Source organism: Trichoderma evansii, assembly GCF_050947405.1.
Source record: "Trichoderma evansii strain SZMC 28006 chromosome Unknown GGI43scaffold_1, whole genome shotgun sequence".
In the NCBI taxonomy this organism is placed as follows: Eukaryota; Fungi; Ascomycota; class Sordariomycetes; order Hypocreales; family Hypocreaceae; genus Trichoderma; species Trichoderma evansii.
Genome location: NW_028145205.1, coordinates 1,361,528 through 1,595,407, shown reverse-complemented (window position 1 = coordinate 1,595,407; position 233,880 = coordinate 1,361,528). Strand labels below are relative to the sequence as shown.

General features: G+C 49.6%; 60 protein-coding genes and 2 non-coding genes across 62 annotated transcripts; 34 read left to right on the top strand and 28 right to left on the bottom strand.

Moving 5' to 3' along the window:
• Window positions 1-929: 929 nt before the first annotated feature.
• GGI43DRAFT_15444 (F-box/LRR-repeat protein) lies at window positions 930-3,575 on the top strand. The gene has a single exon (XM_083199475.1). The coding sequence runs from the start codon at window positions 1,242-1,244 to the stop codon at window positions 3,288-3,290; it is 2,049 nt and encodes a 682-aa protein (XP_083066146.1). The 5' UTR covers window positions 930-1,241; the 3' UTR covers window positions 3,291-3,575.
• A 2,509-nt stretch (window positions 3,576-6,084) lies between these two features.
• Window positions 6,085-8,255, top strand: GGI43DRAFT_390475 (histidine phosphatase superfamily). Its single transcript, XM_083204319.1, has 5 exons — window positions 6,085-6,243; window positions 6,295-6,456; window positions 6,523-6,748; window positions 6,849-7,627; window positions 7,697-8,255. Exons 3-5 carry the CDS (start codon window positions 6,713-6,715, stop codon window positions 7,767-7,769), a joined length of 888 nt encoding a protein of 295 aa, XP_083066145.1. The 5' UTR covers window positions 6,085-6,243; window positions 6,295-6,456; window positions 6,523-6,712; the 3' UTR covers window positions 7,770-8,255.
• Window positions 8,256-13,662: 5,407 nt separating this feature from the next.
• GGI43DRAFT_15168 (uncharacterized protein) lies at window positions 13,663-15,477 on the top strand. The gene is made up of 3 exons (XM_083199437.1): window positions 13,663-14,081; window positions 14,162-14,878; window positions 14,956-15,477. The coding sequence occupies exons 1-3, from the start codon at window positions 13,877-13,879 to the stop codon at window positions 15,030-15,032; spliced, it is 999 nt and encodes a 332-aa protein (XP_083066144.1). The 5' UTR covers window positions 13,663-13,876; the 3' UTR covers window positions 15,033-15,477.
• A 708-nt stretch (window positions 15,478-16,185) lies between these two features.
• Window positions 16,186-18,147, bottom strand: GGI43DRAFT_427181 (Iwr1 domain-containing protein; the record flags this gene model as incomplete). Its single annotated transcript, XM_083208775.1, has 3 exons — window positions 16,186-16,988; window positions 17,051-18,019; window positions 18,078-18,147. 3 exons carry the CDS (start codon window positions 18,145-18,147, stop codon window positions 16,759-16,761), a joined length of 1,269 nt encoding a protein of 422 aa, XP_083066143.1. The 3' UTR covers window positions 16,186-16,758.
• Window positions 18,148-19,503: 1,356 nt separating this feature from the next.
• On the top strand, window positions 19,504-25,540 carry GGI43DRAFT_419844 (P-loop containing nucleoside triphosphate hydrolase protein; the record flags this gene model as incomplete). Its single annotated transcript, XM_083207740.1, has 7 exons — window positions 19,504-19,747; window positions 19,832-19,986; window positions 20,052-20,610; window positions 21,120-21,150; window positions 21,334-22,988; window positions 23,028-23,073; window positions 23,809-25,540. The coding sequence occupies 7 exons, from the start codon at window positions 19,504-19,506 to the stop codon at window positions 25,538-25,540; spliced, it is 4,422 nt and encodes a 1,473-aa protein (XP_083066142.1).
• A 217-nt stretch (window positions 25,541-25,757) lies between these two features.
• Window positions 25,758-27,459, bottom strand: GGI43DRAFT_15152 (TIP41-like family-domain-containing protein). The gene is made up of 4 exons (XM_083199433.1): window positions 27,306-27,459; window positions 27,222-27,251; window positions 26,172-27,142; window positions 25,758-26,106 (listed from the first exon to the last, which is right to left on the bottom strand). Exons 3-4 carry the CDS (start codon window positions 26,886-26,888, stop codon window positions 25,975-25,977), a joined length of 849 nt encoding a protein of 282 aa, XP_083066141.1. The 5' UTR covers window positions 26,889-27,142; window positions 27,222-27,251; window positions 27,306-27,459; the 3' UTR covers window positions 25,758-25,974.
• A 490-nt stretch (window positions 27,460-27,949) lies between these two features.
• GGI43DRAFT_378516 (aurora kinase) lies at window positions 27,950-29,311 on the top strand (the record flags this gene model as incomplete). Its single annotated transcript, XM_083202711.1, has 3 exons — window positions 27,950-28,045; window positions 28,100-29,134; window positions 29,195-29,311. The coding sequence occupies 3 exons, from the start codon at window positions 27,950-27,952 to the stop codon at window positions 29,309-29,311; spliced, it is 1,248 nt and encodes a 415-aa protein (XP_083066140.1).
• Window positions 29,312-29,530: 219 nt separating this feature from the next.
• GGI43DRAFT_15113 (peptidase M76 family-domain-containing protein) lies at window positions 29,531-30,747 on the bottom strand. Its single transcript, XM_083199430.1, has 2 exons — window positions 29,940-30,747; window positions 29,531-29,849 (listed from the first exon to the last, which is right to left on the bottom strand). Exons 1-2 carry the CDS (start codon window positions 30,489-30,491, stop codon window positions 29,622-29,624), a joined length of 780 nt encoding a protein of 259 aa, XP_083066139.1. The 5' UTR covers window positions 30,492-30,747; the 3' UTR covers window positions 29,531-29,621.
• Window position 30,748: 1 nt separating this feature from the next.
• Window positions 30,749-32,925, top strand: GGI43DRAFT_15107 (glutamate 5-kinase). The gene is made up of 5 exons (XM_083199429.1): window positions 30,749-31,324; window positions 31,415-31,602; window positions 31,667-31,777; window positions 31,851-32,121; window positions 32,179-32,925. The coding sequence occupies exons 1-5, from the start codon at window positions 31,036-31,038 to the stop codon at window positions 32,841-32,843; spliced, it is 1,524 nt and encodes a 507-aa protein (XP_083066138.1). The 5' UTR covers window positions 30,749-31,035; the 3' UTR covers window positions 32,844-32,925.
• Window positions 32,926-33,714: 789 nt separating this feature from the next.
• Window positions 33,715-35,779, top strand: GGI43DRAFT_419842 (glycine--tRNA ligase; the record flags this gene model as incomplete). The annotated part of the gene is made up of 2 exons (XM_083207739.1): window positions 33,715-35,310; window positions 35,384-35,779. 2 exons carry the CDS (start codon window positions 33,715-33,717, stop codon window positions 35,777-35,779), a joined length of 1,992 nt encoding a protein of 663 aa, XP_083066137.1.
• A 3,228-nt stretch (window positions 35,780-39,007) lies between these two features.
• GGI43DRAFT_15036 (serine/threonine protein kinase CLA4) lies at window positions 39,008-42,075 on the top strand. Its single transcript, XM_083199423.1, has 3 exons — window positions 39,008-40,988; window positions 41,048-41,147; window positions 41,212-42,075. Exons 1-3 carry the CDS (start codon window positions 39,087-39,089, stop codon window positions 41,619-41,621), a joined length of 2,412 nt encoding a protein of 803 aa, XP_083066136.1. The 5' UTR covers window positions 39,008-39,086; the 3' UTR covers window positions 41,622-42,075.
• A 2,666-nt stretch (window positions 42,076-44,741) lies between these two features.
• On the top strand, window positions 44,742-48,940 carry GGI43DRAFT_15007 (uncharacterized protein). The gene is made up of 3 exons (XM_083199419.1): window positions 44,742-45,310; window positions 45,464-48,650; window positions 48,716-48,940. The coding sequence occupies exons 1-3, from the start codon at window positions 45,069-45,071 to the stop codon at window positions 48,722-48,724; spliced, it is 3,438 nt and encodes a 1,145-aa protein (XP_083066135.1). The 5' UTR covers window positions 44,742-45,068; the 3' UTR covers window positions 48,725-48,940.
• Window positions 48,941-50,877: 1,937 nt separating this feature from the next.
• Window positions 50,878-55,215, bottom strand: GGI43DRAFT_378511 (uncharacterized protein; the record flags this gene model as incomplete). Its single annotated transcript, XM_083202710.1, has 6 exons — window positions 50,878-51,207; window positions 51,290-51,497; window positions 51,560-52,006; window positions 52,133-52,461; window positions 52,837-52,933; window positions 53,285-55,215. 6 exons carry the CDS (start codon window positions 55,213-55,215, stop codon window positions 50,878-50,880), a joined length of 3,342 nt encoding a protein of 1,113 aa, XP_083066134.1.
• Window positions 55,216-56,408: 1,193 nt separating this feature from the next.
• Window positions 56,409-58,521, bottom strand: GGI43DRAFT_14909 (peptidase M24, structural domain-containing protein). The gene is made up of 4 exons (XM_083199402.1): window positions 58,264-58,521; window positions 57,869-58,057; window positions 56,994-57,806; window positions 56,409-56,920 (listed from the first exon to the last, which is right to left on the bottom strand). Exons 1-4 carry the CDS (start codon window positions 58,283-58,285, stop codon window positions 56,724-56,726), a joined length of 1,221 nt encoding a protein of 406 aa, XP_083066133.1. The 5' UTR covers window positions 58,286-58,521; the 3' UTR covers window positions 56,409-56,723.
• A 1,158-nt stretch (window positions 58,522-59,679) lies between these two features.
• GGI43DRAFT_390434 (SWI/SNF chromatin-remodeling complex subunit SNF5) lies at window positions 59,680-62,438 on the top strand. Its single transcript, XM_083204318.1, has 2 exons — window positions 59,680-61,730; window positions 61,803-62,438. The coding sequence occupies exons 1-2, from the start codon at window positions 59,895-59,897 to the stop codon at window positions 62,130-62,132; spliced, it is 2,166 nt and encodes a 721-aa protein (XP_083066132.1). The 5' UTR covers window positions 59,680-59,894; the 3' UTR covers window positions 62,133-62,438.
• Window positions 62,439-62,603: 165 nt separating this feature from the next.
• Window positions 62,604-68,038, bottom strand: GGI43DRAFT_390432 (sister chromatid cohesion factor PDS5 domain-containing protein). The gene is made up of 3 exons (XM_083204317.1): window positions 67,228-68,038; window positions 63,724-67,167; window positions 62,604-63,660 (listed from the first exon to the last, which is right to left on the bottom strand). Exons 1-3 carry the CDS (start codon window positions 67,678-67,680, stop codon window positions 63,052-63,054), a joined length of 4,506 nt encoding a protein of 1,501 aa, XP_083066131.1. The 5' UTR covers window positions 67,681-68,038; the 3' UTR covers window positions 62,604-63,051.
• A 3,597-nt stretch (window positions 68,039-71,635) lies between these two features.
• On the bottom strand, window positions 71,636-73,446 carry GGI43DRAFT_390430 (mRNA guanylyltransferase). Its single transcript, XM_083204316.1, has 2 exons — window positions 73,031-73,446; window positions 71,636-72,969 (listed from the first exon to the last, which is right to left on the bottom strand). Exons 1-2 carry the CDS (start codon window positions 73,216-73,218, stop codon window positions 71,976-71,978), a joined length of 1,182 nt encoding a protein of 393 aa, XP_083066130.1. The 5' UTR covers window positions 73,219-73,446; the 3' UTR covers window positions 71,636-71,975.
• Window positions 73,447-73,774: 328 nt separating this feature from the next.
• GGI43DRAFT_390429 (sorting nexin family protein) lies at window positions 73,775-76,544 on the bottom strand. Its single transcript, XM_083204315.1, has 5 exons — window positions 76,105-76,544; window positions 75,724-75,989; window positions 75,402-75,668; window positions 74,204-75,334; window positions 73,775-74,134 (listed from the first exon to the last, which is right to left on the bottom strand). Exons 1-5 carry the CDS (start codon window positions 76,205-76,207, stop codon window positions 74,039-74,041), a joined length of 1,863 nt encoding a protein of 620 aa, XP_083066129.1. The 5' UTR covers window positions 76,208-76,544; the 3' UTR covers window positions 73,775-74,038.
• A 206-nt stretch (window positions 76,545-76,750) lies between these two features.
• Window positions 76,751-78,084, bottom strand: GGI43DRAFT_390427 (uncharacterized protein). Its single transcript, XM_083204314.1, has 2 exons — window positions 77,111-78,084; window positions 76,751-77,004 (listed from the first exon to the last, which is right to left on the bottom strand). The coding sequence occupies exon 1, from the start codon at window positions 78,019-78,021 to the stop codon at window positions 77,158-77,160; it is 864 nt and encodes a 287-aa protein (XP_083066128.1). The 5' UTR covers window positions 78,022-78,084; the 3' UTR covers window positions 76,751-77,004; window positions 77,111-77,157.
• Window positions 78,085-78,821: 737 nt separating this feature from the next.
• On the top strand, window positions 78,822-83,173 carry GGI43DRAFT_14785 (uncharacterized protein). Its single transcript, XM_083199386.1, has 2 exons — window positions 78,822-81,781; window positions 81,838-83,173. The coding sequence occupies exons 1-2, from the start codon at window positions 79,184-79,186 to the stop codon at window positions 82,843-82,845; spliced, it is 3,606 nt and encodes a 1,201-aa protein (XP_083066127.1). The 5' UTR covers window positions 78,822-79,183; the 3' UTR covers window positions 82,846-83,173.
• GGI43DRAFT_14760 (cytochrome b5 reductase family protein) lies at window positions 83,079-84,999 on the bottom strand. The gene is made up of 3 exons (XM_083199381.1): window positions 84,140-84,999; window positions 83,526-84,069; window positions 83,079-83,452 (listed from the first exon to the last, which is right to left on the bottom strand). Exons 1-3 carry the CDS (start codon window positions 84,445-84,447, stop codon window positions 83,303-83,305), a joined length of 1,002 nt encoding a protein of 333 aa, XP_083066126.1. The 5' UTR covers window positions 84,448-84,999; the 3' UTR covers window positions 83,079-83,302.
• On the bottom strand, window positions 84,234-85,508 carry GGI43DRAFT_14787 (uncharacterized protein). Its single transcript, XM_083199387.1, has one exon. The coding sequence runs from the start codon at window positions 85,257-85,259 to the stop codon at window positions 84,603-84,605; it is 657 nt and encodes a 218-aa protein (XP_083066125.1). The 5' UTR covers window positions 85,260-85,508; the 3' UTR covers window positions 84,234-84,602.
• Window positions 85,509-87,294: 1,786 nt separating this feature from the next.
• On the top strand, window positions 87,295-91,897 carry GGI43DRAFT_390421 (uncharacterized protein). The gene is made up of 4 exons (XM_083204313.1): window positions 87,295-88,768; window positions 88,843-89,303; window positions 89,362-89,975; window positions 90,032-91,897. The coding sequence occupies exons 1-4, from the start codon at window positions 87,642-87,644 to the stop codon at window positions 91,448-91,450; spliced, it is 3,621 nt and encodes a 1,206-aa protein (XP_083066124.1). The 5' UTR covers window positions 87,295-87,641; the 3' UTR covers window positions 91,451-91,897.
• Window positions 91,898-92,096: 199 nt separating this feature from the next.
• Window positions 92,097-97,271, top strand: GGI43DRAFT_390420 (uncharacterized protein). The gene is made up of 3 exons (XM_083204312.1): window positions 92,097-93,174; window positions 93,260-95,785; window positions 95,857-97,271. Exons 1-3 carry the CDS (start codon window positions 92,393-92,395, stop codon window positions 96,986-96,988), a joined length of 4,440 nt encoding a protein of 1,479 aa, XP_083066123.1. The 5' UTR covers window positions 92,097-92,392; the 3' UTR covers window positions 96,989-97,271.
• Window positions 97,272-101,740: 4,469 nt separating this feature from the next.
• On the top strand, window positions 101,741-102,762 carry GGI43DRAFT_14546 (uncharacterized protein). Its single transcript, XM_083199350.1, has one exon. The coding sequence runs from the start codon at window positions 101,846-101,848 to the stop codon at window positions 102,569-102,571; it is 726 nt and encodes a 241-aa protein (XP_083066122.1). The 5' UTR covers window positions 101,741-101,845; the 3' UTR covers window positions 102,572-102,762.
• Window positions 102,763-103,649: 887 nt separating this feature from the next.
• Window positions 103,650-106,523, top strand: GGI43DRAFT_14622 (forkhead box transcription factor). The gene has a single exon (XM_083199367.1). The coding sequence runs from the start codon at window positions 103,882-103,884 to the stop codon at window positions 106,171-106,173; it is 2,292 nt and encodes a 763-aa protein (XP_083066121.1). The 5' UTR covers window positions 103,650-103,881; the 3' UTR covers window positions 106,174-106,523.
• Window positions 106,524-107,456: 933 nt separating this feature from the next.
• Window positions 107,457-108,451, bottom strand: GGI43DRAFT_378499 (autophagy-related protein 101; the record flags this gene model as incomplete). Its single annotated transcript, XM_083202709.1, has 4 exons — window positions 107,457-107,476; window positions 107,671-107,841; window positions 107,920-108,270; window positions 108,376-108,451. The coding sequence occupies 4 exons, from the start codon at window positions 108,449-108,451 to the stop codon at window positions 107,457-107,459; spliced, it is 618 nt and encodes a 205-aa protein (XP_083066120.1).
• A 1,083-nt stretch (window positions 108,452-109,534) lies between these two features.
• On the top strand, window positions 109,535-111,986 carry GGI43DRAFT_14599 (Peroxin-3). The gene is made up of 3 exons (XM_083199358.1): window positions 109,535-110,190; window positions 110,254-110,594; window positions 110,671-111,986. The coding sequence occupies exons 1-3, from the start codon at window positions 110,033-110,035 to the stop codon at window positions 111,681-111,683; spliced, it is 1,512 nt and encodes a 503-aa protein (XP_083066119.1). The 5' UTR covers window positions 109,535-110,032; the 3' UTR covers window positions 111,684-111,986.
• A 9-nt stretch (window positions 111,987-111,995) lies between these two features.
• On the bottom strand, window positions 111,996-112,913 carry GGI43DRAFT_378497 (TRAPP subunit BET5; the record flags this gene model as incomplete). The annotated part of the gene is made up of 4 exons (XM_083202708.1): window positions 111,996-112,176; window positions 112,293-112,392; window positions 112,487-112,792; window positions 112,877-112,913. The coding sequence occupies 4 exons, from the start codon at window positions 112,911-112,913 to the stop codon at window positions 111,996-111,998; spliced, it is 624 nt and encodes a 207-aa protein (XP_083066118.1).
• Window positions 112,914-113,733: 820 nt separating this feature from the next.
• On the top strand, window positions 113,734-116,389 carry GGI43DRAFT_14267 (kinase-like domain-containing protein). Its single transcript, XM_083199308.1, has 6 exons — window positions 113,734-114,078; window positions 114,191-114,272; window positions 114,333-114,482; window positions 114,553-114,937; window positions 114,995-115,404; window positions 115,466-116,389. Exons 1-6 carry the CDS (start codon window positions 113,948-113,950, stop codon window positions 116,228-116,230), a joined length of 1,923 nt encoding a protein of 640 aa, XP_083066117.1. The 5' UTR covers window positions 113,734-113,947; the 3' UTR covers window positions 116,231-116,389.
• An 8,750-nt stretch (window positions 116,390-125,139) lies between these two features.
• Window positions 125,140-126,696, top strand: GGI43DRAFT_378495 (kinase domain-containing protein; the record flags this gene model as incomplete). The annotated part of the gene is made up of 2 exons (XM_083202707.1): window positions 125,140-126,498; window positions 126,565-126,696. The coding sequence occupies 2 exons, from the start codon at window positions 125,140-125,142 to the stop codon at window positions 126,694-126,696; spliced, it is 1,491 nt and encodes a 496-aa protein (XP_083066116.1).
• Window positions 126,697-128,667: 1,971 nt separating this feature from the next.
• GGI43DRAFT_14463 (ribose-5-phosphate isomerase RKI1) lies at window positions 128,668-130,521 on the top strand. The gene is made up of 2 exons (XM_083199336.1): window positions 128,668-129,460; window positions 129,561-130,521. Exons 1-2 carry the CDS (start codon window positions 129,052-129,054, stop codon window positions 130,001-130,003), a joined length of 852 nt encoding a protein of 283 aa, XP_083066115.1. The 5' UTR covers window positions 128,668-129,051; the 3' UTR covers window positions 130,004-130,521.
• Window positions 130,522-130,979: 458 nt separating this feature from the next.
• GGI43DRAFT_378493 (uncharacterized protein) lies at window positions 130,980-132,360 on the bottom strand (the record flags this gene model as incomplete). The annotated part of the gene is made up of 2 exons (XM_083202706.1): window positions 130,980-132,045; window positions 132,131-132,360. 2 exons carry the CDS (start codon window positions 132,358-132,360, stop codon window positions 130,980-130,982), a joined length of 1,296 nt encoding a protein of 431 aa, XP_083066114.1.
• Window positions 132,361-138,182: 5,822 nt separating this feature from the next.
• On the bottom strand, window positions 138,183-138,256 carry GGI43DRAFT_t8. The gene has a single exon. It is a non-coding gene; the product is annotated as a tRNA-Lys (tRNA).
• A 215-nt stretch (window positions 138,257-138,471) lies between these two features.
• GGI43DRAFT_390393 (GMP synthase (glutamine-hydrolyzing)) lies at window positions 138,472-141,385 on the bottom strand. The gene is made up of 14 exons (XM_083204311.1): window positions 141,309-141,385; window positions 141,048-141,195; window positions 140,963-140,995; window positions 140,870-140,909; window positions 140,802-140,810; window positions 140,735-140,747; window positions 140,630-140,681; window positions 140,492-140,575; window positions 140,315-140,428; window positions 140,105-140,133; window positions 139,839-140,037; window positions 139,754-139,786; window positions 138,911-139,703; window positions 138,472-138,859 (listed from the first exon to the last, which is right to left on the bottom strand). The coding sequence occupies exons 1-14, from the start codon at window positions 141,351-141,353 to the stop codon at window positions 138,823-138,825; spliced, it is 1,629 nt and encodes a 542-aa protein (XP_083066113.1). The 5' UTR covers window positions 141,354-141,385; the 3' UTR covers window positions 138,472-138,822.
• A 769-nt stretch (window positions 141,386-142,154) lies between these two features.
• GGI43DRAFT_378491 (tRNA synthetases class I (C) catalytic domain-containing protein) lies at window positions 142,155-143,227 on the top strand (the record flags this gene model as incomplete). The annotated part of the gene is made up of 2 exons (XM_083202705.1): window positions 142,155-142,523; window positions 142,919-143,227. The coding sequence occupies 2 exons, from the start codon at window positions 142,155-142,157 to the stop codon at window positions 143,225-143,227; spliced, it is 678 nt and encodes a 225-aa protein (XP_083066112.1).
• On the top strand, window positions 143,020-144,587 carry GGI43DRAFT_14075 (tRNA synthetases class I (C) catalytic domain-containing protein). Its single transcript, XM_083199293.1, has 2 exons — window positions 143,020-143,472; window positions 143,525-144,587. The coding sequence occupies exons 1-2, from the start codon at window positions 143,309-143,311 to the stop codon at window positions 144,480-144,482; spliced, it is 1,122 nt and encodes a 373-aa protein (XP_083066111.1). The 5' UTR covers window positions 143,020-143,308; the 3' UTR covers window positions 144,483-144,587.
• An 885-nt stretch (window positions 144,588-145,472) lies between these two features.
• On the bottom strand, window positions 145,473-149,309 carry GGI43DRAFT_419830 (ankyrin repeat-containing domain protein; the record flags this gene model as incomplete). Its single annotated transcript, XM_083207738.1, has 8 exons — window positions 145,473-145,942; window positions 145,985-146,146; window positions 146,216-147,092; window positions 147,131-147,455; window positions 147,514-147,866; window positions 148,086-148,366; window positions 148,460-148,760; window positions 148,800-149,309. 8 exons carry the CDS (start codon window positions 149,307-149,309, stop codon window positions 145,473-145,475), a joined length of 3,279 nt encoding a protein of 1,092 aa, XP_083066110.1.
• A 224-nt stretch (window positions 149,310-149,533) lies between these two features.
• On the top strand, window positions 149,534-150,823 carry GGI43DRAFT_390377 (hemolysin III family protein). Its single transcript, XM_083204310.1, has 3 exons — window positions 149,534-150,099; window positions 150,178-150,408; window positions 150,466-150,823. The coding sequence occupies exons 1-3, from the start codon at window positions 149,563-149,565 to the stop codon at window positions 150,625-150,627; spliced, it is 930 nt and encodes a 309-aa protein (XP_083066109.1). The 5' UTR covers window positions 149,534-149,562; the 3' UTR covers window positions 150,628-150,823.
• A 705-nt stretch (window positions 150,824-151,528) lies between these two features.
• On the bottom strand, window positions 151,529-151,600 carry GGI43DRAFT_t7. The gene has a single exon. It is a non-coding gene; the product is annotated as a tRNA-Thr (tRNA).
• Window positions 151,601-153,510: 1,910 nt separating this feature from the next.
• GGI43DRAFT_390376 (uncharacterized protein) lies at window positions 153,511-154,453 on the top strand. The gene is made up of 2 exons (XM_083204309.1): window positions 153,511-153,626; window positions 153,702-154,453. The coding sequence occupies exon 2, from the start codon at window positions 153,707-153,709 to the stop codon at window positions 154,157-154,159; it is 453 nt and encodes a 150-aa protein (XP_083066108.1). The 5' UTR covers window positions 153,511-153,626; window positions 153,702-153,706; the 3' UTR covers window positions 154,160-154,453.
• A 552-nt stretch (window positions 154,454-155,005) lies between these two features.
• On the bottom strand, window positions 155,006-156,161 carry GGI43DRAFT_390375 (uncharacterized protein). The gene is made up of 2 exons (XM_083204308.1): window positions 155,962-156,161; window positions 155,006-155,911 (listed from the first exon to the last, which is right to left on the bottom strand). Exon 2 carries the CDS (start codon window positions 155,877-155,879, stop codon window positions 155,046-155,048), a length of 834 nt encoding a protein of 277 aa, XP_083066107.1. The 5' UTR covers window positions 155,880-155,911; window positions 155,962-156,161; the 3' UTR covers window positions 155,006-155,045.
• A 747-nt stretch (window positions 156,162-156,908) lies between these two features.
• GGI43DRAFT_427153 (ankyrin repeat domain-containing protein) lies at window positions 156,909-158,073 on the top strand (the record flags this gene model as incomplete). The annotated part of the gene is made up of 2 exons (XM_083208774.1): window positions 156,909-157,416; window positions 157,492-158,073. The coding sequence occupies 2 exons, from the start codon at window positions 156,909-156,911 to the stop codon at window positions 157,878-157,880; spliced, it is 897 nt and encodes a 298-aa protein (XP_083066106.1). The 3' UTR covers window positions 157,881-158,073.
• Window positions 158,074-158,099: 26 nt separating this feature from the next.
• Window positions 158,100-159,199, bottom strand: GGI43DRAFT_378484 (hemolysin III family protein; the record flags this gene model as incomplete). The annotated part of the gene is made up of 3 exons (XM_083202704.1): window positions 158,100-158,285; window positions 158,343-158,567; window positions 158,657-159,199. The coding sequence occupies 3 exons, from the start codon at window positions 159,197-159,199 to the stop codon at window positions 158,100-158,102; spliced, it is 954 nt and encodes a 317-aa protein (XP_083066105.1).
• A 1,580-nt stretch (window positions 159,200-160,779) lies between these two features.
• On the bottom strand, window positions 160,780-163,122 carry GGI43DRAFT_427151 (protein kinase family protein; the record flags this gene model as incomplete). Its single annotated transcript, XM_083208773.1, has 4 exons — window positions 160,780-161,963; window positions 161,994-162,504; window positions 162,670-162,809; window positions 163,068-163,122. The coding sequence occupies 4 exons, from the start codon at window positions 163,120-163,122 to the stop codon at window positions 160,780-160,782; spliced, it is 1,890 nt and encodes a 629-aa protein (XP_083066104.1).
• Window positions 163,123-169,400: 6,278 nt separating this feature from the next.
• Window positions 169,401-172,655, bottom strand: GGI43DRAFT_14003 (3',5'-cyclic-nucleotide phosphodiesterase PDE2). Its single transcript, XM_083199285.1, has 4 exons — window positions 172,157-172,655; window positions 171,263-172,087; window positions 170,555-171,147; window positions 169,401-170,465 (listed from the first exon to the last, which is right to left on the bottom strand). The coding sequence occupies exons 1-4, from the start codon at window positions 172,326-172,328 to the stop codon at window positions 169,506-169,508; spliced, it is 2,550 nt and encodes an 849-aa protein (XP_083066103.1). The 5' UTR covers window positions 172,329-172,655; the 3' UTR covers window positions 169,401-169,505.
• A 327-nt stretch (window positions 172,656-172,982) lies between these two features.
• On the top strand, window positions 172,983-173,483 carry GGI43DRAFT_378481 (uncharacterized protein; the record flags this gene model as incomplete). Its single annotated transcript, XM_083202703.1, has 1 exon — window positions 172,983-173,483. The coding sequence occupies one exon, from the start codon at window positions 172,983-172,985 to the stop codon at window positions 173,481-173,483; it is 501 nt and encodes a 166-aa protein (XP_083066102.1).
• A 3,250-nt stretch (window positions 173,484-176,733) lies between these two features.
• GGI43DRAFT_390367 (uncharacterized protein) lies at window positions 176,734-177,714 on the top strand. Its single transcript, XM_083204307.1, has one exon. It carries the CDS (start codon window positions 176,741-176,743, stop codon window positions 177,341-177,343), a length of 603 nt encoding a protein of 200 aa, XP_083066101.1. The 5' UTR covers window positions 176,734-176,740; the 3' UTR covers window positions 177,344-177,714.
• Window positions 177,715-179,899: 2,185 nt separating this feature from the next.
• On the bottom strand, window positions 179,900-184,907 carry GGI43DRAFT_13936 (putative ubiquitin-specific protease UBP12). The gene is made up of 4 exons (XM_083199277.1): window positions 184,427-184,907; window positions 181,587-184,312; window positions 180,776-181,517; window positions 179,900-180,706 (listed from the first exon to the last, which is right to left on the bottom strand). The coding sequence occupies exons 1-4, from the start codon at window positions 184,665-184,667 to the stop codon at window positions 180,051-180,053; spliced, it is 4,365 nt and encodes a 1,454-aa protein (XP_083066100.1). The 5' UTR covers window positions 184,668-184,907; the 3' UTR covers window positions 179,900-180,050.
• Window positions 184,908-187,034: 2,127 nt separating this feature from the next.
• On the bottom strand, window positions 187,035-190,565 carry GGI43DRAFT_13881 (Metalloenzyme, LuxS/M16 peptidase-like protein). Its single transcript, XM_083199272.1, has 3 exons — window positions 189,613-190,565; window positions 187,924-189,559; window positions 187,035-187,852 (listed from the first exon to the last, which is right to left on the bottom strand). Exons 1-3 carry the CDS (start codon window positions 190,456-190,458, stop codon window positions 187,389-187,391), a joined length of 2,946 nt encoding a protein of 981 aa, XP_083066099.1. The 5' UTR covers window positions 190,459-190,565; the 3' UTR covers window positions 187,035-187,388.
• Window positions 190,566-192,108: 1,543 nt separating this feature from the next.
• Window positions 192,109-192,813, top strand: GGI43DRAFT_13914 (uncharacterized protein). The gene has a single exon (XM_083199274.1). It carries the CDS (start codon window positions 192,226-192,228, stop codon window positions 192,607-192,609), a length of 384 nt encoding a protein of 127 aa, XP_083066098.1. The 5' UTR covers window positions 192,109-192,225; the 3' UTR covers window positions 192,610-192,813.
• A 1,279-nt stretch (window positions 192,814-194,092) lies between these two features.
• GGI43DRAFT_390331 (C2HC-type zinc finger protein) lies at window positions 194,093-195,562 on the bottom strand. Its single transcript, XM_083204306.1, has 3 exons — window positions 194,981-195,562; window positions 194,237-194,912; window positions 194,093-194,185 (listed from the first exon to the last, which is right to left on the bottom strand). Exons 1-2 carry the CDS (start codon window positions 195,419-195,421, stop codon window positions 194,577-194,579), a joined length of 777 nt encoding a protein of 258 aa, XP_083066097.1. The 5' UTR covers window positions 195,422-195,562; the 3' UTR covers window positions 194,093-194,185; window positions 194,237-194,576.
• A 26-nt stretch (window positions 195,563-195,588) lies between these two features.
• Window positions 195,589-196,347, top strand: GGI43DRAFT_378477 (zinc-finger domain-containing protein; the record flags this gene model as incomplete). Its single annotated transcript, XM_083202702.1, has 4 exons — window positions 195,589-195,652; window positions 195,736-195,998; window positions 196,056-196,223; window positions 196,285-196,347. The coding sequence occupies 4 exons, from the start codon at window positions 195,589-195,591 to the stop codon at window positions 196,345-196,347; spliced, it is 558 nt and encodes a 185-aa protein (XP_083066096.1).
• Window positions 196,348-196,721: 374 nt separating this feature from the next.
• On the top strand, window positions 196,722-197,708 carry GGI43DRAFT_13778 (YjbQ family protein). Its single transcript, XM_083199266.1, has 5 exons — window positions 196,722-197,103; window positions 197,184-197,274; window positions 197,331-197,355; window positions 197,406-197,468; window positions 197,540-197,708. Exons 1-5 carry the CDS (start codon window positions 196,788-196,790, stop codon window positions 197,636-197,638), a joined length of 594 nt encoding a protein of 197 aa, XP_083066095.1. The 5' UTR covers window positions 196,722-196,787; the 3' UTR covers window positions 197,639-197,708.
• A 24-nt stretch (window positions 197,709-197,732) lies between these two features.
• On the bottom strand, window positions 197,733-199,121 carry GGI43DRAFT_13792 (nucleotide hydrolase-domain-containing protein). Its single transcript, XM_083199268.1, has 2 exons — window positions 198,105-199,121; window positions 197,733-198,034 (listed from the first exon to the last, which is right to left on the bottom strand). Exons 1-2 carry the CDS (start codon window positions 198,640-198,642, stop codon window positions 197,778-197,780), a joined length of 795 nt encoding a protein of 264 aa, XP_083066094.1. The 5' UTR covers window positions 198,643-199,121; the 3' UTR covers window positions 197,733-197,777.
• A 1,136-nt stretch (window positions 199,122-200,257) lies between these two features.
• Window positions 200,258-202,777, top strand: GGI43DRAFT_13790 (uncharacterized protein). Its single transcript, XM_083199267.1, has one exon. The coding sequence runs from the start codon at window positions 200,553-200,555 to the stop codon at window positions 202,425-202,427; it is 1,875 nt and encodes a 624-aa protein (XP_083066093.1). The 5' UTR covers window positions 200,258-200,552; the 3' UTR covers window positions 202,428-202,777.
• A 147-nt stretch (window positions 202,778-202,924) lies between these two features.
• GGI43DRAFT_390324 (uncharacterized protein) lies at window positions 202,925-203,605 on the top strand. Its single transcript, XM_083204305.1, has 2 exons — window positions 202,925-203,036; window positions 203,097-203,605. Exons 1-2 carry the CDS (start codon window positions 203,007-203,009, stop codon window positions 203,337-203,339), a joined length of 273 nt encoding a protein of 90 aa, XP_083066092.1. The 5' UTR covers window positions 202,925-203,006; the 3' UTR covers window positions 203,340-203,605.
• Window positions 203,256-204,766, bottom strand: GGI43DRAFT_13680 (post-initiation translation factor DPC29). The gene is made up of 3 exons (XM_083199251.1): window positions 204,391-204,766; window positions 204,262-204,324; window positions 203,256-204,189 (listed from the first exon to the last, which is right to left on the bottom strand). The coding sequence occupies exons 1-3, from the start codon at window positions 204,623-204,625 to the stop codon at window positions 203,576-203,578; spliced, it is 912 nt and encodes a 303-aa protein (XP_083066091.1). The 5' UTR covers window positions 204,626-204,766; the 3' UTR covers window positions 203,256-203,575.
• A 1-nt stretch (window position 204,767) lies between these two features.
• On the top strand, window positions 204,768-211,547 carry GGI43DRAFT_13706 (AP-1 complex accessory protein LAA1). Its single transcript, XM_083199252.1, has 2 exons — window positions 204,768-210,726; window positions 210,828-211,547. Exons 1-2 carry the CDS (start codon window positions 205,039-205,041, stop codon window positions 211,305-211,307), a joined length of 6,168 nt encoding a protein of 2,055 aa, XP_083066090.1. The 5' UTR covers window positions 204,768-205,038; the 3' UTR covers window positions 211,308-211,547.
• A 7,484-nt stretch (window positions 211,548-219,031) lies between these two features.
• On the bottom strand, window positions 219,032-219,799 carry GGI43DRAFT_13667 (uncharacterized protein). Its single transcript, XM_083199249.1, has one exon. It carries the CDS (start codon window positions 219,678-219,680, stop codon window positions 219,213-219,215), a length of 468 nt encoding a protein of 155 aa, XP_083066089.1. The 5' UTR covers window positions 219,681-219,799; the 3' UTR covers window positions 219,032-219,212.
• Window positions 219,800-224,361: 4,562 nt separating this feature from the next.
• Window positions 224,362-225,099, top strand: GGI43DRAFT_13206 (uncharacterized protein). The gene has a single exon (XM_083199182.1). The coding sequence runs from the start codon at window positions 224,451-224,453 to the stop codon at window positions 224,916-224,918; it is 468 nt and encodes a 155-aa protein (XP_083066088.1). The 5' UTR covers window positions 224,362-224,450; the 3' UTR covers window positions 224,919-225,099.
• Window positions 225,100-231,146: 6,047 nt separating this feature from the next.
• Window positions 231,147-232,043, top strand: GGI43DRAFT_390308 (uncharacterized protein). Its single transcript, XM_083204304.1, has 2 exons — window positions 231,147-231,461; window positions 231,634-232,043. The coding sequence occupies exon 1, from the start codon at window positions 231,163-231,165 to the stop codon at window positions 231,349-231,351; it is 189 nt and encodes a 62-aa protein (XP_083066087.1). The 5' UTR covers window positions 231,147-231,162; the 3' UTR covers window positions 231,352-231,461; window positions 231,634-232,043.
• The last annotated feature ends 1,837 nt before the right edge of the window (window positions 232,044-233,880 follow it).

Genomic DNA, 233,880 nt, shown 5'->3' with positions numbered 1-233,880 from the left:
TCTCCGAATGCAACACGATCGTCACATGGCAGAACTAGCTAGAGGTATCCAGATAGCATAGGAAGTGGTGCATGTCGGCGCCGCCAGACAGTATCATGGCATGGTAGAGCCCAGGTATTCTCAGATTCTCGCCGTACGGGAGTGGTACTCTAGAATACCTGACTAGACGGTTTTTGGCGGGGTCGCTCTGCCGCAGGGTCCTCATGCAGCGCTAGCGACCGCTTTGTGCTAGCGCTGGCGCGGATGCTCCGTATCTTATCGATATACCCCAGTTTGTCGGCCTGTAGAAGCGCTAGAGAGGCCTGTTCGATCGCCCGGTCTGGCTACTAGGCGTCAGCAAGCACGCGCTGCAAGGCACTCTACTGTACTTCAGGCAGCCCGCAACGCACCGCCGCGAGTAATGTACAAGTTTGACGTGCACAGTAGCAATGGCGTTCGCGCGAGTCGAGCGCTGCAGAGCCACAGCGCTCGCCATGCTGGATTGGCTGGCTGGTGACGGGATTGTTTGGATAGTGGCTGGCGACCGAGGTGGGGGGACCTCGACCGAAAACGAACCAACCCGGGCTGGGCCTTTTCCTGGGGGACGAAGCGTCCTCCTCCAACACGCCACCGAATAAATTTAAGCTTTTGCTCTCTCCTCTTCGCCGCTGGAATTCTTCTTGACCTCTCATCGTGGTTCCTGTGATCATCAGCCCGCCGTGCCTGGGTGTCATGGGCCCTGCAGCCATAGAAATCGCCCTCAGCCGCTGTTTGTTATCTTGACTGCAAAGCGTGGTGCGGTCACGCTGACCACCCCGCGGCCACTTTAATAGCCGGCTGACCTCTGGTCGACCTTGCCTCGTGCCCTTGTCGACAACACCGAACAAGCTTTTATTTGGGCTCCGAGCCTAGCTTCCAACTACCGAATCGACTCGTCTAACAAGGCGACCCTCTAGAAGAGACGAGAGAGTTGTACATGCGCTGCGAGAGCCTGATAGTGATGTATTGATAGGAATCTCTACGGCCTTTAAACTCTCTCCTCGGCGGATCCAGGCCCCGCAACGTCGCCATTCTTTTTCATCGTCAAAAAGTTTAACAATCCTATCCGAAATAGACTTACGAAAGATTTAACGCTTTTTTCTTCAAAACATTGGAATCTCCTGACCCAAGACTGATTCGATCCGTGGGTATCTCGAGAGAGAAAGCTATAGTGCTCCCCATCCATCCTACGGAACCATCCGAGCCGAATCCGACTTATAACGATGGCCGAACTACTCGACTTCACAGTAGACTCTCCGGCGTCTCCTGACGCGGGCGCTGCCCCGACTCCACCTGACGTGCCTTACAAAGGCAGAAATCGCCAGCGGATTCTCCGTGGTTTACAGCGCATTTCCTCGTCACCGTCCCTTCCTGGTCTTGGACGGCCCAGAGCTGTCAGCAATCCCTACAGCATCCGTCATGGCTCTATATCCTGCGTCAGTCTGTCCACCGCTGGGCCCTCACAGACATCGCATAGCGCGAGATCTGCCACGCCCCAGCTATCTCATCTGAATTTGAAGAGTGCCGCTGGCCTAGACTCCCCAACTGGCAAAAGAGAGGCGACGCTTGAAGTAACGGAAGTTGATGACACAGAGGAGTGCCTAGCCATCCGCAAAATCCAGCATGGCTCCTCCAATAGCTCGCCCGCCACATCTCCTTTACCTTCTGAACTCAAGGGACGAACCAAACCTGTAGAAAAGAAAGATTTCTACTTTTGGGATAGCATGCCTCACGAAGTCCGAATCCACATCTTTTCGTATTTCCGGCCCAAGGAGCTAGTTCGAATATCGAGAGTCAGCAAATCATTCTACGGCTTCTGCTTTGACGGCCAACTGTGGACGTCCATCGACGCATCAGAGTTTTACCAAGATATTCCTGCAGCATCTTTGGCGCGCATCATCGCTGCTGCCGGTCCCTTTATAAAAGACCTGAACCTGAGAGGATGTGTTCAGGTCGAGCATTACAAACGAACCGAAATCATTGTGAAGTCATGCAAGAATCTTATGAATGCAACTCTCGAAGGCTGCCGAAACTTTCAGAAGAACACTCTGCATAATCTTCTGAGAAGTAACGAGAAGCTAGTCAACTTGAATTTGACGGGACTTTCAGCAGTCACAAACACATCATGCAGCATAATTGCGGAATCATGTCCTCAATTGGAGAGCTTCAATGTCTCCTGGTGTCAAAAAGTGGACGCTCGCGGGATTAAAACAATCATTGATGCGTGCACAAAGCTGAAAGATCTCCGCGCGGGCGAAGTTAAGGGATTTGACAATGTTGCAACGGCAGAGTCTATTTTTCTAACGAATAATCTCGAGAGGCTGGTTCTCAGCGGATGTTCCGAGCTAAATGATGAAGCATTGAAGATTATGATGCATGGCGTAGATCCCGAAATCGACATTCTGACAGGCATCCCCGAGGTTCCAACCCGTCGGCTTCGCCATCTCGACTTGAGTCGCTGTGTAAGACTTACCAGTACAGGTGTGAAGGCGATTGGCCACATGGTCCCAGAACTGGAAGGATTACAGCTGTCAGGGTGTAAATCTTTGACTGACGCAGCACTCGAGCCTATCCTAGCGACAACACCGAGGCTCACTCATCTCGAGTTGGAAGATCTCGAGGAGATTACCAACACTCTTCTCTCTGAGCATCTTGCCAAGGCGCCCTGCATTAGCATCTTGGAACATCTCGCTGTGAGCTATTGTGAAAACGTTGGAGATCTCGGGATGCTCCCCGTTATGCAAAAGTGTGTGCGGCTGAAGAGTGCTGAGCTGGATAACACGAGAATCAGCGACTTGGTGCTTGCGGAAGCCGCTTCGATGGTCATCAAGCGTTCCAAGCCATCATCCGGAGCTAACTCTCGGCCCAAGGTAACGCTGCGGTTGGCAGTATACGACTGCCAGAATGTAACTTGGACCGGTATCCGAGAAGTCTTGTTCAGAAATGCCCAAGTCAGACCCATGATGGGGCAGCCGGGTCGGATCACGTACCCAACTGAGAGCATTGGCTTAAAATGCTTCTACGGCTTTCAGATGACCGTCGACGAGCACCAGAAGAGAGTTCTCCGGGGCGATCTCGTTTCTGCCGGACGGCTGGAAAGGAAGTGGGCAGACTACATGCAGGCAAACGAAGAGGCCGGCGCAGGGGGAGCGGGATACCGAAGGCGCCGACGTCGGGCAAGACATGCGCAAGCCCTCCACGCGGATGAGGAAGACGGCGTAGTAGTTGGCCGGCGCCGAGCAAGGACATTGGGATCCTGCTCTGTGATGTGAAAGCCACGACCTTGGCGGTGTAGGCTGCAAGAAAAATTCCGAATCTCATGGATGTACACAATCGCCACATCCAGCTCATATACGCGAGGGAGGAAAAGAAAAAGGTGGAATTGGGCTCTCTTTTTTATTTTATTTTATTTTGGTCAAACTTGTTACGAAATCTCATTGATTGCATATGGCAAAGGCGTTTTCTGAAAGGCCATATGGCACTGGTGTTGATATTTCGGTAGTAGAAGGGGGAGTTGATCTGGTCCTCCTGTTTTATTTTTTCTCTCATGCTTTTTTAACACCTCACTTACCATCGGCAAAGATCAGGCGCACTTGAAAGAAAGATGCTGGGCATTTTGGGCTGCCGGAACTTGTTTTTTGCCCAGCCTAGGGACGCAGCAATGGTTTGCTCTAGGTGTGGTTATTTTTGTCTCAGACGGTTGAAATCTGGAATTGCTTAGCGCCCAGTCTGTGACTGTCCTGCAAGCTTACTATTTAGTTTGATGCAAATAGAATGATTTCTCTTATGCATGTTTACTTGTCCTTTTGATGTTTTGCCATGTGTCACTTCTTCTCTGGACGTCTACGCAGGCCCTCCTGGTGGGCAGCTACACATATTTACTGTACAGGATAAGGATGCAGGGAGAAAAGGAAGAGGGGGTAGGGCGTTTCGTCTAGAGAAGCATGAAAGCGAGGCTGTATTATGCAGGCCCGGCAGGAGATGAAAACTCGGTGTGGCCTGTTTTCTTAGCAAGCGATGGGCATCGTTTTGGTGTATGTCTGAGGAGGAAGGGGGGATAGATGCCGGTGCCGTCTCTAACTTGACCGCAACTCCTTTGTTCGTGTACCACCATGTATCAATAGTACAAAGCGAATCCTTTTCGATACATCTGCAATTCAAGAAGACTTTATTCCCAGTGCGTAGATGTACTAGTTTGGTGTAGGTAGCATTGTGGTACTGCCTCCATCCCTGCAGAGAGGCCATTGGTGTGTGGATGAGAGCGTCTAGAGCAAACGGCGTGGTTGCTAGACCACAGTTTATCAGTTGAATAGCATACTAGCTATTCGGCCACTCCAGCGTTGAATATTCACTAGTAGACCAGAATCCACGTGGGAAGAGGAGTCTGATTCAATAGCCGGCACAGATTTAGTGAGACTTGCCGCTGAAGGAGGCTTGCGCTGTCGAAGTTAAAGAGGGGGGCAAACTAAGCTCTATGGTATGTTGATGTTGGGCCGGTCACATTCAGTTTGCCAAATAAGGCTTTGTTTGATCATACATACCTACCTTGGCAGTTAGGTTGTAAGTAGTTAGCCGCCAAAGGTTGGATACAAAATCTCGGCCAAAAAAAGATACATGTAGGAGAGGGGGTCGCACTGTACGACGAATCTCTGTCTACAAAGGATTGGATGTGTGGAGCGACGGCGAAACAAGAGTAATATGGCGTTGCGGCGTTGGGTTGGGTTGAAAAACGTACAGACGCCACGAGTTGAAGGTCATTGGCATTGGAAATTGCCAGCAATTGACGGGGAGTCGGCGTCTTGTTGGGCGGATTCCATATCTTTCAGGCTTTGCAAACCGAAAACGCACCTCGCTTAAGCATCTTGGAAGGCCCTCGAGCATAAAGATGCAGGTAAATTGGCTGCATTGCTTTGCTGTCCCTGCCCAGGATCAGCATCATGTGTAGCAACCGGCGAGCAGGTAGCAAGTCAAGCAGCAGGTCAAGCGGCATGTATCAGTACTCGCAGCTACGGCGAGAGCAAACCAAAAAAAACCAGCCTCTCACCGGCGTGGAGACCCCGAGGCTTGCATTATATGTATGTGGTAGTTTTATGTATGTAGGAAGCACGCAGCGCACAGATGCAAGCATGGATAGACCTTGTTCATGACACGCCAATGATGGGGTGCAATGGCTCGGAGCTAGGCACGTGTGTGCGACGAAAGAATACAGATGCAGATGCAGATTGCTTCTGGTTCGTATTTTTTTCCAAGTCCTTGACAGCTGTTCCGGGTAGATGATTCGATGGGCGCCGAAGATTATCTCGGCGGCGTGCCTCGCATTACAGGTCAACGTGCATATGTGGCTTGCAATCCCTGCGACCGGTGAAGTAAGCGAGCCATTGTTTGCTCTTTTCTGGACATGGGTTCTCCTACCGACTTTTTGATTTTGATTTTCTCGGTCTTTGGATATTTATGCTGTTGAAACATCAGTCAAATGTCACCTTTTGCCGCCTTGTGTTGTGGAGGAGACGCATATGGGGCAACGCATAGAGCACGTACAGAGTGTAGGACACTGGCTATAAGTCACTGGGCACAGGCCCCCCAATGTCTGGATCCCGTGTATTTTACTTTATCCACAGTTGGCCTTGGGAAGCTCTATATTCAGGAATCTCGGCAAAAACAGACTGTATCATTTCCAAGACGTCTCGTGTTTTGCCCAACTCGAGGAATCTTAAAAGTGTTGCCTTATACCTGAGACGACTGCGGAGAACAGCTACTGCGCTCATTGCTTTTTGGCTCGGCTAACTCTACCAGAAACGGAAATTTCTGGCCCGGAGCTGAAGATATGCTGCTTAGCGCTGCGCCGTTTATAGTGGCCAGCCTCGCCATGTTGCTGTGTTGCTGAGAACTCCCCTGCTTCCCCGGAGGAAGTAAGAGGATCTTACTTTGTTCTCTCCGTCGTTTCTGAACAGAAGAAGTGCGCTTTGTGTCATGGAGTACGAATTGCGTGCAAAACAAGTCACCATATATATCGAGTGTAGTTGAAATACCTGACACGCAAGTAATAGTTCGCCGTAGTGGTCATGTGTTGTATTAGTGCCTGCGCACTTGATACAGTGGTGGCAGCACACAGTACCTACCTACCCGGTGCCTAGCCAATACTGGCCTGCTTTTTAATGCGTCGTCCAATCTGGACTTGTAACGCAAATTTGGCACCAGGCACGACGAAGCGCCTCCCCTTTACTCGCAAGATTCCTCTTCCAGCGGGCCTGCAGAAAGGCGCTAACATCAGTTGAGGTCCTCAAGAAGCACAGGCTCAATTCCGGCTGTCCCACCAGCCACGGTAGAAGGTGCCTGAGCCCCACGGACCTCTGTCTGGCTGTAAGCAAAAATCCCGAGGTACAACACAACAGGGATTGTCTCTGTGTCCGGAAAAGAAGATAGAGAGAGATAGAAACGGTCAGTGTGTTTGTGCTCTGGTCACTACCTGTACTATACTTGACCATACATGCTTACATATTGAAGCTAATAGTCTTGTCTGGCCTGAGCAACCCCGGATCCGAGATTAGATTCCGCCTTGGTTTGCATCACCACGCATTTCTGGTTCGAGCGTCTCTGGCCTCTGTTCTCCGGCCTCTGTTCTCCGGCCCTTGGCCAGCTATTTCGTTTTCCCCTCTCCCTCCAGCCTGAATTGACTTACTCAGAAGCCAAAGTCATGCCTCTCGAGACAATATACGTCGTTCGCCATGGGGTAAAGTTTGTCCTTGATCCCCTCACCCCCCTTGCACCGCACACAATGGCGTCACGAGGCTGAGTGCTCTTGTATTGACCATTGCTATTGTCAACGCCAGTTCCGGTCTAGTTGGTCCGTCAACCACACCACGGGAGTGTACTCAGCTTCCATCCCATCACCAACAGGAATTGCTGTGGACCCAGCCCTCACCGCCCACGGAGTCGATCAGTCAAGAGAGCTTGGGCGTCACCTCACGACGCTGGATCCTCCCGTAGAGGCTGTATACTCGAGCCCGTATTACCGGTGTCTTCAGACCATTACCCCATTTGTTGAGCTCCAGCAACAGAAACAGGCCAATGGCGACGCTCTGGGTAGTGATTCTCCCGCTGCCACCACGATAATACGTCCTGAGCACGGACTCTGCGAGTGGTTTGGGTCAGCTCCTTTTGAGCATCCTGGCCCAGCCTCTCACTCCGTCTTGAAATCCTTGTTCCCTGCCTTTGATGAGAGCTACGTGTCGGCCCAGCATCCTCCGAAGAGGGGCGAGACGCTGGCTCAACTGCAGGCCAGGCTTACGGCCACGATGCAGAGCATCATTGATCGCTGCGACGCTGAAGATAGGCGAGCCGTTGTTCTGTGTACTCACGCGGCCGTGGTCATTACGTTGGGTCGTGTTCTTACGGGATGCTTCCCTGAAACAGTCGACACGGACGATTTCCATGCCTTTACGTGCGGAGTGAGTGTCTACCGCCGGAAACTTAACAATCAGGATGGCCATGGGCCGCAAGCAACGGGGAATTCGACTGAAAAAGAGCCCGGCCCTAATGTTGTTGGAGGTTGGACGTGCGAGGCCAACAGCGACTGCAGCTTCTTGAGCGGTGGCGAAGAACGAGGCTGGTATGTGTTGTCCCAAAAGCAGAGCAAAAACTGTGAGACCTGTACTGACAATGTAATTCCCGGCAATAGGAAGTTTGCAGGAGATGAAGAGTTTCCAGACACAGGCTCCATGTCTAATGATGCATCGGAGTCCAAGCTATAGCACGATATCTTTCAGGTCCTATAAACCTACAAGCAGGGTAGATAGAAGATGATATAATTTCATTTGTGAGGCAAGCAACACCATGTACAGAGTATGAATAGACTATTACATAGACCAACGGCGGAAGGCGGAGGTTAGCAATTGTCGACAAAGTATTATTAGATTTCGTCATCAGGAACTCGCCGCGTGTCAAGCTGGCCTAAGGGCCGCAGCAACGTGACAGCATGGCCATCAAATCGACCGTGCTTGGTGTCACCCGCGATTTCCCTCTCGTGATTGCCATGTTGGTCGAACTAAAGTGTTGGACTTGGTCTCCTTTTGGACATCCGAGCAACAGTACCTTTCGAGTTTAGACAACGTTGGCTTGGGCGAAGCCTCTCTCCTCTTCGGACCGTAACCGATTCGGAAAGACGTTTTTTCGCGGTCCAAGTACAAACGAATGACCTTCTATTGATCCCTGCACGGCGGTTTGATAGCACTGATGCCTCTACTTGTACGCCACTATACATAACTCTACGATGGTTCTGTAGGCACTTACTCAGGCACGAAACAATTGCTCAATCAACTTCTGTTAACTGTCTATTTTTGTTTGTTTCAAGACATACATCTTGCTGTGGTGATTTTGAAAAAGTCCATTGGAGAGCCATCTTTTTGCTTTTGGTGGCTAATACAGTCAATCCCCACCGCTGTTTGGAGTAGGGAGATGGAAAGTGGCAGCGCCACGAAATGATATCTGATCATGTATTTTGGGTGGCGATGACCATAGAAATAGCAGCGCGGATGGCGCAAAATACGACAATACTCGTATAATTGAGCTTCTATTACATTTATTTCCATGATTCAAATTGATCTGCCAACAATACCGTTTTTTTTTTTTTCTCTGTCTCGTCCGCAGCCAAGACAGCTACCACTTACACTGATGTGCCTGACATCCATCGTGGGGCAAAAAGTTCCGCGCATGTAAGGGTAGCTATGGAGAGACATGACTCTAGGTAACCGGGACGTTCTCCCTTGCGTCTGAAGCACTATTAGTACTATTAGCAGCTGTTTTAGGTCATTTCATTAAAGGGTTTACGGCAAGAACGGCCCAGAAAAGAAAGTGATGTCTCTGGTATTTTTTACAGCTTTGCAATCGCGCAATGGCCACTTTGCCCATGCACCCGTTTGCAGAGATCTAGGATCGATAAGCGCGCCGAAGGATGAGCTTCATCTGAGATTTACCAATGCGTTGATTGCTTATTACCGATATGTATCTACTGTATGAGAGATACAATCTATTTATTTGGAGTACAAAAAGCATGGATGCTAAGAGAGAACATAACATCGCCGTACCTATGGATAGCATTGACAGGGTAGCAAATTGCACGGCTACACAAGCCTTGACGACCAGCTGCTATCTTGCGTTCCGCTGATAATCATTACCGCGGAAATAAATCCTTTTTTTTTTTTTTTTTTTTTTTTTTTTTTTTTTTTTTTTTAGAAAAGAACTTTTATTTAAAAAAGAAAAAAAAAAATATATGAGATTTGATCAAAGTTCCCTTAACCTGGAAGGAGGCAGATTCATGTAAGGTACCCCAAATTACGAGCTGAGCTTTACAGAAACTCGGCTGGTCCTTGTAAGCGCAAAGTTGTGGCTGAGATCTGTCTCCGCTAGCTTCGCCACCGGTGCTCATTTTCTTTTCTTTTTCTTCTATACTCCATCAAATATTGCTCCCTACTGCGCCCCAAAAGAAACCTGTCATTTTTTCTTCTTCTTCTTCATCATCTGGTTTCTCCCTCTATGAACTATTTTGTTGACTCCTAGTCAGGGAGACAGACGCCACGCCGCCATCCCACATATCACTATTGGCAGAAGGGCAGCCATGGCTCTGCCAAGGACGGCGCGCGCTGTAAGAAAACACGAACAAGGCGTAGGGATGACTTTAGTTACAGCCGTAGTGTGATCCGGGTTCCCTGAGAAACAGACAGGCAAACTTGGGGTTTGGTAACTGTTCCAATCATGCCGTGTCTCGCCTTTGGGGGGGCAACCAACACATGCATCATGCATACCAAAAGAAGACGTCTATGCGGCTATGACACGACAACGACGAAGCAGAAGAGGTAGTTGTCCAGGTTGTTTGCGCCATACTTGGCGAATAGGTTGGCATGTGCTTTGCAACAACAAGGTGCCTGGTCCTACTGTTGCACAACATGCTGATATGAACTATTAGATACCTGTTGACGTAGTGCTTCATAGGAGGAGAAGTTGGTATTACTACAAAGTCCCAAAGTGGCATGTAAGTGGCAGCACTACACTGCCGGCATCTTACTAAGGTGATAAACTGACACCCCGGGGCTTTTTGGGCCGCGTAAGTACCTTAAATTTTTTTTTAGCAGAATCGGGAAGCATGCCTGTATAGGTGCGAATTTGAAGAGAAAACAAGCAGAAGGGAGACAAGAAGTGGATAAAGAGTTGGAGGATAAGCCTCTCCGGCTACTGGTCGGGTCCCTTCGTTCGGTACTACGACTCGTCGCATACGAGTACCAGCAGGCCTTGGACGGGATTGCATTAGCGCATGTACGAAGAACGCCTCAGCAGCAGCTTAAACCCTGCTGCAGCACAAGCGGAGCCCATCTCCCATGCAGCGGGGCCCCGATAGGCCTGAAGAGGGCGATTGCATGTTCACCGGTCGACGCAGTGTGCTGAGACATTGGCGGCAATCCGGGAGAGAGACCGGGTGGCCGAGTTGTCAAGGAACTCGTATGTAATAAGTGTTCGCACGGGATGAGATGGACCGACCAGCCAGCTGCTACTGCTGCTACTGCTGCTGCTAATGCTGCTGCATTTCAACCTTGGAACTTTGGCTTTGAGCAAGTTGTTTAGCATCGGATTCTGTGCATTATGCGCCCGCAGATGCGGCCCAGAGATTGAGAGCTGAGAAGAAGAAACGAGAAGAAGAAAGGAAAGTTGATGACGAAGTGGGATAGATGCACGATGCTGGCTGACTCCAGGTACCTGAGGCGGTTGTCTTGTCTCTCTTACAGTAGTAAAGTAGGTAGGTAGTATCATTAGCAGGTTTTGGAACCCGTAGGATTATAGCCGCTACCCGTGCCGCAACAGGTATACAGTACGCAACACTGCCGCCAACTCCCCAGCACCAGCATTATGATTTCCAGCAGGCTCTCCCTCCCCACGCGGCGCCGTAGCTGATCTGCTGGCCTTCCATTTTCGCATCAATCTGCCGGGTCGCTGCAGCACCCAATCAGATCTTAGCGAGGCTCGATGCCGCTTCCAGCTTAGCGCCCACAGCTGATCTGATTGGTCGCTTTTCCTCCCTTGCGCTAGCCGGCTCTAACGCAACCTCCTCCTTCTCGTCAACAACGCTGAGACGGCGTCCGAAAAAAAGAAACGTTTTCTCGCCATCAAAAGGTCTCGCAGTGGTTGGTAGCCGCGCCACTAATATTTTTCATTTTTCTTGTGCTAATAGTTTTCCTTTCTTTTCATTATCCATTTTTCCGCGCTCGTATTTAGCGTCTGAAAAAAAAGGGAGCACAGTGCCCATCATGGCCTGTGAAAGTGACCGCGGCCTGACAATGTCACCACTTTTTGTCCACAGCAACTGGCACTAATGCTGCTGCCACGTCTCGGCCCAACGCAGCCGATGATGATTCTGATGGTTCTGATGAGGATGCGTGATGGTGACAACTGATACTGCTTAGCACTAGCATTGGCGAATCTCACCAGCATGGCGAGGGCCGGATGCCATCTCGAGGGGCACGCTTTAGATGAGAGCTTGGTCCAAGTGCTTCGCGGAGTCCATCCGGCACTGCACGGCGGGCTCAGCCGCGAGGCAAGGAGGTCGGTCTGCCTCTTTGTTGCCTGGGATTTGCCCTGCGTCTACTTCATTGCTCCCAGACACACAGGAACCGGCCGTCGCATCCTCCTGCAGCAAAAAGAAAGGAAAAACCGACGCCTCTGTACGCTAATCTGGACAGGTAAAACAACCTAGCACCTCCGGGCTGGGCGAGATAAGTGCACAGATTGGCTCAGCTGCCAATCTACCATTGACCCGGCTCGACAAGCCGGCAGCTTAGTAGCTGGCCGTTTCTCAGATCTTGGTTGTCCTTCTCTGCCGGCCCCATGCGAGCCACGTATAATCCAAGCTATTCCCAATGCCCTCGTACCCATCATTCAAGCACTTATGCAAGCCCAACTCTCGGCAACCACGAGTCGCCTCTCGCGAGACTCGGTCAGCCTTCGCCCAATGAGATTTGCTGACCAGAGGGCCTCGAATCTGCTTATTTCCTTCGTGAGCTGGTCGCTACCGTCTAGACTGGTCTTTGGACCGCAATTCTCATGCAGGTAGCTACATCCGCGCATGCAATGTACCATCACAGAACCCAGCTTAGTGTGCCTGTGGATAGAAGTGGTTTCCATCGCCGTCGATGAAATACCCGTTGCGGCTCCACGCAGCATTGCATCTCCAACTTCCCGGGTTCAGTTCCTTGGAAGGCGAGCTCGACACACTTTGTGCATGCTGCTGCATCAAGTGACGCATCAAGTGAAGCTTGTAAGCCGTGAGCACTTCAGCTCCCGGCACTGTGTGAGCATGTGGACGTGACCAACGAGTCAACGCAGAAGACAACTGCTGTCAATGATGCGAGTCCCCCAGTTTGGTAGCAGGCCCCCGGTATTTGGATGCAGCCTCCCTGAATGAGATGATAGCCGCAGCGCAACCACCTTGCCCGCTTGTACAAGTATAGGTACTGGTACGACGCGCGTGAGGCATCGTGTACAAGTCCCAGTTCTACGAGTACCTCCTGCTATTGCTACCAGTCGTCCTGCTATTGTGTGCTTAATCCTGGCACACGCATTTCGCGGGTGGCGCCTCGTGGCAAGGGTCCGCCTCGGACCTAAGTGTGATATGGCTGCTAACAACGCAAATGTCAACCCAACCAACGCAGCGTTGCTATTAGGAGATCTCTTCAATGCTACCGGGTTCCTCGCCGACCCCTAGCAATACCCACAATCTGCCAATTAGTCCTGGTCTGAAGAGGAGAAGGAGAGAAAAAAAAGCACGCGTGTCGTCTTCATCGAAATTGAGCGGCTTACACGCCTCAGCTGATGACACATGCCTGTCGACGATCAGATACTTTGCGCTCTTCCGGATCGTTGGCCTGCGTAGCTGTTCTATTTTAACTGCTCAGATTAATCAATTGCTGTTTCGCAGTTTTGCTGTTATACGCCCTCTCTCTGTTCTCTCGCTGCCCATTGTCACCACTAATCGGCCGCCATCCCCAGTTCAGCCCTTCGGCACTAGCTCTGCCTCCAAGATGCATTGGTTCATGTTGCCACGCCGGATCTGTCTTAACCAGTGAATACTACCCGAGTCTCTTGTGGCCTTGAAAAAGCGGCTCGCCCTGCAGAGCATAGGCGGGGACTAAACAGTATCTGATGGAGACCCCCGGTGGTGCCAATTTTCATCCCTGCCCCCCAAGACAGCCGCAGGTACCGTTTCTATCGATTCTGCGGTGATCCACCAGACACACCCGGAGCTCTCTCATGGGCATCCCATGTCTGTCTGTTGGGCCCTGTCTTGCAGTGCAGGGTTGCTTGAGCGAGGGCGGGCACACAGACCCTCCCCTCCCAGAATCGAGACAGCTGTGGTAGCTAGCACCGCCCTCTATTGAGCCTATCATGGCTGATCTGGCTATTGGCCATGGCAGAAGCAGCGTTATGCGTTAGTACGAGCAGGCCATTGCCCAAGCCCAAGCCCGCAGGGTCTCGACACTCTACGCCAGAGAGCGAGAAGTACAAGAAGACCGTGCCCCTCGTGTTGACTCTCACTCACCCAGTGTTATCCTCAAACCTATCCACTCTCTTTCCCTTTCAAACGCGAGTCTCTTGTTCGTCTACCCTTTTGTCACAGTCTATATCCCTCGTTACCACCGCCGTCTGCCAGTATTTTTCTCCCTCTCCTCGGACCTGGGCCAGTGTGTCTTAACTGCAGTCTCTATCGATTCAGCCATTGTTTTCAAACTTCAAGCTTCGATTGTTCAAGAACTCACCATTGTGTGTTCTGTCTTATATACTTTTTGCGACAAGTGAGCTCAAGTCACTCTGGAATATGTTCTCTCCAAAAGAGGTTCACGAAATCCGTGGCTCTCCTCCGGCCAAAACCAACATGCTGGGCGTCGGCGCCGCCATGAGCAGAGAAACCTTCCTCCCTAGGAAGGCGTCTACTGAATTCCTATCCTCAATCCCAAGATCTCTACTCCACCCACAAACGCCTCCTGACTCAACCTCAGGCAGTCCGGTTGTCAAACATGAGGGTATGTACCTTTCTTAGTCAACGACTTTCACGAAAAGTAGAGTAAAGCCAAGTACTCGAGACAGCTAACATGTCTAGTAGGATCTTTCTCATCTGCTTCAAGTACCATCTCCCGAGAGTGCTCTCCGATCCCTCGTTTGACTCGCTTCAACTCATACGCCAGCTCTTCCGTCACACTGCCTAGCCTCGAGGAATTCGACCAAGGTGTAGAAGCCATCGCACGATCGTATGGATCAGCACGATCTTGGACCCCTCCTTCCCCTCTTCCCACCCTCCGACGTGGCTCTATTCTGCCTCAACCACTACCTTCAATGCTGGCCTTTTCAATTCATGAGCCCACTTATCCAAACTATGCCATCAGCAGCGAGTTCTGCCCTTCAAGACTAGATGGCTACCCCAGCCCACCTCCTGACAATGAGGGGAGGCACATTAATCAAAAATACACCACAGAAGAGGGGGATTTCATCATCTACGCTTGGCACGACAGGAAGCTTAAGTGGCAGCGTATCAAGCAAGATTTTGCGAGCATGTTTGGCCGCACACCTGAAAGGACTGTGCAAGGTCTTCAGGCTTGGTACTACCGCATGAATCAGCGCATCCCCCTCTGGGATGAAGATGGTTGGCTGATCTTTGACAATGACGATGATATGGAACCAAAACACATTAGTATCAAGTGTCGAGAGAGAGACACGCAGGATCGGCCAATGGAGCCTTTGGGTCTTGCCCAACGGTACCCAGAGCGAGCCATCCACTACTCTTGGGTCGATCCCGAAACAAAACGCAAGTGTCGAGACTGGGGTGAGTTTGATTCACAATTGATGCATGATTTACTATAGAAAATGTCCGAGGCGCTAACCATTCTCCCTTTTTTCTAGCTGCCAAACGTGCTCTGCAATTCCGTGAACGCAGAGAGCGGCGGAAGAGAAAGGAGCAGAGGCGCCTAAAGATCTAAATCGACCGTTCCTTTCGACCATTATACACTACCACAAGAAAGAAAACAAAAACTTAAAAATTACGTTAAAGAGAAGGGGAGTGAGCAGAGGTGATCCATATTCATACTGCTCCCCCAAAAACTCTCTTGAGCATGGTACGAGCGATGTACTACTAATACCACTTTCTTAAAGTGGAAGACCGCCACTATTCATAATTTCTTTTTTGGGTCGGGCCAGAACATATTTTTTACGATATAAAAGCATAACCCCCCGAGGTCAAAGATGTACATGGAATAAAACGAGATAACAGGATCAAGCGTCAAGCAAAGCATAGGAGGAAGAGCGTTTTTGGACACTTTCGACAGTTATATTTTCTTTTGTTTTTTTTTTTTTTCCTTTTACAGGATATCTCATGTACTAGTACAATTTGCTGACGCGATTGGATTTTTTATTTATCTGGTGGCTGGCGGCGAGCCTCCCGCCTTTTCCTGCATATATTAGGGCTTTAATGAGGAGGGCATGAAGGTTACGGTTGGGAAGATATGACTAAAAGGTAATGGCTTAGCTACGGGATGGGAAACAGTGTCTACAAAAAGAATTGGGCAATATAGTATCTATGATCATCATAAACTATCAACAATCTATTTCATTATCATTATTGTCATTGTCATCATTATTCCTGCTCTTCTTCGTCCTTCTCTTCCGCTCTTCCTCCCTCCTCCTCAGGGCTCCCTCCCTACCCACCATCTGGGCCTTTCGGGTCGCCCTGCATTGGTAGTGTGTCGTGGTACCCCTAGAGTAGCATCTTCGAGCCCATCCCCTTGCGTCTCACGGCATCTTGGGCCACCGGCGCCCGTAATTTCACGTTCCCAGTTTTCTTTCCCTCTCTTGAACGCATGAGCATCGAACATGTATGTGCCCATAAACTTTCCCAGTCTTAAAATAGAGAGGACATGTGACTCTCCCCGCCAGTTTCTGTCTCTCTCCCGCTCTCCCCCGGCCGGTAAGCCACTCCCGGTGCCCCTCTGCGGCACGAGCAGTAAGAATGTAGACAGGCATACAAATGCAGGACAGCTCAATGTTTGCTTCCTGTTCTGGAGTCAAGTGACCTGCCAGGTGGCAAAGGCCAGCTCAGTGATGAGATGGCACATGGCAAGATAGGAAGGTAGATGCTTGTTTATTATTATCAACAGTGAAAGGAGGGCCAAATTGAGGCCCGGGCGCCTGCATTTCCAACACAGACTCTAAGTTTCTTGTGGGCTCGGAGGTGAGAGCGGTGAGGTACGCCATGTCGAAATGTCCAGGGGAGAAGGGGGGTGGGAGGAATGCGTCGCCCAACACATACATACGCACATGCGTTCATACGTAAAATAGTAGATGTACATGTACAACAACAATGTCAACTTGGTGTGCGTGTATGCGTATATGCGTGTTATGTTGCATGAATGTCTGTGAAAGTCAGAGAGATAGAGATGGACAGTAAAAATAGCCACGTGGGGAGATGGGAGTCTGGGACAAGTATGTCCATTGTTGCACGGCCGGGTTTGTGTAAATTTCAGACAAGAGGGGCCATTGTCGGATGTAGCAAACTGCAGATGAAACTGATTATAGCAGGCAGGTATGTCATTTTCTTTTGAATGGCAGTGGGTGGGATAGAGTGGGAGGGGGGAGTCAAGTGGCGTGTATGCGTGAAGCTCCTGTAATTTATCATACGCACAAAGAGCAAGATGCTCTCCGTTATCGAACCTATCGAAAGCCAGCATTGCGTTTCATGAATTCTCGGATGCGGTCCATTCTTGCGTCATCGTCATCGTCGTCTTGGCCCTCCATGACTAGTTCATCGCTGTTATACTCGTTGTCGTCAAACTCTTCCTCATCCGAGGCATTAGCATTGCGGTACATGTAAGCGTGACGATCGTATTCGTCCTCGGTATCGACTTCGTCCTCTGGATAGTCTGCCGTGTAGTAGTTTTCCGCTGTGCACAAAAGGTGAGGCTTTGTTTTACGTAAATCAGTGTCTTACATGATGTTGGCTTACCATTCTCATCTTCATCGTCCTCATCGTTGTCCTCGTCTTCATCTTCAGGGGATCCATAGAACAACATGCTTTCTTGTTCTCCGTTCAAGACCAAGATACCGACATCGGACGGAAGCACATCGAGGCCCATGGAATGAGCTGGGACGCGAACATACTCTTCGATAACCCATTCTTCACCATCTCCTTCTTCCTCGCTTGCATCTGCCATGGGAGTATCTCCTCCGTCTTCGGCAGAGACTGCCGGTGGCGCTGCAATTTCAGGGTGGCGCTCTTGATATCTCTTTTCAGGGGCTTTCGGCCTGAATTTTGGCCTCTCGGCTTGTTTCTTCTCCACCTCCATGGCATGCAGGTTTGCACCAATCTCGTTTAGCACCCATTGATTCATATCGGCAGTTATCTTATCCATATCTTCGGAATGACGATGAGTTAGAGACTGCGGAAGAGGAGCACGAGCTGGGGCCTCTTGGAAAAGGTCACGCCGTTTCGCAACACCAGGCTTTTTCAGATGTCTCTGTTCAACGGGCTGGTTGTGGCCCATCAGAGTATCTTCTTCAAGGTCTTGTGTGATGATATCTTGGCCGTCTTTTATGACCAGACTCTGACGCGAAGATTTTGGTATGATTTTCTTACGCCCAGTACGCTCGACAAAGATAGTTGGCCCGAACCGCACCTGCTTCGAGTATCCGGGGCTGGTCGGTCCAGGAGTGGCAGATGCTTGCGCCAGCATCGCTCGCGATACATGAAATTTGCGCTGCTCCGTAGGCTGTCCATCGGCATGCCGCTTCGTAGGTCTTTCTTCCTCGCTGCGTGTCTTGGTCAGAGAGGTGCCATCCTCCGGCCGCGAGACGTGAATCACCGGTTCGCCATCACTGCGGCTAACAACAGGGCCCGTTGCTGTGACCTTTGATTCTCGTCGCTGATATACCCAGTTTGCCTCGCTGCGGTGCCGCTTAGCCCCTTCATCGAGCTCTACGTCGTGTTAGAACAGTGCTGATGCCGTGATACAATCGTCAACTGGCAGACTAACGAAGAAAAGTAACGGGGGCATCATCGTCCCGTTTGCGCTTGACCCGGATAAGCTGCGGCGGGATCGACATGGCTGAGGAATTGTCAAGCCACGTGCTTCTCGAGATGGATGAGCGCCGGATGAGTGATCGTAATCCCGGAACAAGACGCTGGACGTTGGCCAGTTAAAGCGAATACAATCTGATAAACTTGTTGCGACGAAGAAAAAAAGTTTAGGGTGTTTTTTGGAGGTTGCCAATTCGCGCCTAGTATCAAGTACAGATACGAGCTAACAGGTGCAGTGCTCCATACATGAGTAGGTACCCGCGAGCGTTGCATGACAAATGACGTCGCGTCCCGTTGCACAGTGGCCGGGTCCCTGGCCAAAAGATTGTGTCTCGTTTGTTCTTGACATTTATTATTAGTCTTGTGAATCCCGAGCATCTTGAAACTTTAGCAATTCACAAAAGGTACCGTGTAAATTGTGTCTAAGTGCCCGGGAGGGAGTAGAGCAATGCGCTACGGAGTATTTCACGATCAAGCCCAAGTACATGTACGGTGAGACGCCGTCCAGACGCCGTTGAAGAGTCCCCGTTGCGGGCGGTACCATCAACCATGGGAGCTAGTCCTGGTACCAGTTTCTCCGCACTGGAACTTGCACTACGATCCGTTGAAGATGTAATGTGATTGGCCTGTCGCCTCCAAATCCCCAAGCTCATGATATCACGACCTAGGCCTTACTGGGCAGTACCTGTCTGCATCGTCCCAGGAGGTCCCAGTAACCTTTTGTCGTGGCTCAATTGCCTGCTATGCGGCAGCCAAGCGGGTGTTGCTGCAGTACCGGAGACCTTGCAGACGTTGCATTGACATCTCCATTCTTCGACATGGCTTAGCCGAGCTTGTTACCTCACAGAAAAGCAGCATCTGCGGCGCTGCATCGCTGGCCGGCTAATATGCAATGAGCAGATCAATAAATGCCTCCCCAATGCTGCTCCTTTTCCCCAAGAATCTCACCGTCTCCCGTCGTCGAGGCATTGGCAGTTCGGGCTGCTTCGGGCCTTACGCGACTCCCACGTCACCTCGAGGGGCCACTCGCCAGCCATGACGATTCGATGAACCCTACGGAATCCAAAGCCACCCTCCAGCACCGTTGCATCTAGCAGGGCATTAGCCTTTAGCACCAGCCAGCATCATCACGGCCCGGATCTTGGCCCATCTCTGAGCTTAGTTTCACTCTTGCAGAACCCCGCAGGAGGAGGACGCCCACGTCCTGGCCATTGGGGATCAGCCCACCAGCGCTTGTTTTGCCATATGCACAGTCGTTCATTGACTTTGGCGGCGCTGTTCCTTATTTATCATCTGTCATCCCCTGTTCGCCTTCAACTGCAATACAAAGCGGCAACTCTGCAGATCCCACTGTGAGTCGCTCTGCAGTTTGCTTCAACATCATGGCGTCCACAACCGTTCCCTATACCGTTACATATCGCCGTCCGGGGACAGAGCCTCCCCTGTTCCTGGCCGGAACTTTTACAACCGTACAGTGGGGCCTCCAGGAGATGGGTTGCTCTCGCGATGAAGGTGGCGAATATGTCTTCGAGTCTCGGGTATTCGTCGAGCCTGGGAGAGAGTACCAATTCAAGTTCAAAGCTGGGCAAGATGGCCCTTGGGTCTTGGACGAAGATAGAACTATTGGTGAGTTTTATTTAAATTCCATCAACATCCTCTGTACTGTTGTTCTGTTGAATTGTATTCCTGACTGGCGAATGCTTCATCTAGCCACGGACGAGGCGGGCAATCGCAACAACGTTTTGACACTGCCCAAGAGCTACATTTCCAAGATCAAAGACGAAGGAAGAAGGACTTCAACCCCTATTGGGCAAGTTGCTTCAGTCGCAGCAGAAGTCGCGGATATAGCCGCCAAGCTCGACGAGGTAAGAATAAGTGTCGCGACTTTTGGAGTCCTTACGACACGGTAACACTCTAACAGGCCGATTAGGAAGACTCGTCGTCGCCGCAAATTAGCGGATCGGGTGGCGAGAGCGAGATCGACGAAGACCTCAGGACTCCGTTGTTTGCTCATGAGTGCTTTGGTGCCTATGAGTTCGTCGACGACGCTTTGGACCATGACGCTCTTGATGATGCTAAGCTGAGGCGTGCTTCGAAGCCAAGGCTTGACGAGTACGCGATAGAGGATACGGACATTAACGATCCAACAATCGAGCAGTTTCCTTGTGAAAAGTCGGAGATATTCAACACGTTACGCAAAATTCAGTCCAGTTTAAGTGAGGATCAAGTTAGCCTTGATGATCCACAACAGTCACCTCGTCTCGACGGGAGAAGAACCAGCGTGGACTCGGATGATAGTCTGCTGTCATCGGGATCCCTGAGTCCAGTCACGGCCAGAAAACGAGAGAATCGCATGTCGACAAGCAGCGGTCGAAATAGGTCGCTGGTGTCTCTTGGCTCCATTGCTGAGGAACCAAAGACTCCGGGTCCAACTGAAGGGTCTCATCCATTGTCCACAGCCGGCTACTCGAAGGACACACAACTCAATCGTGTCAAAAGTCCTATAATCGAACAGGGCGAACCACTTATGATGAGACGATCTGTGCATTAATTGAACGCTATGGGATTCTTTGGTTAATTAACGGGGTCACGTCGATACAAAGCGACACAGGTACACGACATAGCATGACGTCAGTCTTTATAATAGCTCTGCCAACGTTTCACGAAATAATGGCTTTCCTTGATTGTATTTTGACATGGCAGCTACTTCTCAACGATATAAAGTGCTGCCATTTTGCATCTCATGAATCAAACATCAGGTTGATGCTGTATTTGTCCGACTTATATACATATACCTATGTGAAGACAATGGGTGGTGAACCATTCCCTTTTTGGTGAACGCTGTAGAATAAATGTTGTGAAGTCAAAAATCTTTTTACAAGCTGGGTCACTTAGAAGATAGATTTTGTGTTAAAATTACGAGAATGATTTATACAGCTAAAAGAGTGTGAATGCGTTTCAACTGATCTTTTTACATCATGGTTGATGGCCCGGCAAGAAAAACTGGGGGCCGGAGCCCACCAGAGCCGGTGCTAGCACTAGCACCGGCGCAGTAGGTACATCTGCTCCATAGTACACCACGATAAGAAAAAAAAAGTTGTGACTTCCAGTATCGTATCTTCATCCCACCAACCCACTATAAACAGGAATTCCATGATGCGCCGCGCAGCTGCAAACTCGGTTTGCTTGAGCTGCACCCGCACAATCAGCAGCCGTCCACTCATACAAACCTCTATACAGCAGTCATGTATAAGTCAACGCTTCTTGTCGCAGCGAGCCAAGCCGAGGCCCTCGCGCATGGTTCTAGCTGAGCAAGTCCACCGAGCACCACGTCTGTCCCAAAATGACCGCAAACCCAACCGAGAGAGGGTTGCAGGCCCCTTTACTGGCATGAACCGGAGAGTAGCCAACATTGATCCTAGCCGTTCGCCACTACGAGCTCGTTCTGCGCAGCCTAGCGATCGGAAATCGGCTCCAGGAGACGATAGACGACGATCGCAGGATGATAGAAAGGCACTCAAGATGCAGCGTGCCTTGACGTCGGTGTCATATAACAAGCGCATGTCAGTCAAGGAGCGGCTGCAGAGATACGAATCATTCGATCAGTTTGATCTTCTTCCCGCACTAAAGACGGCCGTTGCCGACGAGGTGTTCGCCGGGATGGTTGACATTCGACCGACACCAGTGCAACGACTGGCAATTCCTGCTTTGCTGGGACAAAGAGAACCAGGAGAGCAAAAGATTCAATCCAAAGATCAGTCCTCATTCCTATTGGCGGCAGAGACTGGATCGGGCAAAACGCTTGCCTACCTGCTGCCGGCCATCGATGCGTTGAAGATTGCAGAGGCAGAGGATACGGAGATTCAAGCATATAAAGAGCGAGCAGAGATAGAGAAACAGCGCCAGATGACTTCAGATTTCAAAGGAAAGCCTTTTGAAGAACCTCATCCCACCATGGCCAGGCCCAAGGTCGTTATTCTGGTCCCTACGGCTGAACTTGCTCACCAAGTTGGTCTTGTTGCCAAAAAGCTGTCGCACGCTGTCAAGTTCAAGACAGAGGTGCTGTCATCAAACCTGAAGCCTCAGCAGATTCAGCGGAACCTATATGGACCAAAGGGCCTTGATGTTGTCATCTCAACGCCTCACCTACTGGCTTCGATTGCAGAGTCTGATCCCAACATCCTCTCACGAGTATCGCATTTGATCATCGACGAGGCGGATTCACTTTTCGATCGAAGCTTCTCTTCGGTCACATCTAGCATCGTCGAGCGCTCATCCCCTTCTATGAGGCAGCTTGTCTGCTGTTCAGCAACAATTCCAAGAAAGCTAAACAACTACTTGGCTACCAATTATCCCAAGATGGTTCGATTGACCACGCCCAACCTACATGCCATCCCTCGACGTGTTCAGCTTGGTGTTATTGATGTTTCCAAGGAGCCGTACCGCAACAATAAAGATCTTGCGTGTGCTGATGTCATCTATACGATCGGAAGAGAGGCTTCGCAACATGAGAATTTGAACAAAGATGAGATCGATGTTCGCAGAGTCATGGTCTTTGTCAATGAGCGAGAGAAAACCGACGAAGTTGCCAAGTATCTCCGTTCAAAGGGTATTGATGCCGAAGCATTGCACAGAGACACTCCGGAGAAGCGCCACGGAGAAGTATTAGAGACCTTCACAACATCTGATCCTCTACGAACCGTTGTTTCTCCCGCTCCATCACGTCACCGAGCCTTGACAAACGTCAAGGCTTTGGTTGTGACTGATCTGGCCTCCAGAGGCATTGATACGCTTGCTGTTCGACACGTCATCTTATATGATGTACCACATACCACTATCGATTTTATCCACCGCTTAGGCCGAGCTGGTAGGATGGGACGGCGTGGAAGAGGTATTGTCCTTGTAGGAAACGATGACAGGAGAGATGTTGTTGCAGAAGTGAAGAACAGCATGTTCATGGGCCAGGCGCTCATCTAAGCGATTATGACGAATTATAGACGATCAATCTCTTTTCTACGGTATACGGTTTAGCATTTTACTATGACAACGGAGGAAAATAAATATTTGTGGCTGGAAACCCCCTGTATAATTAGCTGTATTGATGAAATCGGAGATGAGTGAGCTTGGAAAGTCTTTGACATGTAAGATTTTGACGATACATAGATAATCTCCAACATATAAAGAGAGAGATGGGAAAAATTCAAGAGAAATGAGACGTATATACGAATAACTGTCCTATTCTTTTCATTAAGCCCAGGCACCTATTTATATCTATTTGGTATAAGCTGATTCATGCCTGCTACAAGGCTGATGTACCGCTACCAAAGTACCACCTTTTTAGGCAATAAGCTCTATTTTTCTTAAGTGGCCCCGCCTAAAAATGGCAGCCTCGCGATTCCTCCACTTCCACCCGCGTCGGAACGCGTCAACATTTCAAGCTAAATTCATATTCACGACTATTCTATTGCCCAACCCACATGCATGGCACTGCTGCAATAACTGCGACCCAGGATTTTTGTTTTTGAACTTTCAGTTGGATTCACGAGAAGCGCGCATATTTAATTCTTCCACCTGCTTTGTTCATTAATCCTCATCTGCATTTCACAGCCAGTTGCAATGCCGCGGCCCAAGAGAGGACGTCCTCCCGGACCTCGTGCGGGCAAGGCTGCTGCCGTGACGCCATCAAGCGCAGAGCCTGCCAGCAGCTCCAGTGTCATGCTTGAGAACAAAACAGAAACCAGAGGTCGCCCCAGAGGCCGTCCCAGGAAAATTCAATCCGTCTCGCAACTCAATATTAACGACGAAGACTCCGTCGAGACGGCAAATCCTACTCGCGATGAAGCGCTCAACAGGCCTGTTAACGAAGATACGACTGCAACAAGCGAAGGGAGAGCAATTCGTGCAAGCTCAAGAAGCTCAATAGAGCTTGGCCGATTCACAGCGTCGACACCTAATTATGATCGACGAGATAACAGCGGATTGGATCTGGGCGACAGTGTTTTTGGCGATTTAGACGACAGCTTTGCGGATGGTCCTGGCTCGGCGCGCTCGGCAGACATTTCGAATATGTCTTATAGCGCTCTCCGGACTCAGTCACGTCGATCCAGTTTTATAGGAAGAAACGATCCCCCGATTCGACCAAGCAGCCGGAGTGGGAATACTCCCAGAGTCGGTTCCTCATTCAACATTGGCCTTTTCAAGCGGCGTGCACGGGAGCCAAGTATTTTGGGAACTGGCCAGAACCCTCTTGAAGAACCGACGACAGCCGACCAAGATTCTGAGGTCAACAGTGAAGATGACTTTGAGCCTGAGGCTGAATCCACCCCATTGAAAAATCGACGCCAAACACGTGGAAACGATGAGATTGCAGAACCAGAGTCGCCAGAGGAAGCCGAGTCCTCAAACCCAAGAAAACGCAAGAGTTTGGATGCACAGAAAAACAGCACACGCCCAGAAAAAGTATCGCGTACGGAGCCCGGTTCATCCAGACAGCTTCGAGAGAGGCATTCATCGGAACTGCCAGATGCTCCTCCCCTCTCTGACGAGGAACAGGTAGATGAGACAAGCGAGTCAGAAGTATCAGATGTATCTTCACCTCAGTGGCCTCCCTCTAGGCTTCCTCCACGTCCGGTTACACCAGTCAACCAAGCGGAAATCGCAGCTCCACCCGCGAGTAGCGGATCAGAAGCATCTGATGTGTGGCCAGATATTCGATCTCTAGCAAAGAAACGCCGCAGACCTTCCGTTACCACTCCCACCCGCCTCAATAACCTATCAGATATATCTTCACCTCCTTCACTAACACATTCGCCAAACTACGATGCAGCCAAGACAGGCAAGACACGCGGTCGGCCACCGCGAAGCCAGCAAGCTTCACCCAAGATGACTACGGCTGATCTTACAAGCCTGCTCCCCAAGCGGCGATACAAGAAGCAGCGCGACCCCCTCGGCTTAGAGAGTGATGAAGAACTCGATACCTCGGGATTGGGCAATGGAGATGATGAGTTGTCTTATTTGGACACTGAAACTGCCCGGAGGCGGAAAAGGGGTCGACCACCTACTAGAGCCGCTGGCTCCCGCTCTGCCTCTCGAGGCGGTAGGGCAGGCGGTTCGTCAAAGCAAGCTGGCGCATCAACTAGGTCTGCATCACGCCGGCATTCGTCAGACAAGGAAAATGCTGGAGACAAGAGCAGGGACAGCGATGTTGATATGGATGAGGATGAGGAAGGAGAGGAAGATGTGAGCCGATTTATTCCCCTGGCGGACAATACATTTGATGGTGCCACAGGGGAGGTGGATGCTGCTCCTGTAGACGCAGTGGAACTGAAGGAGGCGAGCAAAAAATTCAAGGAGGTAGACAAGTGGGAGCTCGATTTTGAAGAAGTGGCCGAGCCGTCTTCACCACAAGACGGGAGATGATGTCTTCCTCATAAACTATTATGATACGGCCCAGATTTCTTTTTCTGTTTTACGTCGATTGGAGTCTGGTTGTACTTCTCTATGGTTATTACTATTTTCAAACGTTATGAGTGTCTAATGAAGGAATCTGAAAAGAAGAGGCGCTGGTCTGGATAAGTTGGTTGGATTGGATTTGTATTTCCATTGTTGATATCATGATTCTGTATCATGTTGCTTCCTCTCTTGTCTCCTCTTTTCCACGTAGGAGATTTTTTACAGAGCTATATAAATGCTCTGGCTTATATTTCAAAATCAAAAGTTGTAACAAACGATCCCTAAGCTTTATTACCAATCCCCAAAACGCCTTTTCATGATTGCATTGCGATGCTGCTCACATGCCCTTCTAAACACCCAAGATTTTCATGTTTATCCTCTTTCCTTCTTCTCTTTCTCATTTACTGCTTTGCTGCTGCTAGTGATACAGCCTCTACCCGATGCTCGACAACTTGCAGCAAAGGATCCAAGGCAGTAGGATCTCTCAATGCGATTGTGACATCATCGGGCAGCCTTCCTGTTCTTCGCAGAGCCTGTATACGTATCAGCCAAGTGTCTCTAAGATGTGAATATTTTGATTCTCTAATGCTTCGCTTACATTTTTGACGTCCTCAAACTTGGATTCTTTTTCTGTGTATTCACGCAGCACCTCATCCGTCTCAAAGTCTACATAGACTCTCGTATCTCTCAGCCTGACCAGAACATTATCCAGTCGCATAAACAGCCGGACTAGCAACAACATGCGCTTCTCGTGAACCCTTAACTTGGCGCTATACAAAGAAATGCCATTATCATCCAGCTCGCTCTCATACAGAACTACCTCATCGAAAAAGAGCATCGGATCGCGGCGCTTCAGCAGCTCAATAGGGATCTGCTTCTCCGTAGGTAGAAAGCTCAACTCCGGATTCCCCTGGACCGTGCCGCAGTACGTTGTCGAGTAGCTCCAATCGTACGGCTTGACCACTTCTTTAATGCTCTGCGTGGTGCCCTCGCGCGTGCTCTCCCAGTCGCGCGCATAGGCCACGCGGAGCATGTTCTTGTCGGTCTTGTCGACGGCGTCGAGCGCATCCGTGGTGTTGAACTCGAGCGTCCAGTTGGAGGGGACGTGCGTGATGGAGACGAGGTTGTCGCCAAAGATCATCTCCGGCACGGGGATGCCGAGCTTCTTCTCGAGGGCATCGATGGCGGCGGACTTGGAGATGGGGAGCTTCCGAGTCGAGATCCGGAAGCGGTTCTGGGTGTGAGAGGTTGTGGCGGCAGCGAGGGAGTCAGGGCTGGGGAAAGGTTCGTCAAGAGCGGTGATGTGGTTTGTCATTTTGGTTTGGTGGCGGTGGAAGCTGGCGGGCAGCTTCGTCTGGGCGAGTGAGAAGGGTGAATTGGTAGAGGGTGTACAAAGTTGGAGATGCGCGTGAGAGAGCTATCTATATCTATGGTGGGGTGGAATGGACTGAGGCGGCGGGGTGGTTTGAGAACCCAAAAAGACATTCACGTCCAACTGCTGTACAGCTTTCACGCCGAATTTGTAACACATGATTTTTCAACATTGAATTTCTATAAAGAATGAATATTCTAGAATATCGCTTGGATTAGTATAAAGTCTTGTATACAGTGGTAATAGGAAGCTGATATATGGAACGTAACCATGTACCCATCAGATAAATGGCCTGCTAAGCTCCAGCTAAGAAGAATCAGCAAGGCTCAGGCGCCATGACCTTCTAGCAGAATAATTTACCCCTTTTGAGAATATCATAAGAAAGGAGAACATTATGGTTGTGTTACATTAATATTTGATGATTGCATTATATCAGTATTATGTATGAGAGAACAATTGCATAGTATATACGAATTCGACGTTATATATCACTTAAGATTGCAGTTTAAGACCAACATTGAAGGCCCCACTGGAGGGAGATCAATCAACTGAACCTGTCAGCCATCATAAGCGCCACTAACTCTAGCCATGTTAGACCTCAAGCCTATTTCAGGTGGGAGTGGCTATCAAGCACTCTAAGTGTACTGGCCGAATCATAAAGAAAAAAATGCATTTTCTCTAAATTGTACAATGAATTTTCTTTTTTCTTCTTTCTTTTTTTTTAATGCAAGGAAAACTTGAGAAACAATTAGTGCATGCATCTTCAGACAACTGCCGCTCCCTGTCAGACGTTGTGTTGGAGCTTAGTAAGTCCAAGATATGTATGCACGTGCGGTTGCCGTGACAACGTTAGACCGCAACAACGGCAGCTGAAGTGCCCCGTTGCTGCCACAGCCCGCGTCCAACGAACTCTCCTCTCTGATATCAGGCATAACTCAACCTCGAAGAAGGCCGCCTGTCTAATTGTTACTACAGAGCCGAGTCACCAAGATATGGCGAACAAAATGTCTACGCGCGTGCTTGAGTCACGGTTCGAGCACATGACCGTTCAAGACGAGAACGATCTCGGTGAAAGTTCAAAGCTCTATTCCAAGACCAAGGTAGGATGACAATCCCTTACTACTTGGATTTCAATGAGATTAACATGAGTCTAGGTGGCAACGGCCTCAAGCACTAACCGACCAAACCTTTACAAAGTAGCGCTTCAGTCGCAAAGTAACAATGCTGTTGCATCCGCCCTCCCTTCACAAGCGGTCCCGAGAAAACCTATGAATCCCGCTTCACCACCCCCAGTCAGAAAGCCTCTCCCTTCTACCACAGCTCGGGCAAGGGAAGATAGAGAAAGGGAAAGAGAACGAGAGAGAGAGAGAGAAAGTGAAAAGGAAAAGGAAAAGGTCAAAGTTACCGTCACCGAGAAGGAGATCGACGAGACCAAGGTAGCTCTCACTGAGCAGCCGAGTATGCCCAAGCAATTCCACTTGGGCATGTTTGAGATCGGGCGACCGCTTGGCAAAGGCAAATTTGGCCGAGTATATCTCGCCAGAGAGCGAACAAGCGGATTTATTTGCGCTTTGAAGGTGCTGCACAAAAGTGAGCTGCAAGCCGGCGGCGGCGTCGAGAAACAAGTTAGGCGAGAAATCGAGATCCAGAGCAACCTGCGACATCCGAATATCTTGCAGCTTTACGGCCATTTCCACGATAGCAAACGAGTTTTCCTGATTCTTGAGTTTGCTGGAAAAGGAGAGTTGTACAAGCACTTGCGGAAAGAGACCAAATTCCCTGAGTGGAAGGCGGCTCAGTACGTCGCCCAGATGGCCTCTGCACTGCGATATCTTCACAGGAAGCACGTCATCCACCGCGATATTAAGCCTGAGAACATCCTCGTTGGTATTCATGGAGAAATCAAGATTTCAGACTTTGGTTGGAGCGTGCACGCCCCAAACAATAGACGCAAAACCCTCTGTGGTACGCTCGATTATCTTCCCCCAGAGATGATCAAGCCTGGGTCTTCGGACAACTACTACAATGAGAAGGTCGATTTGTGGAGTTTGGGTGTGTTGACATATGAATTCCTCGTTGGCGAGGCTCCCTTTGAGGACACTCCTGTCATGACGCAGCGAAGGATTGCTCGTGCAGATATGCAAATTCCCAAATTTGTTAGTGCCGAGGCTGCCGATCTTATCAAGAGAGTAAGTGATCAGTTCCAGATATGAAGAAGAGTAACAAATCAGCTAACAAGCCAATCACAGCTCTTGGTTCTTGACCCGGAGAAGAGAATCCCCCTTGATGAGGTACAAAACCACCCTTGGATCATCAAGCACTGCGTAAAGGGTGAAAGAGCTTCCAACCGTGAGAGGAGCTCTTGATCTTCCCAGGGATACGACATATGCAATCTTTTGTCGCTTTTTAACGACCCTTTTGTCTTTGGAGTTGACTTTGTAATTTTTGAACTGGTATGTTGTCTTGCATAGAGAGGAGTCAAGGGCGTTTTCATTCTTTTTTTATTATTCTTTGGACGGTTACATGGGAACAGTTTAGCGATTCAGTCAGATGTTTTGTTTTTGGGGGGTATCCTTTAATAGTATTGAGAGTTAAAGTTGAGTGTCATGAGCGGAACTGCGCTAGAGCTAGACGGTATCGTACATCATAAAGTCTATATTTACAAGGCATTCGAATTTACCTATATACCTCATCAAAAGGCCTGGTGTCTGAGAAACATGAGTCCCAGACCTCATTGACCACTTTGGTCGCTTGAACATCGTCTTTACACCTCGGTCGAGCCATGACGGATCTGATGGCTCTTGCGCGGACGCAGTTCTGAAACTGTTGGGTCAAAGACCAGTTGCCTCGGGTCAAGGCTTCTCTTGTCCAACGACATTCTCCACTGAGCATTGATGCACGAATCTGCGGTTTTGGCTAATGTTAGTCACAGGCCATTTCGCCGATTACAACTCTCACTCCGGGAGCTACATCTTTTGCGTTCAAAGTACTGACCTCTGTGCACGCAGCATGCTTCAAATCTTTGTCTCCCATCCAGTCTACCTTCCACCGCAGATGGTCCCATGCATGCACCATTTCGTGTGCTAGCGTATCTTCCAGGTGTTTGCGATCGCGGATCTCATTTGCGCAAATCAGGATACCGTGGTTCGGGCTGAAGCCACCGGACTGTCGGTGCACCTGTCCATCTTCTTCCAGCCGCGCAGGGCATCGGCGACATAGGACGTTTGAGGCATCTAGATTGCCGTTCAAATCTTTAATCTTTCCGGACAGGAAGCGGACAACGGGCGAGTATGTGAATAGCCAATCGCGGTACTCGTCGCATCGCTTGCAGTCTCGCTCCTCGTGGACTTTGTATCGCCATTCGCGGTAGTGAAACAGACCCTCGGGGGTCATCTGGCCGGAAAGGATTCGGAAATAGTTCATCCACCATTTCATCTGCGGGTCGAAGCCAGTTCGGGCTGGGTCGTTGACGACTTCTTTGGGTGGTTTCGGTGTTGCGGAATCAACAGCCGGAGCTGATGGGGTTGGCGCTGCGCCTGGAGCCATGGCTGTGAGGTGTGTCTAATAATAGCAAAAAGGTATGTCGATGCAGGGATGTCGTATAACTGCGTCTCCTTTTCCTCGTAGTATACGTAGTGGCACGGATTGGATGGGACAATTTGTTGGATGAAGTGATGATAGTGTCTCGCTTCATACAAGCTCTCGTCGTTCTCTAGTACACAATTCTGCCGCATAGAATCGACAAAGTGCAGGGCGGTGAGAACCATTTTCTCACTAAGAAAGCTATTCTGTTCCGGAGGTGGGCTAGCTTATCTTATCGTAAGCTGTAAGAGGGAAAACTCCAAATTTGGATCCTGGCTGCTCCGAAAAGCGGGACGTAGCATGACAGCAAGAGAACTATTCGGATTGGAACAACTAGCAAGGGCGCGCCTCTGCGGTTGAGTGACGATCCCTTCTACATATGCGGCTTTCATCCCACCGGGCGTCTCAATTCGCAATTCAATGAACTGACCGGGAAATTTTCTGAAGCCAACTAGCTTCGTCGAATATAGCTACTATCGCATAAACCGTGACAGGGGAGCTGTCAAAGATGTCTGGCGATATTACTCCGAGTAAGCCAAATGACGAATTCTGTGTCTCATTACGTTGGCAGCGGTGGACGTCTAAGACGCCCAGCTGCATTTGTATTTATATCTCATATTACTTGCCCTCCCTTCACATCCCTCTTCCAGATTCATACATCTTATCAGTTTCATTTTTCAATGTGCAATTTTCTGTGACAATTCAATTGGCTAACATCTGCTCTCTTCCCACCTCACAAGACGACGGCCTATCGGCTATGAGGAAGGCAAAGCCTTTGACTGTTGTTATTAAGCTGGGTAAGTGCGAATTATGGATTTGTACCCTGGCTATTGTAAAAAAAAAAAAAAAAAAAAAAGCATTCCTCTCTAACATCCCCGCGAATAAAGGCACAAGCTCAATTGTTGACGAAACAACTCATGAGCCTTTGCTTCCCATTTTGACCCTGATTGTGGACACGGCTGTGAAGCTGCGTAAGGATGGCCATAGAGTGGTCATTGTCTCTTCAGGAGCCATTGGTGTCGGCCTTCGACGAATGGACGTAGCCAAGCGTCCAAAGCATTTGGCTCAATTACAGGCAAGGCTGCTCCGATATAGACACAATCTCAGCTTGCATTCTAACATCTGCGCGCTATCAATAGGCATTAGCAGCAATCGGTCAGTGCCGGCTGATTAGTCTCTGGGACAGCTTGTTTGCCCATCTGGCGCAGCCTGTGGCACAGATTCTGCTCACACGAAATGATATTGCTGATGTATGAGGCATAACAATCTGACCAGAGTGATATTGTTGAGCTAACCATGAGCAATGCTCTTTCCTTTGCTCAGCGAACACGATATCTCAATGCTCAGAGCACCTTCAACGAATTATTAGACATGGGAGTCATCCCTATTGTAAACGAAAACGATACATTGGCAGTTTCCGAAATCAAATTTGGCGATAACGATACCCTTTCAGCGATTACAGCGGCTATGATACACGCAGACCTCTTATTTCTCATGACGGATGTTGATTGTTTGTACGACAAAAATCCAAGAAGCAATCCCGATGCCAAACCTATTGAAATCGTGGAAGATATTTCAGCCCTTGAAGCAGACGGTATGTTGTCTTTCCATAGTTCGCCAAAGAGATCCCACCAAGTCTAAACAAAAACAGTCTCAAGCGCTGGGTCGGCACTAGGCACCGGTGGTATGAGTACAAAGATTATCGCCGCACGACTGGGAACGTCGGCGGGTGTAACGACAATCATCACCAGGTCATCAAATCCCGGCAATGTCTTAAACATTGTTCGTTACCTCCAGCCTGCGAGGTCGGCATCATCCATGTCGCTAAATCTCTTGGCTGCATCGGAAAAAACAGAGGTGAAGCTGGCTCCGCCATTACACACGAGATTTTTGGCTTCAAACGACCCAATTCGGGACCGCCATTTTTGGCTCCTCCACACTCCGAATCCCCATGGCACGCTCTACATCGACGAAGGTGCTCACAAGGCTCTTCTTACCAAGGCGGGCTTGCTCCCCGTCGGTGTGGTCGATGTCGAGGGCAACTTTGCCCAGCAAGAAGTCGTTCGGCTTGTCGTTGTCGCCCGAAAATCCAACCCGGGCCCAGACGGAAAGCGCTGGGAGGGTGTGAGAAATGAAATCGGGCGAGCTCTCGTCAACTATGCCGCTCCCGAAATCACAAGAATATTGGGCCATCAGAGCACGGAGATTAGAGGCATTCTGGGCTATGCGGATAGTGAGTATGTAGCTCATCGCTCGCACATTAGCATTTTTAGGGCAGAGAGCAGATCTGCGACTCCAACAAGAGAGCTGCGCTGAGCAAGAGTTGATAAAAGGGGCTATCATGAGGGTTCTCAAAGACTGGTATACGAGTTTGATGAAAGACATAAAAGAATATTTGGATAGTGGCCTCAGTCGTCAGGAAATAGGGAGAGGTTTATAGATGCATAGCATTTGATAATTCAACCTACTCTACATTTATATGCAGGCCCTTTTACTCAATGAGGGGCATAGCAAAATTCGATTTGGAAATAACATAAATTACAATTCTATTCATTTTCTAGATGATAATATTATTCATTTTATTTTTCTAGAATACATAAGTACCAGTAAGCTATACTTGATATCTGGCCTTTCGAGCCCTGCACGTACTCGATCCGGTATTTGCCCATCAAAATGTGACGCATATCAATACACCTGCTATATATATATGTACATACAGATTACACGTAAGGCTGGAGTCAAACGGCATGCCCCGCCGCAACGCAGGGCCTCAGCCGCTATAGGCTGTCGTGCAGGGCCCTGAGGGGCACCGAAGCCGGGCGCTGTAGAGTCAATCGGCCACTACAGATCTTTGGTGGGGTCTCTGGCCGGCTGGAGTCACACGCGGCGCACACAACTTTGTCTAGATGTTTCTCTAAGTTCTTTTCTGCCCAACCCCACCATAGCCAGAGGAAACCAGTGCGGCCTGAGTTTTTGTGACTCGACTCGCATCCTCGACATACTTAAAAACTGGTGGATGAAGCCAATTCGTCTGCCGCTCCCCTCCCCAGCAACTCTCGCCCGCCTCACATTTGCCCCGCGTGTGATCCGGCCTGCTGCAGCGATCAGTCGTCGCAACTTGTCTGTTTCTCGAAAGCTTTGCGCATTTCAGCCTCTCAAGCCGCAGAACCCCCCCAAGACCGGCGCCATGTCTTCATCCGCTACGACCCTCAAGGGCCAGCCCCTCGACAAGGTGGTCCTCGATGCCATGCTGCGACGGCGCATGTTCTACACCCCCTCCTTCGAGATCTACGGAGGTGTTGGTGGTCTCTACGACTACGGCCCGCCAGGCTGCGCTCTTCAAGCCAACATCGTCGATCTGTGGCGGAAACACTTTGTCCTGGAGGAGGACATGCTGGAAGTCGACTGCACTGCGCTGACTCCCCATGACGTTCTCAAGACCAGTGGCCACGTCGACAAGTTTGCCGACTGGATGTGCAAGGACCCCAAGAACGGCGAGATTCTGCGAGCTGATCACTTTGTGGAGGCCATCCTCGAGGCTCGTCTCAAGGGCGACAAGGAGGCCCGTGGCCAAAAGATTGAGGAGAAGGAGGTCGACCCCAAGAAGAAGAAGAAGGCAAAGACTGCTGCTGCTGTCAAGCTTGACGATGCTGTTGTCCAGGAGTACGAGGAGGTGCTTGCCAAGATCGACAACTATGACGGCCCTGAACTCGGCGAGCTCATCAAGAAGTATGACCTCAAGAATCCCGAGACTGGTGTCCTTCCCTCAGACCCCGTGGCCTTCAACCTGATGTTCCAGACATCCATTGGACCCAGCAGCAACCTTGCTGGTTACCTCCGCCCCGAGACTGCCCAGGGACAGTTCCTCAACTTTGCCAAGCTCCTCGAATTCAACCAGTCCCAGATGCCCTTTGCCTCGGCCTCTATCGGCAAGTCATACCGAAACGAGATTTCGCCTCGTGCTGGTCTCTTGCGTGTGCGAGAGTTCCTGATGGCTGAGATTGAGCACTTTGTCGACCCTGAGGGTGGCAAGAAGCACAGCCGCTTCCACGAGGTTGAGCACGTCGAGATGGTTCTGCTGGATCGCCACGTTCAGCTCTCCGGAAAGACCCATACCCAGAAGATGAGCATTGGCCAGGCCGTCAAGGACGGTGTTGTCGACAACGAGACTCTTGGATACTTCCTTGCCCGTATCCACCTCTTCATGGAGAAGATTGGTGTTGATCTGTCCAAGATGCGTTTCCGCCAGCACATGGCCAACGAAATGGCCCACTACGCCACTGACTGCTGGGATGCAGAGCTGTTGACCTCAACTGGCTGGGTGGAGTGCGTTGGCTGTGCTGATCGTAGCGCATACGATCTGTCAGTCCATGCCAAGAAGACTGGCGCTCCTCTGGTCGTTCGTGAGCGACTTGACGAGCCCAAGGTCATTGAGGAGTGGCAAGTTGATATCCAGAAGAAGAAGTTTGGACCCCTGTTCAAGAAGGATGCCAAGACTGTCGAGACTGCCTTGGAGGCTACCTCGCAAGAGCAGCGCGAGAAGCTGTCCAAGGAACTGGCTGAGACTGGAAAGATTGTCATCGACGTTGAGGGCATTGCCGGTGGCAAGGCTACTATCGACAAGGACTCTGTCGCCATTGAGTTCCGCAAGAGAGTGGAGAACACCCGTGAATACACACCCAACGTTATCGAGCCATCTTTCGGTATCGGCCGTATTCTCTACTCTCTTATTGAGCACAACTTCTGGACCCGTGGCAGCGAGGGTGGTGATGAAGCTCGTGGTGTAAGTCTTCCTCTTACTATGTTTACGTGAAATATTGCTGGAACAAATACTAACTAACGGTTTCACTATGCAGGTCCTCTCTTTCCCTCCCACTGTGGCCCCTACAAAGGTTCTCCTGGTCCCTCTGTCATCCAACCCTCAGTTCAAGCCTACAGTTAAGAAGCTGTCTCAGAAGCTGCGAAGCCTCGGCGTCTCCAGCCGCGTAGACGACTCATCTGCCAGTATCGGAAAGCGATACAGCCGAAACGACGAGCTCGGAACCCCACTTGGCATCACTGTTGACTTCCAGACCCTTCAGGATGGCACCATTACGCTGAGAGATCGTGATTCGACCACCCAGGTCCGAGCTGAGGAGGCCAAGATCCTGGAGGCCATCCAGTCGCTGGTCAACGGCAGCAAGAGCTGGGCCCAGATTGAGTCTGAGCTTCCCAAATTCCAGGGACAGGAGGTTGATGTTCCCGTTCGATAGATGGTAGAAACCTAAATCTAGATACCTATGTTTTAGCAAAAAGAGACCAAGAGTACAAGCATGTGGTTGACCATTTTGGAGAGTTGAGACGGTTACTCCATTTGATGAAAAGTTATGCAAAACACATAAAGCAAAGAGCAGGGTTATATATGGAAAGCCTGGTATAAGCGTCTAAGATAAAAAAAGAATCAAAGAAAAAAAATCAAGAGTTTAAACCACATGGTTAATTGTACCACTCTATAAAATCTACTTGGTATTACGAGACAACTACGAAAAGCGAAAAGCTGGGGCTGTATAGTGGCAAGTTGAGTTCGAGTAGCACTAGAGCCGCATGGCTTGACGTCGAATCCTTGTCGCTCCATTTCGTCAAGTCAATGAACCCTGCATGCGCAGGATTCACTTTGACTTGCATAGATTCCTCATAAGAGGGGCCGTTTTCGCGCGCGCGTGCTCTTGTGCGCTTTGTACGCATATTGGGGAGTGGTGTTGCACTTGTACTGCAGATCTGTTTTATTTTTCATGGCAGCCTCGTGAGCCTGCTTGATGTGCATCTACATCTATTATTTTTAGCAACCAAGATGGCAGCTGTGGTCGTACCAATGGCCTACCTATCGCGTGGAGTCGAATGTCATCAAACGGCGTGAAAAGGACTGCCCCTAGCGGACTAGCCTTACGTTTTATCGACCGCCTTGGTTGGAAAAGGGTTGGATCCAATATCATTTCAATAGACTGACTCGCTGCGTCGTGTGCCCCTTTTTTCCACCCTTAGGTCCAGCAGTGACACACTCTGTATGTGATTGTCGGCTGTCATAGCACGGTAAGGTAAGGGAAGAAAAGAGGACAAATGTATTTTGCTTTCCTCGCGTCACGAATGAGAAGCTCCCGCTATCTGCTATTGCTAAGCTAGCTAGCTTTGTCTATGACGATATTACACGTGTATTTGTCAAAAACTTTATTTATCCGGCTTCAAGGAGGCCTTGTGGGACGCATGAAACATCTGAGGATGAGGATTGGTTTTGCCCCGGCTGACAGGTGAGTTTGTTGCTACTTGAGCTACTCCATATTGTTAGCTTGAGGTGCGTTATCTCCGTTTTCCGAATGAAACAAATTTTCTCAATGGAGTTTACTGCTAGTACTGTACAGTAGCACATCGTACACTTATACGACACGGGGTTCGGGATCTGTGCGAAGCGCTGGAATCGTTTCTTGCCTCTCCCCGCGTTGGTTGCGGATCTCTCCCTTTGGGCTCGTGACTGTGAAACACAACGTGATTTGGGATGCCCAAAGGCAAGGCACCCGAGGTGAGGAGGGGTGTTTATCTGTGTGAAGTGGCTGTAGTGTCTGCCATCTGCGACGCTCCTGAAGATCAAGAAAATCTACTCCATCAGCTGCCCCTCGACTCGACAACCAAAGAGGGGAGCGAATGAGCAAGCAACGCGGTCAACGACATATTTGAATGGACGGCGGGTTATACGCAGCAACCTATCAATCTGCATGGCGAGATTGCTGCCGACAATCTACAAGCATCGCGACGCCTAGCTGCCGCGATGGATTCATCAACGATAAATTGCTGGTCCTTGTGTCCCGCTCCGGCTGTCTGTCTGTAACACTGATTTCAGGTGAGCACCGGACGACAGAGCCATGTTAGGGCCTAGTGCTTGCAGCCACCACTAGCAGCCCCTGGAGCCTCCTCGAATCCCCTAATGGGTAGCATCCTCAGGGGTTCGCCTGGCGGCGGCAAATCCACCTGCAGCGCTGCTGGGCCCCCCACCTCGCCCACCTTTTGGGCTCGACCTTTTCTGGCCAGTAGCGGGTGCGGCCTTCCGCGCTGGGCCTCGTCGCGACCTTCCCCACACAGCTGTTTCTCCATGGCTCGCGACTGCGAGGTACGACGGTGAGGCGTCTTGGACGAGGACGCGCTACCTCACCGGCCATAGTGCGTCAGGCTGACCAGCGGGTACCCCGTCGTGGCCCCAGTGGTACTGCCAGGTACCGCCGCCCAGCGCCTTGACCCCCTATGCATAATGCAGAGGCTCCAGCAGCTGCAGTAACGTTAGCACAGCAGCCGCAGCCGCCCGCGGCATCACCTAGAGCCAGAGCTAGCGGATAGAAGCTTGTGCAGGCAGCGCAGCGCTGTAGCAGCGGCGGCAGTTACCTGTACCAGAGGCGGCCTCGTTCCTGAGTGGTCGAGTTCGGCGCTGTGCCAGCCAAGGCGCGGCCCCAGCTGTTCGTGTCGCCTCAAATCTCCTTCCTACCACCCATCCTCGCTTCTCTCGCCGTGCGGCCTCGCTTCTTTTTTTTTTTTTTCCTTCTTTCGTTTTTTTGACAAGCCTTGCGGCGTCTCATAACACTCTTCGTCTGCGTTAGCTGGGCTATTCGCGCAGCTCCTCGTAGAAGGACAGCCAATTGACTCGCCTGCAACTCCGCATTCCTTTCGGGTGCTCTGAGCTGGACCACGCCCTGACCGACGAGACAAGCCTTCAGCTGCATCTGCACGCGCGCGAGAATCCCCACCTCTGCCCACCGACCTGCTTGGATTTGACCAACATTGGCGCATTGGGCGTTTCTCCTGTGCGGTCGATCGACTGTCGCTTTGTCTGCTGTTTCATCACTCTCTCTTCTCGCTCTCTTCCATCCCGCCTGAGCGGTGCTAAGCTGGTTCGCTTTCGTTATCGAGAGAGAGGCGACCCAATTCCTCGCCAATCTTCGATCAATTTCTCTACTCTATCGACAGGGTAGAGGCTTGTTCGTTTTCATATTTTAATATTTTACGTACTGCTTTGTATTAAAGCACAGAAAGATACCTAGGGAAGGCACATTAAAACACGATACCCAGGCCATCCCCGCAGCCGTTTCCCCCCTTCTCCTTTCATAATTCAGTATGGCTCAGCATAGGTACGTTGTCAACTAAGCATACCACTTCCGTATCGTCATGGGCAAGTCGTCTCCATAAGCGCGCTGGGACAGCCTAGGGCTGGCCAACGAGATGGGATTTGGAAAAGGCATCCACCCCCTCTTTGACGACCCAAGTACTGGGATTGGCGGCAGATTGTCCATACCGCCAAGTGCTTATGTATGGGTATGCTTCTTGAGTGGCGGTATCACCCTGGAGGGCCCTGTCACTCAAGTTAAAACACCCCCTTCATAAGTATAATATACAATTTGACCCTTTTTCCATTGACCCTATCCGCTCTCCTCGTCAACCTCAGTGGTGCTGCCACCACCACTCAATGTCAATACATCTTGTCGACCACGGACTTTATGCTGATTCATACATGCGCTTAGTATTTACTCGGCCAACCAGTTTATGAATCCTGGCCCTGCACCCCAGCCTCCCGACAACAGACCGCGTCTCAACTTGACTCCTAACCCGAATCTCCCAGGCAGCATGGCGAACATGGCAATCTCCCCAATTCGCAGCACCGCGACCTCTACATATACCGGCTCTACGATATCTCTACCCATTGCTCGCCAGCAGACCAACAACACAGACGGTATGGGCGGCGTCGCTGTCAGAAAGGAGGGATGGGCCTCGGTCAAGGAAAACAGGAACGTATTCCAACCCTGGAAGAACAAGTACTTGATTCTCCGTAAGGAGGCCATCGATTTTCATAAGGCAGAAGGTGGTAAGGTGGCATACAGCCTCCATCTGAAAGACGTCACCAACGTCGGCAGAGTCGAGGCAGCAGGCACCATCTTCGAGATCAGGCGGAGAGCAGACGGATCATCCAACAGCCCTGGTGATGATGATAGCCAGGGCGACAAGGCGCTTCAAATCAAGGTCAAGTCTGAAGACGATTTGTACGAATGGATCGACTTCATCTACGGTGCTTGCCCTGGCATGGGCGGCGTGAGTAACCCGACTAACTTCGCGCACGCCGTCCACGTCGGCTTTGACCCGCAGACTGGAGAGTTTGTTGGCTTACCGCCGGAATGGTCAAAGCTGCTCAACTCTTCGGCCATTACCAAGGAAGACTATGAACGTAATCCTCAGGCGGTTTTCGAAGTCTTGGACTTCTATACTACTGATCTTGCTAAGAAGTCTGATGACCCGTATGGCAATGCGCCCCCAGGAGCCATGCAGAACAAGCCGATGGGCATGGGCGGCGGCGGCAATGGCGTTGCACCTCCTCGCCCACCTCCTCCCGGCAGCAGCCAGTCTCAGTACAGCCCCAATGGCCAGAGACGCCCCGGCCCCGGCCAGCAGATGCAAAACTCATCGCCAACCTACACGTCAGCATCCGATGCCGCAAGAGACGAGCAGAGAAGACGACAGCGCGAGCAAGAGGAGCGAGAGCGACGAGAGATGGAGGAGTACAACGCGTCTCTTCCAAAGACCAAGGTTCCCATGGCCCAGCAAGAGGTTGGCGGTGGTGGTGGTGGATATGGTGGCGCCGATCGATTCAACCCGTCTAGAGCAGCTCCGCCAGCACCTAAGCCTCCTCAGCAGATTAGTGCTCTGAAGGCTCAGCGACCGGCACCTTCACCACCGACTGCAGGTGCTGGACGGCCTCCTGTTGTTCCGCAATCTGGCTCAGTTCCTCTGCCCAGAGGACCGGCACCGCCGCGTAACGAGAGCCCTAGCTCGCGAGCTCCCGCCTCGGCAACCCAGCAGAGACAACCTCAAGCTCAGCCTCAAGCCGCTCGCATGCCTGCCCCTGTCAAGCCGCTTAATGTTTCCAAGGTCAACCAGAACCAGGCACAGAGCGAGCCCAAGCCGGCCGAGCCCGCACCGCCCAAGCAGACTCCTGCTGAGCGTAAGCAAGATGTACGCATGTCAACCATGTCGGAGAATGAAGTCATGGCCAAGTTGAAGGAAGCTGTCTCAAAGGAAGACCCCAACCTCTCCTACTCGAAACAGAAGAAGATCGGACAGGGTGCCTCTGGCTCGGTATATGTTGCCAAGATCAAAGACACTGCTGTGGGAATTGCTCGCGATTTCCTCCGTCAACAAGGACCCAGAGCACAAGTTGCTATTAAGCAGATGGACCTCGCTCACCAACCCAGAAAGGAGCTGATTGTGAACGAGATTATGGTCATGAAGGATAACCGTCACAAGAACATTGTCAACTTCCTCGATGCTTTCCTCCGAAACAACAACGCCGAGCTTTGGGTGGTTATGGAGTTCATGGAGGGAGGTGCCCTGACTGATGTCATTGATAACAACGCTTCAATAACAGAGGAGCAGATTTCCACCATCTGCCACGAGGTAAGTTTTTCCTGCTTTAACCCTCTTACAGTTGGTGATAATATTGACCATGGATATAGACTTGCCAAGGTTTGCAACACCTCCACGCCCAGAGCATTATCCACCGAGACATTAAGAGTGACAATGTTTTGTTGGATGCCCGAGGAAATGTCAAGATTAGTAAGTCATTTTCTTTGTATCTGTTAACCACACAATGAGAATATTCTAGCTAACAATTACGCAGCCGATTTCGGTTTCTGTGCCAAGTTGACGGAGGCCAAGTCCAAGAGAGCGACCATGGTGGGAACGCCCTACTGGATGGCACCTGAAGTTGTCAAGCAGAAAGAGTATGGTCCCAAGGTTGATATTTGGTCTCTGGGTATCATGGCGATTGAGATGATTGAGTCTGAGCCGCCATACCTGAACGAGGAGCCACTGAAGGCTCTGTATCTCATCGCCACCAACGGAACGCCTCGTCTCAAGAAGCCTGAGAAGCTCAGCAAAGAGCTCAAGGCCTTCCTTTCTGTCTGCTTGTGTGTCGACGTCAAGAGCAGAGCCTCCGCAGATGAGCTGCTGGCTCATGACTTCTTGCAGCACGGCTCTCCTCTGTCAAGCTTGGCAGATCTCTTGGCATTCAAGAGGAATGCGAAATAAAGGTGATAATGTCTATTGAGCGAGCTTTGAGAACAAAAAAAAGGAAGAGAGATGGGTGTTGTCCGAGTCTAGATGTTAGTGGCCTCTGTATTCCCCCCTTGCAGCGCCATTCTGGCAGAGCAGTGGCCGACTCCTCATGACCTTTGAATCATTTTTTTGGTGCTTGGCGTTTTTTTCCTGGTTGACATTTACTCTACAATTTTCTTGCTTTGTGCTTGCCTGCCTGCGCGCGAGTTTGCACAGCTCCCTTTTTTAAGATATCTGCATGATTTAATCAAGAGACGAGACCTACGGGATTTCTTGGGACTTGGATAGAAAGACGAGTCTCGAGGAATAGTTACTTCCTGAACGAGTTTACACGATGGGGGTGGCTATCACGGCTCCACGCTTTTTAGATGTAGATTTATACGATATAGAACGAATAAACCGGTGTTGTAATGAGTTTCAGATTTGATTGTCCCATCACACGTCAATTTGCTGTGTATATTGCCTAGTGACATATAGTCAGCAGTTACCTATACATACACGAAGCTGCTAATATTAGTAGTTAGGAAGAAGGCCAATCCCAGTGTGTATTAGGGGTGCTTCTGTTGGACATTCTGATAGATTGCCCCTCGGTGACCACGTAGAATAATTTGATTGGCGAGATCGGCGGCAGAGTGTGGACGAAGAGAGAGATGGGGTTACATGGAGAAACAGGAGATATGGAAATCAAGGGAGAGTTAACCAGTAATTGACAGCCTTAGAAAAAACATCTTTACACCCCCTTTTTTAACTTTTTTTTCTTTTTTCTGAATTTTTGTCTTATCGTGTCATGAGTATGAGAGGGTGGCAGGAGCAAATTAAGAAGGCCAACATCGTCATCCGGACACAAGGCAATAGCCATACTGAGGTCATGGAGGTTGTGTAGAACTTAAGATACAAAGCAACATTCGGCTTCGGAACACCTCTACGGCTCAATCGGCTCCGGATTTATAGGCCGAATGGCAAAAATAGCCGTCTAGTTTCGGGGTTCCCATTTTTACTTCTTGGCGGGAGGCTATCAGTTCCACGGGCGAAGAGGGGCAAAAGGACGGGAGAGCACGGTGGAAGAGAGGGGAAGAGAGAGAAGATGGGAGAAAGAGAAGGATGTGTGTTGTTGTGGACATGTTGTGTTGGCCATTTGTGAGCTTACGCTCGTGTGATAGTCTTACTACTGGATATGCAGAGCAGGTATTAATAGAAATTCGTGTTAGCTGGTGCTCAGGTGTGCCCCTTGCAGCTGGCATACAACTAATGAATGCCACTGCAGGGCGAAAGATATTAGCAGCTGTACGGGGGAGCTGAACTGCAACCGCTCGCCTGATGGTCATGATCAGCCAATGTGGCTTATTAATAAGTTAGCTTTTTTGAGGTATTATTTTATATCGGACTCCGATTCCATTCTTCTACGTGTGGCTCCCTCGGCGGCAACGGCAGCGGCAGGTGAGTTTAGACGGTATATCGGTATATCGGTATATGGAGTTCAATGAGAGAAAAAAAAAAAAAAAAAAAAAAGAGTTGCCCTAAACTTGTGGCTGCTGGGACGGGAAGTGCGGATCGCATCAGAGGTGTAGCGACGGGACTGGAGGCGATATCCATTACTCGCAGCAAAGGCATTGGCGTACGGGTATATTTGGCGCTGTCAGCGTTAAAACAAAGAAATCACTTCTAGGGCCCGTGTCTACGCTGCTGGGCTTAGGTAACCTCCATGTCGTCTGTATGTAACACGGCCAAGCTGTATTCGAAGGAACTTAAAATAGGCCGGGGAAGGCCTGTCAGACGCTGATCAGTGCGGAGTGAAGCGAGCAAGCCAGGAAATCCGAGATGCGAGAGACCTGGGCCCCTAGACCTAGAGGAAGGTGGTGCTAAAGCAGGCTAGCCTGGAAGTACCGGGAGGAGAGGGTGGCCGAGATATACGAAGTCCATGGACAGAAAAAGGCACAGAGGAAGACGGTTGACAGCACAGAAAAAGGGAAAGAAGCTGAGAAAAGGGGGACAGGCACGGCCATTGGTCTGTTTGGAATCCCATCATCTGCTCCCTACATGCATGGTGCATGGAGGGCTATGCCTACCCAAGGTAGACCAGCGCTGCTACCGTTGTGTGCTGAGCCCATTAGCAGCTCCTCCAGCGCTGGCTCCCGCGTTTCAAGATGGCGTTGGGAGTGGCGGCCTTGGGCTGATCTCTTGTAGCAGCAGCAGCCCATTTTGCCTTTGCAGCGCTGCCGCCGCGGACTAGACTTGATGGGGCAACATCTCAGGGGCACGGCACGCACACAAGGCAAAGAGCTGCTTGGAGATGGCACAGGAGCAGGTGTGTAGGCGTGAAGATATGGGTGCTAAGCAATATCGCGGCGGGCAATAGTGGCTGTTGTAGGACGGGCAGAACAATAACAGCTGATGCGCCACAAAGACAGGACAGGCCCCCGGCAGAACCTGCAAGGTGGTCTCTTTTTTTCTTCTTTGCTTTTTCCCATCAAATCTGCTCAGGCGGTGTATAGTTGATGTGATTGCTGCCGGTATCCGCACCCTGGTTAGCGGGTAGTGCCGCACCACTGGCCAAATATTCACGTATCTGACGGTGCCCCAGCATCGCGCAAGTACCACCCCGCAAAGTACCAGGCCACATCGCAGGGCGCCCGTCCGGCGGAGGTAGTGACGAGGCCAGCAGGTACCTCCGGACCTCTCAGCCTGCGCAACCGCCAATGGCCCCGAGAGCAACCGCCGACCTCGACTTTTGGCAGCTTCTCGTTGCAGGCCACTTGGCTCAACATCTTTCTCTCTTCCTCTTCCTCCTCCTCCTCCACCCCTCAATGAGGCCTGTATATTGATCGCGACTTCGTCTTCCTACTCTCTGGTTCGTGCCTACGCCTCAGCTCCATCCGGGCAACGCAACTGCGGCGGCAATTCTTCGCTAAAAGCGCCATCCTAGGACGCCGACTTTCCGCACACGAGCCAGCGGAGTGCTGTGTGCGTGTGCGTGTGCCTCCACTCCCCGTTTCTCGACGCTGGAGAGAGGTGTTAGTCCAGTTTTTCTCGCAACATCATCTTGTAATACAGGCTACTGGATCTTCTTTTTCTTTCTTCTTTTGCCAGTTCCCCGGCTGCACTCCCTTTTTTCTTTTACTTCTTCTTCGTCGTCCATCTTCTCTCTGCTTACTGCATCGTCATTGCCCTTGGCTCTTTGCTCAGCGGAACCACCACGTCATCCTGGCCTTTTTTTCCCTTGACCGATTGGCTTTTTCTCTAGAGACCAAGCTTCGACGAGCATCCACCTGCTCTCCGTTTCATCGCATCCATACTAGACGAGAGGCGTTTCCCTCCTCGAGAAAATAATATTTCCTAGTGCATTCAACGAGGATAGAAACAAAAGCAAAAAAAATTAATTGGTAGCGCCGTATTCCCATGCGGCCACCTGGATAATCGATAATGTCAGCTTCCAGATCCGACCATTTGGCACTCGGCTATTCCTCGCACTCTGCCAGCCAAAACCGCTCCAACTCTCCCTCCGCCACAAACTCTCCAATCGATCCCTTGTCGACCACCGCGAGGTCGGTCTTTGGGCTTCCCGGAAGTATGAATTCGAGTAGCATTATATCTAGCAACACGCGATCCGGGACTGGCTCTCCGTCGCACGAGATGGGGGGCTCCAGCCGGCTGTTTTCTAAAAGGTTCGTGGCACGACGATAGCTCCGCCTCTCCTCCCCCCCAAAACACGAAAAGCAACACAGAGGTTTTTTTTTTTTTTTTTAAAGCTCTGAATTAAAAACCATCCACTGCAACTCTCTATCAATCAGCTGCTAACAATCATCATTAATGTTCAGGGCTCGCGAGATTCAGGCTCAAGAAGGCGTCCCTGGTTTGCCTCTCAATCCATGGGGCGGGCCACCGACAAGTGGGAATTCGACTCCTCTCCGAGAAAATATCCCCGAGTCGCCCACCGACGGCTTTCCAAACTTTGCCCAGCTGCCCACGCCTGAGAGCTTGCCTACCACCAGGCGTGCTCGAGCGGGCACTGTGCCCTCTCGATTTCCTGGTGGCATTGGTAACGGTCTGCTGGCCATACCTGGAGTTCCTGCCAACAAGTCTGCTCGCGTTACGCCATCGCAGAGCCCGTTCAACAAATCGCCATCTCCCAGCATTGAACAGCCAGACAACAACAATAATAACAACAACGGTACCTCGACCCTCCTCTCCAGGCTTCGGGCGGGTTCTATGCCACAGCGTAGCCCTTATGCCAACCTGCCAACCTCTGCTTCGCCTTTTGGTCCCTCAATCTTCAGCAGCTGGAACCCGACGGGTATTGGTCGCGAGCGAGCTACTACCCTGGCTAGCATCGCAAGCGTCGGCTCTAATGGTCCCAGTTCGCCGGCTCAGTCTCAATTCTCTAGAGAAGGAGGCGGAGAGTCTGATGTTCATATGCGCACTCTGGACTACCTTGGACTTGCCGAAACTCCTCAACCCCAAAGAGCTCAACTTGCTACTCCTACCTACATATCTAACTTTGATATGACTCGACACGCCAGTCGCTTCCGTTCCTATTCAGTCAACAACAAGGACAAATATGCTGACGAGGAAGATGATTATGACGACGACATGCCAATGGATAGTCAGTATGCAGCGTTGCAGGATCAACTCGCTGCAACTCAGGCGGCTATCCACAACCACAATATGGCGGTCCGAGCCTACGCAACTCAGGCCACGAGACCGCGTGCTCGTACCGCAGGTGTACTGGATACGCCGGGAAGCCGCTTAGTGGGATCTTACGGCAACAGCAACGCCGCTGGCTCTATCCCCCAAGCTGAGATTCGCTTGCAGGAAGAGAAGGAGTATGATGATATCTCCCAGGCAGTTGCTGGCATGAATCTGGGACGATCCAACAGCCGCAATGCGGGCCATCTCAACCCCGAAGAACAAAATCTTGATGGCCCAACTAGCGCTCTTTGGCTTGGCGGCATTCCTACATCCACCACTACCTCTACTCTCGTCGAAATGTTCAAGTCTCACGGACCGATCCTTTCAGCTCGTGTCCTCACACATAAGAACTGTGGATTTGTCAATTTTGAGAGAGTAGAGAGTGCAGTTTCTGCCAAGGCCAGCATGAATGGTAAAGAAATTTTCCCTGGCGCTGGACCTATCCGAATCAACTTTGCCAAGCCTCCCTCTGCTTCCAACACTCCGGGACATGATGGAGCATTCCCATCTCCTAGCCCTGATCCTTTTGGCAAAGCTCAAGAGGCCAACAAGGGAGCTTCAACCACTAGACCTGGCGAAAACTCGTCAGTTGCTGCTGGAGCCCTCAACAGTGCCACACCAACGTTGCCTCCTTTGCGCGAAATGACTACGGATATTCTCGACATCGTAGGAGAGTTTGGCGCAAATGACGAAGACAAGGCTCGAATTTCCAAGAGCCTGCAGTCTTCAGTACAGTTCAGCGCCTTCTTGGAAGAGATCCCCCCCGTTCGCGAACCGACTCACACAAGGGTTCACGATGCCCCTAAGCTGAGAGACATTCGCAAGCGTATCGACAACCAGATGCTTTCTCAGGCGGAGATTGAAAACATTGCTGTGGATATGCTCCCTGAGATTGCCGAGCTTGCGTCTGATTATCTTGGCAATACCGTCGTCCAGAAGCTATTCGATCACTGCTCCGATCAGCTGAGAGATGCCATGCTTGCTGAGATCGCGCCTCATCTGGCTGAAATTGGTATTCACAAGAACGGAACTTGGGCCGCCCAGAAGATCATTGATGTGTGTAAGACACCTACTCAACTGGCTTTGATTGTAGAGCACCTTCGGCCCTACACCGTCCCACTCTTCCTGGACCAGTATGGCAACTACGTCCTACAAGGATGCCTCAAGTTTGGCGCCCCTTACAACGACTTCATTTTCGAGACGATGCTTAGCCAAATGTGGGAGATTGCACAAGGTCGCTATGGTGCTCGAGCCATGAGAGCCTGCTTGGAGAGCCACCATTCCACAAAGGATCAGCAGAGAATGCTGGCTGCCGCTATTGCGCTGCACAGCGTTCAGCTTGCGACCAATGCAAACGGCGCACTACTATTGACCTGGCTGCTGGATACCTGCACTTTCCCCAATCGCCGCCACGTTCTCTCGCCCCGGCTGATTCCCTATCTGGTGCCCCTGTGCACCCATAAGGTCGCCTATCTCACAGTGCTCAAAGTGATTAACCAGAAGAATGAGATTGAGGCCCGAGATAATATTCTCAAGCGCCTTTTCATCTCTCCTAACGACCAGGTTCTCGAGGCTATCCTGAGCGACCAAGCTTGTGGAGCTACTTTCATCTTCAAGGTTCTTACGACACCCTTCTTCGAGGAAGGTATGCGACTTGAGGTCACGGAAAATGTCAAGAACGTCCTGGTCAGAATCAAGGCACAGGCAAACCAGGGCTACAAGCGACTCATGGATGAGGTCGGCCTCGCAACCCGAACGGCCGGACCAAATCGTGAGACCAGTACCCACGCAGAGCAACGACAGAGACCGACCTCGCGACAGACCAATGGCCAACATGGCCAGCAAGGCGGCCAGTCTAACAAGGCTTTCTACAACGCCAACTCTGGGGCTCCCAATTTTGAGAATCAGCAGAGGGGTGATAATGCCGATGCTGGAGCTCCCCCTTTCCCTGCTTTCAACCCAGGCATGATGTACAATGGACAAAATGGTCCTATGCCTCCCGCGATGAATATGTCACAGCTACAGTATCAGCAGGGCATGATGAATCGAGGAAACCCGCAGATGAACTACCCATACCCGCCAATGCAGCCTGGATTTGGCGGTTACGGCAACGCTGGCCAGCCAATTGACCAGTATCGCCAGCAGAACATGCCCAATGGAAGCCCAATGCAGCCTCCAGCTGGTGGCCAACCGCCTTATGCTCCGCCCCCCGGCTTTGGCATAGTTGGTGGATATGGCTATGGCGGAAACATGGGAAGTGTACCCAACAATATGGGCTACATGCCTCAGGAGCAAGTCAACGGTAGACGCGGTCGCGTACGTCCCTCATCTTCCAACAACCGACAAGGCCGTAATAATTACTAACATATCTCACTTCTCAGAGAAAGTAAACTTTCTTTGACTGATAAATTCATGGCGGCGTTGTTCGACTATAAGTCTACAACCAATGTGTGTATGCCTTTGTATTGCAGCTGGCCGGTCAGCTGAGGCAAGATTTCTTTTTTCATCTGCCGCGCGCGGAGTTTGGTAAAAATTTGAAATTTGATATAGAGGCCCCAGGCAATGGTGCTCGCCTCCAGCGGGCTCTGGTCTAGGCAAAATACTGGCTAAGGATATCTGCCTCCCGAGGATGCAGGGGCTAATGTTTCTGCGTCGAGGATTTCTCATTACAACCACTACGAATCAATCCTCTGTTTAGACCTAATAGCAGCGTGTGCTGGGCTGGTCTCCCACATTCAAGCCGCAGCATATAAAGAGACAGACAGAGGCATATACATCGTTTTGTTCTTTCTTTCAACTATCATGTTTGGACGGTCACGGATATGAATCGACTATTTATGCTGGAAAAGAAAAATCGGAATCAAAATTTGCGGGAAGCGCGCTGTCAAATTATTCGATTTCTCCTGATGTCTAATGTGATTACATTTTTTTTTTTGCTTTTTGCCTCTTCTTCTTTCTTATTTATCTCCTCTTCCGTCCTTTCTTATTTTGTTTCTTTCATTGTAGCAATCACGCGACTGTTATGTCATCTTAACTTTTGACGAGATTCAACGAATAACTTTGCTCTTTCTCTCTCTCTTTTTACCCCCCTTAAGAACAAAAGCTGGAGGTTGTTGTTCACTTTCAGACTTTTTATGCTTTGTTTCCTTTTTTTCTAGCTTGATAGGACTTGTTTATAATGTCTTGTTCGAACAAGGTTGGATGAAGAGCGAAAAGCAAAAAGCGGCGATAGATTGAGATAGCAAGAAGGAAAGTCTGAATCAAATCCTTTTTTAACTCACTTTCCGTGAATGGAAAGGGGATTGTGTTTTTAAAGAGGTGTGATGCGAGGATTGAGATGGGTAGCTTTTTGTTTCTTTTCTTCCTTTCCCTTCTCTTACACTTTGTTTGCGTTTGCGGTTCCTCGCTTCATGCTAAAGATGAGAGATTTTTGACGGCTGAAATGAAGAGAGTTGTATATTATGATCAAACAATAAAAAGTTTTTTTTTTTTCCTACAATCTGAACTGAACATCTAACATTGAAGTGAAACTTTGGTGAAGAAGAAAACAACTCTTTGCCCTTACATGACACGATTTATAGGCGTACACGATCCCCAACACTGTCTCATTCACAGTATTGGCAAACTAGGAGACCACTGTATAGTTTTTTCATCAGACCAGCTGACTACCTCTTATCATTACAGACAGAATCGCAGTTAAATCTTTGATGTATATATGATACAGCTGCGAATATCATTATTACTAGAAGTCTGCAGCTATCTCTCATCTCATCTCTCTCCCTCTCCCTCTCCCTCTCCCTCTCCCTCTCCCTCTCCCTCTCCCTCTCCCTCTCCCTCCTTGTCTCCTCTCACAATGCCCCATCATACTTTTTCGTCCCCACCTATCTGATCTTCGGTCCCAGCCATCTTCAGCTAGTATTTCCCTCACAGGGACACATTGCATACCCTTTGTGTTGCTCACTCCAAATCACACAGTATATAAATACCGAAGAGAAAAATAATTAGGAATAAAAAAAAAGTCACTTTCCAGCTCGCCATGGATATAAAATTTGCAGTCTCGGTTCCATTTCTTTCCTTCCAGCTCTCGCAATGCTAAAAAAGAAAACGTCGCGTATAGAAAAAGAAAAACAAGTGCCCAAGTCATGCCGAAGTCAAAGCCAGACTGCTGCAGGCGGTTGGGGGAAAAGCAAAAGTCATATATTCTGCAAAAATGTTCAATTATACCCTCCCAACTCCTGAATTCATCTTGCTTCTGTTCAGAAACAGGGAAATAAACTAAAAAAAAAAAAAAAAATTGTGATAAAAAAAAACACTGCGTATAAAGGCCCCCTCCAATTGGAGCCGTGAGCACCGACCATTGGGGCTGTCTGCAAGTTGGAAAATTCCAATTCTTCTATGGCAAAAGGAGATAAAAAGGGGCGATGGGATTTTGTCGTAGTCAAGCAGTCGTAACAGTCTATCGATGCCGCAATTCGGCCACCATTTCTGAAAGCAAATCTGCAGGGGTAAATGGAAAGGGAGTATCGCGATTGTTTCTTCGAAATCAATCGAGCTCCATGGTAACCTCTCCGTGGTCCACGGTTGAGGGTGGAGTGGGTTCGGTAACGGGGGCCAATGGCTCCGTCTTTTCTGGAAATGTGTCCACGTCGGAAGTGTCGGTGACAGGTGAACCTCTGTCGTTGGTCTTGTGGGTGACTGAGGTGGGCGGCGGGGCTTCGTCGCCTAATAGATGGCGAATCCTATCGCCCATAGCGTTCATTTGTGCCAGCATAGCACGAAGACCCATCTTATCTTCTTGAACAAGGCGACCAGATGCTATGTTGTCCGCATTGGCTTTCGCCATAAGAGCCAGGACATTATCATCGGCAGTGGACTGCGCAAAATTAGTGACATATAATCAGCATGGGCAGACGAGAGTGCAGGTCTGTGCGGTAGGGCTCTACGGAGGTACTTACTAAAAGAGCAGCTGTAAGCTGATCGATGTTCTCGGACCGACTCTGCTTGAGACCCAAGAGGTTCAGAGACGCTTGCATCTCGTTTACTTTGCGATCATAAGCAGAACCAGCAACCACACCGCCTGAGTCGCTCGTAGGTAGGCCTGCATATGGCATCCATCGCATTTCATCATGGCGAGGACCATATCCAGCACCACGGCGTCTTAATCTGGAAGAGTGTTAATAGGGCAAAAATACAATACAAAGTTTGAGAAGCGAGCTGGTACTTACTGCTCGATAAAATCAAGGACGACCCCCTTGGCTTGTAGCCTGTACGTCTTGCCAAAGGAGTCGGGATCGCGCCAGCCTGACTTTTCAGGTTCCTCAGGCTCATCGCCCCAATCAAGTTCGATGTGGCCGTTGTTGTTGTTGCCGCGGCTGAGGGCCGGTGAAATGACTTGACCGCCTTTAAGTTTACGGAAGCGATGTGCTGGCGCCAGAGGAGGCACGTCTCCTAACACATCATCGACGTGTGCTGGGCATCGCCAAGTCTTCAAGACGGGGGGCATAGCCAGTGGTGGATCGAGACAGTCAATGTGCCAATGAAGGGGGCAGGCGCTGCAAGGGATTATGGCTCGAATCTCAGTGGCTGGCTTCTGGCATGCGTGGCAGATCACCGCCTCCCCATCTTCCCTTTGTTTAAAGAAGTCTGGCAGCTCATCGTAGCCAGCACGCTTCCTAAAAGGAGATACAGTTAGCTATCCATATGATGAAAAGAAGAGAAGTAGTAGCTTCAAGTCGCGCCGCCAAGCCTAGAAGCGAAATGAAGTTAAGAGCAGGCAGCTAGCCAGAGCAACCACTTACTTTGTTCTGTTGTTCGTCACTTCTTCGTAGTCACCATCAGCCCCAGCCTTAACACCCTCGAAACGAGTCTGTAACTTTTTGGGGAGGCTAAAGGCACGGGGAATGCTCTTCTCCAAAGCGATGAGAGCGCTCGCGAACACGCCTTTATAGACAGGCACGCGAGAGGGATAGCGCCGGAAGCTGCATTCATTGCAATACCATTCGTCTGGAAGATGGTCAGACTGCACCATGTCCACACACTCAAAGTGGAACGAGCGTGGGCAGCCATCACAGCAGACGACATCGCCAGTATTACCGCATGCAGAGCAGTATTCATCGTTGTCGGATCCCTAGGATGCCCACCCTTGTCAGCACAGTTTCCCCCCATCGTCGTATTACACGTTGCATCATCCCCCAAATCTAGGCAGCATGCGCGGACCAAAACCGCAGCCACTAAAATTTGCGTGGTTGGAGATCCTTGCCCCCTCATGTTGTGGCACCCAGGTCAAGAAAACCATAGGCTGGTTGTGCTCCGAAACGAGGGAAGGAATGACAGTGCGAGAAAAAAATTTGTGCGTGCAGCAGACAAAGGTAGAGAACGCATGCCTCTTGGAGGCTATGAGTTCCCACAGCCAAGGTTGAGCACAAGAGCGTAAATTTGCATCACCTAAAGAGGGCTCTTCCCGTCCACAAAAACACAAAGCATGAAAATCTAAACCACATACCTGATCTCTTGGCGCACCATTGCTGACTGTTGCTGACGGTGTCTCGCCGGTTGAGCGAGGAACGCCGGCAGCAGTACCACCCTTCTTCTTCATTGGCCTGTGATGAGATTTTTTTAGTAAAGGTAGTTTGGTAGCAGAGAGTTTGAAAAGTGTCTTAAAGATAGGGAAATGGTGATGAGGGTGATGAAGAGTTGTTCCTCGTAATAAAGCAGGACAGTTGAACAAGTGATTGTGGTTTTCTATTCATGAGGCTGGAAAAGCTCTCATAACATGAATGACGCGTATGTAGCGCTTCACAACGGACAGCATTACTCAATGCATCCCGTCTTTTCTTCATTCTCTCTCACAGAGATGAGATGAAGACTGTGAGTTTAGGTGCTTGAAGCAAGAGTTGAAAAAGATAGAAAAGAGAAGAGAAAGTGAGGGGGGAAACAAGGGTGAAACTCACGACAACTTGATGCGAAGACCCGTTCTCGGTTTCTTTGTCGGCCGCAGCGCAGTTGGCGTAACAGCACGCGATCCAACAGTTGAACTACCTTCATTGAATGAAAAAGCCAAAGGTGATGAAACGGCGATATCGACGTCGTCATTGACATTGTTGCTGCTTGGCCTCTTGCTGGCTGATCGCGTGGCTCGCGTGCTAACGGGAGCCACCAGAGACTGCCGCGATCTTCTCGTCCTCCTCGCAGGAGTCACCTCGCGCTCATCATCATCACCATTCCGTACTGAACTTTCCCGTGCAGTATAGGCATTGGTGGCCTTTTGAGCATCGCGACGCCGAGTCCAAAACAAGTCGTCGTCATCTGCAGGCATTTGAGCCTTGGCAGAGTTGCCGCCGTCCTTGGGACAAACCGACTTGCTGTTGCCTGTAGACTTGCTGAGCAACAACTCGGAGCCGGAGACCCTGCCAGGCATACTGGCATCGGTCGCGGATGTGTGGGTGCGGCTCGGATGTGTGGGAGAAGTTGGCTCCGAAGAGTTGGACACGGGCTGCTTGTCGGAGGCGAGAGATTTGCGGCGGGCGCTGGTGATTGGCCGAGATTTTGGCGCATCATGGGACGACTGGGACCGGTCCCCCGTAGTCGACGCAGCAGCAATCACAGTGTCAGCGACCGTGGCACCACCACCACTGCCACGGCTACCACTAGCAGACTGATCGTGCGCAGATTTGTTTGATTTGGCTGCTTTCGCAGCGGTAAGCTGGAGGCTGGGGCTAAGGCTGTGGACGCTTGCTTCTGGCGATGAGAGGCTCATCGCTGAGGACAGGGATGACTCGCTAGAGCCCGAGTCCCGTCGATTACGCCTACGCGACGGCGTTCGCACGCTGTCGCCGTGCAATTTGGTCCCGTTGGCCATCTTCTTGCTGCGCGGAGTGTCGTTGGCATGAGAAGTCTTGCTTCTCTTGGCGGCTCGCACCTCGCCTTTGTCGTCGTCGGCGTGGTGAAGCAGGAGCCGGGCATATGGAGCAGCCTTAGGCTTATGCGGAGTGAATCTGCTGTTCGTAGATGGGGGGACGAAGTAGTAACAGCCTTGATCATCCTTTTTCCCTTCGCGCTTCTTGAGTTCAATTAGCCGAGCAAATTCATCCATTGTCTCGGCATCAGCCCTTTGCTTGAACACATCCTCGATCATGGCCACAAACTCAGAGTCGCCGCTTCGTTCATCGTAGAGTGATCTTAGAGCCCAAGCTGTAGGATAGCGATAGTGCATGAGCGCTTCATCAACGGCCGCTTCGACGACCTTGTCTGCAAACTCCGCGTCGTCAGGCTCCCGCCGGTGCACACGTTTCGGAGTAGTCGCCACTGGTTTAGGTTTTGGCGGAGAAATCACAACGGTCGTAACATTTTTGCTCTCGCTGGCGCTGGCGTTCTGCCGCGCCTGCTTGGCAGGTAGTGACACGCGCCGCGATGGTCGACGACGCGCAGCCCCCTTGGGGTCGTATTCCTCATCTTCAGCGTCCTTGGCGGCCTGTCCCCTCCTGTGCGATGGCGCTGACGCGGGAGGAGGCGGTGTTGAGGGAGCGGGGGGAGACGGCGCCCTCGGTCTGGTCCTATGCGCCGTCTGGTCGTCCTGGTGGTTTGCGGCATGCGACGATCCTGATGGCCTGAGAATGATTTTCCGAACTGGCTGATGTCCTGGGCCGGCCTCGCTGCCAGTCTTCTTGGGCTTGGGCAGGGTCCCCAGCGGCGCCATGGTCTCCAGTACGCCGTATCTCATCAATCCCGCCTCCTCGAAGCTTGCCTTGCTCTGGATGGACGGCTCCAGCCATCGCTGCATAAACGTTTTGGATCCCTCATTGGCTGCAGAGCTCTTGGCCTCCAGCGACCGCGACGGGCTTGAGAAGCGCGACCGCGACGCCCTCGTGTTGGAGGAAATCATGGTGTTGGGCCTGGCGAGTCGAGTAGCTGGTTGCCCCCAGCCCTGGCCGCGGGACGGGCAACGCTCCTCTCGAGAGTCTAGGGAAAAAGGGACGGGTCAGCCACTGCAGTCTGGCAAACTGTGGGAGAAGGGAGATGCGCAAGAAACAAAAACAGTACTTCTCACTGCAGCAACAGCGGCATCAACTATCCAGGCTAGATGCTCGGTTTTTCTCTCTTTTTCGCCGTCTGGACGCGTGGGTTTGGGATGAAGGAAGGGCTGGTTGTGGGTGCAGGTTCTGGATGAGTTTCGGAGGAGGCGGCCAGGCTGTTGGACAAGGGGGGCGACCCAGTGGCACGTCCAAGGTTCAACACTTTCCCTCCACCTCCGATTCAGAGTTCCGCCGTAAGGCCAGCAGGCAAACTCGAGTAAAAAAATTTATCGCTTCGCTCTTGGGTTGCTTGCACGGATTGGATGGATTTGCAATGCGGCAGAGGCGGTCTGGGCTGCCTCGGCATTCCGTATGACTTTTGATGCTTGTAACTCCCTCCTTTCAGCTTGTCCAGGTAAACTCAGGCTCTGCTGATACCAGCAACGCCTCTTTGGTTTCATTATTCCATGTTATTCTCGTCTCTTCTACGGCTTTCTCATCTATACCTTTTCGCTATCTATTTTTTCCGCTCTCTGTTCGTCCTCCCATTTCGCCCTCCATTCCTTTTTCCATGTTGAAGCTCCCTGGACCACTGAAATTCAAACCTCGAGTCACGGGTCTGGGCCTGGGCATGGGCATACCTGCATTAGTTACAAGAGGGCATCTGCTACGTGTAAGCCTTTATTGCGAGATTTTCCCCCTGCTTAGGCACCCGCTGCTGCCAGCCTCGCCTGTTGCCTCGGTATGACGAGCGAGGACAGCATCAAATGCAGCCTGGTTGGCTTCTTTAAGTTCGAGTCTCATCACGGCCTTTTATTCCCGCTCGGCTCTCGAAAGAAGATGGGCAGCGATCATGCCCAATTATATCGCTTCGTATCAAGGCGGACCTATAAAAAAACATATTTTGCGCTGCTTGCATAATTAATCTCCATGTTACCCCTTTGCATGCTTCCTTTATCTTATCTTTTTTTTCCTCCTCATTTCTTTCTTATCTTCTGGACAAAATAACGTCACTTTCTGTTACACTGCCTTTATCTCCTGACAACTGCCGTCATCGTCCTCTCGCATCTTTCTGGGGCCAAGTAGATATACATGTAGCAAACCCGTAGCAGCAAAAGTTTGCCTCAATATGACTTTGCGTCTGATGCCGGTTATACTGCCTCGGTTCACTAGATTCGTAAGCTCCCTCAATCACAGCATATCTCATCACTAGATAGATTGCACTTGCAAAAAATGGGCGCCTTGGCTTTCACAAATCGCAAAGCCAAAATTTTGTTTTTCTTTTCTTTTCTTGTCGAGTGGATTTTCTGCCTAAATATCAACTAGGCTGTATCCCACTTCCGGGCGGCCCTTTACATAAATCTTTGTTTCCGACACTTTACTCGTCAGCCTCCTCGGCGGTTCCATCAGCCTTCTTCTTCTTGTTCTTGGGCTTCTTCTTTCCGGTATTCCTGGCCAGGGGCTGCTCGAGGATTTTCAGAATCTCCTCGTCGGTGATCTTCTTGTCAGTCTGGTACTTGCTCAGGTCGAGCTCAGGGGGGCCACCCAGCTTGGTGATGCCGTTCTTGGTGATGGCTGGTTCGCTCACAGGTTAGTTCACCTGTATCAATAGATTCCCATGTTCTTCCACCGTAACAATAAGACTTACCAAAGGTTGTAAGGAGTCTAGCGACAGGGGAGTTGTCCTTGTCACCAACCATCTCGTACTGTCGGAAAACGTTGTTTCGCACACACTCGACAACACCAGACTTGGCATCACGCTCGTCATCCAGCTGTCTCAAGCTGAAGGGGAAGGTGCCAAACTTCTTCTGGACTTCGGAGAGAATCTTTCGGGAGGTGGGACGCTTCAGCTGGTAAGTCTGGGTTGTTCGGCGGTGGAGAGTCGCGCGGTGGTCCAAGGTCTTGACCTTTCCAGAGCCCAAGCTCACACCGGTCTCGACACCCCAGACCTCGCCCACTTCGGGGACACCGTCACCCTTGGTTCCCTCGGCGGGGGCAAGAACGATCTTCTTGGATCCTTCAATCTCGTTGCGGGCAAACAGCCAAGAAGTGGTGCTCTCTACCAGCTTGCAGTCGTAGGATTCGACAACCTTCTCCAACAGGCTGCTGATCTTGGATTGGGTGGGGGCCTTCTGGGAAGCGGCCTTGGCCTTCTCTTCGTCAGTGCCCTGGGCGAGAAGACCGGGGGGGATCATCAGACGGAGGAGAAGCTCGTTGGCATAGTGGGTGGCAAGGATCAAATCAGCATCGCGTCCGGTAACGGGCTCAGCGGCCTTCTCCTTGGGCTGGGCGAGGACAGTGTTGCAGACAATGGAACCAAATCCGTCAATCTGAGCTCCAAGCTGGATCTTGATGGCCTCTCCCTCCTTGATCTCGATTGAAGCATCGTTCTCATCAGAGGTAAGGGGAGTGTAGGGGGTCACGTAAGACGAGGGAGAAACAGTGGTCGGGTGAGAGAAGCCTTTTGTACGTGGTCAGCCATCATCCCGCAGAACAGAGGCTGAAAATATGCATGATACTAACCCTTGAGGATCTTCTTTCCACGGTAGACCTTGGCGAGCTCCTCTTCGAGCAACTTGTCACCCTGCTGGCAGATATCGACAATCTTTGCGCCGGGCACGCAGAGCTCAGACACAGCAGCCAGAACCTTTTCGGAGATCTGGGCAGCGGTCTTATACTTGGTAAGAGTATCCGGGTTGTTGAGAGAGTAATCTATGCCATATCATTAGTCTCGGTTCCCCATGGAGGCCGCGATGGGGCTTGGGGATTGTGGTCGTGTGCGACTGCTATGATGATGGCATTTGAGGCGAGAGAGCTTGCTGCTCAGCTTGGCGGGGTACCCGAATAGAGGGCGGGGAGCTTAATTGCAAGGCACAGCACACAAATACAGTGCGCACAATGAGTATCAAAGTACATACCGATCTCCTTTGTCTCCGACATGGTGGGCAATTGATGGAGCTCGAAAGCGATTCTTGGGGTGTTTTTGGCTGGTGCAGATGTCAGAGCAAGCTTAAGACTGCTCCGTCGCAAAAAATAGCAGGGAAAGAGTTGGCAAGCGAAAGCTGTGGTGTGCGCAAAAATGGGACCTCCCGATGGGGGCTTTTGGAGGGGTTTATCCGGTCGTTGACGGAGCCACTACGGGGCTTTGCATGCCAGTGCAGTCATACGGAAGCACTAGCTGTGCTCTGGATTCAGCTGTCAAGGCGCAGTACGAAGGCCCTGGGCGATTGTTCAGGCTGCCAGGGCGCTACTTCACTTCTGCCGAGCTCGACGATTGGGCGAGCGATGTGCCGGAGTGGGTTCGTCTTTGTTTTGGTTTTGGCTTTACGGCGGTTCTGACGCACATATTTTATGCGCCAGTAGCCAAGCAAACATTACCGCAAGCAGACAGCAACTTCTTATCTAATCTCTATCTACCTAGGTATCCATCTCTTGTACATCAAAGTCGAGATTCCTATGGTTGAAATTTGTAGCTTGGGATTTTTACTTGCGTATAAAACAAGCTGTGGCCGGACACAGCAAGGTTGTAGAGACGGAGCCGAGGCGTAAAAGTGTGTTGCATCACTTGACAGCCCATGTTAGGGCATAAGACGAGACGCACGTCACCAGTTCCTCATAGCGCCTATGCTTAAGAACGACCACCACCCAAAGTAACAGAAGGCCCTGGTCCTTGTCGTGCTACTTACCTAAATCTGCATATGTAGAAATACTGTGGATAATGTTCGGCTTCCTACTACTCCGCAGTCTTTGAATCTGGCGTATAATTGATCACTGCGTCCTCATTGGCCGTCTGCGAGACGATTGCAGGGTATGTTAACAAACAGCTATAAAGCCTGTGCAGCTGCAATGGTGCTAAATCTTCGCGCTTCATCCACGACCTAGGTATTAATAATTTGTTCGTTAATAACGCCATGCATACGATTGGGAGTACATGTTGCATTATCAATTCAATAGCTCGAGGATGTCACGCAATCTGGAAATACTACGTATCGTATCACTGCTTTGAGTAATATGATCATATGAAAGCATGTAGTGTTGGCTCCATCGGTTGATCTCCGGGGAAACGCACTTTGCTGACGGCAGCCTATTGGCTGTATTATCCAGCGGCTGCTTTTTTTGGCTTGCTGTTCTGAGATCTTGGTACATTGTGTATTTAATAATCGATCCGGCTGCACGGGATTGGTCAACTGAGTTAGTCAGTCATCCGAGTATTATTTGGAGAGCAGCCGCGACCAGATTGGCCAGCGTCTTAGTACTAGCGCGCTTGCACCTAGTACCAAGTAGGTAGTTCTTCCCACTAGCATTAATTATCAGGAACTGCACTCATTCGCGCTGCTACGATTAGAATCTTGTCCACAACCACCCGAACACCAAGTCTCCTTGACCTATAGCGCAACTCTCCAACAACCACTGCCGCCACTGCTGCCACGACGTATCTCGGGTGGAAACTAACCTCCAGTCCAACGCACTCGAACGTCGATCCACAAGTCGCACCGCTGCGGCGACTCGGCAGCGCCAGCGCTCGCGACGAGATCAGGACCACTCCACCATGGCCGCGGTTCAGCCATCAATGCCGGCTCCAGCGACAGGCACGGCGTCGGCCGCGACGTCGGTCTCGGCGTCTGACGATACCAAAGATGCGGTGTCCAAGCCAGGGGCCTCTGATATCCCCGTGCGCACGAAGGAGTCCTTCGACAAGTTGATGGTTGAGCGCTACACGATGCGCGACTCCATAGCCGCGTCTGCCCTCAGCCAGCAACTCAACCAGACAATGAAATCGTCACACGAAATGCGTGAGATGATTAACGAATACCGAAACGTTCGCAACGGATATCAGCAATGGTTCCCTCCCAGCAGATTATACGGCGAAGGCTACAATGGGTACGCCAATGGATATACAGAGAGCCACGGCCCCTCCCGAGTCGTGTATCCGTCACAGAAGCCTCGCCCCGGTCACCGATCAACACCACCCTTGAAATATAGCCGAAAGGATATGCTCAAGCAGGCAGAGCAGCATGAAGATTTAGTGCCACTGAGGCTGGATGTGGAGTGGGACAGAGTTAAGCTGCGCGACACCTTCACATGGAATTTACACGAGCGTCTTTTGGCTGTCGAGCTGTTCGCTGCGCAGCTGGTCGAAGACATGGGCCTGAAACCCCCTGCCTCACAGCCTGTCTATGAGCAAGTCGTGCAGCAGATGCGGGAGCAGCTCAATGACTTTTACCCTTTCGCCTATTCCGAAGAAGACTCGCTAGACCCAGAGCTCCCTTATTCAGCCTATAAGAACGATGAGATGCGCATTCTGGTCAAGCTAAACATCACCATCGGACAGCACACACTGGTCGATCAGTTTGAATGGGAAATCAACAACCCAAGTAACTCACCGGAAGAATTTGCTGCCAGCATGACTCGAGATCTTTCTCTGTCTGGAGAATTTACGACAGCAATTGCCCACTGTATCCGCGAGCAGTCGCAGCTCTTCACCAAGAGTCTCTACAGCATTGGCCACCCATTCGATGGCAGGCCGGTCGAAGATTCAGACCTGGTAGCTGCTTTCCTACAGACACCCCTGCAAACTGTTTTCCGCCCGCAGCAACAAGCCAAGGAATACGCCCCGTACCTGTATGAAATGAGCGAAGCCGATTTAGAGAGGAACGAAACCGTCTTTTCTCGTGACCAGCGTCGGCAGAAGAGGTCGATTAACCGAAGAGGTGGACCGCAGCTTCCTGACCTCAAAGATAGGCAACGTACCATCCGTACGCTCATTGTCTCGTCTGTACTCCCTGGTGCTGCGTCAAACATCGAGGAAAGCAGGCTGTACAAGAGGGTGGCAGGTCCCCCCAGGAAGCGGCCCGCCCGTGATGATGGGATATCAGAGTCCGAAGAAAGCGAGGATTCAGCACCTGAGTCTCCTGCGCCCTCAAATATGGCTGGCACAGCTCGTACAAGAAATATGCGCGGCGCTGCAACTGCCGCCCAACAAAGAATGGCCAACCTGGGTCGGTCAGAAACTCCAGATATATCCAGTCATCATCATGAGACTAGGACGTCTCGTCGCGTCCGTGAGGAAACGGAAGAGCGTACGGACTTATGGGTGACGCTGAGAATCAACAACAGGGAAAAGCTGAGGCGAGTCATGAGGGGCGATTATCGCGACTTGACTTCCTCAGTACCACCCGATACCCCAGGTTCAACATCCAACACGAGAACACCAACTTTCACAGCTCCACCAAAGCCCAAAGCGATGACACCTGTTCCAGCTCCTATTTCGTCCTCTTCAGCCCCTGCGCCTCAGCCAGCAGGCGCTTCAGGGGCCGTTCCTCCTGGCCAGATAGGCCGCCTGCCCGCGCCACCGCTCATTCCCGGTCAATCTCCTCCCCCAGCAGTAAGTTTCATCAAACAACCCAATATCCCCTGACATAAATAGTAATCAGCTCACATCGCGTTCTCCCAACAGCCTCCTCCACCTGAATGGCTTGTACAGTCATTAAAGGAGCTCGAAAAACAGTATCCCAACGGTGATAGGTTCGAAGCCATCATGAAATACTCACATCTTGACCCGGTCACGGAGCTGCCCATTCAAACACAGCCCATGCCAGAAGGCGTCAAATATGCTTGGCTTCCTCGCATCCGCTGTCTGGACTGCACAACAAAGCTTTATACCCCTGGCCCAGACATGACAGCGCAAAAGTTCGAGGCCCATCTCAAATTCTCTGGGCATCGTGAAAAGGTTAGGGCCCGGCTAGCGTCTCAGGGCAATGCTGGAGGATCCTCATCGGCGTCATAATCAACTTAATGAGAGCGAGAGCATGGAGGCCGAAGGAAGGATTAATGGATGAGCGTAATGGAAGGGCGTGGACCTTGAATAACGTGCTACATGACAGCCCAAGAGCAAAACTATGACGACCTTTTTGGTCTTGGTAGATATATGGGGGCGGAGAAAAGAGGAGAAAAAACAGTATGCTTATTGTATTAAACAAGTGTTGCTTTGGTGTAGAGAAAGGTTTTTCTTCTTATTGTTGCTTGGAAAGATTATTGTCAATTTAGGAATAAGACGGCGGATCAGTGAATATACTTTCAAGAAGGCTGGCAATACTGCGAGAAAACCATTCACCTTGTGATTGAAATATATATTAACAGAGAGTGTTACATGGCACGCAGTCAAGGCTACTACAAGCCTTCTGAAGTGCATAGCTCTCTTTACAAAGACAAATTTACAGGGAACCATACTTCCACTACAAATGCAAGGAAAAAAAAGGAAGAAAAATCCTTCACAATTTTATTTTCTATGCCCAAAAAATAAGGAAACATTGGGATATATAACATTGCAAACGGCTTACATCAAGTGTTCCCCACCTCCATGAAGTTATCATTCTCTTTTCCCCTCTCCTTCATTATTCATCATACAAGAAGGGTAAACCGGCTTGAAACAAATTCAAAAGGGAGCAAAAGGAGGTAATAAGAGCAAAAAGAAAAAGCTTGCCCACATCCAGTGCTTTGATAAGAATCCCCGAAATACAGAGAGAACCAACAAAAGATAACGAAGACGAAGCTATGAATAAATCAGAGGGGGCTAATATGAACAATTTTGTCTTCTTCAAAAGAACACAATTCCTTCTCGAAAGAAAAACCCAAGGAGTAATAAAAAAAAAGGATCATTCTCATCTCCAAGCAGAAAAAATTCAAGTTCCTAACATACATATTTTTCACTCGTCATCATCATCTACATCCATGTCCGATGCTCCCCTCGTTGGCCGTCCGCGAGTAGAGCGCGTGCTTGTCCTGGCTGTTGCCAAGGCGCTGGCCTTGACGGCTGGTCCTGCTTTTCCTCTGCCCCTGGGAGTAGCGATTTTCCTTCCGTTGCTCTTTGGCTGCGGCTGCTCTGGCTCGGACTCCTCGTTATCTTCCTCGGCGGCTTCTTCAGCTTCGGCCTCAGCTTCATCAATTTCTGGCTCAGAAGCATCAGAGTTGTCTTCGTTGCCGCTTTCTTCCTGCTCAGATGCGCCTTCGCTGTCATCTTCATTACCGTATTCCCATTCCGCAACACCCTCCAGCATTTCTTCTTCGTCTTCTTCATCATTACGCTCTGCATAAGTTGAGATGTTATGAGAGCGGCCACTGCGCCGTCGCTCACTCTCAGGAATATTAGATTCTGATTTTCTAGCCTTGGGGGCCGCTTTGGGCTTTGTGGGCTTCTTGCCAGGGGTTTTGGTCGACTTGGCTTTTGCGCCTGGCTTTCCTCTGATAACAGTCTTCATCTGAGTCTTGGTTTTCTTTGCTGGATGGTCTGCTGATTCATGTATTGACTTTCGTTTCTGGAGAATCGTGTTAGCATCATTCAACTGTTTGTTGATTAATAAAGCGCGTTATGGCCATACCTTCTTTCGGTCCATTACTCGAATTAAATCATCTAACTTTTCGTCTAGCTCCTCCGGAATAAACTGCTTCTGCGCAATATGTTGAGCGACCTCGCTGGACGGAAGAGCTGTATATAGCCCCGTAGGCAGACCAACTTTGCCTGGCCAAGCCTGGAAGCTCCAATTCTTCCTCTCCTGGTATTTACGAACCAATGTCTGGGCCAGATCGCTTAATACGTAAAGGTTTTCGCTCTTCTCCGGGTCAATGCCGTCACGCGTTTGTTTCACCCTCTCGGCGTATTTGTAAATTAAAGAAATGTTTCCCTCGGTAGCAACTGCACCCAGATAGAAGAGGAAATAGTTTGCAAAATCAACCAAGTCAGCTTCGTCTGGGCTATAGTCTGGATGGTGAGCCAATAATGGGATAAGTCTTCCCATAAGGGCTTCCATGATCTGCTGCTCATTCTGGGCGTAATATCGAGCTCGTGATCGGAGCCAGGTTTCTACACGATTTTTGAGTTCTGGGAAAGGCTCGAAAGCTGTCAGGAAGAGGATAGTGTGAAAACGCGCGCGTAGTTTCCCTCGAGTGAGATAATTTTGTAGCTTGTCCATAAAACGACGGCGTACCTGGAGCTCGGAATCTTGAACGAGCTCCGCAAGCTTATTAAAGCCTGCATGGTCAAACTGATCATCATATTTTTTCACAGTGCAGAGCTTCAGAATCATGAGACCTGCCAAAAGCCTAAGACGCTTTTTGTGGTGTTTGGGGGTGTCCTTTACTTTAGACAGCTCGCCCTCCGCGACGACATAGGTCTTAAGGAGCTTGAAGATGGGCTTGATCCGCACCTCTGCATCGGAATCTGTCGATGTAGCAAGAGCTCGATTGACTAGAATTCTTATGGCAAGACTCTTCGCTTGGAGCTCCTCATCCATGTCGGCATCATCAACCCAAGACGGATCTTTTTCCCCGGCCTCGGTTCGGACTTCGTGCAGAATCTTCTTTATGGTTATATCGTTGATTGCGTCGTCTGAGTCTACGGTAACAGTCGGCGCCAAACGCTCCAGTTGACTAATAGTAGCCAGCTTATTGAGAAAGTGAGGCGCTCCATACTTCAAGTTTGCCATCACCTTGCGTAAAAGAGTTGTGGCTGTCACCTTGCTCTTATCGTCGTTCTTCGCCAAGAGGACGTTGATAGCGTACTTGGGTGTCTTGATGGGAACGCCATAGAGAGCGTAGTTCATGAGTGTCTGGGTGAAGGTCTTATCATATTTGACGTCCTCGGGATACCTCTTCGCATAAGATGAGTAGGCCTTAAGAATGTCGCAAACAGAGGCATCCTGAGTTTTGGTAGTTTCGGTTGGAGCTTTCTGGATAAGTTCTTTCCGCAGTTCTTCGGCATGAGCTTTGAAGATATCGGGGTTTCGCTGAGATATGTCGTTAAGCACCTGATGCGCCACGGCAGCGAAGCCATTCTTATCACTCTTTGAGTAATCCATGATAGTGGCCAAGTGGCTTCGATTGAACATGAGGCAGCTTGACCGATACAACAAGGGAATTAGTGTGTCCAGAGAACTAGCACCGGAGGAGCTTGCCGAGATTTTCGTGATTAGCTCGGCGATTGCGCGTCTCACGGTCTTGAAGTCGCTTTCAGACTCAATCGCGTACTTGACGAGCTGGTAGCTACGGCGCTCGTTGAGCTTTACAAACTTTTGAAGGTCGCTGCGAACCTTCAACGGATCGGGAAAGTAGGCACCAAACCATTGCATGGTTTTGGCGAGGCCAGCCTTGACTTTGTCTTCGTTAGCTTCGATGACTCCGCCGTTGTATGCCTCACACTGCTGGATGAAAATCTCAACACCCTTGGCAAATTGAGGCTGGCGCGCCTGCATGGCAAAGAATGCCTTCTGTGCTGGATTATCGAGAGATTTGAGCATCAGCAAAATTCTCTCGGCTCGTATCTTATCCTGGTCAGCCTGGCCAGCCGCGGCTTTGCCTTGTGAGGATGCAACCGCGGTCTTAGCCCCCTTGCCCTTTATGAGGGGATACTTCAGGGGTATCAGACATTCGAACATGACGCGGTCGAGAAGGACATTAAGATCAGGATCATTAGCATAAAACGCATTGATAATGCGCGATGGAACACCCGAGAGGCAGGCAGTAACAGCTTCCTGTCCGTCTGCAATCTCCCCAGCACCAACTGCCCATAATTTGCCCAGCAGGATCATGGCCTCGACGCGTACGGCCGGTTTTCTGTCTCGACATCGGTCTGCAAGACTTGCAAAGACTGAACCCTCTTTCTCTACGCCGCCAATGATGCCCAGTTTCAGGACTATATCTCGGAATTCGAAGAGCTCAATTGCCTTGACTGCTGCCAAACGAACCTTTTCTTCGCTGTCGTTTAATTTGTCGACCAGGGCTCTCACTAGTTCACTTTCCTCTTGGCTGCTGAGTCCAATTCCTCCGGCAGAAGTAGAAAGAATGTAACCAACGGCGGTTACCCAAGCGGTTCGTATAGTTCCCGTCTTGTCGTTTTTTCGGCCCACAAAGTTGCGATAGGTCGCATGATGTGTCTGGGCGAAGGATTGTGGGGAGTATGGCTTGGTGAGAACATTGGCCTCAGCTACAACTGTCGGAGTATCGTCCATCAGTCTAATCGGGGGATATGCGGCGGGGTCGAGTACGGGGGGCTGTGGTGGGCCTGCAGCTCCAATGCCAGATATCATATCACCAAACGTTTCTGTAGCTATAAGCCGGAGGTGAACGTTATCGGCTGACAGCTCAGCATCCAGCTGAGGAATAACGTTTTGGAGGACGGCGGGTGCTGCTCGCCAAAGCTCTCGGATAAGGAGATGAGCCTGGCGAAGGCTCTTCAGATCAGCCTCGGAAGGCCCTGCGTGACTATCTTCCTCGTCTGAGTCATCTCCATGGCGATTGCTATTTCCAGCGGTTGCAAATCCGGAGGCATTGAGAATCACATCGCTGAAATACTGGCTCACATAACGTGCCATCTTGTCTGCACATCCATTACAAATAGCTTTGGCCATGACATAGGCTGCTGGTTCCGTCTTGTGGAGGAGCGTCGATTGCTTGCCGTTCTGCTCCTTGCTTCGGCCACCGCCAGGAGGGGCAGCTCGCAAAAATTGGCTGATGATGGCGTCAATAACACTCGCTGGTACACTGCCAGGAGACTCGTCAATCAGCTGAATCAGCATCTCTGTTAGGTGAATTTCAACATCCTTCGCAACTTGCTCTTCAGCTGGAGCTTTGGCATTTGCAGATACTCCATCAAAGGTAGAATTGAACAGGCGCAGCAAGAGGTCGTCGGCTCCATGGATTTCCGAAATAAGCAGAATACTCTTGACATCCGTCAGAGACATGAGAACGTATTTGTGTTGGCTGTTATATGGATTCGTAGGGTCTTGGAGGCTCGGTAGAATATCCTTTACGAATAGGCCGAACATCATCTACGCATGATTAGATTAGCAAGCAAGCCAGGGCGATTCCAAGGCTTGGCGAGAGCCTACCTTTAGCTGATCATCCGTAAATGGGGCATCTGGGACGAACAGGCGTAGGATATCAACCAAACAGCAGGCGGTGTATGCCTTGACGCCTCTATCCTTATGCTGCAGCAGATTGCGATGCGCAAGCTGGGCAGAGACATCCTTGAGCGAGCTCAGATCGACCTCGCCTTGTTCAAAGTCTGCCAGCTCCTTTGACAGCTTCTCCAGACGAGTCAGAAGAGTGCCGCTGGGGATTGGCTTCGCAGGCCGCCACGACAGCTCCTCGTTAAACTGGAGACTCCGATGCTCTCCCTCATAATCGCCCTCAGCAGCTTGCGGCTCCGCCTCGGGCTCTGCTTCAGATTCGGCTTCACCACCAGATTCCGGGTTCGATTCTTGGAGCTCTGCCGGCGCGGGAGACTCCTCCTCCACTGGCGCCGGCGCCGACCGTCTTCTTGCGGATTGGCGAGAGCGCATGTTTGCGCAGGTACAAAGATGGCGACGTGTTGCTGTCGAAAGGCGGCGAACCTGTCCCGAGGTCCGCTTAATTGGCTGGTCGCGAAGTCGTTCGTCTGCTGCGGCGCGCGGGTCACAGCATCGCACAGTCAGAAATAGTTTGTTGACAGAGAGAGGAGTAACTGCCTAGCTCGAGGACGCGACAACGGTTCTCGGCAACTTTTTTTTTCTGGTTATTATTTTTTTTTTCTTACCCCGGCGTTGGGCGTAAGAGGATGATGCACAAAGATAACGATTTGCGGGAGGGCACATGAACCAGAAGTTTAGTTAGAGGGGAGCTCCAGCGCCGTTACGCGACGCGATGGGAGATATTCCGGAGTGGCCCCGCGTTATTGCTAGGCCAGGAACTGCGCTGCTATTGCCACTGCGAGACGGTAAGCCCGAAGGTGACACCAGGCTTGTGTTTACGTCGAGGTCGCAGGCGCTATATTAGCCTGTCAATGCATACTGTATATGTACACCTCCAAACACTCGTTGCATCACAATATTTACAGTCCTCACTAGGTCTTTATTTGAGCAATGTGTTTAGGCAATCTGTATTACCACTGAGCCGTATCAGCTCTATTCTAACGCTTGACTACTCTCGGCTTGTCTAGCTGTGTATTTTATTTTGGCCATGGAATTTTTAGTCGGGCAAGTTTGGAAATCAACATGAAAGTGTCAAGCTGCTGAGCCCCCTTATTTTTTCACCGCCGCTCCCGCCGTGAAGAAGTTGTTGTAAATATTACCTGATGTAGCATCATCAGTCCTGTGCGACATGATGTGACTTTGTACCATTTTTAGATCTTGTCTTACGTCTTTCATTCAACATGGAATCTGCCTAGTAGAGTATATATTGCAGATACACATAGGTACCTAAGTACTTACGGCGATGCTTAAGGAAAGCTGCCGGCTTTCCACACTTGCACGCTGCGTTCATTGCTGGCTTTCAATTGGCAAGATTGACACGGCTAGGTTGAATAGTATTGTAAAAGTTAATGATTATAGCAACTGCGCGCAGAGAATTGAGTACCCTAATCATTGAGCTTGGTCTATCTATGGATTCTATTAGTGAGCAGAAAACATCGCGCTGCAGCAGTCCGTTATGATATGCAACTTTCCACTCGATGCTGTATACGCATGTAATCTAGCGCCGCAAGCAAGCCTATACGGATCACCAACCGTGTTTGTTTCACAATTCGGGTATCTACTCAGAGCCGGAGTTCCATGATTGTACTCGTGAGTTCTGACAATTATTGTTGTACAAGAAGGTCTGTATGTCACTATCGGCTGTCATATTCTGGAGGAATGATTAGATACAGCGTCGGCTGGCATCACGATGATCACAGCAGTCACAAAATTTGCAATGGTTGTGTTATATCACTATTACTTGAATCTGAAAGTTTTCTCCTATATGTTCATTGATATTAATACAGTCATTGTTCTTTCCTTCCTCCTCCAATATTGTAGTAGAAAAGGCTTGCTGTTATCATTCTCAAACTCACATCTCCATCACCACAACTCGTACGGGAGACTATTCTAAAGTTTTCCTATCTATCCAGCTACAAAGAAACTAATTATTAATGTGAAATCGCCACATTTGTAGGTGTTGAGTAGGCAAACAGCTGTAAGTGCCAAGTTGCCAGTTTGCCGGTCCGGCAAGGCACCTCCTCGACATCCATTCACTGGTGTGCCCAGATAAACAAACGAAATCAACTGACGCGTGCCTGGTGTATTTTTTTTTTTTTTTTTTTTCTTCAAGTTTACTATGTGATTCAGAGGATTGAGCGAAGAAAAAGAAAAAGCAGGGCGTGCACATTTCATCACTTCAACTCTCCTTTCACTTTCCCATCTTGTTCCTTCACCTACATACAGCAGACTCGTTCGTTATCAACTACAAAAGTAATCAATTTCTCTCTCTCTCTCTGCTCTCTTCAGACCCCTTGAAGCTTCTTAGCCAGGTATGAAACTCTCCCACTCTTCCCTTCTGCTGTGTCAACGTCACGCCTGTATCACCTCGAGCTGCCCTTCCCGACAAACTCTTCCCGTAACTCCCATCACCAGGCCGTTCCAGAGCAGATTCTCGCTAACATCGTGATTTTCAGTCTTGTTATTCTACTTAAGCACTCCGCAAGACCATTCTCAGTATGCTGCCCCTCTTCTCAGCCTCTATTTAAGCAAAGTTAACCAACTTTCTATAGTGGCGAATATGAAAGATTCCGAGTCCGGCGTTGTGCCTCAGCCGAAAATGAGCACATTCCAAAACGCTAAGAAGCATCTTCTGGAAATGAAGTTCCTCATGGGCGCAGCCGTTGGGGGTTGTATGCTCGCTGCAATTCTCGTGATTAGCCTCCTGGCAGCTCACTGTGGTATGATGTTTCTCCCCCGCTGAGCAGAAGCTATATGATTCTGACCTATACAGCTGGCCTAGAAAAACTGCTTGCAGCTCAGAGAGGATTTGTTATTGCGAGCGAAGAGGCACTCCCTATGGTTGATCACAAGCTTGGTCGCCGTGGTGTTGACTGCCACGAAACGAATATGACCTTGTCTGACTCTGCTGCTGAGGTTGTTACGCTGGTTCTTGACGATGATTCTATCGCTGCCGTAACTCAGTCCCTTGCAGCCAAAGCCGTGGGTTCTGTCACCAGTATCCCAATCTCGTAAGTATAGCCATGTGTCCTTGACGAAAATATTTCTTCTCACGCCGTGTTATAGCACCCAGACGGCCACCTCGACCATTTACAGCATCATCACTCCATACCAGCCGGCTGTCGTGACCAAGACTACAACTATGACCACTTTAGTTCTTCCTACTCCGGAGACATCTGTGTGCTCAGCTTTCAGCACTACGGTTACTGTCACCGTGACCGTCGTGCCTACCCCTGGCCCTTGGGTTTCCAGCTCTGTCCTCGGCGACGTTACAGTGACTGCTGGCGCATCAACCATCACCAACGTCAACACTGATATCTCGTACACCAGCGGGCTTCCAGATGCCACTATTTCTGGCAGCCCGTCGACTGTCATTGATGTTGATATTTCCGTAACTGGATTACCCGATGTGACAATCTCTGGAAACCCATCCACGATAACTAATGTCCTAACCGACGTATCCCTCACCAGTGGCCTTCCAGATGCGACTGTCTCCGGCAATCCATCGACTGTCACTGCAATTCAGACCAGCCTATCTCTCACCCCAGAACCTGTCACTTCGTTCGTCACCGTCGTTATCTCTGACCTCTGGGGTCCTTCAGCAAGTTCTTCTGCCCTAGAGCTGGTGACAGTCACTGCTATTTCCACCATCAGGACAACCGTCACCACCATCGACGCTGCTCCATCCCCTATCATCGTCACCGTTACAAGTGCTTACCCCGAGCCCACGATGAGTACCTCGACAGTTTCCTCTGATAGCTCTAAAGCCGGCGCTCAGACATTCCGTCCGAGCGTCCTCACCGAGACAATCACCACTACTAGTGGCCAGCTCGCCACACCTACTACTACTTTCCACATACCACCAGTATTCTCTGGCATTAACGGCACCGCAAGTGGTTACCCATCCGGCACCGCAACGAGTATCATTATGCCCTCCATCCCAGTTGTCGTCTCTGGCGGCAGCAAGGGCATGGAGACGCTCAGTCACGCTCTTTGCCTTATCATGACGATTGCGGCCGTCATGTCTATGCTTTAAGAGCATCTGTTTAGTCAATGCTCTTTGAGATACCTTTGGACAGGTATTTAACTGCATTGAAGGTCCACAGGAAAGACCTGGTTTGACTAATTTACTTTTCGATTTTCTTTATTTTCAAATTGAAGGCATTTACGGGGAACTGAATGAAACGTGGTCGGCTGGCCATCAGATAAGGAATGAACCTTTATTTAATTTTTCAGGGCAATCTTACGCAGTTAGGAATCACAGGTTATATAATTGCAAATTTTCTGGTTTTCAGAAGATGTAAAGTCCAGTAAGAAGATATAACCCAGTAAACTATATGATATCTTGAACTAAGAGCCATCGAAAAAACAATACCTCATCCATCATCAAGGAATGATAGAACAAAAAAAAAAAAAAGTCTTGTCCAAACGCCTTCATCTTGTCCCAAAGATGCTACTCATAGGACTCCAAATGCCATCATACCCAATTAGAGGTATATATACCCATCGTCCCAAAACTGAAGCCTCTTTCCTTTCGGCCTTGTTCAAGCAAAGCCGAAGCAAAAGGGCGGTTCCGCCCCCCCAAAAAGAGCATTCTACTTGAAACCACTAAAGTGAGCTATGTATTTCTATCGTTGGCCACGCGGGTTCTCTCGTGCTTGTCTGGCCTTCCAGCTGTCTCTTATCCGACCAGCAGCGTCATAGAGGTCCTTTACTGAAACACGATCTTTGATACTCTCCAGGACGCTTGAAACTGTACTCGTATGGTTTGCTTCGTGTTTATCGTCTCTGAAGCGGAGAAGACGCCATCTTCTCTGATCATCCTGGTTACATTCCACGATGCGATCGTTCAATGGGTCATTCAAGCCTTTCAGCGTCTCCCACTCCTCTTCCGTCATGTAAAGGTCATCGAAGCGAGCGTATTTTTCCGGACCGTCGCCCTTGAATACGAAGAGTTCTGCCTTTGGTAAGCTGTCATAATCGATAAAAGGCTCTGTAATGCCTTCTTTACGTTCCCATTCATCCGGTTCAACAGTCGGGAACGTAAGTCTCATCCGTAGGTCAATGGTGTTTTCTTCCGGCGGCTTCCATTTAAGAATGTGAGGATCAGTACCGTGTTTGTATGCCGTATTCCGGCATGTGAAAATAAGACCGTCATTTCCATGCTTTAGTTCTGGGAGAATCTGCTTAAACATCATCTCGATTCCGTAGCCAAGTTGAAACGGCTTCATTTCCATATAAAAGGGCTGGTATTGTAGTTCGTCCGGATAGTCCTTGAACAAATTTTTATACGGCGTATACAGCCGCTCTCTAAAATAAGCCAGCCGCTTATCAAGAGATCGGTCCATAAGTTTATTGCCATCCATCACGAGACAGTCGAAAACGAGGAATCGAGGCTCTGTTCCTCCATCGGCTCGCTTGTCCCACACCAGTTCGCCATCAACAAGCGTTGCTGTGTGAAAAGCACTGACGTCCGTCTCGCGCGGGAAATGCAGGCTCTTATTAGTGATGTACCAATAATCATTCTTGCGATCAATCAAGTAATGCGCCTCCCCCTGGTTCTCATCCTCGGTCAAGTAGAGAAGGTAGCGGATTCCGTCGGATTTCTCGCATACGTAGTAGCTGGCAATTTGTTAGCCATTTAATTTCAGTAGATCTAGGTCTCTGTTGATGATTGTCTTACTCTTGTTTGGTCAATTCGTCCAGATGTTGTCTGGCAAAACTGACAGGCTGGGCGCCTGGGAAGCTGGTCTGCTGTCTACCCAGTAGCTCTGCCACTTCTCTACGCATAGTATGCAGGAGCTGACCCTCAGCTTTGATGCCGGGTTCATCAATTGACCCTATGGGCCCATCTGTTTTGTTGGCCTCCATTGTTCGTCGTACTGACCTTTGTCAATCGGCGCGTTACAGCTCAGCGTTGCTACAGGATCGAGGCCGCCGAGAGAAGCAAAACACCAGCTGAATCCTCGTATTCAATAGAATAATAACTATAAGCGATTTAGAGCTGCCTGATTGAGCAGCAACCGCGCTCGAGGCAGGACACCTCGTGAGCGTTGAGCCTAGCGTAGTAGGGATTAATTGAAGGTAGAAAGAGCTGCGTTCAGACGCTGTGACGCTTTACCAGCTCCGGTGCCTTATCCTTATCGATAAAGCGCAACCACCTTAGCTGCCGTGGATCTAGGCAAACTAAGATAGTAAGTTGGATAATCAGTTTGGGGAAGCGCAGTGATCTTATATATATATAGGTACCTATATATATTAAATTTTATTTATTTATTTTATAGCTGTTTACATTTAGCACAAGCTCCAAAATCCATTCTCATATCTCTTAATAAGAGGCACATCATGAAATTCCATGGAATTAAAATTACCCAAGCCTTTATGAATACCACGGACGCATGACTTTACCAACGCCATCACACAGAGATACCATTACAATGTAAATCGATTGAGATTGAATACAGATTAATTGCTATCTAATTATAGAGCATCGCACGATGATATCACCCATTTGTTATTCAGACCAAGCTACTACAAAGCAAGTTGCTCTTGAAATGGCACGCTAAGAGCAATTTCATAAGAATATGAGGTATAATGAGACGGCCATTTCAGATGAGAAACTCATTTTCTTAACCTTTCCTTTTTATATTAGAAATTCATCATCATGATTGCTCGTTTCAGTAATAACTCGCTAATTCTCGTCTATTTTGTCGACCTCTGCCCTGGCCTCTTCCCACTGTTGCTTGCTCTTGCGCGCCCATTCAACTTGGCTTCTCGCATATGCCAACTGTTGAGACTATTAGTAACAAAATTTGAAGATAGTGGGGTGTTGATTTCTCGGCTGTTGTTAACTTACCATATATCGCCTCAAATCATCTTCCTTGTCTTTCTGGAACCGTTTCAAGTCGCTAAGGACACTCGCGCTGGCATCCTTGACATCCCTTTCAGAAGCTACTTGTGCTTGTTCTAGTTGCCCTATAGACTCACGCGTCTTTCCGATAGTATCTCGGCGAGTACGCTCAGGGTCCACGTCCACAACTCCCTGCACTGCGTGGCGGATTGGACCAAATATTTTGTTTGTTATAGAGTTTGTACTGGGCATCTTTCGGTGTGTTATGCTCGTCGTACTTCTCTCGGGGACGCCTTGGTTCACAGACGGAGGCACCGACGGGAAATCACCATGAGTGGGTGGGAAATCGGAGTCTATGGATTCAGTGTCCTCTTGGCTTCCGTCGCGTCGATGCTGTGTCGGGGGCTCTCTAAGACTCGCTGACCGCTTAGGAGGCGGAGATATTTGCTGACTGCTTGAAAGGTACTGTTCAATGCGCCTTGCTTCTGCTTCACTGCGTTCAAGCTGGTCCAACAGGGCTCTCTTCTTGTTGAGCTCCTCAGTTGTCATATCTTGTTGCACACGCTTGAGGACTCTATACCGCAAGACGCTTCTGACGACACCTGCAAACTGGGCATTCTCTCTCATTGGTTCCGCAAAACTTGCGCCCAAAGTGCCTGAAAGTTCTTCAGTCGCAATATAGGACGCATCAGCGGCTTGGCCTATCCGTTCAATGGCTGGTCCTAGGGACGGAGCTTGCTCTGAAAGAGCGAAGGCGTTGTATCTTGACCCCAATTCGCAAAGATCTGCCGCTAGTGATGATAAATGACTGAGAGTTCGGCGATTTACCTTCTCCATAGGGCCTGTCAAAAGTTGTTCCAGCTCCTTAATCGACGCCTCATAAGATATGAAATACGGATCTAGCTCCTGCTCGCTGAGATTGGATGCATCTGCTGGGAAGCGTTCGATCGCATGCGCTGCACCTTGAATGACAGAAGCATTTAGATCACTCGTACCTGCTGAAGTCTTGAGCTTCGATGAGCTCGAAGGAACCGGAAGAAAGCTGTGAGCAAGTGTGGGGTTCGCAGTGTCCAGTGGCGGTGCCTTCAGGATGACCTTGGGAATAGAAGCAACCGGGTGAGCATGCAAAACCTCGCTCTAGAGGAATATTAGCAACATTCAAGATAATCAATATACACCAGAAAAGAAAAGGGAAGCCCATTACCCAGCTTGAGTTTGGATCAAGAAACCTCCACCAAACTCCGTCTTCTCTAACGGCGTCCATTCGGCGACAGCGATTCAAAAAGACCATTAACATGCGCTTTCGTAGATCAATAATTTGCTGGTCTTGCTTTGCACTTGTGGGATTCGCAGCGTAGTCGGCCATAGTATGCTTCTCTGGAATGGGAGGGATGACGAGTGTTGGGTGAAGGCGGGTCAACGCATCTCTGAGCGAGGCGAACTCAGAGTAACGACGACGAACTTCTAAATCCTAATTCTGGAAGTCAGAAGACATGAATACAGCCAAACGGCTGAATGCGACTCACTCCAGTTTTAATAGTGTACACGATATATCTTCCTCCACTTTCGACGCTTTTGCCCGCATCTGTAATCATAATTGACATGTTTTGGTTCTCATAGAGGATTTGCTCGATGCGGCTGTTATATCCGCCTGGCCTCCGCCGCGGAGGAGTGTCCTCCCTGAGGACATCTTCATCGTCAACCTGGCCAATGCCATGGCTGAATGGCGGACGTGGTGACTGGCCAACATCGCTCCCAGTTGAGGGGGTATGAGAAGCCTCAAAAACGCCATCTGCATTGTCCAACTACCGTTAGTTTTGCCATGATTTGTATCGCGATAGGCCAGCGACCCATTTTTGAGCAAGAGACCCAGAGACGCTCCGGGAGACGAGGTGCAATGGACTTACAGTCTCTTGATGTCGGCGAGCTCGGAATTGCGGACGACGAGGTCTGTGAATCCCGGCGATCGAAGCTGGTTCCGTAAGGATTGTTGTCTTCGTCGTTCCACATGATGTCAGCTCTTTGTGCGGTTCTGTCTATATGTGAATATGGCTCTGGAGGCGATGCGCGGCTGTGGTCGTGGCCTAGTTTATCTCAAGATCGCCTGAATGTGTTCTAGCTGTGCCTGGGCGACGATGAGCTCTGGGGCGACTATGGCGGGGCGGAGTCGGTTAAGCCGCTGTGACGTGGGGTCGAGATTAGGGTATGCAAGACGCTGTGAGCGCTGTCGCCATTATCCAGCAGACACGAGTACAAGATGCTGCGGCCGGGTGAGAGAAATTCGAGTTCTTAAACGACGATGGTAGGCAGAAGCGGAGAGCGAGTTGGCGGCTTGCGAAGCTCCGGGAGTTTCTGGCGCAGGGCGAAACAAGAACCTGCTAACGGTCTGATGACGATACAGCGCGCGCACGGACCACCTGCATTCAATGTACCTTGCAAAACCAAGTGTACCAGGCATGGCTGGGGTGTGCAGGTTCGGCGCAGGTACTTTATCAGGCAAAAGTGAAGTGATTCTACCTGGTCCGCCAACAATGCCTCTATACCTTTTAAGTGATTAGAGCCTGGATGCTTTTGCTCTCAGGATGTGCCTGTACATCATCTTGCAGGCACCAAGCCGGTCTTTGCGTTCATTTCTTAGCTGCCGCTACTAAGTTGATTGGCCAATGCTTGCATTTTCTCTTTTGTTTGACTGATATTCCTATAACATCGCATTTTAACTGGTACCTACAAGCCCATGAATCCCATGATGCAATATGCTGGCCAAGATATCCTTGTCTACCTTATACATCCCATTATATACCTACTAGGTATCCGAGATCTGATATCCATATGCTGAAGAAACTATTGCGGCTGCAACTCTCCCCGTTCTTGGCAGCCCTGCAGACCGTATTGACTGATTCTTGTGTAAATAAGGAAATAGCATTTCGCCTATCTCGCTATGTACTCAGCATCGCAAATATTTATCTGCGCTGGGGATTCATCTCAAAGTCGTCGCTATGAACCGTAGCGGCATCACTCCGAATTGACTCCCTCGAGTCATGAGAAGCGTTAAGATTACATAGCATGGACGAAGCATCGTCTTGCTCTTTGACTGTTAATTCCAAAGCGCCTTTGTCTATCTGATTATAGAATTGTGATGGGGTGTTTTCAAAGCGCCTAGTTGTAGCTGAATGATCGATTCTGATAATTGCTCCCTGTTCAGGTTCTGGAGAAGGAGAGGGAGAACTTGCAATGGTAGATGCCGCTCCAGCAGGTAAATTTAAAGCTCTATAGAAGCGTTGCCACCATGTAGGGTGACTCGATGAACATTCACCTGGAGCTCTGGTTGGCTCCTCGCGAGAATCTTTTGTTCTTGGGAGCTCAGGAGCTGTTACATCGGAATATCTAGGATATTGGGTTCCCTGTGGCAGATTTGTTGGAGCCAACGTGTGGATATGAGCAGTGTGAGCATTGATGCCGCCAAATGGCTGCGTTGATAACACCTGGGGCCCTGGCAAGAAATAAACAGGAAGGTTTTGAGGTACTCCGTTCCCGAAGACGAAGTTTTGTGGCACTGAATATGGTCCTGGTCTTGCTGTGCTCTTCGGGGTGCGATGGTAACGCCGTTCTCTTTGCTTCCCAGACGCATTCTTCGTCTTGGTTTTAACTCGAAGAATTCTCGCTCGTCCCATACAATACATCCAAACAATTGACAAGATGATAAATGAAACAACAATGGAGAATATGATGCCAAACCGAATAGTTGAGGTGAGACAATGCCATCCGAGGCAAGCGTTGGATCGGCGAAGAGAGTGGGTTTCTTTTTCGGCACTGAAAAGTGACATAGCGATAGCCAAGCTCGGCGAACAGAAGCCAGGCGACCAAAGATGGTTTGATGATGTTCAGTCGTATCGTGGAAAGTTGCACAATGTAGCGTAGATCATCTTGATATTGGGTCACGTACCAGGGAGTTGAGCACGGGTGTTAGAGTATATGATCAGATATTGCTCTTAATTCCAGAAGAGAAGAATATATCCAACAAGATAGATGCCTGAGGACTGGCGAGGGTCTCCATCTGTCTGACAGCTGGCGGAGTGCATATGACGCTCTCCTGAACAAACTGCCGAGGACTCGATGCGCGACTGATATATATTGAATTTCTAGAACATGTCGTACAATGTTAATAAATGATAAATAAACGTGATATGAAATATAACTGTACATAAATGCATAAGCATAGTGCTACTAAGCTATTATACGCATCTATTGTAGAAAGGGAGATCCCAGCTAGACAAGCTTGCGAGGGGTATGTATTTCCACCACATCTCTAACAAAGCCTTAAATGGCATATAAAACTGTTTAACTTTAGTGCCATAGGGTATAATGTTAAATTCAGCTATCATAATGTATCCAACTATATTAACTATACGAGATGATAGTTTGGAGCCGTATGCTGATAGAGAGCAGCCTTGGGTCTGACTCAGGGGCAGCAGAAATATTTTGCGTTTTCACTTCAGAAAAAAAGGTAGAGGGAATAAAACAATTAAATTTTATAACATTTTTTTTTTTTTTTACTAAAATATTGCTCTAAGATTTTGTCACTCAAAGTCCCCAGTTATTGACTATGGCTCATGGCATCGCTGTTCTCTGTCAGTATAAAGTGAGGCTCCTTACTCGGATCAGCAGCCGCTAAGGCAGCGTCGCGGAGCGCACGGGCCACCTACGCTTCCCTGAGCTACTATCATGGAATTTCTGGCTCGCCTCTTCGTGGTGAATGTTCCCAAGACTTGCGATATCAATCCTCTCCGCAGCCAATTCTCAGCTCACGGCACCGAATTCATCCGCATTTGGCTGGCGGCATTTGCCATGATCTAGTAAAAAACTGATGAACACCCTTGGCAGTCACCTTCGAGGCGCTACATTGGCTTCTCGGACGCGTTCTTACGATTTCGCCCGACTTTAAGCACCCCCCGATTTCCTCACAGGCATTGAGCCAGATCCTTAAGGATGGCGGCTCTTCAGAACGGTGCCGCGAACGGTGCGGCAAATGGAGATGCTTCAAAAGCTCCTACAAGTATCCGATTCTCCGACATCCCCTCTGCCATCGACATTCCCGTCCAGGGCGACCAAGAAGACGAAGCGGTCGAAATCGATCTCGAAGTCCTGGTTGATGATCCGACAGAACTGTGTACCCTGTTCGAAAACGAGCATGCGGCCAAGACATACTGGATGACTGTCGCACTTGCATATGCGAAGCAGCGAAAAATCGACCACGCCATCGAAATGTTGATCCGAGGTGGCAACGCCATACAGAGCGGCGGTAACCCACGCGATAAGGTCAGCATGATATGCTGCCTCTGTTGGATGTATCTGTGGAAAAGTCGAGAGGCCCCTCGTGTTGCGCCTGACGATGTCAGTGCGTCGGAAGCCAAAACGAAAGAGTACTATCTGCAACTCGCAACATCATCCCTAAACGACGCCGCACGTCTCAACCCATCCTTCTCGCCCATCTTTCTCGCCCGTGGAGTTTTGCTACTGCTCAGGGCCTCGCTACAAGGACCATCAAAGACCGCGGGAAGTCTAGGGACAGAAAAGGGGGAGCTCCTGAAGAACGCCGCCAAGGCCTTCGACGATGCACTCCGAGTCTCCCAGGGCAAAAATGTCCTGGCTTTGATGGGGAAAGCTCGTACTCTGTTCTCCATGCACAAGTATCCCGAGGCATTGGCTGCGTACCAAGATGTGCTTCAGAAAAGGCCCGATCTAGTCGATCCCGACCCTCGCATTGGAATTGGCTGCTGCTTCTGGCAACTTGGATTCAAAGAAGATGCCAGGGTAGCGTGGGAGAGATGTTTGGAAATCAACCCCGATTCTAAAGTTCCCAAGAGTCTTCTCGGTCTGTATTATCTTGATGCCAGTGGTCATGTTCCGGTCAACAGCCCGGAATTCCCCAAACTTTACAAGAGGGCCATGATCGACTACATTCAGGATTCATTTAAACTTGATAAAGACGTTCCCATCACCTGCTCCACCTTTGCGAGCTATTTCCTATCTCGAAAAATGTGGGATAAAGCAGATAAACTAGCTCACAAGGCCATCCAATATACCGATGTCAACGCCGTTGCCAGTGACGGATGGTATTTGCTGGCGAGAAAAGCTCACTATAACGGCGATTTGGAGCGTGCCAGTGACTATTATCGTCGCGCTGACGATGCTCGTGGAGGTACTGAGACCGGCTATCTTCCTGCCAAATTTGGTGTTGCGCAGTTGTCCGTCATGAAGAATGATCTTGGAGAGGCGAAGCTGAGGCTAGAGAAGATTATCCAGCAATCCAAGAATCACGAGGCCATGATTCTTTTGGGAACCATCTACGCCGAAGAAATCTTTACCAGCCAGAACAGCGATATCAAGGAAGATAGATCCGCGGAGATGAAGAAGGCGATTGCTCTGCTAGAGGGCGTCAGAAATTCTTGGAAAGATCCCAAGAAGGCTCTGTCTCCGGACCCTTCTGTCCTCCTAAACCTGGCCCGGCTGTATGAAACAGACAGCCCTGACAAAGCCCTACAATGTTTACAACAAGTTGAGCAGCTGGAGATCGAACAGATTCCAGAATCAGAGCACCCAACAGACGTTCCCGCTTCCGAGCTCCAAGCAGCTCTTCGCAAGTTCCTCTCGCCTCAACTTCTGAACAACATTGGCTGCTTCCACTCTCAGGCAGAGAAGCATGATCTTGCCAGTGAGCTATTTGAGGCAGCGCTAGGTGCTTGCATGAGAGCTGGCGAGAAGGATCCCACGATGGACACCGACGCCTTGGTGACCACTATTAGCTTCAATCTTGGCCGAAGCTACGAGTCTCGTGGGTTGACAGACAAGGCGGTGGAGGTATATGAAGGCCTCCTTAACCGCCATGACGACTATACCGACGCTCGCACACGACTTGCATATATCAAACTAAGGAAAAATCCCAACAAGGAAGGTCCTGATGCTGTGGCAAAACTATACCAGGACAATACGGCGGACTTGGAGGTTCGAGCACTGTATGGATGGTATCTTGGAAAAGTCCACTCCAGAAAGCGCCCGGCAAACATTCAAGAAGACCACGAGTTCCGTCATTACAAGCACACGCTACAAAACTACGATAAGCATGACAGGTATGCCCTGGTCGGAATGGGCAATCTGTACCTCCTGCAGGCAAGAGAAATGCGTCGCGAAACGGAACAAGACAAGCAGAAGAGAAGCGCAATTTACTGCAAGGCTGTTGAATTCTTCGAGAAAGCTTTGTCACTGGACCCGAAGAACGCCTATGCTGCTCAAGGCATTGCCATTGCTCTGGTGGAAGACAGGAAAGACTTCAAGACGGCTCTCACCATTTTCAACAAAGTCCGGGATACTGTCAAAGATTCTCACCTGTACGTGAACTTGGGTCACATCTATGCTGAACTGAAGCAGTTCACCAAGGCCATCGAACACTACGAGATGGCTCTATCGAAAGATGGCAAATCAAATGATCCAGTCATTCTCTCATGCCTTGGCCGAACGTGGTTAAATCGAGGGAGGGCAGATCGAGATGTAGATTCATACAACAAAGCTCTCGAGTGTGCTAAAAAGGTGAGCATACGACTGACATGCCAGATATAATGATATTTACTAACCGCAACTTGCAGGCACTTGAGGTGGCTCCGGATCAAATACATTACAAGTTTAACGTTGCCTTTGTACAAATTCAGCTTGTGACAACAATCCAAAATCTGCCGGAAAGCAGACGGACAGCTGAGCAGCTGGAAGGGGCATCAGAGGGTCTCGAAGCCGCGATTGAATCGCTGGATAAGATTGCTGCCCATCCCCAGACGCCTTATCCCAAGCATGACGTTGAGCAGCGTGCGAACATGGCTCGCAACACGCTTCGCAAACAGCTTGAGAGAGCTCTAGGAAAGCAGAAGGAGTGGGAGGAGAAGAATAAGGAAAAGATTGTGGCTGCTAAAGAACAACGAGAAGCTGAGATCAAGAAGCGTGAAGAAGAGCGACAAGCCGTTCTGGATAGAGAGCGAGAACGACAGGAGAAGATTCGAAAAGAACGTGAGGCCATTGCCGCCCGCGATAGGCTACAAGCAGAGCAACGAGCTGAAGAAGAGCGCGTGCGTCAGGAGGCAGAGATGACCACCGATGAAGAGACTGGAGAAAAGGTCAAACGAAAGCGCAAGCCAGCGCCACGAGCCGCCGCCAGCGAGGGCAAGCCCAAGAGATCATCAAAGAAGAAGAAGGCTGATGCGGATGAGGACGAAGGCTCTGAAGAAGAGAACCACACCAAAAAGAGAAGACGCCTTACCAAGAGGGAGTCTTCCAAGTTCAAGTCTGCTGAAATTGTCGTCGACTCCGATGAGGAAGAAGCCAATGACGATGACGACGATGCTCTGGAGCGTGCCGAGAGGAACTTGGAGAGAGATGAGACGCCCCTCTCTGAGGCCGACGAAGATGCTGGCCGGATGGACGTGGATGATGAGAAGGAAGGCCGCGACCAAAGAAATGATGACGATGATGAGGACGAAGATGTTGGTGCTCCGCGTGCCCAGGCCAAGAGGACGCGCAGAGGACGGGCAATCGCAGAGAGCGACGAAGAGGATGAAGATGCAGAGCCCAGTGGCGCCGCGGCAGCGGATGAGGATGACGAATAATAATTGCTAGTATTTCTTTTTCACGCATATCTTTTTGTTTAAGGGAAAGGATTTAACAGTCCAGCTTGCACAATGTATATTAGCTTCCTCTTTATCAATAGGGGAAACACCGAAAAAAAAAAAAGGAAAATAGCGAATGTGTTTTAGATGGAGATGGTTTTTTTAGGAGACGTTAGCATAATTGTCATTATAGATTATTCTATCCAAGTTTTCCTATATCCGGTGTTTTGTTTTTCTACCCACACTGGCCGATCCCTGATTTTGCTCTTTTTTTAGAGAGGGGTATTACCCTCAAGTCCATGAACCCATTACAACTTTTAAGAGCAAAGCAGTCTATGAAGCCACCCTCTTTTTTGGTTTAAAAAAGGTCGTCACACCGCCTTAAGAAGAACCCAGAAAGGTAAAAATACATTGATGCCAACTGATGTACCGGCGCCACACATGAATATCCTTTTGTTTAGAAAGCGAAAACCTGGTCCTCGAGCTTGCTGACGGGACGAGCCTTGGAGAAGCCAAGACCCTCGGTAGCCTTCTTCAGGCCGTTAATCATAGGAGGGGGGCCACAGAGGAGAATCTTGACATCGCTAGCGGGCTTGGGGAGGTATTGCTGGTGCACGTGTTAGTATCAACAGAATATTAAACCTTATGGGGGCTGCTTAAAAGGTAAAAGAAAAACGTACAGTAATCATATCGGCAGTGACAAAGCCAACGCCACCGGTCCAGCCTTCCGGAGGCTTGTCCAGCACGTAGTGAACACGGAAACCACTGTCCTCCTTGGCCAGGGCGTCGAGGTCCTCCTTGAGAAGAATATCTTGGGCGGTAACGTTGGCAAAGATGAGATCAACTTCGGTCTTGTCGCCAGCAGCACGTCCACGGATGATAGCGCGAATGACCTGGAGCATGGGGGTGATACCAGTGCCTCCAGCAATCATACCAAAGTGGCGGACCATGTTAGGGGTGTAGACGAAAGCGCCCTTGGGGCCGCGAATGCGAATTGTCTGGCCGACCTGGAGAGAGGCCATGTGCTTGGAGATGTTGCCCTGAGGGTAAGACTTGATCAAGAGGTCGACGAATCCAGGCTGGTGGTCGCCAGAAATAGGGGTATACGATCGAACGATTTCCTTGACGGCTCCATCAGGCTGAGGAAGGTGGGCGCCGATGGAGATGTGCTGGCCGATAGGAAGACCAAGAATGTGCTGCTGGGAGGGCAGCTTGAATCGGTAGCTGGAGGTTTCGGTTGTTAGAACTAGCGCAACTTTGAATTTGGAGAAGAGAAAATTGGCTGTGCACTTACATGGCCACATTGTGAGAAATGACAGTCTTCTCCTGAAGAGGGAACTCCTGGAAGACGTCCGGCTTCAGCACCTTCTTGATCTCTGTAACAAGAGCATTAGTTCCGATACAGATACAGCGTATAAAGCGCAGAGGCCACTCACGGAAGCTGAAGTAGTTCCAAGTGCCGAGGACAACGGCCAGCAGAGCAGCATATGGCGTCCAGTCAATCTTGACAATCATGGTGCCGACGATGAGAAGACCAGCCGGGATGTAAATGTAGTCTCTGAACCGACGCTCAAACGCGCCCTGATCAATCTTTGCGGCCATGGCGACGATGTCGAGAAGAGCAGCGAGATCTTTCCTCCAGTGCAGGTCTCGCGACGTAGGTCGTTGTTCCGATATTTATCGTGCTGGAGGTGGGACAAAGCGGGACAATTAGCCACAGAGGGGCACCGCAAGCTCGGCCTTGACAGGCTTGAAGGCTAGCTAGTCGGCAATTGAAGACGGCCTACAACAACGAATACCTTTGTAGAAGACACGACGATGAGGCTGGCGCCGAATTGAAAAAAGCTCCGACACTTCTCACGAGTTGTGTCGCCGTCTTCCCTGGGCTTTGAAAAGACCACGCTGGATTGGGAAATTTTGGCGGTGACGATTGCAGGGCGAGGGTTCTGCCGTTGAGCTGGGCCCACCCTCAACGAAAAGACAGCCAGGCAGTGGCTAGGATCGGTAGAACGAATGATCCGGAGGGCTCGTTTTGGTGCATCGTCTGGCTCGCTCAGCACATCTTTATCGTCCAAGTCGCGTAGATAGTGCTGTATGTAGAAGCTCCATACTAAGACCGGTATAACAGACGTCGCCCGCAGAGCGATGGCGGTTGGTGCTTCTGGGTGGATGAGGAGAAGCGGATGACTGGCTGCGACGGCACAATGGAAGCTGATGAATACGTCATGCCACCACCAGGCACAGCGTGACGAACCATCTGGGCTTTGGGCGCTTACAGAAAAAAACAAGAAGGCTTTATCCGTCGTTGTACGCTGCACTAAGGCTCGTATATTGCTGCTGCATAAGTTGTGTTGCGATACGAAGTGCAGACTCTCCCTAATCAGGGAGGTTATGCGCCGCGAAGAGGCACCCATTCGGCAGCTGATGTCCGGCCATACGAGATGCACGGCGCAACACACAACACCGCATTGAGATACTACTGTGCTAGAGACTTCCCGTAATCGTATTCGACGGCCCTAATGACCCCAAAAAGCTTACCATCCTCCGGCCCATGCACTTCTCCATGCTGGAGATGTGCTCAACGATTCAGACGATAAAATCTGCGGCTGGAGTTGCAGATTGCCTACGGAGCCAGGAGCATGCAAGATTCTTAGGCCTTGCTGGATTGACCACATATTGCTGACTTGCGCTGAGCACGCTAGAAAAATCAGAAATTGGAGGGACAGCGGTAGATCATTGCGTGGACAGGCAAACGTTGAAGCCCCTGGCCAGCCTCCTCACGCCAGCTTGCCACCCCTGGTCGACGAGGCGCTACGGCTCCGCCGTGGATGCATACAATGCGCATGCCGTTCTGCCATGAGATAAGGTAGGTGTAACAGTGATGAAAGAGCCTCAAGAAAGATAAACAGCTCATAATGTAGGCTAGATCGGGTACTGATCAGAGGGGAGAGGGCGGTCAATAAGGATTTACATGGTAAAGACGATGTCACCAGAGGCAAAAAAACAAAAGAGAGAAAGAAAATAGAGTGATGGAGATAGAGTTGCCTCTCCGGCCATGGCACAAAACGGTAAACGGCGACTTCTGCTTCCAGCAAGGTCGCGAAGCGCAGATGCAGAGAAACATGATGCTAAATGGCATGGCATGACGAAGCTTCAAGGCGGAATACGGGGTCCTGCAGTTCTAGCCGCAGCGCGAATCTAAATCCGCGGCACTACCACGCAGAGCCACCTCACGATTGGCTCCTGGGACGACAGGGGATGTCCATGATTTACTAACGATGAACAGCACCATGGCCGGACTTCAATTGACTTTGCGCGCCGAGATCGAGATGCCTAGCGGCCAGAGCTCTGCCGCAGCGATGACGCTGCTTCGTGAATCCCCAAAACATGCCTGGTCTGTTGCGGACTGACGGAACCCCCGTCCCCAGCATCCTTGGATGGCTCCAAATACGCGGTTTCAAAGTCGAGAGGGGCCTTTATGTTCCTATTTTCCTTGCCCCGTGTGGCGGATGCTTGGCTGTCCTTTTCGAATGGGGTCTGGTCTTGTCATCCTGAAAGCCGTGCCCAAACCAAACCCGCCAGTGAATGCGAGGAGCTCGTGGAAATATCACACGTTCAGTCTCCCTGTGCGGCACACCTTCGTATTCTCGCTCCCTCTCCTCTATTTTTGTTTTTCACATTTTCCTCTTCTAGCCTTCTTGCAGCCCTCCTGCCCTCTTTTTACTAAACCTTGTTCTTCTTCCTCCCGTTGCTTTCTTCTCTTCTCTTCTCCTCCTTAAACAGCGGGCCAGACCGCTGGACGGACAGTGGCCACGCCAGTACGCAGAGCGATTCGCTTCGCCATCTGCCTCGCACCGGGCCGGACGCGGCGAACGACGACGATCGAATTATTCGGCTTCTGATATTTTATCCTCCTGTACCTGCATATAAAATTGCCTACAGATTTTCCGCCTGCGAATTTTTGTTGCACGCGTTTCGTGGCGAGCTGCCGGATTTGAGCTGGCAGTTGAAGCGTTGCGGAAAAAAAAATAAACGCTTGCGGATTTCGTTCGCTCATGTCGATCTCACCTACCCAGATGCTTCCGTAACTAAAAGGCCTGTCAACCCCGAGTATCCGTCTGCATCAGCTGTTTTTCTGGCGTGCAACATCCTCGAACTTCGTCGCATCTACTCGAAAATCCTCGCCAAAGCTCCGGTGTCTCCTCGTTTGAGAAAACCAACCCCGACGATATCTCTCCCTGTGTCCCAGGCAGGCTTTCCCTCCACCATAGCCCAGCGATTTTACGATTCGCGTCTCCATAGCGCATCCTGCCGCTTTGTTCGTGCCTATCCATTCGGAGAGTGAAGTGCATCCCGCGCTGTCCTCTGAAAGACACCGAGCGCTGCTTTGTGACCCAAGCCCGTCTTAATTTGGTTCAATCCCCCCCCCCCCCCCCCCCCCCCCCCCCAAAAAAAAAGAGTCTTTCACGGCTTTCATCTGCTTGAACGCGTTTCTGGAGTGACAAAAGAAATCCAGAAGAGGCGTATGTCATTTGTCTTACCGGTTCACCCATCCATCTTGTTAGCTACCACAAGTGGGCTGAGACATTGGTCCACTGTTGGACAGTTACAGCAGCACACCATTATCTAGGCCATCGAATCCGCCAAGGCCCGCGGCACAGTATCCCAGATCTTCCCAAATCTCAGCATCTGATCCCATCTGCTCCATTATTTGCTCCGTGGTCGGCATGATTATCTGAGACCTCCTGATAATCAGCTCATAAGCTTTCTGTTGAGGACCCCAGTTTATCGATATAATGAAGTCTACAAAAAATACCGAGAAGTGGAAATGGAGGTCGTCCACTGCAAGCACGACGGGATCTCTGTCTCCCTACCAATATGCCACTGAATCTCCGGAGCCTGTTGTTGAAAGCAAAAAGTCTCGTTCCTTGTCCAAAGCCTTTCGCTCGATGAGTAGCTCTTCCCTAGATTCGATGTCTAGTGGTCCGTCTAGGTCTGGATCCTCAGCACGAAAGCTGCACAAGACGCCATCAGGCTCAGGATCGATGATTGAAAGACTGCAGAGGAGAGTTTCCAGAGACTCTTCGATTAGTACCGCGCCTTCGGAAGTTCCTGGTAGTCCTGTGGAACCCAGCTTTACGGCCATGGAAATGATTCGATATGGGTGGCTCAAGACAGATTCTTCTATACTTAAAGCTCGCTCTGAATATCTCGTCTTGACAGATCATTCGTTGGTGAAATTTGGAAGCGCGGAAGCCGCTAGGAGTGTTTTCCCGCAGTTAACTCAGACCGGAAGCCAAGGGAAAGGCGCTCAGTCGCACCATCTGCATTCTTTGACCAGCAAATCTGCATTCGCAGAGATTCGATACGATATTCCCCTTCGATCCATCATTGCAGTCTTCAATGAAGAATCCTCAAGCTCCCGGGTTGGTATCGAGGTGTGGTGGTCCTCGAGATCGCCCAGGATTGCGTCTTGTAAGGCGCATTTCAGCTTCGCTCTTCCAAAGGAAAGAGACGACTGGTTGGCGGACATTCAGCAGGCATACAAGGCCAGGATGAGGAAAAACCCGATCCATATGACTGTTCCAGAGAATGTCAAGATCCGTATCAATCATACTATGCAACCCGCAGAGACACCTGATGATAGCGCCCCCCAGAGCTTGATTTTTCCAGTGACTAGGCGTGTTGCGACAGTAACTCAAAAAGGGGCAGCTGCAGATGAATCTCAGGATGTCATAGATGCCCCGACCTACTATCTTGCTATTGGCCCCTATTTGTGTTATTTCATTGAGATCCTCAGAGCCGATTACTCAACTCTGCCTGGTGACCTGCGGTTGAAGACTTCAATATATGGTACAGTATCTTTGACTCGTTTCCAAGCGTCAGTGGCATCTCACGAGCAAAGATTCACGATGAGTTTTCGGTAAGTGACTATGTCACAGCTTCAGTTCACCCCTTTGCCTTGGCTTGTTGCTAACGAGGAATGTGCATCAATAGCGTACCATTCGGTCGTGAAACACGCCTTGATCTTGCAAGCACTTATTATCGCCGGATTATCGAAGCATTAACTAAGATTGATCGTGTTTTGAAACCCATGTGGCCCCAGAACCTCCAACATGCTATTTTCGAGATTAAAGGTCTTCCAGCGCCTCTCCAGCTGACATCAGGAAATGATTTGGGCGGCCTTGAGATGAGTCTTCAGGCATATTGCGTCGCGTTTAATGTGCAAATCCCCGCCTGGACAATCGAATGGCTGACCCCGTCAGAGCCGACCTTCCGACTGCTCGCCTCTGACGAGTCGGAATACTCGCCCCTTCAGCTGCTTGCAGTTTTCCGGGCCTTGAGATACAATAGCTTCTTTAAAGCATTATCTTTCCGCGATGTAGCACTTACTTCACTTGCTAACAAAAGCGATTACTCACAATATGGAGATACTGTGGTATACACATCTTTGAGCGGTATTTACCAATTCCTGGTCTTGATCATTCGTGGCAAAGTTTACTGACTGCATACTAGGCGTAAAAATCCCAGATGACTACTATCAAATTCTCATTGAAGCCCCAATATTGGAACAAGAGATCCATGCCTTGTTGTTTTCATCTGAATCTATACGACACATTGATTTCACTAATACCGTCGGCCTACAACGCCAAAAGAGACCACAGACGGGCAGGGGGTCGATCAACCACACTACGATGCGTAAGATGAGCTCCGAGATTATTCGGCCCTTGACGATGCTGCTTAAAACACAGTTAAGCCACTGTCATAGCATTTCCATGTCTGGTAATCCCATTGGCTCAAGTGACGTAGCCGAATTAGCTAATGTCTTTGGACTGGATGACGTGCATCTGAAAAACATTGACCTATCAAACTGTGGACTTGGGGACATTGATCTCAACAAACTTTGGTCTGGTCTTGCAGGCCAAGCTGAGACTATCGAATGTATCGATACGTCAAATAACAGCGGGACTGTTGGCTTTGATACCCTCACTTATACACTTCGCCAACTCCGCAACATCAAGAAGCTCAACATATCAGGCAATACTAGGCTCGTCTCAGAAGAACCCCTTTTCGCAGAGCGTGCACTATATAGCTGGGCTCTCCAGGAACTGGATCTTTCTGGTATAGTGGTAAGTGAATCAGAACTAACGTTGTTTCCATTCTGATAGCTAATCAATACCTATAGCTCAACGATACTACTGTAATTTCTCTTGCGAGATATATGGAATCGCCAATGTCTCAAGAGCTGCAAGTGATGCGCCTTAACAATTGCGGCCTCACTGGAAGCCAAGTTGCGCAGCTGTTTTTCAGCATGGGCAAGGCCCGGCATATGACGGTTCATATAAATGCGAATCGGTTAGATGATGGTATTGGAAGTCTATGCGATGCACTTGCTTCCGGCTACGGGCCTTGGAGTCTGTTTATGCAGATGATTGAATTTAGCTACGAAGAAAGCTTTGTCAAGCTTATGCGGGCATTGACTATCAATAAGACGATCGAGTGCCTGAGCTTGGCTGGCTGCGCTACACCAGATGCTGTCAGCAGCGTAGCCTGTCAGGCAGCTGCAGACCTCTTCGCTAAGAACGAGACTATCCGCTTCTTGGATATATCTGGATACGACTCAAAGCTTGACGAAGGCCGGTTGGGCAGAGAATTCTCGAGATCATTGAGCGGCATGAAATACAACAAGCGAATTGAGCACCTTCGCGTCAGAAGCCAGATGCTGAATATCAACATCGGAGACCTCGCAGAAGCCATCTCGGGCAACCAAACGCTGCACACTCTGGATTGCGAGGGCAACGACTTCAATCTCTCTAATTTCTGGCATCTGGTAAAGCGTATTGAGGGTAATACGACGATCCGGCACTTCTCTGCATTCTCAGAGTCTGAACTCTCCAGGACAATACAGAAATCTGCCGACGTCGACGTGCCGGTCGTTGCGCCGCGCCGCTCTTCGGGCATATTTAACAAGCTGAAGCATGAAAAAGCTCCAGTGATTGTAGAGAAGCCACTTGTTCAACGGCTGAGCGACGAGTGGGATGCCGCGATCAATGCGCTGAATCATGTTCTTGAGAGAAATCAAAAGATCTACCGTGACGAGCAGAGTCCTGCAAAACTGGCCGACCAGGTACTGGAAACTTGCGAGATAGAAGAAGGCACATTTTCAGTTGACTTTGGAGGCCTTGCCAGCAAAGAATTTGAGGCCCATAATGCAAGCTCCTCCCTTCGACGTGGACCCTCCACTACGAACCACGGTTCGGAGACGTTGAAGGTTATCGTATCAGCGCCTTACTCGGGCGAAGATCCCAGTGACGCAATCATGAGGCCTTATTCCATTGTCTCAAGCGACGGGGCTAGTAGTCCGACCTCACAGGCCAGCTCCAATAGTGAAACGGGCATGCCAACACCTTCAGAGATGGAAAGCCCTCCGGATAAAGAGCCGGGGTGGACCGGCACTCCGGTTGCGGGAGAGACCAGCAACGCGGCACCTGGAGATGGCTTTTTGCCTTCCGATGGTTACGATGCTGAGATAAGCTTACTGATGGGGAGATACCAAAGCCTCCTCGGCGATCCGACAGATCCCATTGAAGAGGAGGGACGGTAATAAGAGCGGGGAGAGAAGGAAAAGCAACGAAATGAATGAAAAGGGGGCCACCCCAGCATTAGTATAAATTACAAGATATACAGCTCATTGAGATGGTACAGGGGAGGGGGACATAACATAACCAGGGTGAAAAGAGATGAGGAGACAGGTAGACAGCGGCGTGCTCAAACCCGGCGTTTTTTGGGATGCTATTTGGATTGCTGGCTTGCTTGCTTTGCATTGCCTGATGGATTGGTTGATTGACTGATTGATTGATTGATACCCCTTGCATTTTGTCATTTTTAGTCCCATGCAGACTTTGAAGTATAGGGCCGGGAAGAGAGCTCGCAATATTCTTAATCATGGTTAATGCATTACATATATTGGCTCATATTAATATCTCAAGAAGCCGTCACGATAGTATTGATGTATATTTTTGCATTTCTTCATTTTTTTTTTCGTAGCATTTAAGATTATCTGCAGAAGCATCTATTTTTATACTTGCACCAGCTTGCATACCTACAAGGAGCTTCGTGCCCGGCTTATACGGTATAAAATTGGGTACGTACTGGCGTGAGGGGCAATTTCTTCGGCCTAGCCACGCAATTTCTCCAGCCCCAACCTCAGCCCCAGCCCCGGCTTTCCAGCGCTCTCTCTGCAGACACTCACTCGTGTACCTCGATAATCACGTACCACTAGCAACGTTAGCATCATTGCGGGAGTTGGCGCGAGCTTCGTCATCACGACTCTTGAGTCTTTTAGCCGCTCTTCTTTTTGTGTCTTTGTTGAACGCCTGCTTTCTTGCTTTGGAGCTTAATTCATTCGTTCTCTCGCTGTTCTCTCCTTTGTCTGCGTCTCGTCGAGCTGCGGAGCTCTCGCGCTCCTCCTTACTTTGTTTGAATCTCCTGAGGATACGACCCGACATCCGAGCGTCCGGCTTGAGAACCCGTCAGCAACCTCACGATGTATTCCAACTCGAACGCCTACTTGAACAGCGGCAACAGTCCTCGCCCGGGAACTCAGCCGCAGCAGCAGTATGGCGGCTCCTTTAACAATCTCGCGCCTGGCCAGCAGCCGGGACAGCAGCCAAGCCCCTTTGCGCCGCAGCCCACGGGCTTCGGACAGCAGCCGATGCAACAGCCATTGCAGCAGCAATACACTGGCTATCCGTTGCAAGCTCAGCCAACGGGCTACCAGCAGTCTCCGCAGCCACTGCAGCAGCAGTATACCGGCTTCCCGGGACAGGCTCAGCCGCAGCAGCAGTTCCAGACGTCGAGCGCCCCGCCGATGCCGTCGATTCCTCAGCAGTACCAACAGCAGTACCAGCAGCAACAGCAGCAACAACCTCAATTCCAGCAGCAGGTGCCCCAGCAGACTGGATTTTCCGCTCCGCAGCAGCAGGTTCCTCAGCAGACTGGATTCCCGGCTCCGCAGCCGCAACAACCGCAGCCCACGAGCTCGACCATCTCTCCTCCTCCGATAAAGCCGCAGCCAACTGGATTCGCAGAAGTAGCTGCGTCTTTCCAGACTGGGGGCACGGCCAAGCCCCAAGGACGAAGAGCCGATAAGTCAAAGACCAAGATTCCCAACATCAGACTGTCGTTTATCACGGCCGCCGATCAAGCAAAGTTCGAGACGCTGTTCAAGTCTGCTGTGGGAGATGGCTCAGCAACCATGTCTGGAGAAAAGGCCAGAGACCTTTTACTACGGTCTAAATTGGATGGCGACGCGCTGTCTCATATTTGGTAAGATATATATGGCTTTGTTACTTTTCAATTCTGTTAAATCTACTGTCAATGCTAGAAAGCGACTAACAAGGGGCCAATCTAGGACGTTGGCTGATACCACGCGAGCGGGACAACTCTACTTCCCCGAATTCGCTCTTGCCATGTACCTTTGCAATCTGAAGCTTACAGGCAAGACATTGCCACCTACTCTGCCCGACCACGTAAAGAACGAGGTTTCCAGCATGGTTGATATCATCAGCTTTGCTGTTCCGGACGAAGGCCCCACGACCAGCCAAGCAAATGTGCCCACTATCGAGCAGCCGAAGCCGCAGCCGCCGCCAGCATCAAACTCTCAGCTTCTCCAGGCGCAGATGACAGGCTTTCCTGGAGCGCAGCAACAAGGCTTTGGAGGCCAATCCCAAGGTCTTCAGCCACAGCCGACGGGTTTCGCCAACTTACAAAACCCCCAGCCCACGGGCTACGGTGGCCCTCTCCCCCCAATACCTCCCATGCCCACTGGATTCGGCGGGCCTGGAGGCATGGCAGCACCACTGAATGCTCAACCCACGGGACGACCTGGCCAATGGGGTCTTGTCAATGCTCCTGCAACTGGACTGCCCAACATTGATGCGCTGCAGGCTCGTATGATGCCTCAAGCGGGCCGCGAAGCTGGCTCTTACACTACCGCTGGTCTTCAGGGTAATGCAGTTATTCCATGGGCTATTACCAAAGAGGAAAAGACCAGATACGATGCCTTGTTCAAGGCTTGGGATGGTCTCAACAAGGGCTATATTGGCGGCGACCAAGCCATTGAGATCTTTGGCCAGAGTGGTCTTGAGAAGCCTGATCTGGAGAGAGTTTGGACACTGGCCGACCACGGTAACAAGGGCCGACTGAACCTGGATGAATTCGCTGTTGCTATGCATTTGATCTACAGAAAGCTGAACGGATACCCCATGCCCAACGTTTTGCCCGCAGAACTTGTCCCTCCTTCTACTCGTAACTTTACCCAGTCCATTGGCACTCTGAAATCAATGCTGCACGAAGAGTCTGACCACCGTAAGAATTCTGGTGCTGCGCTGCTACCGCAAAAGACTGGCGTCAGCTATATGAAGAATCGTTCATTCCGAGGCAGCCCTGCCCCTGCTGCAGGTGGACGCAAGGATGCCACAGTGTACAGGAACGACGATGAGGACTTTGGCTACAGGTCTAGTGCTCGCCGGAGGCTTGGAGGGGCCAATTCGCCCCGGCCTGAATCTCCAGGAACGTCTTCTGTTGGATCCAACGATGACTTGACTCTTGATGAGCTGAGGAAGAAGATTAAGGAGAAGCAAATCTTGCTTGACGCTATGGATTTTGCTGATGAGAAGAACCATGAAGAGGACGACATTTTGGACCGGCGCGATCGACGTGAGGCGGAGGAACTCTACCGCCGTATTCGACGCATCCAGGACGACATTGACTCGCACCCAGATGCCGCGCTGGCTGTTGGTAACTCGGATGCTGAGACAAGGGCTCTGAAGCGCCAGCTTCAGAAGCTCACAGACAGAGTCCCTGAGCTTGCTTCGCAGGTGCGAAAGGCAGAGAAGGCCATCATGGAGGCCAGGCTCGAACTCTTCCGTCTCAAGGATGCCAAGGCTCACCCTGGCAGTGCATTAGCCATTGTGGGAACTGGTCCTGGTGGCTCAGTGACAGAGTCAGACCGACTCAAGGCTCGTGCAAAGGCCATGATGCAACAGAGAACTGCTGCCTTGACAGGTAAGAAGATTGAGACTGCTTCCGAAGACCTGGACGCTCCCAAGAGGCTCGAGGAAGAAAGCATCCGGGTCAGAAATGAGAAGGAGAGCAATGAGCGCATGGTCCACGATGTCGAGGACAGCGTCCGTGATTTCTCGCGAAGTATCGAGGATAGCCTCAACGATGCTGGAAAGGATAACAGCAGCGAGCATGAGAGACGTCGCTGGGAGGATGCCCTTGGTGTCGAAGACGAGGTTCGAGACTTCATCTTTGATCTCCAGCGTGAGAGCCGCGCAGCCCGCGTCCGAGCCCAGGATAAGCGCAATGTACGACCTTCGGCAGCGGACGAGGCTCCTCGGGAACGAGCTGCTGCCCTGTCCCCTCAGCCAACTGAGAGCCCTGCTCCAACCTCGCGCACTGCCACTCCTTCTTCCACAGCTGGTGGTGGATCATACTCTTCATACAAGACGCCAGAAGAGCGTGCTGCGTTTATTAAGCAGCAAGCTGAACAGCGCATGGCTGAGCGCCTTGCGGCCCTGGGTATCAAGGCACCGACTAAGTCTGGAGAGACTGCCGCTCAGCGCATAGAACGTGAAAGATCTGAACGAGCTGCCAAGCTGCGCCAAGCTGAGGAGGATGACGCCCGCCGAGAGGCCGAACGACAGGCTCGACTCAACGAGGAACAGGGTATCCCCCCTCCTGTTGTGGAAGAGCCACAGTCGGCTGCTAAGAAGCCTCCACCACCTCCTTCAAGGAAGGGAGGAAAGGGTGATGGCGAAACGGCCGCGGCCGCGGCTTGGAAGAAGGCGGAGGAAGAGGCAGCCAAGGCCGCTGAGGAGACACGCCTCGCCCGTGAGCATGAGCAGCAACAGCGGGAAAACGAATACCTGCAGTAAGTTTTGCAATCTTACCGTTTTCTTGTAAATATATTTTGGTGATAGACTACTAACAATTGACTTATAGGCAACAAGTTAAAGAGGAAGAGGACGAGTTTGCAGCAGAGCAGCGTGCAGCTGATGAACGACTCAAGGCTCTGGAGGAACAGGTTCGCCAGGGTAAGCTACGAAAGGAAGAAGAGAAGAAGAAGAAGAAGGCGGCTTTGGCAGAAGCCAAGGAGAAGGAAGCCAAGCTAGCTGCTCGCCGTGCAGAGATGGAGGCTGCTAAGCAGCGTGAACTTGAACTACAGCGCCAACTCGAGGCTATCGATGACGACAGCTCGTCTTCATCTGATGAAGAGGAGAGCCACGAGAAGGCCACGCCGCCAGCATCGACGCCTACCCTTGGAGGCAGCCAAATTAGCAACCCAGAGCCTGAGAGGGTAAGCTCGCCACCGGTTGCTGCACCAGCCGCTGCACCAGCCTCTCCTCCACCCGTTCCCACGGTGGTGACCTCTCCGCCAGCCGAGCCTGAGAGCAAGAACCCCTATTTCAAGATGATGTCACAGACATCAGAAGCTTCTTCTCCTGCTGTGCCAAAGGAGGCTACACCAGCGGCCGATGTTTCCACCAATCCTTTCCACCGGATGACACAGGATATCAAGTCAGCCCCTGTCCCAACTCCTGCACCCGCTCAGCCTTGGTCTCGCAAACGAGCCGATTCTGATGACTGGGGCTCAGACAAGTCATCTGACGATGAAGATTCTGACGATGACCGGCCTGGCGCCGGCAATGCTGCCCAGCTGGCGTCTATCCTGTTTGGCACCATGGCGCCTCCCAGGCCGCTCTCTGCTGCTGGTAGAGACTCGTCTCCATCCACGCCTGCTCCGGTGAGCGATGCGGTAGCCTCTCCTCCCCCTCTGCCAAGCGGAACTCCTGTTGGCGCTCCTCCACCTCCACCACCCCCGATGCCCGAAGCTGGATCGCCGCCGCCTCCACCACCTATGGCTCCCATCGGAGGTCCTCCTCCTCCTCCGGCATTGCCTGGTGGAATCCCTCCTCCCCCTCCCCCTCCTCCTCCTGGCGATGCTCCATCACTGCCGGCAGCAGGGGGTCGCCCTGCTGGCTTTTTGGGAGAGATCCAGGCTGGAAGAGCTCTCAAGAAGACGACGACCAAGGACAAGAGCGCAGCTTCCGTCGCTGGTCGGGTTTTGGATTGAGATTGCTGACTGGGTAGCGATTTGAGAAAGGAGAGAGGAGACGGAATGGTTGTATTCGAGTGAATTTAGTTTTATTTGGAAGTTTGATGTTAGATATCACAGCTGAAGGGGGGGGAAGGGAGGGGAGAGAAGACCGGGACAGCGTGTACGTTTAGCACGAAAATGAACACATTGCTCTCATATTTCTGTTTGAATTCGCATGATTTTTTGTCATTTGATGCTATTTTTGTTGTTGTTTAATAAAAGCTAGTAATACTATCATTAATATCAACGTCATCGTTTGGTTATGTGACACTCTCTCGCCCTCTCTTCTTTTTCCTATCTATATATATGAGTGTGTTGCCTTTGTGGTCTGATTTGAACTTGTATAGCTGCATTTTTAAATGAAATCTCTCTCTCTCTCTCTCCCTCTCTCTCTCCCTCTCTCTCTCCCTCTCTCTCTCTCTCTCTCTCTCTCTCTCTATATATATATATATATATATATATATATATATATATATATATATATATATATATATATATACATATTAACAAATATCATGCTTTATTTTTGAAGGCACCTGGCTCTTTGCAGGTATAGTATTTACATTTAATGTGAGATCTTCCGAAGTAAGTCGCATCTTTGTAGGTATAGTAGTAAATCCTATCGTTGCATTTAACATGACATCCAGAACGCCTATGCCTTTACCTGGTGGCACGAACTTTCCATGCTGGGATATCGGTTTGTCGTAGTTCTCTATTAGCTGGTTATAGGGTGGCCTTGGCAAATTGAGAGGTGAGAGGTGAGATGTTTCAGAGTTTCATATACATTGCACAGGCCACGGCAGTTGCATATACGACGATGGCGGCACTGAAGTGTGTCAAGCCGTGCTCGGCATACTACATGCATACGGTGATAACTGTGTGATGAGCCGGGGAGCGTAACACTGGTACAGCACGGAGTTCACACAATGTGCAAGGTCGCAGTAGTGACATGCTCTGAAGTGAATCGAGGTCCGAGCCCATGCGCACGGTATGAACTTTCCAACGCCTGAGACATACTCAACGCTTTTTTTTCGTGAACTACATAGGCAATGTATTCTCTCCTTTTTTTTTCTCTTTTATTTTCTTCCTTTCTCCTTACAAGCAATAAGTAATCGGTGAAATAGTAATACGGAGAGAGCGAAGGAGCAGCGGCATGCAAGATGAGCTGATTGCTTCTGCTGAGGCGAGCAGTATTCTAGAATAGGTGCTATCATGATGGGTTGATGAACTCATCGTGGGGCCGCCGTAAGGGGTAATTAACGAAAAGCTACAAAGATACAAAAAAAAAGTTCAAGGAACGGAGAGAAGAAAAAAAAAAAGGATCAATATGCACAGGGATTGTGAAGCTGAGGATTAATTAAAGGTGCATGCAGTATAGGGCTTGTTCAGTACATGGGTCCAAATGCACGGAATTAATAAAGAAAAAAGCATCCGTATTAGTATGTATTACTATTATTTCTTCTGTTTCTTCCATTTGCTTCTTTGCTGTGCCTTTTTACAGAAATAGAATACAAGGGTCTCGTGTGAGAAAGTGGATTGGGATTTTGACAAGTATACGGCAGGGATTTTGATAAAAAAGAACGAGGGATTGAAATTAAAGATATTCGGTGAACCGAGGAGGAGGATGGGCGGGTTCGGAGAACTAACCTTATTCTTACATAACTTTCAACGCCTTATGCAGGAAGAAAGGGAACAAGAAAGACAATGGGGAGCTTTCTACAGGCTGATGATAGCACTTTAATCTTTTGGGACTTATGAAATTACAAGTAAGCCAAATCCTACATGTAGTCTAATATTTTATACTGGAAAAGGCAAATGCTACAATTGCTGCTGCTGCTGTTGCCGTTTGCTACGAGAGTAGTAGTAAAAGTACTTGTAGCTTTCCAGGTACACGTGTAAGTTACATGCAAGTTACACAGCGAGTGGCCGGGCAAGGATGACAATGAATGCCTTGCATGGGTTCGTGCTCTGGCCAGGGGCATTGCAGGCAAATGGTTTTCTTCCGCTTTACCTCTCTTCTTTTTTGATTAGATCACGAGTACATTGGAATGATAGAGCCCATAAAATCACCGTTTCAATGGGGTCAGGAGACAGAGGGAGAGAGACACCAAGAGGCTCGGCCTGAGACTGTCCTCAGGGACAAACAAGTTGTCTGGTGTTTCAAAGCCGAGCAAAAAGACTAGTAGAAACCCCATTCCCCTCGAGCTTCTTCTGGGGGGACGGGATCGGGATCGTCGGAAGGGGGCCAGGTGGTGGCACAGCGTCTCCATCCAGATAATCATGGGAGTCGAAAAGGGAACAGAGAGTACGAAGTACGAAGCAAGAGAGAGCGAAATGCTGGTCTGTGGAATGGAGGGGCCATAAAAAGACTAGGGCTGGGATTCGCGCTCAAGCCAGCAGCTGACGCGTAGAGTGTTTAATTAAGAGCCTTGGGAAAATTCTTTTCCTCTTGCGCTTGTTTCTTGGTTTCTTTTTCAGCTTCTCTGTTATCGATTGCGTAAAGAGTTTGTTCCTTCCAGCGCCAAGCGTCAATGCGAAAGGATGCTACGGAGGATTAGTCGATGGTTAGAAACAAATAGCAGAGCCAGTAGTAGGCAATAGCTGGCGGTAGTCCGTCATGCTTTGCCTAGCGCGTTTGATGTAAATTACTGCCAGCGCAGCACGACACTAGGAGCCGTATGTGGTACGATCTTGATGATCGCGCGCAAAGGCGAAACTCAAGAGACAAGAGAGATCGAGAAACTGGAGCCATCGGCACACGTCTTCGGACTTGAAGGAACGCTCTATACTAGTCCGAATAGCAAGCGTGTGGTTCGCAGCCAAGGGGAAATTGGCTGTGACGCCTGGGCTGCGTCATGGAAAGCCAGATCGCCGTCGACCATTGCCCCAACCGGGTGGCCTCCATGCGCTTCCTCTTCAGCTTCAGCCTTTTTTGCGTCTCCAGCTGCCGCTTCGGTCCTAATCGTGTCCAAGTGCTATCGCGATAGAGAGGCTCTGGATGCGAGCTCTCGGAGGCTAAAGAGCAGCGGGCGGCACTAGTGTCCAATTGAAGAGCCGTGATTGGACAGACGCGCGACAAAGTAAACAAGGGGGGCGAGACGCGTCTTGGGCTTGGTATGACGCGTTTTTTTAAGCGGCCATCCCACTTCACTTAGACTTATAAGCCCAAGTCAGACTCACCACAACTGAGTGAAGGAGAGAGTGAGAGAGCGCAGAGTGAGAGCGAGCGAGTTGAGGGCAGCCCAAGATGTCATACATTCTCGTTGGGCTGCAGTGGAACCGCCATGTCTTGTCGATTCCCGGCCGCGGCCAATCAGCGTCTCTGCTGTGCCGGCTCACCCCCCTCTGCATCCCTCTATATCGCCGTTTTGTATCCAGATAATGCCCTTCACATGCCTTGCCGGCTGGGGTACGTATCCCAAGTAGGCGAATCAGGGACAGGGTTGCGACCGAATTCGCGGAGGGCCTATCGCTACGTATCACCGAGCCCCATTTGCGGCCTCCGTCCTGGGCCGCCCGGCGGGTGCTGTGGATGAATTGAAGAACCAATTGCCCTCGAGAGCAGCAATCAGCTGAGAAGGTTACGCGTTGTTGTACTCCATAATTCAAGTCGCGTAGACTGTCAGATGGTGGTCATCTGAGTTTCTGAATATCCGTATACACAAAGCGCAGGTAGTAGAAATAGCAACGGCTTGACATGGGTAACGCTGTTTATAGAAACAACAAGGATGAGAAAGATGAGATAAAAAATGGAGAGTGTGAGTGAGCTCTGCGTGGGGGGGAGGAGAGCTTCGTGAAGATAATGGAGGGGGAGCAAGGGATATGGAGGGGTCAATATTGGAGGGGAGAGAAGAGGGAAAAAAGGGAACAAGAGTCAGAAGGGCAGCAGAAACATGCGAAACTGGGCCAGGGCAGGATAGAGTTCGCGTTTGAAACGCAGCAGAATCGACAACGGCCGGCGGTACCTGCTTCTCGGCAAACTCTCTTTAAGCTCGCCGCTGTGGCTTGGATCATTTGAGACATCTGACGGATTCCATCGAGGCCGGCACTAAAGGGACGAAGAAGAAAACTCTGTCTCGAGCGTTGTACGTAAATGGATGATCGGGGCTGATGTTTTAGCCATGGCCATTGAAGGCGATGACGGATGGTCGATGGTTTAGGAAGAGGCTAAGTATTTAGTTTGTCGAGAGAGAGAGAACGACGGATGAACTTTGATTGGGATGCTCGGGATGGCCGCTCCTCATTCTTCCGGGAAGGGCCCTGGCATATGAAAGTGGTGCTATTAGTAGGATGGAGTATTATATGCTATTAGTAGCACAGTAGTTCGTTCGCCTTGTGCGACTCGATCGCCTTTCGGTAGTATGTACTAGGTAGTCGGTATTATTGGATTAGTTGGAGCAGCCAGTTAGTACTATTCTGGCAAGTACCTTTTGGATAGTCTAATACGCCACACTGATATTCATTTACATGCTTTATATAGCAGCACCACTACTATCTTCCCATCTCCGAATTGGCGATGGGTGTGTGTGGTGGGATTATCGCAAATTCCATGTTGCCAGTTTCTGATAGATTCTGTATTTACATCGTATATACTCCATACTGCTGCCTCATTCAACACGTCCATGCGTATGCATACTCGGCCGCAGGTGGGAAATCAATGCAGTAGTGCTTCGTAAAATTGGACCAGACAGCTCGACTCTCGCCAATTGCTGCGCTCATCGCTCGCGCATGCTTGCATGCATCATGCAGGCCAATGCCCAGTAGAATGGCTCGGTTTGTTGTTTATCGATGCAGGTGGGATTCGTGATGCGAAGATGACCTCGGACAGGTCGCATGGCAACCGTAATGGTTGTCGTGATGGCGACGGCCATGGCGAATAATAGGAGCCTCTGGAGGCATGGATGCATTCAAAAGGGACTTGATGCTCTCATCTGGCGTCCCATCTCTTGCATCCCATCCCATCCCATCTCTCGAGTTCCAACTCTCGCACACGCAGTCACACTAACACTAGACGAGACGCAAGCCGCTCACACCCTCACACTCGCATATCTCACAACCTTGCCTAGCCATCCATCCACCCACTCACCCACCAGCACATACCATACACGATACACTTACATACACACTGTAGCACAAGCCATACTAGCACATCCATGTACGTATCACTGCTACTGCTACTGCTGCTGCTGCTGCTGCTGCTATTTGCTGTATGCCTGGCATTGTCCAAGGCCAGACGATGCTGCGTGCATCCATCGCATCGCATCGCCCAAATCTGCCGGCAGCTATTACCTGTGCTCCGTACACTTTACTTACATGCTTCTGGCGCATGTAATGCAGTCGTCACTTACAGGCTCCCTGCTCCGCTCTGGCACAGCCCTAGTCGATTCGAGACAGCACCCATCGATCGATCGTCGAGGCCACGCAGAAGCACTGCTGCACGTAAAGACAAGACCAAGTGTCGAAAGAGCCGTTGCATTCTGCATTGCATTCCCTAAGACACGCCCCCCTTCGGCTCGCCTTTTCGCAAAGAGAGAGAGAAAAAGCTTCCCTTGGTCTTAGGTCTGGCCTTTTGCCGAGAACGCGCGACACGCCCTCAAGAGTCCAGCCCGTTCCGTGTGAAGGAGGGGCTTTTCAACCACTAATACTGCGACCACTGCCACCCTCACGTTTGTACTTGCTGGCGCCGGTACCTGTCTTGTACAGTACCTGCCCTTGCAGCATCTCTCGTCTCCTGCTGCGAGACTTGCACCTCCCTGCAACTGCCATCGCTACTGCTGGATACTAACTACTACCCGCTGCATCTCATCGCACCACTCAACTGCAGAAAACCAACAGCGCCATCGTCCTCCGCCATCGACTTCACTTCCTTCACCAAATCCAATCCCAGCGCCAGACGCACGGGTACAGGCTGCCGCTGGCCCCTTCAGGCTTGGTGCGCTCTGCTAGTTCCGGGCTGGAGAAGCAAGATTTCTGCACTGCAAAACCCCTGCCCCGGTCGCTCGTGTCAGCCTAGACAGCTTCGCAGCCAATCCGCTGCGCTGCGCATCCCTGACGCGCTGGGCTTTGCACCGCCAGGGATCCCCCCTGGTCGACGATCCACTCGGGCCTGTTCCAAGGATCCAAAAGTTTGTGCTGTGCTGTGCTGGCGCCGCTGCCCTTGGGCTTGTGCTTGTCTTTGTTCTCCCTTCCAGCGATACTGGTGAGTACATGCATTCCCTATTACAGCGCCCGTCTCCCCTCATCCTGCTCGACTTTCCTTTCCATCTCTTCCATCCCGCCTCTAATTGCGCCTCTCGGTGACAGCTGCTCGCTCTTTCGCTGCTTTTATTAGCTTTCCCCGCGCGCCCAGAAGAATAAACACTCGAATCCGATCCAACGCGACGCTCATCCGGATTTCTCACCTTTTCATCACCCGCCTTTTAATCCGATCTCAAGATTTCGAAAATCTCTAGAATTTTCATAAATTTCATCTGCGGGTCCGAATCGGCTCTCCCGCCAGGCATCCCATTGACAGCCGAGAAAGCACAAAAGGCACCAGTAAAAGCCCCGTCAGGGCCGTGATTCCCCCAAGCCTTCCTTGTATCTGCCGCCCCACCGCGCCTGCAAGTGACGGTGACCTCAGCGAGGTGAGCACAAAATCTCCCATGGTTGAATCTCTCCTCTCGTTCCTTTTCATTCTCGGGTTTCTTTAATTACCCTCAGCCCTCCCGGAGCTTTGCGATGCGTCCATGCCCTTCGCCACAAACGGCGTCGCGTCTTTTTCCCTTGTAACCTCGGCTGACTAGCGCGCCTAGACGCTTCACGGCGATTCACGCACAACTTACTCCACAGCTAAAGAGCCTCACGTCGAGGCACTTGCACCGGCCGCAATGGCCCAGCCGACGCGTTTTTACGGCTCTTCCAGGCCACTGGATGTTTTTAACGACGATGCATTCTTTGACAACGAGGCTCCCATGACCAGCCACGCACCCATGCCAAATCCCACCAAGCCCATGCGTCGTCCATTGGGCACTTCAACTCCCAACGTCATTCTTGAACCAGCAGTCTCACACAGCTCCAAATTTTCACCTTACAAAGGCAAGGCTCCAAGGGCGCCGCTGAAGCCGTCCCACGGCCTCAACAAATTCAACGGCATATCGATGGCTCCTCCTTCAGACAAGACGCCAGTGACCGATTCACTACAGAAGAAGCCACAGTTGTCCAACTTCAAGACCGGTTTACAAAAGCCCCAGCTCAATGAACCCGACGCTTTCTTCGAGAAAGAGAATGTCCACCCTCAGATCTTCCCGGGACCGCCTACTATCGACCTCTCCGTGGAGCAGTACTTCCAGAACCCCCCCGGGAAAAAGGGACTCATGGAGGCCGCACCCATCAAGGAATCTCGAGTCAGCAAGAAGCCCAAGGCTGATGAGCAGTCGCTACCACCTCACGACTCATTCCCTCCCATCACCGACGATGGCACAAAACCGCCTCACAGCTACGCTCAACTCATTGGAATGGCCATTCTCCGATCCTCAAAACGCCGCCTCACGCTTGCTCAGATCTACAAATGGATCAGCGACAACTACTCCTTTTACAACCCCAACGATGCTGGATGGCAGAACAGCATTCGACATAACCTGAGCCTTCACAAGAACTTTATCAAGATCGAACGACCAAAGGACGACCCCGGCAAGGGAAACTACTGGGGCATTGAACCCGGCACCGAATTCCAGTTCCTTAAGGAAAAGCCGACTCGGAAATCTGTCCCGACTGGAGAAAACCTCCCTGTCATGTCCACCCGCCTCGAACCATCTCGACCAACGCCAGCACTAATGCCCGAGCCTTCGCTTCCACCTCCGGCCCCAATTCATCACCAGCATCATCACCACCATGCGAACAGCCTCCCTCCTCTTCCGACATCTCAGGCAACCTTGTCAATGCCTCTGGAGCCGTCATCAGATGCTACCATTCTCGTATCAGACAATGCGCCTGCTGATGACCTGGCCGACAAGGGTCCTGACAACGAACTACTACTGGAATCATCCTTCTTCTCACCCCTACCTGCTACTTTGCATTCCACCCCACCCGTGCCCCGGGCAGAGCGACGGAATGGTACACCGCCTCCCATGAACCGCAATCCTGCCTCGTCTGCAACTCGGACTCATAAGCGCAAATTCGCATCCATGGATGACAGTGGCTACATCTCTTCTTTAGAATCATCTGCCATGCGACCGAATGCGGCCAGGTCAGCTTTCTTTACATCTGAACCTGATCGACGCCGCATCAAGCGTGGCCGCGCCGAGGAGGAGATTGCACGACTAAGAGGATCATCACCTTTCAGCCCAACCAAGACCCGGCCATTCTCCAGCTATGGAATTAACTCATCGTCACCTTTCCGACCGTCTAGCGACAACCAGATGCCCCCTCCCCTGACCCCTGTCGTGAAAAAGGTCAAGGCTATTGTCCAACCACCGCCTTCGGTTTCTCCCAACACCAACCTACGCATTCACCGCGCCAAAGTTAGCCACATGCTGCAGTCTCCTCTGCGAAGAGTAGCCAACCTTACCAACGACGACAGCTTACCTTGGAGTCCTGCTTTCCGCCTAGACGACAGCATCTTCAGCTTTGATACGCCCAATGCTAGCAATCTGCCCGATTTTGACATTTTCCAAGACCTACCAGTGGATGACGAGAATGTGTTTGACAGCCTCGGCCCTGCATATACTGGTTCACCTGTCAAACGCTCTGTTAAGCGCGCTCGCCTTGACCGGTCTATTTCCTCGTCAGCCATTGGAGAGATGTCAGCTTCCAAGAAACTCCTCGGAGCAGCACCTCTGCTCAAGGCTCCTGATACGCCATCTCAATTCCTGGAGACACCGAGCAAAGTCTTTGAGGGTCTAAGCTCTCCCTCCAAGCTCTTTCAAGAATCACCCATCAAGGGTGCTTCACCAAGCAAGTTTGCTTCCTTGATAGAGCTTCCAGGTGATGGCGACTGGCCGTCTCTCCACATTGATCCCAATGACTTTGCTACGGGCGCTGGCTCTGATGGTTCAGATTTTACTGGTCTCGATATCCTTCAAGGTTTCGAGAGAATTGGATCAGGCTCACAGCAGCCATCTAAAGGCGTGAACAGGAGTGGAAAACCTGCACTCGGTCGAAGCTTTTCAACAACATTCTAAAAAAGGAGAGCTTACAACATAAAACTGGCGCTTACGAAGGGGATAGCAATTACGATACCTTTTTTTTTTAATGACATAATGAAGACAGAAGAAGAAACGACACAATAAGAACGATCCAACTGTTCTTTTCCTTCTTGCACGTCTAGCTTATTTTTATTATGAGCAAACCTTCCTTCACACGACTAAAACGATGATTACTGGTGTTTTGACGCAGAGCGAGGTTGAATTTTAGAATACGGCGGGTTCGCAGTTCTGCGTGCAAAACCCAAACCCCCCTTTTGGGCTTCACAGCTTGCTTCTTACGGGTAACGATGATTCTGAGTACATAGTATACCAATTTCTTTCTTTTCTTGTTCACCCTCCTTATTTTTGCGGCATTGGAATACGACTACGGCTGATTCCAGAAAATGGAATTGCTTGGCTTAGCTGGTATGGCTTGGACTTGGGACTTGGCTTATTGCGAAGGGGTTTGAGGTCTTATTTATCCTTTTCTCTTTCTTCCTCTTTTATTTCCTTTTGATCGGCTCTACTTTTGTGCGTCTTTCTTTCTTTCTTTTCCTTTTTTTTTTTTTTTTACTGGACTATTGGTTGGAAGCATGGAGTCTGGATTTCACACAAACATGTCGCGTACGCGCGTATGTAACCTAAGGGAAACTTGGTATTAAGGGAGGTTTTTTTGTGAGAGACCTTTGACTGGCTCATGTTTGTATCTTTTTTTATTACCTTTTTATTTTACTCTATCTTATTCTTTTTATTCTCTTATGGATTAGGGTTAGGAACGGATTATCAACCTTTGGGATTTCTTCTGCCATCACATGATAGGCTGTGTGTTGTTTACTTTTTAGTTTTGCCTTGTTAACTTTTTTTTTTCTTTTGATAAAAGAAAAGGATTGGCCTTTTGTAACAATTTCAATTCAGCTATTTGCTTCACGTTTGACAGTTTGCACCAGTTCTGTGGACGTGTGATAGATTTGTAGAGCTACCTTGGTAACTATAAATATAGTCCAACGCCTCGAATCGAAAGCTACATTAGGCAGCTTTGGAAAGCTTGCTCTGCATGCTTTCAAACCCATGGGCGTGTTTGTGCTGTGTGTGCGAGCGCGTATGAGCTGGGGGGTATTATCTATTACCTGATCATGCATTAATAAATAAATTCAAAATCCATTTCACCTCCTATCCAGGTATCCCAAAACGCCGATATAGAACGCCTATATACAGTTTCGTCTCGTTTGGAACGAAGGCCCCAAATGGGGCTCACACGCCGGTTTCCCCTTCCTCCATGTCTATTGGGTTGAACCTTTATCTGTCATTGTCATCGTAGTTGTTGTATTTTGATTTGAGCCATCGCAGAGGGGCGATGATAAGTTGAAGTCGTAAATGTCGTTGCGTTTGCGTTTGCGGATAAATAAATGAAAGAGCGAGGGTGAGTGGGAGAGGCGACTCCAGTTTGGGATGTTGCATAAGGAAAAGAACCCAGATTTCAGTACATTCGTATACGAGACAGCCAGCTAGTTTCTTTGGACTCGACGTTGATCTTGTAGGGAAACGGGTTACCGCCTTGAGCGGTGATGGGCGGAATATGGTCTCTATGGGTGTTGACGAAGGTGACGATTTTCATGGCGGTGGTGAAGAGGGTCTGCTCCATGGCTCTGCGAACTTTTGCTCGTTCTGCCGATTTCGAAAGTTAGTATCAGCCGATACACATACATAGTTTGAGCTTAATCCAAATGAAAATCATATTCTTACCATTTTCAGTTCTCGGTTCGGCAACAGTCACTTTGATCGTCCACGTCTCCCAGCAGACTTCCTCCACTCCGAGTGACGGCCACGGCTTGCGTCGTTTCTGATCGAAGAACTGGACGGTGATTTGGCCTCTTCCTCCGCTACCGGCGCCATTTATTCTGTCTCCCTTCGTTGGCGCGCCCGAGTTTGACAATCGCTCTGCGTCGAGTTGGCGATCGAGTGCGGAGACGCGCTGCTCGATCATAGTCTGGAGCTCATCGTCATTGACGTAAGGGAGAGTGACATCCAGCACTTCATGCGTTTGCGGGGTGAGAGAGGGGAAGAATCGGTTGAAGAAGATTGTGTGTAGTATGCCTGTGATTTTTGCGAAGTCTTGTCAGCTCGGAGAGATAAAAACTTATTTGATGCGACGACACATGTATATGTATTTGCGACGCCTCGCAAGAGCCAATTAGTTACCTTTAACGACGTCGCGGACAGATCGAGGGTCCGTAAAGACGTCCAATATGAATTCCGGAGGCTTCTGTGAATCCATTTCTTCTTTTCCAGAGGAAGGCCAAGGCAGCCGTTGCTGGGTTACTTCGTCGCTGGTTCAAAAAAAGGAAGGCCGAAAAGGGAAAGTAGTAAAAAATTTTCCCTTTGTCTCTCGATGTCGCTCACTTGCGCTCTTCTTTTTTTTTCAAGATGTTCAATTATATATCACCACCAGTGGAAAGCGTCGATGAAGAAGAAATGGATTGGCCAGTGTTATCTAGTCTGTTCTGCGAAGAGGCGCATTGCTGATGTTTAAGCCACGGTCTCGGGGTCTTTTTTGAGTCAAAAAAAACAAGGTTGAGAGTCGTCAGCAGGAGCAAGAGTCACCAGACCAGATCTCGAGGCTTTAGCGACAGGAGGCGGTGGTTTTTTGTTGGAGATTGGGGTTCCCGAAGGGACCGTAGCGCCTAGCAGCGGATAGACAAGGAGGCCTTCTCGTGCGCAGCTGTTGCAGGGAGCGATACAAAAGGGAGGAGGCGAATAATTGTCAGATGCAACAGGAGTGAAGAGCTCAGATTAAAATTGTGCCGCAAGTATGCAGGCCTGGATGCTGGAAGCGAATTGAAGCGAGGGGGTGGGGGATGGCAGGAGAGGGGCAAAAAAATACAGCGGCTGGATCGACCAGTAACGTCACCGGCTTTGGCACTCAGCATGCTTATTTACTGGGCTGCTTGCGGCAACGATAAGCGATAAGGTAGGTAGGGGCAAAAGCGCTGAAGGCAGCAAAGGGCGCCTGTGCGTTAGCAGCTGACCGTATCCAAGCCAGCGTATTAACTCCCCGGTGCTGGCTGTGCTGTGCACTTGCATCGATGACGCCCATCAGGCCATGTATCGTGTGTTGACATCAGGTTTTGAGTGTATTGAGGACGATGCTGCCTACCAGTACTCTCTATGAAGCTGTAGATGAAATAGCAGCTGCTTCTTGATTGTTCCCCGCAGCAATAGCCACAGTTTATTTGATCATATGACATCAATATGTCCGTCTGCAGCATCTTTGTACGAAGTAATACGTACTGTATATGCTAAATCGATGCCTTCAAGTTATTAAGAGTTTACCCGCGCCTAAGCAGCCTAGTAGAGCGCTACGGTGGGTATGAAATCGTAGCAGCGCCTTACGACATTAGTGGTTTAGTGCGTGCATATCTGTACAGTGAACCGGCGGTCCCCCGGAAAAGGGTGCTAGCAGTCGTAGGCTGACTAACCAGTACTCGCCATATACTGGCCGCTCTGCGCCTTTCACAGCGTGCGCAGCCGTACTCGCCGCGTACTCCCTCTCCCGTACCTACATCTCAGCCGAAAGAACGCCAATTAGCGGCCCTGCTCCTGCAACCGAGGCATCCCGGGAATCGCTGAGCTCCCAAGTTTCCATCTCGAAACATCCACCATCGCGACTTGATAACCGATTTTGTCGTCTTGCGTGCTTGCGAGCCTCGTGCGACGTGCCATTCTCTGCCGTGCCCGCAACCCAAAGCCTGATTTTGCCTTCACCTCTCTCTACGCCTAGCATTCGACTGAATACATGTGTTTGCATTGCCAATCCATGACCTCCTAACACGACCCGACCTGTGCAGCGCTGCCCAACATGCTCTCTTCAGCTCGGCGCTGGGTGCGTCGCAACCGGACACCAATTGCCATCGGCGTGGGTGTCCTTGGTGCTGGCTATGCCGTGACGCAGTATGTGATGGCCAAGATCAACGATGCGCGCGAGCGGATGAGCAGTGATCGCATCGCCAAAGAAAAGTAAGTCTGCTTTGCTTTCCTGGCTCTCCATTACGCGGCTAACCGGCATTATCAACTCTCCAGCCTTCGCCGTCGATTCGAGCAGAATCAGGAAGATTGTACATATACCGTCTTGGCTCTGCTGCCCACTGCCACGGGCAACGTGATTACGGCTTTGAATACGGAGCAGATCACGTACGAGATTCAGCAGATCAAGAGCTCGGCAAGGAGCCTCAAGGGCATCCAAACAACAAGCCCGCCCAGTATTGCCGATACCACTCTCACCGAAGATGATAGCAAGAGCACCATTAGCGTGCCGGTTGATGTCGGAATGCCCTTTACTTCAGATGGTACCTCGCAAGAGCTGGCTCCCCCTAGGCCGCGAAAGACCAAGAGGCAGCTTTGGGATGACTTAACCATTAGCGGTACGCAACCTCCTTTAACTTTGACTCATTCATATGTAAGAATGGACAGAGGAACTGACAATGTTTGGAAATGCAGCCATTACAAGATCATTCACCCTCATCTACACGCTCGCCCTCCTCACCATGCTGACTAGAGTTCAACTGAACCTTCTTGGCCGGCGCAGCTACTTATCCAGTGTTGTTGCTCTCGCCACTGGGAGCCAACAGGCCACCATCAGCCTTGAGAACAATGATGACGACAGCCCCAATCCTCATGGTAGTGATTTCGACACAAATCGCAAGTACCTGACCTTCAGCTGGTGGTTGCTGAACAAGGGCTGGGTAGATGTTATGCACCGCGTGGAAAGCTCTGTGCGGACCGTCTTTGGCAGTCTCAGCCCCCGAGATCTGGTTACCTTCGATCGGGTCTCTACACTGACCGCCGAGGTGAGAAAGTTGATTGAAGGATCTAGCTCTAATAACAACAAGGGCTCGGATTGGTTGTCCTTCCTCCTACCTCCCAAGGATAAGGAGGATGAGGTTCTCCGTCAGTCAGGCGTCTTAGATGACGCTGGCCTGGATGGTGCCCAACCATCTCCTGCCGCTCTCAGACGTCTGCTTGATGAGACAGCTGATCTAATTGAATCACCAGCCTTTTCACACGTCTTGACACTCGTTCTCAACTCTGGTTTTTCACTGCTGGTAGACAAGAAGCTGGCTACTGAGGCTTTCGAGTTCTCTCTAGACGAGGCTCCCACTACGGTAGCAACAACAACCAGTCTCAAGCGCACTAGAGCCATTCTGTTGCCCAAGATCTTGTCTGTCTTAACACGACAGGCCCATGCCATTGGTAACGGTAATACCCCTAATGAGTACCTCCAGGAAATGGAGGCAGTGCGCGACCTCGAGGCTTTCTCTGCCGTCGTATACTCTAGCAACTGGGAGAATGAGATGAAGGACGAGGGACTCATGGAAAGTGCCGTGTACGTCAAATCTGAAGACACTCAGTCTCAGTCAACTCAGGTCGATAGCAGCGTGGTCATTATTGAGCCCCAAGCTACTAGCTTGGAGGGAGCATGGGAGAGAGCGACGGCGGAGAAGAAATCTTGAAGCAGAAGAAACACATATCCGCAATATGCATATTTGTATAGTAAAGAGTAAAGATCTGGTGCATTCTACAGGTTTGTTTCACTTTTGGAAGGGCAGGACGGATTGGTATAAAGATTTAATGGCTTTTTGTTTCTTTTTTTTCTTCTTCTTTTCTTTTGGATACTGCTATGATGTTGGCGGACTAGCAGACAGCATATAACGATATATCCTACATTCTCCTCGGCGCTCAGAGGTTCATTTCAGCGCTTGATCTTCTCTAAACGTTGCCTCTCATGTAAACTTGTCTCATAGATCCCATGGCCTCATCACCGATCAGTCTATCTTGGTGCCACAATCTGTAGATCCAAAATCCGAGCTGCCAGCGGGGGTTGCTGGGTTATCCATCCCCATAACTGCCTCGTCGTTTTGTACCTCTTCTTGCGGCTCTATCGACTCCAAGTAGCCAGAATCTATAGAGTCCTTAGCTGAGAGATGGCTGTGGGACAAATCAGGGCTATGAGAGTGCCCATGAGCGTCAGGCAGACGCCGTCGTTGGTGCTGCTGGTATTTCCTTGTTTCCACTATATCTCATTTGACTCGTAAAATCGTCACAGCGCTTCGTGGGTTCACATCATGCCCCTGATGAACTGATCCAACCCCCGTTCAAAGAGCTCGTTTCTGATACCGGCGCCTCCTTTGTGTTCGACTGGTGCAAGAGGGTTCTTGACGACTATTATTCTGCATATTAGCCATTCCATTCTCCATGGAGAAGGAAAAATCGCTTCCTAGCTTAAAATAATTCGAGAAACGATGTGATCACGTACCATATTCTACCCATAAGTTGATATAAATCTGATGCAGCACATTTCGCATGCTCGCCGACGCGGTATCCGTTATCATGACGAAGCGAAGATTGGCGGGTGTCTCGTAGAAATGCAGCTTATACTGGCCAGTGCGGTAGCTGATGAAGGCATCGTCTTCGCCGCCGAGCTTGCGGGCCATGTTGCGAAGGGAGAAGACGGTTCCGAAGACGAGCTTGGCGTCATCCGAGTTGGTGGATATGGCGGGCACGGGGGAAGCTCCGGGGGCTTGTGACGGCGGCGTCCATGATTTGACGTAGACGCACTCGGCTGTAGGGGATCAGATCAGATTAGATATCCGCGTGTGCCGTGGAGAGGAGAGGGGAGGTAGCTATGCGTGAGGGAGTGACCTACTGTGGCGGTCGAAGATGTAGAACGTGTAGACGGCCATTGTGAACAGCTTGCGCGTGCGGTATGGATCGGGTTGGGGTGGTGGCCGCGACTCGGGAGGGATATCCAGATGCTGTACGCGACAGATCTATGAGCTGGCTTCAAAGGAGACGCCGTCGTCGTCACAGGACGAGCGAGCTCCGTCAGGTACGATTGGTTGCGAGATGTGTGTTTGTCGATCAAGGGGCGCCTCGGTTATCTAATCCAGCGACAGGCTGACCTGGAGCTAGCAGGCGCCCCCCCGCGGGTTGGCGGGGCATGATGGCCTGTAGGAGCCCACTATAAAGGGCTGCTAATAGTGGGCAGAGCTTCATGCTGTCATTAATACTTGGGCTTGTCCTTTTGCTAGAAAGAGTTTCAGAAATTGATGGAGATTGTTTGAAGTAAAATTATACTTTTAGTAAGATTCAAAACATTACAGCTGGGTCCTTTGACAGGACTTGGGATACGCTGATGTTGGACCTAAAGTATTAGATACTATATCCAACTATTCGTGATTAAGACTCCTAATACATGTGTTTATAGTCTGGTGTAAAAAGTCATGTGGAATCTGTAAATAGTACTATCCTAATCAATCAGGATCGTCAATCTCCGGCATTCTGTGCTAGACACATGCCAACATGGCTATTTGTAGACATGGCCATAGCGGTTGAGGCAATGCAACAGCATGTGCCAATTAAAGGACAGCCGTTTAAACGCCCGCCTGTCAGAGAAAAAACCTCCAGCTCCAGTGCCCCGCTTTATAGCAGAGTGCCAATGCAGCTACCGCTTATAACCCCTCCAATGGTTGGCCCAGAGCGCTCGTTTTGTTTTCAGCCTCACGTCTATTTAGCAGCCCTGGCGGAATTCTGCCTTGCAGTTTGAACTTGGAAGTCAAACGTATTTCGGTTTCCTTCATCCATCTTGCTCGGATATCGATTTCACCTGGCGTGAGCCTCTGAAGCTTCGTCCAGGAAACTCGTCCTAGCACACGCGACACAGTATCTCACAGCTGTTCTTCTCCAGCTTCAGCCAAGAGCTGCGCCTTCTGCCATCATGGAGACGCCTCCGCAGTCACCTAGCAAATCCAAAACAGATCCTCTGTATGGCCTTCGGTCGCCCAGGCTCACTGTCAACGGTCGCGATGATGTCGCTGACGATTCTCGACCCTCTTTGGCGTCTGCCATGTAAGTGACTGCAGTTCTAGCATCTGCTCTACCAGGAAAGAGAGAGGAAGAAGAGAGCCAGCCTTTTATCTCTACATAGTCGATCTGGGCGCTAATCTTTTTATTGCTTTAGGTCTGAGCCTGTTCGTCTACAAGGCTTCGCAAGCCCTATTAGACAGCATAAGCGGACTCCAAGCGCTCATCGCGAAATCAAGGTCAGCTTTTCCAGTCCATGGTCTCCAACCGAGTGAAGTGTGAGCTAATCTCTCCAGTAGGAAACTTTGGATGCGCACGTCGAGTTCTCCAACGATGAATCGGATGGTCGAACTCATCATAGAATAAACCAGTATGTGATTAAGGATGAAATCGGCCGTGGTTCTTACGGTGCTGTCCATCTCGCGACAGATCAGTTCGGAAATGAGTTTGTATGTTTCGTTGATCAGGGCTTGCTTTTGCCGCTTTTCTAAGAGTATTTACTTACGTCGATATCTACAGGCTGTTAAAGAATTCTCCAAGGTTCGCCTACGAAGGCGCGCACAATCCATCGCCATGCGTCAAGGCCCTGGGGGGCCTCAACGACGTATGCCTGGTAGAGGAGGCGCCATGTCTCCTCGTCTAAATGGGCTACGAGACAGTGAGAGGAGCGATGCTTTATTCTACATTCGAGAAGAGATTGCCATCATGAAGAAACTCAACCACCCTAACTTGGCTCAACTTATCGAAGTGCTCGATGACCCGGATGAGGATTCTCTGTACATAGTAATGGAGATGTGCAAAAAGGGAGTCATCATGAAAGTCGGCCTGGGCGAGCAAGCAGATCCCTATCCTGAAGAGGAGTGCAGATTTTGGTTCCGAGATTTAATCTTGGGAATTGAATACTGTAAGTCAAACATGGAATTGCATGTAAGCCGCATAGCTCTCTCTAACACAGCAATAGTACACGCTCAAGGAGTTATTCATCGCGATATCAAGCCAGACAATCTCCTATTATCCGAAGATGATGTTCTAAAAGTTGTAGACTTTGGTGTCTCGGAAATGTTTTCAAAGGGAAACAATATGAGGACGTCGAAATCCGCTGGATCTCCAGCCTTTTTGCCCCCCGAACTTTGCAGCAAGCATGACGAAGTCTCTGGAACAGCTGCAGACATCTGGTCTATGGGGATCACCCTCTACTGCCTTAAATATGGCAAGATACCGTTCAACAAAGAGGCCATACTTGAGATTTACGAAGCTATTAAGACAGAGGAACCAGAATTCGCAAAAGATGAGAATCCGACATTTATCAGTCTGATGAGCAGGTTACTGGACAAGAATCCGGAAACACGAATTACCATGGCTGAGCTTCGAGTGAGTACCGTCCAACTCTGATAGCTAAAAATACGGTCGACATGCTAACTTGGTACTACAGGAACATCCTTGGGTCACTAAAGAAGGAACTGACCCCTTACTGTCGGCAGAAGAAAATTGTTCAGACCCCATTGAACCGCCGAATGAGCTGGAGCTTAGCCGCGCTTTTACAAGGAAGATGAACCACCTCCTATGTGTGATGAAGGCAATCTATCGATTTAGGTGTTTATTAGCTCGCAGCCGCAAGAGAACTGCCGGTCAACAAAAAGAAGCTACAAAAGAAAACGAGACACCCAAACTACTAGATGCCAGCGCATCAGTAGAAGATATAGCGGCGCTCATCGCACAACAAAAGACGATTCTACTTGCGCCAGAGTCCGAAGAAGAAAAGACTAAAGGCCACGCTCACGACATTAGCGACCAAGAGCCGTTATACTTGGGCATCGGCACGGGAGCAAGAGATGCTTTTGTTACCAATGAAAAGACACCTGATGTTGTATCTGACTCTCCTACGGCAGTCGACTTCAATGTGTATGACCGTGCCTACGAGGAGGCAATAAACGAACGAATGAAACAGAATCAGTCAAGCAACCCGGTTCTGTACTTGACGAAACACATCAAAGAGAAAGAGTACTTCAAAAAGCTGGAGAACATGGTCGACGAGGCTGCGGTCTCACTATCTCCCTTCAAGGCTGCCGTGGAGAATTCCAAACGACTTCTAGACCCTTTGCCTCTACGTCCAGGCAATAAACTAGCCGATCTCGTGTCCAAAGTTAGAACTTCGGAAGCGTCCGAGAATAGCAGCAAGACAAAAGACCAAAATTAAACCGGTGGTTGTCTCACCGGCATCTTGACATTGCATCCCTCCTCGGCCTTGTTCCGCCAGGTAATCTAATTGTGAACATCTACAAGAATACATTCCAAGAAAATATTTCGGGATTATGAGATACCAGAATCGAGGCATTGATGACCCCCCTTCTCACGAGTAACCTCCTTTTCAATAAAAGTACAACGAGTATACATGATTTATCCATGAGACGACGATTAAGGGGTGTCCAACAGAAAGCCGTGAAAGAGGCGCGTGTGCGGCTGCCTCCAATCAGACAATACGCTGATATGTTTCTACGCTATTCAAAACGCATTATCATGATGTAGGATGAGATGAGATAATCGTTGAGGTTATCAATTCCGTTAATTCTGTGGAGAAAGCAATTTCCGCTGCCAATAGTGAAGATGTGCTCACCGCTTCGAGTTTGCATACCAAGGAGGCAGCAATTATTTGTGAGCTAAGGACGTAGGGGGATACCACGCTGGTGATTTCTGAGACGGTCGGTGAGACCGTTACTACATTACAACAACGGCAGTGACAATTACGGGCGATAGCGTTAAAGTAATGGACAATGAAAGGGCGGGCGAATGAGGCTTGATCCATGTCATTCGGTACGATGCACATGTACGGAAGGAGATTTAGGGAATCGATTTAGGGAAGCACCACGCACGCGCAGCATGAGCATGGAATGCTAAGAAAAAAACCCCAGCCATGGACATTACAAGTAGGTATTACTCCGTACACCACCAATCAATCCTTGAGGCTCGGGTAGGCCTTGCATGCCAGGGAGCTGCTATATCTAGAAAAAAATGTCTCACGGCGTGATATGAGATGCATACAAGCAGCCAAATTGCTGGTTACGAGGCTTTCAAGGCGCGTTATCACCCACGCTGACCCCTGATACATACCCGCGTTCCCTGCCCGAGTTGGGCGAGCTGAGCATCGGGGGAGGGGATAGATAGCCCAGGCCATGTGGCAGACGTACGAAAATGGAGGGCTTTACTCCGTACTAGATGCTGAGAGTATGTCCAGGGATGCACAGGCTGAAGTCTGCCAGAGTCTAGAACCAAGGGATAGGAAGTAACGGGCGCATTGATGGCTGAATAGCAATGTAGCTTTTGAGACTGCACGTCAAGTGTCGATAGCCGGTGGCTACAGACGCGCTGTACCGGCTATCAGGGCCAGAAATCGGCATCTAGGTTTACATGCCGGGGGCTTTTTCAAGCTACCTACCTATATGGTGGGATGGACAGTGATCCCATGGCGCCTATACTTGCGTCAGGACCCCTCCCATGCCTGCAATTCGCAACAGGAAAGAGATTCCCGGGGACCTTTGGTCTGTGTTATCCGAGTACAAGCTGCAGGCAATGACGGAAGAGCCACTGAAATGCGAGAGGCTTGGCACGAGCCTCAAGAGCCGGGCACGAGAAGATGGAAAACCGCTTTGATGGAGGTTGTAGGCTATCGGAGGAGCGGGAATACGGGATCGGAAGGGGGGGATGGAGGGGCGAAAGATTTCATGGCAATTATCTCTTTGTTGCTTGATTCTGTCGTTTTTCCAATGCCCTTTTTTTTTCTGGTTGCTTACTGGGCTGGGCTGTGACATCAGGAGAGGCATGAAAACGGGCAGCCGCCCAGGGAGGAAAAACACGCAGATCGGCAATGGAGGAGCTGACAGCTCAGCATCGTCTCATTTCAGCCGCTTAGATCCGCAGTTCCCAAGGTTACAGCAAGTGAGTGACGGGCTGCTCCCCCTGGCGACTTGTATGCGAGTGGCGGTCGGTCGGGGTAGTGGGGAGAGAGACTGAGAGAAGCGGCGAGAAGAGAGCGGGAAGTGCTAAGCCCTTTTGCTTGTGCATTACTTGAAACAGATTCCAAACAGATGAATAACTTGAATGAGAATAGTCTTGTTTTTTGATTTAATCATTTCCTATGTTGTGGAGTGGCCAAAAGGCGGCGTGGCAGGCTGTGCCATAAGCTGGGGAGATGGTTGAGCCGGGCGGTTTATCTGGCCTATGAGATCATATGGGGACGATTTTGGCAACTGTCTCTTGTCCTGATGAACAGGGAGGGGCGTGATGGGCCCTTTTAGGCCCCTCAGTGGTAGAAAGCAGCAATGCACTGCTATCAATATCATATACGACTATAAACCGCTACGGTACCAACCAGAATGTTTAAATAGGTGTCCTCGAGTCTTGGCATTGTCTTGGCCCTCGGCATCTGGCGCAATCTCGGGGAGCATGTGGTGACATTGAGCACGAGAAAAGGGAGAAGGACGGGACTATACGTGTAAAGACGGAGCAGCGAGTATGTGATATGACTTCATTGTAGATGGACTAGTAGCAGTACTAAGGTGTATTTGCGAAAAGGGAGGGGGCATGGGGGGGCGAAGAGTCGACTTACAAATCTGTCGGGTCTTTTGCTCTGTCCGCCAAGTAAATGCGTCTCTTTTTCTCCTGTACAGTATGGAGGCGTTGGAGGCCGCCAGAGGGAAGCAGTTGAGGAGGGGGTAGCGGAGAAAGAGTTTAGGTGCAGGAATAGCGTCCCTTTTTTTGCTTGCTGCTGCGGACTTACATGCTGCATGCCTTAGTACTGTACTTGGCAGTATACTTTCTACATGCATACTCACCTATCAAATGGTTGCAGTCGGGTATTTTATTTCTGTCCCTTTCCAATTGTAGAAGCCCAATGCAACGGGTAGTATAAACGGTAATATACCAGGTCTAGGTATCTACTGTTTTCAACGACGCAGGCAAGAGGGGAACATGCTGCATCCTGCATGTAACAAGCCCATCAAGTAAAACGGACAAAGAGTCAGAGAGAGAGTCAATGGAGAAAGGGGAGGAGTGCAGTTGCAGGGAGGGGGGTAAAAGGCGTGGGCTCATGCGAGTAAGAATCGAGAGGTGAGAGCGTGTTAGACTTTGGGTTAATAACACGAGTAAGTGTGAAGAGAAAGTTTGGGCTGTAAAGTGAGGGGGGATGAGATTTGTTGGCTGCAAGGCGTACGACTATGTATGTACAAGTAATGCCACGGCTAATCAAGGGACATATCTACATAACTTGTAATACTATCACCTACCTAATTGAATTGCGTATAGCCGGGATTGGGTGCCAAAAGCAATTAATGTATGCTAGATACGGAGCGCTGCATTTTGTGTTGTATAAATGTAGTAGTACATGTAGTTAATTTGAGAATAGATGAACGCGTATGTGTTCCGAAAAGTTCGGGGTGGGATTAATCTACTATGCCGCTTCGGCTCGAGATGAATTGATGCTTTATGATCCTGGTCCATAATAACTCGGCGCCGGTGTATGGAGTATACCTAGGCCCAATTGCTGCCAGTACAGTATTGCTACCAACAACTCTCTTTGGCTAAAAAGAAAACGCACATCGGCGGATCTGCTTACGACGATTATACTACAGGTTATAAACCGCTAAAGTCATCCTAGCGGCTTGTAATTGGCCTCTTGCTCTTGTCCTCCATCTCGGGGTGCAGCAAACTATGAGCGATCGATGGAGTCAAAGGGCCGACAAGGAAGCAAGCATTGGAATGGTCTATCTGGTCCATTCATGGTCCCTTGCCCCCCATGCAGCAAGAAAAAGAGCTGCAGTTGGGTCGTACGAGAAGCTCATGCAGGCAAGGCTTGCGGGGAGATGCCCTTTTTTTTTTGCCATAATTTTCGTTCAAGCTAGGTAATACAAGCGAATGAGAGTTGCTTGTCAAGTCAGAGACAGGAGGTAAGGTATGCGTGTATGTAGGTAGATGCGTCCATGACGATGGCACCTGAAGGGGTCCACGGGCCTGGAACCGGTACGTGCAACGTCAAAAAAGGAAGTACTCGTACATGTACTTGCATACATTCATGCCTGTTGTACCGCAACTTTAATAATAAAAAGCCACCTTGCGATGGAGGCAGCAAGATTGACCAGGCAGGAGAGCCAATTGAGGCTGAGACAAAAGCCTCTCGATCGCTGTCTCAAAGCCTCCCAAGCCCGGTTTCCAAGACTTGATGCTAGACCACTAGCAACTAGTGCTACGACATAACAAGAGGCAGAGCAAAAATAGCATGAAATAATTGTTTCAAAGCACGTTTTTGCATGCCAAAATATTTAACTGTAAAGTTAAAGTCTAAAATAAACACTGCCACGCTCCCGTGGTCTTGGCAGTGGTTTTCCGACTGCCGTCTTGGCAGCCTGGGCAGCGGCGCCAAAGAGAGACAAGAGGGAAAAAATTTTAATTCTAAATCGTAAACGTACCCGTAGTAAATCTACGGGCCGTGTTAAGAGCTGTCTCGTCTTGGCTCTTCTTGGCTTCGCTGAGATTTGATGGAGAATTGGGCAAATTACGTACAAGATGGCTGTGCTGAGCTAGTATTGGTTTGAGATTTTCGGTTCGTCGCCGAAAGAGTCATTGACCGCCTGTGCGTTGTTCTTGATGCGTACAAGTACGGAGGCGGTTAGGAGGAGGAATGATCTTTTGAATTTAACCCATCCATGAAGTATTAGGTGGTATTATGGAGTCGTATCTGTATCTCACGCGGCAGTGAGGACGTGGGATGCATGTGCGTATGTGTACATGGCGTATGCCACATAGGGCTGTGCGATTACTTGTATACCTGGTAGGCTTATCGGAACCTGGTAATTCAACGACATGGCTACTGTACCAATTGTTATTTACCAAACACAGCCTTTTTGTTAGCAAACTAATCCATTTACTCAACTCCCACGTACAGTATGATTAAAGGGGCGGTATGCAGGCAGCGTCTCGGGCTGTGAGCACCGGATGCAACATTGCTGGCGTGCCAAGGATACAGTTTAACGGCTGCCTGTGGGCATGGACATGTCGTTTGACTATCAACATTCCGAGGATCCTTGGCATTTTGAGATGCGGCTGTGAGAGGCATGTTCTACGAGCACCATGTCTTTTTTTCCTTTTTTTCTTGGGCTCTCTTGCTGCTATTACCTAGCTATACAATAGTATTATTAATGAATCGTATGAGCATCTCAGTGTGCACTAAGTGGGTTGATGAGGGACCCATCCTCAGGGCTGACTTGGTACCGGTACTTACCAGGTTTTACCTTGGCTGTACCAATAATGGCCCGAGGCCCTAGGGTTCTCTGTTCTGCAGCGGACATGCTGCGATAATCATCTGAGGCAAAACTCGAATTGCAAGGGGGCCAATTGACTAAACAAGACAATCTCATAGATATCAGTAGAACGAGGCGAGGAAAGGATGAAAAACTCCGAAAAGCCAGTTTCTTTTTTTTATCCATCGGCTACTAATTAAACATCTAGATCGATCTAATTTCACACATGTAGGGTAGCACCCCTTTTGTGCTTGCTTGGCAAAAAAGGGTTCAGTGCTGTACAGTACATGGTACTTGACACCTTTGGTGAGGCGAGGCGCTGTGCTAAAGTGCTAGTAACGAGGCATTGGAATCACTGCGCCTGGAAAGCACATGACCCAGGTCTCAGCACTCAATGCTACAAACCAACAATTATCTGAAGCATTCGCCCGACTCATCTCATTGTGTGCCTGCTTTACGTATCCCTACTACGTGTATACGACAGGTTCCCTTGCCTGTGGCTTTCCTCGCAGCTCCAAGCCGTGTCTCACACTCCACCGGCGCCGCCGCTGAGCGATTTGATGGCCACCGCCGGATCCAGCGAGCCTGGCATGGCATGGCATGGCATCAGCATCAGCATAGGTGAGGTATGTAAGCAGAATGGTGGTGAGGTGAGACGACGCGCGCTGCTATTAGTAAGGAATAGTCAGTAGGGCCAGACCGTATCGTAATAGTACAATGGTACTCCGTACGGTGTAGGTAATCGCTCCAACGGCCATATACAGTGCTCGTACTACACAATAGATGTATGCCAATGCACGCGCGCATACAAGCGTGCCTTAGCTCTGAAGCACCACCGCCGCTGGGGCACATGTCCAAAGAGCCTGCTCTTCAGCGTGCGTGCTCCGTAATTGCGGCGCTGCCAATGGGACAATCCGCCTGTACCCACGTAGCACGCCCCGTGGCCCTGCACCCTGGGCAGGTTGTTTAGCGGCCGCCAGCCAGCCAGCGCAGCCATAGCCGCCGAAAAGGGCAAGACCAGAAGACTTTTTTTTTTTTCTTTTTTCCTTTTCTTTTATCCTCACGATTTGGTGTTTTAGCGCGGCCTCGGTATGTTTTTCCCTGGGTTCCCTTTAGGATGTTTCACACGCCCACACCGTCTCTTTAATGGGCGCACGGTTAACGCCCTCTGGCGCAATGGAGTAACTACTTGTAGGAGAACAGGCGAGAGAGGCGAGAAAAGAGAAGGAAAAGAAGGAGACTCAAGTAAGGAACAAGACGAATATGGCTCACCGTAGACAAAAAGGCTGCGTTGTACTGTACATGCTGCCACTCTGCTCACTACAGTGCATCTGGCAGTGACATGCACGAAATATGTACGAGCTTTGCTCCCCTCACGCACGCACACATACCGCTTCACCTCAATCGGCTGCCCGTGTCATGCAAAGATGGCTCTTCCTCTCTTTTCCCCGGCTGCCAGCCGAAGGTTCTTTTTCATCTTCTATTTTTCCATTTTTTCACCTTGTGCGAATAAATAGCTTCTTTCCGTTTAGCTTTGCGGAGCGGAGAGGAGGAGAGGATTAGTCCCACAGTGGAGGAGGGGAAATTTTTTTTCTCTTTAGAAAACTGATCGTTTGTTTCTCTTGGGGTGGTTTATGGCGCGCGCGAGCGCCACATGCTGCTCGTTTCGTACATGACAGCCTGTCCACGTATTTCTGTACTAGCTCCGTCTCTCGGGGCCACTATTCCTCTTTACTGCTTGGATCGTTTGTGCAGCACGGCGGGATGCACGACTTGCACATGAGCTGCTGCTAACAGCACGCACTGCTGCAGTATATTATATCCTTCCGGCATGTCGTTGCTGCAGGCCGCTGTAGCCGCACTTGCCCCCAGTATCTGGTACTGTCCGCCACCAGGACGCTCAGCTGGACACCGGGCTGGCGCTGCCGATTACATAGAGGGCTTCAGATCAATTGCACGCGTATTCCACCGCCTGTGCCGTCCCTACCACGGGGAACCGTTCGGGATATCTGGTAATATGGAGAATTGTGCCGGCAACGACTGTACCGACAGGTCCAATAACTCATACGGCTAGCAAAGCCGTTAGCAGAAAACGTAAACGTCTCAGCGTTCCCACCAACCAGAAATTTTTCAATTCTCCAGCTGCTCACAGGCTATCGAAGGCTCTGTCGTGCTTTGTCACCCCGCTGGAGTCCCCGGCGCCTTCATTTGCCGCAGCGCAGTTTCCAGCACCAACCACAGGCCCCTACAGGCGGTCCTAGAAGCACCCTCCATACCGGAACTTGCCTGGCCTGTTCCAAGGTTCTTGTACTCGGACACGTCCAGGTGCCCGGCATGTACAGCTACCTGCCCGCACAGACACACATGACAGATACCGCACCGGCCACCCGCTCTGGGTGCCGCTACAGGCGCGTAGCAGCGCCCCTTGCGCTCCGTAAAGCTCCGGCGCCAGTCGCGTACCGGTACCTGTACTCGCGCTACCGTCCCCATTGCAGACCTTCCCGTACCTGCAATGTCTGTAATACGGATCCCCCACCGCTGGACCCTTCCAAGGTACAGTACTTTATTACCTGCACGTCTTGTCTTTTGGCTTTTCCCTCACTAATATGGCAGCAATAATATCCTGCTTTTTTCTTCTTCCCTGGCCATTTATTCCCTCTTTGCCTCCTCCCCTTGCCCCCTTTTGAGTCTGTCCCTTTTTGCTCTTCCATTCGAGCTGACGGGCCTCTCATCACCTCTTATTCTCTTCTAATTCCCCGTCACTTTCGAATTGCCTCTCAGCGTCCACCCCCGCTCTCCTCAGCGTCACGACCACAGCTAACACGCTGCGAGAGGGTCTCTCTATTCGCTTCCCTGCGCTGTCGTCTCCTCCATTGGGCGTGTGCGTGTGTTATTGTGTTTGTGTGTCTATCTAGCTTATACCCAAGCTCCACCCCTCTGGCACTTACACTACGGCACACACCACCACTGCCACCACCGCTACTACTGGGACTCTCAGCCCGGCCCTGCTCTGACGGCACTTTTTTTTTTTTTTTATTCCAATTTTCTGGTTTGGCGGCAGCGACCAAAAACCTGCCTCCACCCCCGGATATTTGCCAGGACCACGCAACATCCATCATACACTGGAAAAACACACATATAAGGGCCACGCGCACAGGAACCCGCCCCGTTTTGCAGGCCCTACGACCTTCAATCCTCCCTGCTGGGCCTCTGCCGCCCGTCCGCGCTTCTAGGCGGTTCCTCTTCCTCTTCCATACAAGCAACACCCCCCAAGCGCAATTACGTTTGTCGCCCGTGCGTTTTCCTGCGCCCAGCCTCGATCTGACGCTGCAAACGCCCCTCGACTCCCCTACAAGCGCCGCCGCCTGGCTACGATTTGCCTTTAACTGCCATTTACTTCCCTGGAACCTTGAACCAAAAGGCAAAATCCGACTGCAGCGTTGCTGAGCTTGTTCATCTTTTTATTTTATTATTTTATTCCACTTTTTTACTTTTTATTTTTATTTTCCTTACACCTATAACTGCTTGCTACCCCCCCTCTACTTCGCATCAGCTCTCGCCGCACAGGATCGCCGTCCTCACTGCAGGCTGCCCTCATTGATCAGCTCCGGAATCAGCTTCCGCCGCCGACGCAATCCCCCTCCATACACCGCTGAGCTCCGTGCAGCATCCCGGTCATCGCCACCGGATCAGGCAACCTCAGTTGGCCTCTCTGCTCGTTTTCGAGTAGACGACTACTTGGCATTCTCATCGAAATAAAGTCAATCACACCTTCAACTTCGACTATTTTTACGACTAAGCGGTCGCCATCATCAAGATGCCGTCCGCTGCCCTCGAGTCAAAGCCGAGCTCTGCTCAGAGCTCAAAACCTTCGTCCATCAAGTCTTCGCACGAGGGAAAGCGATCGCCTACCGTGCTCTCACATAATGGGTCTGAGAAGCTCTCCCCGTCTCCAAGCGAGACTCAGCTGAAGCCTTCCTCCGCCGAGAAGACCTCAGTCAAGGATCGCCTTTCTCGCATGTTCTCTACCAAGGATGTCACCAAGATTCACGTCAATGGCGACACCACACCTCGATCTCGCGGCCCATCAATCAGCGGCACTTCTTCTCCCGCCCCGCGAAAGGAGTCAATAGAGAAGCCCATCGAGAAGATTCCCACCCCAAAACCTAAAGAAGCTGTTAAACCCAAAGAATCAGCCAAGCCCAAGGACTCAAACCGCTTTACTGTACTTGCTGATGTCCAGGGTGGACATGAGCATCTTCTGCGATCCAGCCGAAGACAAGAGAAACTGTCAGATATGTGGCGAAGCATCATCGGACAGAAAAAAGAAGCCCCGCCCCAACACGACCTCTCCCTGGTTTCCAACTGGGTCGACTCACTGCGCCAGGAGAAGGAAGAAATGGCCGACAAGAAGGCTGGCCTCCACGCCAACTCAACTTTGGTGGAGAAGTACGGCAAGTGCCAAGAAATCGTCGGCCGCGGCGCTTTTGGCATTGTCAGGATATCTCACAAAAAGGTTGGCAGCAGCGGTGAGAAGCTGTTCGCTGTCAAGGAGTTCCGCCGCCGCCCTGACGAGTCGGAGAAGAAGTACAGCAAGCGCCTTACCGCCGAGTTCTGCATCTCTTCCTCCCTGCGCCACCCCAACGTTATCCACACCCTCGACCTGTTGAAGGATGCCAAGGGCGATTACTGCGAGGTCATGGAGTTCTGCTCTGGCGGTGATCTGTACACCCTTATCCTGTCCAGCGGCAAGCTCGAAGTTCAAGAGGCCGACTGCTTCTTTAAGCAGATGATGCGCGGCGTCGAGTACCTCCACGAGATGGGTGTCGCCCACCGAGACCTCAAGCCCGAGAACCTGCTCCTCACCACCCGTGGTGCCCTGAAAATTACTGATTTCGGCAACGGCGAGTGTTTCCGCATGGCGTGGGAATCTGATGCCCACATGGTCTCTGGACTTTGCGGATCTGCTCCTTATATCGCTCCCGAAGAGTACACCGACAAGGAATTTGATGCCCGCGCCGTCGATGTGTGGGCATGCGGTGTCATTTACATGGCCATGCGCACCGGAAGACACCTCTGGCGTCTCGCCAAGAAGGACGAGGACGAATTTTACGCTCGTTACCTGGAGGGTCGCCGTGACGAAGAGGGCTACGGCCCCATCGAGTCATTACATAGGGTATGGTGACATTTATTGTCTTCCCCTTTCTGCTCCCCCTTGAATTTGTATTAATCTGTTCCACAGGCTCGTTGTCGAAATGTCATTTACTCCGTTTTGGATCCCCACCCTGCACGTCGTCTTACAGCCGCTCAGGTTCTCAAATCTGAGTGGGTTCGTGAGATCAAACTTTGCAAGGCCGGCGAAGAAGGCCTCTAAATGAAGAAAATTACGACTTAAATGTATACGACATAACGCTCTGCCTGCAGCGATGGCATTTTGTGCACAGGGATTTTCTTTTCTACGCCCTCCCCTGATGCCACCCATCGCCTAATTTATCTTCCCCTTTGGCAAGCAGAGCTAAATCACATGGACGACGAAACATGACCAAACGAAAAGGAACAGAAAAACAACTTTTAATGATTTCATGTGGCGAAAGCAAAATACCCCTCGGAATTGGCAACTGGATAACATCTTGTTTTATCCATTCATTCTTCTTTTTTATACTTCTATTCTGGCGAAAGCGTTGGCGCGGCGGTGACAGCTTTTAAACTCAACCGGCGTCTATTAGGTCGAACATATAGCGGACGCCTAAAGAAGGCACGCTCGCTTTTTGCATTTATTGATTTGACCAGTCATTACATGGCGAGGACTTGTCTATCTTTTTTATTCCATCATTTATTTTTGTATACGCAACAGAGCATTGGCGTTTGGCGAATTGGCCGAGAGGACTGCATAAATCAAAGAGAGAGAAAAAACAGAAAGAAACTGCAGTTATATGACCCTGCGTCTTGTTGGACGCACGCTCTGTTGGCTTTGGACCAAGGGTTAGCAGCGGGCAAAAGACATGCCCCCGATTCTCACCATTTCTATTTCTTTATCTTTTTTAATTTATGTCTGGCGCGGGTTCATACACCCTGATACAACTTTTACTATAACAAAGACTGGTGGCGGCATTGGCGTAAAAGCTACGCATGGAGCAGAGGCGCGATTAAAGGGAAAATGCAAAAAACAAAGGACAGTTGGTTGGTTAGGCGTCGGGCATTTGGCAAGGGATAGGCTCTCTTACTTGTTTTTTGGTGGATTATGGGCTTCTACTGCTTTGATTTGGACATTTGTTCTTTTGGAAACAAGAGACAGAAAGGAGTCTAACAGACATGAGAATGCGTTGGGAGTTTCTTGAGTAGCTTTGGAAGAGATCCTTATTTTTTTTTACTATACATCGTCGCATAGCGCGGCTTAGGTGAAATGCCAATCAATCTCCATGAATCTGAATAGTTCAAACGAACCCAACAACCACATCTCAACACTTTGCACTCAAATCAAAAACCAGTGACAAACAAAGCGGTGATGATTTGCCCGTGACTTGCTGGAAATCAGGGGGGGCGAGGCAATGTGACGTGAGTGGCTTGGGGAGCTGCATGCCGCCCGCGATGCCGGGTTTGCCATGGTGCATTTCCAATGACTAAATTTTGGCTTCCCGTATCGACCGAAGGGCTGGGAGCTGTACATGTTACGATTGGGAGTTTGGAGTTATGGCGCCCAACACACCGTTTTTTATTTTGTGGCGATCAGGCTTCGTTTCGGCAGATCATGGGTGCCGGACCTATGGACACACCCCCAGACACACCTTACACGTCTCTCTCTCGCCATCTGCGTATGTAAGTTTGAATCACTTATTCATTCCCTTGTTTTCTTGGTATTAGGCATCAAAAAACGTAAAATAGGGTAACTTTTGCATGTATCCCGGAAACGGAGGGCCGATCATGTCCTTTTTCGAAGGCAAGATTATCGGACAGGATGATATCATCGTCTCCTCCCAAATTCTTCCGCGCGCATCATCTCTTAATCAAGATGTATGTCACGAGTGTGTGAGAGATAGAGATATTGGGGGGGGGACTTTTTTATTTCCCGAACGCCCGATTGTCCGCGATGATCCGAAATAGGTTTTTACTTTTGTTTTGTTTTTTATTTTTTATACCCCCATCGTGTATAGACGAAATTGTAAAAAAAAAAAAAGATGGCTTGCGGCTGTTTCCTCCTTGTAATCTTACTAAAGCACTCCTCACAGCTCCTAGTGTGTAAGAAAAAAAAGAAAGAAAGAAAAAACCTGGTGACGTACTGGTACTCTGCCCCTCCATCTTACAGAGCTGAGTCCCCCTAGCTGAATGACTAAGCTGAGTGCGTGCGGCTGAATGCACGCAATTATGTAGGCGCTATGTACCATCTACCGTTGGGTACTATAACAGCTCTGGGCGGGTTGAAACAGACTGCTCAATTTAAAGGTTCCAAAAAACCGCGCGCAAAGCCATAGGTGCAATCGCACACAGAGGCCAGGTCCCGTGATCGCCAACCAATGATGGCTTTTTTTCTTAACTGTGCTGAGATAGCCGCAACGCAACGCCTGTTTCCGAACTCGGCCATAGTGCGTACTTTGTCGTCTCATTGCTCACTCATTCAATATACAACAAAATTTACAACTCATATATACACATACATATATACACATATATGCATGCACACATACACATCATATAATAAATAAACATAAAACAGCATTAATAACACCCAATCATGGCCTCTGACACAGCAAACCTAATAAACTCGGCCAAACGAGCCGCCTCCTTCCAGGCCGTCGACGACCACCTCCTCCCCACGCACCGCTTCGTCGGCATCGGCTCCGGCAGCACCGTCGTCTACGTCGTCGAGGCCATTGCCGCAAAGGGCCCTGCTTTCTATGGCGACATGACGTTCATCCCCACGGGCAGCCAGTCCAAGGGCCTGCTCAAGGCCGCGGGGCTCAGGCTGTGCAACCTGGATGAGAGGCCCGTGGATGAGCACGGCGTGTCGGTTGCGCTGGATGTGGTGTTTGACGGCGCGGATGAGGTGGATGAGGAGCTGAATCTGATCAAGGGGGGTGGTGCGTGCTTGTTCCAGGAGAAGCTGGTTGCTGTGTCCGGGAGGAAGTTTATTGCTGTTGCAGGTGAGTTTTTATATACATATAAAGCAACACATATATATCCATATATACATGTATATGGTTCAACATACCAAGCAACTCATCATACTAACAACCCTCACAGACTCCCGCAAACAATCCCCCCGCCTCTGCACAACCTGGAAAACCATCCCCATCGAGGTCCTCCCCATGGCCGCCCCCGACGTCCTCAGCCGCCTCCGCGCCATGGGCTCCCCCAACCCGGCCGTGCGCTCCGGCCTGCCCAGCAAGGCCGGCGAGTGCGTCACCGACAACGGCATGTGGCTCATTGACGCGCCCTTTGCCCCGCTGCTGCTCGCAAAGGACCTGACGCCGGAGCAGGACGGCTCCGGCAAGGACGGCGTCTGGGAGGTGAGCAAGCTGGCCGAGGAGCTGGTCAAGCTGCCGGGCATTGTGGAAATTGGCCTGTTTACGGGCTTCAACGGCGTGGAGGCTGTGAGTCTGGGGAAGGAGTTTCAGGCGCAGAAGCCGATTGCGGCTTATTTCGGTACGCCGACTGGTGAGGTTCAGGTGCAAAGAGCGACATAGACAGAAACAAAACTGCAAAGAAGGGAGGTCATATAGTGATTTAATTTTTAGTCGAATCATGTGAGCAACAAAAGTTAGATGGAATGGAATGAGTCAAAAGTATTTCCAAGTTACGAGGGCGATACTATAAAAGATCACAACTTAGAATAATACGACACACTTTCAGCTCAACGCACATATTTGTTGTCTTTCAACACGTTTGAATTAGAAGCATCTATGGTGCTTTGCTACGCTCTCTGGCAACTAGCTGACTTCAAAACGCCCATTAACCCTTCAGCGCCTTTAGTACGCCGGTGACTAAAAAACTAAACACAAAGAAAAAACACAAGATAGCAGAGCAGGAGATGACTGAAAAGAGTCTCCTCTCCTCCTATATCCATTCATCACTTCCTCCCAATGCAGAGTAAATGGATCCCAGATAACCACACATTCAACGCCAGATGAGTTTCCCTTGAGAAATAAACCATCTCCATCCCCTTTCCATATCCCGCGTTACCTCCCCCGAGCCACACTAGTATTACGCTGTGAGCAATCGGATCCCTCCTTTTCCCTTTCCGCCATTGCCAATAGATATATATCGTAGAAATAAGTATAACACACACAAAACAGGAGTGGCTACTCTTCCAGTTTCCTTCTCCTTACGTGACTAGCCTTCATTAGAAGCTTGCCGAACTGGGCCAAATATGAAATGAAGATATATCGTGATGTGAAAGCCTCATGTTGCCAGCCCCAGCATATCTTGGAAGGAAAGCTAGGGAGAGGATGTTGACCTCCCAACAAGAAGCTCCGATAGACAAAGGGAAATCGAGCCCAAAAAAGGGGCATCCATTAGGATGATGAAGAAGGCATAATAAAAAATCGCACACGGGTTCTTTAAATAAATAATATCGTATCGCCGTGATATAGACGAGCTGTTGTCTCGTTTCGCACAGCTTTTCGCTTCGGGGCAGAAGAGTGCTGTGGCTTATATATTGCTTTAGGAGTGAAACAGGTCCCAAGCTCTGGAGCAAATCTGCAAAAACTCTTCCTTCTTTGCTCGCTGTGTCTCGGGGCTGTCACGGCCGGCGCCAAAGGGGCCACGTCGAGTAGGAGGAGGACCATAGCCCAGTGGTGGGCTGCTGCCGTCTTCATACTCGGCGCGTGTTCGCCTTCTGCCCTGGGCAGCCTCTGGGTTGCGGGCACCGGCACCAACGGGTGAAGGAGGTGTTGGGGGCTGGTGGCCGCCGTAGTGGACAAGTCTGGGCAGAAGCTCTGCTCGTCCACCGGCCAACTCATTCTGAGCCTCCTCTGCAGACTTGTATTCTCTCATGCGGCCAGACATGGGAGCCTGATGAGCTGGCGGGAGGCCAGGAGACAGCTGAGGTCGTGAAGCTGCGTGGCTAGGATAGAGGGCAGAAGTATGAGGTCCATTCTCGGGATGCGTTGAAAGATTCTGGCCAAACACATCGCTAATGGGTGGTAGGCGGTTGGCAGTCTGGTTGGCATGCACGTGGTGGATTTGAGAAAGGTTGGAAGCCTGGTTATGTACGTTTCTTGATGGGGGCATGTGTTGTCCGGTGAAGCTGCGGCCAAGAGGTGCAGATTGAATCACTCTTTCGTTTGCGAATTGCTGATGTGAAGGGGCAACAATGGATAGCCCCGGGGGAGCCTTATTCCTGCGAGAGGAAATGCCGGGTGTTTTGGCGGCGAAGTTTGATTCCTTGTCCTTATCGGATGGCCCATCTCCCTTGGCTGACTGTTGCTGCTGTAGTCTGGCTTCAATGAGAATTCTCTGCTGCTCTCGTACGCTCATACTCCGCTGGAGCTGTTCTTTCATCGCGGGATCTTGAGTCATGAATCCAGGAGAAAGGCATGCGATGCCGACCTCTTGGATACCCAGTCCATCGCGTGCAGTCAGCGGATAGGCTGAGGAAGGGTTTGATCCGGCAAGTGTGTTCTTAGACAAATCCAGTCGTCTGGGTCGGGGTCTTGATGCGGGTAGACCGGGCGACACTGGCTCCTTCTTGACGACAATCTTGGGGTGTGCGGCATCATTTCGAGATCTATTACGACAGGAAATTTGTCAGCGACGTGCGCTCAATTGCAACAGGCAGAAAAAATAGACAAGGCAAGTTATCAAAGACTTACGCGTTGGGAGAAGACTTGTTTGCGGCGGCATGGTCAGATTTGGGGCTGCCGCGGTTGGGCGACTGGCTCGCAGCCGTTGCGCCTGTGTGTTGACTCCTCGGTTGTGAAGGGACCGCGTTCCTCTGTGCCGGTGGCGATGTAGAGGCTGCTGTGGGTGCAGGGCGGTCGCTAGCAAATGAGCTCCTCTCGTGAGGAGCTGGCGAAGGGACCATGGCAACTGCGGTGCTCATGGTGGCGATACGCTTGAATGTTGAGATTATATGATTGAAAAAAGAAAAGCAATGGGCTTTCGTGCTTGCGTAAAATGAAGCTGAGCCGAAACAGTCCGCGAACCACGCAGTCGCAGAAGCGTGCGAATGTCGCTCGAGTTATTATCGACTGTCTGGTTGACGAAATCGAGCGCAAGAATCGAAAAATGGGAACCAGAGTATCCCGAAACTAACAGGGTCCAATACGCTCTCCTCCACCAAGTGATACGCTTCACGGGTGGTGTTTCTCGCAGTTGCCGGTAGTAAAAATAGAGAAAGGGAATTCGATCGCGAATTTCCCAGCGTCGTGAATAGACTGAGAAAACGAAAAGTCAAGGCTTGCCCTGCCTGCGTTGCAAGGAAACAAACGCCTTGTAAAGCTGGCGGAAAGAGGGAGAAAAAAAAAAGGCAGCTGGGGGGAAAGGCCGAGTGCGTGGGATGCGTTTCAGGAGACTGATGATTCGAGATTGTGGTTTGTCCGAATATATTGCGATCGGGGGACAAAGTATGGAGTACTTCGTATTTGGGCTCCCCGTAAGCCAATGCACGGGCGGTTGGGGCTGAAATGGCTGCCGTGTCGCTGGTATTCAGTACTCGCACAAGCGCCCGTAGGTCCAGAACGTTAGTGCAGCTGCATACGCCCACGCACACCAGGGGTTGCCGAGGGCGGCTCCAGGGCTTTTCTGGCGAATGAGATGGAGGCGTTCCAGCAGACGGCTGGGCCAGGAAGTGCTTGTTTGCTGCGCTTTTGCACGGGTCGACAGGATGGATGGACGGCTGATGTGATGGTCGGCGAATTGGGCGGCGCTAGAAGAAGATGTCTGTCTCTTTGCGGATGTATGAGAGAGAGAGAGGGAGATGAATGGAGAGAGGTTAGAAAGAGGTGAATTGGGGTGAGGTTTTGAAGAAGAGACTTCGAAGAGGGCAGAAAAGGAAGAAAGCGGCAGAGGGTTGGAGGGGCAGGCGCCACTTGTTTTATTTCGTCCGCCGTGCTTCTGGCATGAATCGAGCTCTCTGCAATCCGTCTGAATAGCCTCCCGCCAGGCCTGAATGAAAGGGGCCGGGTTCGTCACAGAGGGAGGGGAAACGCAGTGACACGGATGCCGGAGCAGATTTTCAGAGGGTGCTGGACGCTTCTGAAGCGATGGATGGGAGATGATGGATCGAAAACAGGCATGGGGGGGCGTATAGCAGGTCGCAGCTGAGTATCAGCGGCAGGCCGTAGGTCGTAGCAGCGCCAGTAGGCTCGCTGTCACAGGCTGCTGCAGCGATTCGAGGGGTGTGGCTCCAGCAGAGCAGAACAATTGGAGCCACCGTTGCTGGTCTCTTTTTTCCCACTCTCCATGCGGTGCATCGGGAACGAACCAGGGGCGCTCGCAAGCTGGCGGCCATTCGCGGCGTCTCACTGGCTGAACGGCCGATCCACCGCCCCTCCGCCTCACCTGCGCTGTGCGAGGCAGGCTCTGGGCAAATCCTTGGGCTGTCCACCCACCCACTGGTAGACTGTTTTACCTTGCTGCTAGCACTTCCTTCAGGCGACCTTGGGCTGCGAGCGAGCCCTGTACAGTAGGTACCTTGGCGCTACCTGACTTGCGCGAGAAGAATGATTGATATTTAGGCGGTGCTGATCATCGCCCCCAGCCTGGCATTGACATTTCATTTTCAGTGGTAATTTCAACCGCGTATTTTTAGACAAAGCCGCAGACCGCAACGTCACAGGTAATTAAAGAAGATATGCATAATAAAAGCAATGCGGAAAAGCTCGTCTGCTCTAGCGGTGGTGCCTCTATTTTCTTTAACCCGCATCCATGCTCGCTCTGCAGTTAATTACTCCGTGGCCCCGAACCCAGCAGCGTCTTTTCAATCGAATACCTATCCAGCGCCGTCGCACAGGATCCGCTACACCGCAGCCCGCTGATGCCACTGCCGTTTCGTCAAGAGCAGACCCAGAGAGCAATTCAGGCTGTGTTTCCACTTAAACTTGACAAACTAGCCCTTGCGGTAGAGCCATGCTGGGGCCGGGGAGCCCCGCCCCTCCCCTGGTGCGGAGCGTGTATGTTCGACATTTGCGTGGTGAGGTTGTAGCGTTTCAATGGTGAGACGCCTACCGATACCGACGTGCCTCAGACTGAGCAAGCCCAGCGCTGGACCTCGTAAAGGTGAGAAAAAGAGAAGGGAATAAATATTCCGGCCCCAGGGCCGCTAGTATCGTAGCGATCAGCTAATGTTCCTCGCGATCTCGTTGGTGCGAGTACGGTATGGGCCCGTTAGCAGATGCTACTTTGCGCAAGCACAAGAGGACGGCAGCGGTGGCTCGCTCCGCACAAGCGAGGGACGCAGCGTTCAGATGCTCGGATTGGACAGCATCGAGAAACTATTGGCATAAATCCAATCATGCCTCGGCAGCGACGTCTTTTTGTCACGACAGGGGGCCGTTTAAAGTCGCATCAAGTTGCCTTGCGCTTATTAACCGCAAACATCGACGATGGCTTCATCGCTACCGCAGTATGACTTCATCTACCTAATACACGTATCAGGTATTCGCCAAAGGAGGATTTTCTTGCGGCGCCCATCACCCACGCTTCAATTAAAGAGGTGCTATACTATAGTACACATGGTGCAGTATAATGAGATCCCCGTCCTTCCATGTGGTAGTTAAATTATCATCAAGTCTCTCCACATGGCTACTCCAGACACAAGATCTAGCTACAACTTCGCTCCCAGTAGCCATCCTCTCCATCGGTGTTGCTGCGTGCTAAGGCCCTAGTCAAATTAGTTGAGAGAAACTAGCTCTATTGGCCCTGTCGATCTCGCCGACTTCCCCATTATTGGTTATACTAGTCGTGCTGTGGTTGCCGAGTTTAACCCATTTACTGGTACGGCTGCTGGTGCAAAGTGGCATTGAATATTGTTTCTGGCTATTTAGATCTCTTTCCATCAAACAGCAAACTCTATTGGCCATTATCCGACATCTCTTGGTTTGCTTTGCCGCAACCATACCGCAAGCATTGCGGCGTGGGTTATGCGAGCAATCGGATCTGGTTATATCGTCAAGTCAGCAGACCTCTTTTGCATGAGCCTCTTGCATGACTGCCAGAGTTGTCCCGCTTCGCATCTCATGGACACATGTCATATCTGTTCTCTCTCTTCTCTCTGTATATCTCTCGTCTCTGGTTGATAAGCGCAATAGTCGCAAATCTGTGGCACCATGACTTCAGATGGCTCCTCATTACTACTCTGCTCGACTCAGCCTGCTGGTGGATGAGGCTTCTCTACAGCCACCCCTCTCTCTAGATCCCTGCACCTTAGCACCTACATGGGGTAGAATTTTCCCAAAGGGTATCATTCTGCTTGTTTGCATGTTCTGGTGCCCTGTTAGTATCGTACGTTGTCTGCAATAAAGCAAACATTAACTGCAACCTAATACCTCGCACTTATTACGGTGGTAGCAGCATTGCTAATGGTTACTAATAGTTGCCTAGTGGTTGGGTCGAGTTGGCTAACTCATATGGTTTGCTTGCTTGATTGGGATACGACAAGGGATTCGGAGAAGAGCAGCAAAATGTAACCCTTCCTGATCAGGTCTCATATAAACAAAAATCAATAGCTGGCTCACTTACGAGGTACTTTGGGGCCGACGTTGACGTTGTTTTAGCTGCGGCAATCAACCCGATCCATTCTGCCTGTATAATTGCCTGTTGGCTGGCCCCCCTGCACCGAAACCTGCAGCGTTTGAGCATTTTGCCACACCCGCTGTCATTGATCGGCTCATGGTACACGTTCCTTGCCAGACATTGAAACTTCATCGCCAACTGCTCCATCGTGCTGGAACTGACCGCAATTGCCATCTCACCGCTATAGACCCCCTTCGTAGGGCTCTTTTTCACTTTTTTCTCTCCTTCTTTTTGTGACATGTTTGAGATTTTGCTCTTCTCGTTGCTCCATCGGCTCCTCTTCTCCAAGGAGAAAGCTCTTTCGGTTTTTCATTGTCAGGGTCCAGCCCCACCGCGCCCAACGGTGTCCCGCCTCGCCCATTGATTTTCGATACTCGAACGAGCTCGAGCCTCAGCGTGGCTCATGCGCGCCATGTGACAGGTACAGATACGTTACGTTGCCCACAGAGCCTTGAAGTAAGCTCATGGGGGCCAGCCAATGGATCGTGGCAGATTGTATTTCGTGCCTGTGGCCCAGCTTTGCTTGTTGGTGCGGTACTTGTGCGGCCCTGGCCGTCGTTGGTGACGGCACTGCGCTGGCTCTTGCTGGCATTGGCCAACGCAGTCTTCTCCCGCTTCTTCTGCTGGTGCCGTTGTTTGCTAGAGATATACGAGAACATACGAAGCTTTGCTCTTTTTCGTCGAGGCGTTTCTGCCGCCTGCAGGCCTAGCAAACGCACTTGCGCATACTTCGTATGTACATATATTGACTCCAAAACTTGTCGCAGCCCTATTCGCGGACCCGAACAGGATGCCCGTCCCATCCATGTCAGCCAGTGCTCACATCAGACGAGTTTTCGGGAGTGGATCGAAAAGACTATCGAGTGCTGCAATTTGTGTAGCAGGTGCATTTCACTGACAAGCAACCCATTTTCACAAGTTAAAAAAAAATTGCAATTATTGCTAAACACTAGTCCTTGTAAATGCACGGCTTGGCATTTTGATTTTGTTCCATTTGGCAGGTATTGAGTGTTTTGTACCACTTACAACATACAGCACTTCCTTGGATCTTCTGTCAATCGTACCTCGTGACAACACACCAAGAGAGAAAAAAAAAGGGCAGCAAGACCGCCCGTCTCCGCTGGGAGCTACTAATCGCTGCTTCACCTGAGACGACGACGTCTCAGGTCGGGTGGGACACTTTGGCAAGGCTGCAGGGGTCGGCCCCTTGTCAATCATTCGCTCAGCATCGCGCTTAGTTGGCTCGACTATTAGCTTCGTTTCAACCCAACGCTGCGACGAAAGAGCACCGCCATTGGGCGGCCCGGACCTTTGTGAATCGGAATAAGGACAACGTTTATCAGGTTTTTTCGTTGTTTCATTTGATGCCTGGATAAACGAAGAGGCGAGAAGGAGAAAAATTTTATAGTCCCGTAGGCATCGTCGGGTCTCTTGCTGCACTTGCTTCACGCATCAGACCCCTGTAGAGCATGTACTTTTTTTTTTCTTTCCCTTGGGACATCCGTGCACGACGATGATCCAATGATTGTTCACCGGCGTTACACGAAATTGCTTGTGACATTGACCTACGACCAGTTTCCCCGAGTGGCCACCGCTGCGAGTTGATTTACTGTGAACATGGGTTTGCTTCCACTCCAGCTACCATAGAGCCTCTTTGCATGTGCTGAAGCAAAGGATGTGATGCAATCTTGGGTGGGGGTACATTTGCTACCCCCCCGCTGCTCGTCTGAATCTTTGGCTGTCTCAATTCACCTTTGGCGCCGTGACACAAGATACGAGCCTTGTCCCTGTAGCGCTTTGCCTCACCACCACCGTCCGTATTTTTATTCTAGGGTAGCCCAGCTTATGTGGTACGACTTTGGATGCGCCTTGATGTAAGAGAAAACGTAATGCCACATGCAAGTTTTTAGATGCTGTGCTTCCTTGACGGCATGCGGCTTATACGGCTGGATACGGAATAGAAATAAGAGCTAGACGCGAGCAACAAATAAACGAAAACGAAAAACCAAGGTATACAGTAACTTATAGAATGCAAGATGAAAACCGCCTACACTGTGGTATTACACAGATAATGCAAAAAAAAGACAAAAAGGGAAATGGCAAGGAATGCCCTTAGACTTAGAATGTTTGCGCCCTAGGGGGGGGTCGAACCCCCAACCTTGCGGTTAAAAGCCGCACGCTCTAGCCAATTGAGCTACCAGGGCAGTCTAAGATTCTGTGGCGATAGTTCTGACATTTTCTCATTATAAGCCTTTGATACTGCTTTCCGTTTTAAACGGGCTGCTCTATAACTTCAATTTTGCACCTGCTGCAGAACGCCAGTCTCCGATTCTCGCATTACAAAGCGCGTCGGAACGTAAATAAAGTTGTTTAATATAAGTCCTCCAAATGAACACAACTCATCAGGGCACTATAAAGGCAGCGGATTTTTCTACTATTATTATTTACTTTGATACCTATCAAAGTAATAAAGCAGCTAAATATTTTGCTCCTATTGGTGATCCTAATAAGAACCTTTTCTCGTATGTGAATTTTTAGTAGATGATAAACAGAAGTACCCAAGAGCCATTTTATCCACATGCTTTCGTAGGCGGCTGCCAACATAAGGCTATTTTTTTGCATGGCCGTTCCCCCTCCAACTAAACTATATTCTAAAATCCAAGCAATCAAAAAGGCTTACAGCCAAAAGGCTCACTGTATAATATAGTAGTAGAAGGTGCTATCTACATTAAGATTTCAAGTTCCCCCCCCAATAATTAACATAGCCTTCTTACTCTAATTCAATGGTACCAGGGGGTTTTGAAGATCTATCGGATATTAGCTAGCATTCTAGATCGGCAGGGGAGAAGGGAACTTACAGGTCATATGTGACACGGGAAACTCCATCTACCTCATTGACAATTCTGCGGGCGATGGCCTTGAGTAGGGAGAAGGAAAACTCGTAAGGCTCGGCGCTCATAAAGTCACTGGTTGTTACAGCGCGAAGGATTATGATATACCCATAGACACGAGTGTCACCCATAACACCAACAGCCTTGCTTGTATCCAACCCAGCGTAGGCTTGGGAAATCTGATTGTAGATTCCGGCTTCCTTGATCATGGAGATGAAGATATGATCGGCTTTCCTTGCGATTTCAATTCGTTCAGGTGTACACTCTCCAAGAATGCGTACTCCAATGCCGGGCCCTGGGAAAGGAAATCTATTGACGAGATCTTCGTGAATTTGTAAGCGTCTGCCAAGATTTCTGACCTCGTCCTTGAAGAGTTCACGAAGTGGCTCGAGAAGCCGCAAGCCTTGGCCATCCATCATGCGCTTGGGTAGACCCCCAACGTTGTGATGGGTTTTTATCGTTGCCGAAGGGCCTCGAAAGGAAAGAGATTCTATGACGTCAGGGTACAGCGTTCCCTGGAGAAACCAAGAAACCTTTCCTGCGTTGGGGGTATTCTCGGCTTCCTTCTCAATCCTGATGGCCTCTTTTTCAAAGAGATCGATAAAGGTTTCTCCAATAATCTTGCGCTTTTTCTCTGGCTCCGTAATGCCCTTGAGACGGTCAAGGAAAAGCTCGGTGCCATCAACCACTGTGAGGTTAATCCCGAGATGCTCTTTCAACGTCTCCTTTACTTTCTTGGACTCGTTGAGACGCATCAATCCTACCACATGTTAGTGTCGGTCGGTCTCATGTGAGAGGTTCAGGCCGTACCATTGTCGATGTGCACTGCTTTAAAGCGGTCACCTGAATACGTGTTAGCCTCAATACACATGCTTGACAGCCATCAGGATCGTACCGATTGCTTCCGTCATAAGCTTGGCTGCCACTGTGCTGTCCACGCCACCAGAAACGGCACCTATGACTTGGGCTTTATCACCAACAAGCTTTCTAATTCGAGTAATCTCCTGCTCGACGAAGTCGCTCATTACCCAGTTGGGCTGCGCTCCACAAATGTCGACGCTGAAGTTGCGCAAGAGCTCACTTCCACGGGGAGTCTGTTAGATGTATTCATTAGTTAAGTAACAAAGAGCGAGAAAGACAGGATGGGACTGATATACATACATGTTCAAGCTCGGGGTGAAATTGTACACCTGTTGGTATTTCAAGTCAGTCGGTAGGTACAGAGTTGATGATCTTGGACCGCGGTAGGTATGCAAAGCAAAAGAGAAAGAAGATGGAGACGGCGAAAGAAGGAGGCAGAGGGGCAAAAGAGCATAAGTGATAACGGTCGGATAGGTGACTTGAAGGATGGAGATGGGGAGGAAAACTCACCGAAAATGGGCTTGGTCTGGTGAGCAATGCCAGCAAACTCAGAGTTGGCCGTCTTAGCCACGACCACAAAGCCCTCAGGCAGGCGGACGAGCTTGTCAAAGTGACTCATGTAGGCTATCGGAGAGTTAGGTCTCGTAGAAGATCGGGGTGTTATATATCGAATGGGAGCTAACTCACCATGCATGGTCTCACCCAAACCAGCGAAAAGACGGTCAGCATGGCTGTCGACTTTGTGAATGGTGACGTCGGCGTGGCCGTATTCTGCGCAAACAAGTTGTTAGATAATGTGATTTGGAGTCATGGATAAATCCAAACCTCGAGCTGTTCCACGAGCAACGTTCTTAGAATTTGTCTGCCAAGCAATTTCCTGCACGCGGTCAGTCATAATAGTGGAATGAGATGAAAAATAGTGGAACTCGCCTGGCAACCGTAGCTAGACTCACAGAATTAGTGCTACGCCTATGATGGGGCTTAAATGAAGTCATACCAGATGCCTCTATAAACCTATGTCAGTCAAAGTACATTTCTCCAACTAAGAGGTTTCAAGGCACTCACAAAATGGGAACACCAAGCTCAAAGACAGCAGGATCAACATCTTTCATGAATCAGTAAGACTTGTAGGCCAGATATGGAGGATAGGGGTCTTACGAGGCGAGCCTTCATCGTAGACAGACGAGGGACCTATCGAGTTTGTTAGAATTAAAAATGGAGTAGTATCCAGAAAGATTCCTACCTCCAGATAAGACGATGCCCTTGGGCTTCCAGGGTAGCTCGGCGAGCTTGGCAGTGCAGGGCAACATCTCAGCGTACACACTGAGAGCCCGCAAGCGTCGGAGGATGAGGTGCGAGGTTTGGCTGCCAAAATCCAACACCAAGATGGTCTGTAACGAATCGAATCAGTCCAGCACGTGTGTAGCTAGTAGGAAGACAGAGATGTGGGCTGTTGGTGCTACCGGGGTAGACCAAAAAGACTGAAACTTGGGAATTTACACACGTCGAAATGGTTGTGAGGCGCCTCGGCATCGGTATCGGTGGCCATCTTGTCTAATTGCTGCAGCCCAAGGATCGGATCTGGGTTGATTGAAGGCTGGAAAAAATTTGGGTGACCCCTCCATATTAAATGGATTTACTATCTTATCTTATCTTATCTCTGAAGAACCCACTCGATACGCCCAAGACGCCCACTATTGACCATGCTGCTGTTGAGTGTCACCGTATACTCTCGCAAAATTGGACTGTGGGTATTGATGGAAATCCCTCCACTATTTACTATAATCAGTCAAGTGGTTACCGAAGACAGCTACCCTGATACTTTATAAAGAAAGACCCATAGTCCAATTTTGCGAGAGTATACGGTACATTTCACGCCTACGCGGCTACCTTTTAAGCCGTCCCTAAACCTATAGTACCTTGGGTAGTTTTAGAAAATCCCAGTGCACGGGCCACTTAGCGCAGTACACAGGCCACTACGGTTCAAAAAGGAACCTATTCTTTACAGTCCAAATAGGAGGACTCATTGTATGTAATACATTCATGCCAGGACCTCTTTATAATGTAGCCAAGCAACACAACCACTCCTTTGACCAGAGCTTTGCCAAGGGCTGTGAATGAGGGGTATGAATTGCTTAAGTGTCATTCCTGCCATACTTTGCTAAACACAACAGCTAAAGTAGAATCGGATCCGTTAACTAACACCATGACACTACTAAATCTCTTTTCCCCTACCTGGGGGACAACTCTTGTTCTTTCTTTCTTTCTTTCTTTCTTTCTTTCTTTCTTTCTTTCTTTCCCAGACAAAAACCGTTTGACCCCGAAAATTAAATAACTAAGGGCATGCAGCATGGCTTCCGAGGGCCGCAAACAGCCGCCTTGGAACCCTCCCAAAACCCAACCTGACGCCCAACTGCCCCAACTGAAGATCTACAATAGTCTTACGAGGAGCAATGATGCCTTCGTCCCAGTCGACCCGACAGGGGAGATGGTGACGTGGTACGGGTGTGGCCCGATAGTCTATGAAGATGCCCATCTGGGCCATGCTAAGAATTACATCTCGACGGACATTATCCGCCGCATTATGAAGGACTACTTCGGATTCCGCGTCAAGTTCGTGATGAATACGACTGATATCGACGACAAGATCATCCTCCAGGGTCGTCGGAAGTATCTGCTCGCGCGCTTCAAGCAGGAGCATGCCGCTGAAGACGATTCGGTGAGCGATTCGGTTTTGGCGGAGACCAAAGCCGCATTCCGTCACTACATTGAAAAGAACCTTCCGTCTCTGCCCTCGCATACAAGCCCAGAGACTTTTTTGAGGCAGCGGTCAAGGCATATGAGGAAAGGGCCGGGCCTTCACCTCTGGCTGATGCCGCGACAGCAAAACAGAGCCAAGCTGTTACCGTCGCTGATTTGCTGTTGAGAGCACACATCGGAACGGCTCGGTCGGCCGCTGAGGCCTTGCGAGCCCCGGGAAAGCTGCCAGAATTTTTCGCTAAGACGGACGATATTTTACCTAAGACGGACGATATTTTACTCCCATATCTCGATGCCTTGCATGGTGCAGATATAGGCTCCAATAATCACAAGATATACCTCGAGTTGACCTAGAAGTTTGAACGCCGCTTCTTCGAGGATATGAATGCGCTCAATGTCCTGCCCCCTGACCAACTAACTCGTGTGACCGAGTACATCCCTCAAATTGTCCGCTTCGTTGAGAAGATTGTGGCAAATGGTTTCGGTTACGCTTGCCCTGATGGCTCCGTATATTTCGATATCGACTCGTTTGAGAAGGCTGGGCACAACTATTCCCGGCTGGAACCATGGAACAAGAACGACCGTGTCCTCCAAGCTGATGGTGAAGGTTCACTGTCCAAGGGAAAGTCAATGAAGCGTAGCGAGAATGATTTTGCGCTGTGAAAAGCAAGCAAGCCAGGCGAGCCAGCATGGCCGAGTCCATGGGGTCATGGGCGACCAGGATGGCATATCGAATGCTCCGCAATGGCCTCTGACGCGATCGGGAAGACGATAGATATCCATTCCGGAGGCGTTGATCTTCGTTTTCCTCATCATGATAACGAACTCGCACAATCGGAAGCTTACTGGTCGACTCCGGACTGCCATGTACAGTGGACAAATTACTTCGTTCACATAGGGCAACTGAGGTAAAGATTTCAAATGCCGATTCCGTTGTACAAAGACGCTAACAGATCCTAGAATTCGAGGCTTGAAGATGAGCAAGAGCCTCAAAAACTACACGACCATTAGAAACTTTCTCTCCCAAAAGGAGTGGAGTGCACGTTCTCTCCGAATTTGCTTCCTCCTTGTGCCTTGGCAGGATGGTATTGAGGTAACAGACGAGCTTATGAAGGCCACAATCGGCTGGGAAGGCAAGCTCAATAATTTCTTTCTGAAGAGCTTGGACCTTGAGAAACATCTCAACCCCAAGACTACAAGAATGCAAGAGCTTGGCATTGAAGACCAGCAATTATTAAGCACCTTGGATAAGGCGAAAGCCGATGTCGACACAGCTCTTTGCGATTCCTTCAATACCTCAGCTGTCATGAGAATCATCTCTGACCTTGTTACTGAGTTTAACTCGGCAGAGGCACTTTCAGATCAGACGGTCATGTTGCTCGCCCGGTGGGTAACACGCATTGTCACAATATTTGGTCTGGATCCTGAGGGAGACCTTAGCAAGCTGGATCGTATCGGGTGGTCAGGCCTCGATATTCCTGTGTCAGCAAAACCTTATATCTACCCTGCGTCTCAACTACGAGACAAGGTTCGAACCTTGGCCTGTTCCGGCTCGGTCGACCATACAGCTATAACGAAGCTCGCAGACAGAATTACGATGGTAGCGTCAACACCAGTGGCCGAGTCATCCGAACCATACGATCAGGTGCTGAAGCAATTCCGCACAAACGTCAAGGCTCTCGCAGCCCAGAAAGCGCCCGCAAAAGACCTGCTCGCCTTATGTGGCCAGCTCCGAGATGTACACCTCTGGAACCTAGCTATCTATCTGGAGGACCGCAACAACTCCCAACCTGCTTTGGTACGACCCCTCGATAAGTTGCTCATAGAGGCGCGGGCAGAGCAGGAATCAGCTAGCACTGCCAAGGCGAAGGCAAAGCTGGAACGGAAGAACTCAGTTACCTGGAAGATGCGGTTGTAAAAGCTGCATTTGCCTGGTTGGCAGCAAACCCAGATGCAGAGTGGGAAGGAAATCCTGAACCTGTTCATAAGTGCATTGATGCCGGTTTAGAGAGAATAATACTACCTTTAGCCAAAAGCAAAAAAGTAAACACCTTCCCTTAAAATTTGCCATTTTGTTTACCGACATTATATAGTGCTATGGTATTGGGATATTTAAAATGAACCCATCAAGAGCGCCTATATCTTATTCAGGGGATTTATTGCCATTATGGCCGAGTGATGACTGCAGTGTTATTGATGGAGAAAATTTCTATCCACTGGAGTTTGGGAAGAAGTTATGTATACCACAGCCAGGACAGCGCAGGCTTTGTGTTAAAAAAGGTGCTGTTTTATGTTTATTATGGATTTTACAGACTAAAAGTGATCAGGTATTGTAAAAGCCAACAGCCTGAGAGATTACGAATATTGGATGTAGCAATGGGATAACGACTCTTTGGGGTTACCTTGCATTTTTTCGTTAGTTACGTCTCAATTTACCGTATATAGTTCCTACGGTGTAGTTAGTGATTTAAAACATGGTAATTGAGAAGACCTCTTCCCTATTTGCAGTTCATCTATTGCTATCTCTTTATTGGACAGTGTTAAGTATATGCAATAGCATTCTATTAAGAAGAGCTACATGAACCACAGCTCCGTTTAATAATGCCGCTAATAGATTAGGAGAGCCTAGTGTGCAGATAATATCTTTAAACAAAGGAAATAAAAGCCTTCAATTCTCCAACTCTCATCCTTTAAATAAGGAAGACTTTGATTATTATAAAGGTCTTGCTAGGGCACTCTTAAGTAATTGTTGGCAGCTCGTCTAAATTTTTGTCTTGTTCTCCTTGCTGACAATTTCCTTTGACTATTCTTGACAGACACTTTACACCCTATTGAAAGCTAATCTGATATTTGGCACATTTGATATTTGGCTTCAATGCATATCTGACTTTGGCTTACATACCTTCAACTATTTCTCTCTCCGCGATGAATCGGAAATCCCCTTGCTTTTATTCCAACGCTTTATTAACTCATATGAAAGTGGTGTCCGCCTCCAGTTATCTGCGGCGTTGATATTGGCCCCCTTATCAAGTAACAGCTGTATTTCATCCTGACCATTAGCTGCTCTCCCCAATCTGGATTTTTCTTGTACATATTTGTCCACTGCACATAATAGGGGTGTGCTGCCTTCAATATCAGCCGCTTCGACGTTAACTCCCCTTTCAAATAGACTATCTATGACATTTTGTTCGAAACTAAGGGCTCTCAGATGCAGTGGATTTTTGCCCTGGTAAGTGACAGCATTAACATTAGCTCCCATTTTCATTAAGAAGTAAAAAACCGCTTCTGAGCCAGTCTCGGCTGCTAATAGTAATGGTGTATAACCCCTACTATCTACTGTTTCAATATTGGCTCCCTTCTTCAAAAGCACGCCAGAGGCTGCCTCGGGATCACAATTGAGATAACGAGGATAAGTATAACCAAACCCGGCTGCGGAAAATAGTGGCGTCCGGCCATTTTCATCTAAAGCCTCAATATTGGCGCCTTGTTTCAGTAGTGAATTAATAATTGCTACATTTGCTTTTTTGACGGCGCAATGCAATGGCTTCTCACCGTAACGATTTGAAACCTCAAAGCTGGCGCCTTTTCCCAGTAATAAATCGATAATTGTTAAACTCATTTTTCTGACTGCCACGTGCAATGGCTTTTCACGTTCGAAGTTTGATGCCTCTTCAATATTGGCACCCTCGTCAAGTAAGAGCTTAACCATTGCCTCATTTTCGCATGAGATTGCATTGTGCAGTGGTGTAAAACCCAATAAATCTCCTAACTTAGTATTGACGTCGGCGCCTATTTCAAGCAGCAGCTTAACAATAGCACCGTGACCGTATTGAACAGCTGGGTTCAGGAACCACGAAATATCTTCTCCAAAAGCAATTCCGGCTGCAATAAGTTTCTTGACAAATCTTTGGTTGTAGTTTTCTGGTCTCATAGCAGCACTCACATATTTGCAGCCGTAATAGCCTGATTTGAAACGTATATGATCTCCATTGTCAAGTAATGTATGTGCAATACGCAAATGTCCCAGGTCTAGGGCCAGTAACAGTGGCGTTATAGCGACCCCTTCTTTCTCGTTAATGGGATACCCGTTCTTGAGTAATAAATTGATCGCTTCATCGAGCGCAAAGAGCACGGCAAGATGCATACCCGACATTGGTGCGAGGTTTTGGAGGCCGGATTTCCCTGGAGCAAAGAGGTTTCTACAATTTAGACTAAAGTACCTCTCCGCCGCGTAGAAAGCATTAGATGCTTTGGCCCCGCTTGTTAGAAATTTTAGGATAATTTTATCCAATTTTCTTCCGGCAATACGTGCGTGGTCACCCCAGTAATGGCTGGCAAACTCATAAAACGCGTGAGAGCGCTGGTAATCGTAAGTATAATCATCCGAGTTATATTCGCCAAAGGTCTTGACTGAAAGATAGGAAATGCAAGTTTCCGCAATCATAGCCTCTGCATTGGAGAACCAATCATTCTTCTTCCTCTCAAAATACTCTTGCGTTGTATAGTGTGCCAGTCTAATGACATTACTCTCTTCATCGACAGTGACCAGCCCGGCGCAAATGACACCATATCATGAATTCGTGGGATGTTGTCTTCGTCGAGCTCATCCATGCCGACCTTGACTGCGAGCGCATGCTGAAGTTCCTTTGTAGATAATGGTCGCTTCGCGCATGCTATCCACGCTAGAACTCGCGTGGCAATATTCCGGAATCCCTCTTTCTGTTCGTTTATTCTTACCCAAGCGGAATCGTATGCTTGATTCAATATTATCAATCGTTGATCTTCTCGAACTCCTGCAATATGGGTTGGTAGCTGTGCTATTGCTTCCTTAACATCTGCGATTGTAATTTTATCGACGAATGAGTCAAGAAAGATTTTTGCCAAGAGAAACCTGGAGCATGTTAGGATTGGCATATGCTGGCTGGGAGATGATGAATCTAAACACGTACATTCCATCGACAGCATTCGATATTCCTCTTATAATCGCGTCTTCTAGCTCTGGTTTGTTCTTGACTAGAGACGGCAGGTGCTCTATGCCACCTTCCTCCAGTTGACTACGTACATATCTTTGTAAATCTTGCTGTGTGGCACGTATCTCCATGTATTTGCATGCCTCGAACGTTTGCATAATTTCTGGAATGAACCTTGAAGTTGCAAAAATATCCACCTTTGCACTCTCCTGTAGAAGGAAAATTTCTTCTAGGAAACTGGCGCGGCATCCATTTGACTCCTGACATTCATCTAGAGCATCCAAAAGGATAAATACTCTCGAATACGAAGCTGTAATTTGTTGAAGAAGCCTCTTGGTGTCATTTAGTGACGGCGTTGATTTTTGCCTTTATATTCATCAAATATCGTCTTTATATTCTGCGGTAGGCAGCTCTGTCCATGTGCTAATTGTTTCAGGATGCTTGTCAATAAATCAAGAAGTTTCTGCTCGTCGTGTCGTCGAAAGTTGAAGTAGATGTAAGCGATGCCCACTGTGGTGTCTTTGTTAAATTTTTTTAAAAAGATCGTTAACTATAATAGATGTAAGGATAGTTTTCCCAGCTCCGGGAATTCCTGGGCAGAATAACGTCTGCCGGTTGGTATCAACCCAGAGCCGGTATGTGTCAGAGTTTAGAAGCCACTGGCCAGTTCCAGGCTGACGTTGAATGAAATTATCTTTTTGCTGAAGAGTATAGTCGACAGCCGCTAAACTGTTCAAGAAGTTTAGATGGTCTCGAGTATATTGTCGTGTGGTTAATTCATTAACTGCTGTCCGGAAGCTTCTGAGTTCAGAATTAATACTCGATAAGATATCTTCCCAAGACGCAGTTAGTGGTGGTGAATATAAATGGCTATGTAAGGGTTGGCATAGCCAGATGAGTCCTTAAGACGAGATATAAACTGTACCTTTGACTGAGTCCATGTGCTCCACAGCGCAAACTTGCAACCCAGAAATAATCTCTTTTGCATAAGCTGCCGCTACAGCCGCTGCATACTCTTGCCAATCTTTGTTCTTAGTCGTGTCTGCATAATCGCAGATGCCTCGGATAACTAGACAAGGGAAGTCATTCATTAACCCCGCTGCTTCCATTTCAAGACACAGTAAATTCCCATTTAGATGCTCATCAAGGCGGTCGCGGACTGTGGCATCTTTGATGACCTGATTACCGGATGCGATTAAGCCGTGGTGAATGCCTGGACATTTCATCTGAGGCTCATGAGCCATAAACAGAGTAGACGTATCCACCCCTCTTTCAATACATCTGTCTTGAGGATCTTTGAGAGAATCATTCCAGAAATACTTTGGATATAATCTTGGCCATTTCCGCCTCATTTCATCCAAGAAGCGGAGAATCTTGGGTTCTTGCATCTCATGCTCCGACTCTAATTTTGTCAAGACTTTGAGAAGAGCATTTGGTGGGCTGTTCAACGCTCCAGTTCGTCTAAATCCCCCATCACCTTCGGCTTTACCAAGGTCCCATTGAACAACTCCTGGATACTGATCAATTGGAGCGCTGACTACAACATCCCCAAGTCGAACTTTGGATGGAATCCCGCCTCCAATACCAACTAATAATCCGAATTTAATGGCAGGAAAGGAGCTAATCATCTTTATCGCGATTGTCGCTGCAGAATTGGTGCCGTATCTCCCTTTCGGTAGACAAGCAATAACAACATTATGCGCACCGATTGATCCTAAGGTATAAGCGTTGTCATCATTGACAAGAGATAGAGTTGTGTGTATTTGGTCTAACATGGCAATCGCTGCAGTTTGCTCCTTTGTCAATGCGCAAATCCATCAGGCAGGGATTCAGTCACCCAGCACGGTCGCAAGTGTAGGGCTGGCGTCTTACAGCAGGAACAAAGAAAGATGAGGGTGCAGTATAAGAAACAAGGCAATTGGAACCTGCTTCCACATTCTCCGTTCTCTCACCTCTCACCTCATCATCAGGCGCGACGCGACGGCTATGGCATCTGGTGCCCGTCTTCGACTTCCCTCGCAGACGCCAATGCTATTGGCGGACACAGAGCGGGGGACTGACTCCCCTAGCTCACAGGCTCGGAGCAGCACACCTGGCGCTGGCAAGGCATGCAAAGTGCTCCTCACATTTGACCAGCTACCGAAATGGCATCAAGATAATGAGTTCATTCTTCATGGCTACCGCCCGATCTCAGGCTCGGCTCGGATTTCATTTCGTAGCTGGTCCTACATTCACAACGAATCTGTCAACATATACTCTCATCTAATACCAGCAGTCGTCTTTCTACTCGGCGAGTGGTATATTATACAGTATCTTACAACTAGATACCCTAATATCACTAGCGTCGATTACTTCATCTTCAGCTTCTTCCTCTTGACTGCCGTTGTCTGTCTGGGGTTGTCAACGACATACCATACCCTGATGAACCATTCTTCCGATGTTGAACAATTATGGCTGCGATTTGACCTGGTGGGCATAGTTGTCCTAACACTGGGCGACTTTGTATCGGGAATATACATGGTATTCTGGTGTGAACCTTTGGAACGCAAGATCTACTGGTCTATGGTAAGCCAATATTAACATACCTCCTTTCATAAGTGTATATATAATACCCTCGTATCCAACGCTTATTTTGGTTGGCAGAGTGGAGTTCTCGGGTCCCTTACCATCTTCATCATGGTAGTTCCCTATTTCCAAGGCAGAAAATTCCGCGTTTTCCGAGCACTTGCGTTCGTAGGGACAGGCTTATCTGGTTTCGCACCCTTGATACATGGAATCAAGATGTTCGGCTGGTCGCAGATGATAAAACAATCCGGAATGCCCTATTATCTGGCTGAAGCAGGATGTCTTTTGCTTGGGGCTCTGATTTATGTCGTAAGCCTCCAGATTCCGCACACGATAGAAGTTGATGCTAATACTAAGATTCTACAGACAAAGTTTCCTGAGAGTCGATTTCCAGGTAAATTCGACATTTTCGGCTCCTCCCATCAACTCTTTCATATTCTAGTAGTCTTCGCTACTGTGGCCCAATTAATTGGGATATTAGTTGCTTACGACTATAATTATATCCATCGAACATGCTCATCTCACTAAGCCATTCATCAAAGACGTTGTCATAATGTGTTGAGGTTTCGTCTCTAGTCGCAGAATTATACTGGTAGCATTGAGCTGGTTGCACAGAGCATGAGAGAACTTCGCGGGTGACTCGCAGTAGATAACAGATTAGATAATAGTTATAGAGCTAGATAAATAGATTGATACCGCAGCGGGTCTGCCTGTCGACTGCTCATATCCTCTCACAACTAATATTATTTCACAACTACAAGAAAAGCTACTGAAATGCGTTAATGGAAGACCTTCCCTAAAGTAGGCAGTAACTTGGATACACACCAACGAGCTTGCGATAGTAAAAAACGACAGGCAAATGAGACACGCCTACCACCAATTTAGGACGTGTAGTCGATGTGAAATAGAGAGGCGAGAACCCGAGAGATTTCAGCTACATAAGCAATCCAAGATTATATGCTGGCTCTCAGGTTGCGTGACATTGATTTCTATTCAACCAATGAATAACTGAAGATGTAGTTGTCAAACTACAGTTATGCCAACACACTGAGCCAGCCGGTGCTGAGGGCAGAAATAGCTTTAGGTTTAAACAGAAGGCACCATAAGAGCGAAGTGACACTGTCCACCACTATGGAAATATGCCGATTCTAATTCGGCCAGACCGGCGAGTACGGCAATAGTTAGCTGAACAGCGTATCGAAACATTTTTTTGAAATAGTATAATTAAGGCAGGTGCCGATTCAGTACCTCTATATTGAACCGTCAAGATTTGGCTTTGATGGTCGCGACAATGGGCTTGCAGCTGCTCTTGGATATTTATAGAATTACCATATTAGATAATATTGGGTTAATAAAATTAATATTTAGTTCAATGAATAATACCAAGAAAAAATAAAGATACATTATATAGAATATCAAAAATTTAATCTGCCCCCACACAGAATTGAACTATGGACCTTCGCATTACGAGTGCGACGCTCTACCGCTGAGCCATAGGGGCGATTGATCTTATTGGCGGCTGGTTTGAAAATTCACATTATATTGCAAACATTGACAGCTTTGTTCTAGATGGAAACTTTGACGCCGCCCTTGGTTAGATGGTGGCTGTTAAAGACAAGCAGGATAGCTTGTGCATTTGCAGCTACCACAAATAATAGAAATACTAATTCTTAAAACCGAAATCACTACTGTAATAGATGGCAACTATATATGTTATGCGCCTAAGAAGAAAATTCTCTTACTCTTAATTTAATAGCCTGTTTATTTACGGCCTAATAGCCAAGTTCTAATGTTAATATAAGAACCGGCGAGCGCTCTGTAAGTCGCCACGCCTATATACCTTATATAACAATCATGTATCTCATGATATCCTACGACTGCCATATATGGCTGGTACCAGGCTAAATATTCTACTGTTCCAGTGCTTTAGCAAGCGCTGGTTCATCTTCCGAATCCCTCGCCTCTTAATACGTAGTCTCACCTTCAAACATAATCAAGCAAGGGCTCTTCAAGTTGCACTTTCTTATTCCAGGGGTAAGTATCCCTCCCGGAGTTTTTTTTCCCCCGGCACTTCACAAAGGGGCCTTACGAAGTACGTTCTGGGTTCTCCGCACTTACAGTGGAGTCTCACATTATGCTTAAATCTCTTGTAATTGGATATGATACGAAGTCTCTATATCCTGTCCTTTCCCTAGAAGTCTTCAGAGGATAGGCTTTGAGCCGCCAGCGCCTGTGGTACGGGGTGAAGAAAAATAGAGAATTCACAAACGATTGGCAAACAATTCTCAACTTCATGCATAGCAATGACGCTAGTATGAACTATTTGAATGGTGAAATATCGTTCTTATTTTGAATTGATGTCTGTATTCTCATTTTCGGTCTCTGGGGGTTTTTTCTCACGCCACTTGCTGGGATCAGTTATTGTCTTATTTGTTGTCTTGTTACCGTGATGTCATTTTGGCCGAGCACCCATGCCACTCTGGTGATGACATCTGGTAGTAATTCTTGATGATTTTCTTAAGTGCTATGTAAGCTGCCAAGAGGCGGCATCGATCAGGACATCGTCATTGAGAGAGTAAGCCAGCTTGAAAGAATAGGAAGGGCCGGAGCAACCTACATGTTCAGCTAGAGCTATCACCTTTCTAAACCTGCCCTGATCACTGGCCATGTTTACGATGTCTTTTTTCCTTCTTCTCCTCTTGGCCTTCTTTTGTGTAAAACAAGCAAATCCCATTGACTGGGAGGCTTTGCAGCGCGCTGATCACCAATATCTCCCCTTTTATTTTTAATACGATCCCGAAATCTTGCATTGCGCCGCTAATTGTGTCCCTCCCAAATATCGTAATATGTTTCACCTCGTGGATCTCCGTTACAACATAGTTTGTCACCTTATCAGCACTAGTGTACGCACGCTAGGAAAAAGTTGAAGTCCTATGTTGGAGATTTTAGTAGCCTTGTTAGGAAATTAAATCATGTGTTTATGAATTTCAAATAAGGCTTTGACAAAAGTTACGTCGTTTGATGACAACATTGAAACACGAAGGCCTCAAGTTTACATCCACAGTGTTACTCGAAGAATTGTTTAAGAGTAATTGTCATTTCCGAATTGCCACCTGTATATCGTATATCTGAGATGATGAGAAAATGTTTTACTGGTGGGTTATTGATCGATTTCGACTTCTATGATTCCTTTGGCATGATAAACTAATCATGCTTACTTTCTTTCATTACAGTAGCCATTTTATGAGTTAGTCCAACCAACTCCAAGCGGTCTATTTCATCATATTCCTTGGCATACCTAAAGCCAAGACGGGACGAGACGGAAGATCGGCAATGAGTATCTAATTTGCCACGAATTACAATAAGTTTCTCACGCAGATATTCCATAATCATTCAGCTCGTGAGTAGTTCTTTCAATATAAGAGGAGTCTTTGAGCCAACCGTTCTTTGAGTAGAATTAAAGAATTACGTTTCACTTTGTTTTTCGACGCCATTAATCTCACTGTATTTACAAGTCTGCCCTCCCGGTAAGCTTCCCGGATATTATATTCCATTTGTGAACCAAAAGTTTGCTTGCTGGCGTGCTTACTCTCTGATATCAGCAAACATGTTCGTCAAATCATCGTCAATTTTATTGCTGTTGTTAAGTGCCTTGAGGTTGGCTTCTGCAACAACTATTAAAATCGGATACTCTTCTACCCTTGTTCCTGGGCTTCCAGGTCCCGAGCCGGGTGTAGGATGTGGGATGTGGGCAGAAGCAATGGACGGTTCAGACTCAGCTCTGGCCGATTTCGTTACTAATGGGAGTGAACCCACAGACGACTGTCCAGCAGCTGATGTAGTTCTTTTCTGCCAGAGATGGGGCTGTCCATTTAACATGATATTCGCTCAAGTTCTGGTAGTTACTGTCAACTCAGACAACCATGATGACAAATCAATCTCCGTCACAGCGACCCATCTCAATGGCCCGACCGTCACAGTAACATGCCCCTGGGTTGCGGAGACTATATCTAGCTCCGACTCTGGTGGCCTATTTGCGGAATGGTCGTGTGAGGTTTAAAACCCTCTAACGGTGTGGAGAACATGATGGGGGCGAGGTTGGTGGTGTTCTCTACAATGTGGCTCTTCTACAACTCATAATTCAGATGCATCGACACATAGAGCGGCCAATGGTCACTTAGGGGTGGCGAGCTGTACGGGAAGCCACATTATTGTATCTGATTGTACGGGACGTTTGGATATCTTCGTATACTCGAGTGTTGTGATCACTAAATATCGCCTTCATAGGCCATGGGATCGCTCTCAACAGCTTTTCCCGATCTAATTTCCGTATTAAATCAATTCTTCATATCTATTTTGCTTACTCTTAGTCTGTTATGCATGCAAAGGACTTTACCACGCGAGCGTAATCTGCGGATTCTTAATGACCTCTTGTTCATGTTGCTCATAAGCCAAATATTTATTGCCTAAGTAACTCTGAAGACATGTTCACTCACGTAAAGTTTAAATCATTGTCTTAACGTGTGTTAGCAGAGAGGTCTTTTTTTTGTGCATTGCTGATAGCTACCCTTCTGGAAATTCTGCTAAACAATTTAAAAATGAGATTCTCAAACTCGTTCCATTTTGGGAAGCTAAAGGCTGTCCGCATATAAGTACATCTTTAATCCTAGTTTAATTTATGATTTCATATGTATCTGTTATCCAACGCTGGTATTATCTTAGTTCTTATTCCTTTCCGGCAGCAAAAAAGAAGCTTGGCTGCAAGGAGTGGTTTATTGGAGCTGTAGTTGAAGATGTTCATTCGACGGATGCGGTTTTGGAGAACGTGGTTCGATAGATGAGAGGGGCAGGCTATAGTTTATCACGCTACACTTGCTGCTTAATAAGTATTTAACAGAGGAGCATGTTTACAACAAGATCAAAGTATTATTAAGCATATAAATGAACTAGTAGTAAATATTAGGGACACAGTAAACATTATCGTCTTCGGTTGCATCGGAAACAGCCATAGCATTTTCGATGCTGGAACCATCCATGTCATCTACTACAATAGGATCTGTGTCGTTGCCATCTTCATCCTTTCCAATTGACAAGAAAGCACCTTTGTTGTAATCTTCAGTCTTAACTTTTCGAGTAATCCTAAGCCTCTTGACTCGAAATGCAAAAACAAATTCGGAATCTCGGTTAAATTCCGTCTCGTCATCATCGTTTCTGGTCCAGCTGCCCTTTGGGCCAGCAGTTAGGCCCCACGCGGGTACGTCAAGACCGAGATTTACTGAGCCTCCTGAACTTTCTGAAGTCGAGTACTTAATTTTGGCGCCCTTGACGAGCTTCAAGCCCGTGATGAGATAGAGCGAGACAATAGGGCTAAACCGCTGTCTAGGCTCCTTCAACCAGAGCTGCACAGCAGGTGCTTTCATGGCTTCAGCAACATACTCAGGTGTCGGCTCAAATGACACAGTCTTCACCTCGTCAAACGCAAATACGCTCGCTGTTTTGTTAGAGCGTTCAAAATTCACTTCAGGACCCATGCCTGCTGACTTCAGAAACTGTGCGTAAACACCCAACCCGAGTTTGGTTTCGGCTGAAACTGTCTTCTTCCAATCCGTCACAATCACAGGTGGGGCTTCATTAACCAAGGGGACGCTGGTCGCTCTATTGAACGAGGATGCCGGTATTGTCGTCGCGGGAATTATGGAGCCCAGAAATAAAGGGCCATCTGGGGGTGGACGGATGAACTCTGATGTCGGGCAAAGGAAATAAGTCTTCTGGAAAGACATGGTTGTCAGATTTCAGCTTCGGATTTTAGATTCTATCCGGCTTGTTAGCATTGCGATGAAAGTGGAATGTAGATTGACGAACGGTACGTGCGATAAAAATTGACGGAACTGCACAGCAGCGAGACGCCGACGCTTTCTTGTTTCTTCACAAGCAAAGAAGAAGGAACGAAGGAAAGGAAAAATAAGTATTGAGGCCCAGCAGATCACTTTGATTTGATTTTTATTTATTTTAATGATCTTTCATGGAGAGAAGGGGCATTATTTATGCAGTCTTGGGATCGGAACTGGTGTACTTGGGAGCTTTTCTCCTCATCCCGCTCTAGCGTACGCTGTATCCGACGGCATGGCGCGTGGAGCGGCCCCAGCCGTTGAGCTAATGGGCCGAGGCGCGGCTAGTGCCCCGGATTGGCTTTACTCTATTTATACGCCTCATCGCCACCTTACAAGATGTGAACAACCGCATATGGGTGAAGAAGAGTTTCGAAAATGACCTTCCAAAGGTCGAGGCGTTTAAAAAGATAAAAAATTGCTGTGCCAGACCTAGATTCGACTCTTCTCAACATGAGGATTTACTCGTGCTGTATTGATACGACAAGCAGCGCAGAGCTATCGGAGGCAGTTAATTTCATGTATCTTTGGTACTAGCAGTCCATAAAATGTTACGCATATCTTAGTGAACTGCAGTCGATTTCTACCTTTAAGAAAAGTGAGTGGTTTACGAGAGGATGGACTTTACAAGAGCTGCTCGCACCCTCTGAGGTATTCTCTGTTAACAAAGATTGGAAAGACTTGGGAACTAAGACAAGTCTACGACAAGCAATATCCGAGGAAACTCAAATACCGGTCAACATATTATCTGGCGCTGACTTGGAAACTGCCAGCATTGCACAAAGAATGTCTTGGGCTTCGAATAGGAGGACTACAAGGATTGAAGATCGTGCCTATTGTTTGATGGGCATATTTGGCATTAATATGCCATTGCTGTATGGAGAAGGAGAACGAGCTTTTTTTAGGCTGCAGGAGGAGATAATGAAAATCTCAAACGACCACAGCATATTTGCCTGGAAATCTCCTGATATTCGCGGTGGGCTCCTGGCCACCTCTCCCGCCGCCTTCATCTGCTCCAAAAACGTCATCGAATACAACCCCTTCGGCAATCTCAGTGGGTCCTTGACCGTGAGTAGCAAAGGAGTCCATATAGAAGTCCAATTTATTGGAAGAGGCCCTGGGGGCTTAGGTATGGCGCTTCTTCACTGCGAAGAGAAAAACGGAGAAGACAAACCTCTTGCAATCTATCTTAGGGATACAACATTAATGATGGAACTTTTTGAAAGAGTTTGTAGCGAAAGCTTAGAAAGCATTGACTTACAAAAATTCCGACCATCGCAATATCCCCTGAGAAAGATATGTATCCGAGTAGGACGTATGTCAATTATGGGCAAGCCTGATGGTGCCGGGAAACAGAATGGCGTCAATATTTACGACGAGATTACGCTTAATAAGTTGATGAATTTCTCAGATACTGGCGAACTATTCCGTGCGGCATAAGCGGGATACTAAGATGCTGTTTGGCTACTTCTCACACGAAATGACGTTAATGCCGATTCGAAAGATGAAAATGGACAGACGATGTTGTTCTATGCGGCAATAAGTCGTCAGGAGGCTCTCGTCAAGACATTATTATCTCGAATAGACATTAACGCAGACAGCAAGGATAATAGCGGCCGGAATACGCTATCGTGGGTCGCCGAACAAGGCCACGAGACCATAGCCAAGTTGCTGTTTAAGAGAGGTGTCGATATCGAAACCAAAGATAACAGTGGCAGGGCACCACTATCCTGGGCTGTTTTGCGTGGGAATGAAGCTATGGTCAAGCTTCTGTTCGAGAAGGGTGCCGACGTCAAGGCTAAAAACGCACGAAGAGCACCGCTATCATGGGCTGTTGAGGGTGGAAGTGAGGCTGTTATCAAGATGTTTATTCTGAAGTGGTTGAGGTGGTAGAAGGAGTAAAGGAAATTATTTTAATGAAAGACCAAATATGGTCCAGTTATTTATAACTACCAGTGAACATAATAGCAGAGATATATATTGCCGGTGATAATATTTCCTATCTTTTGGCTCTTGTTGAGATTATTATACCATCAACGGCCATCGTATAGGATCGCGAGAAAGAGTGGCCAAAAAAAGATCTTTGCGGGGCATAGAAGCTGAGCCTCTTTGTTACCTGTGGCCTTCTTTATAAGCGGCCTGGATGCTACATACGTCTATTTTATGACACGTTGTGAACACCTGCACAAGGGCAGTTACGTGTATATACATGGCGCACAAGATGCAGACGTGAAAGATCTGGTGTGAGCTGCCCCAGATGTCGAATTTGCCTGGAGCGAAGCGCTCTGGCGTTCGAGACTACAACTACTGGTCAGACTACCTGCTTTGCAAAAAGTAACGAGTGTGGAAGCTTACCCCATAAAGACCAACTCCATAGAATACTAGCTCTAGCAGATACCATTTCATCCCTGGGTACTGAAGCATATACTCCAGCCCGTATAATTGAACTCCGTGCAGTAAGGGGATGAATGCTGATGCGCCGAGCGCAACATAGGCGCCCACCCTCGCCTTCCACCAGCGCAGCGTTCTGAACTTGGGTATTGAGATCAGTGTAGCGGTGGCAGCGCCCGAGGCTGTGATCTAGATTTCATGTCAGCCATACCGCAAGGCCTGGACCCAACCGCTAGGAGAATGAAGAGAAAGGGGGGAGGTTACTTGGATTGACTGACAATCGCCCAGTACAATTTTTGCAGATCCGGTTCGCAGGGGAAGATATAATAGATGCCCGGAATAAATGTGCCAACGGTCACGGTGACAATCCCCAGAAGATCCATTCTGAGCCAGAATTGTTCTATTGCATGCGAGTGAGATCCCACTGGGTGGTAAATGGTACTGAAGATCAAATTCCACTCCGCACAACAAAAGAAGATTCCAAACACGACATAGTCTGTTCCCGAGACGTCGAGGAATTGAGGCTCAGAGAGCATCTGCATGACAGAGATTGCGATGAGCGGTAAGAGTAGAGCCCCGATCAAATGAGTGTACACATTACAAGTCTCGTTGTGTAAAAACATCAGGCTCGTGAGGATATCCGTGTAAGCTGCTGTTGTTGGGCGATACCCGCTGAGGATGTATTTATTATCCCGTCGCCATTCGGAGAGTTCATGCCACGTCACGGTTCGAGCTTTAGTTGCGGGCCGAGTTTTAGGCATCTCCATGTTATCTGTATTGGCGCCTTGAACGTGTCGCTTCTTGATTGCTGATCCAGACATTATCTCTCTACTTAGATACTTTAGTATCATATGTGCACTAACTTGCAAGCCTAGGGTTGGTGATAGATGAAGACGAGAAAAGGGACTTCCAAATGCCAAATACGCACAAGGAAGAGGAGATAACACGAGAATCCAGTGTTAAAAGGAAGGCATCAATGCAAATTTATATTCGCGCCCAAGCGCGAACCCATTGGGTTCTGTATGCCCCGTGTAGAGTATATCTCGAGGTCACATTGGACCTATGCATGCCAGAGGTGCTTGGGCTTGAGAGTGAGGCCTTCACTACCCATGCGAGAGAAGGGTTTTCCGCTAAACATAACCTTCAGCATGTTATTTAGCTTGCAGCATGTTATTATGCCGTCGTTTGCTTCTTCTCCATCTCTGTAAGCTCGTATTTCACATGCTCTGGGGGTTGGCGGCGCGTCTCCGAATAACTGGGGTTAAATTATGGAGGTGCGTTAGAGCTCCTCCAATGTTATACCTGATTAATATAAAATTAATTTGTGCTTGAAGTATGTCACTGTGTGGATCGTCGATGGCTTTGACTATCGCGGAAGTTTGGGTTAGACTGAGATTCTAATTCTCACAATTTTATATTAGCAATCAGAGACTTACGAGATATCAAAGACCAAATAATGACGTTCAGCAGGCGATGGATGAGGTCTTCGAGTGTAAGGTCATCTCTCAACCTGTAATCAAACGAAGCGTTAGGTAGTCTAAAGCCGCGCAGGTCTGATTCCCACTGCGCGAGGCGTGTCCGCTCATTATCTATCAAAGTCGGATTTGGCACAATATTTGGTATATTCATGTATCCCTCGAATAGATCGTTGCACAGCGAGACATGAAAAGCGATGTACCGACCAAGGTTGACATCGTCCATGGGCTCCAGTTCAATTATGACTAGGTTATGCTACAAGCGATTGCTTAAGAATACACCGAAAGTCCACAATGTTAGTCCTAGGATGAAATCTTTAATTAACAGCGTATAGGGCTTGGAAGTGTTGAGGCTTGCGGGATGTGAAGCAAAGAGATTCTGGATGGATCCGTTTTCAATTTTTCGCATCCAAGTCATATATGATAAGAGAGAGATTTTTGCGAAAGCCACCAAAGCATAAATTACATGTATCGTTTTATATAGCTAAAGTACCTAAACAAAGGACATGTACTGCCAAAGAAGTTACGAGTTAAAAGGAACAAAGCTTTGGTAAATCATCAAGTCCACGTGAACGAAACTTGTATTTTTCTTTCAGTGTTAAGGCCTACCTGTGAGGTCTGGACTGCGTTTACTTTTCATTGGCATGAAAACACTTTCCGTCAATATGGCCCTCTTCACTTGCCTCAACATTACTTATGGTTCTTGTGCCTTCTAGTTGAAAGCAAAGGCACATAATGCTTGGTCTGAAAACGCGGGTCAAATTTGGGGGGTCATTAATAAATACCAATACAGTACATGTGCCACGATAACCGAACCTGTATTCTCATTTTTGTCTAACCTCTAATAATAAACCATACAACTTTTATGAAGCCCATGAATCTCAAACTCGCCCAGTACTATCGCAAGCAATGCTCCTTCAAAGAAGTTATGTCATCATATGACCAATGATTTTGTCAAACGAATCAATCATTGGTCCGTACAAATCACTTGGATCCGGTGGCGTCCTAGTAAATAACGCATCTTCCTTGATAGGAAACAAGATTGATCGTAACTCTCTGCAGAGAGGCTTGATATTGTTAAACTCGTCCGGAAACTCGTCCAAAATATATTCGAATGCATTGCCATCCATGTTGCCTTGTTTATTTCTCGCTATATCCTCAAAAGTGCCGGTATACCAACCTGTGAGCTGGCTTGGTTTCGCAAGGGCCCGGCCCACAAACTCCCAGCCGCGGCGAATACACTGCCAGAGTAGAACGTAAAGGAAAGACTCAAGATCGTGCCGGTAGGTGTGATCAGTACCGCGCAACACTTCAATAGCCATAAACTCCATAGCGCCCGTACGGCAGCGTGCACCGCATCTCCCGCTACCAAGCTCCTTAGCAAGGTCCAAATCAATCAGCATGCCTGAGAAACCGTCCTTTTTCAGATCAGCTATAATAATATTATTCTCAGATATATCACGGTGAAGGACGTTTCCCTTGGAATATAGAGACTGGTGTGCCTTAATCGCATCGAGAAGCGCTTTCAGCAACTCTACAGGGGATTGGTATTTGTAGATCGGGCGGCCTGCAGGAGAGATGATGAGACAGCGAAGAGTACGGTTATCATATAAACTGCTGCTGGACGCAACTGAACGAGACCCATCGCTCTCCCTGGCGGGATACGTAACCTCATTCTGGAGGCCCGACCGTCGATTTTCGAATTTGGGTTGCTTAGGTTTCGGATCCTCACCAACTAGCTTGCGCTTCATCGGGCGCTTGGCAGAGCTTTCTATGTTACTAATGTGCTTGTTAAAGAGGCGTCGAGATTTAAAAAGTACTCGTGAAAAGGAAGATACGCCTCCGGCAGTGCCTCTGAAGGAATAGCGTTTCGTGAAGGTTATGCCCGAGCGTATATCATTGACGTTGGTGATGTCACAATGGCCAATTAGTCTAGCAATGCCTTGAACTCCCCTCTGGTCGGCTAATTTGAGGAAATCTGTCTCGGATTTCCGTTCGTCAGAGGGCCAAGAAAACTTGACGACATGATCGTAGTCATTGGAATCTGGATCCTTTGCGAGAAAGCAAGATGTTGCACGGGATACAATCGCTCGCTGGTGGGTGAGAGGCACTGGATGCAATTGTAGCCTCTGTACTTTACCCTCACTGCCTTCAATATTTATAAAACTAGAGTCGCCTTCTAGCTGTACAAATGTATCGAGACCAAGCTCGTCTTCACTCATCATTATATACCCTGAGAGGACCCGAATAAATCGGTCTGGGTGCTCGTGGATATTAAATGGGCCAGGGCTATAGCATCCTGAGCGGTCAAATACCCACAACTCCATCTTACTCCCGCAGATAGTAAATGCGTGAAGGTATCGGCGCGTTGGTTGATTGGCGAAAATATCTCGGGCGTATACGGCGAGCTGTATTAGCGGCTTTTTGATACCATGGTGACTTGATGCCTTGAGCTCACAAATAACCGCGATGTCTTTTCGAATATCCTTTATGTCTGATGGATCTCTATTCTTTCTTCTGACAACTAAGTCAATCTGCCGACATGCCTCCCCTCTAGTAAGCTCTGTCGTGGACTTTGTTGTACAGTAGTAGCGTTGCTCCTTTGAGAGAAGATCCTCCTGCATTGAAAATAGCCATTCTAATACCCGACTCTGATCGGGTGAACCAGCAAGATTAACCCATTTGTTGCCCATATGTTGTGCGTTAATCGACTCGTACACGTCTTGTGCACGACTTGACCACTCCTTATCTTCAAAGTATCTCTTGAAGAATCCTTTTGCATCCCGATATGTGCAGGCTCGTATCTCCTCCCAAACCCTATGATCGATGAGGTTCCGGGTCTGTTCGCTGCCTTGCTGTGATGCAGAAGAGAACGTAAATGGTGTGTCGTTACCAGGAGCGCTCGGGCAGCGTTGCGGTGTCTGTAATGGAAGAGCAACAGAGCATTGGGTGCCGGCTGCCTGTGCCGCAAAGATCTGGGCGTTGATTTCTTCTAATGCCTCTTTTGTTTTCAGTGCCTCCCTGAGTTCAACCATCGCTGCTAGAGGTTCAGCCGCGAGTGTTGCTATCTGTGAGGACGAAGACAGTAATGGGGCAGTGGCAAAAGATCTCTGGTCCATTTTATCTAGATTGTTCAAGAAATAATATTGTATAAAGGGGATTGGATATGATAAACTATTGCTACTTTCACTATATCCCACATCTACTGACATACTAGAGCCCAATCCTTGTATCAACTCTCTGATAACCCCACAAGCTGTATGCCACATTCGCTGGACATTGGGCACACCGATCCTTGTGGTTAGATATCACGAGGAATTGTCTCCCTGCCACAAGCACAAGGCAATCTTTACACATATGCATATGTCTCCACCTGTAGATTATAATGGGTAACAGGGACAATTTGTGCCCCTAATAGCTACATCCTAAGGCTGAACCACGCACCATTTACTTTTGTACAGGTGAGCTGGGGAGAAAGGGCCCAGTCCCACACTCCGGACTTGTTAATTAACGCAGTATATACATCTGTTCGTTGTACTTCTAGTGCCAGGTCTGAGGTTGCTGGGACACCTAATCACGAAACGATTAGAAAGCCAAACCAGGATTTTTCGGTTGCTTTTCAAAGCATTTTTTTTTTTGCGATCGTGATGAAAACTCAGTATAAGCACTGCAAGGCGTGCCTGCGCGTGTCTAAAAATTAAGAAAACAAAAAGCAAGAAGAGAAAAGAAAGAACTCTATGAGTACATGTACATGAGAGGCACCGCTTACTTACCAAAAGATACAAAGTAGCCATCAGAGCCACTCTATATTAGACTACCTAGGAATAGATTCCCCACAAATGATGTGGTGTGGTTGTCGGGCTCAGAGAACTTGGAGCACGGGCAAAAGAGCCGGGCTGATCTGAGCTGCAGACAACCAGCTCGTGCAATCAATATTGATCACATATCATTCTCATACATGCACCCTGTGTCCCTTTCGACCAACTATGCGCTATGGGATTGGTTCATATATGGCAAGAGGCGGGACACGCAGCGGGGCGCGGCGGCACAATTGCTACATGTAGCCCTCCGCGGTGCTTACCTGACGAAAAGCGCGCGTGCGTGCTATGAAAGGCGAAGCATGAGATGGGGCATCTGGCGGTCAGCCCTACACCACCGCAAGCCTACAGATAGATGTGGATGAAATTCGAATCCTTTGGCCTATGTTTAGACCTCGCCGTATGCTCTTCCGCTTCCGCTAGAAAGTTTACAACAAGCCTCTATAGAAATGCTATAAGCTTTCGGTGAAAGAGACATATAGTGAAGTGCTAACATTTATATCCTTTATATATATATATCAGGGTATATATAATTATTGCTACTTATTATATATAAGTCTGAGAGCGCAGCTGCAGAGATATATAAAACAGTTACCACTTACATGTACTTTCCATCACTTTGCTCCCAACTTGTGAGCAGTTCGTTCTCGAGCTCCGAGCAACAAAGTGATCCCAAACTAGATAAAAAAAAAATTGCCGACCGCTTTTGACGACAGGGATGAACTGGGGATCCCAGCACGAGTAGCGGTGGTCCAGCCGCCGCCAGCCCAACAGGCTCACAACGCAACGAAGGGTGGAGGTAGACGTCGATATCCATGTTGCGAGGGGCACTTCCCAAATGGGTTAAATAAAAGGGAAAGGCTACCAACTGGACAACTTCTTGACCGCGCATATCGTCATCTAACCGCTAACTCAATAAAGAATAAACGCTCGCTCGCAGCACCCGGCGTGCAGAAAGGTGTGGGTGGAATTTAAATCTTCTAAACCATACTTACACCCCGCCGTATGCTCTACCGCTAAAAAGTTTACAAGCCTCTATAGAAGTGCTATGAGCTTTCAGCGAAAGAGCATACAGTGGAGTGCTGATATCGATGTTGTCTATATATATAAGAGGGCATATATAATTATTACTACCTACTGTACTAATTATATATACGTCTCAGAGCGCCACTGCATGAATATATAAAATAGTTGCTACTTACATGTACTTTCCGTCACTATGCTCCCATCTTGCTCCCATCTAGCCTAGGTATTGGTTGTGAGCGGTACCAGGGGGGGGCTTGATATCCCGAGTTCCGAGCAACAGAGGGATCCTCCTAAACTGGTTAAAAAATGCCGACCGCTTTTATCAACAGGGGATGTAACTAGGAATCCCAGCACGCAGGCGGCTGGACAACCGCCAGCCCAAAAGGTTGACACGCCACAAGCAGGCTCTTCCGCTGGAAAATTTATAACATTCCTATAGCAGCTTCTTGTAAACTTTCAAGTGAAGAGTATACAGTAGAGTGCTGATATCTATGTCGTCTACATAGGTATTAAGAGGTTATAATTATTGCTACCTACCACACTATTTATATATACATCTGAGAGCGCAGCTGCATGGATATATGACAGTTGCTACTACTTACTCTCCATTACATGGACTTTTCCTCCCATCTACTGATTCTGGTTAGTACAAGTCGATAAAGGAGCGTTGCGAGCGCGCTTCCCAAATGGGTTAGATAAAAGCCAAAAGTTGTAAAAGGGAAAAAAAGTAAAAGGGAAAAAAAGTAAAAGGGAAAAAAAGTAAAAGGGAAAAGTTGCCCGGACAGCTTTTCGAGCGCGTGTACTGCGACGTCATCCAGCCGCTAACTCAATAAAGATTCCAGACTCACTCACCCACTCACTCACTACCGCAGTGTGCAGATAGATGTGGGTGGAATTTAAATCCTTTAAACCACCTATACTTACACCCCGCCGTATGCTCTTCTATTAAAAAGCTTACAACAAGCCGCCATAGAAACATTGCAAACTTTCTAGCGAAAGACCATACGCGGGGTGTCGATATCCATGCCGTCCAGATATACGGCGCAGAGTGCAATCACTTCCTTGTCAATACGGTCAGGAACCGCGAATTGTCCGTTATGTGGAAGAATTTGATATAAAAGCGGGCCGAAGCATTCGAGGTTTATGGGACCTCGTCACCATTTCACAGGGAAAGGGAATCGAGAGAGATACAGCTGACATACGCTGGTTTTGGCGCATCCTTGCCACACATCCAGCGTTGGGTGAAGATCAAGCAGTGAAATCCATAAAAAAAAGAGGAATATATATATTGCACGTAGTATGGAGCTCTTATTTGTATATTTACCTATCCCAATATGCCCTCTTTCAGCGCTGTAAAATGTTTTCAAGTGTTAAGAGGTGGATTAAGAGTATGGATGCTTATAGTATCATCTAGCCCCGTTCTAACACGACAATTCAGATGACCTTATTCTAGTCTTTAACTGAAGTCTAGTAGGGTGAAAATGACAGCTAAATTATAAGTCTCATAACTGAGGAAGCAGTTTGCCAGCCACTTGACCATGAATGATACACGTAGTCTAGTAGGGCGATGAGATATCCTCTGGGGGCTTTTCCTAGTTGCCTGGTACATGTACATTCAACGTTGCCCGTTACAAAGGGAGTTGGCGCTACCGATAGATGTTCCTTGATGTCGGTCGTTTTCAGGTCCTGTTATTACTCGCCTAATCAATAGTGACGTGAATAGTTCACGGGGCACTATATGGTTTCCCAAGTTAGTAGTCAAGCCTACAATACCCTGAAGATTGACTCGAGTGGGATCAGTATGGCTCTCTTATATCAACTATCTCCACAGCTCCGTTACCCAAGATCCAGGCAGATCGGCATCAAGTACGTATTGATGTGTTAAACTTGAAGAGAATCGCGCGTGTTCCTGTCAAGAGCGCATGAAATCCGTTATGACAGCGCAGCTGCCATCGCTAAAATTGCATGCTTCCACTAATAGGATCTAGTACTCATTGAGCGTGACACACGGGCGTACTCGGAAGCGGCACGTCATCACAGTGAGCATCCTAATCAGCCCCCCATTATACCTAATTTTCTGGACTATCTATCTGAGATTCCTTCTGTAAATAATTCCTGGGGACCCGGGTGACATTGATGACTTATCTAACTGCTAAACACTGGTCTACAGGCTGCACTGTTTGGGGTTGATATGTAATGACATGAATCGGTACAGTTTCCTCATGAATAAAGTTTCTGGGGGGTAGTGTGCGTCTTTTTGACTTTTAACGTGGCCTTGAGTTTGGGGAGAGGCTTGCTAGGGCGGAAATGATGTCGTTGCCAGTGGAGCTGGCTGAAGAAACAGGCTGAGGATCGAGTTACACTACCAAAATGCCTGTATTTGGGAAGTTAGATAAATATACCACCATATATATGTGTAACAAGGACCACGAAATAAAGATATGGGTATAACCAAGTACATAAATGGGGTTATAATAGTTAAAGCAGGGAACAGAATTGAAAGAATACAATGATAAAGGATAGAACACTGAGAGCCAAGTCAGTATAAGGAGAACAGTTGGCTAGGTTACCTTTGAATAACAAAAAAAAAGAGAGAGACGTGCTTTACTGAGGCTAACGTGTCTGTATATCGGACTGAGTAGTCCTGGGCAAAGTGGCGCATATCGTCATGGAATTGAAAAGCTAGATATTGAGACAGTTATGGCGCGAGGAGGTCAATATTGTTAGTCGTAAACATCGTTTCCATCCCGCTTGCTCTTTTTTCTATGTGTTACGGATTGTATTCGTGGCCTCAAAGTTGTAGTTTCGATGCTGTAAACTTGTAACACGTTTTATCTAGATTCGGGTTGCATCCCGATTATAAAAAGGACCACATGTCTGTGCTTACCGTTTTTTTCAAACGTTGCCGTGATTTTCCTAGTTGACTACTAAAAAGTCAAGCCAACAAGATAAAAGTAATCCAAAGACTATGTAATTGCATATATCTTTATGGCCCTGCTATGCGGCATGAAGAAAACGCGTTGCCATGCATAATGCGGGTAATTGAGAGAGATATCCCGTAAAATAGCTGCAAAATTTCAAATCTAATCAAGTAAAATAGTCATTACTTTAAATATTTGGCAAACTTTTAATGATATAAGCTATTTTTCTTCTTCTCTCGGCCCTTCTTGTGGTAGGAGGAGTATTATCTGAGATTACCCCTGTCTTGGAGGTAGGGTGGGTGTTACGTCCTTGACCAGAGTATGCCAAAGTGGCACATATCACCATGAAACCTAAAAATTCAAACGCTGAGACAAGTTATGACGCGAAGAGTTAAACATTCCCCCTCTGTGGTTTCTTATTATGCATATCGTCTAGATGCCTCGGCCCCCTTTTCCATCTCTCTCCTCAGAGAAGAAACAAATACACACATAACAGACTCTATCTACGCATCAATAAGTATGCAGCTTTACCACAGCCCGAATATCCATTCTCCTTACCTCTCCTCCGTCGCCCAAAAGTAGAAACAGGCAAAAGGCCATTACTACGTAACAGCTATCTCGAGATACCGCTTCTACTCCACATCATCCCCCTATTCACGCCAAGTACGAACACATAAAGGTCATAAAGAGCTAAGGTATAAACTAGGCTTAAACTCTACTCCAAAGAGGGAAAAACAAAAAAGGAAAAGAATAATGGCGACTTGCCCAGTATTCGCAACGCGAGACGATAAAAAAATAACAAAAAACAGAACAAAGTTTGCCTCCCTGACCAAAACTGAATCGGCATATAAGGCATATCAAATCACCCATACAAGAAAAAGGGAATACAAGTCAAGGCAACCACATCATCTTTTTCACTCAAAAAAGAACCGACGACAAACCTTCTAGCACGTCAGAACAGTAAAAGAATTCAGCTTGAAATGCCCGCTTTATTTTGTTATTGTCGGGGTAAACTGTATTCAACTCGAAGGCTATGCACCAAAAACAAGAGCTGCCTGTTGCACTTTGGGCCTTCCAAAAACACAATGCAGTGTCTTTTGCCCTCCTGTTACCATGAGCTCGCCCATTTACCCTCTCGAACCTTGCAGCCGTTCTCTAGTATCCTATGCATCCTAGCCGTTTTAACGCCCTCTCCAGTTGTCTCATCCTCTTCTTCCTGTTCATACATATCTTAATACACCATAGTAAAACCCTAAGCCCTAAAGGAAAAAAGAAGAGAAGAAGAAAATGAAAAAAGGGAAAGTTAATGAGAGTAGTGTAATAGTGCAACACAAGGAAAAAAGTCAAAGCCGCGACACCCGATCCCAAGGGTATATACTTATCGCCGTTCCCCCTCCCGTCCAAGTATATATAAAAAGTGTTAGGTATACAGGTATATGTGTATATGTGTGTTCTATCCAGGTCCGAACCTGAATGAGATTGGTTTTTTTTTTCTTTGTTTCTCTCATTTTCTTTTTGCTTTTTCGAAAACCCTCGTTATTTTCCGGTAAATCCGTTCAGAAAGCGTCATAGCACGCAACATAGAACTGGCAAGATATGGCCGAATTGAAGGGTCCAACGCCGTGAACCAAATGAATTGATTTTCCCGCGATCCGTGAGAAAGGCCGTAACCCAGCATAAAAAAGAGCTGTTATTCGCACAAATCGCATTCGTAAATCATAGGGCCATAATCATAGCCATGTCGCGGGGTTTTCATTTCGCGTAGTAGTGGTACATATTGCTTCTTTGCCGCAAAAGACTTTTGCTGTTTTTCTTTCTTTTTTTTTGAGTGGCTTTTGAGGGTTGCTTGCAGCTTGTTACAATAATTGTACTATAGCTTGCATTTCCTCATCCTGACGTGTCCGCGGTGGGAAAGGGGGGGCTCGATCCTTTGCTCCTCTTAAAGAAGGGAAAGTCCTTCATCCTAAACCTGCTTGGTCGCTTCTTAAGGGCCTTGCCTTCAGCTCTACCGATACTACCTCCGAATGGCGAATCTTCATCTGCTTGCGAGGTGTCTCGATCCCGGTCTTGGTCTCGGTCCCGGCGTGGTGATGTCGGAGATCCCTTAAGGCTAAGCGGCGACATGTTATACGCAGGAACGCCCAGGTTTCGGTCTCCGGCCTCGTTGCTAACTATGCTGGTGCCCTGTGTGCTCGGCGACAACGTAATTTTGCCTGTAGCCGTGCTCGCGGCCTGAGAAGCCCAATCGGCATGGTAGCCGGTGGATAAGCTACCCTCCGGAGTGTCGCTTGTCCGGTGTTTTGGAGACACCATTTTGCCATCCATTGGATCGTCGGGTCGGTGGCAGGAGAATGGATCGCCTTCTGTCAAATCTCGGACGGCATCAAAGGATGAAGGAGCGCCAAAAGTCACACCGTTGACGTCCTGGTGTTCAATGGGGGTGTGAGGATCGTGGCCGGACTTGGCAGTTGAAGGGCTCGGTGCAGGCGAAATCTCGATATTCTTCATTTCGTTGTCATTGTCAACAGTGGAGCTCCTTGTCCTCGTCCTCACGTGTGATTCTTTGGCCTGTTCTTCTCGCACTTTGTCTTCGAAGAATTTTTTGTTAGTATGAAGCTCGCCTACGGTGTATCCCATGCCTGGCATTATCTCAGCCACACCCTGAAATAGCGGTATAGCAAACATATTCATGAAACCAAGCTGGGCGTTGGAGAGGGAAAGAGGGTCTTTCTTCGGTGCTGCCATTAAAGATGACTTGATTTCGAGCTCGTCTTCCATCGAAGCTTGCCGGGAAAACTCTTCCGAGAGCATATGCATCCATTTCAGTGCGGTCGAGTGGCGACGAGCCTGTGACCGAATTAGTAACGTCCAAGAAAGAAAGGCATATTTAATTTTGATTTTGAGCCGTTTCTCCTCCATTTGCATGTATTACTTACCACGTTGCTAATGTCTGCGCACTTGATAAGCAGCGCACACGCGAGGACTTTGGTATCGTCAAGTTGGCGACCGTTCCAGTTGTCAATGTTACTATCAGCCTCGATCTTCTCCTTGAGAGCCCCCAACTTTTTCATGTAGTCAAAATGAACGCCCATGTCTGTCGCCAATATAGAGCTGATCATCAAGCCACGCATCTTTCTGTCTTCGAATACCGCAGGCCAATATCTGCGAAGGATTTGCGAATACGCAGCGCAGTGGAAGGACTCCAGGACGGACTTGTCATTGTATAGCTGCGCTAGTGGAGCATTCAATGTAGTCAGAAAACCGTTGTTGACTCCAGGGTGGCCGACGTCGTGGCCAATAGCCGTGATGAGAAGAGTTAATGCTTCGTAGGGGCTGACGAGTGCCGCGATTGGCGACCTAATGACTTTCGGCGATGGTTGAGACCATGTCGGATACGGAGGGAACGAGCCAATATGGACGAGGAAATTGAATGTCGCCTGGAGAACGTCTACCACGTGACGGAAATTATGATACGGAACAAAGCTATTATATGCAGCCCGGCATGCGACAAGGAAGCTAATGAGTTGGTCTAAAATCATTGGTCAGATTGAAATTCCAGCGGCTGAACGGATGCAGGCATTTTCAAAGAGGGGTGGTTGCTTATTATCTTAGCACCTCCAAAGGGTGTCCAATTACAAACTCACCTGCTGGTATCCGCCACTTCTCGAGTTCTGGTGAAGTCAAGGCGTGTCGGAACATCTGCAAAGCTGCGACCAGTAGCTCATCGTCGGAAAACTCATGGGCATCGAAATGCCAGCGGCCTACGGCCTCGGTGATGACAGCCTGGCGTTCGGAAGAAACGGCAATGTGCGCGCCGGCGATATGGTCGTCTTCGGAGGAGAGGCGACAGATTCCCTTCATGAGTCCAGAGACCATTGCCTCTCGAAGATAAGCATAGGGCTTCTGATCGTTAATCCCGACCCATGATCGCTTTCGTCCCTTTGTTATCTCCATCATGGCTTGCTGGTCCCTAGCAGCATCCCTATGGGCCTTATAAGCGCATATTTCCAGCGTTGCGATACATTTGGGGCTCAGGGGGGCGACAATCACGTCGACAGCACCAAGATCCAAGCACCTCCTCATGAGCTTACGGCTGGCGGCCAGAGTGCCAGCAGCGGTCGACAAGAGCTCGGCTGTGCCGTCGGTCATTTGTTCGCGGGACTCTGGGTAGCTGATGACAGGGATGGGGACGACAAGCTTGGAGATGCTTCGCAGGTGGGCTTCGGTGATGAGCCTCTGAAGGAGCGCCAAGCCGTACAGGTTCTCGTCAGGTGTGTGAATCTCGGCGTCGCGGTTTACCAGGTTAGGGTCGGAGGAAGAGGCGTTATGAAGGGGATATGATTCGGGTATCCATTCGTCATGGGGTGTGTCTAGAAGAACAATGGCGGGCGTCATATCGATCATGGAGCCAGCTTCGTGGAGTTGCATAAGCTTATCCATGCAGGCGGCGCCAGTGGGACAGACGTGAACTGTGCGTTGCGCACGACGAGTCAGCAAGAGAAGCGATGGGACAGATCAGAGGAGGAGGAGGAACAAACCATCGCCAAAAGCGTCGAGGAGAGGTTGGACGAGTTCTCGAACGCGATCGTGCCGCCAATCGGGGGAACCGTCGGTCGGCGAGGCCGCGAGATCGTCGGATACGGCGCACAGCAGCCGGGCCTCCCCAACGCTGCGGTTGACGTAAATGACATGGCAAGCAAGGCTGTCCATGGTGGGCAACGGGAGGCTACCAGTCTCGCGACTGGAGCACGTTGGCCACACGGGCAAGGATTACTGCGCGCGCAAGGCTATTTGAAAGGGCACACGAGGCGACGACACAATTGGATCGGCGAGTGTCTCGGGATTTTCGAAATTAGAGCAGCCAGCGTCCAGGATAGAGCGCGAAGCGAATCGGAAATCCAGGGTAAATTGATGCACGGGGGGCGTCGGAGCCAGAGCTCAAGGTAGGAAGAAGAAGAGTGCGAAGAAGAGTATACGCTGGAGCTGGGATCGCCTCGAGCGCGCGCGGATTCGAAAGGGAGAGAAATTTCAAAAGGAAAGCGTGTGGTTGTGGGTTTTGATTGGTGATGCGACAGGGCGGCCGGGACGACGATGAAGATGGGACACTTGCTTTCAAGAAGAAGCGCCTAAAAATCCTTTGGAAAAAGAGAATAAGGAACGAGTCGAAGAGAGTCAATGCTGTCGGGAGCGACGCGGAGTGAGGAGCATCAGAGGGAGTTTCTGACGTCGGATCGTGGGTTGAAAAGGGAAGAAAAAAGAAGGCCAAGAAGAAGAGAGGGTGCTCCCTGCAGCACTCACACAGCCGAGTGAGTATCTAGACAGGTTTTGGGACGAGGATCGAATGGTAGAGGAGAAAAGGAAAAAATGGCAGTTGGTCCAGAGACGCAAGTCACAGCGCCGCAGGTCGCGGAACAAGCAGAGAAGAGTCGAAGGCGACTTCTGGAGTCGCACAAGAAGGGTGGCTCTTGTCGTGGGCGGGTCCAGAGGGGGAGCCTTTGGGTGCTCCAGGTGCTTTTCTGGGCCCTTTTCTGGGCCTGTCCGGACAGCACAGAAGCCCCGGATGGCTTCTGGTCTGGTCAGATGCTGCAGCCGGTGGCGGGATGTGGCTGCTGTGGTGCGTGCTGGTTCCGGCGCTGCAGCGCTGGGCCTAGCGGACGCAGCAGTGGGGAGCAGCGAGCGTCTAGCGGCGCTTCTAGTTCGTTTCTCGCCCTGCAAGGCCGTGCTTGGGGCCTAGCTCGGAAAGATTATGGCACGGGTGGGCGCAAGATCCAGGCTTGGGCTGCTAGTGAGTCGCTGCTGGAGGGGCAAGACGTCAGCCGTCTGGAGCGACAGGATCGGCGGCGTTATCGCGAGAGGATGATGTGAGGGAGAGAAGCTGGCAAGCGAGAGAGATCGCGAGCCAGGCGAGAATAGATGGCTTGGCGGAGAGTGAAGAGAGGCGCCGAATGGCACGTAGCGACACAGGGAAAGGGAGAGCTGGTGGCTTCTCGTTTCTTCTTTTTCTCTTCTTTATTTTTTTTCAGGCGAGCAGAGCGGGGGCTGGCGCAGCGGAGAGGGCGCTGAGAAAAAGTCAAAAGATAACAGCAAAAGTAAAAAGAAAAGCTGCCCTGAAGATGGCAGAAATTGAGTTGAGTTGTTCAGGGTAGTCGTAGTCCAGGACAGGCAAGGTAGGACTTTGTATCTTGTATCTTATATCTAAGTGGCAGGAAGGGTTCAAGGGCAGCGAATCCTGCTGCTCGACGACGCCATGGCCGGCCGGCGATGTGTTCACTGTGAAGCTGTAATCAGGGCAACGCCCGTGGGAGGGGAGACTGGAGGGGACAGAAGCCGGAGGGAGAGCTTCGATATAAGGTGCCAGGCGGGAGGGAGGAGTTGCATCTGCTCTGGACACATACAGTGCCCCATACATGACCTGCTGGTAGCAGGTACTGCAGCAGATTCCCTACGCTGCACGCTGCATACAGGTACACAGTCTTGTGCCTTAGTGCCATGGAGCACTGGCACCCATACAAGCGCGGCATGCCAGTTGACATCTACGAGGAGCTGGAAGTACCTGCGGCGTGCCTCTACTATCTACTTCATCCTGCGACATTGGATCAATATCGTGGAGACAGGCCAAAGCACGGAGAGCATAGGTCTAAGGTGTCGCAGATAAGCAGCGGCAGAACAGAGACTCGGGGACAGTGCAGCGTGGACTGGAGCAGCGCTCAGCGGGAACCCAACAGACTCGCCACAACGTCAATTGGGCCACTCGAACATGCCGTGCTCATCGCCAATTCATCAGCATCATCGGCATCATCCTCATCCCTACTTTGTACAGCACAAACGATGCCAGCTGGTGACTGAAGCGCACGTACTGTACACGTAGGTGGCCGACCAGGGTAGCTCTCTGCACATAGCTCAGTTCAATTAGCTGTCCGTGTTCAGGTATGAGCACTAGCACAATGCAAAGCGCGCATCCGCGAGCGCTGACTGGTGGTTGCTGTGCCTGTGCGGAGGCCCTGGTGGTGGGTGGGTGCAACGCCTGCAGGTGCAGCGTGTGCCAAACGGCCTGCCACGGACCACTAATGTACGAGCACAGATTGACTCACGCTATGGAACACTGGAAGAAGTCTTCCACGAAGAAAAAGAAGGCTGCAACGAAGGCTTCCAAATTTGTAATGAGGGGTTGGCAGCGCCAGTCCGGCCCACCCGGTGACGAGACGCCCAGCCAACCAGAGCCAGCGGTTTTGGGTGCTGCTGCCAGTAGCAGTGCTATCAATTGCAAGTATCAATGCTATATGCTGTACAGCTATACCAATTGCTGGTAGAGGTTTTGATGAAAATACAGCGGTTGGCAGTAGCCAAGTTCGCTATAAATTAGCAGCAATTAAAAAAAGAAACCCAAAAAAAGAACGCGCCCTCACATGGATTTGAGACCAGAGCAGCAAATTGCGCTCGCACTGTGCCGCCCCATGCACCGCACAGCAAAATAGTAATATTCTCCGTATTCCGTCGCTTCCCTTGCCAGGCCCTGGTCTTGTCTAATAATACTCTACACTGATTGATGCCCTTTTCTAGTGGGTTGTGCCTCTGCAGCTGCTGTCACGGATGCTGCAGGAGGATGCTTGCCAATATTTGTAAGATTATTGCTTGTGGGAACACTTGGAGCTTGCCTGTGGTTCGCCGGGCAGCAGTTTACCCATCCGCATCATCGACGATGCAAGCATGAGGCAGCCATTAGAGAAAGTACAAGTATGTACGTATGAGCGACTACTCCGTACCTACATACTGTAAGGTATCCATACTATTACAAACCTACACGCTCCATAGGTAGGTACCTCTCTGGTGGCGAGACGAGTACGACTGTCACATCTTGATCGCTCCATAGCTCCCGCGTTCCGTGCTAAACAGATCTCGGCCGGCCCGACGATGGCAATATCCAAGTGGGAAAAAGGGAAAGAAAAGCAGCTACTGACACGTACGCTGCTCGTGTCGGTAAAAACGCACTCTGTTCTGAGTCTCTGTTGCAGCTACATCGAGACAGCGCAAAGCTGCAAAGCTCTGGCCCTCTCCGGCTTACAGACAAGACGACACGACGCCGGCTCGGCGCCCAAGCAACGCCTCGAATCCTCATCCCGGGCTCCAGCGGCCCAGCTTGCAGGGCCCGCGCTCCATTCGTCTCGGCTGGGGAATGCCAGGGGGTGGACACGGCTGTTTGCTCTTATATGGCAACAACCAGGGCAAACTTCGAGGGCTGTGGATACTTGCATTCTTTCAGCTCGCAGGGTGGCGCCTAGGACAAGGTTCGACGAAAAAGACTCAAAAAGCAAATAAAATAAAAAGAGGATCATGGCAGAGAAGCATACAGTACAGCTATGTCACAGAGGGCGCTTACCACCGAGAAGAGGGCGAAATAGGAGCAAGAGGATTAAAAATTACGTGCGTCAAAAAGACGCACTACCGTGGCATTTTGCTTGACTCGCGGCCCCAGGAATCAAATAGTGCAAAAATTACTACTACTACTACTACTACTAGAAGCAAATCGGAGTGTGATCGAACGATTCGATGAAGCCCGAGCCAACGGACTTCTCCGTTTGGCATCTATGGAGTCAGCTACAGTACGCGCTCCAGTTGACCTTGGACATTTCCAGCCTCAGCTTTTCACCTTGAGCCGAATCGTGGAGACGAAACGAAACACGCAAGCCTCGCACTGGACCTCCGGCCAACTCGGTCTCGCTTATTTATATTGCTCGCGAAGTTTGTCTGGCTACAAGCATACTGTGCTGTTGGGTTGGCCCAGGCGAATAATTCTGGGTGTCAAATAAAGAGTGAGAGGGACTGCATGTAGAGAATAGGAGCTTCGCGTGTTCCCCCCGCCCTTGACCCCGAACCGGACAGGGGGGAGCTTGCTAGCTGGTTGATGCCAGCACTTTTTATACGAGTGCCTGACAGGCGCAAGCACATCGGATGGTGATCCCCCATGAACATCGTCATTCTCGCACTGCCGGTACTGTCCACGTTGCTTGCTGGGATGAGAGGCTGACGAGCAGGAACTGGAAAGGGGGACGTTGAATACACGGTGCTGGCATTGGCTACAAGAATAAAACCGACTCGCGCTCGGGATGCCGAGGCTGCTGCTGATGCTGATGCTGATGCTGCCGCACTGTCCAGCTCCCGTCCCTGGGTTCCGGACTAGCAGAACATTGATGTCTCCCTTTTTTCCCTTTTGCCCTAGATGCCCACAGAGCTACGTCAGAAGTATGTATGTCGGTCTGCCACAGTGGCGCGCTACACGGACTCAGATCGTTGAGCCGGCACGCCACTCGCAAAGGGCGAGCAACAATCCCCAAATTCTCGGCAAGTGGCCGCCATCTCACTGCCGCCGCCAGCCTCGCCTCATCTCAACGTCGGACGCAGATTTACGGGTGGCCACAGCCCTACTAGTTCGATTTGCACATGCCTTGCTCGGACCTTGTTGTCCTGTTGCGTGTTTGCCTTTGGTTGGGCGGCAGCGCAGCGCACGGCACTGCACGGTGACACCCAACACAGCTGCAGACTGGACTTGGCTTGACATTTTACCCAATAGAACCACCAGCCCAGCCCAATTCAGCCCAGCCCAGCCCGGAGCGTGCCGAAGAATGAACAGACAGGAGGGAATAAGACGCGTACAACTGAACATCGGCCCGCTTTTCACTCTTAGCTTTAGAGTGTCTTATTTTTTTCCTTCCTTTTCTCCTTGTTAGCCCAGTCTTGCTCACGCCTTCTCGCCCTTTTGTTTGCTAGCATGGCGAACTAGATGCTCGTTAGGGCTTCTAGCAGGCTTCTAGAAGTTTTTTTAGCCTCATCTGGGATTCGCAGCTGGCCCAAGCGTTCGCATTTTCATCTTAAGCCCCGACCGCGCCATTCCGGCTTACCAGTGCTAACGCGATTACTGGATGTATTGCTCTAAGCGGAATTAAGCCAAGGATTAACCCTCATCCTTGGTCTAATCCGCGCTGGGCCCACTCTCCTACGCTGCCTGCTATTCCCAATGCTGCCGCTGCTACGACTAGAAGCAGCTATTACTGCCTGTAGCGCAGTACAGAGCACTGCACTGTCTTGTGCTTGTTTGCGGCTTACCACCCTGAGTCCCGGCAGCTCGGAAAGGTTCTCTCTCGTCGCCGTCTGTGTCATGCAGTTGAATCTCTATTTCATCTTCTCCTTCGTATTGTCGCTAGCTGTACCGTATTACTATTCCCATGCATTAGCACAAATCTAAATCCTCAGCCTCTCCGCAACGCAGAGGCCTTGTCCCGATTCGCTGCTCTGTCGCGGGACTACGGAGAAGCCCGATCCCATCGAGCGAGTCGCAGCCTGCCCCAGTTATAATTGCTGCTCAATACTCCATCCAGCGTCTCTGGAGTTATTCCACGGGCCTGTTTTCTGAGCCCATATTCAAGGCAGTAGCAGCAGCGTCTTATCCAGCCGGCTAATCACCATCCGGCCCTGATGTGGCAGGGCTAGCTTCCCTGCTTTTGCTGCGTTGCATCGCAGCACGCATCCCACATCACAATCGCCCTGCATTGCTCGCTTCCCAATACTCCATATGGATAATGCAGTCCAATCCCGTGGTGCCAATTTATCAGCGAATACACGGAATGTGTACCCAGATAATGATTAGAAATAAGTGCTATGTACTGGCTTTTGACTAACTAAACGCCGGCGAATGAACAATTGCCTACACGAGTAAATCCAAAGCCTAAAATAATGGCCAAATAATACTACCTTATCAGGGTTCCAATTTTCTTGTAACAGTCTAGTCCCTCAGCTTGAGACGCAAGCATCGCAAAAAAGGGCGCTCGCTTATCAGCTTTAGCACTAAACCCATCAGACAATTAATCAATCAATCGCCTCGGCATTAACTCCATGCTTTAACATCTCAATCTCAATCTACCCAAGCTAACCCTCTGCCCCCCCCTCTCTTCACCATTCTCTCTTCAGAGCATAGCCCGCTGCCCGCTTTCAAAAGTTCGGCAACATCTCTCTTTGCAATAAAGAAAAAGGGCTCCATATTATGGGAACCTCCTCCATACTGCAACCTGTTTGCCAGAACAAGCATTTTACCCCGTATGGCGCTACAAGGCTCTAGATATTAAAATTTACAACCTAGTAAGCATTTTAGTAGCTCCCCTTTTTTCTTGTCCCCTCCCTCCCTGCCACACTGGGCTTGTTTTTAATCCAAGCCGCCGATCCTTTTTCAGCCCAGGTAGAGAAAAGCCGATCCTTCTCCGAGTGAAGCCAGGTCAAGCGAAAGTGCTGGTTCGCGCACTACGCAGAAGAGAGAAAGACACACAATTGCCCTTCTCAGGCAGTTTGCAAATCCGCTTATCAAGAATTGCCTCCCCCATCTAATTCCAAATGACAGATAACGACGCATATCCGCGCATTCGGTAGTTAAATACGCGCCACTGCTTTTTTCCTAGTTGGGTAAAATTTTTGAATGCAATGAATCGTGCGCCCAGCCTCATAACAAACTCTCTCTTCCGAGTTCCGAGTGTTAGAAGACAGAGAGAAAAATGTTGTAATCTTTCCGATACGTGGTAATCTTACCCTACAATATTTTGCCATGTGCCAGCAGCAAAATAATGTATTGTTGCCGACTTTCCGTTTACTAGCAAAACATCATTAGTCATATCTGTGATTAACACATCATTTTACCTCTTTCATGCAGCTCTCTCAGCCCTTCCACGCCACCACTTTGAAATTCAGACGTATTGTGTACTGTACTGTAGGACCATGTAAGAGCCAAACTCAATGCTTCAATAGTGGCGCCCCGTTCCCCGGATACTCCACGCGAATGACTTGCTTTTGCTTCATCCACCTGTCAAAATCAAAAATCAAAAATAAATCCCTGCTTGTCTCTCGTTCCCCAGATCGCCCAAACAAGCAGCAGCCAGCCATTAGGGCAAAGGCATATGATATATCATTTTTTGTGCCAACGCCCGTGAGAGATGGTAGTATTCTTCGCTCGCCAAAAGCAGTGGGCCCTTTCTCGAATTATAAAGCAGCGTGCAAGCAGTCAGAATTAATGGTGCGCTTGCCATGTGATAATACTATGTATCTGACTATACACTTTGTGCTATTGATCTTCCATTCGAGGACGTCATAATGCATATTCTGTACATGCAATCGTCAATTCATGCGGCTAGTTGCCGTCCCTTCCTGCCTGGTTTCAGACGGGATAATCATCGTCATCTAAAGTTCTATCTACACGTCCAGTGCATGTGTGTGTATGCCCCTTGACCCCCTTCCTTTTTACTCCTCCATCTCATAGTGAATTTCCCAAAGTCATTCGACATGCAAACCGTGATTCATCACATCAAGTGTCTATATATATGTACGTGCCATGGTCGTTGAAATCATATCCGTAGCTCAAGCTGTCTTGGACCAGGCTTTCACTATGCCATCACTTCACTCTTCGCGGGCAGTATTTTCGCCCTCCAAGTGGATTTCGGCGACCTCATCAGAGTCATCGGAATTGGGAGCCCCGGTAGGGACGGTCAAGACGTCCTCATGGGCTCCCGCCGGCGACGGTGCTTCTCCTGCCACATCCCCCTTGATAGAGCTAGCCGATGTCATGTGAGTGTCAGCTTCAAAGAAGTCTCCCGAGCTACCATGCTCGTCGCCAGACGAATTGAATTGTGCGTCATCGCTGGCATAGTCTGCTGCCGTAGACCCTTCAGCTCCACTGCCATCGAGCCTGCTGAAGCTCCAACTCTGTGTCAAATCAAGGGATTTTGGCCCCGCAACCTGGTAGCTGTTTGAACCTTCGTCCTCGATGCTACGAATGGCCTCTTCATATGGCGGTACTTCTCCGTCATGGGTATCAGAAAGGGGCTTGATCGTGGTGTGAGTAACACCGGCCTTTAAAGGCGAGCCACGAACAAAGTTGTCCTCCTCGCTCGAATTACTCCCGTCATCTCCGCTTGTTTCCGAGTTATACTTTTCAAAAATCTGTCCAAACCGCGGGCCACCCAGATGACCGTGAGTTCGGCGACGATAGAAGAGCAGGTATGCTGCGCTTGTCACTACCGACGAGGGGTCAGAAACGGATGAAACCGAAGAATCTAGTTTATTCAAAGTTAGCCTTTTGTTCCATCTCACTTTCATGAGATGCGAGTATTGGTGGTTCTTACCATTGTAGTTGTACCAGCGTCCATCCACAAAGTTCTTCGCATACGCGGTGTAGTGGCCTCCACCCAACCCTCCGTAGTGGTCGTCGACAGCAATCAAGTCGTAAATCTCTTCTTTTCCATCCTCTTTTTGAATGACCCTTGAGGTGAGATCTAACCCTTCGATAGGGAAATCGACTAACACGTCCAGCTTGTCTCGTCGCCATCCAGAGCTGCTAAAGCGCTTGAGATGTGCAATCAAATAGTCTGGTGTCTTCCACAAGTCAAACTTCTTGCTTGCTCTGCGGTGCTCCTTGCATCGCGGGCAGTACCACATGTCTTGCTCTGACAAGACTTCGGCTCTCTCGAATTCATCGAGACACTCTTCCAAGGTGATACCTCGGGACCGGCGAGTTTGTCGTTTCCTCTGACTAATCTTAAGAGCAGGGTCGTTGATAGTCTCCAGGTCAGCGAATGTCTTGGCTCCCTGTGCCTCGTGCTGCTTCTTTCCAGTGTAGCCAAATACAGTTTCCCAAGCCTCCTCACTCCAGTCCACTACGAGACCCTCGTGAAGTCGGATTAATGGGCCACCATCAGCAACTGCTGGAGGTGTCGGCTCAGACTCGACAGCTGGTGAGCGGTTTGCCAGCTTGCCACCACGCATCTGCTTGTCACGACGCTTGTTGCCCTTTTTGTTATACGCCTTGTGGTTCTTAAACTTCTTACGGCCGCCCTTCTGAGGAGCTCTATTAACCGCAGATCGAGCCTGCTGCTGTTTATCAAGAGTCAGCTAAAAACAATCATTTGGCGAATTAACATAAAGAAAAGAACTTACTCGGGCACCAGGAGGCGCATCATCTTCGCTGGATTCATCCATCATACGTGTCTGTGGGGACTCTGGCTGTGGGCTCTCGTCCTCGTTACTGCTGTCCTCGTTACCAGAGGCCGTGCTGTTCCAGCTCTCAGGGCTTGGTTCATCCTCTTCCTTGGTTGGCGGTTCTGGGATACGATCCGTAAGTCTTGGAAGCGTTTTGTGATTATCAACAACTCCCCAGCCGGTGGGCACTGGACCATCAGTTTGGCTGGCAAAGTAGCTCAGCTCAAACAGACCTTGCAGCTCAGGGTCGAGGAACTCTCCAGGCTGGATAAACTTGGGGCGTTGGGCATTAAAACGGCGGAGAAGCTGGGGCTGATGAGGCAGAGGTAGCTCGGGAGGAGGCATGGTACTGGTACTGCTGCGAGCATCCTTCATGGCTACGTCAACCATATCGTCCTCTCCCTCAACAGATTTGGCAACAACCTTACTGTCCCCAGATGAGTCGGCATCAGAAGCATTAGTTATGACCATGTCTGACTCCGTGTTTTCCGGGCTTTCAGGCTCCTGTTGCTGGGTAAGAGCGAATTTTGACCAGGTGGAAAAGGTTGATACCTTTTCCAACACTTTACGCTTGATATCGTCGTAGTTCGACGCCTCTTCCCTCGTCAAAGTGATGAAGTGTGGAGGAGAGGTACCCTCAGGCCCTCTGCCTGTGATGTATGGTCGTCGGTGGAAAACAGGGACTACCATCGTCTCATACCTCGGATCGCTGTTCCACTCATCGACGGTCTCAGGCGGAGTGTCGTCCAGGTCCAACATGGAACGAGGCTTCTTCTGAACGCCCTTTGCAGGCCAATTGGTAGGCACAGCCTCCAACTCGTGGAATGCCGCAATATCGGATGCTCCAATCTCTTCAGAGATGTCGCCGCTGTTATCATAAATTTTGAAGAAGCGATCCTTGAATTCTTCAGCGCCCATGATGCGATTTGCCGGTACGCCTGTGCGAATTGACAAGAATAGCTTGAGAGACTCGATGGAGCTATGCTTGGGCAGCTCAATCTCAAACATGACAGGGACGTCGTTGAGGGGAAAGAACTTGACCGTCTTGGACCACATATTCTCGACAGGCAAGGGCAGTGTCAGGTTGTTGAAAGGGTCGAAAGTGATGCTGATCTTACCGCACTCTGGGCACTTGAGAGTTGACTTGTACATGCCTGTGAACAGATCCGCGATAATAGAATCATCTCGCTTTCTGGTAATGTCCCAAACCTTATCTGCCATCTCCTTGATTGCCTCGGGGTTGTTAATCATGTCATCTGTAGAATCTGGCTTTTCGATATAAGGCTTCTTCTTGATGCGGCTGAGGTCTTCTTGAAGGGCATCAAGAAGGAAGCCAAGGAATTCCTGTGAGTCTTGCTGACCCCAGCCAGCAAAGGTGCTGCGGCAGCGGCCAACGGTGTTCTTGAAATCCCGAGGGCTTACAGATCCTCTGCCCTCATCATAAATCTCTCTTAGCAGCCCGTTGTACGCCATAGCCACTTTTCCGTTGTAGCCAAGGGGGTTGGATTTGTTGAGTTCAGTTGCGTACGCCTCTGTAAGGAAATACTTTGTCAACTCCTCCACACTACGCACACACTGCAACGCTGAGTTCATGTAGCAAGTGTTTCCGAGGTTATGCAAGCCCACAGCGCCCAAGCTCCGGCCATTCTTCTTCTTCTGCATCCTGCCGCGAGTGGCAGGCCCATCTGAAGAGCTAGGGCTGCTTCTATTGCTAAATGCCTTGGATAATGCGGTATTGTTGGTTCGCGTGGGCATTGCCTTGTCAAGGATTGACCGGCTTGTACAGATGCTCACCCAGACCCCCTTGTCGACTAGCTCATCAACAATCAGGGCCTGATCAGTCACCAACTCAAAAAACTGGATAGGAGAGGAGCCATTGTAGTTAGGATTTATGGTTTGATCTTCAAGTGTGGCCAACCGTCTGGCGTCCCTGGCGGCAGCAAAGGCCGCTACGTCAACGAGTAAGTGTGACCAAGGGGAGTTTTCATCTCCATTCGCATCTTGGTTGCGGCCAGGGGAATCAGGCGGTGTTGTCAGGGCAGGTTGAGGCTGGGCATTGTTTGTGCTAAGCTGCTCTGTATTTACCACCCATAGCCGAATCTTGCGGTCAATCGGGACACCAGCAAGCTTCTTTATATCCTTGATGAAAGTCTGGGCATGATACTTGCGACTTCTGGCGATAGTAAGAGGAGGCGGATTATCTGCTTTGAGAGACGACTCAATGGGCAGCGGACTGAGTTCAGACCAGACGCGATGAATTCGGAAAATTGGAGGATGGAGCTCAAATACGACCTCAGAGTCAGATTGCGTATCGGCAGCAGTTTTGATAGCCGTCCGGACAATAGGCTTTTGCCCCTGTTCGAGGCCATACCATTCCACAACCAATTTCCATGCGTCTTCGGGAAAGAGCTCGAATGATTGCTGATCAAGTCCGGGCTTGAGGCGGATAAAGTCTTCATGGCCCGGCTCTTCGAGGACTTCTTCGATGATGTCTGAGTTGTCGATTGGACCCAATGATGCTTCGGTCGTATCTGTCTTGCCTGAACGTAAGGATAATGCTTTGTCCACCCATGTGCGCGATACAAGGTAGGCTTTGTCGCCCTCCTCTGGCAGCGTATCTGCCGCGGCTTTGAGAAGCGTTTCGATTATCTTGACTTGTTCTGTAAGAGAGGGAGGGGGAGTAGCTATTAGAAAAAAGAAAAGTCGTGTATTAGCAATCTTGCAACCAGATTTTACTTTTCCTTGACTCTCATCTTTGGAATGCTTCCATTCTCTTTCTCTCTATGAAAAGGACTTACACTGAGCAGGAGAATCGGTGCCGTTGGTTGACGGCTTGGGATCTGGGATTTCAACGATGTCGACGCTCATAGCGCGGGGCAGTTCCGCCGAGGGGACGGATGACGATGTCATCTCTACGTCCTCGGCACTGCCGTTGGCAGCATCGCCGTTCTTATTTGTAGTAGTTTCGGGATCCATGCTGGATGCTCGTCGCTTCAGTGGGGATGATGAACGTTGAGGCAGATCAGCATCGCCATTCATAATGGCCCTCCTGGAGATGAGGAAGGGTGACTGGCTCCTGGCGTAGGTTCGCACAGAGCCTGCGTCGTCTCCTCCTCTTTCACTCTCGACAGACGGATCGGGGCAGTTGGACGTGCCGGGAGACGAGGCAACGGACGAGGCGTAGTCGGCAGACACGAGGGATGAGCTGAGCTGGGCCTGGGCCTGGAGCCGCGGGGGGACGCTGGATGCTGGGATGGAGCCGGCACGGACGTACTGCGGCGCTTCAAGCCCGGAGGCTATGGGCGTAGCGGAAAAGGAGAGGGCGGCGTCGTCGTCGGGCTCGCACGAGGGGATGGCGGTGTCTGGCGATGGTGAGTGGGCGTCAAGATCGATCGTCAAGGGACGGGCAAGCTTTCTCTTCTTTGAGGAAGACGTCTTGATAGTGAGCTGCCCGGGCAGCTCTGGGGAGAACGGGGGGAGAGTCGAGTCGAAGAGGGAGGCGATGGGGAAGGCCTTGCATCTAGACACTCGCCGTTCGAGGGGTTGATAGAATCAGCCAGTAGACAAAAGAACGGCCAGGGCACCGGACATCGGGGCAGTGGAGGCGGGCGTTTGTTTCGTGGGTTGGCGGTGTTTTGACGGCTGTGTGGGTCTCGCTGTCAGCTATTTCTGGACAGTACAAAGTCAAGCAGGGGCAAAAAAAAAAAAAGACGTCACGGCCACATGCAGCAGCGCTAGTAAAACACAGCACTGTGTTGTAGGTGGTGAGAAGGGCAGCTGGAGCAGAGCCCAGCGTCAGCCAGCAGATGCGAATGACTCCGCGTAGATCCATGGCACGGCATGAGCTGGGCGTGGCTTCTGACCACTGGACTGGGCATAGTGCAGTGCAGTGTGTCTTGTGCCTGACACCTGCCTGGGAGTGTGTGGTGGTGTGTGTGATCTATACCTCGTACCTGAACCTGGAGTAGCAGCTGGGGAAAATAACACGGCGGTCGAGATACCCGCAGCCAAGACGGTACGTGGCCTGCTTATATGGCCTGCTCGTGCCTGCAGGTTCTGCTGCTAAGCTGTTCCAGCTAGGGAAACAAAATAAAAAACAAAAAAAGGGAAGACCAGAGAAAAGAGAAAAAGAAGTGAATAACGGGAAGAAAAAAAAAAGTAAACCAAAGCAAAAGAGGGACAGCAAGATCAGCCTAGGGCCCCGTTTTGTACGTAACTAAACAGCGAATCAGGCAACGGATAGCGCACCGTTGTTTGGGCTCGCAGCAAGGAGGCTGTGGGAAAAAAATACAAAAATAAAAACCAGCAGTGAGCCCTGTCCAAATTGGAGGAGAAAAAAAAAAGAGGCCCAGGGTTAAAATAAGAGCTAGCGGATAGCTCGCGGCTGCCTCGCGGGTGCGTCCCAAGAGACCCGTAACCGCCTGAGGAAAAAAAATTGATGGTTTGATGCTGGGATTTCACAGGGCTCTCCGCGCTGTAGCTGCAGCGAGGCGAGAGGAATCCCCACCGCACCATGCGCAGCTGCCCACTAAAAAGCCTAGGAATGACGGCCAGCGCACTGAGAGCCCCGCGCACGGCCCTAATAGACGCCTGAAGTCGAACTGCCGTGGCACTACTAAGGTATTCAGGTACCTCGAGTGCAAGTTCCCTTTCGCGTTTGCCCGACTTGCTGACTTCAACACCGAGGTGCATCAGGTACCTGTAGTGCCTAGCTAGTGGCAAACCGATGCGAATGGAATCCTTCCCATTGCTGCCTCTCCATTAGTAATTGCAGCAAGGCAATGCTGGGACACGTATTTGTCCAGCATCCGCCTCCTTTTGCCAGGCATATGGAAATATATTCCGACTTGGGAATCTGGGATCAGCCTTGCCAATCCGCCAACACAGCAGTACCTCTATCGTAGGTACTACCAACTTACACGCACCCTGCACCGTACTTGCTGCGAGGGGCACAGACTGTGGCGGCTGGCGGCGTCTTTTTCCCACTGTAGAAACCCAAACGAGAACGAATCCGGCAAATGGCTGCGTGCCGGCGTGCAAATATTTTCAGGTCCCGACTCATTCTGAATGCTAGTGCTCTGCCATTTGGTTGCCTCGGCATCAGGGTAGCCTGTGGTTGTTGGTATTAGACATGGTAGATATACATTCCAGGTGACGAAACGACAAAATACGACATAAGTAGCAGATACAAGATACATACCCAGTACATTAGCATGAATCTCAAAATCAAATGTCTTAGATCTACCTACCTATATTTGGTACCCGTAGGTAATTTCACGCTAGACATCATACAGGTCCCTTACAAGTGGCCGCGGCGTCATTCTGAGATACATCTCACCGTGGATACAAGCACTTGCTTGTACTATCCTGCTCCAACATATTCACAGAAACAAGAGCACGATGGACTCTACTTAAGCAAGTCTGCGAGTAATTTTAAACCAGTAATTTTCCTAGCTATACAAGTTCTGTAAATCTACTCCAAGCAGAGACACAGTCCAACACAGCGCATATAATTGCACCTGGAACTGGCGGTAGCCCAAGTAGCAAGTAACCCAGGTAGCTGCTACTCTCATCTCTTCTTCACATCAACACAACCATAAAGAAAAACTCTAATATATATCTACCTGCAGTTAATGCTTCCTCCAACTCTCTTAGGAAATCCCCTTGCGTGTGTAGCATCAAACATCTATTAGGTTTTTTTTCCCTTTTTCTTTTGGACAGTATGAAATTCATCGTAATTCGTCAACATGCTTTAGCACTTCAAAGTTTGGGATCGATTTCTTCGAATTCCTTGAGATCCTTAACAGGGCGAGCACCAGAGCTGACCTGGAGGCCAGCCTTGTATTGTCGACCATCGGTGATCTCAATTGCCGAATCTATGGCTGACTCGTTGTTAGATGCTTCGGCCTCGGGAGAAGCTTGAGGTAGTCCTAGCTCCTTGACCTGAGAAAGGAGGGATGTACGCTGGTCTTCTGAAACCGACTGTCCAGTCTTAAGGTGTCCCTCTAGAAGGTCAAGGCTTGCTCGGCTTTCTTTGGGAACATCATTTAGTCCCAGGTTCTTCAGGAGCTCCACAACCTTCGAATCCAATTCGCTAGATCCTCGAGCGTATAGGTGAACTGAAAGGCGGGCTCGGCTGCTGGAAGAAGGGCTGAAGTATTTATCGAAGAACTCCAACATTTCAGCCTTTGTCAGAAGCTTGGCGTTAGCAGCATCGTGCTGGGCTGTTTTTAAAACACATATTAGTATACCGTATACCTTGAGAGCAAAGCAAAACATCAGTTCGATCACGTACCTTGTTCAAAGTCATAGTATTCGTTAGATATTTGGGCCCAGTGTCTTGAAGTCTCTTGATCTAAGTTTCGCAACTTTTCAAGTCTCTTGATAATCAAGCTTCGTTTATGGCCCTCAAACTCAGCGTCTGTCATCTTCTGTAGATTTTCTCCAAATCGGACCAAAAACGCCTCAATACGTCTGTCTAGGTAATCGGGAGTCCTCTCGCTTTGGATCAAGAAGCGGAAGCCACATGTAGTGGCAAAATTCCGAATGCTGGCGAACACAATGTATCCGAGCTGCTCTTTCGTCCTGAGCTGGTCAAAGGCAGGCTCATGCATCATCTGATCAATCAGGAGAGTTTTCGCGCGAATGCTTCGGTTACCTCTGTCGCCTACATAGAGCCATGTTTCCACGCAGTGGTTGACGTTTGCTGGGTCCTTCAGTGTCTTCTTGTAAACGTAATTTGATCCTGGGGGCAAGATGAGGGAACGAATGATGGGCCACTGAGACCTGAACAACACGCGCGGCTTTAGAGTGGATTCAACCACCTTTGTCGCATCAAGTGCATCGCTCTTGGTCATGTTTCCATGCACGTAGACCTCAGTATACATCTGAGCCAGCATCTGCTTCTGAAACTGCCGAATATCATCTGCGGTGACCTCTCGCAATTCAACAGCAAGTTCTTCTACCAGGTAGTCACATTCTGCGTTTAGCCAGGATGTGTAATCTCCCACTTGCTGATACGAAGACTGGAGTTGCCAATTGTCATAGCCGCGAGTAAGGCGCTCCTTGACGATGGTGAATCGGTCATCCCTGATCTCGATATCCCGCAAAGTAGAAGTAACCTTCTTAAGGAGAAGCAGAAGCTTATCGTTATATCCCGAAATATCGAGGAACATGCCTCGAGAATCCAGGGATACAGTATACTCAAGTCCTGCAAGTTCTGCGTCATAAGAGTACTCTTCCAGGGCGTCTCGTACGAGCTCTGTAAAAAGTCTAGCCTTGACACTATTCTGTGCAGAGGCGTAAATAAGAGGGTTCTTTAGGCTCACGATGACGTTTGCCTTGGGCACCCAGAACGTATCGTCTTTTTTCCACCAAGTTCGGGCCTCTGCGTCGTTTCGCAGAATTCGGGGAGCCAATGCAGGCTCTGATACTTCCTTCTTTTCTACCTCAAGCTTGTTAGGAATGAAGCTGTTCTTGTGAGGCAGATGCAACTGTGGGAGTCGCTGCTGGCTAGGGGTGTTGATGGCACGTTTCCAGTCCTCCATCACATCTTCCGGGATTTTCTCGTATGAGTACTCTGTGCCGTACCACTTTTCTTTCTGGTCCCAGTTGCCGGGGAAAGTGCGTGAGACTACAGAAAGACGGAGATTCTCTGGTCGAATCTTGGATAGGGCCTGCTCAATGTGCGCTGCATCAAAAACTCGCAGGCGGCTGTGGGCACTCAACAGCCACTCTCGCGGCAAAGGCTTCTGCATCACAGAACTGACTCTGCTCGTGAATCGGCTGGCAGGAGTTTTCTCTCTGAACTTGAAGTCCACGTCGGCCATGCCTTTTTGCTCCTGGAAAATCCATTCTTGAGGGGAGGCTTCACGCAAGAGGGCGATGTACTGGAAAAAGATGTTGATAATTTGAGGATACACTTTAAGTCCCTATAGTTTTACTGTTAGAGTGCATCATATTAGAATATGGGTTTCAAGCTCACCTCTTCCGTCAATCGGATCTGCACTTCAAAGACACCGGGTGTGCCGGGGCAGATTGGGTAAGCACCGGCAGACAAGCTATTGGCCCAACCCTTGTTTTTGATATACGACATGATACTACCGGGACCTTCATGGCCAATAAGGTGAGAGCAGTACCTGCTTGGCTGGGACTTGTATAAATCCTCCTCGTCAATGAAGGGGAAGCTGAGATTCAGCTCTCTGGTGTCCATCACTGGCTTTGCAAACCACTGAACACCAATGTCATTTTCACGGAAAGGAAGCTCTTCCGTCCATCGGTTTGGAGCTAAACGCTTGTTTGCGATTCCAGAGAAGAACTCAACAGTCCAGTCCTGGAGCACATCGAGAGATTCCCGGCCCAGAATGACAAGCTTCATGCGATTGGCAGAGTAGTGCTTCGCGTGAAACTCGATAAATTTGTCTCTGACATTGATTCCACTGGCTTCCGGGTTAGTCTTGAGCACTTCTAGATTGCCGGTAGAAAAGTGGCAGTAAGGGTGCTTCGGATTTGACAGCGACTTGTCGAGCTGGTGGAGACGCCAGGTGTCATTCTGCAGATTCTTCTTGTTCTCCGAGTCAACGGCTTTAAGCTCTCTGTCCAAGGTGCTAGATAAGAAGAGCGGCTCAATGAAGAACTGCGCGAAGCGGTCAAGAGCCTCGCGGAGTGGCGAGGGATTCGTAGCTGACGGATTCTCGTCATTGGCTGGCTTGGCTGCTACGTCGAAGTAGTAATTGGTCGATGTGGAGGCTGTATAAGCATTGGAGCTGCCGGAATTGGCAGAGAGATACTGGCCGTACTCATTCTCGATGGGGAATTTTTTTGTGCCCATGAACAAGAGCTAGCATTACTCCAACGTCAGCCCACCATGATTACAGCACAGAAGGTGAAAAACATGATTAGAAAATAAAAAGGAGGGGGAAAGATCAGCAATTGCAGAATGAGAAGAAGAAGACCAATGACAATCAAACAAGATAGAAAACAGGAGACAAGCGACAGAGCAAAGCAGGAAAAACGGCACGGCTTACATGCTCGACTGCGTGTGCCATGCCTGGCATTCCATCCTCGTCGCTAAAGTTGCCGACGTTGACGTCGAGCGCGGCGCTGGCCTTGTCTGTCTCCGGATCGTGCACCAGCAGCGCCTCGAGCTCATTCTCCAGGCGGACGACCCTATACTCACGGTCGTCTAGCGAGGGCTTCTCCAGGCTGTCCGTGAGGATCTCAACCGGCGAATGGCGGCTGGGGGCTTGGGCCCCAGCCTTGACCGGCGCCGGCACATGCGCGGGCATTGCGGGGGGGTGGTTTTGCGAAGGGCGGCGTGCGAGCACCAACAACAATCACAGCGAATGAGCAGCGACGAGCCTCGGCGGGAGAAAGGAGAGGATGCTCGACGAGGCACAGCGTAGGGATTGTACAGGTTGATGTTTTTTGTAGGTGGCGGCGGGCTGACTGATCGAGACCCGCGTTTGTTGAAGCTCGCCAGTAGTGGGGGCGCCACCTTCTTTAGGTGCAGGCCGTTTCGTCTGTCGTAGGGAGTTGCTGGAGCTCAGCTGCTTCGTAGGATTGGATGGACGTAATAGTAATCTCTGTCGTCGGGTGGATTTCGTCGTGGTGAAGTCAGGTTAGGCGAGTTTTTAGACAGGTCTTGAATAGGATGTAGAACGTTTTGGAGGCGGGAAAAGCGAAATGACTGAGATCTTGTGCTCTCTGAAGCAAGATGATGGCACCGATATGTATTCTGAGTCTGGCGTTAGTCTTAGTCGGCGGCTTGAGCCAAGAGTGAGTGTCTCAGATTCCTGCATACGAGAGCAATTCGGGCGCGATTGGGACATAAAAGAGCTGGCTTCGCTGATTGCGTATTTGCCAGGTGCCTGGAAGCTTATAGAAGTCCCTGGGCGGCGCAGGGTGCCGAGAAAGCTTTGATGCTTATCTGCTCAAAGGAGTCCAAGATGCAAACAGCTGGCAAGCTCCTCTTTCATACTTCTTTGTAGCTGGTCCCTCAAGGTCCCCCCCGGCACCGCTATAAGCCGGAGAAAAGTGGCAGGGTCACGCACTGGGTAACCCAAAGTCAAAATTAGCTGTACTACAGCGATTTGTGATGGATCTTTGATCTGTGTCTGCAATTTACAATTTCAGCTTCACACAAAGCTGTGCCTGTATTGAGCTGCGCGATGCTCCCTCAAGCTGCCAATTGCTCCAAGCGGTGACCAAACTAGGCGAGCCATGATTGTGGCTACTGCTACAAAGTACGAGAACAGTTGGTATGTGCATATGCCATGCCATGCCATGCCAGCAAGGATCTGTCTCTTAGACTCGGCCGGTACTACAAAAAGCCAAGAGGGAGCTAAAATGCTTCCATCAGGCATTTATTGGCCATGAATCATGAATCATGGAGCCAGCAGGTCAAATGCCGCTCGTTGTTTGCTGGGGCCGTGCTCGGGATGTGGTGACACAACGGTTATCGGTGTTAATGGTTCTACCATACACGGTCAGTCGCTTCAGTCTGAGACGCAGTGTGAAGGAGAGACAAAGAGAGGCCCCTCGCCAATCCCAAGGCCCGGACGGAGGTTCTGCGTGATCCTGCAAGGGGTGTGGAGGGATGATCCCCGTTTCGTTCCCACCATCATTGGTGTTAACACAGTTCAAGTGCGGACTCGCGGGTGGGTTAAATCCTCCAATCCTCTCTTTGGCTCCGCTATTCGCTCAGTGCAGACATGAGAATTTCTCTTGGTTCGAGGTTATAGATATTGATGAGGACTATCAAGGCAAGACTCTAGCGTGGGACAAGGCATTGTTTGAGGCATGTGAGCTCTTGGCTGTGATCCATCGCAAATCCACACTGCTGGTGGCGCTTTATAGCATGGTGGTAGCGGGAAGCTATCAGCCGCAAGCAATAGACCAGATGAAACTCAAGTTGTTGTTTCCTTTGAGCTCGTCGCCCACAAATTTGTTTGGACTGACTCCGTACAGAGGGGCGCGCTAAACATGAAGGTCAGGGTTTCGATCTGAGGTGAGCTTAGGCCATGGTCTTGCATACGGGCAAGTCCAAACCATTACCCAAACATGGATATTTGACACGTCAATGATTCCACGGGACTGAAGTGCCGCCGGCCCATCAGGGTTATCGTCCCGAGCATCGGCTATCGTGGGGGAACACCAAGGTCCTGTGTTTGCGTGAGGCATCGCAGAGTCTTTCTATGCGGTGCCCGCAGCTCCACAGCCAGCGGGCAACTCTTGGGGAACTTGCACCATTCATGTGCCCCAAGACACGCATAGTCTAAGATCTTTAATGAGAGCCTTGCTCCATGTGGTATTGATCGTGTGCTCACTCGTACCTCTGGCTCTGGCGAGGGTGGCGCCGTCAAGTTCTGACACGGCGGTGACCGAATCGAATGCCAATAGCTTCTTCGTCTGAGCTAAACAAGCTCTGTTCCCCCTCAACAACCTCAGCAGCTATTGGCCTCTCCGCAGACGAAGCGGCCCATCCAAGCCTAGTTGCAGCTGTGGCACGCCATATTCGTTCCCATCTTCATTTATATGGCATATGGCGGGGAGGCTAATTAATAATGGTTGTCAGGCCTGGGGTAGCATACTCGCGAATGCATTCCATATGCATGTATGTAATATAGGCAATCCTCCTGCGGGCGGCCAGTAGTTCAATCTAAGCGCTTGTAGCAGGTGTCTGCGAGCGCCTCTGACGGACGAAGCTCGTTGAGTATCAATCGCGGTGGGTTCGTCCTCTGCAAGTTGTCAACGAAGGATCATGCTAGCAGACCCCGCAAATAGCCTGTCCAGAGCACTCATGGTCGTGCAGAACGTACGACATTATACAAGAGAAGGCATTAATAGATCACAGACCCTCTTTCGTCTATCGGCGCTGTTCCTGAGAGAGGAGCGTATCGCTGACTGACTGGTGGCTAAATCCTCAGCCTTCGAGTTGTAAAGATGCTAGAAATGATGCACTGCTGGTGACTGTCAGTTGCAGGAACCAGGTCCAGAATAATGTTGTACTCGACAGGCTAACCTTGCTTCATGACCAGGCCTGGCTGATGAGACCTCTTATTTTCTCACAGCCTTTGTATCCAAGGTACCTGGGTATGTTGTCCGCGCATATATGAGATCGCCTTGGGAACCCTTTCGTAGACAGATGCAAAAATCGTGATACGTGGCAGTACTTCGTATCTATGTAAGTTGATAGTAAAAGTCTCAACAGTAAAATGTCGTCAATTACTCATCGCTCCCGCAGTATGTGATATGCATGCATGTACGATATGTGATAGAAGAAGTAACGTCGCAGCTCTGTGATTGGGTCTCCCATCCCACCAAGCTGCATGTCATTTGAGGCTCCTGACGGTGGCAAACGAATTTATGATATCCTGTACGGCTAGTTGAGACATTAGCCGAGCCTCAATATATTTGTAGCTGCCCGCAATCTCATCTTCTGCAGCAGGCCGAGTATGGCATGTGGAGTCACAGACTACTTCGCCTCGTGTTATCTGAGTTAGGGGCTCTCAGCTCAAAACTACGCCTATTTACAGCTCCATGAATTGGCACAGGTATTAAAAGAGCATATATTATCAAGATTTTACAAATTAATGGGTTCGAAGGTAGAAGTCACAAACGGAAGGAGGAACAGGGTCTTGTCATACTATGCGAACGATGCCACAAGAAAGGCGTTTTTCTATTGTTTTGGTGACGTTTAGTATTGAAAACGCTCTTCTATTCTATGTGAGATAACCAGGCTTTTTTGAATGAAGAGAAATCATGATTGATGCATGCGGGATCAGCAAACATTTGTCTATAAGTGAATCGGGTATAAATTAGAGAGAATGCCTCGGTGTTTGTGAAAAATTACGTTTCCCATGTGGACAGGGTGCATATAAGTCGTCCATATAGGAATAAGGAGATTTACAAGGGTCAGGAGTGTAAAATAAGTAAAAAAAGAAGCAATCATGATCGCTTGGAGCCACTTTTAGGGCAGCTGGCAGCCTTATGTCCTGGTTGCTTGCAGATGTAGCATGCAGAGGAGGCTGAGCTGTTGCTAGCACCACCAGATGATATGGAGGTGATCTTGTTCAGTGAAATCTCCTTCTTCTTTCGCTTTTCACGGAAGTCTTTGGCCCTTTTACTTTCGTCGTTGACTCTAGTTCTCGGCCGCGATTGTGAGCGTGAGCGACTTGAGCCGTCTCCAGCATCTGAATGTCTTTCTTTGCGCTTTAGAGTCGAAGCCTCGCCATCACTGGATGATTCATCGTTTGAGTCGTCTTCTTTTTCGGAGTTGGGTTTCTGCTAACAATCAGCTAAAGGACAGGGGCATAACCTAAGCTACAGTGGGAGGTAGCCTGGGAACATACTTGGTTTTCGACCTCCTTGGGCTTTCGCGTCGAGGTTCGTCCAATCTGCGGGGTGTCTTCGCCGCCAGACTCGTCATCTGAATCTATATCTCCGTAGCCCACATAAACAACGTTCAGAGAGGGCTTTGAAGGCGCGCTGGCATTCAGTTTGTCCAGCTTTGTATTCAAAACCCAATGCGCGCCGCTCGCGGTGTGCTGGGCAAGCGCTGCTTGTCGCTTCGCCTCTTGATCTTCAAGTGCTGCCTTGATCGATGCCTGATCGATCAATGCGCTAACCCTTTCTTCTGCTGCGGCGGCCGCTGAGTGTTTCAACTTTCGTTTTTTAGAAGACTGAGAGCTGTCATCTGCTTGTGGCGACGATGAAGCCGATGCAACAGCTCGTTGCATGAATTTCATCGTTAAAAGTCTCGAAGAGACTCCTTTCGGCGTGTCTGGAGCCATGTTTGTGGTATATCTCTTTGGAAACTACTTTCAATTATTTCCTAGTGGCACGTATTCGTGAGATGATTCGTTTAGCGGACGTGGACGTGGACTTAGATTGATAGATATGTTTTCTTGAATAAGAGGCTCTAGAAAAAAAGTTAAGTAGAGCTAAGCTTGTCGATAGTATGCGACCCGCGACTAGCGGCAGAGACATCCGACGATCTCGGGGAATATTTGTTCCGCTGCTTTGTTCAACCCACCTCCATATCCGACTTCAACTCCAGACCAGCGTACGCTCGGCTTCGGGTTCAGATAACACAATCTCATCACAGTCATGGCGTCGTCTCAATTGCGAGCGGTCCAAACGTTGACGCGCAACTTGCGCGCATCGAGCCGCACCTTCACCACCTCTGCTCGCCGACTCGAAGCTCCTACCCCCGTTACCTCTACCAGCGAAACGGCCGCTGTGCTCGAAACCGACGCAAAAGCTATCGGCCAGGCTCCCAACCGCGCCGCCGTCTGGTCTCGAAGCCAGAAGCCCCGATCTACCGCCATGACAGGCCCCCGTTTCGAACAGACAGATTTCAGCCTTCAGGTATGAATACCAGCCGAGAATTGCCATAGGAAGAATGAAAATCTGACTTGCTCACAGCCCCAACCTTATTCAGCCATGGATTTGGTACACAAAGTGCCCGTTACATGGACTCACGACCGAATTGTATCATGCAATGGCGGTGGCGGCGCCTCTGGTCACCCCAGGATCTTTATTAACACCGACAAGCCAGAGATCGCTTCCTGCAACTACTGTGGCACTCCTTTTGTATGCTCGACTGATTCACGCAAACCAATGGGAGACTAGGAGAATGCTGACAGCGAAATAGGCCAACGAGCACCACCGAAAACACCTCGAAGCTCTGCCGGAGACTTCCTACCCCTTAAAATAGACATATCCAACTGGGGGAGGGAATTTGTGTTATTGAGCTTCTGGTCATAGACAGTCCTTGGGCCGGTTCACGAGTTATTTGTATAGTTATGAAGAATTAAAACACAGAGAAAAAAGAATTATATTATGCATATGGGCCTGTTGAGGGGCCAAATCTTGCATTGCGATATCTATAGGCATCCATATATCGGAGACATAGAGCAATGCAGTGCCACCAAATAATGTGAAAGAGAATTACATTTCTGTCATCTTGGTCATTCACTTATCCTTTTGCCAAATTCAAGCATATAATCTTATATCTGGTTGAAATTCCTTGTGTAACAGGCTGAAGACATTATAATTCTAAAGTTGAGCAGCAAGGTTGCATCAACCCCACTAATATCAGCGACTCATGTCTACACCTCAGGTCTCCACTTCTCATAACATCACTGTGACCACAGAATGCCTCAGCAAACTAGTGATATTAAAACCATTTTCCTTATCCTTCTGTTTATGATAACATTGTTTCCCAGTTCAATTTATTATATCTGGACTCTTCCTCTCAGCCTCATCTTTCCACGGTCGCCCCCACCTGCAGATTCCACCGCCAGCATGTCTTGGGCACAAAAGCAAATTACATTACCAGCCAAGTCTCGCGGCTCATATCTCATCACCGATCAGATAGTGTCCGCGCTGCCGGAGATTCGAAATTATAAGGTTGGATTGTTGAACTTATTTATCCAGCATACGAGCTGTGGTCTTAGCCTGAACGAGAACTGTATGTTTTATATATTACTTGTCGAGATCTTATGAAGCTCAAGACCATCTGTGCAAAATTCTGACTTTGTGGAATCTTAGGGGATGAGGATGTTAGAGCAGACATGAGTGATGCTCTTGACCGCATTGCGCCAGAATACCTAGTCAAAGGAGAGGAGCTATATAGGCATAAGTACGTAAATAAACCGCCAGCCTTGCAAGTCTCCATGCTAATGCTTTTATGAACAGCGCTGAAGGCTCTGATGATATGCCGGTGAGCTTTGAGTTACACGATGCTGGAAATGTTAATCTAACTTTGCATAGGCTCATATCAAATCAGCACTTGTCGGTGCCAGCGTTACGATTCCAATCCAAGATGGCAAATTGGTAAGTGCGCGATGCCTCGCCCCCCTTTACCTACCTACTTATGGCTCCCTTTTTGTTAACACTTCTTCAAGGCCACAGGAACATGGCAGGGAATTTGGTACTTGGAATTCAGGGCAAGAAAACACCAACGCAACATCATGGCTACCATTCAAGGAGAAAAGTACACATAATATCTATAACATTGATTCGAAGTATCTTTATGAATTAGACAGTCCGTAAATTTCGAAGAGTGTATACATTGATTCGTTTTACCTAGACGCCAAACACCATCGCCATGTCTCCCTTTTTCCAATATGCTGTTCATTTCAATTAATGTGTCCCATTTTCCTCAACCATATCTGTATCATCCCCGGCCAGAACCTTGGTCTTGGGTACATAACCATCGGGAGCACCTGAACCAGGGGTTGCAGCAACAACCTCGCCATTCTCATCAACAAACTCAAAGTTGTAGCGACTGAGTATATGGGGGATAGCGGACAGCTGTGGTCCATATCTAGCAGTATTATCGTAAAGCTCGAATAAAGGGACGGCTAAAAGCTTCATATTCTTTGGCACGCTTAGAACCTCTGAATGGGAGAAAAGGGGGAGACGTCAGCACCTGCGACAAAAACTATCTGGATATTGGCTGAAACTTACTGCTCTTCGGTAGCTGAATGAAGTAGAATTTTTTGCACTCCTTGGGCCGTGTGACGTGCGCAGGGACAAATGGATACATGAAGGTCTCGAAGTTTGGCCTCCACCACTGCGCCAGGCACTCGCCAACCTCCCAATCTCCAGCCTCTTCTCCCTCGCCTAGTCGGCCTACTGGCGCAAGTCTCTCATCCAAACGAGCTTTGAACCCCTCGACCTCATCGTCCTCTGGTTTCAGGTAGTCTCCAGGGAGCTTGAAGAACGCATTTGCAATCTGCAGCATCAGGATGTGCGGATGGTTATGCTCGTGGCACACCAGGATGCCTTCGCATGTTCGGCGCATGCCATGCTCACTGAAATGTTCTTCCAGACGCTTCAGACGGGCAATTACGGACGGATCTTCTTCTGGCTGTGTCTCTTTCACACCAAATGTATAGTTGGATAGCGGGTATAGCGTAACCTTCTCAGGCTGTTTGGCATTAAACCCCAGCGGGATCGTGGGCGGAGACCCCGATTGGAGGGCCGAGGCCGGGATGGTTGACATAATTGAGAATCGTCGCAATGGAGGTTAGAGTGGATTGATCCAGCGTCCCTTGGGCTTCCTGCTCGATGGCATTCAGCAGAAGTTGTTGACGGCCAAAGGCGATATGGCGAGAGCAAGCACGCGCAGCCGGCACGGGCTCCACAAGCTGGCAGCGAGGCTATGGGCAGAATCTTGACAGCTAGCTATGGACTGTCCAAAAATGGAAAAGCGGTGTGAGCTGTAGGCGGGTGTCTCGCGCTACAGCGACAATTCAGCATTGCAGCCATATCCGGCGTTCTATGTTCTTGGATTCTCAGATGAATGGGCAATAAAAACTGATGCATATCTAGAGGACCTCATATTACTTATTTTCTTATACTCTGTCATTTACAATATCTAAGCAAACCGTAATGTCAATATTGACCAAGCAACTCGCACGCCAAACGCTATTCGATCTCGCCTAGGTACTTCAAATATATTACAAGAGGTAGTAATAGCATTAGATAGTGCCTCGCTTGCTCACATATCTTAATTCTATCAATCGTTATCGCAGCCACCTGCTTGAAATCATTAGATAGCGAGCGTGTGAGACCTTATCTCTTCATATTTGATACGGGATCTTATCATGCGAGCGACACCATTCTGCCCAGTGGCGGCGCAACAATGTCCGCCATTGTTATTGTCAAGTGCTGCAAGATAAATTTAGCAGCTCACACTAGACCTAGTAGTATTCCATTGAATGAATACGCAGGTATCCGGGCAGCGGCCCAAATGTGCCGTTGGTAGCCACTAGGCGTGATAACAGAGAGGTCACGAGAGAAGGGAGATGATAGACAGCACCTGGTAGAAACAACCTTGGTCCGGAGCATGCATATTCTAGATCGTATTCGTCCACGAGGCTCTGCAAGCACCGCAGGCACTATGATATTGACGGCTAGAAGTTCAATCCAACATATAGCATGAGTACAAGCCTTGAGCATCAGCGTATCCGCGTGCTGCCGAGTAGCCATACATGGAGATGGGCGATGGGCGATGCACAATGAGGGGCCAGCAGGGGCAGATCTGCAGCATGATGCATGAGCAGCGCCCTGGACCCCTCTGTATCCCACGTCTTTGCCCACGTCTGCCCACGCTCGCCAGGCCGAGTTTGGGGGGCAGGGAGGGCTTGGCTCGGCGCTCGTTGGTCTGGAAGCAGCCTGGAATATCCGGGGTCCGGAAGGATGGTCTGCCACATCCAGGCGATAAATTTACGGGGCGAAGCTGATGCGACGCCGACCAGCTCCATCGATTCTCTGTTTGCATCGCAGAGAGCGGAAAGTTTTCCAGCACGATTAGCGAGCATAAACCGGCAGCAGCGCTGATTTGATATACCACCAAAAGCTATATGTTCTCAGCGGCGGTTGGGCTGGGCCAGCGCCAAGCTGGTGCGATGTCACGATATCCGGACGAGTTCTCAACTAATATCTGCCTAGCGTAAGCCCCCTCCAGCAAAACCGGAACAAGTCGCGCGGTGCGGCTTCGGAGCTGACGCAGAAAGTTTCTGGAGTGAAGAGGGCATTTCCAATTACACACTGACGCCTAGGACATGATAAATAAATATCTCGTCTCGGTGTGCAAAGTGATAACAAGTAGCTTCTCATGCTCGACTCGACGCAGGTCACGGGCAGGCCACTGAGTGGGGGAATAACCCACGCTATGTAAATGTAGCTTAACCCACATCCGCATCCTCAGATCGACGCTTAGCTGTGCCTTTGTTCATCTTCCCCCAAGACGCAGGAACTCAAAAAAAATCAATCTCTGTTTGGCCCGTTGATAGAGTTTCCCAGCTCCAAGACAGCGGCCGCCTTCGCTCCCCCGCTCTGCCCTAGCGTCATGCGCAGATCACGGCCATTGACACGCTCCAGTCCGCTTGCAGCATCTTGTTAGCCACAATGGAGGCGACGTTGCTCAGCAGCCTCCACACCAAGCTGGATGACTTGGAGGGCAGGCTGCAAGCCTATCGTTACGACCTGATCACCGATTTCCAGCGCTACTACCACGACCTGCTCACCGGCGTCAACCCCAGCGTCGCGACCAGCATCCAGCAAGCCATTGCACCGTCCTTTATCAACTACCCGATACTGCGTCCTGAGCTGGAGGCCGCTGACTCACAACCACCTGACAGGCCCCAACCGGCCACATTCCAGCAGGCTGCGACGCCTGAGGCTTCTCCTCGTATCGAGGCTCCCAACGGCTCGCACGAGCGAGAGATAGAGCTGCAAGGTCTCTTTACGCCAAGCTATCTCCCGCTGCTGGATAGCTCCCCTCCCCACAACCGCCCTGCTGCCCCGGCTACCACCCCGACGACTTCTACCCAGGCCACGGATCCCTTCCCACTGCTGCCTGTCATGGAAACGCCGGTTGCCGACAATAGCACTGCCACAGACAATGGTGTCACCATGGACAGCCTTGCAACCACAGGGAACAACGCGGCTCCCGCCGGCGGCCAGGCTCCAGCCGAGGCGAATCGCCTCGTGAGGACCGCCACCGAAGAGTCAACCTCGTCCGCATGCTCAGACAAAAGCGATTTCAAGGTTATGCGAAGTGCGATGCGACGTTCCTCCAGTATATCTAAACCGCCTCAGAGCCCAAGACGGGTGCGGTTCGAATTCATGGGTGCAGAGGTGCTACCTACGTCATCGCCTCAGCAGGTGGAATTTATACCTCCCGGCCCAACGTCGCCGGCCGCAGAGGACGAGCCAATTGCCTCCGATATGATACTTGGCGACGATATCGAAGAGTGGCAACCTCCTCGGAAAAGCTCTTCAACAGAGGCCTTGAGAGCCTTATCTAGGGCGCCAGCTGAAGAAGGCACCGTGTGGACTGTCGTCGATCCTGAGGCAGATAGGGCCAATTCCCAACCAGACAGCGCGAAGAAGGGGGCTTTAAAGAATACCTACTCCATGGAGCAGACAAAATCTACTACGAACAACCAAAGAATAGAAATTTCAGCAGGTGCTGCCCAAGGCAGAAATACAGCATCATTAGATTCTGGGAATGCCAACGGCCGTGGATCAGAAACCAACAGGAGTACTGACGACTCATCAGATGATGATGGCGACTATCTGGCCATTGGCAAACGCAAGTCTGCTGTTAAGCAGAAGTCTACGTCGCCTTCAGCCACTCAGTTGCCAATGAGAGGAGCGAGTAACGGAGTTTCAGCTACGGCGTCTAGATCAAACAACTCGCATCCCAATGCCAATGCCCCTAGAGAGAGCAGGAGTCCAGCTGCTATGGACAATGAGAGCTTGGATGATTATGGCGATGACGATGACTTATTCGAATTTGAGCCTGCCGGCTTGAGTGCTCCACCGAAGCCGCGTGAGAAACCGGCAGCTCCCCCGCCAGACGAGCCATCGGATGACGACGAATTTCAGGACGAAGTGCCCAACATGGCTCGGCCCGCTCAGCAGCCGCTCTATTCGACATCGCCAGCTGTTACTATCGCGCGGCCACAGAGAACGGAGAACTCCATGTCCACAGTATCCAGGTTCCAGCCTGGATCCCTTGGATCCTACAAAGGTCGGCCAGTCATCATGCCTGTTGTGCGCAACCCTGAAGTGCACGCAAGGGCTGCTTCTTTGGGCCAGTTTAACACCTTTGTCGGAGGTTTAGATGGCCGTAGTGGAATGGACGAGGGAGATCTCAACAGCTTCCGTGCCAGCGTTGTTCAGCCTGGCTTTTCCGGGACGCCGCGGAGCTTCACTGAGCGCTTCATGATGGAGGAAGCACAGGCGGAGAGGGAAAAGAATGGCGCCACTCGGTGATATGATTCTTTTTTATATGAAATTTGCTGGCGTCTTGCCTCGGAGGTTGGTCTCCTATCTCAGCTTACTAAGGCATGGTGGGTGGGTATGGATTTCGGACTATATGGAAATGGAAATCTCGATGGCGTTCATCTCTGTGAAGGATTTGTGTGTTTTGTCATTTTTTATGAGAAGGAATGAGCATGAGGAGGAGGGCAGGGTTCTCGTCCAGGCGATGTTATATCATAAACACCCCATTTACTTAAAACATATTTTATCATCACTGATCAAACTGTATACGCATAGTCATAGGTAGTCAAGATGTGCCCTGACAATACATATATGGGCCAAGTATTTTATGCTTCTATGGATCTTTAAAGTGTCAACGCGGGTGCTAGTACCTGGATCTGCTTATCAGCCGATTCTTAGAGCGGAATTGGTGGTGTGATGGCGGGGTCATGAAGCTACCGCTTTATCGAGGTTATGATGTAAATGCATGTAAGAGGAACTTCTCGTCATCCTGCCTGTAGGTAGTTTTTGATGCTGACATTCCGCATATCTCCGCCAGTCATTCTCGATATACAGCAATCCTAATTCAAAATGCCTGGTATTCAACTCGAGATCTTCAAGGTAAGGCTCTTCGACTTTCGACGCAACCGCATTTCCTAACCTTGGCCTCTCCCGGAGTAGTTCGGCGTCTGCCTTATGTTCCCAATTGGGTTCATGTATTATTTTGGAACGAACCTGGACAATCGCTTCAAGGTTAACGATTTCTGGCCGAAGCCCGAAGAATGCAACAAGGTGCCCCAAGATAGAGAAGAAGTCGTTGCGGAGTACGAGAGAATCGTGGCACGTCAAAAGATTCGACAAGCTCTTCAAGAGGAGAGACAGCGACAACAGGCGGAGCAAGCGCAGCGGAACGAGAGCTCTTAATTGTGTTGGCAAATGTTTACCTATCGCACGACGGCCTACAGAGGGGGGAAAAAATGGGAGAAGGGATTAAACCCGAATTGTATTATATGAATGAATTGGCGCTATTGGCGAACACAGGACAAAATGCATAGTTGGCGTTCAGCCTACAGAGAGGCGGACTGAGGACAAAAAAAAAATAACTCAACTCAAATGGGTGATTTTGGGCGGTTTTTGTATGATAATAGGATTTGTTACAGCTATATGTCTATATGTCTCTCCAGCTTGTCCCAATCGTCGTCTGTGATAGTGCCTTGACGAATGTTGGCGAACAGTGCTCTGACTTCGGTATACTCTCGAAGACCAGAAAGCAAGGTATGCAAACTTTCTACCAATTCGGCTGAATCGACATCGGCCTGCGTGTCTTCATTCGCAGCCCACATTATCTCAGACTCGACAACCTCGAGCTCGAACCGTTTAGAGATGGCCTCCGTGATGGCCATGAGCTTGGATGGCTCCGTCCAAATCAAAAACCCTCCATCTGGGTGCTCTTCAACATCCTCAGTGCCCTCATGCTCAATTGCTTCTTCCAATACATCTGATAAGGAAGGCCCACCATCCCTAGGCTTAAATATAGCCCGTCCTCGTCTTGAAAAGTAAAATGCAGTGGAGCCTACAAGTCCACCAGCCTTCTTGACCACAAATTTGAGATCATGCAAGCTGCGTGTCTTATTATCCGTCTCAATATCAGCAACTAGGGCAATATTAGGTGGCATCATAATCTCCAGTGTCATAGGCTCAAGCTGTGCGCCTGTTGCAGAGCGACCTTGGCCTCTTGCAATGGCGCCCTCAATTAGGGACTTTGGAACGCTCGCTAAATCATGTATTAGATGAATATATCTGCATCAATATCATGGGGGAGCAGTGAGCCGCATAATAAATATACCTTTTGTTGCTGCTGCAACTGCATTTGCTAGCTGTGGGTTGAACTTGACGTCCTCGCCATACACTTTTAATCAAACTCATAGCGTTAGACTAGTCTTGAGACTTTGCGAGGGGAGCTGGTGCCACTAACTTTTGGAGTACATGGTGATGAGCTTTGTAAATGAAATACGCTCAGACATCTTCTTTTTGTCGGTAACCGCCTTGATATGTTTGGTTTTGGACCATTTATTGTGTCCTGCGTACTGAGACGCCGTCGTTCCAAATGATCGTAGGCATGACGGGCATACAAGACCGCTTGAAGATGCGCGAGAAGGGATTGAAAGATGAGACTTTCTCAAAAGCGAAAATGATCTTGCGGGATTCATCGTGATGAGTCGTTTGTAAAAACCACTAAACAAAGCACATCCACAGATGCTCTGCAACCGTCCAAGATACTGAAAGCGATATTGCGTCTCCGTATTTTGAGACACTAATTCAAAGATATTCGAGCTTCCAAGCTACTAAGTGGTACTATCGCATGTTCCTCCAAATGCGCCGGGTTAATGATCTTCCCTGGAGCTTGGGGCAATCAGGCTGCCCATCCAGGGCCACCAGCGCCTGCTGATTGGCCATTGCACCACCGCTAGTGTCGATGCCCATCATCATACCTGTTGGAATGCTCGCCATACATCCCCCCTATCAATGAGTCTTGGACAATCATAGATAGCGAAGACCTGATTACGACAACTTAGAATACGACAACCGAGGGCCCCTCTGACGACGCCGGATACCGCCTGCCATGTCGTCGAGCCAGGAGCCCGAAGCTCCAGCCAGTGCGCCGAGCGTGCAGGCCAGTGCCGTCGCCGATTCAGCCACTGCCAACCCGGAGCTGGACCTCCCCAAGCTTCAAGCGCTCCCCGCCGAACAGCAAGATCTCTTCCTCCTCACGTTTGTTTCGAGCTTGAAAAGGCATGTATTGGGGCTCGTGGAAGACGATTGTACGGCCCAGCAGTTCTACCTCAAACGCGAAATATTCCAGATCATCAATCTCTCCACCCCGCAGCCGTCTCGGGTCATCAGAAACAACCTAGGAGCTTGTCTCGCCCACATTTTCGGGAAGGGAGACAGAAAGCTATTATTCGAGACGATAAACGATCTTATAGCAATAGCGGCAGGAGGGAAATCGAAGGATGGGGAGACTCGCGCAAAGCATGCAGCTGTTAGCTGCCTGGGAGATGTCTACGCCTCTGCGGGGGACAGTGCAATTGGACTCCACCAGCTGGCTTGCACAACACTGCTGAAGCTGCTTAAATCGTCCTCGAATAACGCAGGAATAAGAGCGGCGGTGTTTACCGCTTTGGAGAAGATCGTCATCATGGTTGAGGGATCCATGGATGAATATATCTCTCGAGACATATGGAAGCAGGCAAGGAGCCATGCCTCCGTTGACAAGGGAACTCTCGTTGTTGCGTCTGCGTGCCGATGTCTTAAAGCGTTGGTGCGACACACCATGTACTTCAAAAATTCGACCGACTTCGACAAGCTGGAGACGGCAATGTTCAAGGCTGCCGACTCGTCATCCGCAAAGGTTCGAAATGCCATGGCCAGCTGTTTTGCCGAGGCGCTTGTGCAAGGATATTCAGAGTCCAGCGCCGCGGACGCTGCCGCCAAGAATAAAAAGTCTAAAATCAAGCTTAAACGAGCATCCACGCACCCCAGCATCGCGGGTGATGATGACGAGATTCCATCTCGACCGTCAAGCCCAGCTCCCGGCGCCAAGCGAAGTCAAGACCTTGCTCTGTCGCTGCAGGATATCTTGAAAGTCTTGGCTGGCTACTTTGTCAAGCCTGCAACCACCAACAAATCTCGAGCTGCTATTGGAGTATGCTATGGTAAACTGTTCCGCCGGCTCGGAGAGAAGACCGTGCAAGCCAATTATCTCAGCATAGTAGAAAGCTTGACCGTTGATATCCTCGGTCACGTAATCATTAGCAACAACCGCTATCGCTTGCTAATTTCTCGAAAGATTGTGGATACTATCATTCAGGATGTCATTGGGCGCAAGATCCTGGGAGAATCTGGCCAAAAATCTGCAGCAGAATCTCTGATTAGCGGCGTTTTGAAAAATTACCCTCAAGCTTTGGCTGAAAGGCCGGAGCCTCAGAAGCACACTCTCATTGCTGCTCTGAATGCCGTCGCATCGCTACTAAAGTCACTCGGATCTGCTGCAAACAGCTTTGCAGAGTCTTGCCGAGATGGGCTATTGCAAGTGCTACAGCATCCAAGCTATTCTGTGCAAGTATTTGCGTCGAACTGCATGAAGATTTTTGTTCTCGCATGCCCTCAACAGTTGCTGCCATGCCTTTCGGTATGCATGAACAGCCTCAGCCGCGAATTGTCTCTACTTGGGACTGGACGCAACTCTCCCAGGCGATGCATCGGGTTCGCACATGGTCTGGCTGCTACTCTAAGCGCTAGCCCTTCCCGCCCATTGCATGGCTCTCTTGATGTAGACAGCCGAGTTTTGACAATGGCAACAAATCTGCTCAAATCCAGCAGCCAGTCTGAGCTCCGTGTCTCAAGTACCCAGATCCAAGTCGCTTGGATTCTCATCGGTGGCCTTATGTCTCTGGGTCCAAATTTCGTCAAGATTCATTTGTCGCAACTGCTCTTGCTTTGGAAGAATGCACTGCCCAAGCCTCTAGCCAAGGACAATACTTCAGCCAGGAGCCTTCTTGAGGCATCATTTCTTACCCATGTGAGAGAATGCGCTCTAGGCTCCATTCTAGCTTTCCTTCAGTTCAACAACCGGCTTCTTACGGTTGATGTCTCTAAACGTATAGCGGCAATGCTCCAAAGCACAACAGCCTTTTTAAGGACGCTACCATCTAAGAAGATTACCGATGATATTTCCCAGAGACTTACTCCTGCTCTTCAATTGCAAGACTTTGACAGGATGGTGCAGCGTAGAGTCCTGCAATGCTATATCAAATTGGTGAACCTGAGCCCTGCAGGTGGAAGTGAAGCCCTTTTGCAGTCAAATCTGCTGACTCTTGCCATATCTCTCTTTGCGGATCCCGATAACTACACCCCCAACTCTTTGAGCGCGTCGATTGCGAATGCTGCTGGTACCTTTGAGTCGGTTTGGGATGTTGGCGACAACACTGGCTTTGGCATAACCGGTATCGTATCGGGGTTCAATGTCAAACCGCTACCAGGCCAAAATGAGAACGCTATACAAGAAGATAAGACTCGACAGAATGATTCAGAAGTTTTTATTGATAGTCTATTGCAATCGCCGGTCTGCGGCAGTCTAGAGCATGATGCGTCAATGCTGTATATCGGCGGCGTAGATGACGGATCAACAGACCCTGATCCCCCAGCTACCGAGGTCATCAACAGCGCCATTCAGCTATTTGCTTTCGCATTTCCATTGACTCCTGCCAAGGTTCAAGAAAGTATTCTGGAGCAAATTAGAACATTTGCGTCAGCGGGTTCTCTCCAACGAGACCCAGGGCGTAAAGCAGCTATCAATGTCAATCTTGCAACAGCAGTCCTCTGCACGATGAGGGTTGCTGTTAAAGAGACCAGCTCTCCATCTGGAGATATTGCTAATATCGCCGTGGAGCGATTACTGCAGGATATCGTTAGAGATTTTGTCCTTGATCCTGACCAATATGTTCGTAGCCTTGGCTATGCTGCTGTTGCGAGACTATGCAACGTGTATGGCAATGCATTTACAAACCAGGAGATCAAATACCTTGTTGACACAATTGTCGGAAATAGAGAACCTAGTGCTAGAGCGGGTTGCGCAATGGCTCTGGGTGCTATCCAGACAAAAGTGGGCGGAATGGCTGCCGGTTACCATCTCAAAACTATACTCGGTATCCTAATGTCGCTTTGCAATGATCCCCATCCTGTGGTTCATTATTGGGCTCTCGAAGCATTGTCACTGGCGTCAGACGCTGCCGGTTTAAGCTTTGCTACCTATGTGCCAAGCAGCTTGGGTATGCTCGCGCAGCTCTACGTTTCCGAGACACATCATTCTGAGATATCTTCGGCCATTACGATGAACTTTGAAATGGAACTTTCGACAACAGCAGCCATTGCACGAAGTGTCGACTCGCTTATCAATGTGCTTGGACCTGATCTTCAAGACGCTAAGAAATCACGAGAGCTCATCTTTACTTTGGTTGGGCAGTTCCAAAACGAAGAAGATGTATTCGTTGAAAGAGCTGCGCTGGGATGTTTGGAACATCTCTCCTTGTATGCCCCTGGCCAGATGCATTTTGGCGATTACGTCGAGGTCTTGCAGAAATATCTGCCGTCCGAACACGCAACTCTACGAGATGTGGCCGTAGATGGACTATATAATATTATGAAGCGAGACCCGCGAGATGTTCTAAGAGAAGCAGACAAAGGATACGAAGATCAACTGTGGCTGGTACTTGACGCCGATCCATCTCATGATGGCATCCGAAATATCATTCGAAACTGGTTGCATCAGACATGTCTGAATGAAACCTCTTTGTGGCTTCAGCGCTTCCAATCCGTTCTGAAAATGACAAGGGCTAAGCCAGAGGAAGATAAGAATGTAAATAAGTCTACAACAGGCGGGCTGCCTGATTTACGGGACGAAGAAGCCGCAGGATTTGCAGCCGCCTCGACAGGTGCGAAAGAGGACAAGGCCGACGCAGCATCAGAAGCTGAGCCTCTGCGCTGGCAAGTGACGACGTTCGCGATGAGCTGTATATATGACATGTTTGCTATTATCGCAAAAGATGTGGCGACACATGGCGAGTCGAAAGCTCAGCTTGCACTGCAGAATAAGATTGCTGATGTCGTACGCATGGCCTTTTCTGCGTCGACATCTGGCGTTTTGGAGCTGCGCATCTGGGGTCTCAAGATTATCGGCTCGGTCCTCAAGATGTTTGGCAAGACACCCGACCCTGATTTTGAGGAGGCCATGCTCTTAGAGCAGTATCAAGCACAAATCAGCTCGGCGTTAACACCGGCATTTGCGGCGGATTCATCCCCCGAGCTGGCTTCAGAGGCGGTCAATGTCTGCGCAAGCTTCATTTCAATAGGCATTGTCACCGATGTTGACCGAATGGGGCGTATCTTAAAGACGCTAGTGAATGCTCTGGAGAACTTCTCTAGTGATAACGAAAATGCAGGAATTGGTGATCTGAAGGGTCTCAGCTCCAATGCACAAGTCATGGTCAAAATCTCCGTGTTCTCGGCCTGGGCCGAGCTGCAAGTAGCCAGCACAGAGCAAAAGTATCTACTAGATGTTCTCAAGCCGCATATTGGGAAATTAACTCCTCTCTGGCTTGAGGCACTCCGAGAATTTGCACGACTTCGGTTCGAGCCGGATATCTCAATGACACTAGGACCACCCTCTCTATCGGGCAGCTTAGACACAATCTACGCGGCTTTGAACCGCGAGACCCTGCTTCGCTTCTACCAAGACGCATGGCTCAAACTGGTCGATGCAATTGCGAGTTTAATTGAACAGGACAGCGAATTTGTCTTTGACGCCCTGGACGGCAAAGAGCTAAGCGAGACATCCACCAATGGACAAACAAAAGTACCAGGCATTAACTACCGAGACGAACCGGTGGCCTTCTTCTTCGTGCTCTTCGGCCTCGCTTTTGAGGCCTTGGCGACTCGGCCCGGCCAAGACAACTCCCTGGCTACGCAGGAGCAGATGTTAGCCATCTTGCAAGCTCTAAAGAAGATTCTACACCCCAGCGTGACTGGTCACGCAATCTACCGGCCTGATGTATTTTCCGAGACAATGGACCTTCTAGATCGTCTAGTACTGACGGAAGGTTTGGACGTCCAGAGCGTCATCGTCGAGGTTGCCAGAGATCTATGTGTTACGCATCCTTCTGCTCGAAGACAGTCGGATGATGACGGTGACCTATCTGAAGATATTGACCAATTATTTGAACTGACCCGAATCATCGTCCTTGTTCTATCTGGCATCCTACCCGGTCTGTCTGAGGGCAATGCACCGGCACGACACCAGATCAATGGAGAGGCTATTCTATTAATTAGAACAGCGCTCAATGCCATTGTAGATGCTGCGGAGGTGTTCCCATCTATCATCAAGACAGACTTGCACGCCTGTATCATTCACATTTTTGCGACAATTCTCGCTACGCCAGAATGCCAGGAGCTGATTGTACCACAATCACTCGCTATACTGAAACGATTCATCATCAGCATGTCCAAGTCAAGGAGAGACTCGGCCAATGGACCATCGGCGACTGACATCCAGCTGCAAGGGTGCCTCCGGCGCTTCCTGTCCATCTACCTCAGCGCGCAGAAGCGGGAAACACCGACGTCCCTGACGTCTGTGAAGAACAGCCTGCTTGCCACCACTATCCTGTTTACAAGTGGCACGAATCAACTGCCTGCTACCGAACCCCTGGTCGCACGCTATCTAGATGAGGTCCTAGACTGCCTCACAGATCGAATGGTATGTTTTATCTAGCCCCACCCTAACTCGGCTCTCCTGCTCTCTCTCTCCCTACCTTTATGCCGATGTACTGACCCTTTCTCCTTGCCATTGTTTCATAGACGGCCAAAATAGCAGCCAATTGTATACGATCGCTGTTGCTGCAAGGAGCGCCCTCTGCAGCAGATGTCAGCATTGCCCGCTATCTCTTCCCACGACTCATAGCTTTTGTGACAGACGTGGGGCCTGAAGATCCTGAAAAGGCTCGATCACTCGTCAGCCACACGCTGTGCTTGTACGTAAGGTCGGTTAAGCCTGATCGAGTGGCAGCTGCCATGTCAATGGTCATTCCGGCTCTCATGGCCAGAGCGACAGGAGAGGGCGAAGGGGTCTATTCAGAGACAAGCACACGCCTCCTGGAGCTAGCAGCGGTCAATCAAGAGGTATTCAAAGCCATTGTTGGAGGCCTAAGTGGTGGTCAGCGGGCGTTCCTCGAAGAAGTGATCCGATCGGGTCGGCCAGCAGCCGGTGCTGCAGACAAGACGCTTTCCAGCGAGGCTTCACAGCCAACCATTCAGTTGAAGATGAATTTTGGCGGCTAGATGGAGAATTGAACCGTGTCAAGAGAAGCTCCCATCAGCAGCTGATTAATAAAGACACGCCAAGAGAGAGAAATTCTGGTTAGGGCAAAAAGGGTTAAGATTTTTGTTGTCTCATGCATGCGCTCATTGGCGATTGAAAGATATATGAGCAGGGGGCCAAGATGGCATACTGGAGTTTTGTATGGTTCAATGCGCGGATGGAATGGATACACATGTCACGTAGACCAAATGGTGGTGATGATAATTTTTATTACCTTGTTCAGGACGGCCTCCGTCTGCTCGACGCCCAAGTGTTACCTCAATGACCCCGAAACAAGCCGATAGGCCGGATGAAGTATACAAGTAGGAGTTTTTTTGTACCTTATCATTCGTGTTCCCACTTCTCATCGGCATCGCCTAGTGGATAGTTCCCTTCAGAGGCAAATGGACTGAATGAGAGCTGCTGAATGGATGCAGGAAACGGGAATGTAAGAGCTGCATATGGTCCACTGCGGCATCGTCTCGGCCAACGAGATAGGGGTATTCGTCTCATACTGCATATGTGCTTGCTTCTGCCCCTCCGTACATGAACCAATCCCACGTCGCATTGGCAATATATACGCAACATCCTACATACTCAGCCGGCTGCAGGAAACCAGCTGCCAAGTGGTGGGAACTCTCCTTGCATTTTTATTCCCCCGCCTTGATGTTAAAGCCGAGGGAAGAGTTACCCCAAAAAGGCGGCTTGCTGCTGAGGACTATTGCCGGGCTCACGTACACGCAGGTTGTATGAAGAGGGGATATACAGCTACTTTGTACTGTTTGAGTATGCATCCTATGATTCTGCAGACGTCAAGCAGGCTGACTGCGAGCTGACAAGGCTGCGACAACGGGGAACGATACGAGGATACATGCAGTGTGTAGAAACTCGGTGTTTTTATTCCACTGTCCCTCTCATATATATGGCACATAGTGTGTATATATGAAGCAGTTATGCATGACGTTATTGATGATGATGATGATTATGACGATGCACTCTGTGGGGGTGTTTTTTTCCCCAACGGCCCGCGGCGGCATTCTACGTGGCAAGCTGAGCTTTGCGCATTCTTACTTTTCCCCTTATTGCCAAATAGATGATGGAGGGTGCGGGCGCGGGGGGAGCGCTGCAGATTTTGGTGAATTGTGATATATCATTGGTGAAGTGCTTGATATAGCGTGCGGTCCTTTTTTCTTGGAGGGTGTCTACTTGCTTCTTGGTGTTTCTATCACTTTTATGCTTGGGGGGTGGTGACTCCGTAGTCTTGCTTTGTTGTTTGATCGTGTGTCTGCTATTTACTGGTTGAACTTCTTTGGGTTTGCAAGGCCCACAAGACGACGTGGTCGGATATGTTATGTGTAATCTATGTGTACTATCACTACCATGGCAATACATGCCTAGGGAGGTTTATGCCGAAGGTGTCAGTCTATCATGGTACATGACTGTATGTATGCGATATGAAGGCTCAGACGAGCGATTTGACCACTTCAGCCCAGTGGATTTCTGCCACCACTGCTTACCTTTTTCGTCTTTCTGTTGATATCGTGGCTTTTGTGATATGCAACAAATGTGGATTAGAGCCCTCTTCATATGGAGGAGTAGATGAGCTGAGAGCAAAGCCTCCGCCTCCTCTAAAGCCCCCTTCTGAGCTTCATTCCCCAGAGCGGAGAATTAGAGAATTAGACGTGGCAAGTTTCTCCAGAGGGAAAGATAGCTCTTGCTAACAGACAAGGTGTGGCTGTGGCTTGCGAGATGGTACAGAAGCTTGGGAACGGGAGCTACGAAGAGAGCAACAGACCGTTGGGTGGTCGATGCTTCGGGTTTGTGGGAGAGGAAGCTATGGCTACTTGGTTTACGCTTAAGGGGGCGTGTGCAGCCGTATAGCGTGTTGTGGCACAGTCAGATGCTGCAAGCCAAGGGCGTTAAGCTTGCGGTTGGCGTTTTTACTTGTTTCTTTCTTGTTGAGGAGGTACTGTGTATTGGGAATAGTGAAAGTTTGTTTTCCAACGGCGTGAATATTAAGGTTTTGGCGTCGTGGCGAGGGCAAAGAGAAAGGGGAGAACCCAAGGCCCAGAATACGCCGTGGCGCTGGCTTTGAAGTCTTGTTTTAAAGGGTGCTGCTTGAATTAGGGATAGATGTTAGGGGAATTTTGGAATGCAGATCTGCTAGATCTCACGCTTAGGGCTTAGAGAGAGAGATTTTCAGAGTTGCCGGTAGTAGACGGTGTAAGTCAATGTTGAGGCTCGGCCAACTTTAGGATGAGACGGCAGATGTAGCATCTGAGGCTAAGATACAATCGTAGATTGGTCGGATCAAGGGTGATGAGTGGACCTCGCATGAATTCGCGAGAGGCTCTTGATAGGTTTATGCTCTAGATTTTGCCTCTGGGATTGTTGTTGGCCAATTGGCTAAAGTTGAAAGTGCTGTAGCACAAGACTCAATTTATGCATGGAGTTTTAGCACGAGTGTATAAGTGCTCCTATCACGGAGTGCCAATAACATCCAGTATGGAGCAAGTGCAGTAACACCCTCGTTTCACGAATTCTGTCAAGCAAATTATGCACCCCCCCCCCCCTCCCCTCTATGTTTCCAGGATCAATTAACACACGACATGCTAATAACTAGTAATCTCCACGGCAACATGTCACGGATGTAAAAAAGAAAAAAGTTGCAAGGATTTTCGGAAACAAAGGCGAGAAGTCAAACTCCATCCGAGAAGCAACTTGAAACAAAAGAGCCAGGGCCTGAGAGAAGAGAACGAATCGGAAGAGCGCCTACTCGGAAGAGCCGGTCACGCCCGGCTCACACCACCGATCGTAAGATTCTCAGGGATCTACGGCAGATAGAAGGCTGGAAGGAAGAAAATACACAGGACAGTGGAAAATTTTAGAGCAAAGTTTGTTATTGCGAGTGCCGAGTAGGGCTGGTCCGTAGGGAGAAAAGGTTACCAGGTACGGGAAAGAGGCGCATGTCTGATTGATTCCTTATGCTCAACTGATGCCGCGTTACAAGAGACGGGAGATGACGGGAGGGCGAAGGGGAGGAGGGCCGGAAGTCAATTGATGCGGCAATGGGGATTGAAATTTCTAATCATCTCTTTTGTGCTTATTATTTTACTTTATGTTCATGTCATGTTTTGTGTTATTGGGGATCTTGTTAGGCCCAGGTTAGGCTGTGGCAACGGGACGACAGCCGAAGATCTTTGTCTATTGTAGTAAACGCAGCTCAATTAGATGGTATTCGCCACGCCCAACAGCTTTGCATTGCGATTTGCTACTTGTTATAGGGCCAGCGACAACCGGACCCCAGAGGGCGGCAGAGCCCGCGCCAAGTAAAGTTTTTTTGCCCAACATGATTTGTCACCAGAGATGTTAATGGCGTCGACTAACATGTTTAGCGAGAGCCTCAATGGCGCTGGTAGCAAGAATTAGCAGTAACAACAATATTAGCAAAGACGGAGTAATATAAACGCCAGAGCGGAGTATTACAATCTGGTTAAAGAGGCGTATGAATAAGACGGCTGTTGGGCGTTGGCCTGAGTTTGATGGCTTCGGCAGTTAAGTGATCCCGAATACAAGGCACCGGAGAGAAGGAGAAATAACATAACGTCAAATCTCCAACACGGATCCGAGATTGCCCTCTGCCGATGTGCGCATCGACGTTTGAAGAATAGCACGACAAAGAAGGGAAATACGATTATTAGTCACGGTCACGGGGGGGGGAATCACATCATGGAGCCACAAATTTGCCACATCATACGACAAAGGAGTCCATAATAAACATCCACAGTCTTTTACTTGGTGCAAGGGGCGAGTATGCAAAAAGTGGATTTTATGGCTTGGTGCAACGAGCCGCAGCACCACAATTTTGGGGCGTGTTTTTGTGTTAAGGAAATTCATTGCGATACACGTGGTTCGAAAAAGAAACGACAAAGGAGGAAAATGGGGAGACTGAGGAAATAGACATCAATTGACGATTCAGGATGGGTCAGGACATATTTGCTCGCTTGCTTACTTTCTCTGTATCTCCCCACTGAATACGTAATTGTCATTGGAAGGAAACAGAAGCAAGAAGAAAAATTTTCTCTGACGCGGCCATGCACGCACTTGTCTCACATCATGTCGCAGCTTGTTAACAACTCATCGACGGAAATCTCACTCAAGGCAGTCAGCCCAGATCGAGATTCTGCCGATCCGCTTGTCAGCCCAGCTCAGCCCAGCTGGGGGGGCCAAGCAAAGGAGTAAAAAAAAAAAAAAGTGTTTTTTTTTCTTCTTCTCATTGTTAGCGTCGTCGGGAAGAGCTTTCTCCAGCTTTGGGCTTGGTGCTGTATTAGACTATGGCACTACTACTCCCCTAAACGCCCTCCGCTAAATAGCTGCTAAGAAAAAAAGTTAGGAGGAAACAGTCCATTGGAGTCCACATTCCGCATAGCTCAGCTGCGGCTGGTAGTGGCGGGAGATGAGTTAATGCCATTCAAAGGACAGGAGACGAGGCACGTGTGGTGTTTTAAGAGTCAAGTCAGTATTTGGTACTAGCAGTACCCAGTATTGTGAAGCAACAGCGCCAATCGACTATGTCATGGCAACTATACTTCTAGCGACTATGCCTTACATGCTAGTATAGTGCAATTGTTGTACAGCACAGCCAATGAATAAGTCGTACTTGAATCAGAAAGAGATAGGGAGACTGCGAAGGAGATAAAACCCCTTGTGAAAAATCATCCCTGAGAAGAAAAAAAAAAACACCCTCCCAGTCACATCGAAATGCTGGCAAATCTTTGGATCTCCATTCCGGCCTCCCCATAGTAGCCTGTATCCACTTACCGGCCAGCCGCTGGCCGGGCCAGCAGCAGGAAGACGCTTCCGGACGGTGGTGATGGAGACTTGAAAGACAAAAAAAAGACTGTCCAGGGGTTGGTTTTTTTTCTAGGCAATATTTGTTTTTTTTCGTGGGGCCGATATGCGCCGATGCCGATGAGTTGGCAGCCTGCTATTTTTCTTTGCTTTTTTCAATGTCTTGCATGAAGATAGAAAAAATTTTCATCGTATTTTTTTTAGAGTTTTGATGCTGATGCGATGCATGTTACCGTATAATTTCATTACGTACAAGGAGGGATTGTTCATTGACACAGTATTCTTTGTGCCTGTAACGTTGAGTTTTCAACAAACTGAGACATGGTTACTGCTGCTAGCATGCACTTACATGCTGATACAGCCGGCAGGACTCCTTCATACAACTAATACTTGTGCTGCATCTAAACTTATCCATGTCGCCGGCAATGCTACTCTGTGGCTCTTGCGATGCTACGGCAGATACGCTGGCCGCTTGTAATCGACATTGGATGCAACAGTGCATTGGCTTCCAGCCCCCCCTTGCCTGGTTCCTCTTTGGGCAGCCAGAGTCGGTCCCCTAGGCTTTTGTTGCTGTTTGATGCCGTAGTAGATCTGATAGGCTGCCTGATTATCGCCTTCGCTTCTGCACAAGTCAAGCATCTTGCGGTACTAATCCCTCCCTACTGGCCCAATCAGTCCAGAAAAGCCACTCCGTTGAAGGGCTCTTTGCATTACCACCGCAGCTGCAACAGGGGCACACACAGACCACTTGCGCGGCCAGGGTCCAGATCAAATGAACTGGCTAGATTTGGTATCATTATTATTATTATTAGCAGCAGCAGTAGTGCTTTTTAGCAGTGTTATTATCCAGAGTAGTTATGCACGAGTACGAGAAATTGAAGAAGAAGAAAAAAAAAAAGGCGTCTGAAACATTGTCTGGCCCCCATTTTGCCTTGCCTGCCTTACCTTGTCTTGCTGCATCGGCGACGTCCGTCCGATTTGTCCGTCCCACTCTCATTTAAGACAAGAAAGAAAAAAGAAGAGGCGAGAGAATGCGGCCGAGGAGCAATTAAAGGAGGGACAGACGGGAGAGCAGCTATGTACATACTAGGAGGTGGTGTTGCATCTGTCATCTACCCAAATCTGTGCATAAAAACCAACCTAGACAGTAAGATGAGGCACAAACAATGGCAATCCAGATTAATTGAGCTAGCAGACACTAGAATGAGATCGAAGTAGTACGAAGAGAAAAATTAGAAAAAAAAAACTAAATCATTATATTTAGAATAATAAAATTCAGGATTTCTGCAGGCTATTCCTTCAAGGATGATTGCAATTTACGGCTGCTATTTTGCCACACACACGCGCGCACGAGCACACACACCAAAACAAGCCGGCACAGGCAAAAGAGAGAGCACCAACGCCCTCATCTAGGCCTCCCAATGAATGCATCTACTGCACTCTCACGATAGATTCACAATTAAAACAGACAATTAAATAACCAAATTTCGTGATTCACCTCCCCGCTGAATTAAGCACGATAAACCCGCCCCAATTCCCCGCCGGTCAGGCACGGCTACCGTAGGCAATGGGGCCCGTATCCTCTTTTTCCATTGCGCCGATCCATTCAGAAACCACAACGGGCCTCTCTCCCTTGATGATCCTGGCCATCGTGGATTTGGGACGCAATCGAGGACAGATCGAAAATCGAGGCCAATGACACAGACATTGGGCTGCTTTTTGGGGTGGGCTTTGGATTTGGCCAAGATGGATGTTGCTGCTACTGCCAAAAGTTCCACTTAGTACCTTGCATTAAGGATTAACCAAGAAAGCGACTTGGATGCTACCACCAACCACCATCCGGCTGCAGCACCTCAAGTGCCCTTTTTTTGTGCAACACAACATGACACTACGGATTATCCACTTTGCTTCATACTTGATATGCATTGCGTACTTGAGTTCTGCCAAGCGGCAACAGAACTAACTATGCGATTAGGCAAGGTGGAAAATAGTCTACTTAGCAGAAAGTCGGCTATGGCCCGTGTCCATGTCGTGATTCAGGCCAAACACGGCGCATTGGGCCCCATTGGCCGTCATCTTACCCAGTAGTTGCACACTTTCATGCTCTCACTCACATACCGCAAAGTCTATCCGATGTCGCAGTCTGACTGCTCACCATCAACTTTCGCCACCAGCAAATGGGCCATTGCCCTGGCCGGGCCTGATCAGCCAGTCCATGCCGTCAATTGTATCACGTACGAGACAAGGAGAAGTGGTATTTTTGAAAAAAAAAAAAAAAAAAGTCTTAGACAGGGTTGTTATATTCATTGATGATGCAAAGCATGTTCAGCTAGAGCTATCCAATTCCTAAATCCATCCCCCATCACTGGCCTCGTTTACGGGCCATTCAGTTCCTTTTTTCCTCTCCCCTCTCTTGGTCTTTTTTTTCCAAAACAAGTAAAACCCATAGACCGGGCGGCTTTGCAGCACGCCGACTGCCTTTATCTGCGCCATCATTCTTGATATGATCCTGAAATCTTGGTCTGCGCCGCTGATCATGTCCCAAATATCGTAATATGTTTCCCGCCAGCACCCAAATGTGTTTCCCTTTGTGCCATGCTATCAATAAAACAAGTGTGATATCAAGTCTTCCGCCCAATCTTTGTGGTGTATTGTGGTATACAGATGCCCGCATTGGGATCCCATTGATAATCCAAAATCAATCCGTGATAAAACTCCGTAAACAAAAGAAATGATAAAAGAGGTAGATGTAGAGAAGACAGTGCGCTCAATTAAATAAACAAGAGGCAGAAAAAAGTGCTTTTTGGGGGTATGTGGTGCTCCATGTAATGTCCGTCTTGATACAGCTGAAGGAAACAACCCAAGAAAATAAAAGTGTTTGTTAAACAAGAAGAGCAATATAGTAATAGCAAGGTTGGTTTCGTGTCATTTCATGTTGTGTTTGTTTGTATATGATTGAGTTGCGTGATGATGGATTGGTGTGGCCCATGGCCGAGTGATGTTGTATGTGTTTGGGTATATAGAGTGTTGGTTATTTAGTAAGATCGCCTGCGTTGCATCTTGACCTGCTCGAATGAAACAGCGTATGCTCGCAGTTCCATGCGTGCCTTGTCTGACAGTTGGCTGGCTTCGGCAGTGGATGATACGCTCTGCATGGAGCAGAGGCTGCTGTGTGAGCTTGAGGGAGTGAGGCTTCGTGCGGACAGAGGCGACGTCTCCGAGCTGTAGCTGCCGAAGGAGGAGGATGGCTGGGGTGTTGAGCCGTAAGGCCGTGCCTGGTTGAAGTCGTAGGCAGGTGACAGGTAGAACTTGGCGGGAGCAGGTCGGCTGGAGAATGAAGAGGCGGGAGAGAAGCCCGGTGAGCTGGCTCGCGAGCTGGGTGTTGAGGGAGTCTTTTCGAAGTCGGCCATCTTGCAGGCTTCAGAGCAGTAGGCCTCGCCGTCGATCTGGACTTGTCGGTCGCAGGAGAGGCAGAATTCGTGGGTCCACATGTCGAGGGACATTGTGATGGTTGTTGGTATAGAAAAAGAGTAGTGGTGGTGGTAGTGGGGGAAGAGTCACAGTTGTATGTGTGAGTCGAGATAGTGTTGAGAAGCAGAGAGTGGATGAAGAGTCAAGTTATTATAACAAGTAGTCGAAAGCCTTTGCGATGTCTTTAAGGAGAGAGCAAAGGTCGAAGAAGAGAAGTTGAGGTTCACAAGAAGCAGTGGAGAGAATCTGATGAAGCGAGGAGGGCAACGGGATGCATATGTACTTTCTGGGGATGGAAGGACTCACACAGATGGGTGAAGTACCTTCGTACCCCATGTGGTGTGGGTGTGGGCAGTTGAGTGGTGTGGACATGGATGAGAGGGCGGTGGAAAGTGGGCAGTGGGCAGTGGTCAGTGGTCAGTGGTCAGTGGTCAGTTGGTGGGGAAAGATACATGAGACGAGGTACTGGAGTGTGGGCGTGGGCGTGGGCGTGGGCGTGGAGTTAGCAGCCAGCAGTAGCGGCAAGCGCAGGGGCCCCACCAGCCCCAAAAAGCTGAAAGAGAGGGCAGATGAAAAGAGCAGGACGGAAATTGTGTGAATGCCTCTTGCAGCATAAGGTAAAATATAGAATTATTACTGACACTATTGACATGTCTGCACGCACCCCTGCGCAGCTGACGATGGCAACGACACAAAGACGATATACATAATGGCTTGAATATATATTAGTACACAGAATGCAAATACAGTATACTGCTTCGTACAGTCTGCTGCTGCTTCACGGACTAGCCCTGCAGGGCCCGCTGTACCTGCCTGGCCACGGCTTGCGGAGGGAGGGTACCTACTTTACTTACGTATCTCCTACGTAGGCATAGTTCTTTGTGCATCATCTGCTTCTCGTACGAAGCACCAGCTCAGGAGCCTGCACCGCAGCGTCGCATCCAGTCTAGCGCAGAATGGTACATTGCCCTGTATCTGTGGAGCCCAGAGATTGAAAGGGGAGTGTGCGAAACGCTCAGCACTCGAGCACAAGCATGCGGGGCCCTGCCTTGGGGTGTCTGGCGAGGGCCATGGCCTGGCCTCTGCCTTGTCTTGCTCTTGGGCTTGACCATCTCCTGGAGCCCCGCCGCCCATGCCCTGCAGCAGATATGAAGATGAAATACGTGATACCCAGCAATATTATGCTGGTGGGGGGTGTGTCGACGGGCGAGGACATGCCATGCGAGATGGTGGTGGCTGATTTTTTTTTCTTTTTTTTTTTTTTCTTGTCCTCGCGCACCGCCTAGGTGTGGCTTGTCTCGTCTTGTCCTTGACCTGCATACCATGGCTTGTGCTCTAGCAGAAAATTTTTATGCTTGCCTGCTAGCCAGCACAAGGTTTTCGCAGCTTCGCATTAGGCGGCCGGGCAGGTCCGTTGACAGCCTGGGCAAGCAGGCCTGGGCGCCCTCCAGAGGCGGCGTCTGCTGCTCCTCGGCCCAGCTCTAATTAATCAAATCATTCCACAACCCAATTGCGATAGCCGTAGCAAAAAGTCGTAGCGGCAGGCCTAAATTGCGCCAGACGCTTAGGGCATTGCGGGAGGGTCCCCAGAATTTGATTCCTCTGATTCATTTTTTTTTTTCCTACTGGGCTTTTTTCTTCCTCTTGGCGCTGGTTTCGCTAGCTCCAGCCTGCTACGCGCCACAACATTCGACCATGATGCGATGCCGTGTCTGGGCGAGGTGACTCAAGGAGCCGGCCGGAGTCGGGGCGCTCGCTTGTGGGCAGATTGGCTCTCAACTGACGCCAAAATGGTGGGCTGTTTTTCGCCCCTTGGGCAGACATGGGATGGACGACGGGAGCAAGAAAGAGCAGATTGAAAATTTTTCGACGGCACAGATTATCGTGGTGCATGGACGAGGCCAATCTCTACCAAGTATGGTGACGGAAGCTCAATGCCCCAGGGGTGCCATCTGTGTCACCGGGACAGAAAAAGCTGTGTCGCTGTCTGAAGCGTGAGCACAGATGGGCCATTACGTTCACTACGGGGGAGCGTCAGAGGGGCCAATGAGCCCATCTACAGCCTGCCCCTCCTTCTGTGCCACCGTCGACCCCTCTGTAGCTCGCTGTAAACTGCACCCAGGCCCTTCTGGCTTTCTGCACAGCGCTGGAAACAGAAGGGGCTACAGACGCTGTGCGACGCAGCATGAGTCGTCAACAAACTCAATTGCATGCATGTCACTGCGGTTGTGCAACAACACCAAAGCAGTAATGAGACGATTGAAATGCCCTCCTGTGATAGGCGCAGACAAGCATGTAAGTATGTAAGAGAATAAAAAGGAAAATTTTTGCATTGGCCATTAAAGGAAACTTGTGGAAATTCCATGGAACGCAGATTTTCTTCATCAATTGGCTTGGGACACATGGCAGACACCTCAAGCAAGGGATCATCAGACGAAAGTACCAGTGATCAGCCAGCCGATGCTTCCAAGAGCCCTTCGTGCAGGGCATCTTCCGAGACCGAACGCCCTCCCTCGATTTTGCTCCCAATCCCAATTCAATTCCCCTTTTCGCCCAAAGACGCCCTCAACGTCCAGCCTGCCAACCTTTTCTGTTACAAGAGCTGAGAGCAAGGACTGCAGCCCAAAACGATCTTCGACGACCCCTGGAATCTTCTATGGGGGAAATGAGATGCAACGCAACGTGCTTGGTGCCTTAGGCCACAAAATGACAACATTGGAACAGTGGGAGTGAGTTAAAGCGGGTCTTGATGCTGGATTACGCAACAGGTCTAGCAGGGCTTTGACGGGGGAGCTAGGCGGCATGTGGTTAGTCGCCCGCATTATTGTGCTCCAGCGATCATCCCCCCTTTGACTAAACTCCTACAGAATATCGAGGTACAAAGCTATCATGGAACTGCTGGTGCAAGTGATATACAGTGATATACGACGTGCTACCTACATACATACCTGTCAATCGTACGCAACAACTAGTCTTCCTCTAGGGGCAGTACCGGGAGCTGATCATAGCAGATCCACCATCGAAAAGTCGCTCTTCTGTCGTATTTCGCATCTTCTGAGAGCTCCAAAACTGCCGTCATGTGGACTTTGTGATGATGGTCCCTCCTCTTCTCCCAGCAAAAAGACGCAGCGGGTGGCACCACAACGGGTGATCGCACACACATGAGCGATGCGGAAGAATTAGGAGGGTCAACCGCGATACAAGTGATAGTGTCTCCTTAGCATGGCACGACAGTCGCTTCGTCGACAGCGCCATTTTGGCTGGCGAGCTGCACAAGCTACAGTATGCGGAATGGTGCCAAGTTTGGCGCAAGACGGGATGGCGCCAGGATCATCCAAGACTACCATCGAAATGAACAGAAAGAAGGAGAAAAAAAGCCACATCGTATTAGGTGCAGATTCTATTACGAAGTTTGTATGAACTACCATACCAGCTCTCAGATCGTCGCACGGCACCTGCTGCACTCATACGTACGTACCACAGCCCTTGAACAGGTAACTCCTGGGATGCTCCGGATATTACCAGTGTCTATCTGCCCCATACCGCAACGGCCAGCGGCTGAGTGGGTAGCATTCGCTAGCGATAGTGCACGATACTGGTGTTATCAAACTAGCTGCTGCTGCTACCTCGCACATACAGTACTGCTGCTACTGCGCAGCTTGGCTTCGTGTTGCTGCTCTTCAATCCTCGGACATGACCGCTCCAACGGCTCACGCGGATGCCTTCAAGGCACCCTCCTCCGGAGCTGTCCTTTGTCACAGCAACCGCCGTGCCTCGAACAGGCAGAGAGGCGAAAAAGAGGCCACGGATGAAAACCACCATCTTCGAGGTCGGCGGCGTAGGACTCAGTTGGGGACAAGGACACAGTCAACCTTTCTCTTCCCCCCTTGTCGATGCAGTACGACGCCCAGACTACTTCGTGCACCTAACCGACATCTACCTGAGGCGGCGCACTTGGATCATGATGCCTATTGGCCATCGTCAGCCATGGCGAGGCGGCAGTACGGTGATCACCCTCTCAGATCTGCCTTGATAGGGCGAGTCTACCAACCACTAGTGAGGGCTTGGCCGCTCCTTTCTCCAAGGATGGAGGACGCCAGCGATTTACCCCCAATGTTTCCCGGCTGCAATTTTGATGCTACTGGTAGTGTTTTGTACTAGTAGTTGGCTGCGTCGACGACACAATCGCTTATAGAGGCCGTAGTGAGGAGCGTAGCCATGTGGTCTGGCCTGGGTTGCTATCAAGGGACAGTGTGGGGACTAGGCAAGACTATGCCGTTTCTGATTTCACTTGCATCCGGGGGGCTTGGAGCTTGCACCGGATTGGTGCATGGCGGCCGCTACTACTTCGACAAGGGACCATGGTTAGCCGCTGGCAGCTAACATCACCATCATTACTCTGCCCACCACCACTACCACCACCCAGGCAGATTTCGAAGCCATGGTCCGTCATTATTTGCCTCCTCAGCGTTTCCGTTACTGCTACACAAGGTGAGAGCGATAGAACAAGACGCACTAAGCTGCTTGGCGAGAGTTGGAGAAGGGCCCTAAGGGGTCCATCCCTCTGCCCACCACCTAACAAGGTGAATTACTATCCGGCCATAACCCAAGGAATCTGCTCTTAGCTCGAGAATTTCGTGTGCGTGGCCCGCAGAGGACGCAACTCCAGATTCGCGCTCCATAGCATGCACTAATACTACTCCAAAACTGTTCGTCGCAAACTTGAGGTTTTGTGCAGGTGTACTTGCTGCGGGGACCACATACCTCACCTTGCTGCATACAAACAAGTACAAGTCCTGTTGATGATCATCAAATCAAACTTACTCGCCGCATCTCCCGAGTCGTCGGCAGCCGTGAAGGGAAATTGTCAGGGAATCTCCGGATCACCCAGATCGGTGCTAGTCCTGGTATTGCTAATAGGAGCAATACGATGCTTTGCTAGCCGAATCTATTATATCGCAAGTGGACAAGTCATCGGTGAACACATGGCTTCCTTTCTGCTTCTACTCAGTACCTACAGTATCCGACAACGAACGGACCCCTGGGAATTTACGTGGCAGGTGGATCAGAGAGGGCCCTCGCTTGCAAGTAAGGTACCCTCTTCCAAGCGGAAGCGACTGCGTGCATTTCATTTGGCATGCCGTGGCAGCTTCCCCGGGGCTGCTGTGGGGAGTTTTCTGCCGGCTGCGGAGGCTAGCTTTCGATATACGGCTTTGCAATTAGGGGATTTTGTTTTTTCTTGGGGAAGTGGCCCCTTGGCGTTGGCTTGAAAGATGATGGGGCTTTCTGGAGCATTGCAGAGAACTTGCAGGACGCAGTCGCATTCCGTGGCCCGCGCGAACTGACTTGGAGCCAGGCTACAAGTATACGGGGCAGTAAGTATACAGGTACTAGTGGTAGTACGGCTTCATACCTAGTACTATTCGTGCTTTCAAAGGCGTCGTCATGCACGCTTACTTTACGTCTGGTAGCAGGCAGGCGGCCATGTTGATGTGAGACGATCTACATACTACACCAAGGGACCTCGCAGATATTGATGCGAGGTAGGTGGCTGGCTGCCTTGCACGGGAGCATTGCGACTCCGAACCTTTTGCACCCAATGACGACGATGGCTTCCTGTTGCGAGACAACCACTAGCTCCAAGAAATGCTCCGTGAGGGGTCGTCTGTCAGGCTGTCGCGGGTATCAATAAAAAATGATGGGAAAAAAGGGAGTGGTGAGCAATAGTAAAGGTGATAAGAGGGGGGGCAGTTGGTTAAAAGGATCCCTGGCGTGTAAAGGTGTATGCACCCTATTCTCCCTGCCAAGGCAATCAAGCGTAGCCGGGTGAGATTCATCCTCCGGCCGCCCAGAAACGATGCATTGAGCGGAAATACTGCCATCCCAATGGCTGTCTAGAGGCGAGAAGAGCCATTGTCGCCAGAAGCGAAGCGAGAGCCGCTGCTACCAGACTACGTAGTGGGGAACCCCATCTTTTGCCAGGAGACATCCAACCCCACGATAATCTAAGCTGCAGATGATATCACTTGGACCCTCAACTGGATTATGAACATCCTGTTCGCAGCTACGCTACACACACATAGTAGAGGTCCCTTGGATCATGCCATTGTGCATCATCGCCTGCAGTAGGAGTCGTTTGCTGCACGCGCACTTGATCCCAGAACAGGAAATATATCGGCAGTGAAGGGTCTTTTCGAACGAATGATGCAATCTCGTCGCATTGCTTGTAGCGGTGCCTTACCCTGTAATGAGCAACAGGATTGTTCAATCTTTCAAGAAAAAAAAAATAACAAACAGGTTGTCTGTGCAACAAACCGCCCTGCCAAGTTTCATAAGCTTTCTAAGCATAATACCTACGCATTTTCATTTCCATGGGGGGTCCGAGTGGGAGAGTATTTCAAGGTATTCGTGACCCCATTTCCCCATTTCGTATCCAACAATCGCCAGATGCTTACAGCACCGCCTGAACATGTGCGAGTACAACAACACCCTTATCCCACAAGACCACTAGTGCATCCAGAATATCGACCTGAGCAATACATGACAGCATTTGTGGGAGATGAGCGACAGCCGATACACTACTGGGGCCACCCATCGTCGTCCCTTGCCGTTTGGTGTTGTGTGCATCAAATGAGCACTAAGCGGACTCGGTCGCTGGAACATGCCGACTCGGAAGCTCGTTTCCCTCCCAGCGGGCGCAAAAACGAGACTGGCGGGTGAGGCCCTGAGGCAGAGCCGTATATTAGGGCAGCGCTATTGTTCATCTTACGGACCTTTGCCCAAATAGCAAAGCTTGGCATCGTCATTTACTATTTTTACAAAATGGGAATGTCACCGGAAGATACGGGGCGCCATTCTCTGCGCAGAACACAGGCCAGATCTGAGGTCTTTGGAACCCCCCCTCTCACAATAATACTATTACGACTCATCTGCGTCTACTACTAGTGGTAGTAGGTCGTTGAATCACAGCCCTAACCACCTAACCAGGGGCACTCGAAACGGGCGTGAACTGTTTCAGCCCTGGTTGATCATGACTGGCTCGTCAGATTCACTACTGACTGCCGTGGAATACGGTGGACCAGTTCTTCTCCATACCAGTTTGCCAATGTATGTCCACACACGGCGACATGTGGTACCAGCTTCGAGGTGTCTTATCCACCGAGAGCACGTCATTTTCAAAAGTGCACGGGCGATGGCATGTTTTTCTTTTTCTTGCCTCGTGTTGTCTTCCCAGTGGGCTGGTTACGATACGATATTCGTTCCCAGCACGGCGGTCACGGCCATGCGCCTTGCCGCGATGGCTTACTGAACGTCCCAGTTGGGATCTGACGGCGGAGACTTTTCTGTTCCATCTCACTGGTAACTTTGGAGAACAGCCAGCCGTTGGACGAATGAGCAGTTGGATCTGCGCCGTACGAGAGATGGGACGCAGATGGCATGCGCTAGAGCACAGGCGGCGTCAAACGCCATACTACCCCGTGCTCAAGCCCAAATTTTAACTTGGCCAAATAGACAAGAGATGAAATGAATTTGAGTGCGGCTGCCACTCACGCGGCTCGGGACTAGGGACTTTTTTTTTTTTTTCTTCCTATGCCGACTTTAAATTGAACTTGAATCATTGTGAAGGGTCCTATTGTCTCATACAAGCTGGGCGTGGTTCTTTCGAGGGCGTACCAGGGCTTCGGGAGAAGGAAAAAAAAAAAAAAGACAGCAAGGGCACGTGGGCGGCCAAAATGACGATTGGAATATCCCTGATTCGGAGCCGAGTTGAACCGTTATGGAAATTACAAGTACTAATAGGGCGTGGCCAACAGCTTGGCCAGAAAGTAGTGGAGAGAGGGAGTGTTATTTTGCCTTACTAGACTAAGGAAGGGGACTAGCACCGCTACTAGTATGGTGCGAGATGGGCTCTTGAGGCTATCTTCGAGTCACTCTTAGTAGGGGAGCCATTCTTAGCCGAATATGGGCGGGTGATCGCCCAAAATAGCTACGGGCTTGAATATGACGTATACGAGTATACGCGAAACTGTGTTGGCTAACTGCGTGGCTAACTATTGCAGAATGATGCAGCAGTCTGTCCTCTTTCCTCATAAAAATCATCGACAGCTGAACATATATCTCGTACCCCATTGAGGTACGAGTATATAAGCATTTATGGAGTGCTGCTGAGATTACTATATGGGCTGTCACTTCTCTTACAGCGCTTTCTTTTGCTCTGATTCATCGCGTCTAAGCGCTAAATGGTGCCTTGCATTGGCTTGAATGACTCGAGCAGAGACTGTTCGCCAAGCCCAAATTAGAGCTGCTGCACTGACCAACTTGTAAATGAACTGAACCATCACAACATGTTTGAGACGAGTCTCGCCATTCGCTCTCAACCATCGACCCGGCTCTCGATCAGATGGATCATCGACTAACGCTGAGGCACGCCCCGAACGAGGCCCGTTGCTAGTAGTCGCATGATCAATGCAAGTACGCAGGTACTTTGCAACTTTCGAGAGATAAGAAGCTTTTTTACACTTTAAGGCTGCATGACCATCGCCACAATCATCACCATTTCAGGAGGCGCTACCGCCACCATTTCATAAAGAATGTCAAATAGAGTAGGATTTATCGCCTCCGCCTTTCCCTTTCAGAGCGCATCCTTGGTTACGTGGGATTATCTAGGAACACCACAAGAAAAACAAGATGCCATCCCCAGAAAGACGCCCTCTTGCCTCTTGTTTCATGCAGCCTTTCCGAGTCAGGTCCCAGACTAGGACCAAAACGAGATCGACGAACCAGAAACCCTGCCCTCCCGACCCCCCTGCCCATCCTTTTTTCTTCTCTTAAGCTCTTCTAGGCTTAAAGACATTGAGCTAAGCTACGATGGTTCTAGCTGTCCATTTAGATAACTGGAAGCTAAGGAGAATAAACACTAACGCTTTTCTCTGAGCAAAACTTGTATACACGCCCCTTTCTTCGACTTCTTATAGATCCACAAGAGATTGAAGGGTCCCACCCTTTCTTCCGTTTTGAACGCTGCTGCGCGCTTGCAACTGGTGGGCTCACCTTTGAGGGCAGAGATGCCCCCTGAGTCAAAACCAAACTGACCTGACGTCTCGAATGATGAAGAAAATTGGACGTCAACAGGAACCGTATGGAGCAAAATGGAGCTGCATCAGTTTGAAATGAGTCGCTTTGGCTGTCGCACGTTTTTGACTAAGCATGCTCATTTGATGAGAGCTTCGTCTTCTCCTGTTTAATCACAGCTCTTGGGGCTGCCACTGATTCAATAGAGTGAAAAAAAAGTTTTGCGAGCTATTCCTGTCTCGGGTCTGCGGCATAATAGCAACCGATGTCTTGGAAGTGACGACATCGTCACGATAGCTCGGCGATTTCTTTACTTTTTTTTCAAGGCAGTGAACCATCCAAGTTTCTGAGTACTCCGCAGTAGCAGCGAGATCGCCCTTTGGAACGGAGCATGTGTCAAAACCGTCTAGTGTCGTACCATGAGCAGCGATAGCGGCTACCGCCAAAAAGACAACTCAAGACAAAGCTGATATCATTATGCAAATTCCAAATCTCGGCCTTGTGTGCCGTCTAGCGCGCGCAACGGATCGCTTCGGTGGCTCTAGGCTTTTTTGCTGGGTCCTCCCGACTCGTCTAAGATTGCTGCTATTCTCGGCTCTGAAGTCAAAAGAGAGCAAGGTCTATTATGGAGAATGCTAATAATATCATCTTCACACCCACCGTTAAGAGGACCAGAAAAAGGAGTACAGGAATAGAAAAGCGTCTGAAACACGGCCTGATTAATTACTGGTGGTGCCGTGCGATGTACAATGTGAAATATCGCTTGAGGCGCTAGCTTGTCATCCTGCTGGAGTTACTGAGCTAGGAGATGCATCTTTCTCAATCCGCTGCTAGAGTATCAAAATATTGTTTGCTGGGTGGGAGGGCGTCTAAGAGAGCTCGTTGGTCCAGGCTCAAATTGGGAGGGTAGCTGCTTCTTGCTGAACCATGGTGGTTTGCGTGCCTTGCATGACCTCTTCCAGCGGCCCTCCTGTCGTGGGCAGCATCTCATTGGCTGGCTGAGCTGCAAGGCGAGATTGCCATGTGGTGAATCTTCGAGCGCTCTCTGGCCCCTCCCGCCTCCTCTTTGGTTGGCTGGTTGGGGAAGAGCTGCTGCATCTCGATGGAGTAGAGCACCTAGACGAAGAAAGCAAGCCAAGCCGTCGTGGCTGGGATTAGAGCCAGCACCCGCGCCTCAACTGTAGCCCAAGCCTCCATTTTCTTAGAGCTCCTTTATTTACACACATGGAAGCCCAGGCGGAGCATATGGATCATTCACTTGATAAAGCCACTGCTCGCAAACCACTCTCAGAAGAAGGCAAGATCGCTACTGGCTGTTGGGTTGCGGGACGCCCGGAAATGGCAAGACCCCTTGCACATAACCGAGTGATCCATCTGAGCCGCAGCTCTTCTGCCTCCCTTGCAAACATGAGCGAAGCCACGTGCAGATGATGGCGAATCCACCATGGGGCATCATACACGGGTGAGCTGCGACGGCGCAGCGGACGGGCTGGGACTCCTTATTCGTGTCGGATATCGCTGTTCGAGGAAGCTTGAGCTGATTAAAAAACATTCTTTATACATAACGGCTGGATGATATGTGATAGCCTAACGGTTTGCTGCTAACTAGCACTATTATTGCTCGTATTCCGTCCTTCCCATGCCCGGTACTCCGGCAGTCGCGACGCAAGGGAGAGAGAGAGAGCGAAAAAAATGACAGGAGAGGGAGAAAGGATGGGGATGCCCAGCTCGAACGGCGTGTACCATTGGTCTGGACAGGAGGCCCTCCCTTCCTCTGCGATGTCTCGTCCAACGAGAGAGCGCGCTCTTTTTCCGCGCTATTTCTGCTCTGTCTGTCAAGGCGACGACGTCGCGCCTCGACTAGGTATTCCCGTAAAGTAGGCCTATTTGGAGGCGAGCTGGGGTTAAACCATTCTCCCTCGCTGGGCTATCAGAGACAAAGAGGGGAGGGCGTCTTGGATGGTCGCCGTCGTGGCTTGAAAAGCCTAGAACTCGGGTCGCCCTTGAGGTTGGTTCAGCTCTGCTCTGCGCGCCTTTTGGCGAGTCGAATTTGGAGAACCAGTCTAGGATTTCGGGGGTGTTCGAACTGCAAAGCTGAGATTGTGATAGATCATAATATTTCCCCGCATTCCTGGCCGCGCCAGCCTCTCTCACTCGCGCCAATATGCTAGTCCTACTCTGTTAGGAGTCAGAAAAAATATTGGCAGTGCTGCAGCAGTAGGCTCCCATGCCCCTAGTCGTTTGTCAGTGTTCAGTGTGTACGGCCTGTGCATAGTCACCGACGATGGAGGCGCTTCTTGCAGCTGTGAATGTCTTATTGCTTCGAGGGGTGTGGCCCTTGGATCTGAGGAAGGATGATATTCTCTGACTCTTCCTATCAGTCCCCGGCTCGAAACTTATGCTGCAGGCATATACTGAGTACACACTTCGTAATTCACTCGGATGGCTCCGTGCCAGCGCTGGATTTTCTTTGCCGTGGATTTTCTTTGCTGCACCCCGTACTATTTTGTTTTATGTGTGCTCATCGGTCCTCGGTTCGGAGTCCACGATGTTCTCATCTCACCTACAGAATGTTTTGAGCTGCCCTTGCGGGCTTCTGCGTCTTCTAATACATGGCTTAGACATTATTGAGACTAGTGGACACCGATAACTCGGGACAAAGCCAAACCGAGGAAGCAGGCAAAAGCAGCTGCAGCCACTAGAGGAAGGCGCCCTTTGTGTGAAAGGGCAGAATAGAGAGACTTGTCTAGCGTCGTCGTTAACTACGCCTCGGCACGATGGTCGCTTTGGTTAAAGCGTCGCGGACTAGGGACTGCTGGAAAAGCTGTCTTACCAACACCGTTATTAATACATGAAGCAAGTTCGTTGGATGAATTTTTTCCCTCAGGCAAAGAAGTTGCTCTGAATACATACCAGAGGACGGATGTGGTGGGATGGACTTTCAGGGTCCGCAGCCTTCGTGCCGTGCCTCCCGCGGCGTGTGCTAACCGACCCACCAATTCAGGACGACGATTTATCATGAATCGTCAATTTTGCCTTCGCTTGTCTGTGTCGATATGCTGCTCGATATTAAAAAAAATATTGTGGCGGTCGCCTCCAACAATCTTTTTCTCGTTTGTGGCCTGTGTATTGTGTGGACAGGCAACCGTGCGCGCTGATGGAGGGTAGCAATAGCCCTCACACCCTCAGTTCCCATGTCCCCTCTCCTCAGAAATCAATAATTGCTTCCTGGTGATGTGCATGAAATTGCCTCCCACCCTCGTCGAGCAAGGGAAGATTTGGGCTACCAAGTGCCGTTATTGGCTGGCGGCAGACTAGGTGTGGTGGGCTTTATTTTTCTTTTCTTCTGTGGTCAAGGGTTTAACCTCGCTAAGAGGAGCATATTCTCCTTGGCAGAATATCGTATCGTCAAACCTGTCACGTCGCACAAAGGCTTGGTTTACCTGCCAAAGACGAAGACATGCTATGAAACGGCGAAGCGAGCTGGGCCGGGTTCCCGTATATGGAGACAACCTGCGCAAGCTGCAAGTGCGTGTGCAAGTATGCTGCAGCATATCTTGACGCTATTTGGTAATCTCAACTGTTTGCTGTGGCGCAGACCATCTTGGCTGATTGATTTTATTTTATTTTGCCAAAAACTATGAGGTTTTGGTGTAAGTGCTAATAGTAAGCACCGTTTTCCGCCCTATAAGCACCCCGTATCTCTGTAATTACAATATCCCATCTCATCCTGGGGTTTCGGAGTACAGGTAGTAGTAATAACACTAGTACTGCCAGTACGTAATCCGGAGAGATTGATCTACGAGAGGCTGAGGGGGGAAATCTAGCAAGGGCTTTGAATTTCCCATCCCTAACGATTGTAGATTGTGTTGCCGAACTTGTACAGCGGTCGATTTTAGCGCGTCACGAAGACGACCAGACTCTCTGGTCAGTGGGCCCTTTTTTCCATTTCTCTTTCGCACAGGAGTCCGGATCCGGAGTGATGCTCCGTGAACCGCATAAACTACCGGGGTGGATGTTATTCAGCAATCTGGTAGCGCCTGTCTTTTCCGAAAAAGCACATGGAGGGCGTGAAAATGCTGACAAGGCTTCATTAGAGAGAGAGAGCGATAGCAAGGGTATGGCATGGCAGCCCAGGGGCCTTCACTGCCCTGGGAGGCCAACTGAAGCGACCTGAAATAAACCCCTGTCAAAAACTTGCTCTTGGAGGATTTACTACTGGCTCTATCTTTCCTATCTCTCTCTCTCCTACAAGCTAGTATACGGGCGGCCAAGGACTCATTCAGCTCGTCCTTCCTCAGGCTTGCTACGAGCTAGCTGGGCTCAAGATTCTAGCATGGCAGGGCACACCAGATGGCCCAAGTGTCTTTTTCGATTCCTTCTGTTTTTTTACGAGGCGTCGAACCAGACGACCTTGTTGAGCTTGGTCCACGCCTAGGTTTGCTGGCATTTGAGAGGAGAGCGTGGGGAGAAAGAGATTCTTTACTACCGAGAAGACGATCTGCCTAGCTCCCCAGCACTAGCTGAGCTGGTACGACGCTTGGCCATGACTATCTATCCGAGTGGACTAGATAGCGGACGCCATATTGGGCCGGTGGGCGGAGCGTCGATAGTATTTTCATCCATATTGGGCCTCTGACAGATGGGCTGCAAACGAGCTGAGCCAGATGCCAAGGATCCAAGATTGTCGAAGAGGCTGCTGTTAGAACCTGTCTGTTCGGCGACCGCGACGACACACTCCCCTCCTCCATGCTCGCCTTGTGGTACACTAGCGTTTTTTTTGCACAGATAGCACCACCCCTGAGTTGAGGGCGCGAAGGATCTGGACGAATTACAGTCTATTGATATTCATCGGTATGTCACTACCACTGGATTGGGATTTTGGGCTGAGGAGAAGCTTTAGGGGGGTGGTTTGAAGGAACGAATAGATGATCCTGTTGCCTTATATACGGTATGGCGCCATATACGATTTTGGCATGGCGATGGGAAGATGGGCGAGAAATGTGTACGCTTTTGGAAGAGGCTTTTGGGGATGGGGGGACTTGTGTGGTGATATTACGCCAGCACTAGTATATATGTTGATTCTCGTGGCGATGTCCTTGTGCTTGGCCATAAGGCTCCGGGGGGGTGCATGCATATACACGTATATCTGGCCTGTGA

Excerpts from the sequence above, each read along its gene's own strand:
- GGI43DRAFT_15444 (XM_083199475.1), top strand. The coding sequence starts at position 1,242 with ATGGCCGAACTACTCGACTTCACAGTAGACTCTCCGGCGTCTCCTGAC.
- GGI43DRAFT_390475 (XM_083204319.1), top strand. The coding sequence starts at position 6,713 with ATGCCTCTCGAGACAATATACGTCGTTCGCCATGGG. Across the intron at positions 6,749-6,848 it reads TATACGTCGTTCGCCATGGG|TTCCGGTCTAGTTGGTCCGT; the intron begins GTAAAGTTTGTC and ends TGTCAACGCCAG. Across the intron at positions 7,628-7,696 it reads GGTGGCGAAGAACGAGGCTG|GAAGTTTGCAGGAGATGAAG; the intron begins GTATGTGTTGTC and ends TCCCGGCAATAG.
- GGI43DRAFT_15168 (XM_083199437.1), top strand. The coding sequence starts at position 13,877 with ATGTTCTCTCCAAAAGAGGTTCACGAAATCCGTGGCTCTCCTCCGGCC. Across the intron at positions 14,082-14,161 it reads TCCGGTTGTCAAACATGAGG|GATCTTTCTCATCTGCTTCA; the intron begins GTATGTACCTTT and ends CATGTCTAGTAG. Across the intron at positions 14,879-14,955 it reads ACGCAAGTGTCGAGACTGGG|CTGCCAAACGTGCTCTGCAA; the intron begins GTGAGTTTGATT and ends CCTTTTTTCTAG.
- GGI43DRAFT_15152 (XM_083199433.1), bottom strand. The coding sequence starts at position 26,888 with ATGACAAACCACATCACCGCTCTTGACGAACCTTTCCCCAGCCCTGAC. Across the intron at positions 26,107-26,171 it reads AGTTTGAGGACGTCAAAAAT|GCTCTGCGAAGAACAGGAAG; the intron begins GTAAGCGAAGCA and ends ATACGTATACAG.
- GGI43DRAFT_15113 (XM_083199430.1), bottom strand. The coding sequence starts at position 30,491 with ATGGCTCCAGGCGCAGCGCCAACCCCATCAGCTCCGGCTGTTGATTCC. Across the intron at positions 29,850-29,939 it reads AGCATGCTGCGTGCACAGAG|ATTCGTGCATCAATGCTCAG; the intron begins GTCAGTACTTTG and ends CCAAAACCGCAG.
- GGI43DRAFT_15107 (XM_083199429.1), top strand. The coding sequence starts at position 31,036 with ATGTCTGGCGATATTACTCCGAGTAAGCCAAATGACGAATTCTGTGTC. Across the intron at positions 31,325-31,414 it reads GACTGTTGTTATTAAGCTGG|GCACAAGCTCAATTGTTGAC; the intron begins GTAAGTGCGAAT and ends CCGCGAATAAAG. Across the intron at positions 31,603-31,666 it reads AGCATTTGGCTCAATTACAG|GCATTAGCAGCAATCGGTCA; the intron begins GCAAGGCTGCTC and ends CGCTATCAATAG.
- GGI43DRAFT_15036 (XM_083199423.1), top strand. The coding sequence starts at position 39,087 with ATGAATCCTGGCCCTGCACCCCAGCCTCCCGACAACAGACCGCGTCTC. Across the intron at positions 40,989-41,047 it reads TTTCCACCATCTGCCACGAG|ACTTGCCAAGGTTTGCAACA; the intron begins GTAAGTTTTTCC and ends CCATGGATATAG. Across the intron at positions 41,148-41,211 it reads CCGAGGAAATGTCAAGATTA|CCGATTTCGGTTTCTGTGCC; the intron begins GTAAGTCATTTT and ends ACAATTACGCAG.
- GGI43DRAFT_15007 (XM_083199419.1), top strand. The coding sequence starts at position 45,069 with ATGTCAGCTTCCAGATCCGACCATTTGGCACTCGGCTATTCCTCGCAC. Across the intron at positions 45,311-45,463 it reads AGCCGGCTGTTTTCTAAAAG|GGCTCGCGAGATTCAGGCTC; the intron begins GTTCGTGGCACG and ends ATTAATGTTCAG.
- GGI43DRAFT_14909 (XM_083199402.1), bottom strand. The coding sequence starts at position 58,285 with ATGTCGGAGACAAAGGAGATCG. Across the intron at positions 57,807-57,868 it reads TGGAAAGAAGATCCTCAAGG|GCTTCTCTCACCCGACCACT; the intron begins GTTAGTATCATG and ends CACGTACAAAAG. Across the intron at positions 56,921-56,993 it reads TAGACTCCTTACAACCTTTG|CCATCACCAAGAACGGCATC; the intron begins GTAAGTCTTATT and ends TGAGCGAACCAG.
- GGI43DRAFT_390434 (XM_083204318.1), top strand. The coding sequence starts at position 59,895 with ATGGCCGCGGTTCAGCCATCAATGCCGGCTCCAGCGACAGGCACGGCG. Across the intron at positions 61,731-61,802 it reads GTCAATCTCCTCCCCCAGCA|CCTCCTCCACCTGAATGGCT; the intron begins GTAAGTTTCATC and ends TTCTCCCAACAG.
- GGI43DRAFT_390432 (XM_083204317.1), bottom strand. The coding sequence starts at position 67,680 with ATGCGCTCTCGCCAATCCGCAAGAAGACGGTCGGCGCCGGCGCCAGTG. Across the intron at positions 67,168-67,227 it reads TTACGGATGATCAGCTAAAG|ATGATGTTCGGCCTATTCGT; the intron begins GTAGGCTCTCGC and ends AATCATGCGTAG. Across the intron at positions 63,661-63,723 it reads GAGTAATGGACCGAAAGAAG|AAACGAAAGTCAATACATGA; the intron begins GTATGGCCATAA and ends ACGATTCTCCAG.
- GGI43DRAFT_390430 (XM_083204316.1), bottom strand. The coding sequence starts at position 73,218 with ATGGAGGCCAACAAAACAGATGGGCCCATAGGGTCAATTGATGAACCC. Across the intron at positions 72,970-73,030 it reads GACGAATTGACCAAACAAGA|CTACTACGTATGCGAGAAAT; the intron begins GTAAGACAATCA and ends ACAAATTGCCAG.
- GGI43DRAFT_390429 (XM_083204315.1), bottom strand. The coding sequence starts at position 76,207 with ATGTGGAACGACGAAGACAACAATCCTTACGGAACCAGCTTCGATCGC. Across the intron at positions 75,335-75,401 it reads TTGATCCAAACTCAAGCTGG|AGCGAGGTTTTGCATGCTCA; the intron begins GTAATGGGCTTC and ends ATATTCCTCTAG. Across the intron at positions 74,135-74,203 it reads ATGATTTGAGGCGATATATG|TTGGCATATGCGAGAAGCCA; the intron begins GTAAGTTAACAA and ends TAGTCTCAACAG.
- GGI43DRAFT_390427 (XM_083204314.1), bottom strand. The coding sequence starts at position 78,021 with ATGTCACTTTTCAGTGCCGAAAAAGAAACCCACTCTCTTCGCCGATCC.
- GGI43DRAFT_14785 (XM_083199386.1), top strand. The coding sequence starts at position 79,184 with ATGGCGGCTCTTCAGAACGGTGCCGCGAACGGTGCGGCAAATGGAGAT. Across the intron at positions 81,782-81,837 it reads CTCTCGAGTGTGCTAAAAAG|GCACTTGAGGTGGCTCCGGA; the intron begins GTGAGCATACGA and ends CGCAACTTGCAG.
- GGI43DRAFT_14760 (XM_083199381.1), bottom strand. The coding sequence starts at position 84,447 with ATGGCCGCAAAGATTGATCAGGGCGCGTTTGAGCGTCGGTTCAGAGAC. Across the intron at positions 84,070-84,139 it reads ATTTCTCACAATGTGGCCAT|CTACCGATTCAAGCTGCCCT; the intron begins GTAAGTGCACAG and ends CGAAACCTCCAG. Across the intron at positions 83,453-83,525 it reads TCACTGCCGATATGATTACT|CAATACCTCCCCAAGCCCGC; the intron begins GTACGTTTTTCT and ends CACGTGCACCAG.
- GGI43DRAFT_14787 (XM_083199387.1), bottom strand. The coding sequence starts at position 85,259 with ATGGGTGCCTCTTCGCGGCGCATAACCTCCCTGATTAGGGAGAGTCTG.
- GGI43DRAFT_390421 (XM_083204313.1), top strand. The coding sequence starts at position 87,642 with ATGAAGTCTACAAAAAATACCGAGAAGTGGAAATGGAGGTCGTCCACT. Across the intron at positions 88,769-88,842 it reads AGATTCACGATGAGTTTTCG|CGTACCATTCGGTCGTGAAA; the intron begins GTAAGTGACTAT and ends GTGCATCAATAG. Across the intron at positions 89,304-89,361 it reads GGTATACACATCTTTGAGCG|GCGTAAAAATCCCAGATGAC; the intron begins GTATTTACCAAT and ends ACTGCATACTAG.
- GGI43DRAFT_390420 (XM_083204312.1), top strand. The coding sequence starts at position 92,393 with ATGTATTCCAACTCGAACGCCTACTTGAACAGCGGCAACAGTCCTCGC. Across the intron at positions 93,175-93,259 it reads GACGCGCTGTCTCATATTTG|GACGTTGGCTGATACCACGC; the intron begins GTAAGATATATA and ends GGGCCAATCTAG. Across the intron at positions 95,786-95,856 it reads CGGGAAAACGAATACCTGCA|GCAACAAGTTAAAGAGGAAG; the intron begins GTAAGTTTTGCA and ends ATTGACTTATAG.
- GGI43DRAFT_14546 (XM_083199350.1), top strand. The coding sequence starts at position 101,846 with ATGGCAACCGTAATGGTTGTCGTGATGGCGACGGCCATGGCGAATAAT.
- GGI43DRAFT_14622 (XM_083199367.1), top strand. The coding sequence starts at position 103,882 with ATGGCCCAGCCGACGCGTTTTTACGGCTCTTCCAGGCCACTGGATGTT.
- GGI43DRAFT_14599 (XM_083199358.1), top strand. The coding sequence starts at position 110,033 with ATGCTCTCTTCAGCTCGGCGCTGGGTGCGTCGCAACCGGACACCAATT. Across the intron at positions 110,191-110,253 it reads GATCGCATCGCCAAAGAAAA|CCTTCGCCGTCGATTCGAGC; the intron begins GTAAGTCTGCTT and ends TCAACTCTCCAG. Across the intron at positions 110,595-110,670 it reads GGATGACTTAACCATTAGCG|CCATTACAAGATCATTCACC; the intron begins GTACGCAACCTC and ends TTGGAAATGCAG.
- GGI43DRAFT_14267 (XM_083199308.1), top strand. The coding sequence starts at position 113,948 with ATGGAGACGCCTCCGCAGTCACCTAGCAAATCCAAAACAGATCCTCTG. Across the intron at positions 114,079-114,190 it reads CCCTCTTTGGCGTCTGCCAT|GTCTGAGCCTGTTCGTCTAC; the intron begins GTAAGTGACTGC and ends TTATTGCTTTAG. Across the intron at positions 114,938-114,994 it reads AATCTTGGGAATTGAATACT|TACACGCTCAAGGAGTTATT; the intron begins GTAAGTCAAACA and ends ACACAGCAATAG.
- GGI43DRAFT_14463 (XM_083199336.1), top strand. The coding sequence starts at position 129,052 with ATGGCCTCTGACACAGCAAACCTAATAAACTCGGCCAAACGAGCCGCC. Across the intron at positions 129,461-129,560 it reads GAAGTTTATTGCTGTTGCAG|ACTCCCGCAAACAATCCCCC; the intron begins GTGAGTTTTTAT and ends CAACCCTCACAG.
- GGI43DRAFT_390393 (XM_083204311.1), bottom strand. The coding sequence starts at position 141,353 with ATGGCCACCGATACCGATGCCGAGGCGCCTCACAACCATTTCGAC. Across the intron at positions 140,134-140,314 it reads CCAGACCAAGCCCATTTTCG|GTGTACAATTTCACCCCGAG; the intron begins GTGAGTTTTCCT and ends AAATACCAACAG. Across the intron at positions 139,787-139,838 it reads GCTTATGACGGAAGCAATCG|GTGACCGCTTTAAAGCAGTG; the intron begins GTACGATCCTGA and ends ACACGTATTCAG.
- GGI43DRAFT_14075 (XM_083199293.1), top strand. The coding sequence starts at position 143,309 with ATGGCCTCTGACGCGATCGGGAAGACGATAGATATCCATTCCGGAGGC. Across the intron at positions 143,473-143,524 it reads GTTCACATAGGGCAACTGAG|AATTCGAGGCTTGAAGATGA; the intron begins GTAAAGATTTCA and ends AACAGATCCTAG.
- GGI43DRAFT_390377 (XM_083204310.1), top strand. The coding sequence starts at position 149,563 with ATGCTATTGGCGGACACAGAGCGGGGGACTGACTCCCCTAGCTCACAG. Across the intron at positions 150,100-150,177 it reads GCAAGATCTACTGGTCTATG|AGTGGAGTTCTCGGGTCCCT; the intron begins GTAAGCCAATAT and ends TTTGGTTGGCAG. Across the intron at positions 150,409-150,465 it reads TTGGGGCTCTGATTTATGTC|ACAAAGTTTCCTGAGAGTCG; the intron begins GTAAGCCTCCAG and ends AAGATTCTACAG.
- GGI43DRAFT_390376 (XM_083204309.1), top strand. The coding sequence starts at position 153,707 with ATGTTCGTCAAATCATCGTCAATTTTATTGCTGTTGTTAAGTGCCTTG.
- GGI43DRAFT_390375 (XM_083204308.1), bottom strand. The coding sequence starts at position 155,879 with ATGTCTTTCCAGAAGACTTATTTCCTTTGCCCGACATCAGAGTTCATC.
- GGI43DRAFT_14003 (XM_083199285.1), bottom strand. The coding sequence starts at position 172,328 with ATGGACAGCCTTGCTTGCCATGTCATTTACGTCAACCGCAGCGTTGGG. Across the intron at positions 172,088-172,156 it reads CCTCGACGCTTTTGGCGATG|TTCACGTCTGTCCCACTGGC; the intron begins GTTTGTTCCTCC and ends CGCAACGCACAG. Across the intron at positions 171,148-171,262 it reads GAAGTGGCGGATACCAGCAG|ACCAACTCATTAGCTTCCTT; the intron begins GTGAGTTTGTAA and ends CAATGATTTTAG.
- GGI43DRAFT_390367 (XM_083204307.1), top strand. The coding sequence starts at position 176,741 with ATGCTGATGCTGATGCTGCCGCACTGTCCAGCTCCCGTCCCTGGGTTC.
- GGI43DRAFT_13936 (XM_083199277.1), bottom strand. The coding sequence starts at position 184,667 with ATGAATGGCGATGCTGATCTGCCTCAACGTTCATCATCCCCACTGAAG. Across the intron at positions 184,313-184,426 it reads CACCGATTCTCCTGCTCAGT|CTACTCCCCCTCCCTCTCTT; the intron begins GTAAGTCCTTTT and ends TTTTTCTAATAG. Across the intron at positions 181,518-181,586 it reads ATGCGCCTCCTGGTGCCCGA|GCTCGATCTGCGGTTAATAG; the intron begins GTAAGTTCTTTT and ends AAACAGCAGCAG.
- GGI43DRAFT_13881 (XM_083199272.1), bottom strand. The coding sequence starts at position 190,458 with ATGGGCACAAAAAAATTCCCCATCGAGAATGAGTACGGCCAGTATCTC. Across the intron at positions 189,560-189,612 it reads AGATCCGATTGACGGAAGAG|GGACTTAAAGTGTATCCTCA; the intron begins GTGAGCTTGAAA and ends GTAAAACTATAG. Across the intron at positions 187,853-187,923 it reads ATACTATGACTTTGAACAAG|CCCAGCACGATGCTGCTAAC; the intron begins GTACGTGATCGA and ends TTTTAAAAACAG.
- GGI43DRAFT_13914 (XM_083199274.1), top strand. The coding sequence starts at position 192,226 with ATGATCCCCGTTTCGTTCCCACCATCATTGGTGTTAACACAGTTCAAG.
- GGI43DRAFT_390331 (XM_083204306.1), bottom strand. The coding sequence starts at position 195,421 with ATGGCTCCAGACACGCCGAAAGGAGTCTCTTCGAGACTTTTAACGATG. Across the intron at positions 194,913-194,980 it reads CCAAGGAGGTCGAAAACCAA|AAACCCAACTCCGAAAAAGA; the intron begins GTATGTTCCCAG and ends GATTGTTAGCAG.
- GGI43DRAFT_13778 (XM_083199266.1), top strand. The coding sequence starts at position 196,788 with ATGCCTCAGCAAACTAGTGATATTAAAACCATTTTCCTTATCCTTCTG. Across the intron at positions 197,104-197,183 it reads TCTTAGCCTGAACGAGAACT|GGGATGAGGATGTTAGAGCA; the intron begins GTATGTTTTATA and ends GTGGAATCTTAG. Across the intron at positions 197,469-197,539 it reads CAATCCAAGATGGCAAATTG|GCCACAGGAACATGGCAGGG; the intron begins GTAAGTGCGCGA and ends CACTTCTTCAAG.
- GGI43DRAFT_13792 (XM_083199268.1), bottom strand. The coding sequence starts at position 198,642 with ATGTCAACCATCCCGGCCTCGGCCCTCCAATCGGGGTCTCCGCCCACG. Across the intron at positions 198,035-198,104 it reads CATTCAGCTACCGAAGAGCA|AGGTTCTAAGCGTGCCAAAG; the intron begins GTAAGTTTCAGC and ends TCTCCCATTCAG.
- GGI43DRAFT_13790 (XM_083199267.1), top strand. The coding sequence starts at position 200,553 with ATGGAGGCGACGTTGCTCAGCAGCCTCCACACCAAGCTGGATGACTTG.
- GGI43DRAFT_390324 (XM_083204305.1), top strand. The coding sequence starts at position 203,007 with ATGCCTGGTATTCAACTCGAGATCTTCAAG. Across the intron at positions 203,037-203,096 it reads TTCAACTCGAGATCTTCAAG|TTCGGCGTCTGCCTTATGTT; the intron begins GTAAGGCTCTTC and ends CTCCCGGAGTAG.
- GGI43DRAFT_13680 (XM_083199251.1), bottom strand. The coding sequence starts at position 204,625 with ATGAATCCCGCAAGATCATTTTCGCTTTTGAGAAAGTCTCATCTTTCA. Across the intron at positions 204,325-204,390 it reads CATCACCATGTACTCCAAAA|TGTATGGCGAGGACGTCAAG; the intron begins GTTAGTGGCACC and ends TTTGATTAAAAG. Across the intron at positions 204,190-204,261 it reads AGTTGCAGCAGCAACAAAAG|CGAGCGTTCCAAAGTCCCTA; the intron begins GTATATTTATTA and ends TACATGATTTAG.
- GGI43DRAFT_13706 (XM_083199252.1), top strand. The coding sequence starts at position 205,039 with ATGTCGTCGAGCCAGGAGCCCGAAGCTCCAGCCAGTGCGCCGAGCGTG. Across the intron at positions 210,727-210,827 it reads ACTGCCTCACAGATCGAATG|ACGGCCAAAATAGCAGCCAA; the intron begins GTATGTTTTATC and ends ATTGTTTCATAG.
- GGI43DRAFT_13667 (XM_083199249.1), bottom strand. The coding sequence starts at position 219,680 with ATGTCCCTCGACATGTGGACCCACGAATTCTGCCTCTCCTGCGACCGA.
- GGI43DRAFT_13206 (XM_083199182.1), top strand. The coding sequence starts at position 224,451 with ATGATCATCAAATCAAACTTACTCGCCGCATCTCCCGAGTCGTCGGCA.
- GGI43DRAFT_390308 (XM_083204304.1), top strand. The coding sequence starts at position 231,163 with ATGGCTCCGTGCCAGCGCTGGATTTTCTTTGCCGTGGATTTTCTTTGC.